This window comes from Seriola aureovittata, chromosome 14 (assembly GCF_021018895.1).
Source record: "Seriola aureovittata isolate HTS-2021-v1 ecotype China chromosome 14, ASM2101889v1, whole genome shotgun sequence".
Classification (NCBI taxonomy): domain Eukaryota; kingdom Metazoa; phylum Chordata; class Actinopteri; order Carangiformes; family Carangidae; genus Seriola; species Seriola aureovittata.
Window position 1 is genome coordinate 23,195,647 of NC_079377.1, and position 206,427 is coordinate 23,402,073.

Sequence of the window (206,427 nt, forward strand, 5' to 3'; positions counted from 1 at the left end):
CCTACACGTACAGTTATAAAAATAAAACATGATTAAAAGCACAAATATAGACTCAAGTGTTCTGCAGTTAAATTTACATTCAGGTAAACAGATACATAGATAAATAAATTAAAATCAATTGTCTGACTTTAAACTTGTATACACTTTTTTGTTTTTGGCATTTCTTAGTGGAGTATGTTACAGTTATTAATATTATTCCTCTTTTTAATTGATTTGATTCAGTGGCCCTGAGAGCTCAACACACTGCAACCTAAGAAATCAATATGGACAAGACCGAAATTCAGAAAACATCTTCATCAATCTGACAACACAATGCAAGCGTCTCCCTTCTTACAGAGTCTGTCCGGCTGATGCAGGTAAGTCCAACGTTCACTTTCCTTTTTCAGTCTGTTTTACTCTCCTCCATCTCCAGAGAAAAATATCCAGCTCTCCGCTACGTTCACCGGCTCGCCGCTAACTTTGTTCCTTCTGCCAGTTGTGACTGGGCAGGTTGCGTTCAGAGGGGTTTTAGAGTTTCTTCTTCAGTGAAGCTGATGAAAACAATGAGCTGAAAGATGCTTAAAAAAAAGAGAAGTGAGATGTTGTAAAGGAAGAGTTCGGGTGGATGTTTGGGCGTCTGTCGTCTCCCAACACAATTCTTTTAACCATGACTACAACTGTAACCAAGCAGAGATGAGGAGTGGGCTGCAGAGGTTGTTGTGAGCTCACTTCTCTCTAACTCCTCACCCCCAGGTTCTTTTCTTTTTCCAAACTCGACTTCAGACCACAACTGATATTTTATCAGACTTAACACAGCTCCCTCTGGAACCACAAAGGGCTTTACACAGCTTTTTCCACATATGCAGTAATACACCCCAACACCTGTAAACAGACTTTGATGTGTAAAATTGTTTGAGTTTCCCACAGTGTTTGTGCCTTCACCAGCCAGTCTACATACATACCCATATAGAGATACATACACAAACATATACATATACTGTGTACTGTGTTTATATATATATATTTACACAAACTGATGTATATAGAAACAGAACAACAAAACAAAACAGCGACCAAGTTGTAGCTAACAGCAGCATCACACATGTATGTCCTTAATTTATGATAATTATTATTATTATTATTATTATTATTATTATTATTATTGGTCACTTAAAGACAAGCTCGCTAAGCAAGAAAATAGCAGTAACAATAGGTCCTGAAAAATTCAATCATTGTTATGTTAAGTTAATCTCTCCAAAGGTCAAAATTCAGCCGCTTGGTCCAGGAACATCCCAAAAGTTGGAGGGGATTCAACTTTCCAAAATAAAAGCATGCATTTCTTAGCGAAGTATATTATAGTTATTAATATTCTAATTTTTTTTCTTTGATCTAGATGATAATCAGGCGTATCGTTTAGCAAATACAAAAGAGGATTCAAATCAAATTCTATTTTCAAGACTGATTAGTGAATTAAATAAATTCATATATAAATAAAAGAGTCTCCAGAGAAAAGAATATATATTAGTATTTTACTTTTAAGCTTGCTCTTGAACTTTCCGGTTCAGGAGATCTGAGGATGAGAGGCAGCATCACCACCCACAGCTTCATAACCAAGAGGTCAGAGAAGTTGCAAACAAATCCCCAGTTTAACTCAATTATCTGAAGCATCTCTGCGAATTAAATTTAGCAGAAGATCTAAGAGGCCTTAAAGTGGAACAGGAGTAGAAGAGGTCAGAGATATGAAACAACGCACTTCAAAAACAAAAAAACAGACCCTTACAATCAGTTCTCTATAGGAGGCCGGTGAAGGGGAGATGCTGCGGCTCCGCTTGATGCCAGTGAGACGCTGGGCACGCCGGCGAGAACGAGCTGACTCACAGAGAATCACAGAAATCAAGATGTAAGAAATAAGAAGTCGTGTGAAATAGTCTCCAAACGCCGAAACAAGAGAAAATTGTTTAGGTGTGTCGGGTATTCCAGACGGTCTCATTTTCAGCTCAGATGCTAAAATGGATCGTTCTTTTAATCCATAAGAAATTACAGTTTACTTAGAGAATCTACAGTGCCCTCTGATCCGCGAGGCTTTTAAGATTGAGCTCTAGCCACATGTCTGTGACGGCCAGAGTGAGTTATTCCACCTTGGTTAATGCATTTATTTTGTTGCCCTCCGGTTAATCCTTTCTCTCTGTATCTAAACTTGTGTTTTTCTTCCTTTAGGGAGGGAAAAACACAAGTTTAAGAGACAAACTTCTCCACAAACCCAGAATTACAGGCTGCAAATATTCAGTATGGTACCAATTATACATTAAAGTCCCAGATACAACTAAATCTTTCATTTAACATCCACTTTATCTCTGTCCACATCAAATATTCCTCTTTCTCTTATTAATCCTACCTTTATTTCTACAGTCCTAGTCACAGTTCAGTCAGTATTTTTCACATCTGGAAATGTTGATTCTGAGCTTTCTGTATTAATCAGAATTATCAGAATTTAATTTCAGCAAACTTGATTTAAACTTTCATTTATAGCAAAGTTTGCTGGTCTTAAATTCAAAAGACTTACAGTGTATCTTAAAGATGCGTTTCTCTGTTTTATAAATTCCTCACTTTGCTCACTTTAACATCAAACTGGACTCCATCTTCAAGAGATCCACAAACACAAAGGGCCTCATGCGCCATAGTTTGGTTATTATTGATTTCCTTGCAAAAAATTCTAGGCAGATGAGGAAAAACAACTAATGAAAAACACTTCAGATGAAGCACCTCATGCTCACTTAAGCTCCATCTTATTGACTACTCAAAATTCTGACTTACTGATGAGAAAAACAAGCAAAATAAATCATGTTGCTAGATGGAAATTTTAACCTTTACTTTGTAAATGACAACAAGTCCTCACACCTGAATGGAAAAAAAGTTTCCTTCCAAACATGATTCACAAGAGTCTTATCTGGTTCACGCTTCTATGGATAAAGTCTGGTTAAGGTTAGGCAACTTCCTCTGCCACCATCCGCTGTGTACAGTACAGGTGTGCTCGCATTGTCAATGTGCACGTGCCGCTTTGAAGATTGCACATCCCGGCTGAACCTCGTTCAGTTAAAGTGCAACTAACGACCCTTTTTTTTGCAAGAGGGGCAACAAGTGATGCTTCGCTGCACGAGCTCCACTGCAGCTCGAATCGCAACTTTCTCCTTTACGTTTATAATCCCCGGAGTCTGTCGGAGTTTTTATTATTACTACTTTATTTAGCACTGATGAGATATACAGGTGGTGTTTTTGGTTTACCAGCAGAAACCACACACACATTATTTTCATCTACTGCATGTATAACTAAAGCCCAGTGCTGAGATTGCTTATTTTCAGGCGTCCCACTTAGTTTTCATTCAGTAAGAAACAAAACAATTCCTTTCCTGTTTCTCACTGAATGATTCTGAATTACTACATTTGCATCGGTGTTGGCTCGTGGAAGGATTTTCCTCGACAGGAAATTGTCAAGACCCCCCCAGAGTCGCTCTCTCTGGTTTAGTGGCCGAATATTGTTGTTGAGCTCTGAGAAAATAAAGTACACAGTAAGAGGCTTATCTGATAAATTTCCCTCTACTTTGGGTCCCATGATCCAATGCTATAAGCTTAAAGCCCTCCCCCCGGCTCCACTAGATTAATTTTACACAAAAACAAATCTAACTTTTTACTCCCTGTTCAATTCTTCTTGTGCTTTATTCATTGTTTTATACCGTATAGTTTTGTTTTTATTTGTTTAAATGTGTACATTTATTTACATTTATTTTCCCCTTGCATCCCATTATGAAATGTTTTATGTATCTGTTGTAATACAATGGCAACATAATGTGGAGTTGCTGGTGGATTGTGATTTGTGTTTGGGGGGGATGGGGAGATAAGATGGAAATCATTAAAATATGTACTATAATAATATTGTGTGTTAAATGAATGCCTGGTTTATTTAATAATATATCACGTATGCACCCACAGGGGGGAAAAAAACAATAGAACTAATGCTAATGTGGGGCAATTCCTCTTCACTATCTGCACATTTTGGTGGAGGAAGACAACGAAGAACTGCTTCATTGCAGTTTCTTGGTGAGCAGTATTCCAATGTTGTGTCTCTTAGGAAGTGCATAGTACATACAGATGGCTGGCAAATGAAAGGAAATACCAACATGTGTGTTAGTAAGGTGTTAGTCCACCTCAAGCCGCCAGAACGGCTTCAGTCTGGATCTCTACTGGAGGGATAATACACCATCCTCTCAAAAGATATTCCCCCCACTCTGTGTTTTGGTGATTTTATCTTCAGCAGCAATTAACATGTGAAATGAACCATATAATATGTTGATGGCAGAAGCTATTTTCACCTTGGGTGTATATGGCAAAGACAAGCACCCAGATGTCTGTAGCCAACAGTGTTATTTGCACCCAAATAACCGTAACCCTTAATTAAGTAGCATGTTCAACTTGGCTAACTAACGTCTAGCTAGCCTTAGCTAAACTAGCGGTGTTAGCTGACCATAGAGCCAGTCTGGGCATTGGACCGTGTTGATATCAAGTACACCAACACCAAGAAAACCATGTTGCAGGAAAGGGTGTATTGTGTGTTTAATGCACCCTACCTTTAGTTTGTACACCACTTTGGCGCCTTCAGCCATTGAGACACGTAGCTGTCGACTTACGTCATGCATTCAACAGTGTTTACGTTTTTGTGGAGCCAGAGGGCGACAGGTGAGGGTGGCCAGGTGTAAATAGCTAAATATCTGCTGTGGGAGTATTTTCACCCAGGTGCAAATAGATATATGTATATTTATAGTATATAAATAGATGAACAGAGATAAAATAGGAAATTGGCTGAAACAGATATCACTTAAATGTAAAATTTCACTTTTAGCGGTTTGATAAATACAAATCTACAAAGGCCCAAGAATGAAATAATGTGATTCACATCAGTTTTATACTCACTAAACTATTCAGCATTCTAGTTCATTTATTCATTTTTATCCTTTACTCCATCAACCATCTGTATTCTGTATTTACTGAGAGGAAAAATAATCAAACATCAAATTTCCACTGGCAGTTTCATCACAAAAACATAATTTGAAAATGGTATAAACAATCTTCCTAGATAGATAGATAGATAGATAGATGGATAGAAATTAGACCTAACTACACTGTAAGATAAACACTTGACCTAATTAAACAAATTCACTTCACAGATGTAAATTCATACACGACACTAACATTTACATATGATTTACATGTGATGATTATACATGATAATGTGCTCTTTTATAAATGCAGATGGCAAACATGCAGCCATGCTCATATGCATATGTGCTCATAATGTCAAGAAATGCTCAAAAGAAACTGCAAGCAGACAGCAGCAGCAAAAACCCCCCCCCCAAAAACCCACTCAATTAATGTTGGTATTAATAATATCTATCACTGTTCATTTAGTCCAGTGTGTGATGAAAGAAAAAAGCAAACCAGGATTATCCATTGCTCACTTCTGCAGTTCATCAAATGTAATGAAATCCAACAGGCCAGATAACACTGTACTGCTTCGTGGGGGGGGGGGGAATTATTCATCATCTTGTATTTAACCTGGCTCCTACTGTCTGTTAATATTCTCATATTCAGGGAATGCACAGACTGAGATGGTGGTTGGACCCTGTGAGACCCTGCAGATGGGACAGCTTGTGCCATACTGTGGGCCGTCACATCCAGACGGTAAAATGTCACAAAAATGTCAGGGGAAACCCAGTTGGCTTCATAGCAGATACTCCTCAGTGATACACCATTGAACAACACCAAAGAAAAGGCCAAACTCCCCTACACTCAAGTGCTATCACAGACTGCATATTGGCTCTGTGGCCATTAGTCAGACACTGGTTCAGTATTTTATTTGCCTGTTTCTCAAGACTTAAGTCTATCACAAGCAGAGTTGTGTATTTATTGGAGAGTAGTGCACATTTATTGGGAAAAAACAAAGCCATGGGCTCCAGATATTTCGATATTAACATTGACAGAGGACTGCTCTTTGCAATCAGTCCATGACTTTAAAGGGGTGTTAAATAATCTATGACCTTTATAGGACCAGCAGGAATTGCAACCAATTTGGCAGGACTTGCCTTCTCCTCCAAGTCCCTGGCACAGAACCAACCTCCACCCTTCTGCCTCCCCTGAGCGACAGCAGCCTGCAACTGACACAAACTACAAAGCTGCATTTTCAAAAAGGGGACAAATGTGCTCTCTGATGAGAGCAGAGATCCAGCACAAATGTCTCTTTTAAAGAGGTGTTATGGTAGAATGCAAAATATGGGAATAATAATAATATTGTTTGACCAGTTCAGTTTATTTACACTATTATATGACAATTTCAAATAAACACGTACGATGCACAGGGGTAGGCAAAACGCCTCTGGGCTTAAATGGGAGTCTGCTCCTAAAAGTCGATAAGACAAGTGTATAAACAACTGAAATAATATGAAAGAAAATGAGGATGCACATGCAACACTTTAAAGAAATTCTATTAACTAAAACAGAAAACAAACATATTGACTGACTTCAGTTTAATTAAAGGCAGCATAATAGAAAAACAATCAGAGGCATGACCATAAGTAAAGAAAACAAACATAATATAGTTTGAAAAAAACTATAGCTGCGTAGAAAATAGTAATTCTAAACTGTATACCGTACACTGCATACTCATCATCAGATTGTTTCAGCAGTTAGTATACTAGTATACTATATAAAATGAGCATGCTTTACCATTTAAACTAACAGGAAATTATAATATATGTGCAACAGATGTCAATCAAACGGCCACTTTGATATGACACTTGCAATTAATGAAATCAAATGTAATCAAAATGTTTTCCTAAGTTGTAAGTTGTTTTTTTCTTCATTTGTTTGCTTGTTTTCTAAGATCTTTCTGGAGCTTTAGTTTCTCCCAGGTGCGAGCTCAAGCTGTCGAGTACAAACAAATCTTGAATGCTGATTCTTTAAAGTGAACCGCCTCTACTGAATCACCAGTCACTGAGCGAACCAGTAGCTTTCAGCAGTGGAGCTTGACCCACTGGTGACTGAAAGCACCGCTGTGATTCACAGTACATTACTTTCTCGTTAAAAAGCTGATTAAAAGACCATGAAAGCCACAGAAACAATCATAATCAGATAAGTCTGTCATAAATAATGGGCTGCTGAGCTATTAACCTTACATGTAGCAGTTACAGGCTGGTTTTAGACAGAATAACTGACAGTGTCAGGTTGAACATACTACTGTCCAGTCTGAATCAGCCCTGACAGCATGGGCAGTGATGTGTTCACTTGATGTTGTATGTACTGAGACACCTTTGTAAGGAGATACAATTATTTAGCATTAAAAAAGGTGCATTCAATAGTCAGCTGTACTTAGTCTGCATGCTGTCTGAAGTTTGAGTTTACTCCATTCACTCTACATACTAAAATCATGTTTAGCATTAGCCTGCGTCTGTTATGGATATAGGAAACGCTGTAAGAGTCTTCACGTGTGCTAGCTGCTCTATGAGACTCTATAGGTAAATGCTAACATCCACACGCTAACGTGCACACTGACATGCTAACAGGCTAATGTTCAGCAGTTGTTTTTTTGTTTTTTTTATATCATGGTCACCATCTTAGTTAAGCATGTTAGCATGCTAATATATGCTAGTTAGCTCTAAAATCAGTACAGTACAGCTGAATATAGAGGGAGTATAATTGTTTTCCAGGTGCGCTATTTGGTTATAAACAAGGGTGGCCAGATGTCCCCATTTTCTGAGCAAAGTCCACGTTTTTGGTGGCCTGTACCTCGCTGGAGCTATCCCCAGAAATGTACCCATTTTTAACTGTGAGGTAAAAACAGATGTCTGGCTTTGTACTTGTTTTGGCCAACAGAGGAGGCTGGCTGTTAGCTATAACTTTAGAAATGAAACTAAAACCATCAAAATATATTTATCCAATCATTGTATTCATATTTATTTTTTTTTTTGTCTCTAGGCAGAGAAAACATACACAAAGCTCCCCTGCCGGAACTTGAAAAAGATTTTATATTGGAAGAAGTGAAGAAGAAGTTGCCCGACTGTCTGTAATGGACTTCACGTGAAAATATTCACAACCTGGAATACTTTATTAACAAAACTTTTAATTCTTTTGATCTGTAGACCCTTACAAACTAAATATAAATAATAAGGAATACACAGACAATCAGACTTCACAACTGCTTCAAAGGTAGGGAGTTATTTTTATCAGTCGTTTCATACATGAAACTGGGACTATCCCCCTTTTTATTTTATAAATTTAAACATTAGATATTTTAAGGATATATTGACTGCTGAACTGTAATTGTCCCTGGTTTTCATTTCAGAAATCTGGTCACCTTATCATAAGCCAATATAACTTCATATTTTGGCCTGATGGCTGCGCTAGATTATGGAAAAGTCAAGGCCTCTAGGCTGCATGGGTATCAAACTCAGCGACAATCCACTCAGCAATCTTTGAGATGTTTCTGTCTAGACCAAAATGGTGGTTCGACAGACAAACGTCCCTATATTAACACAACTATGGTTATAAATCCACCTAGGTGCTCCCACACTTTAATTCAAAAGTTCAGTCTGAAAACCGATGTAGTATGTAACCCAGATCATGTATTTTTTGGTTTTCTGTCTTACTATTCAAAGGCTAAATGGCATACAGCTAAGTGTGCAGAATATCCTCTATATGTATTCGACTGTTATTTCCAACACCTTGGGCAACAAAAAGACATCTGTGCTACAGACTTTATTTAGGTTTAAACAGTGAAGATTAGGACACGACACCTTTGTGTGCTGTGAGTGTGGAGCGTTAGGAGCTCATCCCAGCGGTATTTGTTGATTAGCATGTGAGCCAACTGGATTCTCCCTCATTATCTAACGAGCTAATTACAAACTAATTATTCCAAGGCAGCCAGGTTAGCGCATCAACTTTGCAAAGTTGTGAAATTGATAGAGACAATGCAGCAGTGAGGGGCAATCATTATAATTGATTGTGTAGCTGTTTGTATAGTTGAGAAAGAAAGAGAGTCTGAACCTCAGGAAAACTGGCATGTCTTAAATTAGAAAACAATCTATACTGCAAAGAAAATAAGTGCCCCCAAAATTAACAAATCTAATAAGAAATCAGTTTGTTAACAGCTTTAATTCGAGTTATTCACTCAATAACTGTATTTTTGAGAAAAGATACAGAAGGTTAAAAATAACACACTCAGCACATTTGAGGGAATTTGGCATAAGACAATGTAAAGTCTTTATTGGCAATAAATAAAGCAAATTGCAATGATACAGAAAAATGATTTCACATAAAAAATAAGAAAGAAATCCTTCAATGCTCTTCTCGATTTCAACAACATCAATATCACAATCTCAAACCATCAAAAAGAATTTAAGGCCTAAGGCTCTCCAGTGTTTGGCAGGACACTAAGAGCTGGGTGTTACAGTCCTTTACGACTGTGCTTTTAATCTGAAAATTGGATTTGTAGTCCTTTATGGTTTGTAGTTCTGTAGTTGCTGGTAGAAGCCGGGGTTGGGGCGAATTGAGGGCCTCACCGACTTCACCTGGCTGTATGCGTCATCAAACGATAGCGCCTCCCTCAGCATCAGGTAGCCAATGGCAATGGAGGAAGAGCGTGACACGCCAGCGTTACAGTGGACCAGCACCACACCACCCTATGGAGAGAGAAAATGACTGACCTTGTACTTACAGATAAACGGCCTAAATTAGCTGTTTTTGTTGTGTTACGTATTTGTATCAGTTTATTGCCGAGTGAAACAAGATCCAAAACAAACAGTGTACAGCTCCTATAAAATGACCTGAATTCATTGTATGAATGTTAATATTGGATTTTATTTTGATTTTAAGGTCCATAGTTTCCTGTGTTTCATTATTAGTGTTGATCCATAATAAGATATATTTTTGGTTTTAATAACCAAAAACCATCTCAATGTAGTTTTACATCTCCTCTCTCAGGCTTCTCTCTGGAGCTTTAGTAACAACAGGTCGATGAGCCAATCAGAAGAGAGGAGGCTCTGAGCCTCTCTTCTGATTGGTTGACTGTTTGCTGAGTGATCCAATATAAATATAGCAGATTTCAGGTAAAAACACTCAGAGAAACCAAATCCTGCAAGGCTGAATGGTGGGTCCAGGTGGGCGAGGCTTGGGGCATGTCTGAGGGTGGTGACTTGTTTGTTGTGACATCACAAAGTTACAGATGTCCTGCTGACTCGTTTTAAGGCTCAGTTTCTGAATACAGGCTGTTTGCATTTTCTCTGCGGACTGAGTCTTTGATACTTTCACAGTATTAAAATAGAACCTAGACCTGATCTATAATCAAACTACACATAGACATCTACCTTTAGACTATATGAGACCTTTAACTGCTGGTGTTGGTGCATTTGCAGCCATTCAGGCAACAGTTTCTTGACATATCTGTAGTTCCTTTCACATATTGGAACATAGTGTTGGTGTCAGAAATTCTGGATATCTGCAATTTGGAATTACAAGTCAGAAGCTGATTTCTTCTCCCATTCGGATGTGACATGTCATAAAAGAGAACGGTTCTGTAATCTAGTCATGCTGGGAAAAGAGAAGAAACATGGATTTGTCTGATCTTAAAATTATGTTCCCTAAGCTATGCTGCAACTAAATAATATGGTTAATTTTAATTAACCTGTTATGAGGTATGAGATTAACAGCAAACTAACAGCTTTAGCCGTTTACCACACAAGGGTTTACCAGATTAAAAGTGCAATTACAAAAAAACCCCAATTTTTCTAGTCCCAGTTGTACAATTTTATCTGCTGAGATTTCTGCTGCCACTCCAATAAAACGGAGGTAAAAGGATTTTCATTTGTTGTGTTCAAAAAGTCTCTGCCAGAAGCAATGCCATGGTTACTGTAGATAATCCACAGACCTCACTGTGAACAGTAGTCATAGAGACTACTTTCTACAGAGAGAAATACTTGAAAACGCAAACAAAATTCTACTGAACTCCACAGTAATGTGGTTGTAGCATGAGTTTCAGAGCATTTCTGAACATTAAATTATGCACAAGGGCAGATAACATCAATGTTTTTTAATGAGTGTGGCGTTAGCTTTGTTGACATGACATCAGGTCAAGAATTCAAGGCCTCAAGAGTCATTTCACCGTCTTTTTCCTCTTGAAAATCTGCAATTTCCGACTTTCCAACATCCTTGAAAGCAGCATTAGACAGAGCGTGTAGAGCAAGAATAAATCTGTCTGTGTCTGTGGCTGCGCGCCTGTGTGTTTGTGCATGTCAAAATTTTGTGATATGATTAATATTAATGTGGATGTAATTATTTTACTGCCTAGAGTGCCTGGCTGGAAATTTTTTAAATTCCAGCCACATCTTTAGACAATGCGTGCAGGCCCACGGCTCGGCGCTGAAGCTCGGCATATTGACACATTTGTCTCTTTTATTCAACATGGAGCCTCCCCATCACAGAGTACAGTCTCTTTCTCAGGCTGAAATGGAGCGGAACAGAAACTGTAATTTTACATGATTTTTATACATGATTTTATATGTCAATCAGCGCCCATTGAGGGACAGAAGATTGAAATTGGCTCAACACACATACAGCGCTTTGGATGCTGGAACTGACATGTTCATCACTGCTTCCCTTTTCGAGATATATGAGATATAATTGAATCACATACAGAAAATGATATCAGTCTTTTATAAGTTTCTATCAATCAAAGAGGTTTCTCTGCTGCTTTGCTATATTTGTGCTGGCGTCTGCAGTCAGCACGGTTACATATCAGGTCTTGTTTTCCTTCTTATAGAAAAAAAAACAAAAAAAACAAAAACAAAATATAAAACTTCTACAGACTGAAAATTGCCTGAGCTAGATAATCCATCACAGCAAACATGGAGACTTAATTTGGTTTTGTCAGAGTTTCTTGTTTTGCTGTTATTTCATTGCGCTCGAGTTGAGTGTTTTCATATCAGTGCTCACATCACATTATGTTCTGCTTACGGTCAATCTCCAGACGCACACACACATACACACACACACACACACACACACACACACACACACACACACACACACAGGAAGAAATGCCAGGAAATAATCTCTTTAGAAAGTATTGCATCCAGCACGTGAGGGAAAAACTAAAGTGTAAGCAGAGAACATTTTGACTTTCAACATGAAATGACCCCAGCGTGGTCTTTTAATAGGTATTCTGACCACCCACCTTGCCTTTGTGCTGAGTTACAGATAACTGACTGCTAGATGTGTGTAAATGCATCACAGTCAGGTAGCAGAATAGCTGTGTGTGCACACTGACATGTTAAATTAGCCGGCAGATGTAAAAGGAGGAATTTTCAGGCTGCGGGAGCCTCCTGAGAGAGAGTAGTTCCAGAAATGTTTAAACAGATTTGATGCATTTTTTACCAGGTAAAACCATGAAACTCTATCGTGGGTGTTTGTCTGCGTCTTATATTTATGTGTCTGCGTCTGCCAGTAATGGAAAATGACTAAGAACATTTAGTAGAAGTAGAACTTGAAGATATTTGTACTTCACTTGGATAAATCAGTTGCATGCTGGTTCATACTCCTACTTCACCACATTTCAGATGGAAATATTGTTTATTTTTAACCCCCTGCATTTATCTGATGGCTGTATTTACTAGTTACTTGTCAAATTAGCATTTTGGAAAACCTATAATAATCATAAAATATGATGCAGTGTAATGCAGTTAGGTCTAAGGGCATTTCCTCGATTTCTACATTATTTCTTAAATTCAGCTTTTAAAGGTTTACTTGCATATAACATGATACCCAAGTGTTTTATATCACCATTTGCAGAGCAGTCTCAGCTCTCTCTATAATGAGGCCATGTTTGTCATACAGCACTGTGCAAAGAGATAATTTGGCCCGAACGCTGGAAGATTGAAGCCTAGTTTTTTTTACTTCAAATATTTTTTTATATATTTATCTTTACTGTTGTGGATTATTTGTTTTGGTGCTTGAAATGGGTTTAAGAGAGTCTGTAGGTTCATAAAATGGTGCAACATGTGAGTATGATAGTAGATAAATGGATAATAAATTAGTCGTAGTGTTGTCTGTCACAATACTTTAAATTTTAGAGGCTATGAGTCGCGTATGATCTCGTAAGAATATGTCAAGGAAAGTGGAGAGTCTACAGAATGTTTACTATTTTAATATTTAATATTTCTATGGTGTATGATCGCAAAGATGTCATCAACCTCAGAGGGTTAATTAAAATATTCAGCAATAGTTAGCAAGAAGCTAAAATCACTTTGACAAACTACAACATTAAAAGGCCATTAAAAGCATCAGAATTATGTATATTAATCCAAATATATGCAGACTGCATAAACACATAACACTGACAGTGACCTTTAATTTGAAAGTTTTAGTTACACTTGGCTGATAATAGTGATCATTCTGACTTAAAGGAATCATTTCAAATTTTGGGAACCTCGTTTATTCGCTCTCTTGCAGAGAGTTAGATGACAAGATGAACCACTCTCGTGTCTGTATGGTAAATATGAAGCGACAGCCAGCAGCTGATCGGCTTAGTTTAGCATAGACGCCGCTACAAACAGCTAGCCTGCAGCTCTCTCCAAAGGCCACAAAATCCACCTGCCAGCAACTCTAAAGCTCTATAAATAATGTGTTGTATCCTGTTTGTTTGTCTGTACAAAAACCGATATGTCAAAACAACAATTTGAAGTGTTATGGGGGTTTATGTGCTGAACTATTTCTTGGCCAGGACCAGTTGCAAGCTAATTTAGCGGATAAGCACATTTCCCAAAATGTAGAATCCAAGAATCTACTTGTAAGGAGTATTTCACATTACGTTTCTACTTCAAGTGAATGATTTAAATACTGTCTACACGTCTGTCAGCTGTCAATGAGATGATCAGATGCTAATCGTGTGTGTGTGTGTGTGTGTGTGTGTGTGTGTGTGTACCTGTTCTCGAGCCTGATCAATGAAGGAGCTGCATTCCCCAAGATATGAAGTGATGTCGGTGTCCGGGAGGTCCAGGATCTGGAGCGTCTTATACGCCAGCTGATCTGGGAACAGGTTATTGACTCCATAGGCCACATTTAACACATGAGACACCTGACACATACAAAGACAAAAGGAGAGGAGGGTTGACACGTGAAACTCCTTGAGCAGATGACCCTTGAGAATTGACTTGTTTTAAATGCTGTTTTCGCGTCAGCAGGAGAGACAGAGAGAGAGGGAGCGAGATGTACTCTGTCTGTCAGCCATATCGATGACATGACACAACCTGAATGTGAGAGTGAGGACAAAAAGACGGAGCGAGGGAGAAAAAAGAAGGTTGACAGGCAAGATGGGGGGGAAGAGAGATGAAGAGTGAGCGAGAGGGAGGAAAAGAGGGAGAGGAGGAAAAACGAGAAAGAAGACAGATGGCTCCTATTCATTATGCAGTATCTGTCTACTCTCACTTAAATTTAGTTCTCTCCTCCTCTGCATCTCAGCATCGTACTCGTGTCCTGCCTTTGTTTGTAACATTTAACCAACGACGAATCGATCCTGCTGTATTAACAGGTACAACCGCACTGTTGCACCGGGTGACATGTGCTGCCCTGTCCCCCGGATTCACTCACCAGAGAACCAAATTTGTATTAATCCACCACTGAAAATAGACCCCAACAAATGCACCATTTCCTAATGTTTGAGCAACGTTTACTTAAAACTACAATGGCACCTTTAAAAAACACTATACTGTGTATTTGTGAGCTGTTTTTAAAGATTTATAATTATAAAAATGTAAAATGACAGCAGCTTTTCTCTTTAATAAGAAGACAGGATGGTATACAACATATTTCATCTCTAATTGAACATGTTTTCATGTACACCAGTTTCCTAGTCACGATTACGCTTGTGGAAAATCTCTCTGAAATAAAAAGTGTATATGTCTTGACTTCCGCATTGCAGATGATGCTTTTTTTTTTTTGTTGCTCTTTTCATCCATTACTAAAGATTAGATTGAGAAGTTAAATCCAGCGGAGTGGCAAATGCAGCAGAGTTCAGACAGCCAGAAACCAAAGTGGGTTTATCCTCAACTCGAGGAGGTAAGTCAGCCGACACAGAAATGTGTATATGATGTGTTTAACGTGTGGAAGAGTCAAACTCAAACTAGCACTGATGCAGATGATCAGAAACCTGGATAATAGAAGAATCATGCAAACAGGGAGATGAATAACCAGGTTTTAAACACTGTATCCCATATATGATAAAACCTAAATAAAACCTCACAGCTGGGATACTAATGTGCATGTAAACGTCTTCATTGACTGCACTGACTGTCTTGATTAGGGATTTAATTTCCTCACAAAGTACACCTTTGCTATTGAGGCCATTTCAGTCCGATACCATTAAATCTTTGTAAATATTTCACTAGCAAGAGCTGGTTTTTATAAAGTGTCCTTTGGGCCTGCTGTCAAGTCTCCTGAGCTTTAACAGCTACCTGAAAACGTCTGCTCGGTGCGGTTATTAGACAGTCAAGGTTTCATCCCAGAAACAGGAAGTGAAGATATTTGTAATCTCTCCAATTCATCATCCGGAGACTGCACAGGCAGCAATATGCTCGTGCCCGGGAGCAGCCACTGCAGAGAGGAGTAGTCACATTTCTCTGATGTGGAGAAGCAGCGCTGAGACTTACTGTAATCATTTACTCCCTCTACTGAGCTAAACTGTCACTGCATGAGTCATGAAGCCCCTCTGGCTGCTGGCTGGTTTGTTGCTGACCCGCAGGAAGGCACACCTACGTGGCCGCCTCTAATCTCATGTCACTACACATACGATCGCAGCGAGGCAAGGGCACGCCCGCTCTATTGATCCCTCTGTACTGACCTTATGTCTCTGCAGGGTGTCAATGTCGTGGGCTGCATCCTGAGAAGCTGCAAAGACAGAGACGACGTGATGAGGAGACGGACAGGAGGGCAAGATTTTACTATTTAGGAAAAGCTTCCTTTACATGAGAAACAACATTTTCCACTTAATATACTTCATTCATCTGCACAGTAGTGTCAGTGTTACCACGATGATGGCAGTGCTGCTGGCCTTGTGAAAAAAATGTTGTTAATCAATTAATCATTTATCAAACCAAAATGCCAAATATTCTCTTGTTCCAGCTTCTAAAATGTTTGGATTAACTGTGTTTCTGTATTTTTTTAAATATCATTTCAGACTGTTGGTTGAACAAAACAAATGATTCCGATATAAACAAATACTATAAATATATTATAAATATTCATTTATATGTCATTGTGGTGTGGTGTTGTGTTGTCAGGGTGAAATGTAGAGCTTAGATGTTTCCTCATGTTTTTGGGATGTTTTGTGTAAAGCAACTGTCTAGCTTTGTGTCAAATTGTTTGTGTTTCTGTGATGTTTTTATTCTACTTCATGTGAAAACGGACTGTAGCACTGTGCCCAAGACAAATTTCACTTTGGGGACATTAAAGTTTTCTCTAACTCTAAACCAGGGAACAATCAGTGCCTTATAAAGAGAACAATCTGACACTGTAAATACAGATTTGTTAAGACAGTCAATTCGGGGGCTCCCTGGAAGCTGAGATCAAATCCAGCCCGGGCCCTTTGCTGCATGCGATGTCTTTCCTATCTCTCTCACTGCATCTGTCATAATAAGAGCAAAAAAAAAAAAAAGACAGAAAGTAATGCCCCAAAAAATAAAGCAGTCAGTATAGTGGTGTGAAACTTCAGCAGCCGAAAGCAAAATCCGCAAGATATCAGCACCTATATCACTTAGGAAGGAAACCCTGTCTGCAACACCAAGGAGGGGAGATATCAGTCAGCAGAAACCAACAAGAAAATGGCTTAAAGTTACAGAAAAAAAAGCAGAAAGAGGAATCAAATGATTTGTATAGTAGCACAAGACGAAAGGCTTTTAAAAAAAAAAACTGCTGAAATAAACATCCAATATTATCTACAGCTGCAGAGAAGATGATTTTCATGAAAAGAGGGAGCAAAGGCGTCTTTTATGACAACAGCCTTCATAACAGCAAGAGTTGGAATGACTGTTGCAGCAGGTCAAAGACTAATGGAGGAAATAAAATGAGAGGACTGTGCAGCAAGTCGGCCTGAATGACTGTGCCAGTTGAGAAAAGCAGATAATCATTGAAGGAGACAGTTAAAACAGAACGAGCAACAGTCCCTTTCAATTTGTCAAATAACTCCTCATGAAGAGAGCAGCGGTAGCTTTCAATAGCAGGAGCTGGATAATTATGTGAAAGAGACATATGGGCAGGAAACAGGGTATGATCGCGGGGCTTCCTCCAGATTTCCACAGTGGATACTCCGCAGCAGCTCACCGCCTTCAAACGTAGGAAATACGCACTCTTTGCTTTAGCCAAGCCACTTTCACATAATGCCAAATTCATGGGGTTCAGACGTAAATCTAAATCCAAAGGATAGAGCGTCTTTGGAAATAAGCCAGCTCCGGCACATAGGCCTCATCAGTGTCAAGGGGAAAGATTTAAACTGACACATCTGTGAAATGACGCAAGAATGCCAGGATATTTTAAATACAAGTAAGACACGGGACCAAATTCAGTTAAACAAGAGAAGCCGTATCTTTCTTTTTTTTTTCAATCGCAAATATTCTTTAAATTCTATATTTAGAAATAAAACTATACATCTGTTAACATTTGGCTTTTTAGTGCCTTGATTGAATTTTCCTGTGGGTTCCACCTACTGTAGGTTTTCAGATCAGGTGAAAGAAACTTCTTCTAAAATTGACTGAATTATCTAAAAAGAAAGACTTTATTGTTACATGCACAGAACAAGATCCGCTGTTTATAGAGGCTTTTCCTACCAGGATGAAAAGATTGCTCCCACGATTATATCTGTATGGTAAAATAAGCTGGTTAGCTTAGCTTAGCATGACTTAGCAAGACTGGAAAGTGTCTCCTGGCTGTAGCTTCATATTTGCTCTACAGACATGGGAGTGACAATGTTTAATTATTCCTTGAAAACAAGTTGACATTTCAGAGACATGGTTTTCATTGGACAGTGACAATATGCTTTATTAAGTTATTAAGTTTAGTCATTCATAAATTCCGCTGTGAACAGCTCAGTCTATCAGTCTGGTTTATATTAATCTGTGATGCCGGTGCTGATCATATCAGTGTGCACGTCAAAATAATAATCACAGCTGGAATTTACCAAAGAATGGCAGAATATTATGCTGTATATACAAGAGATATTTAAATCACACTATATTGCTCTCACTCCAGTCTCGTCTCACAGGGCATATACACATGATATAACAACTGTGACAAGAGCATCAGATAAAATGCTGCTTGCCGAGTTGAGCGATTCCCTGAAATGGGCTCGGACTAAAGGACAAAAAACAGGAGGCATTCCCAAACAGTATTGGAGAAGCTTGTCAGGAAAAGGTAGTTTAATGCAAACCTCTCAAAGAGCTGATCCCATAATGTGTCATAGCAAGTCACCATGGACGTGGTGCAAGACACCTAAAGAAAAGGTGGAGCTGTTCCAGTGATTGATTAGCCCGTACAGCGGTTTGATGCTGTTACAGCCGAAGTGAAGCACTGTGTGGAAAATGAGTCACCTCTGTTGAGTCTAGCAGATGTAATATTTCATTGATCTCCGCTGAGAAATTCTCCCCTTGATTCTCTCCAGGAGGGAGGTCAAAGGGCGGCGTTAGCTACAGAAGTGAACGGCACCCCGGAGCTGCGAGGGGATTCAATGTCAGGCCCAAGGACACTTCAGCAGGACGGATACACGCTGACGTGAGGGGTTGTCAGGCGGCGTCCTCCTGCTGCACTGCAGGAACACCACGCTCCCTGAGACGAATTTAAACTATGACACTGATTTATTCGTTATTAGGAATTTATTTATTTATTTATCATTAGGACCACAACCGTGACCCGGTGCCTCTGAGGACTGAGGCGCTATGAAACTAATATTGTCTGGAAACTTAACACCTCACAAGCTCCACTGAGGCTTTCCAACTGAAACTGACACTGTGCGGCCATTAGCATGTCACAACATCTGTCTGTGTAAAATGGGCTTCAAGGGTGAAAGTTAGTTCAAATTAAACACTATTGGAGACTTATTATTATTATTATTATTATTATTATGGTTAGCTGGAAGTCGTGGCAGAATAGGAGCAGCAGTAGTAGAAGTAGTAATGTTGGTCAATATACGATTATTATCATGAGACCAAAGCTCTGTTAAAAGCTAACAAGTGAACCTCGAGTTTTGAGTGTTTTATCACAGATACTTACAAGTACTCGTAATTACGGCGACTTTAAATCAAGATTATAACCATATTTTAGAGGCCTGCCTCGAGGCCTTCTAGCTCCAGCTATGAGTCATATACAATCTCGCAAGAATTTGAAACAGAAAGTGGAGAGTTTGCAGATTTTAACAACATTCAAACAATATTTCTGCGCGCTATCATTGCAAAGATATTAATTGAAACATCTGTCGACCTCAGAGGATTAAATGAGAAACATTACATGGGACCAGGAGTGGGGTTAACTTTGTCAAAGGTGGAAAAAGTGATGCAAAATGGATGCATTGAAACCTCCAGGTCCGTTAAAACTGACTTGTTTTCTCCCTGCAACACCCCCCTTCATGGCAGTATTAGTACAATACACTAGTAGTAGTAGTAGTAGTAGTAGTAGTAGTAGTAGTAGATGTAGTAGTAGAAACAGTTACCCAGCAGCAGAAAGGGTCTAACGACACCAACTTGAAGGTCCAGACTTTTATCTTCTACAAATCCACATCCACTTCCCTCCTCCAGCTCTTCCACCTGCTCCACCGCTCCCTCTCCTCCGTCACTCCTCCTCTCCAGCAGCTTCCTGCCTGTCACCGTGGTAACATGCGTGCACTGCTTCTTCAGACGGTTTCTGGAGAATCCGTGGATCTCCTGAGCCAGCGAATGCATCACAGCAGCTGAAACAACCTGAAGCCCACAGCGGGAAGCATGAGGTTAGACACACAGAAACCAGGAGGCTTCATTTATATCCAGTCATGAAGAGGTAAATAAAATAAAACAACCACCAAAACATACCAAACTAACTTTTGTCTCTTTCAGTGGAACGGTAATTTCTAAGAATTCAACACTGTTTTCTTGACAACACTTTCATGGTACACAGTTTGATGACAACCTAAAAGGTGAACCTAAGTGGGTAAACTTTACCTTTTGGTGCATTTACTCTTAACTAACCAATGTAAAAAAGAGGGAAAATTTGCATTGAAAAGTGGCCATGAAAGTTTTTAACATAGTGGCCACTGGAGGAAGGTTTACCCAGGTACTGTAACTAAGTGCAATTTTGAAGTATTTATACCTTTGTATTACTTTATAGGCTACTACTAGTCCTCAACATTTCAGAGGTAAATATTTTACTTTTTACTGCACTACATCCATCATCAACAAATGGATTATGATGACGATTATAGCTACCCAGCAGTGTGTAAAGTAATTAAATAGTAGCTTCATCTTTACCAGCTGTAATATTAAAGTAATGTACACATTAACGCATCATTAATTACAATCCACTAATATAATGTACATATTTCTGAGTGGTCGATCCTGCTTTTACGTTTTCTTTTTACTTTTGTGGTATTACTACTTTTACTGAGCACGTTTTCCACCGCTGATAATGGCTGATTCTTGTCATTTTAGTTTTCCTGCTTCGTAAACCCACCTGGTCTAAATGATTTGAATTCAAGCAAAATCCGTCGGAGCTTTCAGTCTACACAGCATACAATCGTACGTAACTCCTGCGTGCGTTTTTATTTCAGGATTAAACTGTATGAGAAACAGTGACAACCACCGCAGCGACAATAAAAGCTTCAACATTGACCCAACAGCTGAGTCGGAAGCTGCGTCAACAACATGATGCGTTCGGGGACTCTGAGTAAAATAGTAAATCATCCGCGTTCATTATATTTTCATTTATTTATTTATTAATTCACATACCAAAAAAAGCTGATTCTGATTTACTCTGAATCAGAATCAGATTCTGATTTGACCCCAACTCAGAATCAGATTCTGATTTGAACATTAGAATCAGATTCTGATTCGACTCTAATTCAGCATGAGATTCTGTTTGAGCCTGATCAAGAATCAGATTCTGATTGACCCGGTTTCCAAATCAGATTCTGATTTAACCTAAATCAGAAATAGGTTATGATGTACATTTGGGTTCTTATTTGACTCTAATTAAGAATCAGAATCTGGGATTTTACTATTAACGTGGGACCCCTGAACGCAGCGGGAGCCAGCCTCGTTGTGAAAACCAGGACAACTCCTCATCCCTGTGACCGAAAAAACAGGCAGGGAGACGGTGGGGTGGAGTACAGGAAGCCGCTATCCCTGAGTAGCTGAACATGGGCGAAATCTAATAACTACACCAATCACTGCTTCTTTTTTTCCTTCCCTTCGGAACTAGAGGCTGCGGGAGAGCTGTGATATTTATTTTTTTTCCTGGATTGAATCGGAGATTTAACCGAACAGCGAGAAGATGTCTCGGGGAGTGATCCAGCCCAGCCAGCAGAAACTGGCAGAAAAACTCACCATCCTCAACGACAGAGGCATCGGGATGTTGACCCGTGTTTACAATATCAAAAAGGTTCGCACACACACGCACAGTTTTATCCTCATTAACCACACAGGACTGTTAACAGATCCATCAGATAAATGGATAGTATCTGCACCTGCATCCCAAACGACTGTCAGTATTAACGCTAGTAAGACCGTATGAATGCTTGATTAGCTAGCGCCGACTGTACTCTGACGTCTAGAATAATTATCTCTGACATTTTCTGTATTATCCGCTGTTAATAATATAATTTAAACAGGTAAATACGCGTTTGTAGACACCTAAATTATCCTAAATGTTTTCCCCTGGAAGCAGGATGTGGGCACTGTTAGCCACAAGCTATCGGTTAGCTTGCGGTAAAGTTGCCCATTGGTTTTACAATGTAAACTGATTTTCGGTTGGATTAAAAACACACGTATACGCTTGTTGTGAACCGTATGGCAAATGTGTGTTAAACAGAAACCATAGCCAAAGCTGAAGCTGTCAAATTAAGCTCCTGAAACCTTCAGGCCTGCAGTGGCGTTAGTAGCTGCTAGCTACCGTCTGCTGCCGTTAATGGCGGCGGCTGCTGGCTAAAGCTACCAGTCGGGCGTCGTCTCTGCTCCACGAATACACCAACACACCAAAACACCAAACCACGAATACAACCACAGCCTGATACTTACGACTATTAGCTCTGAACAGTAAATTGTATACAACCTAACTTTGTTTTTTCTTTTTCTTGGTCAAACTTGCAGCTAGCTACACTTAGCCTGCTCCTCAATTATTACAATATAAAGCGAAAGTAGAGGCATTTAATTGTCGGTTAATTTGTCCTTTATTCGATTAATCACTAACTTTAGCCACTGGTCTAATATACAAACAAATATCCATTATAAGTTATCAGCAGTGGTGGAAAGTAACAAAGTACATTTACTCAAGTACTCTACTTAAGTAATATATTGAGGTACTTGTGCTTTACTTGACTATTTCTATTTTGTCTTATTTTATACTTTGACTCCATAATATTTTAGAGGGAAATTCTGTATGTACACAAAAGGCTTTACATAAAAAGCATATGACAAATTAATAAAATTAAAAAGATAAAGCTGTGATTTACAAAGGTAAAACAGTGTCTGGTTGGGGGCCCCTTGTCATGTTTCTGATGTCTGTGAATTATTAGCAGTTCCACCAAAAGACAATTCATCTTTCAGCTTCTTAAATCCTTTTATTTAAATAACAGAGGCCCTATGAGGTTAAATTGTCCAATATTTCACTTAAAATTTAATTTGACAGAAAATAAATATTTATACAAAATTGTGTATGAGAACTTTGTTTTCTCTTCTTTTCTTTCTTATTAATCTTCTCACAATCCCTCACATTTATCTTCTGACCCTTTTTAGGGGCCTGACTCCTAGGATGAAAACACCAGACTAAACTAGCTACTTGTATGTATGTAAAATAGTTAAATGTATGTCCATGTCAACCAACTACAGCGGTAGACATTTGCATCAGTAATAGCTAATAATGTCACATATACCAGTATATCAGTCACAGGGGACATTTTACAGCAGAATGAGTACTTTTACTTTTGATACTTTAAGTACATTTAGCTGATAATACTCTTGTACTCTTACTTTTTTAAATGCTGGAGTTTTACTTGTAATTAAGTTTTTTTTTTTTTTTTTTTTTACATTCTATTGGTATTTTTACTTGAGTAGAAGATCTGAATACTTCTTCCACCACTGGTATTAGAATTCAATATCATGACTAAAAACTGACCAACAATCATAAAACCGGAGAAAAACAGGGGCACGTTTTAATTTGCACACCCTGGATATATCTAGCAGGGGTTTTGTCACTTTATTTGATAAGTGATAAATAGTTTTAGCTGATGAAAAGTGGAACCCATGATGGACTTGGTCAGTTAATTAGGGAATTGATTGATTAACTAATTGCTTCACCACAAATACTTAGAATAACTTAGATACTCATTTCACACATAATAACAATAGACACAGTGATTTTAAAATATAACAAAAATATATTTATTAATGTTACTCTTATATGTGTTGCTCAAATGTTACACTAATGATTTGTGTGTGGGAGGAAAAGAGTACTGGGTCTGTTTGTGTGCGACGAGCCTTTGTGCTTGGGTGTGTATGATGACTTACAAAAAGAGGGAGTGAGTGAAAGAGGTCAGTCATATCCTACCAGAGTTTGAGAGAATACAGAGTAGAAGTTAAACTCTCTGAAAGCCCACAGTGTTTCCTATTTATTGGCATTTGAGTGTAGCAGTTATTTCTAAAGCAGTAGGAGTTATGTTGGTGCTCTGAAGGCACCTCGATTCTGTTATCATCAGATAATTTGATTCTCAATTAAAATTGCGAGATATAAGCAGAAAAACAACATAGTATACATGTTAACTTTTTACCTGCTGTTATCAACATATTTGTTTTTATTCTCAGTAGAAGTTATAAGACAGTATAAACAGTCAGATCATAGAGATTATGCTGCTGATTACTCTTCTTAATACGCCCTTCCTTTCCTCCTTCCTTCCTTCCTTTTTCTTTCTGTCTGTCCCATCATCTTCATATCTATCCTGATCTGCGTCACCATAAGGCTTCTCAACATATCCACCCTGAAATGCTGTTCATATGTGTTTTTTTTTTTGGTTTTTTTTTGGTTTTTTTTAAGCTTTCTTTACCTTGTGATATTAGCAAACTTTCCAGCATCCAATAACAGCTGCATCCCAAAGGCAGAAATGAACGAACCGGGACAGTGATCTGTGATACAGTCAGTGGGTTCATTCTGACGTTGGATTTTAGCACACACACACTATCAATCTGGACACTAGTTTAATCACGTAATTTCTGAAACTCCCCCAAGAAAAATTCCCTGATGAAGTGCTCTCAAAGTTGTCTTTAATTTCTCATGAGTAGCTTTATCATGTTTCTTAATGAAAGCACAGGTGACAGACTTGGTTGTTTCGTTTCTGCCTTTGGGAGAGAGCGATCCATGCTCACTAATGGTAATGGCCATCATCTAAGATCACAACAATGTTCTTCTCCATTTTAAGTATATTCACCCATTACACACCAATGACTAGCTGCAGTGAACCTTAAAATCTGTTCCTGTTTCCGTGACAGTCACCCTTTATTAATCTTGGCTGAGAGGCATTCAAGTTTTTGTTTGCTGTGCTTATCTTTCAGCCAGTGGACCTTCTAACATCATATTTTGTCTTGCACACAGCGCTTACATGTATTTGTTTTCCTTAACTTTGCCTATACTCAGGTAACCACCATAGTCTCCTAAGCTAGTATGCAGTTAGTAAAAAGTACACCTTTTCAAGACTATAGTTAAAAAGCAGGAGAGACTCTGAGTGTAAGGGGTTAACACAGTGAAATGTCTTTAGCAGCTAGGCTGGATGTTCTCTAAATACAAGCAGGTAAGATCAACTTTAGCATTGGCTGTATCCACAGGAGGGATATAACAACCTGAACACCCGTATATTAAGATGCAGTTTAGTGTTATAGCCCCACAACAGGTACCACCCTTATGATGCCTGTGTTTAGTTTTTCTTTAGACTTGATAAAGTGTTCATTTTTAGACTGAAGCTTGTTTTGCTTTATTCAAATGATCGTTTTACATTTTTACAAAAGTAGGTAAGTTAAACAAATGTCTCCCTGACACAATCCCAGTTAAAACAGGGTCTTCTAAACTTTACAAAGGTTCTGTTTAATGAAGGGTTTTGCATGTGAGTGCACTATATTTTATAGGAGTTAATCTACTCAGTGAATATAAACAGGTTTCAAGAGGGAAATCCAGAAATCACACTTGCTTACACACCCATGGAGCTTTTTATTATGAACACCTGTACGCCTGCTCACTCATGCACTTATCCAACCAGCCAATCATGTTGCAGCAGTGCAATGCATATTATCATGCAGATACAGGTCAGGAGCTTCAGGTAATGTGGGAGGTGGGGCGGGGGTGTGTGTGATCTCAGTTACTTTGACCGTGGCATGATTGTTGGTGACAGACTTCTGAAACTGCTGATCTCCTGAAGAAGTTCATCAGATGGAAACACCTTGTTGATGAGAAAGGTCGGAGGAGAATAACCATTCGACCCTTGAGGTTCTACCACAGCTGAAGACCATGTTGGGTTCCACTCCTGTCAGCCAGGAACAGAAATCTCAGACTGGCGCAGGCTCACCAAAAACTTGAAGACCGTTGAAGACTGGAAAAAAATGTAGCCTGGTCTAATCAATCTCGATTTTTGCAGAGGCACGCAGATGGTAGGGTCAGAATTTGGCATCAACAGCATAAATCCATGGACCCAACTTGCCTTGTGTCAACAGTCCAGGCAGATTGTGGTGGTGTGATGGTGCGGGGAACAATTTCTTGGCTTTGGGCGCCTCAATACGAATCACTAACAGTTTGAATGACACAGTCTGAGTATTGTTGCCGACCATGTGCATTCCTTTATGACCACACTTTACCATCTTCTAATGGCTACTTCCAGTGTTGCTAATGCTCCATGAAGATAAAGTCGTCTCAAGCTGGTTTTTATGAACATGACAGTGAGTTCAGTGAACTTGAAGAATCTTGAAGGAATGTGTCCGACATCTTGTGGAATCCATGCCACGAAGAACTGAGGCTGTTTTTACCCAGTATTCATATGGAGTTCCTAATAAAGTGATCAGAGAGCGATAATAAGTATAATTTAGTATACCACTGTTCTTGCCTATGGCTGGAGACTCTCAGCAGGTCTTACAGAAGAGGATATTGCCCTTTTCTCCACTCTGTGGTTTGAGTGAGAGGAGGATTTTTCTTTTTTTACTGGCTGTGTGGTGCCAATATTTTCTACTGCTTTTTTCTGCTTACCTACTAGAGCTGTTTTCTGATTAACCAAATCAGCTTTTTTTTTTCTTTTTGGATTACCCAGAATACACTGGAAAGTGTAGCCTGGTCATTGGTTTACCTACAGTAGCCCAGAAGTCACATATGAATAATTACAGGTTGACATTTGATGAAGGGCACCCCTGATTACCCGGGGCATTTTTACTCCTCGTTTGTAATTTTGAGGGCATTTTATGAGCTGTCAAGGGCAAATTGCCTGACACCCCCATTAATTTCTCATGGTCTTCATGGCATGCTCCTCTGGGGAAAATGTAGCACATTTAGTATTATTATTTATTTGATTTGAAGAGACCTAATTCAGTTTGAGCGACTTGGGTAACAAATGGTCAGTCGTGCCTGTGAGAGCTGTGAGTGTGCAGGTTTTCATTGAGCGTGAAGACTTGACCAGTTGCTTAGTCTCTGCTTTCTGGTTGAATGTGCTGCATCAGTGAAATCACTGGTTGTAATGTTTGGTTTGGATGAAAACCTGCAGACTCACCCTGGCATCACTGCACATCTGTGGTTTAAATGGAAGCAGACCTCTAAATGTGTACCATGTGCCAAAATGTTTGCAAAGAGGTTTCCTTTTTTCATCAGTACTCAATAATGCACCATGACTATGCATAAATGCATACACTTAAATAGAGAGTAGTTTCTATTATGTAATACGTACTATTAGAAAAACTGAATTGAGTCAATCTTTCATCATTGGTTTAAAGAAGAGCCGGTTATTCACTGGAAAAGTCGATGTTAAATATGCTGCAGAAAAGGATCAAATGATGGCAATTTTTCTTCTAAATTTGCCTCTTAATGCGTTCAGGGGAAATTATGTGGGTAAAATATAACGACTGCAGTTTTAACACTTCACCCGTTCTGTGTCACTGTCTGTTTTCCTTAACTACTCTTGTGCCTCTTTTTTTCTTCTACTTCCCAAGAAGACGGTCAACAACCAATCAACATTGTGTATTTAATTGTGTTAATGCTTCATTAGAATGGTCATACAATCATTTAAAGTAAACTGTTAATGACCTGGTAATTTTCTACTCTAAACATCTGTCAAGACTGTATGTCATTATAACATAATAAAAGTTGTGTTGTGCATCAACAGAGGTGACCAGCAACATTATTTCTCTGTAACAATACGGCAAATAAATCCAATATAATGTTACTTACTTGCTTGAACTGCCTCATCATGGGTTGTAATCACCCAGGGATCCTGTAAAGGCACGGACACACTTTTCAAGTCTGTGGACGGCTGCAGACTTTTCTCCAGTCGTGCGGACGTGCAAGCAGCCCCATTCATACTACACCTGACGGTTTGTGTCAGTTTGGCGTTCCATGCAAGCGCATTTCCTGATCCACACTCGTCTCCAGTCGGTGGCCGTAATGCACCACAGAGGAGAACAAGAGGAAGGCAAAAAGAGTAAAATATAATGTGCGATCGTTTAATGAGAATAAGAGTTCAACACCATTTGGCTTTTTTGTATTGTTTCAAAGAAGAATCATATAAATGTGGGTAACGGCGGATCTCCCTGCACAACTTCTCTTTAACACAGGAGTCCATTTTGTCACCCGGTCCATGCACAGTCGGCACACTTCGTAAGCGTGGACTCATCGCTACAAGTGTCCCAACTGCACATTAGCTGGAAAACACACATGGACGTTGACTTTGGAGAGAGACTGTGTGAGGAGGTTTGTTGCTACCCTCGCCTCTGCAATTCATCTTTTAAAAGAACACAAAGACAACCAAATGTGTCGTTATTCTTCTTGCATGGGTGGAGCCATTTTGATTTGATTCGTCGTGCACATACGTGTTATATGTAGACGACGATCTACTGTGCATGTATGGAACGCATCCTCCAAGAGGAATATGAATGAATAAGTTACATGTCCATGGTGTGAACAGCTGTCCACAGCAGGCCCAAACTTTTCACTGTTTATAGTGGAAAGAAAGAATTTTATAATGATATTCAAGGAAACGGTATTGAATGTGGATCGGTCACATCTGTCTTGGTGCATTTTTTACTTGAGAGACGAGACAAAACCAACAGTTTGTTATACATATATTTATATTAGTCTAAACTAATCTATAATAATATTTTCATAACACATTAAAAATAGCTACAGATTTTGAACAAAATACCATAGAATACTTGGCAGTTACAATTAGTTGATTATCAAAATATTTGCTGATTCATTTTCTGTTGATCTATTAACTGACTAATCATTGCAGCACTAGTTGTGGGTGGACAAACTATGTAATGGAGACACTCTTTCTAAACTACCTGAAACCTAGCTTGGCATTGTGCTGTACGGCAGTTTCTTGTTTCTTATAGGCCCAATTACAGTATACACTGATACTGATAGATATAAAAAAACCACCAATATACTGACGAGGCAGATTTATCGGTCTAGCTCTACATAGAATTAGCAGAATCGTTATTAACCACCCAAGACGGAAGCAGTCGACACCATTTTTGCTCTGTTTCACAGAACCACAACATTTTTTTTTCTTGAGCCATACATAGATTTCTGTGTCCAAAAATAAGTGAGTTGTGTTGCTACACATCGGTGTGACTATGAAATGATAAATTGAAACATGTATCCGATTATCAGGAGCAATGAAGCGCCCGGTGCTTCAACGATGAGGGAGCACTGTATTGTCAGTTACTAGGCAACAGCCATGGAGCAGAAATGTGGAGCAAATATCGCAGGCAGTGAAAACAGCAGGGACCAAACTTTGTGTTCATTCTGTTCTGTACAAGACAGTGGAGCCGCTGACAGCCGGAGTGTCAGCCATATTATTTCAGCACATTTCCACAGTCTTAAAATGGATGTGTAATTTTCAATGTGTCCAAGTGCGTAGGTAGGGATACCACACCTTGCATTACTTTCAAGACAGCGTGCGTTAAAACAAGTGTTAATACTGTCACATGTTGGCGCAGCATGTGTTGTTTTTGTATGTGTTGTGTTGAAAAGAAATTCCACAATGGCTATCCCTAACTGAAATCTCAGATATGCAGAAAACACCTGTGTGGAAGCAGCTGTGACATGCATGTGTGTGAGTGTGTGTGTGTGTGTGTGAGTTTGTGAGCGAGTGTGTGTGCACCAGTGATCCAGCAGTTTGTCTGGGTGGGCTCTTTGTTTTGATTTCTTCTCTTCTTCTCTCCGTTCCAATGCTTCCCCCCTCTCCTATGCAGCAAGGACAAGTTTGGAAGGTTTGCAAAGTTTATCACCTTCCACTGATGAAACCCCCTTCCCCTTCACCCTTCCTCAGCTCCCTCCTCTTCCTCCTTCCCTCCCCCTCCCCTCCTCCTGCTCCTGGCTACCTGTACTGATCTGTTGGTCCTCTCCTTTGTGCCTCACTCGTCTTCATGTTTGAATCTGTAATGCTGAGAGCAAAGCTGGGCTCCATTCACTGTCAAGTTATTTCCAACCCACAAGAACCCACAATTCAGTGTAATTCATTTAATTTATGATGCAGTATTCACATGCACTTTGCTTTTCTGTCAAACTAGATAAATAAAAAAAAAAAAAAAAACTAGATTTGACACTCCAGAAATAAGTCAATTAACACATTAAGTCTTCACTTATGAATATGGCATCTAAATATGCCAGTAGTGAATATTTAAATCCACAGGACCTTTAGTACCTTCTCCCAGTACCACAGTACCTTGCGCCATGTTCAATTTGATGATCACAAATATAGAAAATATTAAATTAAGATACTTGTTTTCATGAACCATATAAATGTTATGAATTGATTCGTAAGTAGGTTAAATATAGTTCATCTGGACTATATTTACTACTCTATTAGAAGCCACCAATTAATGGCTGTTTAACCACTGCTGTTATTGTCTTTGATTTGTGAAGAAAGTCTTCCTCATTAATTAACTGATTTGGCAGTGGATGTATAGTTGCATCATCCCAGTAAACGCATAGATATTCAGGGAGAGGACAAGTGCAGTAATGCTGACAAATGCAAAAGGATGAGTGAAGATTAAGTGTTGGACTTCCAGCAGGCAGTCCAGGAAGTCTGCCAGCTCTTAGCAGGTTGTAGTGGCTCTCGAGTGGTTCTCTTTCTAATCACGTGAGCCTGTCCATTCTTTGGATTTTTTTTTTTTTTTTTTTTTTTTCGTTTTGCAGCAGTTAATCCCTCCTTGTGAAAATGAGAGCGCTCACACAGTGAGGAATGACAGACAAAAACAAATTCATCACAGCGAGTTGTTTTTTTTTTTTGTATGGTTTACTGGGACTTTGAATCATTGCTGAAAAGGCACCATGGGGTGTTTAAATATTTCATCCAGTAATTAGCAGCCGTAATTAGTTTTCAGATGTAGGTTTCCCCGGCCCAGTGCTATCTATTCCAGAGTCCCCTGCCATATGTTGGTCAATGTGGGGACCCTTCGAGAAGCTCAGCTGTTAATTGCTACCCAGAGTGGAGAAACGATGGTGGAGGCGAGACTAAGGTCTGTTCTGGTATCCAGGCAACAGCTCCCTTACTCCTCCCTGACCACTACTGAATCTCAGCTTATTCCCATGCCCCGTCCCTTCATTCACTGCGCCCTTCCTTCCTTCCATCCATCCTTCCATCAGCCCCCACCCCACCCAAACCCAGCCAGCCAGCTTATTGCACTAGCCACCACCACCACTAATGGACAGTGCCATGCCATACAAATGAACGAAAATGATTCTGTTCTTCTGAAAGTAAAATAAATAATAATAATTAGTAACCTAGCTGAATGTAAATCAGCTGATGAGACGCTGTAATGGTGTGGCTTTATCTTGAAATATTAAGCCAGGTCTCTAGTATATGCTAGTATGATTAAAAAATCAATTTTGAAGGTTTTGCATGTTTTAGCCCATTAATAACTCATGTATAACTATAACTTTACATTACTACCAATCATGAGTCAAAGCATAGGTGTTTACGTCAAATGTTTGTCAATGTGTTGTTAATTTCCTCTCTCTCACTGTTTCCTGTAATGCAGTTCTCAGTGATGGTATTCCTGTTTGTTGCTTTCAAGTGCGTGTAGGAATGTTTGAAACCCAACATTTAAGAGTCAGCTGCTGTACAGCATCACATCCACAAACCGAAAATCAAACCAGAAGAAAGACAGATGATAAGAATACTGTGAATTTAATAGTCTCTTGCATTATGAAATGCCTTTTTATAATGCAAGAAACCCACCTTAATGTCAGAAGGAAGTCTGTTGAAGAACCTCTGGACGACAACAGAGAAAAACTGTCACCTTTTTTAGTTTTGAGTTTGGGCTAAAACATGGAAAAGCACTTGTACAGGCTCTTCAGCCAGTATACCAATGTTAACTGGACAGTGTTTTTTACTCCGCAGTTCCCCGGCGTGAGTCAAAGGGTAACTACATTTTAGTGGCCAATGTCTAGAGACTAGTCTGTTGTTGTAGGACAAGGCTAGTGGTGTGTTGTCATCAGATGAGCATTAGCAAAACCAAAAAAATCAAGGCTTGTGCTTTTGCAATTGCATGGATTTCACAGTCGCATCTTGATTCCTTGTTTCTCAGTAAATATTCAGTCTGCCTCTCGCACACCTAAACAGTTTTTATTCGGCCGGTGGCTGTCGAGCCGACACCTAACGGCCGTGACGGAGAGAACTGATGGAAATCTGGTCAGGTGTGAGAGAAGCAGCCGCAAGGAAACAAGCTGAGACTCAAGGTCCAGTCTGTGTCATTGATGGATATTGACATCATGTCGGTGTTGTGTGTTTTCTCTGTGTCAAATTCCCCACCCACCCACCCCCCCCTCCCACAAGTGTCCCAGTGTTTTGTGTTTGAGATCCTGCAGTAGTGGGTGTGTTTTCAGACCCAGCTCTACATGAGCTCAGCATGCCTGTTTCTGATGTTTCTGTGAGTGAACTGGCTGCAGCAACAGAATAAACAGACAAACTGAACTGGGTTTTGGCTAAGTAGTTAGCGTCATACATGTTGTTTAGCTGATTTTGCTCGTGGAGTAGAATACCCTTTTTTTCCTGTTAGCATTGTTTTTCTAGTGAATTAAACCTTTTTTACACTTGCAGCATTTCGCATCCATTGTTGAATTATAACGGATGCAAAGTGGGAGCAGGTGCTGATCAGTGTTTCTTTTTAAACTTGCAGTTAAACCAGCAACTTCCTCAATAGTGGCTCTGATTTGATCCTGTCGTAGCTAATCTGTAAATTTAATGATGAAACTTTAAATCCTCTGTTACACTGATCTCTGTGGTTTCCAAGGTTTCCAAGTCTATTGCACCGACCACACCCATTGTCAGCCGTGTGGTGTGTTGCACTTGATACCACAACGCAAAAATGCAAGTGTTTTGCAAAATGATAATCTCAACAAAAGCAGAATTTTCAGCCTGTGTTTCATTACGTTGTGATACCCAGGTAGTCAGTTTACCTCCTGTGCTTGTGTGAACTAGCATGTGTCGCTGTTTGTGGTTTCATTTTGCACTGGCTGACGCTGGAAGTATTTCAGCGCCATGCAAACTGAAATCCAGGTTTATGGTTGTGGTGCTGTTTCAAGCCTGTTGGTCCATTAGCTGTGATTTGTAATCGCGAGAAGAAACGTCACATTTTATAGCCTAGTTTTGTGTCCCAGAGAGCACTTTTGGTAACTTCGTGTTACTTATTTCTGGCTTTTCTAAATGTGTGCTTCCACTTTCTAAACTTAAACCTGAACCACGAGGAACTGAATCCTCAGAACGGTCGAAGGCACTGACCTCTTCTAGGATTGTTCCTCAGTGTTTGCAGCCAACAAACTTTATACATTCACTCTGTTTATGGCACATGCATGGACCACATCTTCCTCACCATTCACTACAACACTACCCATAATGCATGAGCGCTGTTGCTTCCTGCCAGAGTCAGGGCAGTCAGGCGAATACTGCAACTCCTGTAGAGGAACAGACGAGAATATTAATGAGAATAAAAAGGCAGTGAAATAATCAAAACGTTGGTTCTCTGCAGAAAATGAAGCTAATGTAGGTGCAGACGACAGGACACGTTCAGATAAAGAGCTTTCTCTTTGACCACTTATCTCTTTCCTCACTCTGCCATTTCTCGAGTCATTTATCAGTCGACCTCTGTGAGCCCCCTTTATTTAAGTTCTCCCTCTTTCCCGTTTTCTACCCTTGTTCTTCCTCTGTGCATTTATCTCTTTCTTTCTCTCTCTCTCTCTCTCTCTGTGCTCTGTTTCATTCAGTCCCTTCTTCACTCGACCCATCCATCACTCTGCCTGTCGTGCAGTGGCACTAACAAGTGATGGCTCAGAGACACAGTTTGAAACTGAAACCCTCTCATTACCTGGGACTCTCTCAGTGGTTCTCAGCCTGGCTGGGTCGTGGATAACTGATGCCACGACATTTGATGGTTGACATTAGCGCTGCAACTAACAATTATTCTTATTCTAATTCTTATTCTTATTTGACAATTATTTTCTTGATTAATTAAACATCACAACCCCAGGATCCCACGGTATTGTCATCAAATGTAATGTTTTATTTGACGAGCAGAACAAAACTCAGAGACAGTCAGTTTACTGAATATATTCTATAAGACAAAGACAAACAGAAGTATCACAATTGAAAAGCTGGAATAATTAGATGTTTTATATTTCAATTAAGCAATCAATCAACTATCAAAATAGCTATTCCTTTTCTGTCTCTCCACTAATCAATTAACTGACAAATTGTTGCAGCTCTAGTTGACATGTGTTTATTGTGAAAAGTTTTTGGTTGCTTAAAAAATCAATTTAAAACTTGAGGTGACCATCAGGGATATGTAATCCAATCTGTGGATAAAGTGTTATAAGTATTATTTAATAAAGGCATTTTATTCTATTCTATTTTATTTTTATTTGATATTAACATTTGAGGACTGAGGCTCGGCTCTCTCATGTTTCTCCACAGCTCAGCAGCTGAGAACCACTGATCACTTCAGGCCCTTGCTGGGTCTTTTACAACAGTTGAACCTGGTTTATCCAAACATGAAAACCACAGACTTCCAAACTTAAATCAGCAAAGTGGAAACTTTCCCTGTTGATTGTCCATAACCTCTCAAATCTCCTTGTTGACATGTGCATCTAAATGTTAAATTAGACTGCACAGGTCACTCCATCAAGCTTTGTGTGTGTTTGTTTTCATGTCTTGAAAAACGCATCTGGTCTGGAAACTTCACTAAATGTCAGTGGTGTCAGTATTTCATTCACCCCTCGGACCTCTCCCCATATCCTGGGCCAGGATAAACCAGTTTTCACTGTAAAGCACTAAATGTTTCCCTGGCGATGACCACACATCTCTAACATGCCTGACCATGAGGAAAGAAAATGTTAGAATAAAGGAAATAAGATCAGTCAGAAATGCTGAAATAAACAAATAAAGAGCCTAGGTATATGCTTAACCATATTTTTTGTTTTGACTTTCCTCACCTCTTCGTCTCCTCTTCCTTTCCAGGCATGCGGCGACCCCAAGGCTAAGCCCTCCTATCTCGTTGATAAGAACCTGGAGTCAGCGGTTAAATTTATCGTCAGGAAGTTCCCTGCTGTGGAGACGCGCAATAATAACGTAAGTATGCCTGCATGTATGTCTGCAACGTGTTAGTGTTTGTACAGTTTAGAGAGGAAGAGAATGAGTGTCGGCTGTGAGTGATTTTTCTTGGCGATATCTTTAAAAATAGGCTGTAGGTTTCTTTTTCTACACCTAGTACCTGGAAGATTGTTGCATTCGACTTCAGCTACAGTAAAAAGGTCTAAAGTGTTTATCTGAGCATGATGGAAAATGTATAGAAAAAGAATTTGTACAACATACATGGTTGCAAATTACACAATAGATATTGTCAGGATGTCATGTAATGTCAGGATGTTTGTGTGGGATTCAGTTTAGGGCTGCAACTAATGATTTTTTTCATTATAGATGAATCTCTTGATCATTTTCTTGATTGATCATTAACTTTTTAGTCTTTTAAAGCTTCAGAAAACAGGAAAAAAACCTCCATTACTGTATCCTACACCACAAGGCAACGTCATTATGTTGCTTGTTTTGTCCGACCAGCGGTTTAAAACCTAAATAAATCAGTTTATTATAATGTAAGACCAGGAAAAACAAGTCCTCACAGTTAAGAAGCTGGAACCGTTAAATCTTGGGCATTTCTTTTCTTGAGAAAATTACTTAAACAATAAATCAACAATCAAAGTGGTTTTCAGTTAATTTCCTTTTGACTGACGGATCAATTAATCAATTAATCTTTCCAGTTCTAATTCAATTAACAAAATATGTTCTGTAATAGCTGTATAACTTGGCAGTGGAAAATGTAAAAACAACAGCAGCTACTAATCAATCACAATATTTAGTATTATTCAGTTAAGTGATCAATCATGTTAAATGTGACAAAAAGCGCAAAGTGATGCCTTAACATTTAATTAGTCTCACTAACTGAAATACTTAAAATATATAATTTATATAGAGGAGAAGAAACTTTTCTCATCTCTGGAGCTCTTACCTGCAAGTGTTTGACAGAAATGTTAATTAACTGATCCAATCACATCAAAACACTTCACTGCCAGATTATCTTTTTGGAAGAGTTCGATTCATTAATATTTCCTGATCAGTTTCTATTTCTGTGCACAGATAAACATGTGCACCACTGTTTGGTGTCCTTTTGACATCTTTTTATAAATGAATGCTTTTAACAAAACTGTGATTGTAGTTTTGAGTGTGTGTGTGTGTGTGTGTGTGTGTGTGTGTGTGTGTGTGTGTGTGTGTGTGTGTGTGTGTGTGTGTGTGTGTTTGTGTGTGTCCAGGTCTGACGAGTGAACTAAACGGAGTCATTGCTCATCAAATTTTTCTTTCAGCTTTACTTGTTAGCTTAGCTCGAAGCTTCTGTGTTTATGTGAAACTGTCATTTAGCAAACAGCTCTGTTTGTGAGTGTGTCTGTGTGTGTGTGTGTGTGTGTGTGTGTGTGTGTGTGTGTGTGTGTGTGTGTGTGTGTGTGTGTGTGTGTGTCTAGCTAACTGCTTTATTCAGTGTAACTGTGCAGAAATTGTCTCTTACGTTGTTTTCTGCTTTGTTTCTGTGTTTGTTTGTGTTCTGCATGCTAAACTTGGCTTATTCCGGACTTGTGCTTTTTGGTAAGTTTTTGTATCTAAGTTTCTGTAACTTTTTGTATTTTAGTTCACGTACTTAAGTTTTGCAATAATGTATATTTTTTGTACCTGTTTTTTAAGCTGTTTTTGGAGTGTGTTTTGCTTTGCTCTGCCTCCTCCTCTCTCTCCTCTCTGCTGGCAGCTTTTTTACTTTTCTTTCCTTCATCCTCTGAGTGACTGTGTGGCTGGTTAACGACCAGGTTTTTTGCCGGCTGGCTGGTTGGTTAGCTGGCTTGATGACCAACTGGCTGGCTGTTTGAATAACTAGCTGCCTGCCCGCACTAAGGAGTATTTGAAAGAGTGGATACACTAATCTGCTGTGTCTGTCAGTTGACTGTCTTTCTGACCATTGTCTGGACATCTCTGCCTCTGTCAGTGAGCAGTGACAAAAACCACCGTACAGGCGAATTGGCCACTACAAAAAATGGGTTAACCACCAGGTAACAAAGGTTTCAACTCCTTGGTGCAGCAGCAGTGTCACACACTTCTTCTACACTTGTCATTTCTTACACTTTTTCCCACTTTAGCGGGTAGACTAGCTCTGGTTCAGGCTGCAGTTCTGCTTTTGGGCTGGGTTTTGGGATTTACATGCAGTATGCCTCTGTCATGTAAACAGAAACCGCTTTTTTAGAGTTTTCACATTGCTTATTTGACTTATGTACATATTGTAGCCGGGTAAAAGACTGATGTGACAGTCCTTTTAGAGCAAGAAGAAAGCACAGAATCCTCTTCTGAACTTCTCCAGATATCAACAAGCGCAGAAAGAGGTTTTGCCTTTTGGTGCTTTGACTGAATTTCTCATCTCACTTCTTTCTTTGAATTCTAACCTTGAAAAACATATTGAGTACACCGGTGGGTGGAGACCGTTCGGCTTTGCTTTGATAGTCAGATTTTACTTTGGTCAAGCATTTTTATTCTTTTTGCACAATTCTTTGCAGCTGGGACATTAAACTTCAAACACAAGCTGCTTGGAAGTTGGAAAAAAAAAAAGAAAAAAGAAATGAAATAAGCAAATGAAAAAAGAAATCTTAATTAAACATAACTGAAGAATGTCACTGCATTTATGCCACATGGACAATATTCACGAGTGAGTGAGAAGCTATTCACATGACGGAAATGTTTTACCAAAGTAAAGTGACTGCAGATTTGGGTTTTTAAAATTAGATGTGTGCGTCTCCCAGTTTGTATTAATGAAAGTTTTCCTAGCTCCACCGTCAATGAATTATTCAATAACAGTCTGTAATTTGTCAGTTTGGTGTTAATTCAGTCAAAATTCAGTTCAGTTGAACCAGACATGATGAACTCTATTGATCCCTGAAGGGAAACTTAGTAATTGGACATTTTTAGACTAGATGAATTACAGATATCCAGATATGTCTTACTCCAGTTTTTAAGAAATGTAATGTGAGGGGGGGGGAACTTAGTGGGTTGAACGCAGCCTGAGTTTATTTGAGAAGACTGGTGAGGTGAAAAAAATCTTTTGAGTTAGTAAATTTGACACAGCAGTTGTTAATTAGTTGAATATTTATTTAGTCATTGTAACATACATATGAAGCGTTTCTGCTACAGAATCAAACCAGACTGAGGGAGGACAGTCACTGGGCGGAGGAGCTTCATTTTTAGGACAAAAACGTTCCTACAGAAAACAAAAAGAGAAATAAAGTAAATGACAAGAGGCTGTGTTTGTCACACACTTATACTCTGACGTGGGGTTTTACAGCAACAGCTGGCTCAGCTGCAGAAGGAGAAGTCAGAGATCCTGAAGAACCTGGCTCTCTACTATTTCACCTTTGTAGATGTCATGGAATTCAAGGTAAGAAAACACACACACACACGCACACACACACAGACACACACACACACACACACACACACACACTCTCTGACAGTTTACTGTGAAGGAGTTTATGCTGCTGAATCTAATGAGTGTTTTTGATGTGGACTCAACAGGACCATGTGTGTGAGCTGCTGAACACTATCGACGCCTGCCAGGTCTTCTTTGATATTGTAAGTGCAATACCCAAACACACTCAGTGTCCATATTATTAGGTACATCTGTACAATCTAATGCGATCCAATACGAAAGCTCAGCCATAAATCCTGCCTTTATTAAGATAATAATGTTGACGCTGTCTATTTAATTATATGTTAATGACTGAGGTTGCATTGTTTCTAATGATTTAGCTGCAACATTTACAAACAGGAGGAAGGAAAAGAATATTAGAAACATATATTTATAATGCAGATCATTACAACACCAGCACTAAACATTACAATGTAAAATTTGTGGCCGATCTGTTGTACTGGATTTGATGAAGTCGTAGCCAGGAGTGTGTTTCAACCCGTTTGTTGCTCCTCTTTAAGAAAACCTTGTCACCTCATTACAAGTAAAGAGGTTTGCCGAGATTTATACAAAAAATGGTTTTATCTAAAAAGAACAAAATTACAAACTTGGTATTAAATAGTTTTTGTTGTAGCCATAAAAGAAATACTTCATATTCCCTTGTTCCTAATCTTTGCAATGCTTGATGCTGGTTACCTGTAATGTTAACCCACAACAGTGTAAAGGTAAAAAATGGCTTATTTTTTGTTTTTTTTCCTGCCAGACGGTGAACTTTGACCTGACCAGGAACTACCTGGACCTGGTGGTGACTTACACCACTCTGATGATAATACTGTCTCGCATAGAGGAGAGGAAAGCCATCATAGGACTGTACAACTACGCTCACGAGATGACACATGGAGCCAGGTGAATAAAACACACAGGCGCGGAGGTGTTTGCTCAGTGTACACGCAAACAAACAACAAGTGTGGCTTAGTAAATCGCTCTTAATGCCTACGAGAAATTGTTAACTCTGTACCGCGCTGCGTGTGTTGCAGTGACCGGGAGTACCCCAGGTTGGGCCAGATGATTGTGGATTATGAAAACCCTTTGAAGAAGATGATGGAGGAGTTTGTTCCACACGGAAAGGTAGGAGAAGCAGAACTGTGCTGGTGTTAATTAAGCAGTTTTAATATTCAATGTTAAATATGCAGTGTGCAAACAAAACAAAACATTGGATTTTTTGGGGGATTTTTTTCTTCATTGTTTTTACACGTCCAGCTTTCTCTGTTAACACAGACTGTCTCATTAAAATAGCACAGAGTAAACTTCTTAAGTAGCTCTGCATGTTTACAGTCTGATGTCCCATGTGTGCAACAGATATGATCTTGTTAAAATAAATAAATAAAAAATGAAGCACGGTTGCCATGGCAGCCCAAGTGCCACATTTAGCTCAGTCATTTCCTGCTCTTCATCTGGGGCCTGAAATATCAACTGAATTAAAAACAACGTAAGATTAAAAGGTAAAAAACCTTAATTCCACTGAAACAATCCTGCAGCAGTTGTTGCTTTGATAACTTCGCAAATGAAGTTGGATCATGTTGCATGACAGGGACGTATGCTGAGGAGCTTTCACGCAGCGCAAGTGATGCTTTCAAGTGTATTTCTGTTGGACTTCTTTCATCTCTCTCCTCCTGTCTCTCCTCTCCTGCAGTCGCTGTCAGATGCGCTGATCAGTCTTCAGATGGTCTACCCCAGGAGGAATCTGTCCGCTGACCAATGGAGGAACGCCCAGCTGCTCTCTCTCATCTCTGCCCCCTCCACCATGCTCAACCCCGCTCAGTCAGACACTGTTAGTGCGACGACTGCATTGAAATTATTCATGAATTATTTAGTCTAAGAAGGCGTTTTAAATGTTTCATTCATCAGGAAATTGTGTTGATGTTAAATTGTCTTACTCAGATTTTTAATTAATGCACCCGCACCTGCATAATGCTTGTGTTTGATGCGATAGCTCTGCTTCTCTATGCAAAAAGCTCAACTGGAAAAGCTTAAAAGCAGCTGCAGCATCACGTCCCGATGTTCTGATCCTTCCTGTCTTTTCCCCTCACTCTCTTCTTGTGTCTCCGTCTCCAGATGCCGTGTGAATATCTGTCACTGGACACGATGGAGAAGTGGATTGTTTGTGAGTTGCTGCAGAAAACTTTTTGTCCTTCATCTGAATGGATTTCCAGTTGATCAAATGGCTTCTGTCTTCGATTATTCACCCGTCTGTCTGTGGTCCCTCTCTCTCTCTCTCTCTCTCTCTCTCCAGTTGGTTTCATCCTGTGTCACGCAGTGCTGAACAGCGACGCAGCGGCGTTGTCTCTGTGGAAGTTGGCTCTGCAAAGCTCCACCTGCCTCTGCCTGTTCAGGGATGAAGTCTTCCACATCCACAAGGCCGCAGAAGATCTGTTTGTGAACATCAGAGGGTAAGAGCGTCGACGTGTGTGGATACAGACCAACACAAACAAGTGCTCAAATGTTTTTTTTGTTTTTTTTTTTCCAATGATTTGCACCATTTTACAGGTTTTCTTAGTTCCGTATGTTTGTGAGTTGAATATCTTGAATGTTGGTCAGAATTTAAATTTGAAGATTTGGGCTTGTGAGCTTCGTATTTTTCTGCCGCTCTTTGAACGCACCCTTTCTTCTTGTGTTTTTTTTTTTTTTTTTCTTTCCAGGTACAACAAACGCATCAACGACATCAGAGAGTGCAAAGAGCAGGCCCTGTCTCACGCGTACGGACATAATCTAATCCCTTCATCATATCCCAACTGGAATTTTCATCTCATCTATTATCGCTTTAATTCAGCGCCCAGATTTTTAGTTTTCTGAATTTATTTTCCTGCTTTCTTTTTTTAACTGTCTTTTTATCTTTGCTTCTACCTTCATGTGTCTCTCTCTCAGGGAGGCTCACACAGACAGTTCACCTTCTCCCTCCCTTTATCCCTCATTCAGTTTTTTTTTTCCTGTGTTATCCTCCCCTCTTTGTCTCCCCCTCCGTCTCATCTCTGCTTTTATCCTCATTACTTATTCCATCTTCCCCTTTCATCTTCTTTCTCATCCCTCTGCCGTCAATGTTTTGTCCTCTTGTCTCTTGATTGTCCTGAAAGTGTCAAAATACCATTTAATCTTTCAGTTTGTGTGTTTTGATGCTCGGCTCTGACTCCCGCCGTCTGCCTGACTCTCTGCAGAGGCTCCATGCACAGAGAGAGACGCAAGTTCCTCAGATCAGCTCTGAAGGAGTTGGCTACTGTTTTAGCCGATCAGCCTGGACTGCTCGGTCCTAAGGTAATACAAAGTACCGTCTTAAGTAGTAAAATACCACCTTAAATAACGCTAATTAGTGAGTTTATTGACTTAAATATCGCAATACAAAAAACTTAATATGATCAGATCTGAACACACAAGTGTTTTAGTTCAGCTGTAAAGGAGATGCTGTTATGGCTGAAAAGCTTTGATTATTGTGACCTAATAAATCAAATAAAACCACCTTAAAGCACCATCATATGCCACCTTAAGTAGGTTTGGCTCCCAAGGAGTTGGCTGCTGTTTTAACTGACCCACACTTAAGTAATACATCCATTTCCCTTTTATTAAAACATTGTTTCAACAATAGATGCAAACAGCATAAACTGATTAAGACAACTAGCACATGCTGCAGAAGAGTATCCACTTTAATACCACCTTTTAAACATGAAAGATTTCAATTTAAATGCCCCGTATATTTTGACTCCTCTGTCTTCTGTGGTGAATATGACTTATAATGCTGTTTTTAAAACACTGAAATACCACCTTAAATAATGCTACATATATTTCACAGCTTATTAGAACAGTAGAATTTTACCACCTTAAAAAGCCCTGTTCATTTCTTTGGCCCGATGGAGACTTTCATAAATCTATAACAGAATATCACTGCGAAACCAAACTGACTCTGTAAACATTTTGCATATGTGGCTCAGAGACCGCGAGGATGCAGCTGCTGCCAACTGCTCTTGGTAATTTATCTGAGAATTATTTATCTTGTGGGAGGTTGTTCCCGCTCTTTAAATCTCTCTGTCTCTCTCTCATTCCTTCCATGTTTCTCTATTTCTCCCGCTAGGCGTTATTTGTGTTCATGGCCTTGTCCTTTGCCCGGGACGAGATCATCTGGCTGCTTCGACACGCAGACAACATCCAGAAGAAAAGCACAGACGACTTCATAGACAAGTACGTACGCACACATACGCTCCTGAATGAACATAGGCATTGACGGAGCAAGTGCAGGTTCACGCCTGTATGAATGCGGTCACCGCTTCCTCCGCTTGTGTTGTACTCGGCTGCTCGTGTTGCTCCAGTCGTCAGTTTGTTTGTGTGTGTGTTTTACAGACACATAGCAGAGTTGATCTTCTACATGGAGGAGCTCAGAGCTCATGTCAGGAAGTACGGCCCTGTGATGCAGCGATACTACGTCCAGTACCTGTCTGGCTTCGATGCCGTGGTGCTGAATGAACTGGTGCAGGTATGAACGCACATGCACACACACACACGCACACACACACACACACACACACACACACACACACACACACACGACTCCAAACACCACCAAAGATAAAATACAATACAGCCTTATTTTTCACCTTCTGGAGATTTGTAATGGAGACGAAAGTAAAGTAGTTAATAAGGATATTTTAAAAACGATGAACAGACTTTCTGACTGTGCTAGAAATGATGTATTTAAATTAAAAAAGCAGCTGTCTGAAATACAGTGTTGTAATGAAATGTAAATGTGTTTCTGATCATTGCTTCACTGGCTTTATTAACCATCATTGTCACTGTCAATGAAGCTAGGTTGATGGTTAAAGTCTGCCTTGATGCTGTATCAGTAACATTTTTCTCACTGGCTGAAAGCTGAACCTATAAGACTGTAATAATAATCATTTTCCCATTTCTTTAACCTTTTATCTTTTCCCCTGTCTTTGTCTAATAGAACCTGTCTGTGTGTCCAGAGGATGAGTCTATAATCATGTCTTCATTTGTCAACACTATGACCTCTCTCAGTGTGAAACAAGGTAAACCATTACTTTGTACTGTCAAAACCTAGAGGAGGAGAAGCTGCGACAACAGCACTGATAGCACCTGTGATACCGGCTCTGTATTAGTCACCAAAATCTTGTGTGGTCTTCAATCCGGATGTTTTAATGTGTGTGAATTGTCACACTTTTGTGTTCCAGTGGAGGATGGAGAGGTGTTTGACTTCAGAGGAATGAGGCTGGACTGGTTCAGACTGCAGGTGTGTGCACACACACCTAGAGCTTGAACACATTTAAAAACACATTTAGAAACACATTTCTAAACGTCAGAAGTTCTGCCGGTGCAACGTGGTTTCCAGGACGACAGAAACACATTTTTCACAGTATTTTTCACTGCACATCTTTGTGTTTTACTGTTTCATGGGGGAAAATAAAATACACTCCCGTGCAGTAACTCAAAGTAATACAAAACCTCAAGTTAAAAGAACATTGTATTTTGTCACAGAGTTTTACCACCTGTACCTGAACGCTCCATCTGTTCCCCTCTGTAGGCCTACACAAGTGTCTCTAAGGCCAGTCTGGGTATAGCTGATCACAAGGAGCTCGGTAAAATGATGAACACCATCATCTTCCACACAAAGATGGTGGATTCTCTGGTGGAGATGCTGGTGGAGACGTCAGACCTGTCTATTTTCTGGTGAGACTAACACACACACACACACACACACACACACACATTAACACACACACACACACACACACACTAACCCATACATGTAAACAGAAGTAGCAGGATGAACTTAAAACAAATTTTTTACGTTAGGTAAATAATATGAGGTATGTGTGTATCCTTCGTGTGTGTGTGTGCGTGCGTGTGTGCGTGCGTGTGTGTGTGTGTGTGTGTGTGTGTGTGTGTGTGTGTGTGTGTAGCTTCTACAGCCGTGCGTTTGAAAAGATGTTCCAGCAGTGCCTGGAGCTTCCCTCCCAGAGCCGACACTCCATCTGCTTCCCTCTGCTCTGCACACACTTCATGTCCTGCACACACGAGCTCTGCCCCGAGGAGGTAAAGATACACACAGACACATAATTGACGCTTCTGACACACACACACACACACACACACACACAGACACACACACACACTAATAGATTGATTATGGTGGTTACCACACATAAAGACACTGCGCACACAGATGTAGACACATAATGACAATGACATCAATATTTATCCTTTACTTCTGTCCTTGTGTTTTTGTTTTTTTTTTGTTTGCTCCGCAGCGTCACCACATAGGGGATCGAAGCCTGTCGTTGTGTAACATGTTTCTGGATGAGATGGCCAAACAGGCCAGAAACCTGATCACTGACATCTGCACTGAACAATGTACACTCAGCGACCAGGTGGGAACACACACACACACACACACACACACACACACACACACACACACACACACAGAAAAGGCAGATGATGTGAAGGAATAGTTAGATATTTCTAGGGAAATCCACTTATTTGATTTCTTGCTGAGAGTTAGAGGAGAAGCTCAATACCGCTCTCATTTCTATACGGCGCACACAAGGCTGCAGCCGGTTAGCTTAGCTTAGCATAGCTTTGCATAAAGACTGGAAGCAGCTGGCCTGGCTCAGCTCCTCTAAAGCTCACCAATTAACACATTATATCTCATTTGTTTAATCTGTAAAAAAAAAAACAAATAACAAAGTGTGAAATCCACAATTCACTGTTTTACATGGGGTTGTGTGCTGCACCAGTGGAGACTCATCCAAGAGTGATATTGATCAGAAATGAGAGTGGGATCAATATTCTCATCTGACTCTCTGCCAGAAAGAGAGAAAGAGAGCATTTCCCAAAAACATGGAACTATTCCTTTAACAATGAGAAAATGAAGCAGCACAGACTGTGAGAACTTTTGTGTCTTGATCCGGAAGCAGCTGGTTCATAAAGACCGAAAGTTTTCTCAACATATCCTTTTTAAAAATAAAGTCCCACAAACAAATTCTCTGATGTGATGAGATTTGACACAGCAGCAAGCCAGAAACAAACAGACTTTTATATGCCCATTACATGCTGTCACAATAATGCTGCGAGTCCTTTGTTGATGCTTGTCATTGAAAGCTGCTTAGATTCATCTTTATCTGTTTGCTGGTTTCACTTCTTACTTTATATAAAAACAGCCAGGCAGCTAATAATCTCTGTCTCTCTTCTTCCACCCGTCTCTCTCTCTAGCTGCTTCCCAAGCACTGTGCGAAAACCATCAGCCAGGCCGTGAACAAGAAGAGCAAGAAGGCGACGGGGAAGAAAGGCGAGCCGGAGAGGGAGAAACCGGGAGTGGAGAGCATGAGGAAGAACAGACTACTGGTCACCAAGTCAGTAACCAAAGACAGAAGATTTAACCATCTTGATCTGTTCCTGGTTCATTTTCACTCTTTTTTTGTCTCTTTGTCTCTTTGTATTAATTAGTCATTGCTACTGTTTCTGTCATAGTTATTAATAATGGATTAATAACCTTGTTTTTATTGTCGGTTTGAATTCCCATTAACACCATTAAACACGGCTCTTTTGTTCATGCAGTAGTAACGAGAACAGCTGCTGACGCTCGTGTAAACAGCTCAAATTGTTGCTGTATCGTTTGTACATATTGAGTCACGCTGTTGTTGTTTCGCACGTCTCCGGTGTTACCTTCATGTCCCCCGTGTGTTCAGTGGTTTCTGCCACTTGTATATTTCTATACCTCCTCCGTTTCCAGTGTTTTCTTTATGTCCAGATAAAGATCCATTAAAAGTTTCATCATATCCTGCTGAGTCTGTTTTGACCTTTTTGTTTTGTTTTTGTTTTTTTTCTTCTTCCAGTCTGGATAAACTCCACACAGCGTTATCTGAACTCTGCTTCTCCATCAACTACGTTCCCAACTTGGTGGTCTGGGAGCACACTTTCACACCGAGAGAGTACCTCACCTCACACCTGGAGATCCGATTTACCAAGTAAACATGCACGCACTTTTTTATTTTTCAGTTTAGGCGCAGCGTCTACTTTTTTTTTTTTTTTTTATTAATTAGATACTAGACATTTAGCTATCAACGAATAGAAGAAGCATCATCCTTACAGACGGCCATCAGGAGTTTAAAAAGTAGTTTTAGTCAGTTCTTTGCTCTTACCAGTTTGTGCGTTCTGCTGAACTGACCTTGTTAAATCTCTGACTGTCGCCAGGTCCATAGTGGGGATGACTATGTACAACCAGGCTACTCAGGAGATAGCCAAGCCCAGTGAGCTGCTGACCAGCGTACGGGCCTACATGACCGTGCTGCAGTCCATAGAGAACTACGTCACCATCGACATCACCCGGGTCTTCAACAACGTGCTCCTGCAGCAGACGCAGCACCTGGACAGCCACGGCGAACCCACCATCACCAGTCTGTACACAAACTGGTACGTTCTCCTTAAACCTGCGTTTAAACCTGCAGGAATATGCAATAATCCAAAGAAGAGGAATCCTCAAAACCATCATGACTTCAAATGATTGAACCAGAAAAGGAAAACGAGTTGAATGGTTTTTCTTCTCTCAAACAGCTTTTTCTTGGAGCCTGTGTTCACAGATTTCCAGTTGCGAGAAAACTCTTTTTTATTATAACCATTGACAAAACGTCTGATTTTTATTGCTCTGCAGAAGGAAAATGGCTTTTAACATTACAGGGTTTTAGTTTGTCCCTGCAGGAAATTGCTGCAGCACAAACAACTAAATGTCAGACTTTGCTATTTTGGGCACAGAACCTGCAGGATAGTTGTTGTTGGTTTAAAGTTCAGGACTTGTTTTTGGATATTGTTTATTTCTCTCTTTGATTTGGGGGGGAAGGTTCAGGAGAGGAAGTTAAATGTTCCGTTTAAAACAAACAATCAAACAAACATAACCAAAACAATTGAAAGTGGTGCATCAGTGTATTAAGGAGCCTATTGCTGACTTTAGTTTTCTGATGATGGGATTTGCTTTTTACATAAAAGCCTCCTACAGACGGATTAAAATCCTATTTAGCAACACAATCACAGTTATTTCTGAAGTAAATGTGGTTTTAAAATTTACAACAAACAGTGATGCTCCTGCTAAAGGAGGATATATTAAAACATGTAACCCATACTCAGCAAGTATTATGCGTGTTTGTGTGTTTAGGTACTTGGAGACGCTGCTCCGTCAGGTCAGTAACGGACACATCGCCTACTTCCCCGCCATGAAGGCCTTCGTCAACCTGCCCACCGAGAACGAACTGACTTTCAACGCTGAGGAATACTCCGACATCTCTGGTACAAACACACGAGCGGGTTGTTCACAAACTCACTGTTTTGTGTAAACACCAACTGCCGTGTCCACGTTTTATATTTTCCGCTAAAAGCGTGCGGAGGATCGGACGTGTTGTAATTATTTGTGCGCGTTACTTCACAGAGATGCGTTCGCTGTCAGAGCTGTTGGGGCCGTACGGTATGAAGTTCCTCAGCGAGAGTCTGATGTGGCACATCTCATCACAGGTCGCAGAGTTGAAGGTACACACGCACACACACACACGCACACGCACACACACACACACACACACACACGGTTTTATGCCAATTCACACAAAATAAAGTTTTAACCTCACAGGATCTACTTCAATTAAAAGTCTAGCCAGAGACGAGCACTGATTAGCTAATTACCTTCATCTTATGTACATGACGACTTAGTATCAACATCTTTATCAACACACTGTTTTGTCCTAATCAAAGGAACTAACAGATTTGAAAATAAACACTTTCCAGACGTTAGTTTAGACAGTTTATATAGTGGATAATTAAGTAGCTTTTTTTATATTATTATTTTTACATTATATATTATAACTAAAGCAATAGATATAACAGGTTTGTAAACTTGTAACTTGGAGTATGGAACAGTTGCATGATGAAGAATGGCCTTGACGCTCATACACACACATATATATATATTTTTTTTTTAATGAATAGAAATGAAAATTATAATCCTACTGTATGAAAAATTATTTTTTTTTGTGTGTGTTTGTCTCTGTGTAGAAACTGGTGGTGGAGAACATGGAGGTTCTGACCCAGATGAGGACGAGCTTTGACAAACCAGACCACATGGCTGCGCTCTTCAAGAAGCTCACCTGTAATCTCACACTCACACACACACACACACACACACTAACACATATACACACATATATATATACACACACACATACATACATACACACACACACACTTGCTAAGTAGCTTTTCACGCAGCTGCAAAATACTGATAATGTGGCGACTGTAACGTGCTAAATACCCTCTGTATGAAATAGTGTGTGTTTGACAACTGATGTTTAACTATGTTCACATTCCTCTGGCGGCTCCGCTGACAGTGTGCTGTCCTGACTTGTTTTCATGTCTGAGTAAAAGCCTCTCGGTTTGATTGGAGAAGCCGCGTCTTTATTTTCTCCTATTGTTTACAATGTGTTAACACACTTGTTGTAAACTTGTGAAAGTGTTACGAGGCGACTGAAAGACAATTAAAAGTCGATACAAACGCTCAGCAGCACGCGGCTGAAAAGTAAAGCGGCTTTGTTCTTAGCTGTGAATTACTTGATTGAAGATTAATTAGTGTGATATTTCACTGTCATTGATTTACTGATCATTGTGCTGATGTTTGTTTTTGGTGTGTGTTTGTAGCTGTGGACAGTGTTTTGAAGAGGATGACCATCATTGGAGTCATTTTGTCCTTCCGCTCCCTCGCTCAGGAAGCTCTGAGAGATGTAAGACACACACACACACACACACACACACACACACACACACACATACACATACACACACACACACACACACACACACACACACACACACACACACACACATTAATTCAAGTGCAACAAATGGATGGAATTAGAAAGCCAGCCAGAAAATGATCCTGTTCCAACCCCCGTGAATGTCAGATTTTAATATTTCGGACGATGTCTCGCCACGTTACCGATGCCGCATCGCGCTCTCACTGGATCGTCTCCGTCTCCGCTTTCTCCAGGTGTTATCCTGTCATATTCCTTTCCTGGTCAGTTCGGTGGAAGATTTCAAGGACCACATTCCCCGAGAGACGGACATGAAGGTGAAACGCTCCCAGACACGTAAAAAAATAAAAACCTGTTGTTAGTGTTCAGGTGTCGTCTCCTTCTCCTTCTGTTCTCCTTGTGTAAATGTTTTCGTCCGTTTCCAGGTGGCCATGAATGTCTACGAGCTGTCGTCAGCAGCGGGTTTACCCTGCGAGATCGACCCGGCTCTGGTGGTGGCTCTGTCCTCGCAAAAAAGTGGTGAGACTCAAACACACATACACACAAACGAGAACTGAATCCATCTTCCATCATATCATATGATGACCTTCTTAATGCATCTGTGCAGAGAACATCAGTCCAGAGGAGGAGTATAAGATCGCCTGCCTGCTAATGGTGTTTGTGGCCGTTTCCCTGCCGACGCTGGCGAGCAACGTGATGTCCCAGTACAGCCCCGCCATCGAAGGTAGGACGCCACGCTGTCGTGAAGCAATTCTCGCCCAGATTTTTACCACAGAAGTATTAAAAATGTAGTTACCACGGCTACGACTGAGGATTATTTCTCTTGTCTGACCTACCATCCAAAACTCAGTCAATTTATTTAAATAAAAGCCTTTGAATAGCAGCAAATTCTCACATGTAAGAAGTGGAAACCTATTGCTCTAAAAAAAAAAAAAAAAAGACTGAAAGGGTTAATGATTATCACAGTAGTTTATGTTTAATGTTCTGTCCTTCGACTAATCGATTGACTAATCGTTGTGCAGAGCCTGAGAACGGCGCAGGAGAAAATACTACACATTGTAGAGAACATCATTTACTGCATGAACGCCACACGACTGTTCTGCATGTAAATGAGACGGACCTCGTGCCCTCACACTGATTCATTTATGTGCACAAGAGCCATTTCATACCTTCATTATGTATACTTTTTAAATTATGAAAATACTAATGCATTTTTAGAGGTCAGTTTTCTTGTTGTGGCCTGTTTAATCCTATTTGATGCATGTTTGTCAGTGAAAAGATTTCTTCAGTTAAATAAACAGGGTTTTTAGTGTAATGGAGACACAGTGTTGTAGTTAAATGAGGCTTTTGATAAGGTATCAAAGACTTTCGTCTCAAGGATGAATTATCAAGACATTGCCTGCTAACAACCTTGAAATGAAAGGCGCCATTGTTAATAAGGGACATTTGAAAAGCATAATGAGTTGTAATGGGCTCCACCATTGTTAGTATGCAGACCACATATCGGGCAGCAATTGGTTTCCTGACAGCACATCTCAATACAAGGCGGCAGCGCAGTCACGCGAACCATTTTGTGAACTAAGAATTACATGCACATATTTTATACTCTCATGCTCTTTATGCACCTCACATTCACACATAATGGCCGTCATCTGCATGAAATACAACAAAAAAAAAAAAAAATGAAATCCATATTTCCCACCCGCTGCACGGGGAGTCCCACCTCCGTGTGTGTCCCTCAGCTTTGGGAGTCTTGAAGAGACACACACGTCAGAAATTAACCCAGAACTAATTGATTTTCAAATACGCATGATGTCTTCTTATTCTGTCAGTAACTGTGTGTTTGCTGCCCCCTACAGGCCACTGTAACAACATCCACTGCCTGGCCAAAGCCATCAACCAGATCGCTGCTGCTCTCTTCACCATCCACAAGGGAAGCATAGAGGACCGCCTCAAAGAGTTCCTGGCTGTAAGACCAACAGATATTATTTAATTCAGAATTATATTTTAACTTTTTTTTAAATTTATTTATGTGTCATTCCATGATAATCAGAATCGCATTATGGCCAAGTGCAATGTCCAAATCGCAGGAGCTGCAGTTTTTATTTATTTTAAAATAAAGGTAAAATGTGTCACAACATCTGATTATAAATGAAGCGTTGCTACAATCAGCAAATCATATGTGAAGGAACAGGCTTATTTTGAACAGAAAATCACATTTTTATATTTTTTGAAAGTGAAAAGCAAAAATTACTGTATCGCAATATCTGTCAAAATAATCACAATGTGATATTTTTCACATGTAGTTCAGCAACTTTATTATCAGAGCTTTCATTTTGCTGCTGGTCGTAGACACAACATCCCTGCTTTGGTTCTGGACTGTGGCTCCCTCTCTCTATCACTGTAGCAGCTAATAAAAACCACTGAATACAGGTGGATCAGACCAGAGGAATCAATGTAGTGATAAAAAATAAATGCCATCCTAAGCGGGAAGCAGGAACGTAAAGCTAAGAAGTATCAGAGGTCCTGCTGCTGCATTATCCCCTTAAACACATGCTGAGGTTTAATATAACGAGTGAAACACAATATGTTCCACAACTCTCTAACGTGTGTGTGTGTGTGTGTGTGTGTGTGTGTGTGTGTGTGTGTGTGTGTGTGTGTGTGTGTGTGTGTGTGTGTGTGTAGCTGGCCTCATCCAGCCTGCTGAAGATCGGCCAGGAGACGGACAAGATGACGACACGTAACAGAGAATCTGTCTACCTGCTGCTGGACATGGTGAGAGACAAAAGACAGAGGAAACGTTGCTTAGTACTAACACAACTTCATGTGGAGATGTAGGCGGAAGACCATATTAATGTATTTCTATTATCTAACAGTCTGTGTGTGTGTGTGTGTGTGTGTGGGGTCTCTTCTGTGTTTCAGATCGTGCAGGAGTCTCCCTTCCTGACCATGGACCTGCTGGAGTCCTGTTTCCCCTATGTCCTGCTGCGAAACGCCTACCACGCCGTCTATAAACAGAGCATCAGCGCTAATGCATAGAAAACACAGTAAACACACAGCAAAAGGCCCCAATATGCTGTCTACCATCAGCGCATTAGCGCTCATGCGACAACAAACACACACTAACAGCGTACACTAGAGACAAACTAAACACTAAACTATGCCTACAATGCCTCAGCGTACTATCCTGACAACGAAAACACAGTCGGCGTCGACATGCGCACACACAAAGTGTCGACACCCGCAAAAACACCAAACGTGTAGCATTTAAACAAGACCACACTAAATCCAGAACAAAATGCTGCACACTAAACTAATAAACTCCAATAGAAGATGTAAAACACACACAATTCATTCCACAAAAGTCAAAACAGAAAAAGAAGAAACACTGAAATTAGGCAGAAACATAAACGCAGATAAAACACTAGCTGGATGAAGTTGGGGGATCAGTGTCTTTATTTTAATCATTGTACTTTTTTCATGATGTTGCCAGGGACCATAACCATAGCAACACATAATATACCATATGTTTGGTTGGTATAAAAGAACAAAAATATAAATATATAGTATATATATAGTTGACACTAAAATATTCTCTTTTTTTGTTTGTATTTTTTTTTTAGTTTTTTTTTTAGTTTTTTGTTTTTCAATGGAAGATTTGAGATTTTTAGTGGCCGGCTGACGACTTCTATGTGGTGATGGATTTGGATGCTTTTACTTTGGGAATGCAAATGACTCTGATGTGATGTGGGTTTTTTTTTTTTGTTTTGTTTTGTTTTTCTTTTTTGCTTTTACTGACGAGGGCGGGTGAGGATCCTGTGTTTAATGAAAGACATGTTGCTTGTTAATGTAAGTTTACACTTATACACACACACACACACACACACACACACACACACACACACACACACGGACTGACAGACATCATGAGCAGATATGGGACGTCTAACACTAATATTTCAGCATTTCATAGTGAAAACACACAGACAGACACACACTTGTATAACATGGTGATGTTTTCTTTCTTTTTTCTAGCTAGTCGTAAACAAACTTTTTGTGGGTAAAGATATAATATCTGTATTCTACTTTGATGTGAACTGAACTCGTCTGTTTTTAATGTTCATGTTTTGTTATTTTTATGATGACGACAATGATGATGACGAATTTGCCAAATGTGTTGACACTAAAAATTGTGTATCAGGGCTTGGAAGTGGTGGAGTGTTTGGGTATTAATGGGTGAGATGCCATTTTAAATGTGTGGACGGTTTATCGGAACAATCCGCCTGACTCTGCGGCAGCTCAGTGAACAGAAGCGGTTTCTTTTACAGTGGGAACAAACTTTAAAAATGAAAAAAGATAAAAAATACTGCAGTGATACTACAGTGTAGGCATCAACCAATCAGTCAGTTTTATTTAAAGTGCAGCATCACCACGCAGCATGGTCCCAATACACTTTACCATGTGTGGAGCATGCGTCCCATCCTGCTGTCGAGGACCTGCAGATTTTCCCCTCAGCTGTTGTTGGTTAACTCTCCTGTTTAAGTTAAAGTCCAGTAGTTGCTACTCTGTTTCTCCAATGGGGTAAAGTATAGATGAGCGAACCAGTAGAACATATAAATCTATTTGGTCTCTTGCTAAATAATTTATGGAAACTTCTGGCTTCTGGAAAAAGACTGAAATGTTACGGTTTTCTTTTTTTGTTTTGTTTTTATTTTATTGAGGGAAATTTTGCATCTAATTTCTAAACAGCTGTTGAGAGGTCGCCATCTACACTCCGAGGTTAGATAAACATGTTAGTACTTAACTTTGATCAAATTAACCAATTCCCTTGCAGACAAACATCTAAATCCTAATCGATGTCAAACGATTGTGAAAGTCAGCAAAAACCTGGAGCTGCAATAAGATGAAATATATATAAAAATATATATGTTTATATATATTTATATATATATATGTGTGTGCACTCTTGGTGATGTTTTCACTGGATTTGTAAACTGCGGTCGATGGGGCATCCTCCAATGAACTTTCCTTATGAGCAGTTACATTTTTGCGACGGTTGTTCGGGACCTTTTAGGACAGACGGCTTCCAGACAGACGGACGACTTTTACAAAGTGCAGTCTCTTTTGTTTTTGGGGTTTTTTTTTTGTTTGTTTTTTTGTTTTTTTGTTTTTTTTTCTCAATCAAGGCATGGCAAGGGCTACATACTGAGACACATACACGAACCATGCTCCCTTTATGCCAGCCCTCTGCTGATGTATTACTAACACCAGGGCTCTGTCTGAAAGCTCATACTGCATACTACTCAGGACAGTTTAAAGTTCGAATTCAGAAGCAGTTGCAAAGTGAAGTAACATTAACACTATGTAGCAGGAATACACTAAAGTCTAGTAAATTAAGTTTCTACCCCCTCACAGTAGATGGAGTGTGTTTCTACTGTGTATCCGGTCAGTAGAGTGCATTATGAGCATGTGTGGACAGATCCATGGACACATTCTGCCATTTGATGTGGAATGGTTGCTGTTTTCTTTCTAACCTCTTTTTTGTGGCTCTAATTCCACCGTGTAACTTAAATGACATGAATAAAATAAACTTTAGGGCTGTGTCAGACCTGAGCTGTGAGTGTGTGGCGCTGGTTCGTGTGAACGGCCTCAGCTGAGATGAGATGAGATGTAAAACCGGTAAGTGGGAAAATTTTCCCTGAACGAGCCAGTTTTGGTAATTGATGCCGTTTGATCCGATTACGAAAAGACTGAATCAAAACACTGCTTTAAATGGGGAAATACCTTTAGAAAATACAGTCGTCAACTGGAAACAAATAATAGCACTAGTTCCCAACATAATTCTATAATATTGTAAACCCTATGACCATGAAAAAAGTATTAAATTGCATATAATGTGGTATTAGAAAAGTCTTAACGCTGCAGAAACACTCATTAAATACTTGTTTTTCCCTCGTGTGTACAGTCAGCTGAAAGTGTAGATATATGGAAGGAACGGTGCTTTATACAACACACTGAACATTACAACTTCATTATCTAATATCATTTTAAATTTAAACTAAACTTGACCCCTTTTAATGACATTTTAGGCCCACGCTGTCTGAGCTAATTAAAAAAACACTAACATGACTAGTCATAAAATGAGACAGGTGTTTTACATCCAGTGCTGCTGTGTCACACAAAGGCCACCAGGGGGCTCCCCAAGAAAACTAATACCGCAGAGAAGGAGACATGGCATTAAACCTGGACATAAAAGTAGCTTATAGTCCATATTCTAATGTTTATTGCGTACAAAATCAAAGCTGACGTTGTATTGCTGTTAGTAATATTATAAGTCACAAGGATACATACTGCATACACAGATTAACAAAATAAAATGACAAAAAAAGACTCTTCAACTGATCCATCATTTTACAAGGAGAGTACATTGAAGTCTTCTGATTTCAAACCTGTGCTGGTCAACCGTAAACTGATATTTTTGCATAGTTGTGACATTTGTAAAAGCTTGAAAAAAAAAAAACAAGAACTCCTTTATAATCTAATAACGTTGTGACGTTCTGACGTCATAGCAGGAAAAGCACAGGTGTAATTAATAACGTTAATGATGGCTACTCTCCACCTGTACCTTTTTCTGTTTCATGTTAAAATGTCTGCTCTGAAAACATCAGTACAGTGCTAAAAGCTACAGGTATTATTTATTGCGTTACATTTGTGTTTTATTAATTCGGCTACGGGTAATTTACAGGTGTTGTTTCAGGAACCTGCAAATTCCTACGGTAGCCGAGAAAGGCCGTAATCGCAAATATTTTTTAATATCGTTACCTCAAGATAACGGAGCTTTGTTTTCTCGAGACAACGAGATAATTATTCCGTTATGTGCGAGTACGGCCTTTCTCGGCTTCCGTACATTTCTGATCACACAGCTGACATTTTTTTAAAAGACTTAAGGCGGTTAATAACCCAGATATAATCTACCACGTAGCATAGCTAAGATCAGGACTAGTACCAAACCAGCCTGTCATTATTTAGTAATCAGGAAACAACAGGTACTTAAAGAGGTTAAGTAAGTTTAGAGCTGGTCAATCAATCGATTGACAGAAGGATAGTCAATCGTTTTAGTCGTTTTCGAGCAAAAACATTGAAAAAAAAAATGCCAAACATCCTGTTGGCTCCAGTTTCTCAAATGAGACGATTTGCTGCTTTTCTCTGTCATACGTCATTTCAAACTGAATATCTATGCGGTTTGGACTAAAACAAGACATTTAAAGACTTCACCTTGGGTTCTGGGGAAGTTGTGATTTTTCCACCATTTTTTGAAGTTTCATAGACTAAACAGTTAATCAATAAAATGAAAAAATTATTGGCAGCTCAATGGATTGTGAAAGTAATCGACAGTTGTAGCACTACCTTGTTTTATATATTTTAAACTGTCATCAAGATTTCTAGTGTTTTTTATTAGTAAACTGATGCTTTATTGCGGGTCAAAGAAGTGTCTTTATCTACAGCAAATTATTTAGCTTAAAGGAGCTACGTGTAAGTTTCGCTAATGCTACATAACCTATGTTAGCATTTAACAGCTGTTTGCTTGCCAGTCTTGCCAAGAGCTTTAACCATTGTTATGTTTACAAGACATGAGGTTATGATACGTCCTCTGAGCAGTGCTACGACTGGATGTCACAGTGACTCGGTATCGGAAAATGACAAGACAGTCCAACCGGGCTGGTGACCATGCTAAGTTCAGTAGAAGAAAATAAGAAGTTTAAAAAAAAAAAAAAAAGGATTGCTTTCCAACTCTGGAGACAGCTCTTGGTGAGTAAAGGATTGAAGTTTGATGCTGAACTCACAACATTTCTTCTAGACTGGTAAGTGAACAGCTCTTAATGCTAGCATTGGCTATGTAGCAATAGCAAAACTTATGAATAGCTCCTCTAAGTTGTTGCTTTTATCCATTACTTCCTTTTGAATAAATTTGGACTGTGTAAATTTTGAAATGAAAAAAATGTTATTTAGTTTTTTGTTTGCATTAAAACAAGTTACAAGTTCCCCACCAAAAGTTTTTAAATGTCAGCTGTTTGAGGTTAACTGTTGTAATGGCATTTATTGTTATTGTTATTGGTTCTCCATTTGCTGCTTCTGTTAAAGGAAGAATCTCAGTTTGTTGCTTCTGTTAAAGGAAGAATATCAGTTTGCTGCTTCTGTTAAAGGAAGAATCTCAGTTTGTTGCTTCTGTTAAAGGAAGAATATCAGTTTGCTGCTTCTGTTAAAGGAAGAATATCAGTTTGCTGCTTCTGTTAAAGGAATAATCACATTTCCACCCTATTCACGAACTGAAACAGGGAAAATAAAGGTAAGTTCTGATTTTAAAATTAGAGTTAAACAATAACAGTCGATTCTGTGGCAGTTTGTGTGACGTCATATTGTGGTGAATGTGCTAAGTGAGGCGAGTTGGCTCTGTTGGCTGTTTCCAGACCAGTTTGTTAAAGAGTAAAGGAAGCTGGTTTAACACGTTTCTTATGTTAACTGCTCAGAGGTCAACTCTCCCACTCAAATCAATGTCCTGTCATGTAGGTGCTACACTTGAGACGGACGCCTGAGTCCGTCTGTCGGTTTGTCCAGAATAGCAGAGATAAAATGGTTGCCCCCTTGTGTGCTGAGACTTCTCTCCTGGATCAGTCAGCCTGAGGCATGGCTTCCTCCTCGTCCTCCTCAGGTACAGAACTTTCCAGTTTGCCTACACAAACACAAACATGACTTAAATTTAATGAATTAATGAATGAATATTAATTTGTCGCACACCTAAAGGTCCTCAGCCCACAGCAACGCACAAGACGCTACTTAAATTACCTGTAAATAATGTCAAATTAAACATACTCATATGTTGATAGTACTCTGCATTCATTGATCATGTCAGTATAGATAGTAATTTTACATGACAAGAATTTAATCCTATGTGGGATATGTCTGCTGAAACACAACACATTCATGTTTGTGACCAGTTACCACATTTTAAGTAGTATTATTATGCTTTTTTTTAATGTAACCTGATTACTCTGCAGACCCCCACCTCCCCACCCCACCCATAAACCATCACCACAACCACCTGATTTTGAAAATGACAAATAACAAATCCAGGTTTAATCTACTATTTATATAAAAGCCCCATTCAAAACGTTAATTAGCTTTAATAAAGCAAACAAACAAAGTCTTAAAAAAAGCATGATAAATATTATCCTGTGTCACAACATGCGACACAAACACAGTCATTAACTGAAACAGTCCTGGAAACGAAATGAAACTCAGTAACTGTTGGCAGTAAAAGGTGAACAGCAAGTCCCTCGAATAAATCGTCCTTTTTCCAGCTGCACACTGAACGTAGCATCAACAGGAAATATCTGATAAAGCTTTGAAGAAGAACAGGACATACTGAATTTTATCTGCCTGTAACAGAAAGACAGAAATTTAAACTGTAAAATGATTTAATCCAAGGTGCTGATGAACTGAAAAAACATGCACATCATTTGGTCACAGGTTTGAAGATAAACCAGAAGATTGTGCGTTTTGATGAGCCGTTACCGTGGATCCCATTTGTTTCTTTCCCTTCCTCTCGCTGCACATCCCATCTGTGGACATTTATCATCTGATTAAAAACACTAGGACACACGTTACATAAACCAACACACTCATTCACAGACACACACAGGCACTTCAGCTGTTGTAATGCTATTTATTGCTGCATTAAAGGTGCAAACAAACAAAACACCACGTCTGTTCTAAAATCTTTTTATTATTTATTCTTGTATAGTTAATGTTTTTAATCTCTGTTCTGTCCCTGCATCGTTTAAACGTCACATTGTTTTAGGTCTTTGACTAAGACAATTCATTCAAGTCTCAAATGTTGTCATTATAGTGTAAAAATCTTCTGTTGGTTAAAAATGTAAAGATCACCATCAACGTGATCTTTTCTTTCATCCACGTCCTCACCTGTCAGCACCTGTTGTCTTGGTCTTAAATCATATTCAGGATGTGATACGGAGTGTCACCTGGTTAATCATATATCTGTGTGTCCAGGTTTCTGATGGTCTGTGACGCCTCCACATCACAGTTAATTCTGTTCACACGGACTCGTGGATGATTTTGGCAGTCAGAGGTCAAAGGTCAAAGGTCAATGTCACTGTGATGTCACAAAACACGATTTTGTGACACGTGATAAAACGATGAAGGGATGACATTTTATATCGAAGCGGTCGAAAGGTCAACTTCACTGTGACATCATGACGTACTGCAGAAACACTTCTGGCCATTATTCAACTGTAACATAAAACCGCTTGTTCTATGTTTATGTTTATGTATTTTATGGCTGAAAACAAACTATAAAAACTGTCACTATAGGAGGAAGAATAGTCCGACATTCAGCGAATGTTTCAATATAATTCATCTTTATTCACAGCCGTTTTCTACACAAGCAAAACCTGACCAACGTCGCCGACAGCATTTTAAATTTACACAGATTCGGTTTGTGCACGTGTCTGTATGTGTGAATGGAAGAGAGGGCGGGAGAGCTGTAGCCAAATAAACATACAGTGTTTATGTGTAGCACAGGAGTGAAGCAGTGAGTTAATGATGAACAGCAGTGAGAAGGAGGAGGGGAAAGTTGGTTATGGAGAGACGATCGGGGGCAGAGGTGGCTATCGGGAGACGGAGTCGGGACTGGACGCTTCCTTTTTGTGGTCGCATGACAAATCTGAGAAAAGGAGGAGAGAGAGAGAGAGAGAGAGAGAGCGGAGGGTGGTAGATAATAGCAAAATTGAAAGATCATGCAAAGCCACAAGAGGAGGAAGGAGGGAGAGACAGAGGAGTTAGTGCTGTTAGTCGGATTTACAGAACGTAGACTGTTAGTATGGAAATAAACAGTGAATCATTAGTAACAGACAGTGTGTGTGCACCAGGGTTTTGTTTTGTGGATGTAGTCAGGTTTTAATTGCTGTTACATATTCTCGATGAATGCACGGACAGACTAATAAAGTTATTATGGTTGATGTGTAAGCAGAAAGCTGCCTCTGTACACTTAAACCAGACATGGTGCAACATTAGCATCAAGTTGGAGTTGTGTTTGAGTTTAAGTCCAATATTCTCTCTCCTTCTTTAGACGTGTTTTCAGCTCCTGAGGAAAATGTCTGGCTCTTTAGCTGCTTGATGTCGGACTCTCTTCCGCAGCAGGTCTCTAACTGTGTGTGTTTGCTGTTTACTGCTGGGCAGGTAGTGTGTGCTGCATGCAGGGGTTGATAAGAGCAGCTCAGGCGTAGCAAAGAGCTAAAAAAAAAAAAAAAAAAAGATCCTTAAAGCTGCAGAAGTATAAATTTCATTCTGCAATGTTGATATGAAAAACACAGATTAATGCAGTGTTTCAGTTACATATCAGGCCAATGAAATGGCAGTTTGTCTCTTAGGACAATCTCATCATTTGTAAATGGTTATAAAAAAGGTTTTAAAATGTTTTTTTGTTGGGTATTATTGACTATAATTATGTTAAATAAATTAACACTAGTCTGTGTGTGTTGTGGTGTGTGTATGGCAGAACAGAATACTCCAAATCAATCTAAATACGACACAGTATTTTGGGTTTATAGCCAAACAGAGACACAGGCTTCACTGACTGTTTGCTGTGTATTTTTGTCTTGGTTTCATGTAATAACTCTATTTTTATTTCATTTTTATTTCATTTTTTATAGCTACTGCGGTCGCCATTAAAGGAATGGGCCTGGCGGTGAGTACAGTCTTTAGTTGACACAAAATTAGATTTGAGTTGGAGTATACTGCTGCACAAAGTGTGTATGTTTTTCCGTCTAAAAAAAAAAAAAAGTGTTTACCCCCTAAACTGTTGCTCTCTGCCACTCCTCTCTCCTGATTGGCTAACGGCAGACTCGCCTCATTCCCGTTGGCTTCCTCTGGCCCATTGTGATTGGCCCACAGAGTAGCAGCGGCATAGAGCTGCGCTGTGATTGGGCTCAGCTGGCCGTCTGTCTCAGAGAGCCCCGCCCCAAGAAGATGTTGCTCCACCCCCAGCTGAAGCTCTGAGGAGAGAAGAGCACCTCTAGTGGAGAGACGCTTCAACTACAGGCAGAGCGGGAAAAAAAGCCAAAGTAACTAAAAAATAAAACTAATTCATGACTTAATTAAAAATTAAATTAAAATTTGGGGGGAAATGGGGAAAATATCTGTTTGGAAAGTGAAGAAAACAAGAAGACAAAAATATCCAACTAAAGATTAGCAAAGCAGATGAGTATCTTGTAAAAACCTCAAATATCCGACTCCGACACGAGTTTTGGGGGAAGAGGTCAAAGAAATTAGTCTCACTTGTATGTTTGACTTGGCTTGATGTTTAGCAGTGTGTTCAGCTACGAAGTTTACTGAAAACTCTTCTGCTGATAAACTCCTGCATGATAAATATCTCCAGGTGTCCAAGAATAAACTCCAACTAGTTCCTCCTGAGTCGGTGTCACATTCAGTTTGATTTGTAGGTGTCTCTCTGAAAAATCCTGCGTCATGCACCAGAAGAGACTAAATATTCAAGTAAATCCAACCAAACGAACCGCAGTCGGCTTAAAGATAAAAAATTAAACGCATATTAAGTCTAAATAAAAACAAAATTTCAACTTCAACGTGAAAAAACTGATCATGACATACTGTAAAACCACAGTGTGAGAATAAAAACTAATCAGATTAATAAATAAAATCTCGATCCTACAGAAGGTAAATGCCTTATATGCATTTGTTCCATAGGCAGTTACTCACAGGGCTATTATCTAACTGGGCTACACACACACACACACACACACACACACACACACACACACACACACACACACACACACTCAGACGGGATCAATCAATAAAAGAAAAGCTTTTACGGTCTCCACTTCCCGGAACCTGCACTCAGAGCTCTGCACACGCACTAATACGCTTTATGTTTTTCTTCCTTTTTCTGCCCCCCCCCCCCAACAACATCCACCTCTTCCCTACACACTCGCTAAAGCACAGCTGCACACAGCACACATTTCATGTTCCACCTCAAATACACACACACACACACACACACACACACGCAGAAAATACTGAGTCAGCTTCTTTTGTAAACTGTTGTAAAAGCCGGTACAGAAGCCGCACTGCTTCTCTGAGCCCATCGCTGTTTTCTAATGAAAAGCTCAGGAACGGTTTTCTATTAATTATTCAGCACAAGTGATGATTAAAAAATAAAAAATGACATCAACAACAACAACAACAACAAGTCTTTTAGAGATGAAAGCCATCAGACAGGTGCTCTCTGCTCTGCACTGTGGGTGAAACCGGAGAAGGGATTTCTCCAGATAAAGACTATTAGCTGCTCAATACATCACTGCAAGTCATGATAAATGTTCAAGTCAGAAATCCAATATCTTCCTCGTGTCTCATGCTCTCGTCATCTTCATTTATGAAATACTGAGATATTCTAGTCACAGGCAAAACCCAGCGTCTGCTGATCGACAGCTAAATTTGAAATTCTGTCCAACAGTAGAGTCGAGTTGTTAGAGCACCTATACACCTGGTTGTTCACGCAAATATCCTCCCGTCCAATCGGCCAATCGTGCGGCAGCAGCTCAATGCATCAAATCATGAAGATCCAGGTCAGGAGCTTCAGTTAATGGTCACATCAAACATCAGAATGGTGGAATGATTGTTGGTGATTGCTGAGTCAATAACATGTAAGTTAATAAGAAAAACATCCAAATTTGAGAAGCTGGAATTAGTGAATTTCTGTTATTTTTGCTTAAAAATTGGATTTAAACAATTAATAAGTCATCAATAGTATTTCGGGTGTGTAGGGAAATAAGTAAACTGCCATATATACTGGGGATCAGAGGGGATCAGAGGGGCCCCAGCGATGAATGTTTGCCCTGGGGCCCCCAGGAGGTTAATGAGAGGAGTAAGATATATCAGGCTTTGGATACACAAACAAACCAAGACATCTTCTTCTTCTTGTGAAATTCTTGAATTTATAATCTACTGCTGTAATTTGCATGATGATAAAAAACAAACAAACAAACCACTGATTGATTTGGTTGATATGTAGAGACACGGTACAACTTGTTTATTCCAATTTCAACCCCAACCACCAGCAGCCCCCCCCCCCCCCCCCCCCCCCCTCCTCTGCCAGATGTGCTACAGATCTGAGTCCGAAAAACAAGACCGAAGAACTAAAGAGCAAAACCCAAGACTAAGAAAACAGGAGTGGGGGGGTGAAACCAGATATAGCTGCAGATACAAAGACGAAACGTCGAGCAGAAAAAACAAAACAAACAGAGCTTCCATACTGAAAGCAAAACATACAGATACCGTAAAGAGTGAGGAGAGGACGGAGGAGGCGGGTGTGCGCGCAGCTGCATATACAACACACCCGACAGAGATGCTGTAACTTCACAGAGAGACACACATGCACATACACGTGCACATGACTCATCTGTTTATGAAAAAGCTCTTATTCTCATTTCAGGAAAAAAAAACATTTATTTGATTTGTGTCTTATTAAATAACATGTTCCAATAACCTGCTGATTGCATTCGGCCTCTAATCCCCGCGTTAAGAGGTCGTCAGTGTGACAGGCGCGTAATGAGTTTCAGACAGTGAACGGATTCTGCAACTTCTGCAACTGATTCTGCCAAATGTTTTTAGTTTGTATTTTAAATGAATACTGCGGCGTCTTTGTTGATTCTGGGTTTTATCTGCTGCAAAGATTCTCATCTCTTACTCCCTCGTTTCTTCATTTCAGAGGCATTTAAATGGAAACACACGCGCCCGGGGACGTGCGCTGCACCGCGTCAGTCCCAACCCCCCCCCCCCCCCCCCCCCCCCCCCTCGCGGGGGAACAGGGTTTCTTCTGCTTTCTTTGCAGAGAGTATCTCTATATAAACCTTCAGAGCTTCTGCACATTTCTTGAGGAATCGTGGGAGATCAGGGCTGTGTTTACCTTTCATGGTGGGCGGGGCGTAGGTGCTCTGCTTCCTCTGAGAGGAATCTGAAGCCTGCGGAAGAAACAGAAGAAAAATGGCATTATAACCTGACTCACCGCGGACATACATGCAACACAGTAAACTGCACAAGCAGAGAAAGGTTTAAAGATAAACCGGCGTTACTAAGATGCTGATCCATATATTATTAAAACAAGAAAAGAAGATGATTTAAAAAATATATTTGAAGCCAATTAATGCACTTATAAACATAATGTAAAAACAAGGGAAGTTCTGTTGCACACACCGTGCAGCCCTTCTTAATCTTATTACAGTGAAACAGCATTGACCCTCCAGACATTTATCTTCTGTCTGCTGTGAAGCTTTAATCTCCGATGCTCTTCAGAAAGTTGTGAGATACTAAGAATTCAATATTTTGAACTGTCTGGTGGAAAAAGATGATAATGATAGAGATATTTATCCAAGTGAAATGCCAGCAGGTCAGGTATAAATCATCAGGAGTTGGAACAGCTGTTTCTAATCAAATCCATATTTCAGATGGAATATTTTGATGGATTTTTTCTGTATATAACTAGTTGTTGATATATTGTTATTGACATTGATGAAGAGTATTAAATACTGAGGAGTTTTTTCCCTGACAGTGAGTTTCTTGTCCGGTTCACAGGTGACCCATACTGGTGTGTTTCCCACATCTGTGTGTATTTACAACCATTTATACAAACCTGCGACTCTCCGCTGGCGTTGTGTTGTTCTCCAGCATCTGCAGGAGAGACGAGACAGCAGCGGTGAGCTCTTCCTGTTTTTATTGATCTGTCTGTAGCTCATTTTAAAAGTTGATCCATTTCTGACACGTCTGCCATTTATTTAAAAAATCTGCGTGGCAGATGTTTCCAGCGCTCGGGGGGTTAACGGTGTCAGTGGGTCTGTTGCTGAGTCAGTCTGCTGGTTCAAACCACGCCGGTCGGGTCGGATAGTGGGTCTTAATAGTCTTATTTCCTCTGTGGCCTGAAGCCAGGCTGTGATCATGTTAGGAACAACGAGCTCTTAGATGAACTCTGTGTGATCAGAACAGAGCAAGTGCAGTTTGTAAATTGGAAATGAAGTTTGCCCAGTTCCCCAAGTGCAGGAATTCCTGGAACAGCGACCAGCATGGAGCAATAGCCCTGTTAACACCTGCAGGTGATTATAGTCTCTTCAAATCAAGGGGCTGTTTGCCAGGGACTCAGCAGTGACTTGGCAGGAGCTGGAAAATCTTGTTTTCAGAAGCTATTTAGTTTTTTTTCTGGAAATAAACGTGTGTATTAACCTCCCTCGACTTTCTCTTTTGCTACTGTTGCATCAATATTCTGTGTTTTTATCGTCAGAAAATCCCATGAACTTGATCTTCACACTGAAGATGTAAATCTTTTTAAAAGTGAGTCACGAATCTAAAGTTTCATTTTTAAACAACAGAAGATAATCTGCTGGAACAGCTGAGCGCTGCAGCTTTGGCAAATGTTCCTCAAAACGGGAGGAAATAGTGCATTTGACGGGGGATATTTTCAGCTGCAGATTAATACACATTTAGTTCTCTAGAGGATATTTGGGGCATCAGGATGGTGTGTGTGTGTGTGTGTGTGTGTGTGTGTGTGTGTGTGTGTGTGTGTGTGTGTGTGTGTGTGTGTGTGTGTGTGTGTGTGTGTGTGTGTGTGTGTGTGTGATGAAGGAACATGTCGACCAGTGCTACAGTGCGGCTCATTGATGTGTTTTTAATAGTTTCTTTTAGAAACAATGGATCTCTGTGGCAAAGAGCGACGGACGCACACTGGTCTCATTGGTTTCGCTCTTTTCATGGGATTCACTGACAAAAAGGAAAAACATACAGTAGTATATCACCAGATTTATCCTATAAAAATGACAAAACTGAATGAAGTTTGATGCGACTCCAAATTCCCTCCAGCTCAATGTTGATGTTTTTCAATCTCAGCGTGAACTTCAAAACGTCGACTGTGAGCTGGAAGAAGAATTGTCGTCTCTGGGGGAAATGAAAGGAAAATCCGTGGATGTATCAGTGAGAAAGGTTGACAGTCGACATCAGCGAAAGTCCCACATCCCTTAAGTGGGATGGTTACAGAAAATATTGGCATTTATTGAAGAGGAAACGTCACGTTATTTCAGCAAAATACTGGGAAAGCAGAAGACGTAACGCGTGCGCTGTTTGTTGGGATGATCGTCTTTATTTCAAAGCTAAGAGCTCGGCCACTTCTTGTTTTTACAGCTGCCAGCTGGTTTCCATCCAACAGACTGACTGCAGTTTATTGCCTAAAAACGAAGAGATAATATCTCTAAAATTTGGTGCACAGATCGAGCTTGAACTGATCAGATCGTTCTGATCAGGCCGTAATCATTAATTCATGAAGAGAAAACGTCCAAATTTTGGGTGGAGGTTTCTGCAGACACTGAGGTTGTGTTGTGCTCGTGTGTGTTCCTGGTCTTCCTTGTTGTGTTTGATTCCAACAATCTTGTTCTGATTTCATTAAGTAACAAGACAAAATGGCTGCTGCTTGAAATCACCTCAGGCGCCTCACAAAGATCTGCACAACCGTGTTGGAACCAGACCCGCTGAGCTGAGATCACAGAATGGAATCAGGCCGATTATTCAATCAGTCGGTTCATGTGTACAGGGATTTATAAGAGGGCGCGTGCACACACACACACACACACACACACACACACACACACACACACACACACACACACACACACTTCAGGCATCCATCAGTCCAGTCTGAACACAGAGATCACTTTACCAAAAGCTGCAGCACAAATCTAATAAAGGTTCCATTATAGTTGCTGCTTTTCAGTTCTCTCCTCCCCCACCTCCCTCCCTCTCTCCCTCTCTCTCTCTCTCTCTCTCTCTCTCTCTCTCTCTCTCTCCCTGCAGTCTTACCTGGGCCAGGTTGTCTGTAGATCTGCAGAGTGGCAGGAGTCGGCCTTCTGCGGCGGATCTGAGGTAAACACACAAAAATGCTTTCATGGTTTCATTTCCTCTTTGAAATACTGTTGGATCTCACGCTCGGTGAGATTTCCCTTCCGCCTTCTGATCAAACACTTTGGTTTGAAGAGAAAAATACCGATTTTCACTGTCCCAATAATGAGGTTTCAATACCGCAGTGAGTCAATAGGCTTTTAAAACACAAAACAAAAGTTAATTAAACACACCAACTGGCACTAATTGCCCCATTTCTTACACTGTGAAAACACACAATCAAACACACTCTTGCCTATTTTTATAGACCTTTCATTTAGAGCATTTCATTAGCTGCCTGAATGCAATTAAACAGGCCTAACCCTTTAAAAGACTACGTTTATTTTCCAAAATGCATCTTAAAAACCTAATTTTCCACGTACTGCAGCGAATGGCAAAGAAGAACGTGGCAATCCCAACTTTTAAATGAGAAACGCGGCTCCAGCGATTTACAGACACATTCTGCTGCCTGTTCTAATTCCTCTTACATGGATCCATTTCACTGTGATGATAAACAACGTAATCCAATTAAAACCAAAGTTAAAAATCAGTTCTAGTTTATTCTGCCGTGGAGGGAATAACACTGTCACACTGCAGGAATGTAAATGTTCTTCGTCGTCCTGGAGGGAGCGACTCGGTTTACAAGACGTTATCTCGTAAAAACCATTGCAACTGTTCTGTAAATGACGGTTTCCAACACAGGGACTCCCCAGACGCCCGCGGAGGGGCCCTGATCCGTCACTGCTCATTCACCAGCTTCCGGTTCCCAGCTAAACTGTTGATAAAGACGTCAGCTCACAGGGGGCAGTTTTCACCCCCCCCCCCCCCCTTTGCTGTAGAAAACCACAGCACACATTACATGCTATAAAAAGCCTACCTGACTTTCCTGCCTTTACTTATGAAAGGTCACTCAGTTAGTGACAGCCTGTGTGTTTCCCAGAAGTCCTTTTCTACACCCACTAAGAGAACGGGCGTGAACTTGTTGCAATCAGCTGCAGATCGTCCGTGACAGCAGGAAATTATTTGATTTGTGGAGAGTCACATTTACATCATCAGCTACTTGTAGAGTGAATATGGAAAAAGCACATGAATAGAAAGCTTTGTGATTTACTGGGATGTTTTCTAACAGGGTTTCTGAGTAATCTGATAGTAGAGTGAATATTTCAGGAGTGTAGAATAAAGATTCTCCATATTTTCCGCTCACAAACACGCAAATATTAAAACTCTTGTGCCGTGAAAACAAAGCAACCCGCAAAATCACATGCAGCGCCGCTCAAATGTGACATTAAATACACAAACAGCAGTTTTCATAAGATCCGTTCCTCATGCACACATGCTGCTCTGCACCCACACACAGAAAATTCCAGGCAAGACTCACAAGATCACAGAGAGAAGCCACATTCATGAACCCACACCGTCCCGCAACTCTGTGACACGCACACACACACACACACACACACACACACGCTCAGATACACTCACATGTTCGGCGGCCTGGGGGTCCAGCTGTCCCTGCAGCGGAGGCACAGCAAACTGGATCTTCTTCGGACTGCTGGGCTCCATTATTACTGACTGAGAGATAGAAAGAAAGACAGACAGAAAGAGAGAGAGAGAGAGAGTAGTGTGTGTATGTGTGTGTGTGTGTATGTGTGTGTGTGTGTGTGTCAAGGAGGGAGGGAGTAGAGAGGGAGGGAGTGGTCTTCTCTCGGCCGGCGGGGTCCATTATCACTAATTGACAGACTTAGAGAGAGAGGGAGAAAGAATAGCAGCCGAGTCATTGCAGCATTTTCCAAAACAGACTCTGTGATGAAGCATGAGGTCGTGGAATAATATCAGACAAGTCTGCAATACTTTTGCTTACTACTTACTTTTGTAGTATTTATTTGTTTATAAGTTCAATCTGTTTCCTCACGACTACATCTGCTTAAATGTGCAGATTTCAGCAGCTACATTTGCTGTCGCCCAGGATCAATTTCTATTTGAAAAGCATTCCTGGTCTCTGCTGTGCACTGTTATAAATCTACTGAATAAAAAAGACGCATTCATCAAAGACTCAAAGTCTGCAGCTCTGTGAAGCTGCACTTGGCCATTCTTGTAAATTTAAACACAAGTACAATGCATGCTGGGAAGTATATGTTTATAAAGTTTAATGTGAACAAAAGATGAGATCTACTCTGGAAATGTGTGTTCCTGTATTCCTCAACTGAAGAACCTCTGATCTTTATTTATGCCCAAAAATATAAGCGTCTTTACATCGTGGTGTTTTTATCACGTCTTTAGGAAATGCCACGAACGCTCTCAGAAAACTCTGAGCATCAAAGGAAGGGCTCTTATTTTGTAAATGATTTGGATTTGTCGTATTTTATTTATTCTAAATGCTGTATCAAAGCTCCGTCCGCACTGCCAGCAATAACAAGCCTTTAGTTCTGTAAATTTTTTATTGACCCAGTTCGGTCTGAATGTAAAATCCCCCGAGGAGGATAAACCAGAGGAGATGATGTCAGTTTTCATAATGCGAGCTACACCTCGGATCTTATGTATACTTTACGTTATTTCCAAACAGTTTTTTTCAGTTTTACCAGAAGCTCTCAGACTTATGAGCCTCTCTGGAGTCATACGGTAAAAGACTATAACAATCCATGTGCAGCAATTAATAAAGTGTTAGGTTCTTGGCGAAAAACGTGTGAAAGATCTTTGCCTACAGATTTCCACGCTGGTGTATTTTCACCCGTCTTTGCGCCGGTTTAAATGGTCTTCAGATTCATAATTCACCACAGTGTAAAAAAAAAAAATCTTACTGAAGTAAACACGATACTTTCCTTAAGTAAACTTGTACAAAATAGACAGAAATCGAAGCTTGTTATTGCTGGCAGTGTGGACGGAGCTTTGATACAGCATTTAGAATAACTGAATAAATAAAGTACGACAAATCGTTTACAAAATAAGAGACTTTCCTTTGATGCTCAAAGATTTTTTGAGAGCGGTTGCAGTGTGTGTGTTTGTATGATGCTAAAAACACCACAATGTAAAAATACTAACTTATATTCTTGAGCACAGATAAAGATCACAGGTTGTTTGGCTTTAGAAATATAAATGATCTGCATTTAAAGCAACATTTGAGTTGTTTCGTTGTTGAATACAGGAACACACATTTCCAGAGTAGATTTCATCTTTACTTTAGACTTGTTCACACTGTAAAATCTCATCAGCCGCCACATTATCTGAACTCCTCTTTCGTGATTAAATGTAAATCTGTGCGATTAGATTCAGTCAGTCCAGTTTCAGTCAGTTTAAACTTGCTTCCAGAAGTAAAATCACGAGTCCAGTCACGTAACAAAACAATGTTTTTGACTAAATTTCCCACGAATCACTCACTTAACTTATAAAACTGTGTCAGTTCATGAACAAATACTTCCCAGCATGCATTGTACTTGTGTTAAAATTCTCAAGAATGGCCAAGTGCAGCTTCCCATGGTCCTGCATGTAGACGTATGACGTAAGCAAAGCATTTGCTAACGTAAACTAACGCAAATAAAAATATGAAATGTTAAAGTGGCTCCTGTTCATTAGATTATCACTTCTGTACAAGCAACATTTTACTCTTTCACTTGGTGTTTTACAAACAATAAATTACAATAAATGAAGTTTTATTTGTAAAATTTGTCAATTTGTGACTCAAATTTTGTACTTTCCACCTCTTCTGATGGGATGTCTAGAAATACGTGATGGTTTCATACACTGGAGTCATTATTTACACAAACGAACAAATACGAAAATTATTAAAGGAAATAATCAAAGAGAACAGAAGAAGAAAATCTCGCCTCGTACTCTCTGTTCCTCTTTGTGCCTCTCTGTCTGTTATGTCCATTTGCATTTTCTACCCCCAACTCAGAAACCTGCATCCTCTGCCACCAATGACATCAGTGTGTGTGTGTGTGTGTGTGTGTGTGTGTGTGTGTGTGTGTGTGCGCGCGCTGGCAGTTGTAGTGGAAACACTTTGTCTCAGTGGGGACATATGGAGAGACTTTGGCTACTGTAGGTGGAACAAACCACACACACACATCATACAAAGAGCCTCTTGTGTGTGTGTGTGTGTGTGTGCGTGTGTGTGTTTTTTCTTTTCTTCCATGCTTTTGGAAACCGTCCATCTCTGCTGTGTTGAAGGTGAGACACAAACCGCCGCTCTGTCGTCCTGCACTTTCCTGTCGTATCAGCCGCAGGAGTCGACTCCCTCCGTTCAGGACGTGACGCCGGGTTCTGGCTGCTGATGTTAAAGCTGCGTTCGGCAAAATATTTCATATTAAATGTTAAATGATTCCATGTAACGCGACGCGGTCGAGGAAACGCCGAGGAAGACAGGGCGGCCATGTTGCTTCTTTTCCTGTTGGATATGTTTGTGTATGTTCTAGCAGCCCTGCAGTGATGTGTTGACATGATAACTCTCATCTACACTGAAATATCTCATCAGCTGTTGGAAGTAGTGGTTCAGATATTCATGGTCCCCAGAGGAGGAGTCCCGCTGACTTTCCCCAGGGCGCCACCGTGAGGGGGACGTCTCTGGAGTTGAGATGTTGTGTTGACAGCTACTGGATTGTTTTCCGGTTGGTTTCAGGTTGAGAATAGTTTGTTGTTATAAGAGTGTTTGTCACCTTTTTAATTTAAAATATTGATTAGACACGAGTTATAAATGTGTGAGTTTTTATTGTTATTTTCATTTTCATTCCTCCGCGCCGGCGACAGTCAGAGCAGGAGCCATATTGTCAAAGTTCAAAGGTCAAGGTCACGGTGACCTCACTAAACATGATTTTGGAAATTTGAACGCAATATCTGGAGAACTCCTCAAAGGGAATCCCTTCAGATTCGGCACAAACATTCACTTGGACTCAAGGATGAACCGATTACACTTTGGTGGTCAAAGGTCAAAGGTCAAGGTGACATCAGAAAACAATTGACAGAATTTTACTCTTGTTGTTGTTGTTGTTTTGATGCATTCAGTTAAAACCCAAGACAATACATGTGTGCAGTGTTGTGCAAAGGTTCAAGGCAGAGAAAATAAAGTGAGGATGCTTTCAAATATGATGCCATGAGTCGTTTTTATTTATCGATTAACGATACAAAGCGCTGTGCAGGATCTGCTGCGACTCCAGCTCCAGTTCTCCTCAGCACACAACTGCACTCAGTGTTTCGGGTTCTCGGCAGGTTGCTAGTTCCAGGGATCTTGGTCCTCTGTCTCTGCATGTGATCCCACTCACTCCATGATGTGGAGGTCAGGACTCTGTGCTGATGGTTCTTAATGTCTCTGGCTGTTGTTTCGTGCTGCAGAATGAATATGAGACGGATCCGACGCCTCCTCATGTTTAGATTCTCATCCAGCGAGGTGCCGCAAACTTTTCTACGGTAGAGGTTAGGCTGCACTCGTAGTCACATCTCCGTCCTGGATGCTTCACATATTTAATGGCTGTGTTCAACACTTCACTCTCATTATCTGGGAAACTGTCCGCTGCTGTAATCACTCCAGTATGTGTAAGGGAGGTGCGTTTGGTAACAGTACCAACACGGCTGTGGAGTGAGTGTGTGCAGATGTGTCTGCGGCGCATGTGGTGCCCGTAGGTGTGTGTGCAGCGTCGGGCGTTGTAACATGGGCAGTGTGTGCGACCTTTGACCCTGAGCTGAGAAGAGAGGAAACTGTTGTTGTTGTTGTTGTTGTTGTTGGTATTGATATATCATCTGCTGATACTGGTGTTGCTGTGATGTTGGTTGTGACCTCTGTTGCCAAGGCAACCCCATCTGCTGACACTGAGATGGTTGTGGAAGCAGAGGGTTGTTGAAGCTCTGTAGCCCTCCTCCTCCTCCTCCTCCTGCTCCTCTTCCTCCTCCTGCTCCTCCTGCTCCTCCTCCTCCTCCTCCTCCTCCTCCTCCTGCTCCTCTTCCTCCTCCTCCTCCTGCTCCTCTTCCTCCTCCTCCTCCTGCTCCTCCTCCCCCTGTGTTCTCGTCCTCTCTCTCAGACAGGTGTCGGCGGATGGTGACGAAGGTGTTATCGCTGTGATTCTCGGGCAACACCTCCAGGTGAAGGGTGGATACGACCCCGGGAGGGCGGGGCAAGAAGGAGAGAGGGGTGAGGTTAGGAGGAAGGGAGGAAGGCAGGGAGAAAGACTGGACAAGTGGAGCACTTTGAATCATCCGCCTTTTCTTGTTATCATCTTGCTGCCTCTGCGACGTCGTCTCTCCCGTCTCCTCCCGTCCGGCACCGTCCTCTCCTCCACACTCCGGCGAGCTCCTCTCTGTTTCAGGTGTTTCTGCTACGACAGGCCCAGAGCAGCTGCTGCTGGAGGAAGACTCTGATTCTGACTCACAGTCCACCTCCGGACCAGAGTCCTCGGCTGAAGAGCTGGACTCCCCGTCGCCCCCCCGCCGAGGCATGGAGCTGGCCTTCTGGTTGTAGCAGCCGGCACAGCGGGACAGACCGAGGAACTCAGGGCCTGATCTGGACTGGACACAGAGGGAGATAAGTCAGACAGTCAGGCACAAATATATATTAACATAATATAATAATATATATTTTACTATTAAAGAATATAAACATCTACCTTTGGTTGTTTTGGACTGTCCTCGGACACAGACATGCTTCCTCTGAGTTCCTCTGTTCAGATAAAACAAAAGATGATTAAACCCTCCAGCAGGATGTGGCAGCAGGTTCCTGCTTCTCAAACAAAACTGAATATCTCAAGGTGTTAGACACTTGAAATATGAGACATTTAAAGACATCGCTGTCAACATTTTTGACATTTCATAAGATAAAAAATTAATTAATGAATTGAAAAAATCATCAGAAAATGTATCAATGATAATAAACGATAGTTGCAAGGTTAAAAACTGTCAACAAATATATATATATAAAGGATATATATATATATATATATATTTATATTAAAAAAAGTACTTACCCATAGCTCCACTCTCTCCTCTTCAGGTCCAGGATTCAGCGACTGTCAGGTCGAGCCGACAGCTGCTTGACGTACCTGCATCTGTTCATGTGAAGGAGTGTACACACCCAGGTGAGCGTACGTGTCTCTGAGTCATGTCTGTGCAGAGTGTGCACAGTCATCACTGTCAAAGACGCAAAGATAGACACACACACACACACACACACACACCCTCTGTAAACACACTCCAGGATCGTCCTCCAGGCCCCTCGAAGCAACAGCACCACCCTCCCTGGTCCTGACTGTCACCACATTATTTGATTTATTCTACTGTTGTTTTAGTAGTTTTTTATATTTATTGACACACACTATTTAATACACAATACGAAACAAGCATACATTCACTTCAGTTTAAAATATGTTTTTTATTTATACAATGAAAAGTCCGACACAACCACACATCACCTCGTGCAGAGACACTTAAGGCATGAAAATCTCTCTGTCACTGGTTTGGCCAGGTTCAACTGGGCGTCAGTGAAAACATCTACAATAAAGAAAAATAATTCAGTCGTAATTCAGCAGTTTACTTCAGTTATTTGTTCCTCCTGTAAACAAGACGCTGAGCTCAAGGAGAAGGAATATTTGGACATTTTTGATGAGATGAGTTTATTCGCAGAGAAGTTTGATGACCACTCTCGTATCTGTGTGCGTCATGCGAAGCTGCATTAGCTTAGCTTAGCACAAAGACGGGAAACAGGTGAGTCTAAAGGTAACAAGATCCACCTACACGATTATGGATTACGTGCTGGATCAATAGGAGAGAGGCATCAGTCTTCTCTTGCCAAGGAAGTGATGTACTGACCAAAAAGTGTGGCACTATTCCTTTAAAGAGACAGTTTGTCCAAGATGCTGCTGTTGAGTCAAAACCATATTGTATTGTATATATTATATATTTGGGGAGAGAAATTACAGCAAATGTTCATTGTATTTTGATCTGCTCTCAATTTAACTGTTTACCAATTAATTTGTAGCTGTTTTAAGCTTTAGCTACAAAATCCAATTTACGTTTAAGTAAAATAATCTGACTGGAAAACAAATGATCCTGTGAAGATAAAAAAAATAATGATAAAATCACTAGTTATTTAACATCAGCAGCAGAACATGGAGCCAACATGTGTGGCTGAAACTGTCTCTGATCACAGACTGAGCTCTTGTTTTACTGGAAACGACCAGAAGCCTTTGGAGAAACATTTCCTCACAGTATTTAAGAGAAAGTGAAGGGATCAACAGTTTTTCCGCATGTTCATGGCAAATCCTGAACACACACATTTTGGTAGAAGTAATACAAGAAAGAAGTCTTGTATGTGTACATACTGGTACTGTTTTATATAAGGCTGCAAAACATCCTTTAAAAAAATGAGACACAAACTAGTAACAATAACTGTTCATTAAAAAAACAACAACATTAATTTCATTTTCACTGTTTTCGGCCACAGTGCCTTTTTCACTGTCGTCCTTTTTTTCAGAGCACAAACATTCAATAAAAAAAAAAAAAAGGACTGGGTTGAACTCTAAAGTGCAAAACATACTTACTGTGAGGTTACGCAACTGAATTAATTTTATTCTCTCTAATGACTGTTTGAAAGTGAAGTGAAAATACCTGAAAGATTCGGACTTTTAGGAAGTTTCATGTACGACAGCTGCGGTCAGAATCCACAGCATGTGAATGTTAAGGTAAATAGAAATGCACTATATCCTCAAAACATGGTTTTGGTCAAGGCTGACGTGGGAAGGAGTGAACTGGTTTAGGATGGGTTCAGCAGGTGACATCTCTCTCTTACAGGAAACAGACCCAAGATCAGTTTAATCCTCCAGCGTTTCGGTCTCACCTCCACGATTGTTTACGTCACGATTGTTTGTGTTCAGCTTGACGTCTTTTGCGTGTGTTTAAATATGTCACAAGACTTCAGAGGTGATTCATCAAGACAGGAAATCAGATTCACGGGTGTTAGCTTTGCTGGCTGACATCTGTCAGTGGTTTCAATGCCTGGATTTTCTAGCTGCGCATCAAAAATCAAACATGCTAAGTTGTTTGCTTTGGCAGAGACAGGTAGAGCAGCTGACAACAATTAGCAAAAGACGTCACCTGAACCTCCTGTCAGTCACTTTAAGCTCTCATTCAGGTTGGCCCTGCGAGCTCAGTGCACTGTGACTCAAGAGACTTTAAACATTTAAACTGATTAAACACACACACACAAAAAAAAGCAACACATCCAGGTTCACACAAAAACGAAACGGCACGACCAAATTCAGTCAAGAAAAACAAATACTAAAGTGCTGCAGGTGGAACAACGAATCAAAACAAAGTTCCCAGGGAGACACTGAGGCCTGAGGAACTCGTCCAGGCATGGAAGTTGTTCCTAGGGTTGTAGTTCGTACAGTTTCTTACTCCACGCACAGAAAAATCTGACTCAGAAAGTAAGAAAGTAAAAACTGAAACAACCTTCTGACTGATGTTCACGTGTTGCCAAACTGCTGCAGATATTTCTTTGTATTTATTTATTTATTTATCTCTTAAGTTGCAGTGTATTGAGCTTCCCGGGCCACCGTACTTATTTCTTTTTCAGGGTCACGTTTGGATGGAATATCGCCACCAAAAGGCAAATAAATACTGAAGAAATACAAACATTAAAAGGCAGTAACTTGCGCACATTCACACGTTTCTGTGATTTACAGACTCCGTTCACCTGATCTGACTTGTCTTTGCAGTGCAGGTGAAAAACATCCAGTTCAAACCGGAGTCTCGTCCTTCTCCTCACCCCAGTTTCAAAGACCAAAGCTCTGTTCTGGCTGAACTACGAGAAGGTTTGTTGGAAAAACAAAATACAAAAAACAATGGCACATTTAATGTAGATCATTGCATCGGTGCAAACTTTGGCACCCGAGCTCCTCGGCTCTCTGCGTCTGTAAACTGCAACAGAGAGGAACTGGCCCTCAGGAGCCTGCGAAGGTGCCGCTCATCGGTCCTATTCATCCTCAGCTACACTCCCTCCTGGAAGAGGAAATGGAGAAGATGCTCCGGGGGAAGGAAAGAAAAAAAATCTGATGAGTTGTTGAACATGTGGGAAAGGCAGAAAATACTGACGCTGCTGTGACACGGTCGCCGGGTGTCGATGTCCCAACAACTCAAAAGTCTCTGTACATTCTCAGGTCCATTTAAAACAGTGAACAATCATCTAAAACTGTCCAGAAAACAGGAATTCACAGTTATTTTATATATATATTCATACTGTGCCAGGGTGCTGCCTAATACCATCACAGTCATTATTTGATTGCCACTAACAAAGTCGACTAGATTAACTGGGGTTATCTGCTCTAACGGTAAGTTTTCATTCACTCGTCCGCTCACAGATTTCTCCAGGATTTGAGCGTCTGAAGTCTGAAGTCTGACTCTGACGTGAGTCCATGGTGTGAATGTGGCGACTTGTTGATCCGTAGAGAAAGTTAAAGCGTTGTGTACTCCTTGTCTTCTCTGTCTCTCCAGTGTGTGCTGTGCAACTTAAAGAAAGCCTTAAAGAAAAACTAATTATGATTCCAAAGTGCACGTGTTTGGCAGTCAGCTGACTTCAGAGAAAAAGCACAAGAAAGGACGTTCCTGGTAGAAGTCAAGTGTCGGCCGATTTAATAAAAGATGACGTCAATATCTCACTGATATTGATCTTGTCATTGTTCTTGAGCCCTCACAGAGTTCAGAGGTCAGCAGGGTTCGGGTGGACGTCAGGTTTTCAGATGGACAGGTCGGTGTCTGTGTCGGTGGGTGTGGTCTTCGGGCTCGTGCTGCCTCCTCCTCCTCCTCTCTCCTCAGGAATGGAGGACGGGTCACCGTTGAGACTGGGTAGCACACCTGGAACACACATCAGCTTTTACAGGTGAGTTGTGTCTTGAATCTGAACTTTAAAAGTCCTGGATAAAGTTGATAATTAATAAAGCAGATAGATCAATAATTACTCAGTGTAAATAGACTGAGTGGCTACTGTAGAAAAATGATTTCGCAAAAAATCTTTAAAGTTTGTTGTGGAAAGTAAATAATAATAAACTGATTATAATGTTACTCTAAGGATGAAGAACACCTAGCCAAACGAATAATACAACAGTCCTGCAATAAATCATCCTCACATAAAGTTTATATAAGGTTATATAGTTAAATTTCAGGTGTACCTAATAAACTGGCAACTGAGAGTAAGTACAGGTAGCGCTGTATCTATAGTTTCAGAGAAAGGAACTGATATGTGGCCGTAAATACTGAGGAAAGCTCTTGGAAAAGTATTAATGCTAGTTTGGTTCTAATTACAGGTAAAAGGAGACACTGTTCACTTTGTACGTGCAGAAGTTAAAGTACAGGAAGATTCTTTGTTTATAATATCCACTCAGCTGATAGTTAGTATAGTTCCTGAAATATAACAACTTAAAAGCTTTTACAAATATGTGGGTCCTTTATTCTCTCAGAACACTGTCAATTTCTCTTTATTTAGTGCCAAATTAAATAAGCTCCTTCCAGGAACCTTACTAGGAAATTATGAAGAATTTACAGGACCCATAAAATAAAGTGTTGCTGTACGCACGCTATAAAAATGTCTTACGCTCAGTATCATAAACAGAGCTGTCGGAGCATGTCCTGTTCCTGCGCTGGCTCGTCTTTTGACCTGCGCTCACGTACTCCTTCAGCACACCTGACCTGAGGAAAGAAAAGGAAAGAAAAGTGTGATAAAAGCTCAAATAGGAAACTTTCGTAATTAGTGTGTCGGCCGCTTCATTTAAGACATCTGCCAGGAAATAAATTATACTATATAGTTTTTTTCTTTACAGTAATAAATAAAACACAGACGTCAATTTCAAAATATATAATGAAAGCACAGAGAAACGTTTTACAGATTATATCCTAAATAAATTCCCTCACCCTTTAATTTATGAACAACACAAATAATTGTTTGTTTATTTCCACTCTCACAGTTTACTGTGATTGTGACTTTTCTTATCTTGTCTCATAATCTGTCCATGACATCTGCCCTTTGTTCCAAATATCACAGAAACTTTTTATTCCGCAAAGTGACGTAAAGGAGAAGGAAAGAAAAAAGGAGCTTTGGATCCTCCCTGTCCTTTTAATCAGCACATTTTGAGACATTAGGAGGTGGAGAAGTCAAAGAAACCACATAGTTTCTCGTTCACCTGACCTTGGCTTGTTCTCTTTCATCAGCTGCAGAGCAGTTATTACCGTTTGGTTGTAAAGGTCAGTAAAAATGTTAATTCATTTTCTCATGTTGTGTGGACGTTAACCACAACTTACCAGAAAACCCAACATGTAACCACGAAAGGACAAGAAACGAGTTTAATTAAAGTAATATAATATATAATTAATCAGTGTTTGCATACCTGTCTGCTGTAAGGGTGGAAGACCATGTGACATTATTTATGAAATTCCCTGCTGGATCATGTGATACTGAACCTGCTGTATTTATTAACAGAACAGCTGTCGTGTGACACTAAATCAGATTTCTTTGATATTAAAACTCACTATTACAACAAATCTGTCCATTAGTCTTCAAGGCTTCTTTCAATTAGTTTTTTTTTTGGTTGTTCAAGATGCTGCAATGCTGCCCCCTGGAGGCCACAGTGAATAATAACTCAAGGATTCAGTAAACGTGACATCTTTAAAGTCAGAGTGCAGTCTGTTCTTATATAGACAGCATGGGGACAAAGTTTAAATAAAGCAGGTTTAACAGGAATATCTTTTTAATTTGGGGTAATCCTACTTGGTGTTTTTGTTTTTAAATGGTATCATTATCAAACATTTTATTAATTGTTATTGTTCTGTTTTTGATCCAGTTCAGTAACGTAAAAAACACTCTGGGCTACATCTTTGCATGAAAACTGCAATACAAATAAAGTTAATTAATTTTCTTAGTTAACTCAGTAACAAAGTGTGTGTGTGTGTGTGTGTGTGTGTGTGTATGTGTGTGTGTTTGAGTGTGTGTGTGTGTGTGTGTGTGTGTGTGTGTGTGTGCGTGTTTCAACTCACCTGTCAAAGCTGTATGTTCCAGGGTGACTGATCGACCTCTTCATCTGGACAGAAAGACAGAAGCAGAGACATGTTTACAGATTCCTACAGTTCTGCAGCTTCCTGAATGTCTCAGTAGCAGTAAAAATTTTTTATTAATTTCTGCATGGTGAGCCGCCCACAGCTAAACCTTTATTTCTTCTAAATGGCTCTGAAAGCAGACAACAGTGTCATTTACACTTCCATCCAATTTATTAAAATCTAATTTATTTCCTCTAATCATTTTTGCAATACACATCTATTTAATTAGATTTCTTTTTGGCATTTTTGGGATTGTTTTCTTGCAGAGACCTCCAGGGCATCAGGCAGTTGATGGACATGAAAACACCAACAGAGAAATAACAATAAAACACAAACGTAGTTAGAATTGAATGTAGTTTGTGTGATATTCAGGTCTGTAGAAGATGATTTTCATACTGTCTAAAAACCACCACCACCAGGAATAGTGTAAAGAAGAGGGACAACTTGAGCGACTGGTGAGGAGGGTGGTGTCTGGAAAGTAACTACACTGAGAAGACGCCATTAAGTTTCTTTTTTCACTGTCAACAGGACACATTTCCTTGTAGACTTAATGTACTTTTTGGATTTAGCAGGAGAGAGTGTAATTACCCTTTCAGGAGGTCGGAGGTCAGGGGTCAAACTGTGGTTAGCCAGGGTCATACATTCCTCCAAAGTCCTGATAAAAGTTGCACAGGTCGCACTGAGGAGAGAGGCCTGAAGACGGAGAGAATAATTAATATTCCTATAATGACTGTTTTTTTCTTATTGCATCAGGACCCAAATAATATGAATTACATTTCTTTATATGTACAATTTGTTGGAATGTCAACTGACTAATCAATTAATCAACTAACCATTTAAGTTAAACAGTACATGACATATACAGTATATACATAAATGACCCTGCTATAAAACATAGTGAATGTTAATTATGATTTTCTTTAACTAAACGATAAAACGAAAACATTTACAACAATCAAAAGAAAGGAATATTTTGCTGTGTTGTTTACCTCAGAAGTGGGCGTGGTGTCTGTGTCGGCGGTGTGCTGTGATTGGATGGTTTGGACCTGCTGGACGAGGAGGTCGCAGTACAGACGAAGTTCAGACATCTTCGTCTTCAGACAGTCTGGACCTGGGGATGGACAAACGCTGAGAAATATTAATTTGGAATATACTGTATATGGAATATACAAATTATTGAACAATAACATGTTATTTTTCACAGGTTTCTGCAGCTTTTTACAACCATTTCAACACCATATAAAGTGCAATTTAATACCTTTTTTCTTGGTCACATGGGTCAAAGAATGATAGAAAACCAGCAGGGACAATGAGACACACAATGTACAACATGTCACAGCTGGTTAACCTTACCATTTTTGCTGTTATAATTAGCTGGTTGGAATGAAATTATTACTTTCTCAGCGTACAAGTAAGAAATAAAAACAAGCTTCTGCTTAAGAGCATGGCACACACTGTATTTATGAATAAATATTTTACCACAGATAATGTCGTCACAATTTTTTAATCAAAAGCAAAATAACCCACTTTAACTTTACATAATAACACACTATTATGAGAATGAATTCATCTAACTCTAAACTGTTTGTTCAGTTTGTTTAAAAGTAATTTTCCCACAGAAAGAGGAACCAACAGACATGCTGGTAGTTCGTGCAGATTTCTTATATAAACATTGTGTACCTCTGTGATTGTGACTTTCCAGTGTTCCAGCTTTGGACGAGCCTAAAGCCACCAGCCACCTCTGTCTCTCCGCAGCGTTCACAGCTCGGACGTAGAAATGCTGCTCGCCGGGGATGATCAAATCCAGACGCGTGGGATCTGTCGGATGAACTGAAACGTAAGGAAATATTAACGGAGTTTGATGGATGTGTGGAAATCATATAACAGGGATTTCAAACAGCAGTCTAACCTTTAATGTCACACACAGACATCTTGATGGATCCTTTGCTTCCTTTACCGACGTCGTCCTCGCTGTCGTAATAAGAGATGACTCCATTTTCTAAGACGAACCAGCGTGGCTGCCAACCTGAGGACAGACAACAAAGTGTTAATAACTGTGTGTTTTTAATCAAAAGAATGATTAAAACAAGGGCGTAGGTTTGGTCTCAACATTGGTAGGGATGCAACAAGCCCTCAAAAACAATGCCCATATGCAAATGTAATATATGTCATAGTACAGTATGGCATAAAAAGTCACAAAAACGACAGAGTTAAGTAAGGTGAAAAAATGTTGTATAGTAAGGCATAAAAAGTCATAGTATATAAAGGCGTAGAAAGTCATAAAATTGTCATATTATAGTAAGGCATCAAAACATGATAGTATAGTAAGTCATGAAAAGTCATAAAAAAGACAGTATAGGAAGGTATGAAAACATCATAGTGTGGTAAAGTACAAAAAGTTGAAGTACAGTAAGGCATAAAAACAACATAGTATAGTAAGGCATAAAAAGTCATAGTATAGTAAGGCATATAAAGTTTTTAAAAAATCATAGTATAGTAAGGCATAAAAAGTCACAAAAACGTCATAGTATAATAAGGCATAAAAAGTCACGAAAAAGTCATAGTATAGTAAGGCATAAAAAGTCATAGTATAGTAAGGCATAAAAAGTAAAAAAAAAATCATAGTATAGTAAGGCATAAAAAGTCACAAAAACGTCATAGTATAATAAGGCATAAAAAGTCACGAAAAAGTCATAGTATAGTAAGGCATAAAAAGTCATAGTATAGTAAGGCATAAAAAATCATGGTATAGTAAGGCATAAAAAATCATAGTATAGTAAGGCATAAAAAGTCACAAAACTTCATAGTATAATAAGGCATAAAAAGTCATAGTATAGTAAGGCATAAAAAGTAAAAAAAAAATCATAGTATAGTAAGGCATAAAAAATGAAAAAAAAATCATAGTATAGTAAGGCATAAAAAGTCATAGTATAGTAAGGCATAAAAAGTCATAGTATAGTAAGGCATAAAAAGTCATAGTATAGTAAGGCATAAAAAGTAAAAAAAAAATCATAGTATAGTAAGGCATAAAAAGTGAAAAAAAAAACATAGTATAGTAAGGCATAAAAAGTCATAGTATAGTAAGGCATAAAAAGTCATAGTATAGTAAGGCATAAAAAGTAGAAAAAAAATCATAGTATAGTAAGGCATAAAAAGTCATAGTATAGTAAGGCATAAAAAGTAAAAAAAAAAATCATAGTATAGTAAGGCATAAAAAGTCACGAAAATGTCATAGTATACTAAGGCATAAAAAGCCATTAAATCGTCATGTATAGTGAGGCAAAAAACATCATAGTAAAGTAAGACATAAAAAGTCACAAAAACGTCATAGTATAATAACGCATAAAAAGTCATGAAAAAGTCATAGTATAATAAGGCATAAAAAGTCATAGTATAGTAAGGCATAAAAAGTGAAAAAAAAACCATAGTATAGTAAGGCATAAAAAGTCATAGTATAGTAAGGCATAAAAAGTCATAGTATAGTAAGGCATAAAAAGTCATAAAAAGTCATAGTATAGTAAGGCATAAAAAGTCACAAAAACGTCATAGTATAGTAAGGCATAAAAAGTCATAGTATAGTAAGGCATAAAAAGTCATAGTATAGTAAGGCATAAAAAGTCACAAAAACGTCATAGTATAGTAAGGCATAAAAAATCATAGTATAGTAAGGCATAAAAAGTCACAAAAACGTCATAGTATAGTAAGGCATTAAAAGTCACAAAAACGTCATAGTATAGTAAGGCATAAAAATTAAAAAAAAAATCATAGTATAGTATGGCATAAAAAGTCATAGTAAAGTAAGGCATAAAAAGTCACAAAAACGTCATAGTATAGTAAGGCATAAAAAGTCATAAAAAGTCATAAAAAAGTCAAAGTATAGTAAGGATAAAAAGTCACAAAAACGTCATAGTATAGTAAGGCATTAAAAGTCACAAAAACGTCATAGTATAGTAAGGCATAAAAAGTCATAGTATAGTAAGGCATAAAAAGTCAGTATAGTAAGGCATAAAAAGTCATAGTATAGTAAGGCATAAAAAGTCATAGTATAGTAAGGCATAAAAAGTCACAAAAACGTCATAGTATAGTAAGGCATAAAAAGTCATAGTATAGTAAGGCATAAAAAGTCATTGTATAGTAAGGCATAAAAAGTCACAAAAAAATCATAGTATAGTAAGGCATAAAAAGTCATAGTATAGTAAGGCATAAAAAGTCACAAAAACGTCATAGTATAGTAAGGCATAAAAAGTCACAAAAATGTCATAGTATAGTAAGCATAAAAAGTCATAAAAAGTCATAGTATAGTAAGGCATAAAAAGTCATAGTATAGTAAGTCATAAAAAGTCATAGTATAGTAAGGCATAAAAAGTGAAAAAAAAAACATAGTATAGTAAGGCATAAAAAGTCATAAAAACGTCATAGTATAGTAAAGCATAAAAAGTCATAGTATAGTAAGGCATAAAAAGTCATAAAAAGTCATAGTATAGTAAGGCATAAAAAGTCACAAAAACGTCATAGTATAGTAAGCATAAAAAGTCACAAAAACGTCATAGTAAGTAAGGCATAAAAAGTCATAGTATAGTAAGGATAAAAAGTCACAAAAACGTCATAGTATAGTAAGGCATAAAAAGTCACAAAAAGTCATAGTATAGTAAGGCATAAAAAGTCATAGTATAGTAAGGCATAAAAAGTCACAAAAACGTCATAGTATAGTAAGGCATAAAAAGTCACAAAAACGTCATAGTATAGTAAGGCATAAAAAGTCAAAGTATAGTAAGGGATAAAAAGTCACAAAAACGTCATAGTATAGTAAGGCATAAAAAGTCATAGTATAGTAAGGCATAAAAAGTCAAAAAAACAACATAGTATAGTAAGGCATAAAAAGTCACAAAAAGTCATAGTATAGTAAGGCATAAAAAGTCATAGTAAAGTAAGGCATAAAAAGTCACAAAAACGTCATAGTATAGTAAGGCATTAAAAGTCACAAAAACGTCATAGTATAGTAAGGGATAAAAAGTCACAAAAAGTCATAGTATATAAGGCATAAAAAGCCATAAAATCGTCATGTATAGTGAGGCATAAAAAGTCATAGTATAGTAAGGCATAAAAAGTCATAGTATAGTAAGGCATAAAAAGTCACAAAAACGTCATAGTATAGTAAGGCATAAAAAGTCACAAAAACGTCATAGTATAGTAAGGCATAAAAAGTCATAGTATAGTAAGGCATAAAAAGTCATAAGTCACAAAATGTCATAGTATAGTAAGGCATAAAAAGTCACAAAAACGTCATAGTATAGTAAGGGATAAAAAGTCACAAAAACGTCATAGTATAGTAAGGCATAAAAAGTCATAGTATAGTAAGGGATAAAAAGTCACAAAAACGTCATAGTATAGTAAGGCATAAAAAGTCATACTATAGTAAGCCATAAAAAGTCATTGTATAGTAAGGCATAAAAAGTCACAAAAAAATCGTAGTATAGTAAGGCATAAAAAGTCATAGTATAGTAAGGCATAAAAAGTCACAAAAACGTCATAGTATAGTAAGGCATAAAAAGTCACAAAAACGTCATAGTATAGTAAGGGATAAAAAGTCACAAAAACGTCATAGTATAGTAAGGCATAAAAAGTCATAGTATATTAAGGCATTAAAAGTCACAAAAACGTCATAGTATAGTAAGGCATAAAAAGTCATAGTATAGTAAGGCATAAAAAGTCATAAAAAAGTCAGAGTATAGTGAGGCATAAAAAGTCACAAAAAAGTCATAGTATAATAAGGCATAAAAAGTCATAGTATAGTAAGGCATAAAAAGTGAAAAAAAAATCATAGTATAGTAAGGCATAAAAAGTCATAGTATAGTAAGGCATAAAAAGTCATAGTATAGTAAGGCATAAAAAGTCATAAAAAAGTCATAGTATAGTAAGGCATAAAAAGTCACAAAAACGTCATAGTATAGTAAGGCATAAAAAGTCATAGTATAATAAGCCATAAAAAGTCATTGTATAGTAAGGCATAAAAAGTCACAAAAAAATCGTAGTATAGTAAGGCATAAAAAGTCATAGTATAGTAAGGCATAAAAAGTCACAAAAACGTCATAGTATAGTAAGGCATTAAAAGTCACAAAAACGTCATAGTATAGTAAGGCATAAAAAGTCATAAAAAAGTCAGAGTATAGTAAGGCATAAAAAGTCACAAAAACGTCATAGTATAGTAAGGCATAAAAAGTCACAAAAACGTCATAGTATAGTAAGGGATAAAAAGTCACAAAAACGTCATAGTATAGTAAGGCATTAAAAGTCACAAAAACGTCATAGTATAGTAAGGCATAAAAAGTCATAGTATAGTAAGGCATAAAAAGTCATAAAAAAGTCAGAGTATAGTGAGGCATAAAAAGTCATAGTATAGTACGCCATAAAAAGTCATAGTATAGTAAGGCATAAAAAGTCACAAAAACTTCATAGTATAGTAAGGCATAAAAAGTCATAGTATAGTAAGGGATAAAAAGTCACAAAAACGTCATAGTATAGTAAGGCATAAAAAAATCATAGTATAGTAAGGCATAAAAAGTCATTGTATAGTAAGGCATAAAAAGTCACAAAAACGTCATAGTATAGTAAGGCATAAAAAGTCATAGTATAGTAAGGCATAAAAAGTCATAGTATAGTAAGGCATAAAAAGTCACAAAAACTTCATAGTATAGTAAGGCATAAAAAGTCATAGTATAGTAAGGGATAAAAAGTCACAAAAACGTCATAGTATAGTAAGGCATAAAAAGTCATAGTATAGTAAGCATAAAAAGTCATTGTATAGTAAGGCATAAAAAGTCACAAAATCGTCATAGTATAGTAGGCATAAAAAGTCATAGTATAGTAAGGCATAAAAAGTCACAAAAACGTCATAGTATAGTAAGGCATAAAAAGTCACAAAAACGTCATAGTATAGTAAGGCATAAAAAGTCATAGTATAGTAAGGGATAAAAAGTCACAAAAACGTCATAGTATAGTAAGGCATTAAAAGTCACAAAAACGTCATAGTATAGTAAGGCATAAAAAGTCATAGTATAGTAAGGCATAAAAAGTCATAAAAAAGTCAGAGTATAGTAAGGCATAAAAAGTCACAAAAACGTCATTGTATAGTAAGGCATAAAAAGTCATAGTATAGTAAGGCATAAAAAAGGTATAAAAAAGATAGTATAGTAAGGCAGGAAAAGTCACAAAAGAGTCATAGTATAGTATGGCATGAAAAAGTCAATTATAGTTGTCATGGCCCTACCAAATCTCTAGGTGGTTTTCTTTCTCCCTTGTGTTTCTGTGATTTTCCCCTGTTGTGTCTCGGTGTATGACATTTTGCCAAATTGTTCTCTACTGTGTTAAATGCACTCAAGCCAGCCTCCAGCAAGTCTTTGCCTGTCAAACAATCTCACCAGAAGATCCTCCCGCCTCCATTCCAACCACACCACCAGAGGAACTCTGCTACTGTTTTCATTAAAACCAATGTTATCCCCTCACTGTGTGCGTGTCTGCTTCGGGTTACGAAAATGAAAGAATTGTTACAATAGTGAGTAAAAAAGTCACATTAAAATGAAGTCATTTTATATATTTGACATAAAAAGTCAAAAATGGACACAGTATAGTAAGGCATAAAAAGTAAAAAGAAATCATAGTATAGTAAGGCATAAAAAGTCATAGTATAGTAAGGATAAAAAGTCACAAAAAACGTGATAGTATAGTAAGGCATTAAAAGTCATAGTATAGTAAGGCATAAAAAGTAATAAAAAAGTCATAGTATAGTAAGGCATAAAAAGTCAAAAAAACGTCATAGTATAGTAAGGCATAAAAAGTCATAGTATAGTAAGCCATAAAAAGTCATTGTATAGTAAGGCATAAAAAGTCACAAAAAAATCATAGTATAGTAAGGCATAAAAAGTCATAGTATAGTAAGGCATAAAAAGTCACAAAAACGTCATAGTATAGTAAGGCATAAAAAGTCATAGTATAGTAAGGCATAAAAAGTCACAAAAACGTCATAGTATAGTAAGGCATAAAAAGTCATAGTATAGTAAGGCATAAAAAGTCACAAAAACGTCATAGTATAGTAAGGCATAAAAAAATCATAGTATAGTAAGGCATAAAAAGTCATTGTATAGTAAGGCATTAAAAGTCACAAAATCGTCATAGTATAGTAAGGCATAAAAAGTCATAGTATAGTAAGGCATAAAAAGTCACAAAAACGTCATAGTATAGTAAGGCATAAAAAGTCACAAAAACGTCATAGTATAGTAAGGCATAAAAAGTCATAGTATAGTAAGGGATAAAAAGTCACAAAAACGTCATAGTATAGTAAGGCATTAAAAGTCACAAAAACGTCATAGTATAGTAAGGCATAAAAAGTCATAGTATAGTAAGGCATAAAAAGTCATAAAAAAGTCAGAGTATAGTAAGGCATAAAAAGTCACAAAAACGTCATTGTATAGTAAGGCATAAAAAGTCATAGTATAGTAAGGCATAAAAAAGGTATAAAAAAGATAGTATAGTAAGGCAGGAAAAGTCACAAAAGAGTCATAGTATAGTATGGCATGAAAAGTCAATTATAGTTGTCATGGCCCTACCAAATCTCTAGGTGGTTTTCTTTCTCCCTTGTGTTTCTGTGATTTTCCCCTGTTGTGTCTCGGTGTATGACATTTTGCCAAATTGTTCTCTACTGTGTTAAATGCACTCAAGCCAGCCTCCAGCAAGTCTTTGCCTGTCAAACAATCTCACCAGAAGATCCTCCCGCCTCCATTCCAACCACACCACCAGAGGAACTCTGCTACTGTTTTCATTAAAACCAATGTTATCCCCTCACTGTGTGCGTGTCTGCTTCGGGTTACGAAAATGAAAGAATTGTTACAATAGTGAGTAAAAAAGTCACATTAAAATGAAGTCATTTTATATATTTGACATAAAAAGTCAAAAATGGACACAGTATAGTAAGGCATAAAAAGTAAAAAGAAATCATAGTATAGTAAGGCATAAAAAGTCATAGTATAGTAAGGGATAAAAAGTCACAAAAACGTGATAGTATAGTAAGGCATTAAAAGTCATAGTATAGTAAGGCATAAAAAGTAATAAAAAAGTCATAGTATAGTAAGGCATAAAAAGTCAAAAAAACGTCATAGTATAGTAAGGCATAAAAAGTCATAGTATAGTAAGCCATAAAAAGTCATTGTATAGTAAGGCATAAAAAGTCACAAAAAAATCATAGTATAGTAAGGCATAAAAAGTCATAGTATAGTAAGGCATAAAAAGTCACAAAAACGTCATAGTATAGTAAGGCATAAAAAGTCATAGTATAGTAAGGCATAAAAAGTCACAAAAACGTCATAGTATAGTAAGGCATAAAAAGTCATAGTATAGTAAGGCATAAAAAGTCACAAAAACGTCATAGTATAGTAAGGCATAAAAAGTCATAGTATAGTAAGGGATAAAAAGTCACAAAAACGTCATAGTATAGTAAGGCATAAAAAGTCATAGTATAGTAAGCCATAAAAAGTCATTGTATAGTAAGGCATAAAAAGTCACAAAAGAATCATAGTATAGTAAGGCATAAAAAGTCATAGTATAGTAAGGCATAAAAAGTCATAAAAAAGTCATAGTATAGTAAGGCATAAAAAGTAAAAAGAAATCATAGTATAGTAAGGCATAAAAAGTCATATTGTAGTAAGGCATAAAAAATCAAAAAAACGTCATAGTATAGTAAGGCATAAAAAGTAAAAAGAAATCATAGTATAGTAAGGCATAAAAAGTCATATTGTAGTAAGGCATAAAAAATCAAAAAAACGTCATAGTATAGTAAGGCATAAAAAGTCACAAAAACGTCATAGTATAGTAAGGCATTAAAAGTCACAAAAACGTCATAGTATAGTAAGGCATGAAAAGTCATAGTATAGTAAGGCATAAAAAGTCATAAAAAAGTCAGAGTATAGTGAGGCATAAAAAGTCATAAAATCGTCATAGTATAGTAAGGCATAAAAAGTCACAAAAACGTCATAGTATAGTAAGGCATAAAAAGTCATAGTGTAGTAAGGGATAGAAAGTCACAAAAACGTCATAGTATATTAAGGCATAAAAAGTCACAAAAACGTCATAGTATAGTAAGGCATAAAAAGTCATAGAATAGTAAGGGATAAAAAGTCACAAAAACGTCATAGTATAGTAAGGCATAAAAAGTCATAAAAAAGTCATAGTATAGAAAGGCATAAAAAGTCAAAAAAACGCCATAGTATAGTAAGGCATAAAAAGTCATAGTATAGAAAGGCATAAAAAGTCAAAAAAACGCCATAGTATAGTAAGGCATAAAAAGTCATAGTATAGTAAGGCATGAAAAGTCATAGTATAGTAAGGCATAAAAAGTCATTGTATAGTAAGGCATAAAAAGTCACAAAAAAATCATAGTATAGTAAGGCATAAAAAGTCATAGTATAGTAAGGCATAAAAAGTCACAAAAACGTCATAGTATAGTAAGGCATAAAAAGTCATAGTATAGTAAGGCATAAAAAGTCATAAAAAAGTCATAGTATAGAAAGGCATAAAAAGTCAAAAAAACGCCATAGTATAGTAAGGCATAAAAAGTCATAGTATAGAAAGGCATAAAAAGTCAAAAAAACGCCATAGTATAGTAAGGCATAAAAAGTCATAGTATAGTAAGGCATGAAAAGTCATAGTATAGTAAGGCATAAAAAGTCATTGTATAGTAAGGCATAAAAAGTCACAAAAAAATCATAGTATAGTAAGGCATAAAAAGTCATAGTATAGTGAGGCATAAAAAGTCACAAAAACGTCATAGTATAGTAAGGCATAAAAAGTCATAGTATAGTAAGGCATAAAAAGTTACAAAAACGTCATAGTATAGTAAGGCATAAAAAGTCATAGTATAGTAAGGGATAAAAAGTCACAAAAACGTCATAGTATAGTAAGGCATAAAAAGTCATAGTATAGTAAGCCATAAAAAGTCATTGTATAGTAAGGCACAAAAAGTCACAAAAGAATCATAGTATAGTAAGGCATAAAAAGTCATAGTATAGTAAGGGATAAAAAGTCACAAAAACGTCATAGTATAGTAAGGCATAAAAAGTCATAGTATAGTAAGCCATAAAAAGTCATTGTATAGTAAGGCACAAAAAGTCACAAAAGAATCATAGTATAGTAAGGCATAAAAAGTCATAGTATAGTAAGGCATAAAAAGTCATAAAAAAGTCATAGTATAGTAAGGCATAAAAAGTAAAAAGAAATCATAGTATAGTAAGGCATAAAAAGTCATATTGTAGTAAGGCATAAAAGATCAAAAAAACGTCAAAATATAGTAAGGCATAAAAAGTCATAGTATAGTAAGGCATTAAAAGTCATAAAAAAGTCATAGTATAGTAAGGCATAAAAAGTCATAGTATAGTAAGGCATAAAAAGTCACAAAAACGTCATAGTATAGTAAGGCATAAAAAGTCACAAAAACGTCATAGTATAGTATGGCATAAAAAGTGATAGTATAGTAAGGCATAAAAAGTCATAAAAAAGTCATAGTATAGTAAGACATAAAAAGTCACAAAAACGTCATAGTATAGTAAGGCATAAAAAGTCATAGTATAGTAAGGCATAAAAAGTCATAAAAAAGTCAGAGTATAGTAAGGCATAAAAAGTCACAAAAACGTCATAGTATAGTAAGGCATAAAAAGTCACAAAAACGTCATAGTATAGTACGGCATAAAAAGTCACAAAAACGTCATAGTATAGTAAGGCATAAAAAGTCATAGTATAGTAAGGGATAAAAAGTTACAAAAACGTCATAGTATAGTAAGGCATAAAAAGTCATAGTATAGTAAGGCATAAAAAGTCACAAAAACATCATAGTATAGTAAGGCATAAAAAGTCATAGTATAGTAAGGGATAAAAAGTCACAAAAACGTCATAGAATAGTAAGGCATAAAAAGTCATAGTAGAGTAAGCCATAAAAAGTCATTGTATAGTAAGGCATAAAAAGTCACAAAAGAATCATAGTATAGTAAGGCATAAAAAGTCATAGTATAGTAAGGCATAAAAAGTAAAAAGAAATCATAGTATAGTAAGGCATAAGAAGTCATATTGTAGTAAGGTATAAAAAGTCACAAAAACGTCATAGTATAGTAAGGCATAAAAAGTCATAGTATAGTAAGCCATAAAAAGTCATTGTATAGTAAGGCATAAAAAGTCACAAAAGAATCATAGTATAGTAAGGCATAAAAAGTCATAGTATAGTAAGGCATAAAAAGTCATAAAAAAGTCATTGTATAGTAAGGCATAAAAAGTCACAAAAGAATCATAGTATAGTAAGGCATAAAAAGTCATAGTATAGTAAGGCATAAAAAGTCATAAAAAAGTCAGAGTATAGTAAGGCATAAAAAGTAAAAAGAAATCATAGTATAGTAAGGCATAAAAAGTCATATTGTAGTAAGGCATAAAATATCAAAAAAACGTCATAGTATAGTAAGGCATAAAAAGTCACAAAAACGTCATAGTATAGTAAGGCATAAAAAGTCATAGTATAGTAAGGCATAAAAAGTCATAGTATAGTAAGGCATAAAAAGTCATAAAAAAGTCAGAGAATAGTAAGGCATAAAAGTCACAAAAACGTCATAGTATAGTAAGGCATAAAAAGTCACAAAAACGTCATAGTATAGTAAGGCATAAAAAGTCATAGTATAGAAAGGGATAAAAAATCACAAAAACGTCATAGTATAGTAAGGGATAAAAAGTCACAAAAACGTCATAGTATAGTAAGGCATAAAAAGTCATATTGTAGTAAGGCATAAAAAGTCACAAAAACGTCATAGTATAGTAAGGCATAAAAAGTCATAGTATAGTAAGGCATTAAAAGTCATAAAAAAGTCATAGTATAGTAAGGCATAAAAAGTCACAAAAACGTCATAGTATAGTAAGGCATAAAAAGTCACAAAAACGTCATAGTATAGTAAGGCATAAAAAGTCATAAAAAAGTCATAGTATAGTAAGGCATAAAAAGTAAAAAGAAATCATAGTATAGTAAGGCATAAAAAGTCATATTGTAGTAAGGCATAAAAAGTCACAAAAACGTCATAGTATAGTAAGGCATAAAAAGTCATAGTATAGTAAGGCATAAAAAGTCACAAAAACGTCATAGTACAGTAAGGCATAAAAAGTCACAAAAACGTCATAGTATAGTAAGGCATAAAAAGTCACAAAAACGTCATAGTATAGTAAGGCATAAAAAGTCACAAAAACGTCATAGTATAGTAAGGCATAAAAAGTCATAGTATAGTAAGGGATAAAAAGTCACAAAAACGTCATAGTATAGTAAGGCATAAAAAGTCATAGTATAGTAAGCCATAAAAAGTCATTGTATAGTAAGGCATAAAAAGTCACAAAAGAATCATAGTATAGTAAGGCATAAAAAGTCATAGTATAGTAAGGCATAAAAAGTCATAAAAAAGTCATAGTATAGTAAGGCATAAAAAGTCATAGTATAGTAAGCCATAAAAAGTCATAGTATAGTAAGGCATAAAAAGTCATAAAAAAGTCAGAGTATAGTAAGGCATAAAAGTCACAAAAACGTCATAGTATAGTTAGGCATAAAAAGTCACAAAAACGTCATAGTATAGTAAGGCATTAAAAGTCATAAAAAAGTCAGAGTATAGTAAGGCATAAAAAGTCACAAAAACGTCATAGTATAGTAAGGCATAAAAAGTCACAAAAACGTCATAGTATAGTAAGGCATAAAAAGTCATAGTATAGTAAGTCATAAAAAGTCACAAAAACGTCATAGTATAGTAAGGCATAAAAAGTCATAGTATAGTAAGTCATAAAAAGTCATTGTATAGTAAGGCATAAAAAGTGATAGTATAGTATGGCATAAAAAGTGATAGTATAGTAAGGCATAAAAAGTCATAAAAAAGTCATAGTATAGTAAGGCATAAAAAGTCACAAAAACGTCATAGTATAGTAAGGCATAAAAAGTCATAGTATAGTAAGACATAAAAACGTCATAGTATAGTAAGGGATAGAAAGTCACAAAAACGTCATTGTATATTAAGGCATAAAAAGTCACAAAAACGTCATAGTATAGTAAGGCATAAAAAGTCACAAAAACGTCATAGTATAGTAAGGCATAAAAAGTCATAGTATAGTACGTCATAAAATGTCATTGTATAGTAAGGCATAAAAAGTCACAAAAACGTCATAGTATAGTAAGGCATAAAAAGTCATAGTATAGAAAGGGATAAAAAGTCACAAAAACGTCATAGTATAGTAAGCCATAAAAAGTCATTGTATAATAAGGCATAAAAAGTCACAAAAAAATCATAGTATAGTAAGGCATAAAAAGTCATAGTATAGTAAGGCATAAAAAGTCATAAAAAAGTCATGTATAGTAAGGCATAAAAAGTCACAAAAACATCATAGTATAGTAAGGCATAAAAAGTCACAAAAACATCATAGTATAGTAAGGCATAAAAAGTCACAAAAAAATCATAGTATAGTAAGGCATAAAAAGTCATATTGTAGTAAGGCATAAAAAGTCATATTGTAGTAAGGCATAAAAAATCAAAAAAACGTCATAGTATAGTAAGGCATAAAAAGTCATAGTATAGTAAGGCATTAAAAGTCACAAAAACGTCATAGTATAGTAAGGCATAAAAAGTCATAGTATAGTAAGGCATAAAAAGTCATAAAAAGGTCATAGTATAGTAAGGCATAAAAAATCATAGTATAGTAAGGCATAAAAAGTTACAAAAACGTCATAGTATAGTAAGGCATAAAAAGTCATAGTATAGCAAGGCATAAAAAGTCATAAAAAAGTCAGAGTATAGTAAGGCATAAAAAGTCATAAAAAGTCATAGTATAGTAAGGCATAAAAAGTCATAAAAAGTCATAGTATAGTAAGGCATAAAAAGTCACAAAAACGTCATAGTATAGTAAGGCATAAAAAGTCATAGTATAGTAAGTCATAAAAAGTCATAGTATAGTAAGTCATAAAAAGTCATTGTATAGTAAGGCATAAAAAGTCACAAAAGCGCCTATATTAAGGCATAAAAAGTCACAAAAACGTCATAGTATAGTAAGCCATACAAAGTCACAAAAACGTCATAGTATAGTAAGCCATAAAAAGTCATTGTATAATAAGGCATAAAAAGTAACAAAAAAGTCATAGTATAGTAAGGCATAAAAAGTCATAAAAAAGTCAGAGTATAGTAAGGCATAAAAAGTCACAAAAACGTCATAGTATAGTAAGGCATAAAAAGTCATTGTATAGTAAGGCATAAAAAGTCACAAAAAAATCATAGTATAGTAAGGCATAAAAAGTCACAGTATAGTAAGGCATAAAAAGTCATAAAAAAGTCATAGTATAGTAAGGCATAAAAAGTTTAAAAAAATCATAGTATAGTAAGGCATAAAAAGTCATATTATAGTAAAGCATAAAAAGTCAAAAAAACGTCATAGTATAGTAAGGCATAAAAAGTCACAAAAAAATCATAGTATAGTAAGGCATAAAAAGTCACAAAAACGTCATAGTATAGTAAGGCATGAAAAGTCACAAAAACGTCATAGTATAGTAAGGCATAAAAAGTCATAGTATAGTAAGGTATAAAAAGTCATAAAAAAGTCAGAGTATAGTAAGGCATAAAAAGTCACAAAAACGTCATAGTATAGTAAGGCATAAAAAGTCACAAAAACGTCATAGTATAGTAAGGCATAAAAAGTCATAGTATAATAAGGCATAAAAAGTCACAAAAACGTCATAGTATAGTAAGGCATAAAAAAATCATAAAAAAGTCATAGTACAGTAAGGCATAAAAAGTCACAAAAACGTCATAGTATAGTAAGGCATAAAAAGTCAGAGTATAGTAAGGCATAAAAAGTCACAAAAACGTCATAGTATAGTAAGGCATAAAAAGTCATAGTATAGTAAGGCATAAAAAGTCACAAAAACGTCATAGTATAGCAAGGCATAAAAAGTCATAGTATAGTAAGCCATAAAAAGTCATTGTATAGTAAGGCATAAAAAGTCACAAAAACATCATAGTATAGTAAGGCATAAAAAGTCACAAAAACGTCATAGTATATAAAAAGGCATAAAAAGTCACAAAAACATCATAGTATAGTAAGGCATAAAAAGTCATGAAAATGTCATAGTGTAGTAAGGCATAAAAAGTCATGAAAATGTCATAGTATAGTAAATCATAAAACCGTCATAGTATAGTAAGGTATGAAAATGTCACAGTATAATAAGGCATAAAAAGTCACAAAATCGTCATAGTATAGTAAGTCATAAAAAAGTCATAGAATAGTAAGGCATAAAAAGTCATAGTATAGTAAGTCATAAAATCGTCATAGTATACTAGGACATAAGAACGTCATAGTATAGTAAGTCATAAAATCGTCATAGTATACTAGGACATAAGAACGTCATAGTATAGTAAGGCATAAAAAGTCACAAAAAAATCATAGTATAGTAAGGCATAAAAAGTCACAAAATCGTCATAGTATAGTAAGGTATGAAAATGTCATAGTATATAGTAAGGCATAAAAAGTCATAAAAAAGTCATGTATAGTAAGGCATAAAAAGTCACAAAAACATCATAGTATAGTAAGGCATAAAAAGTCACAAAAACATCATAGTATAGTAAGGCATAAAAAGTCATAGTATAGTAAGGCATAAAAAGTCATAGAATAGTAAGGCATAAAAAGTCATAAAAAAGTCATTGTATAGTAAGGCATAAAAAATCATAGTATAGTAAGCCATAAAAAGTCATGTATAGTAAGGCATAAAAAGTCACAAAAACATCATAGTATAGTAAGGCATAAAAAGTCACAAAAACATCATAGTATAGTAAGGCATAAAAAGTCATAGTATAGTAAGGCATAAAAAGTCATAGAATAGTAAGGCATAAAAAGTAAAAAAAAATCTTAGTATAGTAAGGCATAAAAAGTCACAAAAACGTCATAGTACAGTAAGGCATAAAAAATCATAGTATAGTAAGCCATAAAAAGTCATTGTATAGTAAGGCATAAAAAGTCACAAAAACGTCATAGTATAGTAAGGCATAAAAAGTCATAGTATAGCAAGGCATAAAAAGTCATAAAAAAGTCAGAGTATAGTAAGGCATAAAAAGTCACAAAAACATCATAGTATAGTAAGGCATAAAAAGTCACAAAAACGTCATAGTATATAAAAAGGCATAAAAAGTCACAAAAACATCATAGTATAGTAAGGCATAAAAAGTCATGAAAATGTCATAGTATAGTAAATCATAAAACCGTCATAGTATAGTAAGGTATGAAAATGTCACAGTATAAAAAGTCTTATTATAGTAAGGCAAGAAGAGTCACAATAAAGTCATAGTATAGAAACGCATAAAAGGTCATAGTATAGTAAGTCATAAAATCGTCATAGTATACTAGGACATAAGAACGTCATAGTATAGTAAGTCATAAAATCGTCATAGTATACTAGGACATAAGAACGTCATAGTATAGTAAGGCATAAAAAGTCACAAAAAAATCATAGTATAGTAAGGTATGAAAATGTCATAGTATATAGTAAGGCATAAAAAGTCACAAAAACGTCATAGTATAATAAGGCATAAAAAGTCATGAAAATGTCATAGTATAGTAAGGCATAATAAGTCATAGTATAGTAAGGCATAAAAAGTAAAAAAAAAAATCATACTATAGTAAGGCATAAAAAGTCACAAAAACGTCATAGTATAGTAAGGCATAAAAAGTCATAGTATAGTAAGTCATAAAATCGTCATAGTATGGTAAGGTATGAAAATGTCATAGTAAAGTAAGTCATAAAAAGGCACAAAAAGTCATAGTATAGTAAGGCATAAAAAGTCACAAAAACGTCATAGAATAGTAAGTCATAAAAAGTCATAGTATAGTAAGGCATAAAAAGTAAAAAAAAAGTCATAGTATAGTAAGGCATAAAAAGTCATAGTATAGTAAGGCATAAAATCGTCATAGTATAATAAGGTATGAAAAGTCACAAAAAATCATAGTTTAGTAAGGCATAAAAAGTCATGAAAACGTCATAGTATAATAAGGCATAATAAGTCATAAAAAAGTCATACAATAGTAAGCCATAAAAACGTCATAGTATAGTAAGTCATAGAAAGTCATTAAAAAGTCACAGTATAATAAGGTATGAAAAGTCATAAAAAAATCATAGTATAGTAAGTCATAAAAAGTCATAAAAAAATCATAGTATAGTAAGTCATAAAAATTCTTAAAGACGACACAGTATAGTAAGGCATGAAAAGTCATAAAAAAGTCATACTATAGTAAGACATAAAAACGTCATAGTAAAGTAAGTCAAAAAAAGTCACAAAAAAATCCTAATATAGTAAGGCATAAAATTTCATAAAAACGACATACTAGTATGGCATAAAAACGTCATAAAAATGTCATAGTCTAGTAAGCCATAAAAAAGTCACAGTATAGTAAGGCATAAAAACACGTAGTATAATAAGTCAAAAAAAGTCATAAAAACATCATAGTATAGTAAGGCATAAAAAGTCATGAAAACTTCATAATATAGAAAGTTATAAAAAGTCGTAAAATCATCATATTATAGTAAGGCATGAAAATTCAAAATAAAGTCATAGTATAGTAACGCATAAAAAGTCATAATATAGTAACGTATACAAAGGCATAAAAACGTCATAGTGTAGTAAGGCATAAAAACATCATAAAAACGTCATACTATAGTAAGACATAAAAATGTCATAGTATAGTAAGTCATAAAAAGTTATAAAAAAGACACAGTATAGTAAGGCATAAAAAGTCATAAAAACAACTTAATAGTAAGGCATAAAAAGTCATCAGGTGCAATAAAAGTTGGGTAATGGTCACTTCATATAAAGCAGATTGGTCACACAATCATCTCTGACTGAGCTTTGCTATAGTGGGAGCCATTACAGTCATAAGTAGAGTAAATTCTGTTCTATGCCACTATTATTTTTAGACATGCTATACTGCCATTATAAGATCAAATGCCATTTTAGTTTCTATTGGTGTTAATTTCTATCAGTAGTTCATGAGGCTCTGTGGGTCAGTTCTCAATTCTGGTAGTGGAAAGTAAATTTACTCAAATACTGTCCTTATGTACAATATCAAGATACTGTCAGATTGATTCAAGTTAATTTAAAACAGCTTGAGAAGCTCTTAGATTTGTCCACATGTGAGAAAATAAGGGTTTTTGGGTAAACAATTATAGACAATTTGTCTTAAAGTTTTTGCACTCTGAGTAAATTTTGCAAATAATATTTCTAATTAAACACTTTTACTTGTAATGGAGTATTTTTAGATTGTTGTGGTACGTTTACCACTAAGTAAAAGGGTTGAGTACATATTCCACCACTGTTCAATACCATTTAATTATCAATAGCTGCAGGCTAAATAACTTTTATTTTGGAATAATCGTAAGTGCTGATGTCGAGCTGCTAAGACTGAGAGGAAGTATAATTACTGACTAAATAAGATGACATTAATAACATGAATAAATGAAATCTCTATTAAATCACGTTGGTGGCACAGTTATGTGTCACATCACCTCCTTTTACTATTAACATTAGCTTGTTAACTCTGATTATAACGGTTAATTTGACTGTTTCACATGCTATGCTAGCTAAATGACATCAATCATCGTTCAGTCACCGTGTCGATGGCTAGACGGAAAGACAATAAGCTCAAACAGGTGTCAGACGGACAGACACATAAACAGACGACTCACCTGTCATGTAATTCGTCCATTTGTACAGAATCCCTTCCATTGTTTCACTTTACATCGGCTAATTTAGCCTCCTAGCTAACTAGCTTTCCACTGTAGCTCGGCTGGCTAACTGTAGCAGCGAGCCAGCTACCGTTCAGAAAATAACCTTCATTCCGAGCTGCTACTTCTCTAAAAATATTTGTACTGTTTGTGGTTTGTGTCGGAGGGTGACTGTCATGGCGAAGGTTTGTGTTTGTGTTGAGCTGTTCAGCTAAACTTGTAGACGGTCAGCTGATGGATAAAAAAAATGTCAACAAAACAGCAGCTTCCCGTACGGAAGACTGCTGGGGTCATTTCAAAATAAAAACACTTTATAAAGTTATAACTTTATTAAATGTTGTGACATTATTATATGATGGGTTATAACAGCTTATAAATGATTTATAGTGTTAACAAGCTAATTAATGAACTAGTTATAAACTATTCATAGATTCTTTATAAGGGGAGTCTTATTGTAAAGTGGTACCATTCTGTTGTCACACAAGAATTTTGAATGATAACACACACCTATGGCATCAAGACCCCACAGTGGGTCACGTGTATTGGTTCAGTCTCACTGTTCTCAGTCTCATTCTCATGTCACCTCAGGCAGTAATTAGTAGTTCATGGATAACAAAACACAGCTCAAAGGTGAGTGTTTTACCATTATCAGGTAACCACAGACTGGATGTGTAAATATGCAACTGTGGGAGCTGGTTGCACTAGTTGTTCAAGCTTAGCCTAGTCAACATAACTGTTTACTAAATAGGGGTTTTATGCATCAGGAAATTGAAATGGGCTGCACCACATGAACTGGTTCTTTTGTTTTCTTTTGTAATAAATATTTACACCCAGTAACTGCCAGGTGTAACTGTTGTGTTACGAACTGAACTTAGTTAGAGTGAATAGTAAAAGACATGATATGGGACATACAGTAACTTACCTGAAACTTGATTAATCACGTTTGAACCTTGAACATTTTAAATTGCATTTCACAAAAATAACATACTACTGCTTATAGATAGGCCTGTACTAATGACAGAAGATTAAATTGAAAAAACTAGATGATTTTTTTTCTCCCGAGGAATGAGCAAACACACAAATAGTGGGGGGATGATTAAATAATCAGGTCCAGGCAATTTTCATAATTCTTAATCTCTCTTTATTGCATTAGAACATACATTTCTCATATATATCTATATATATATTTTATAAATGTGAATTTGTACACTACAATCTTTTATTGTAACATGTTAGAAAATACTCGTAACGCTCCAAAAACATAGCACTAAAAACAGTTACCAAACAATGATTATTACATTTCCTCGTTTTTGTTTTATGTTTTGTTTTGGCCACCAAGAACAGAAAAACAAGATGGCGTAGATGAAACTGTCGACCTGGAGGAGAGGAGAGGACCACAGTCGGAGAGAGACGGTTGGGTCGTCGCGGTTTGTAGTAGCAGACATTTTGTAATCAAACTGGGGCGGGGCTCTATCACAACAGGTACACATAGGAGGGGAAATATGAGGGAGGGGGGAGCATGGACAGCTGTGAGCATCAAGCAAAGCCTCATGGGAAAGCTGGGTCACTTGTAACCAGTGTGAGCAGTCCTGCTTGGTTATTGTTTGACCATTCAATCTCCAGTTAATCTTAAAAACTGTGACATTAAATAAAACTTGAGTGATTAACTTCGTTGCCCCTCGGCTGTTTTCAGTTTACTTTGTGGTTTGTGAAGTTTTAGAGCTGTTATTTCACCAAACAACACTAACCTTATAGTGTAATTTAGCAATGTGCTATATGTATAACTACATTTGACAGACAGACAGAGAGCTCCGGTGAGATGCCCATCTTCTCTGATATACTGTAAACTGTAGTGTCACTTATGCTGTCAATTGTGATGGTCAAACAAATGCGTCAAGGACGACTGAAACAAACATAAAACACTTTGACATTTTGGACTGCTCTTTTTTTGTAGCAATAAAGAGACAGTGCAATATGTCAGCCATGTTCATTAGTTCATTAGTAACCAGTAGCCAATTACACCAGCTATTCAGACTTAGCCTAGTTTCCTAAGTGGAGAATTACGCAGTACTAAATTAAAATGGGTTGCAGTATTTGTTGGAAAATATTTATTATTATATACTATTAGCTAACGGACAAACTAGCTAAGCTAACGTGGCATACGGTCGACATGTCTGACCTGTCACATCATAATGCTGTTTATTTTTTATGTCAACTGGTAAAACTTTAACTTATATTTCACAAAAAACACAATTTATCTTATATTACAAAACATTGTTCCAATTAGGCTAAATGAACAAAAAACGTTAAATTGGTATTTCCATTGAAAACATTGCTTCAAATTTTACGTTTTTAAAATTAGATTTTTTATAATTATTTATAATATAATCATGTAAATTGAAAGTTGTAGTACTGTTGTAGTAGCTAGTCGTAGCTAGTAGTTACTAAGAACTTCGGAAGGACTTTCCGCACAACCTTGCAAAGAGCTGATGCAGTGTAGTTAATTAAGCCAACAGCAGCAGTTAGGATGGAGGAAGTTAGTGAAAGCAGGATGAGGTGAGCAGCGTAGATAACAGCAGTTGTTTTTTTGTTTTTTTTGTGTAGTTTGTGCAGGGAAGTTTAGTTGCATCACAGAAGACACCGCAAGCAAGTGGAGATAAGAGGCAGGTTATTGTGACCAGCATTGGAACAGATCTAGCAGAGAGATAGGGCGAAGAGGGGGTACAGTATATAATCTAACACACAAACACACACAGCGTGGCTAAGGGTTTAAAAACTAGCGATACGGACACAACAACTGGCACTGCAGGGAGGCAAGTGGGGCGGTGGACAGATGTGTTTGGATGCGGATGGGTGGAGGGGGAGGAAGAGAAAGAGGAGACGTGAGGCATCAAGGAAAGTCTGCCTTTCAACAAGTCCAGAACTAAAATAGTCCTCTATTTTTTTTAGCAGATAGGGGAAAAGGGAGTGGTGCAACACCACGTAACATCACAGAATGATTGTCCTCTTGAACGTACCTCACCTCCCCTCCTCATGAACACTATGCCTGTCTTTTTTTTTTGTTTTGTTTGATTTTGTTTTTCCTTCAACCCTCCTCCTCCCTCATCCTCCATCTGTTAGTTTTACTTCTCAGGGATTTCCTCTTTCATTTCACATGCACACACATACACACAAAACCCTGTGACCATAAAGGACATTTATATATACACATGTACATACACTCGCTCACACACGACACGCACGGACACAACAGGTTGACACATTTTGACCCAACAATACGGCTGACTGGTTTGTTAGCAGGAAGCAGAGGATTGGATAGTGCACCATAGTACCAAGCGCACAGACACGGCAGTCTGTTATTGATATGACAATCAGTGCTACAGTGGCACAATATAACTGTACTAGTACAAAAATCAATATTAACTATTACAATTTTATGAATGAGACTGCATTTTTTTCTCACCATAAGTCCAAGAGGTGTTTCCAGTTGACCTTTATACAGTTAAAATGCAGAAAACAAACAAAAACAATTAGAGAAAATTTACAGAAAACTTTGATTAATTCTAATTAAGTCATTTATCAAGCAAAATTGCCTGCTTCTCAAAAGTGCTGCTTTTTACTGTTTTATATAATTGAATATCTTTGGGTTTTGAATTGTTAGTTGGAAAAAGAAAAAAATTGAAGGAAATTATTTTTTGTCATTTTTCTGTCAATTTATTAACCAAACAATTAATTGGTTAATTGAAAGAATAATCAAATCATTTTATATCAATAATGAAAAAAATTCTTACTTGCAGCCCTAAAAACACATTTTATATATTCAAACAGAAACTCTAAACATATGCGATCTCATTTCCTCATTTCAGCCACACTGCAGAACAGAAATGTGCAGTCACAAAGACCTACATTTAAGACATCTCATGTTTCCTTCCTACCCCCTCCTCCTCCCTCTCCACCTCTCCCTCAGTGAGCAGTATTGTGGTGTTATGATGTTAGGTTCCTAAGGCAGTATCACAGTACAGTCCATAGAGAAACAACAGCAGTACAGAATTACACTGGCCTGCCCAGAACCTTACATCCAGCTCAGGTGGGACACTGATGGCATCTGGATTTTTCTTTTTCTTTTGTTTTCTTTCTTTCTTTCTTTCTTTTTTTAAAGCCTCCAGTTATTTGGTTTCCAAAACTGTATGTTGTTGCCAAGCAAAGTTAGCTGAAACTGTTTCCTGCTGTTAAAAGATTACTGAACATTCAAATCAGGAAGCAACGAGGGGGGAAAAGGATTGGGAGGTAACTTAAAAATGTTAAAAAATTCTCATTAAAATCTCATTTCCTGTGGTGCCCTGGTAGCTCAGCGGGCTAAGGCACATGCCAAGTTCTCGCAACATCATTGGTCTGAAACCGGCTCATTACCACTGTCGCATGTCATGTTCTCTTCACCTCTGTCCTGTCACACTCCACTGTGAAACTCAGAATATGATGGCCATAAAGAATTATTCATTCAACCATAAGATTCCTCTGTCCGGCATCATTTCTTAGCATAATTGAAGTGTTTTTTATTGACTGTGCAGTATCAAAACAGCTGGTAACGATGGGGAAGACAACATGACTGCTTGAAGGCAGGAAGTTAGCTAGTTTAGTGGCTAGTTAGCTATGAGGAAACCAGATTTTCTGAAATCAAAACTTTCGTTGCAGTATTAAAAACATCTGCTGATCTAACTGGAGAGGTTAGTTCACAAACAGCATGTGCTTTGACAGTATAATAATAGTAGTATTCAAGCTGCAAACAGTCATTTCAAATAGGCATCAGTTTACGCTGACAGTACTGTAGATCCTTAATCTTATATTTAATTTAAAAATGTAACTCTTGGTATTGAAACTCGACCAGCTGGCATCATTTCTGTTACTGTGACCACAGAGGAGTGTGAAGTGAACCGAAAATACATTTTCTACAACGAACGTTTGCAGAGCTGCTACTGGACGTGGGGGAAGTCTCCTGCTCTGACGCGGAGAGTCTCCTTTTACGACTTCTTGAGGCCTCCAGTAAATTCAGTGGCACAACTCTCAGATATAGGGTTCTGGGCCAGAGCTGGGCCGGGAACCGCCCGGCATGATGCGGGTTGGTTCTGGCACGAGGTAGCCGATTTCTGATTGGTCTAACGTACGTGAAATCGGCCAGGGACAGCTCACACAGCTTAGGTTGCCCATGTTTCTTTATGTTGAGATGAAGGAGGTTCAACCATATACTATGACTATTAGACAGTTACCTATTACTAACAAGTTACAACGACTGGAGCCACTGGAGCCTCCCACGGTGCCAGAACCATCCCAGATGTCTCTGGTTTGGGTGATATTGTAGTGCGTGTGGTCTATAGTACAGTAGCATCAACACAATGGTCCAAGAGACAGATCAGATAGAAGATATCATACAGATGGTCCAATACAGTTATAGTACAACATCTATACATCAACTATACATTGTGCGTTTTTTTTTTTCCTTTGTTATTATTGTCAAGGGGTCTCGGGGGGGTTAGACTTGGTCACCATTACATCACTGCTGTAAGACGGGGAGGGGGTCAAAACAGTGGTGGGTAGAGCCATAGATAAACAGTGTTTGATTATTACAGTTTTACAGTACCACCGATGCAATCTTGTTACCTGGCAACTGGTGTGGAGGACCATCGCCAGAGTGCAACACTGTCAAAAATAAAGAGAGTATGTGAGTTGAGTGGCAGTAATAGAGCAATAAAGTAGGCAAGTTCATATCTAATAATTTAGAGGTAGAGTTTTTGGAGTTTTAAGAAACAGTAACATTCAGTAGCTGGAGTTTTACTTTCTATCACTTTTGGATAAAAACATGTTGCAGAGTTTTTTGTTTCCAAATGCAACTACAAATCATTCCCACTGCATTAGAACCTCATGACAAATTTTCTTTGCAAACAAAGCCAGAACACAACCATGTGTTGTTGTTGTTAAGTAAACGAGGAAGTTACCCAGGTTAAGTATTAGTACAGCAAGTGCTTGTACATATTTTTAAATGTGAATTCACATTGGGTAAAAATACTCCTGACAGCATCTCCTCCTCTCAGTTAGTTTCTTTATTCTTGCTCCCTGTTCACAGTTTCTGTATTCACTCCCATCTTTCCACTCCCCACTAAAGAGTTTAATAACACCCTGGAGTAATAACTACAGTCCTAGTAGTACTTCAGGGTCTACTCCACCTTTCCTGTAATAAATATGGCATCGCCTTTGCCCACATCTGAATTTAACATCTCCAAAACAATCGGTAATGACTGGACTTTTCAGTGGATTTTTTTTTTTATAACTGTCCAATCATCCCTACAACACTCTTTTTTTGTTTTGTTTTTTTTAAAGCCTACAGCTTTCCATAAAGCAGCCGTGCATTCCACTCACATACCCTGTCAGAGAAGAGGCAGCAAGAGGCCGCCACAGTCCAACCAGACCAAACCTTCTGTCTATCCATGGCTCTGGTTCCAAAACAGGGTGAGGGTCAAGGGGCGTAGGAGTTACAGGAGTTAAAGGGGTAGAGGGTTTTAGGGTAAAAGGACTAAAGGGGTTACAATACTAAGGGGTTTGAGGAGTCTGGATGATGAGGTGTTGAAGTTTGGAAATGACAATCAAGGTTTACAGTGATGAGAGATTTACCGAGATACAGGATTTGAGAGATTTACGGGTGAAGAGGACATGGTTAGTATGAGTCTTATGGGTCGGTAATGTTAGGATATGACTGTGGCCTCCGTAACTATAGCAGGGTCCTCTATGTCAGCTTTACTTTGAACCATCCTCAGCTCCAGCTGGGGCGGACTGGGCCTCCGACCAGGACCTGCTAACTCTGAGGGAGAGAGGGGGAGGGGGGTGGGCAGATAGAAATGCAGAGATGAATAAAGATGAACATTAATTTTATGCATTTTTTAAAATGTAAAATTAGACACACTATGCCAAGTGATGCAAAGCTCCCTAAACTAGGCTCAGCCAGCTGTTGTCTTGCCAGCTGCAGCGCCAACCAAAACTACACAACCTATAGCTAATGACAGGAACAGCAGCAGCAGCTGAGGTCTGCAGATGTAAACCACTGTGTGGGATGTTATTTATGAAATGGAAACATACCTGTCCTCATGAGACAGATAAGTGATGGACATCAGAACAGGCTTTCTGTGTAGAGTGCCCATTATGTCACTGCATTATACTGACAAACAGCTCACATGCAGCTAATCTACTGTGTCTTTACATGTCATTCTGAGCATTTAACCACTATTTGTTTGTTAAACATAAACTCAAGCCAGCCAAAGCTTTGAGCAAGGGACTGAAAACAAGACCTACTTTTCTTACCGTGAGCATAAGATATGGTCCTCTGGATAACATGGTGCATCACTGAAAAAGTCTTCTCACAGGCCGTCTGAGAGAGAGAGAGTGAGGAGAGTAAATTGCTATTGCCATATATGTGATTTATGTGTGTCCTTGTCCTTTGGCCACTTGGGTGTTTGTACCTTTAGGTCATTAGGGTGGTGGTGTGTCCACGCTAGCAGCATAGCAGCAAACAAATCTCCGGTTCCTACGAAGACAGCGTCCACTTTGGGAACTTCTATTCGAACTCTCTGTGTTGTCCTGCTGCCGTCTGGACGAACTGAACAGCACAACAGAGACACAACAAGTTAAACGGTTTATTAATGTCAAACTCTGAACTCCTAAAGCAAACACACACACACACAGCATTCAGTTTCAAACATCACCTACCATGTCGCTGGCTGCCCAGCGACACCAGGAAGCGGTCTCCCAGTCTGGAGGGCAGATCAGAGGAGGTGATGACCACCGTGTCTGGGCCCATAGCATGGAGAAGGTCCATTACCTACAGACAGTCAGTGAGTGAGATACTGAGGCATGTATGTAGTCAGCAGGAAGTGTATAAAGCAAAAATAAATAAATAAAGCCATGTAAGGTGCCAAACAACAGCGTATTCTGTAAACAGAGAATCTATGCAGGAAAGGAAAGAAGAATGAGATAATACTAATCTTTTACCTCTACAGCGTCTTTCTCTGTGCTGATGTTTTTCCCTGTCAATAATCTAAAACACAAGCAAACAAGCAGTTAGTCAATAGCACTGAAAAGGAAACAGTGAGAATGAAGTTATTAAACAGACAGAACAAGAAAAATCCACAATGTAAAGTCAGCCTTTGAAATCCAGAAGAAAAAAAATAACCCTTTACTCTGACTCTGAAGACTGAAACACCACTAGAGGGAGCAACTTGACTTGAAGCTGGAGCTGAGCTGAGACAGAAATCTCTTAGACTGTGGTTTCATGTTACCGGTTTTAATACATGCAGCCATTTAGTTAATGCAGGCAAAAAAAAATATGGAAAAAACACCTTTTTATCTGCCTGTTTCTACACGGGGGAAACAACAGATACTGTTATCTCCAGAATTTATACCACAAAACTCCACTGCACCGGTACAATAGGTCCATCTTGGTCAAGCATTGCTGAAATCCTCGGAACTTTATTTAAAATGTTAGTTAAGATCCCAACGTTTCCATGGATACCAAATATATGAGGCTAAGTTCTGTAGAAATGTGTATTTATGCATCTGCTGCATTCCCATTGGATGTAACTGTGCAGCCATAGAACACAAAGCATCTCAGCTTTGATCATTTCTTTTTAATACAGGAGTCATACAGCTTCACTTTGTTTATAAAGTAAGGAGTAAAACTGTATCTCTAAAAACAACTAAACAAGGTTAAAGTGAGCAGAGCTGAAGCGTTTTTTCTGTTAATTCCACAAAATGGAGGTGTTAGATAACAACATGAGTGGCATTACGTAAAGAAGGTTTGCGCTAATACTCTGCTACAGTTACAAACTCAATGAGGTGTCGGTAATTTAAAGAAATGTCACGTTAGATTTAAAAGAATTTTAAAGTATGTACATTTGCGAGCATGAAAAAGTAAAACACTTGTACTCACTCAGCCTCAAACTGGTTAGGAGTGATAATGTCAGCAACAGGAACCACCTTGTTCTTATAGACCGGGTAAAGATTCTGGGGAACATACTGTGGACCGAGACACACAACATCATGAGAGCTCACAAACAGAGCTCTGAGGAAGAACGACACGCTCAGTTAATTCACAGCTTTTCTTTGATCTTTGTTTTCATAGTTTTAAATTATGAGCACCAACTGACAGAAAATGATCTTAATCCCTGAAAAATGAACGTCTGCACAATGTAATATATACACAACACGCACACACACGCACACACACACACACACACACACATTCACACGGTCACTGTGTATATGTGCTTCATTTGGATCGCAATAACCATCTGTCACTGAGAAATGAGCCTTGTAACACACCCCCACAACACTAACACACACACACACACACACACACACACACACACACACATATATATATATACAGATAGAAACACACACAGGGATAAACACTAAAGCCCTCCCACACACTTTAAAGGCACAAAGAAAACTTGCTAAAAAATCTCTCTAATAACAACAGAGACACACAAGAACAGAATAAAACTGCCAGTGGCCTCACCATAGATCCGTGATCACCCAGGACGGGGTCACATACTGCAATGACAAAAACACAATCAAGAGTCAGACACTCAGCACAGACCCGCACAGCTCCAGAAATCATCACATTACATAAACACTGCAGTGATAGGAGGCATGAAACTGGATTTGGGGATGTAAACACACTGAAGGCAGCATGCGAAGAGACAGACAGAAAAACCTCCATCACCACATTCACTTTAAAAACAAGGCGACTGCGAGTGGCTCTTTAGGTTCAAACTGATTGTTGGCCAGAGCACCGACTTATTATCACCTTATAGAGTTAATATGGTGAACATGGTGCCAAAGTAGTTATTTACAATTGAGCAGATGCTGAACAACACCACCATTCACTTGAATAAAATAATAAATAAAATTTCTATACTGTTCTACAGTAACTTACTTACTTTTTCTAAGTTCAGTATAAAATTAATGGAATTATTGTTTAAATCAGAAAATGACTGACTAAAAATCAAGTAAACAAGGCCAAAGAAGAAGCATATGGTGCCATCTTTTAGTACTTGAAAGGTGTGATAGTTGTTATGGACACAGTTCAGGACAGTATTAAGGTTTGATCTTCAGCCCAGAGTGCAACACAGTCACAGACAGAGCGCCTTTTACTTTTTTTGATAAGAAAACTCCTGCTCTCTTCCTCTGTTAATACTATCCTATCACTGTCTCCGTAATGAATTTAAAGGAATATGAGACACAAATGGGACCAACAAGGAGGTAAATAACAACCTTTTATCACAGGACAGCTGCAATGTCTGTAACGTCACAGATACTGAACAGTGTGAGAACATCTGGCAACGTCTTCCAGACACTCAGCACTATATCGTATTACTGCACTTTTTGTACACAACAAAAAAGTGCTTAACAAACACATTATGCATGTCACCCTCTGGTTGCTTATTATTTTGAACAGTGGCAGTAGGTCTTCACTATATCCACTAACACAGTGTCTGCAGGCCAAGCTGCAACAGCCTTGATTTGAGTGAAACTGATTTGGTGAAACATGAGATGAAAATCCTCCTGGCTAGAAGGAGAGAGAGGTCCTGCGAGTTTGTCCACAGCGAGAACTTCTCCGGAGATCAACATCAAGATACATGAAGCTGGTTCAACTAATGACTTTATTTACTGGGTAATCGCTTAAGTTAGGTTTCAAATATAGTCAACTCTTAATTCAGTCCTGTTCAGATTGAATTTTGTGTCACTGGCTGACATAATCTTATGTTTCATCAGTTTACTCATATTAAAGCACCACTAATGACTATTCTACATATTAATAATGTATCATGACTATGCTCCATGTCAGTGGGGGGAATTATCACCCGACTTGGCAACAACAAAATTTTTCAGAAACATTACTGGTAACAGCAAGTAAGGCAAATCTGAATAAGGCTTGAATGTGTTAAAACTCACTATAAGCCACAGCTTTTAGACTTTGCAGGGTCCTCACTGTTGGTGCAACCACATTACATTTCCACTGATGCAACAAAAACTACACATTACCCAAACTGCATTAATTAACCTTTAGGAAAAAAAAAGTCCTGAAGCTGGCTGCAGGCCACAGTAATAATAAACAATGCATTGAAGACCTGTGAGCTACAGCTCTCCTCCAATCAAAAGCTAAAAAATAATTCACGCTCCACTTATGATTTTTATTTTTCTCATACTGTTCTGTTGTTTTATGGGCTGAACACTTACCATACACCAGGTTGGGGTTGGCTCTCTTTAACTCCTGAACAATGTCCACCACCATCTCCAAGAAGGATGTGTCTCTGGTATACCCTGAATACAACACAACACACACACACGAACGTTATATTCATTATGTGCATTATTAGCCAGGCTCATTTAAAAAATACTGAAGCTGCAGTAACTTTTGAAAATGTCCTGTTTACTGATTAGGCAGCGGTCACACATTTCAGTGAACTGCAACGTAAAGCAAAGTTTAGTTACAAAAATGATCATTTCTTATTTCAATATTAGATCCTCAAGATTTTCACTGTGATCTAGGTTCAAGTTTGGTGTGACAAAAACGTGTAAAAGAAATGATGAGACTGAAGGGAAATAGCTGCAGACACATGATCAAGTCTTTCAGTTACAGATGTTGTAATTTAGGCAGTGTGATGAGTGATGAGTAAAGGTTGGATATCCACCTGTTAAAACATAGTCATAGTGGTGCACGTTGTTCAGTTTGATTCCCTCATAAAGAACATGGAGCTCGTCTGCTGTCAACACCTGGCCTTTCCAATGGGAATAACCTGGTGGGAGGAGAGGAGAGCTGTTATTGCGTTTGACTCACATACTTCGCAATCCATTTTCTATTCTACTGCCACATGAACAAAAATAGACACACACACACATACTGTGTATGTGCGCACTAACAGCCCCTATAGATGTTAACACACACATGACAACTCTTGTACTCCTGTATCGCTTCAAGTACTTTTCCACTAACCTGATTAAACTTTCAGTTTTATACCTAATATCAAAATTCAACAACTATTTACACCGAGCATGTTTGGAACTATTGTGCATATTAAATATATGATGTGATTATAAAATATGATGTACTATTAACTACACAATAATAATACAGTATTATTAAGATTCAAGAGCCTTTTTTTGTCATATGCACAATAAAACAGGCGAATGAGTCATATCCGTCATATCCAGCTGTTTCCACATGTTTCTCACTGGTATGAATATAATCACAGCAAAAAGCTCCAATGTGAACTCCAAACACTCAATTTTTCTTGGTCAGTTGCAGAAACTGGAATCGATGTTGTTTGGACTCCTCTCTGCCAGCGTGACTCAAAGCATCACGTGACTTCTGCCTGAAACTGAGTAGAGTGAACTTCCGTGAACTATGCACAAAAAAAAAAAAAGAAAAGAAAACATCTTGCACTATGGCTCAGACCAAAGAAAACTGTTCTTTCAAAATAAGAGGCCGCTATTATTCAAGATAACTTCATCCAGAATAAACAAATCAATCCCCAAACCGTGTTTAATCAAATTAACTGGATGAGAATTAACAAGATCATTTTAGCCTGTTAACAGCATGATAACCTGGATATGCTGAGCCACATTTCAAGACCAGGGCCAAGAACTCAAAAAGATGCAAGAAATACACATAAACACACAAACACACAAACAAACACACACACACACACACACACACACACACACACACACACACACACACACACACACACACACACACACACACACACACACACACACACACACACACACACACACACACACACCGAGCAGCAGGTCTTAGTGCAGCCTGCAGCCACAGTATCTGGTCAGACAGGGACGAAGGGGGGGTGAGGACACAGGCCCCCTCTACTAACTATTACACCCATATTGTGTGCGGAGGGGTGTATTGTGTGTGTGTGTGTAGTGTGTATTAGTGTTTGCTACCGCATGTACTGATATAGATGTATATATATGTGACGTGAATGCCAATGTAAGCATGCGTTAGTGCACGTCTGTCTGCGTATGACATGTTTGCTGCAGGCCGATGATGTCGCAGCTCCAGGTGAGTCACAGCCAGGTCACGTGGTGGTGGGGGGGTTCTGGTTGCTAAGCAACAAGCCGGGAGAAAGCCAAAGGGGCTAAGAAAAAGAGATGAGCAGTCAGAGAGCTGCGTGAGTGTGTGTGTGTGTGTGAGAGAGAGAATGAAGGCAGGCCTACAGATAAGAGCTGCTTCTGTCGTCATCATTCGCTGCTGTCGCAATTCACAGCGCCTGCTGCTGTTTACTGCTGCGTCCCGTCGCTCTCTCTCCTCTCCCTCCCTCTTTCTCTCCATCATCCACTGTCTATCTCTCCGATTCATTTTTGTCCTGTCTCCGTCTCTCTATTCACCTTCTCTGTCCCTCTCGCCAGCCACCCCTCTCCCTCTCAGATTCAAACGTCTTCTTCAATATGCCACACCAAATTAACCACTCTCCTCGAAGGAATTGCAAATGTTAATTTCCAATACACAAGATCTGATTAAACCAGCACTACAGTCTCTGGCATTTTTATGTTAATGTCACTCAAACAAACACAATTTGCACTACAGATGAGAGGATTTTTTTTGCCATTGTCCTCAGCTGATCCCACAGGCTACTCAGCACATGGGGCACTAATAATGATTCCTACATGTTCTCTGGTCTAGTCCTTGGGTCCTAAAGATTTAAAGCGAACTTAGATTTTGCTGGAAGCTGACAGGAATCCCGTCTAGGCTCTGATGCGACAGGCAGAAGCACAGCAAGAAAAACACAACCTCTTAATTCATTTAAATGGGACTGTGGGTGTACTGATGCAGAGGGCTCTGGCAAAATGTTGTACCTGGCTGAACGTTCGCTTCAAAGCAATCGCAACAACATCTGGGCGAGGTGCTGCAGTGATTTTACAGTTTACTTGGAGATTATATAAAATGCAAAGTGTTTTGGCCTCGGATAAGTCTTCAAACTCCTGGATCTGTCACTCACAGTAGCCTTCCTGGATAGTACGTCATCATCTCTCCAGTAGCAAAAGTAACACGCGCCTACCAAAGCATCTCTTTGCAATTTTTAACAAGAATTGTTTTTGGTCTGAAGCCTCAACACAATATCACCAAAATGGCTCTTATGTCCGTGAACTGTATTTTGAGAACCAGTGACGAGGGCTCTCCAGCCAGTGAGTGTCCTACAAAACAAACAAAAAGCTTCTCCTTATCCTACCATCTTTAACTGATGACAGAAGTACTAACAAGAACACCAAGCCTAAGTAAACTAACACTGGGACATGAATCACCTGCAAATAAAGACGATCCTGTACGGAGAAAGAATTCAACCTTTGGCAAACGTTATGAAATAAATAAAAAATAGAGAGGGGTAAGCACAGTTAAAAAGTGGCAACACCTCACACAGGGAACACAAACACCTCATTAATAGGCTAGAAAATAAAAAAGCCTGATGCCAGAGAAGCTACACACAAGGGCTTTTTCTTTTTTAAATTAAAAGGGCCAGTCCAACACTTACAGCAACAGCTTTACCTTGTTTGCAGAAGTTTTGAGATACTCATCAATGAAAACTTCTGCTGCCTCCTACAACTGGTTTTACTATTTTCTGTTGGATAGAAAATAAAATTGGGACTCGCAACACTGTAGAATTCTGGTTTTCTTAATGACATTTAGAAAGACTCTGTTTTTCTTTTCACATCAAGAATTTTTGGATCCTCTGCATCAGTCACTAAGACTTGGAGGTGCTTTTTGAAGAAGTGTAGTGTAGCATCCAAAACTCCGCTCTTGTCCCGCACACTGTCCATCAGTCAAACTAATTTTATTAAGACAATGTTTTTGTCCTCTTTGTTATTATCTTTTAAATGTAATAAAGCAAATTTTAGTTTAGCAGTTTTGAGTCCTTGTGAAACATAAAGTCTCTACAATTTTTTTGCACTCTGAAAGAACACCTGAAAGGTGTGTGTGTTTTGAGTGAACTCAAACAAGTACTTGGATTATCCTGAATAACCAGCTTCCTGTAAATGAAGACAAGTCACTGTTGAGTTTTGTACTAATCAATCATGTCTGTTAGAGAAACCTGGTCAGTGAAACCTTGTATCCAGACTACAACATTCCCAAATGGCTGAAATGTAAATTACAACATTTCATTCATCTCTGCATCTGATGCCTCTCACTCACACAATGACACTTATCCTACACTTATACAACACCGTTATACTTGCCCTCTGTCTGCAACAATAGAAAATATTACTTTCACTATCTTTAAGCTCAACGTCATCCATCTTAATAACAACGAAATGCCAAGACCATCATCTAACCTGGCTGCTTTCAAGCAGCCTGCACATCAGCGTAGAACCTCCATTATCACTCAGATATTAAACAGCTTGCTGACCTTTTCCAGCTTGAAGCTGAATGCAACTGAGTCAGGGGTAATTATATAGAGTAGGTTATGATTACCTGTATTCTCAAACTAGACCAAATGAAAAACTAGACAAGAGGGGGTCAACATCACCCAGTCTGCACCGCGTAAAGAAACAATGGGGAAAAGAACAAAATCAAAGAAATGTCTATATACCCCAGTTTACTAGTTTCCAAAACAGAACAGCCATTGGCATTATTAACTAAATACTGTGTGTATAAGAGGGTGTTATTGTCAATATTCTTATTTATGGTAGCAAGAAACTAGCTTTTACTAATCAGCCAAAAACTATTTAACTGGATATGATTTCTAAGTGGCTTATCAAATAATCCACCAAAAAAGAATCCAAACTTTGTCTTAACGTGCTGATGCTGGGAGGATTTCTGAGTCCGGACACTGCTTGTATCCACGGTGAAGACAACAAGCAACAGCTGAGCAGATGTGTTTGTTTTCACAGGGCTCAGCTGATTCACGCTTCAAGTTCAGTGTGCGTGAATAACACGAGCTGAGACCACCCATCAGTGCAAGACAGGGGAGGACAGAGCACAATCACTCATTCATGGGACTGGCAATTAGATCAAAATATTACGAGTAAATGTGACACGCAGCGATGATGCAGACGCCCCGCTGGGCCAATCAGTGACAAGTTGCATCATAAATCCTAGTTTGTGTGTTTTTTCAAAATCAGGTAATTGCAATTGCCTGATAACTGTCATACGTTGTAAATAAATTTTATTATTCTCATTATTTAATTTGCAGCACTCACTCAGACTCTGAACTTTAAGAAATGCATTACAGAACCTTCATCTGGTCAATACATATAATTCTTCAAGCAACACCTGAACTGCATAAATCATGCAATATAAAATATGACACATCATCATAGAATAGTTTTTGTTGCATGTTATTGTGATAATTAACAATAAACACAAGGAGGCTTGTTCTGTAAGCTTGTGTAGTGGACTCATGTCATGTGGCAGACGATTGTGTTACAGAAATATTTTGTTAATTATGACAGAAAACAGGACAACAGAAGAAAATGAGCATTTGTTCTGCTCATTTCTGGATATATATCTAAATAAAAATGTTGACCACAACTATCTGAGTGAGGTTTCTTTGTTCATGAACATAGTTCTTATAGATTATAGATCAATAATCACTGAGATACTATAATGTATTTTTCAACATTTTGGCCAAAATGTTACAAACACGTTACTTTACTTTAGGGACGAGTGCAAAACAATAAATAGGTGAAAGCATCTGAGATGTCCAAAGACTGAGAGAGAGAGAGAGAGAGAGAGAGAGAGAGAGAGAGAGAGAGAGAGAGAAGAAAGCCCATATAAAATGTGAATGGACTTTGCGCCCCACAGCTACTTCTGTGTTTGAGAGCTGCTCCGGTGTCAGAGAACGAGGTTACTGACCTCCCCAAAACTTGACTCACTCAGCTGTTGACTCGTCAGCCTCAACGCGGCCACCGCTGCCTCGACAACAACCGTCTCTCTAATGCTCGCTAACACCTCATCACGACACCAGAGGCACTGACTGACTCATACACACCCACATGCACTAAATAAAACATGCACACACACACACACACACACACACAGACACACACACACAGACACACACACACACACACACACACACACAGACACACACTCCCAAAGAAATGTGTTATTTCATCAGCCTTACCTGTATGGTTGGAGAACTGGACAGAGTTAATGGAGTCCACCTCAAACCCTAAAACCTGGAGACAGAGAGACAGTTCAGTTGTCAGGAGAGATTAGGATTAACAGCCGTACTAATCAACTGTATTTTAATTGTAGTCGTATAAATACATTACACTCCTTCACACACAGTATGCAAAGTGTATAACAACTGCAGTACAGTCCTTAAGTATTAGCACTATGCTTCAGCACATTCAACATAAAATAAACTAATGGATATGACATTAATGTGCCATGTCTCATCTTTAATTTCAGTGGGTTTACATCAATACTCAGAGAACTGTGTGGGAGATGTAGTCCTTTTAACACTGTACCCAAATTACAAAGCTTCAAAAGTGAGTGGACACTCGGCTACTAAATGTTTCTTTCTAGGGTTTCTTTCTGTGTAATATTGTGATTCAGTTTTGTGCATATTTGTGGTTATTTTATGTCAATTTTGTGTGTGTATGTTTGTGATTGTTTGATTGTTCTGTAGTTGTTTTGTGTCTCTTTGCTGTCATTTTGTCTCTATCTTTGGTAGTTTTAAATCTCTTTTTGGTTGTTTCTGTCTCTTCATGGTAGTTTTGCATCGCTTTACAGTCATTTTGCATCTCTTCTTAGTTGCATTGTATCTCATTCTGCTTGTTTTGTCTTTTAACTGAGCTCTATGACAAGAAATAATAAGTTAGTTCAACTAAAGCTCTGACCCAAAGGCCCCTGGGTCTGTGCCTAATAGGCCTCTATGGTAATCCATCCATGTCAATAGCCATCATTAAAATATCATCACATTACATGAATATGAATAAACACATTTGGTGAAATACTGTGTGTATGTGACATTTTTTCTATATCATCACAGTCATGTTTGCAACATGTAAAGATGTATCTGGGACTCTAACTGTTAAAGGGGGGGAAAAAAACAGTTGAACTCAAGCTGTGATCTGAGTGGAGATAAAAAAAAACATCATCTCAGTTTAACTTCAGCTGAAATCTGCACGGAGCTGGAACAGTTACAAAAACAACAACTCCCAGTGTCCTCCCCCCTTCTCCGTCTTTCTTACAGATATCTGAAAAAAAATAACTACCAGAGAAAGACACATGACTCATCCACATGTGCAGTCAATTGTCATCTGAAGGACTTTATTTAATTGGGCAAAAGCAGGAAGGAGGCAGAGTGAATGAGTTCTTTGTTCTTTTCAATTGACTGTAACTTCCAGATATAAGAATGTGCTATTCAGAGGGGACAGGAAGTGATATTAACTGCGACCTTGGAATAATTTGTCTATGCTGCTGCTACATTCTCAAATGCTGCATATGTTTTCTGAAAGGTGACATGCTGTATTTGTGTCATATTGTATAGAACTGTGAATGATGATATTGTACTTACTACTTCTAATCTTAAAATCCTCCTCTGTTAGGAGGTCAAAGGTCGTACTCAGAGACATTTCAGCAAAGGAAATGATTATCATTGCTGTTTAATTGTTTTGTGTTGTACTATACACTGATATAAATGGTGTGGACAAAAGATTAGAGGTAATTCATTTGAAGAATGCTTATTTTTAGTGTCTGCTGTCAGCCTATTAAGCATTTTATAAAAGATTTTTCTAGTTGCTGTTCCAGAGGCGTGAATAAAATGCGGTCGACAGTTTTAGAAACAGGAGACTTTGACATAGGAACAACCTGTCTCATACAGCGTGTTCCTTTGGCTGTGCAGAAAGCAAATTGACTGTTGATGTAAAACAGTATTTACGGCCTTCTGATGTAGATGGGGCTAAGAATATGCTATTTAGGTCACATCCTTTATCGCTCTATTCATGAGCCTCAAGTCACTGACACAGATAGACTGCTTTACATTACTGCTGACTGGAAAGCTTCCACTCAAACCTCTTCAGAAATGGAGGAGAGGAAATTAACATTTTTGTAAATATTTAACCTTTTTGAAGAAACACGTAAAACACTTCTTACTTGATTGAAATGTCTTTTTTGATCCTGCATCAGTCTATAAATAAGACACTGAATGTGTATTTTCACTGCAACCAACCACTCTGTACTCGAGTATATTTCTAATATATTTAGTCTATAAAACGACAAATATCACAAACTACAGCACATGATGTTTTCAAATGACTTGAACAAAAATAAGACTAAGAGTCAAACGTCATGCTAGCGGCTCTCTGAGGTTGTACTGCTAAATGCTAATGTCAGCATGCTAACATATTCACACTGATAATATGTAGATACTGACGTTCAGCCGGTGGCTATTTGGTCAAAAATAATAATAAGAAGAAGAAGAAATCAAAGTGCTGGATGAACCGAATTTTTGACTAGACGATGGGGGTATTAGAATGAAGTCAGGGGATCACCAAAACTATTACAATTCATCATCTGGGATTCATGAATGCTAACATCAAATTTCATGGCAATTCATTTATCAAAGGTTAAGATATAGACCTGCTGAAGGCGTTAGAGTCAGGGGATAACCAAAATCATTATGATTGAAACTCGGGGCAAAATCCTGATTCTATAACCAGTAGATACAGTAGATGCAGAGAGACGTGTGCCTCTGGCTCCAAAGGGCCATACTTGTGATTGTCTTCTATGTAGAGTAGCACAGGTTTGTTGCTAGGTGCTTGAATGAAAACTGTTGTGGACTGCTGTAAACGCACCCTGATGATGTACTGAGTTCTTCTTTTGAGCAGTGTGATCTTGATCAAAATGTCCTTCCTTTTGAAAGAGTGATTGTTGGGCTTCAGTTGTTTGCTCTTGGAAGGAAACCAAACTAAAACCGATGCCATGCATTCAAAAAAAAAGGAAAAAGAAATGCTAAAAATCCCTGTTTTACATTGTGACAGAAGGCAGCACTCACACTACAGTTTGGTTTCTGTGTGAAAGCTGCATGTATCCAGTCTGGCTCTAAGGCAGCCTGTCTCCATCGTCAGTGACGTCATTAGGAGGAATCCTGCAGCAGCCAATCTGAGCCCTGCTTCTTCAAACTGTCGTCTGCTGCCTCCTGACGGCCCTGAGATTCTCCATCGTGACAGGACAGAGAGAGGGATACCCCGCACTCTTGCTGACGACATCATCACCATCATCACCATCATCATCTTATCCCTCACCTTCAACGCCAACTGAATCATGGTTATTGCTCTGAAAATGAGAGCAGCTCCTGTACTGACCTGTGGGCTTTCCATTTATAAGTCTATATTTAACACACTGTCAGCTTTTTTTTTTCTTTTTTGCTCATGTCCACAAGCATCAGTCCGGACTCATTCATAAACAGACTGCAACACTCACCGTCCAAATACACTTACTACACTGTAAAAATACACTTAATCAAGCTGGCGTCTGTTCAGACTCCTGTCATTTACATCATTATCCTTCTCAGCATCTCATTTCTCAGCAGAGGAACTGCGCCTAAAGATATCACAGCATCTGTAAGACTCATTATAGTTCATTTAAATGTTAAAATGCTATATTTAGCTGCATGCCTGACTATTTAAGACTTTGTTTAGGTAATATAACATGCAGGTACCCTGTAATAAGACTTGCCAAGGCTTTTTTTTTTTTTTTTTTTTACCAATACTGTCTCCATAATAAAACAGACTAAGTGACAACTTACACACAGTGACGCACATGACAATTTACTGTTTTGTTTTTAAAAACATCTTCAAAATTGGGAAGAAAGATCGCAATTCAGATTGTGGCCCGTGTCAGTGTATCAAAAAGATTGTGAAATTATTTTTTTGAAAGATCACCCACCCTTAAACTTGCTGATTGTGAAAGTGGTATCACTTTTTAGTCTTTTTCATTTACAGCTATTAAACTTGAGCCTGCTTGTTGCAATAAACTCTGTGTATCCAAGAACCCTTCAATCAGTCTATACGATGTTATATCAGACAGACTTCTCTTGCAGATTGTAGATGGAAAATGAGAACCGTGCAAGTTTTCCTTTTGTATCAAGCAGCAAAAAAGTTGTAGCATGACATGCTTGAGTTCATTTGCCTTACCTGACATTGCATGTCCTGCGACGAGACTCTTGCACATACTCACATTGTGATAACAATGCTGGAAGGACATAATGTATTGCCCTAATGTGCAATAATAATAATAATAAATGCTGCCATAATCTATTAAAAATTATAATTTATTTTAAAAACACAATCATTGTAACACCGATATGTATCTTAACTGTAGCTGGTATGTTTCTTGTGCTGCTCTAACACCTGTGGTCCCCCCCCTAAAGATCAATAAAGTGTTACTTCCATCAATAATGTTGATGCTGAATTAAACTGCCACATCGTTTAAGCTGTAAGCAGCTCGAGCCCAGGTTTAGTATAATGCACTGGTTAGTATCAGTGTCTAGAATAAGCTTCAGTAAGCTGCACTGGTAAACATTATTTTAACATTAGACTGGTACAAACAGGCCTTAATCAGGCGTAGTAGCTCAACATTAGGGGCAGCACTGAACCCTGATGACATGCATCAAAGCCCAGCAGCCATTAGGATAACTGCAAAATACATCCTGGAGCGCTGCGGGCTAAAAATAGACTCGGCACTTCTTACAACAAGTGACTGTCTTGCAGGATGATGGGACATACAGTATACCGCAGGCCTACAATAGCAATACTCACTGCCATGCCACTGCTCGTGTAAAAATATTAAACTATAACAATCATCAGCATCATCATTCGGCAATTATAGCACCAAAGCAATCACTGGTATCATCCTACTGTCAACATTAAGGATCATAAAAGGAAATGACTATCATTTTCATGGCCGGGAGGAGCCAATAACCCCTGTGTCCTTTCAAATAATATCATATCAATGGCTTGTTTTGCATTTGCTCTTTTTGGCTCCTTGTTCTGGTAGTTATGCCTTTATGCAAAGCACTCTGTAAACTATATCTTTAGGTAAGGGCTTTATTACAACTGCTGATGTAGATAATGACTTAATACCAAAGTGATTTGTTCCTATTATTAAACTCAAGAACAAGACACATGTTGAGCCACTCAAAAGCGGCACACAACAGTTCTTTATCTGCAAGTGCTTTACAATCCAGGTTAATTGACTGATGCCTGCTACCCTCCCCTTTCTTCAGATGTTTAGGGTGGGAGTTAAAGTTACAGAAAAACTGAAATTCATCATCCATTTTCTTTACTGAGTTCAACAATTAACCATGAGATTAACCATTAACATAGTGTAAAGAATCACTGCTTCCTATGGTCACTTTCCAGCTTACTGATGTACTGTATAAATTAGATAGTTCTGAAGTGTCCTTATTTTTATTAGACACTAGCCAACAACTAACATTATAATAAGATATGATACAGTAATAATGATAAAAACACCCTGCCCAGTAGAGCTGGACAGTCTGACCTAAAATCTATAATCAAGATAAAACAGATTTACACCAATAAGCATAACAGGGCATGTATTTCCTTTATCGTGTTGGTTGGTTGGCCTTTTGCGAAGATATCAGTGGTTATTGTAACCACAATTAATCTACAAAACAAAAGAGACTGGATTCACTTTAACTGAACTATTTTGATAACTGAGAAAGTAGTCTGCACGTTTGTGTTGTCATCATCATTGTAACACAGAACACACAACAAAATGTACATGTGATAAATTATTCTAACGAATTCTGACAACATAATCAACATTCAGAAACCAGTGCAGCTGCTATGTCTGTAGTAAAGGAAGAAAACATCGATGATAACCTTTTCCCCAGATCCGTGCAGGTGTATCAGAAAACTCAAAGCAGGAAACAGCTGTATTGATTATTTGCCAATCTAGTAGTACTGACTTGCAGGTTATCAACTGCAGGGGGATGGATTTGTCCATCTAGATATCCCCATACACATCCAAACCATTACAGCTGTCTGCTGCTGTGAGCAAATGATAGAAACTTGAGGGACCTACAATGTGGTGACTGGTTAATAGGCTGAGTTACAGGTACAGATTTTCTTCTGACCCCTGAGATTATCATTAGCTTGCTTTTGCAAACCGTGCTGGCCAATGTATACCGTCACTGAGAGGCCAAGTGAGGACTTGCACTGACCTATGAGTGAAAACCTATCCCTATGTATCAGTAAATGTCATTTCCACCACTCATCTAAGTAGGGGTCATTTGATTAACACCAGGAGCTCCATCATCAGACACAACAAACTAGTGATTAATAACGTCCAAGTTCGCATTTATCATCAGTTTATGTAGCACATGTATGTTTTGACGTGATGGACAATAAAGCTTAACAAAATAAAACACTATGCTCCATTATCGGACACCCTCAATGACAGGTGACGTGCTGCAATTTATCCCTCAGATGATGAGTTCCGCCTTCATGAAGAGTCTCAATGTAAAACGTCATCAAATACATAAGAAAACGTCGGCTGCTGTCATAATTATCATCTATGTTTCACATCCTTCAGTGAAACGGTTTGTTTGGGGGGGCGACATATTTTTGCACGACACCTGTCTTTGCGTTTATTGCTTGAGATCTGGGTTACTATACGGTTATTTTTGGCTTTTCACAGCACGTCTTCAAATAACCATCATTTATGGCCTTTTACACTAAAATGGCAGGAAAAATACAACTAACCACGGCCACAAATCAACTCATCCAGCGACGGTTTAGGCGGATGACCGATTACCGTTAGCAAATATTGCGCGAACTTTGTATGATTTAATTAACACGTATCATTATAAAACTCTGCACTTACATCTGTCGGTTTAGTGTTGATTGAAAGTCGCGGTCAAATTTGGTGGGTAAAGGGCAACCAAGCGTGTCAGACCGGGTCGTGTCCGAGAACGGGTGTCTCACCGCCCGGTGTCCGATAATGGGTGCATGCGAGTTGTTTTTACCTGTAATGGGAAAGAGGCGCTCTTGTTGCCCACATATCCCCGGACTACATGGCTCTGTATGGACAGCACACGGCATTCCATGGCGGCTCCCGGTCAGCCGAGGAGAGGTGCAGATAATCCGTAATTTCAACGATAGTCACGTCTGCACATAACAGTACGGGGGAAAAAAAACAAAAACAAAAATGTAAACACAACGACAACGCCGCGCCGGTTAGTGAGAAGCAACGTTAGTTAGCTTGTTGGCTAACCAGCCGTTGGTCACACGCAGGATGGCGGAGTGTGGAGCGCGTGTGGTGGTTGTAACGGGTGTTGTGCGGTGTGATGGGGAAGAGCGAGCGAGAGAGAGAGAGAGAGAGCGCGTGCGTCCCCCCCCCTCCCTCCGTTCCTCCCTCTCTCTCTCTCTCTCTCACTCACACACACACACAGACAGACACAACACCGGCAATCGGTTTAATGACGGTCGTTAGAGCAGTTGTTAGTGTTATCGTTAACGTGTAGCTCTGTCACGATCTAATCAGACAACCGAGGGGTCGTGTGCACCACCACCACCAGAAACAACAACAACACTGAAGGACAAAACATACACACTCACAGACATATGCGCACGGACGCGCGCCAGTATTCTGTACAGGCAATCTGAGTGACCGCCTAAACCGGATGACGTCACCACAGGGCCGGCTAGGGCATCCTGATCAGATCCTGATTAACACAGCTCGATTTGAATGAATGTGAATGACAATTCTTCAATTTTGTTCTATTCTATTCCACCCTATTTACATAGCCAGATTGTTTAAAACATCTATTACATTTTTTTTTTTTAATTCAGATGTGTCTTTTCCCTGCCAAAATAAAAGACAACTGTAAAAGAGTATCTTTTTTTTGCTGAATTAAAGTCTTGGTGCTGTGTTCATTTTTGTGTGTGTCTGTGCATCTATGGTTGTGACTCACACCATCTTTATCACAGAGTCGTGACTGAGGGGGAATTTGACTTGGCAAAGACTGCCTCTATCACCACACAACACATCTGGTAGCAATGGAGAAGGACACGAGTGCACGCACAGACAAATATAGCCTACAAATTCAGGTAAGAGAGAAAAATCACAGGAAGATGGGGAGGGAGGGTGTGAGGCATAGAAACAGAGGTAGACAGAAATAAATGGATCCAAATTAGAAAGATGTTGAACTGACAGCTCCACCTGCTGTTCATTGAGGCCTTGGCTGCTCTATGTGATGCTTTAATTGCAGGTCACGCACACAAACACACACATCCTCATCATCAGAAAACACCAGACTTACTCGTTGGAAAATGCTGCTTTAATAAAATAAAATAAAATAGTTTTTATCATTATTGCACAGTACAAACAAACAACCAGGAATATATTGTTTTCCCTTTCTTTTACCTGCCGATCACCCAAACAAACTTTGGATGATTCCTCTTGTGTGAGGACAGAGGAGAGATAATGAGGCTGACAAAGAGCATAAAGAGCAGGAGGCAGGATTCGTGGGTCATGTAGAGTCCTGGTCCATTTCGGGCTCTAGAAAGAAAACAACAGAAGTAAGATACTGTACATTAGAAAATGTATTTATTTTATTTTTGTTTGACTCTGTACATGTTTTAATGGGTCTGTGCTACACAGCTGAAACATCATGTTCCAGAGGTAAAAATACAATTCATAATCTCCATAGAGAATTGGGTTATCACCCATAATGTATCACCCTAACAAGGAACAGCCTTATGTCAGTGTGGTGCAACGACTGCATATAAATCAATATAAATCAAACATATATATCAATCAATACTGGATTTCTGACCAATATTTAAGAGTTTGCAAAATCAGATGACAATATATCTTCTAAATATATAGATAATAGATTTCACATGACATAAACAAACACTTTTGGTTATGCGCTCCTAAATTTGGTTATTAAAAAACTTTTAAAAATCTATAATATGTACATTTTACAGTTGAAAAATGAACTTATCAGTGCTCTCTGGTGGTCAAACTATGCAATGTTGACACCATTTACAATTTCCTAAAACATATCATTGGTATTTGTGCACTGCAGTTTCTTGTTACCTATTGGTCCGACATATATGCCAATAATAATCAATGTGTGATAAGCTAATTATCCATTGGGCACTACTTGTAACTGATGATGAGCAGGGACATTTCCTGTTTTCCCCCGTGTACATCCAAGGACCTGCTGCTGACACACCTGTACATGAAATGTTGTGCACTGAATCACAGGGACTGAACCTCTCCCTCCCCTCCACGTCTGTCTCACCGGTGAAGGTGAACTGAGGGAAGATGCTCAGGTCTCCTCCTCCATAAAGTCTCTGGAGCTTGGCAGTCTCCTCTGACAGGTATCTCTCGTAATCTGGCCCCGCCCCCACTGGTCCTCCACTCAACCTTGGAGGAGAGGACATGGGAGGAGATAGAAGAACGAGGGGGGGGGGTTAAAACAGATTTGTCATTTAGTTGATGTGTTTACGTCCGGTATTCAATCTTAAACTTGGAAACTTGGAACATCCACATGTTAAACAACAGAATAGGAACTGAGAGACATTTCTCCTTGAGCATGCTCAATTTAAAAGCCTTTTTATACTAACCACATTCAGAGGCTTGTATCATTCAAAACCAACTGTGGAATGAATAAATCACAAGGTTAAATCCCCTGGCTTTTGGTAGCTCAGGGTGAGTCCAGCAGTTTGGGGTTTCCTATTGAATAGAATAGGAAACTACCTGCGCATGTTGTTGTATTCCCTGATCTTTTCCAGGAAGAGTCTCTGAACCGGATCCAAATCTTAAGAAACACACATGAAAAACATCAGTGTTAAAAACATCGACTCTGGACAGCTGTCCCCCGACATCCCGTCACCGGCATCTGAATTGAGGATGCTTCATCTGAAAAGATTTCTGTAACTTTAAGAAGCGAACAGTCACTTTCATGCCCGTTAATGCCGCCTGTTCAAGGTAGAAATTTTGCGTCTTTATTCCGCCTCACAGTTCTGTGTAAAAGGTACGAAGACGGTACGGAGGGGCGTCATTGTTCTGCCTTTAAACCGGCAGCGGAGGTAGTCACAGAACCGGATCAACGTCTGTGTTAGAGCAGGATAGCAGGATCTCTGTTTAAAACTAGCTTCTGGAAGTGTGTGCCCTTATCCATATTTGAATAATCATCACAATGAAACAACAGAAACATTCATTTTAGGCATTTATTATACATTTATATACCATTTTACTCACATGTTGCGGTATTTTTATGAACCTAAGATTTTGGTAAACCAATTTTAAGCACCAAAATAATTCATCCATGTCAGTAAGGGTTTGTTTTCACAAGAGGTTTGTGTACGAATGCACGTGTCTGCAAGTGTACTTACCTGTGTGTGTCCCTGTACCTCCTTCATTCCCCAAGGCTTCAGTCTGCGGTCCCTCCTCCACCATCTCCTGTTCCAGCAGCACCTCCTTCAGAGCAGGAGAAGCTGGAAAGCCGCTGGCGTCTGTAGCCGCTGTATCAACGTCGGCTGACCCCGTGGCAACTGCTGCTGTGGTGACAACCCCAGAAACAGAAACGGGACAAGAGCTGATTCCACTTCTAAAGCACAAAATTCACTTTCTTGCAGAGAGCGTTGAGGTGATAAGCCTAATTCAAAGACTGGCAAGCCTGGCTCTCCACCTACGAACACCCCCAGAGCTCTAAGACACGTTGCATCTTGTTCGTTTAATCGGTTCACAATAAGAAATGTAAAAACCAGATTTTCCGGGCGATTACATGCTTGGAAGATTTCTTGGGAAATATCAGTTTAGCAATCCACCCAGGGAGTCACCACAGCCAAAACACAAACTGCAGTTTTTACATTTCTATTTGTGTCAAATGAATCAGATACAACATGTTTATTTGACAGAGCCACGCTAGGTTTCTCCCCTGCTTCTTGTCTCTATGCTAAGCTAAGCTAATTGCTCGAACTTAATACTTAACACACAGACAAAAGAAAGGAACTGATCTTCTCATTTAACTATTGCCAACAAATTAAATACATGTTTTTTCCTAAAATGTCAAAGTATTATGTTTTTTAGACCTGTATTTCTTTGCATTTTCACAAATTAGCAGCATTTAAAGGTACAGCCGAATTAGCTTTCAGCTGTTCCTGTTTACAATGAACCCATGGATGTACGGACAACTATCAATGGACTTCTTTGATACTGAAGAAAACTTTAAAATGTGATGATTGCCAGGAGTTATTAGGAATGTCTTTTTTTTCTTTGATTTCTAAGTGGATCTATTGACATTTATTTGCAATTGACATCTGAGAAAAAGATATCAAAGGAAAGTGCAGTCAAACTTAGTCTAAGAACATGTATATCATGTGTATTTTAAGTAGAGTGCAATATTTGATGCAAATTGCAGCAGTCAGGCACTAAGTAAGAGTTTTATTTACTACCACCTCCTCTTTTCTGTTGCTTCTCCTAATGTCTCTTCACCAATAACAGGAGTTAAACTCACCATCCAAAATATTAATAGGACTCTGAGGCTCTGTTACGCCTGCTACGTGCCCAGGAACGGTAAAGAGCAGCTCCTCCATCAGTGCATCTGTCTGCAGATCTTCAGACAGACCATCAGCTTCGGCCAGAGATAGAGACTCGACGTTCACATCCTCAATCATGTTATCGGACGCTGTTAATTCCTCTACCTCTTTCTTCCTCTCTCCAGCAAGAATTTCAGCTTCACTCTCGAGGTAAACCGCGGTTTCACTCAGAGACTCGTCCTCCAGAGTTGCCAAAGAGGCCTCGACTTCAGCCAACGTCACAGACTCAAGAGACACGGCCTCAGAGACACTTCCTTCCTGCTCTCCGGACTCTGTTTCTGTTCCCAGACCGTTCATTTCATTCTGCGGTCCCGGTGTCAGAGTGTCAGGTGACTGTGTCAGTCCTTGCTCAGAGCCAAACGTTGCCTCTAACATAACAGATGTCTCAGCTTCTATCGCATCGGTTGCCTCAGAGATGGATTCTAGAGTTAAAACCTCAGCCTCTGTTGTGTCCTCAAAAACAACATCCTCTATTGCCGTCTCAATTTCCATCTTCTCCTCTTTTGCTAATAAATTAGCTTCTTTCTCAAGTGCGTTACTTGTTTCTTGCAGAACTTCGGTTTCAAGATCACCAACTTTGGCTTTCACTTCTGCTAAAGTTATTGATTCCAGCGTCATGGCTTCTTCTTCACCTGCCTTCTCCTCCATCTGCAAAGAAGAGTCTCCACTTACTCCCACAGGCTGATCAGAGGCTGAGCTTGTTTTTACCGTGGCAGGAGGTTTGGAAAGCGCTGCAGGGACATGACAGAGGAGCTCCTTCATCAGTGAGTCGGTTTCTCTTTCTAACTCTTGAAGATCTTCAGACAGAGAGTCCCATTTTGACAGAACTTTAGTTAAAGTTTCACTCTCATCTTCGGTCGAATTCTCAGCCTCAGCTGCAGCTTTGTGCTCGGCTCCGACGCCTGTTCGGACCGACAACAGCTCCTCGAGTCTTCGCCCTGCTTTTTCATCAAGAATAAATTTAGTTTGGACGAGCTCATCGGTTTTTAAAGACTCCACCAAAGCCTCAACTGAATGTAGTGTTACAGACTCTAACGTCAATTGTTCAGATTCTCCCGCCACCTTTTCCACAGCGACATTTCCTGAGGATGGTTCTACTATTGATTCTGTTGTAGATTCTACTTCAGTTTTCAAAGGAAAGACTTCGGATTCGTGTGAATTTTGGATTAAGGTAGCGTGTGGCAGGTGGTCAGCACCTTCAGTTTCTATTGTGGGCTCTACTGTACCTTCAACAACAGCAGCTTGACTCTGTGGAGACGAGGTGATGGCATCTACTGTTGGTTCTACTGTACTTTCTAATTCTACAGTTGCAGTGTTTGAGTCTAAGGTCTTTGTTTGTTCTGCATGAACTGCTGTATCTGCTTTGGTTTCTATTGTAGTTTCTACTGCGCCTTCAGCAACAGAAGCTCTAGTTTCAAGTGTTTCCACAGGAGGGGCGCTGACCTCTACTGAGGGGTCTATTGTAGTTTCTAATAACGGCTCTACTGTTGTAGTGTGGGACATTTTAACCATTCCCAAGTCAATGCTTTTAGCTTGCGCGTCTTTAGTTGAAGCGTCGACTGCTGCATCTACTGTAGATGCTACCGGTCCTTCAGCAGAAGCTCCAGTTTCTAGTGCTCCTGCAGGAGGAAGACCGGCCTCTACTGGTGATTTAACTGTAGTTTCTATTAAAGCTTCTTCTTTGGCACCAAATAAGATGTCAACCACTCTTTCTTCAGATTCTATTGTAGGCTCTACTGTACCTTCAGCGACAGCAGCTATACTATCTAATGTTACCAGAGGAGTGATGCCGGCGTCTGCTGATGGTTCTATTGTGGTTTCTATTGAGGCTTCTACTGAATCTGTGCTTGTGATTTGAACTTCCTGAGTTGCTGTATCTACTGTGATGTCTATAATTGGCTCTACTGGCCCTTCATCAACAGAAGCTTTCGTTTCTAGTGCTTCTACTGGAGGAAGGCTGGCCTCTACTGATGGTTCTGTTGTAGTTTCTATCAAGGGTTCTCCTGTAGCAGCTGGAACAAATGATTTCTCTACGTTCTTCTCTACCATGTGAGCTGATGAAGGCAGGACAGGAGCAGCTGTGAGTTCATCTGCCTCTGCGGCAGTTTCTACTTTGGTTTCTCTTGTTTCGGCTGGAGGTTGGCATTTTACTGTAGCTGCCTCTGATCCTGATGCTGCAGGCATTGTGCTGTTTGGAGGAACAGTCACACCGGAAACACCATCAGATGTAATGTCCTGAATAATACCAAGAGGAAACTGTTTAGGTGTTTCAGAGGAAAACAAAGTCTTTGGGTTTGCGGAAGCTGCTGATTTTGGTTGAGGGGGACACGGCGCTGTGTTAGAGGTAGATGTCGTTTTCTTGGAAACAGTAGAAACAGCAGGAGAGACAGAATCTGCCGGTTCTGTCTTTGACAAACGAGGAACATTTGAGGTGAAGACCTTCACCGAGGAGGTGGTGGGAGGATTGGAAGTGGCTTTGGCAGGTTTAGCTGCAGGAGGAAGATAAAGGACATGAAAAAGAGAAATAAGCACAACGAATCAGGTAGACATAACTGTCCTTCTGGCAACTCAAGAGCATGCTCTAAAAATCTATGTTGAAAGCTGAAATGATTAGTTGATTAAACACAATTCATTTCAGTTATTTTTCAAGCAGGAATAGTTTAAAAAATGGCAAATATTTTACAGATATCAGCCTCTCTCAGGAGACAATTTGCTGTCTGGTCATAAACAAAATATTTGAGTAGAATGATAAATCAGTATATAAAAAGTTTGTAATTACAGATGGTTTTCCATAAGCTGCTGTCAATGTTGTGAAATGAATATACATGGCTTAGACCTTTCCCATGATTTCTGTAATATATTCCACTCTATGATATCACAGGGTGTCCACAGAAACCTGAAATCATCATTGGTAAATTTAGCTCACAAATCCCCACAATTAAATCTTCTTAATCTGCAGGGGGAAAAAAGTCACTTGTTCTGTAATCAGGTAAGAAACATCAAGAGGTTGCTGTCTATGGCCAAGACTTTATTGTGACACCCTGCTCTTCGTAACGTCCTTAACGTACTGACCTTCACCAGCAGCAGGGGGCGCTGTGCCGGGTCTCCTCTGGGAGAAAAGTTGCTCCAAGAGTTTAGCAACATCGACAGCAGGCTGGGGTTTGGCTTTCTCTGCCAGCAAAAGACAATACATGTTGAGAATTAAAATAGTTTATGGTAGAGGCCACTGTACACGACACTGACCACAAACAGACATACAGAAGCAAAGAGATGTTTCAGGTTTTAATTTGCTTACACACACTTTGATTACAGGCAAATAAAATACACAAAACAAACAAACACGCTGCGTCTGACCTATCATGTCTTTTCTCACCACTAGTTACTTATTCTTCCATTTATGTAGAAGGAACAATAGTTACACTTTACTTAAAGTCCCCATAATTAGCATTTACACGCAGTATTTAAATAATAAATAAGCTGCAGGCAGTTGTAAGTGTATTTGTTCTGCTGTGTTTCTGTCTTACTGATGTGTGTTCTTCGTGGTAGTTTTCTGTCTGATGGCTTGGAGCTGAACAGAACAGCCTGAGGTCTCCATACGACTCTGCACAACTCCCTGTGAATACACTGGATTCACTCACACACACACACACACACACACACACACACACACACACACACAAACACACACACACACACACACTCAATACTTATTCAAGACTACTACCTAAAAAGAAAGAAAAGTACATTTACATTTTACAGCTGAAGACACAAATAATAACGCAATAACAGGGTGAAGTTACAACTTTAAATGAACTGAAAATATTCACCATATGAAATATTTTATCTGTGTCTGTATGTATGACTTAACTACCAAACTTTAAATAGTTCAAAGTTTCACCATGACCAGCCACAACAGTAAAATGCTACTTATGCATAAATGAATGCATCACTATTAACAATCATATATAATATATCAGTCACAGGGGACATTTTACTGCAGAGAACGTACTTTTACTTTGAGTACATTTAGCTGATAATACTTCTGTACTTTTACTCTAAAAGAAATGCATTAGTATTTTGAAACTGTGGTACTGGTATTTTTACCTAAGTAAATGAATTCTTCCACCACTATTCATGGAAACAAATTAAAGTCCTACTTTTAACCACAGACTAGAAAAAACAGAAAACATACTCACCCTGAAACATAATCCCGGTCCTCTTCTGAACAAAGCAGCAGCCATGATTCCCGTCAGTAAAAACAAATAAAAAAGATATATACAAAAATATAGTTTCTATTCTAATTGATCTCTTTACTGAAGTGTAACGTTGAGGAATATCCAGTCGCTGTGTGAAAGTACTAAATGTCCTGAGCGTGTCTCTCCTCCACCATGTGAGTCTCACTCTGATTTTGTCGCTTCACCGAGGAATAAACATTTTTTTTTTTAGCAAATTCCAATTGTTGTTTGTTTGTTTGTTTGTTTGTTTGTTCACTAGCTAGCTAACATATCTGCCCTGCGTGTTTTCGTAGCGTTACAGTTACATAAAGCGCTCTGCTTAAAGCCTTCAATCAGCGGTATCATAACAACACAAGGAAACACGTGTTTCCGGTCAGGATTATCAAAAGAAAAGCTTAAATTGCAAACTTGGAAAACATAAATTTTGAGAGAGTGTAACTGCTCATGTCATTGCTTGATTAATTCACAGGTCTAATTGACCCAGCCACTAATAGCATTACTTTATTTCAAATTATATAAGGCAAGTTTATTTCAAGAAAGCAATTCAAAATGGAACATAAAAGGTATTGAAAATAAACACAAGACAGTATAAAATACACATTTAGATACAATTAAAATGGGTGAAATAAAATAAAAGATAAAAATAAGTTAAAATTGAATAAGGTAGATAAAAAAGCAGAATAAAAATTACATTGCATTTACAATGCAGCAAGAGACGTGAATAAATTGTTTTGTTTTGTTCAGCTTAATAAGTTTAACTTAATAAAATGCAGCTGCTAACAGAAACTCTTACACCTTTATGTAAAAGAACTCAGTGCTGGAGCATAATGTAGTGAATTAGATAGTTATTTATTCCCACTGAACTGATCATTTGAGAACATGACTTGTTTTCTTTGTGCACAATTCATTAGTTTCTGCATAAAAATTCAGTACAATGATATAATCAGCCTTCTTGCAATTCATGAGATGATTTCAAAAAATAAATAAATAAAGTAAAATAAATAAACATACCAGAGTTCTGGGCAATACTCTTTTATTTTGAAGGCAAAGTAGGTTGATTTCCGGCTTTTTTGTGGATATATTTTTTCTGTTTTGACTCAGCTCATTTCAGTGCATGTGTGAGCAAAGAGCTGGAGAGAATGCAAAACATTTTCCTTCACATCTAATTCGACCTGTGGATACAAGTGTTTATCAAATAATATATAATTACGGTCCGCTAACAACAACAATGTGAATTTGCTACACTGAGAAAAAGGTCCTTTCTGCATTTCCAACCTTTTCATTGTATAGGTAACTTTATTTTGAAATTTGGCTCCTTAAAGTCTTACAGAAACAATTTACATACAGTCTATCTGTGATATTGGAAATATTGCTTTGTAATATCTAGGGAGAGTAATAAATAGGGGGAAAAAAGATATTGTTTATTTTTTTACATTTGATTTTAACTTTAACTTGAGAAAAATTTGTTGAATAAAGCAAAATAAAATAAAATAAAAAGTGTTACAAAGTCTGAATGCTTTATCATGTGACTCGGTGGTTAACAACTTTTTTGGTTGATTTCCTCAAAGAAGAAAGTTGGACAAAATAAAAATAATTTTGTGATAAAAACGTGTATTTTGTTTTTCTTTCTATTGAGTAAAACTGAATAATTTGCAGCAGAAACCAACAAAGCAGACAACTTAAGTCTTGGTCCAACTGGAGTTTATTCTGAACATTGAAAGACAACAACGTACATCATCTTCTACAGTGATAATTAACAGCAGGCTGTCTCTATCGCCCCCATAGCGCTCATATATTAACTCTCAGATAGCAGTAGTATTATACACAACCTGGAAGATTGACAGTAAGAACGGGTTCAAACTGGATTAGTTTCAGTACAGTGGGGGGGGGGGGGGGGGGGGGGTACTGGAGAACAGTACAGAGGGGGATGTAAGACAAATTCATCATCATTCATCATCATCATCATAGTCATCATCATCATCATCATCGGCTTCAGTCTGGGGAAACACACATTCATACACACCTTCCTCCACAGTCAAGATGCTGCAACTGGCTGAGCCTCGCTGACTCCTGATTGGACAGTGGCTGGTCACTAAGGTAACTATTGGTTGTCTCGGTGGCAATTCTGTAGATCACTGTAACCGTGGCAATAAATGAAAAACGACTGACTAAATTTACTAACTGGCCAAGCTAACTAACATATATACAACTCCGCTGAGCAAACACACTGGAATTTTATCTGTACAACTGGCAAACGCAGCGGCCATTTTGAACACTCAGGTTGGGAAAATCTGCGCGGAAAATTAATGCTGCCTTCAAAGTAACTCCTGAGTTTGTGTTTTTTCGACGAAAGAAATCGAGTTAACGATATGCATATAAAATCAAACTGTTAAAATTTGTGACAAAAACTGAAAAACAGAAAGCGATGCCTTATCTCTGCTGTCCATTTAGAAAAGAGCGAAAAGGCTGTTTTTTGGCACCATTGCGAACAAGCTAACACAACCCCCATGTGAAGGCACCGGAAGTACGCAGCTGTACAAACATTTTATTATTTAAAGAATTGAATATTCCTCTTTCTAAACAAATAAGAAACGATCTAATCTCAAAAACTTGAGGAATTACTTAACATTTTGATAACGTAAATATGGAGGTATTGACAGGTGCCAGATTATTGCAGGCTATTGCTAACTAGCTAGCGAATTTCCATGCTAGCTACGACTGCTGAGGTCCTTCCTACTGTTTCCAAAACATAATTTTCCAAGTCTTATTTAAAACGTGTTAATCTATGGCTCTGTAATTAGAAGACAACAACAACTACTTATGACTATTACTACAATAACTACTGAAGCCTGATCTAAAACTGCAAATACTGCAGACAACCACAAAGCTGAAGGTAGCTTCCAGTTCGAAGCTTTTGATTCTGCAGTCAAGGGAAACTAAATGACAATAATGAACGACTGATTATGTTTTTGTTTTTTTTATCATTCAACTGATTGTTGAGAAAGGTGTTAGACAAGCTAAAGCCTTAGATTTGTGAAACTTTTATTCTATTTATGACAGAAAAAATGGGAGATTTTGCTTGTTTTTTCTCCATCATGGAAAGTTTTCAGGTTATGCAGGTTTTCCAGAACACGTGATATTGCGTATTCTCGTGATATTTTATATTTTTTTCTTTTTCTCAGCGGCTCTCATTAAACGACCAAAACCAACAAGTATTGTCTGTGTATCCGCAACCTGATATATCTCATTCCTCTGAGCCACAGAGCTCCATCGTTTCCCATAAAACTGTTAAAAACACATCAGTGAGCCTCAGTGTTGTGCTGGGTGACATGTTCCTTCATCACCACAAACACACACACATTGAAGTTTATTTTGTATCAGTCACACATACAGTGTCCTGCTGCTCCAAATACTCACTAGAGCACCAAATGTGGATTAATCCGCTGCTGAAAATAGTCCCTGACAAATGCAGTTTCCTCCTATATGAGTTACGTTTGTTCAAAATTACAGTGCTCAGATGTTTTAGGAAATAACTGAGCCTTTTAAAAAAATAAAACTATATATTTGTGAGACATTTTTTTATATTTATGTCTTTAGTAGGAACCAACGGGCTTCAGGTTGACAGCTAACAGGCAGGGCTAATACACTGATGGTTTTGGTCTGTCATGGGATTTGCTGACAAAAAGAACAACACTCATTATTATTAGTCTTCTATGTTACATTTCCTACTTTGACTGTTCAAAATGGCAGCTGTGTGTCATATGTCAGTCGAGTCGTATCCTGCTCTGCTCCGATATCAGCGACAGTGTCTGTTTTAAAAGTGCTGGGAGTGCCGACACACAGTAAAATTATTTCTACGCTGAGTTTTTCTCATGGTTAGAGTGTGGGAATTGTCTAAAATGCTCTTCCTATAAAATATGTGTCTGTAGTACCTAGCATTTTCAAGGGGGCCCCCAATCAATCCAGCTCTGGGCCCCCCACCCTCCCTGATTCTTTCCTGTTTTTTCCCTCCCTGCATAGTGACGGCCACCGTGACAGCTCCACACACAGCAGCAACATAACAACAGAGGTTGGATGTGTGACAAACATCACCTAAAAGTAGAAACCCCCATGTGCATTCAACATCAGGAAATAAGAAAAAATTAAGACATTCTTCCTTACAGTACCTCAATTTAAAATAGCTGTCACACCTGTTCCCTGTTTCAGCCATGTTATCATCAGCATTATTATAACTGACACATGTAAAAAGGACATTTTAGCATGTCTCTGATTTATGTACACCGGACACTTGTCATATATTGGGAAGTAAAGTCTTTCTATAGTTTCAGCTTATTAGCATCGTTAGCATTTCTCATTTAACCTGTACATATTTAGCACTTCCTACGACAATGTGGCAAGTGTTCAGTGAAGGTCAAAACAGACCAAAATTCAAAACGTCAAGGTCCCTTTACACGCAGTGCCTCAAAGCTGAAAGCCTGAAGAGTTGATCTTAAGACTGTGAGAGAGTTGTAAGACTCGACGTAAAAAAAATTAAAGAAAATGTACACTGAACCGTACCATTAATTAGCCTGTACACCTTGATACTCGTACCATTCATTCAAACCAGCAGACCGTCTCACACACACACACACACAGACACACACACACACACACACACAGACACACACACACACACACAGAGGGTTTGGGGGTGTTGGGACAAAGAAGGAGGGCTGGGATTGTCACTGGAGTGTCTGTGAGACTGTCTGATGAAGCAAAGGGAGAGAAAACAGTAAAGACCCAGCTGATCTCCAACAGGACTGGACTAAATACTGCACTGGACCGGACTGAAGGAGGCGAGAAGTGACGTGGACTGGACTGGACTGGACTGGACTGGACTGGAGTGGACTGGAATAGAAACATGCCGTGGATTTTTTATTCACGCTGGGGATCGTTAAGCTGTTAGAACAAAAGACGTCTTCATCTTTAAAAATCTACCATCACACTTTGGATCTGTTCAACTGGGACAATTTAAGACCAGTATAACAACATTTAAGACTGGAATTTAATTTAATTCTAATTTAAGAGATTCAGAACCTGCAGACACGTTGCTTTAGGTTCAATATTAAAATCTTAAATCCTGAGACACTGAAATAATAATCCAAACTTTTTACTTTGTGCCGTATTTGGAAGGATTTAAACTGTTGTCTAATTATTATAACTGTCTATAATTATAATTGTTGCTCCTTGTCGATGCTGGATTCACCTGTTTACTGTTTGATCTCAGAAACCAAGAAGCTCAAATTATCTGTGTGTCAGTTAATTGGTGTTAATTTGATGAACTGTAATTTAACAGGCAAATGACAATGACTGATACTTTCTCTCTCGCCCTCCCAACAGCGTCTAAGCACTAAGAAACTGAAACAGACCAAACTACGAGAATCCAGACCAGTCCAGTCTGATGCAGCGCAGCTGTCAGGTTCTCCTAGTTTTCAGTCCGGTCCAGTTCGGTCCTGTTCTGGTTTTTATGGTTCTTCAAACAGCTGGAGGTCCAGCCTGACAACAATCTCTCCTGTGGGAACCTCATGGAGCAGCAACCGCTTCGTGATTGGTCCTTTGGAGCCCTGGTCCTTCTTTATTTCAGCCAACCGGATCTCTGTCCTGCCCAGGAAATCTGGGGAGGGAGTCAAAGAGACAATGTGTGGGATGCAAATGTCTCTTCTTGTAGAGCAGGTAATCTGACGTGAGCGTTGGATTATTACTGACCGTCAGGTGAGAACTGGTCTCGTTCGAACACAGTGACACAGAGGACGTCCTGTTCCAGGTCCTTTATAAAAAACTGACAGTTGGAGTTCCACTTAGGATTCAACGTGTCCTACAGAGAGAGAGAGAGAGAGCGGAGAGAAAACAAGCAACTGAAAGGATCTGATACACACACTGGAGTCATTCACACATTATAATAGACATATGTGAGTTTCTGCACGTGTACAATGAGTAAACACAACAGTATCCTGTGGATCTTTGTCCTCACTAAATCATAAAACATCACTTCCAGCCAGCTGATTCACTGGTGTTCGTTTCGAAGTTATAACAGCAGACTCGCAGACGATGCAGAACCAGAATAAAGAATAAAAACAATGTTTCATCAGTGTTTATATTATAGTTTTAAACGTGCAGTTAACAAGAAATGCTGACAAATGGCCGAATGTTGGCGGGAATTAAAGGGGGAAGTCCATTGAGTTCTTACACCATTTTCCTCTCATTAGTGTCTAAAGGAGGATGGAAGAGGAACAGGAATGAATCTATACAAAATTCTCTTAATATCTAATCAATAACATAACACTGTAAAATACAAACCAGGCCATGGTCATACCTGTAATGTTTTTGTGATATGGCACTGGGAACCCATGGTCACCTCACAGTATGGGTTACTTTTTCCTGGAAATACAAGACAAACAGGTATTCATCTATTTATCTCTATCTTTATTTGTGTTTTGTGTTTTCTTTTAGTGTAAAGGCTTTTAGAGACACATGCTAACAAACAGCTAATGAGCAATTTGCACATATTGAACTGTGTGTACGTACCATGAGAGCGACAGGGTTTCAGCTCGATTCCCTCCACGATGTTGACCATCAGTCGACCGATACCTGTGGCCCTCTGAGAGCGAACTGAGAGACAACGTGGAAATTAGACGTTGTTACTGAAAATCATACAGTTTGATCAGGGGTGGAAAAAAAATCACTTTTTTATTGATTTAGAAGGATTTTTCTATTTGCTTCAGCGTGGAGCGAAGAAAAGGAGAGATACCTAGATACGCCTTCTCTCTCTTCTTCTTCTCTGTCTCAATGAAGAGTTCTGAAGCCGCCTTAATTTTCTGAACCCACGCCGTCCTGCATAAATACACACACACACACACACACACACACAAAAATCATGGTTTGATATCTAAAAATAAGCACAGACATTTTAAGCCAACTTCTGTTTGTTATTTCAAGATCTCAGCAGTGAAGTCGGAGAGTAAAAAGTGATTGTAACCAACAGGAAAGACGGTCAAGACTATAAACATGAGACATGGGATTGTGAAATATGCAAAAATGTATCTGATGTGTGTATTACCTTTCGTTGATGCTCTCGGCTCTGAGTGTGTAAACTCTGTCTATGTGAGAGATGTGGAAGAGAGGCTCATCTCCTGACGGGTCCGTTGGCAGCTTCACTAACACTTCATTTAGGAAGATTGGCTGAAAGAGACGAGAAGAAGAAAACACACAGGTCACACAAGCCAAAATGGACACAGAGTTGGAAAGCTAAACCAAGTCTGGGTGTAACTTCAGACAAGGTAACCACAACAGCTTTCTTACCTCTCGTTTTTTAACTCGACAAAATGCTGAGAAGTTCATTCATGCTTTTATTTCTGCTGCTAGACTTTTACCAAAAACAAGGAGGAGAGAGCAGATCGCTCCTGTTCTGGCCGCACAACATCGGCTCCCTGGATCTTTCACAATCGATTTTTAAAGTCCTTTACTTACTTGTATACAAAGCTCTTAACGGATTGGCTGTTACATCACTGATTGTCTGTCATTATCTGTCCCTCCACGAGCCCTTAGATCGTCTACAGCAGGGTTTCTAAATGTCCCAAATGTCCCCAAAAATAAAACTGGGGACGCCCTTCACCCACTGTGCACCTAAACAGTGGAACACGCAGAGGACGTTTTTAAACGACGACTGAAAACATACCTGTTCAATTTAGCTTTTAATTAGCTCTTTGAGTTTTAGTTTTTTATTTATTTTATGTTTTTGTCTTAAATGTTTTCCCTGTTTTTTTTTTATGATTTCCTTGTTTTAACTTCCTTTCTCTTTTATATTTGTCAAAACACTTTGAGCTGCATCCTGTGTATGAAAAGTGCTGTATAAATAAAGTTTATTATTATTATTATTATAATTATTATTACTAAGCAATAAATGACTGGTCACTATTTTGTTCATACAGCAGTAAAGACAGAGTGTGTGTGTGTCGTCTCACCGTCTTGTACATGCGGTACTGCAGGTGTGTTTTCGAGGAGAAGACTTTGTCCGAGCCGGACGAGCCCAGAGGTTTGGTCACCTGCGAGAGGGACGGAGAGAAAGACGGATTTAGGAATAACTTCCAGCGACACACAGAGTCACTGCGAGGAGGCGGAGTAACGTCACACTCACCTGCGTCAGCAGCAGGAAGTCATTGAACAGGAAGCCGTAGAGCTCTTTGCTGCTCTTGGCTTTAAATAGTTTCCCGCTGTGGAGGAACTTCCTGGGACCCAGACAGTTGGTGACAGAGTTAAACACCAGTTGCTGAAGGACAGAGAGGGAAAGAAAATGTTTTTCTTCTATTGATGAATTCATAATTTAGTGTATAAAATGTCAAACATGACAATAATATAATAAAAGATTGAAATCACAAGTTACGAGAATCTAAAGTGACGTCTTCAAATGGACTTCTGTCTGTTTCGTTTGGAGCATGTATACTCACACAAACTATCCTGGATAGATTAGGGTTAAATATGAGGACAAATCAATAAAAATGAACGGTATATATTATAAATCATCATTAGCTGGAGGAGCCTCCCGGTTAACTGGAAGTCGGTCAGATGAGATCGGAGCAGATTTCTGATGAAATACTGCAGATACTTATTTATTATCATTTAACTCTCTGTCTGGATAACCACAGGTTTCTGCTGTTCAGTGTTTGGCAACATGATGCACGTGTGTGTTGCAGTCACCTCAGACAGGCCTTCACACTGAACATGAGCCTGAATCCACTCCAGACGATCCGAGTTTTCCTTCTCCCTCACGCCCTCGTTCACCTGAAAACACGCAAACGCACGGAAACCAGAAGACACACACGGTGAATTCCTGTCGCCAGAAGTTAAAAACAAACGCTCAACAACAAGGAAACAAAGCTCTGTGTGTGTGTGTGTGTGTGTGTGTGTGTGTGTGTGTGTGTGTTCACCTGTGAACACAGCTCCTCTGCTTTCTCCAGAGCAGCTTTCAGGTGGCTGTGGTCTGGATGTGACTCTGGAGTATTTTCTAAGGTCTGGAATTAAGAACAACAGAAAAACAAGAAAGAAACAGGAAGTGAACTGGTAGTTAGAAAGTTTAAATACAGCTCACAGCAGCTGCTACGATATAAAGAGACTAAATTCCTTGGGGTTGTGATTGATCATAAACTAACAACATATTGATTATAGCAAATTCTATATAAAGCTAGGAAGCGCAGAAGTGTTTAAAACAAGTATAAATTCAATAGTATCACTTCAAAAACGAGCCAGACATATTATTATATGATCACACAAATTTATTGTTTCTAAATTCTCAAGCTATGAAAATTTATTGATTTAGTTTATTATGAAAGTTTTTTTTTCAATACAGGAGAGTGAATATGATCTGAGAGGTGTTTGTATGTTTATGGTACAAAAAGATAAAAAAGGGATTAAAAGGAATGTGTCTCTATAGTTGGTGTCAAATTATAGAACAATGCCAAAATAAAATTTTAAAATGTGTAATGATGCTTGATCTATAAAGTTATTTTTGAAGGTTACAAATATGAATGATTTTTCTTTCCTTAATTTATGGAACAATAGAAATATGAATTAAAAAAAAAAGTGTAATATCCTTTTGTCTTTGTTTTGTTTATATTTACTGTGTGTGTGTGTGTGTGTGTGTGTGTGTGTAACATACATTCTTGATGATGAGCGGGTAGCGTGTGACTCTCTGCATGGGTTTGAGCAGGAAACTGGACAGAGGCATTCCCTTACACCTGGGGTCCATGGCCAACCTCTGACAGAGAGACAGTGGGGGGGGGGGGGGGGGAGAGAGAGAGAGAGAGAGAGAGAGAGAGAGAGAGAGAGAGAGAGAGAGAGAGCATTACAACAGTTGCTAAATCAATATTTGAATGACTACTTTAAAATTAAGTTTTTCTGCAAAGACTATCAGCTGAAATCATTAACATCTGACAGTGTTAAACGGCTGCAGTGATGCTTAATGCAGAATGTTTAATTATTAGATCTGTTTGCATTATAATATCAAATTATAATACAGTACAAAGTTCCTGGGGGATTTACTGTGAAAATTGCCTTTTAATCAAAAGTTAACATCCTTACGTACATCGCTTATTTATTTCTTCTGAATGACTCAAATTAAAATGCAGAAATGCTCGACTTTAATGAGGCACCTTGAGGAAATCTTTGATCTCAGGATTGTCGTCGGTTTTCTGCTGAATCAGCGTGGCTCCGTTGAGCTGACACGAACAGAACCTGAGCAACGGGACGGATCAAAGGAGCGGGAGATGTTAGTGACGGTTCGGTTCCCGGCTGATCAAAGTGGAGATGAAGCATTAGATCAGAGCAGAGACAGAACCTGATGTAGGGCTGCATGTGAGGCAGCTGGTTGGTCAGGATGTCACCAATCATCTTCACCGGCATCCGATCTCCTGACATCTTCTTCCTCACGCGCAGAGCCCTGTCGGGGGGGAAACGGGGGGCATGATGGGAAGTTTGGTCTCCTGTGTCATTAGAGCTAAAAGATAAAAGCTGTATATATATATATATATTTAACTGTATGACACAAATGAGCCATGAGAAAAAAAAAAACTATATGTTGATATAAACCCAGAGATTTTTGGCGCTTCCAGCTGTGCCAGATGTGCGTCAGTGCCAAACCTCACTGACTTTTATGTAAATTTGAGAGAAGACACGCTGTTCTGTTTGAGGTCGGGCAGTGAAGACAGAAAACAGGAGCTGTTAGAAGCCTCATTAAAAGCAGCTGAACTTTACAATGCAAAGCTGCGATGTTATCTTTAAAAAATTCAAATGAAGGCGAGTCAGATGCAAATATCTGCACGAGATGTAAAAAACCGCGATCCCGCGGCGCGTGCGAACGAGTGTGTGGCGCTTTACTTGAGCAGTTTGATGTTGCACATGATGAGCTCCTTCCAGTTGACGAAGATCATGGCCACCTCCTTCTCCGTCAGCAGCTCGCACTCCAGCAGAGGTTTGTGGAAAATCTAAACACACACACACACACACACACACACACGGAGAAAAATGCATTTTTTAACATTAGGTATTTTACTTAAAAGTTAGTTTGTTACTTCAAATCTCACTACGGGAAATCAGTCAGTACTGTCCGGGGATGTTACAGCTTCTTTCATGTGAGACGTGTGTTTTTAATCTTCACTTTAACCATTTAAATGCCTCAAATTTAAAGTATTTATTGTTTTTTTCTGCTCAGGTTAATTCTCAGTAAAGTGGCAAAACGAGAACACAAGAACCTAAAAGGAAGAATTTGCAATATTGAGAGTAAAGTAAAGTTGGTAAATGTTTCGAGTGTTATACAGTGTTTGAGCCCAGGTGTGTCTGCGTCCTCTACCTCTGTGACGAGCTGCAGGTCGTTGACGTAGTTCTCCTCGGTGACGATCAGCTCGTGGATGTATCCCTGCCTCTTCCTCTCCATGGGACTCAGCATGTCCAGCAGATGGAGGTCAGCACACCCTGAAACACACACACAGCTGTCAATCAAACATCCTCGAGCACGGAGGGAGTGAAAAAAATCCTATTATCACCTGTGTCAATACATTACCAGCAACATACATACCTGAGATAAACAAAGAGGGAAACAGTGGTGCGCTCTGCAGGAGTGACTGACCCAAGAGTTTGTAGGTTTTTTAATTTAATGTGGGTCTGTGTTGTGATCAGTGTGTTACTGTGATTGTGTGTATTGGCATTTGTGTGAGTGTGTAGAGATTAAAGAGTGACGTACATTTGTGAAGCTTCCTATTAACGGCTTCCGTTGGATTCAGATTTGACTTTAAACTTTTAAATACATTTTTACTAGACTAAGAAGTTATTTAGCAAATGCATGACTTTATTGACACTGGATAAGCAGCAGAAAATGGGTGGGTGGATTAACTAATAAGAAATATAATAAGATTAATAATAATGATAATGATTCTTAATTAATATATTCATTTTTCATACAGTTTTAGCTTTGGTTGTGCTGATTTTAAAGCTGCATCAATCTGTTTTTGGCCACTAGGGGGCAGAAGAGCTGCACAACAAACTGAGAAACAGAAAATTATGTTATTATTGCATCATAAAATGAACTATTTATTCAGCCTTTCTCTTAATCTCTTAGATTGAGTCATTTGATGAAGTGTTCATATAAAATTACTGCAGCTTTTAGCTTTATAACTCACTAATGATAAGCTTAATGAAGTTAAAAATACTGGCGTATTTTTTAAATATGTCTTTAGAAACAGGACCAGAAGTGTAAAAGTGAATGTTTTATCTATAATTGCCAATTTAACAGGAAGCTTCCTAAGGTTTAAAGCAGTTATGTGTGTGTGTGTGTGTGTGTGTGTGTGTGTGTGAGAGAGAGAGAGAGTGAGAGAGTAACGAGGCCAGTCGACTGCAGTCTGTCTCAGAGCGTTTAATCATCAGGACCAGTCAGATTCACCGCTTCATCAAAATCTCCACCAATAAAACCTCAGGACATTTTTACTATCAACGCTACGCTAACATTCTGTACATTTCATTCACTCCGTCACTCATTCATCCATTCATGTATCCTTTTTATTCCTTTGTGTATCCATCTGACCATTCATGTCCATAAAATTGCTCATTCATGCTTTACTTTCACTCGCTCACTCACTCACTCACTCACTCACTCACTCACTCACTGTTCATTCATGCTCGCATTGACACCAAGTGCAGTCTGGTTACATTTGGCTTGGCTGTTAATCCATTCGTCCATTCATCAGAGTTGCTATTTATATTCCACATGAAGCATCAACCGTTACCATTCATCAGATTAAGCATAGACCATACATAGCTTTTATTTTTTTTCTAAACAAACCAGACTAGACCAGAGCCATGCCTCAGAGCATAGATGAGCAAAAAGTGTGTGTTTTTGTTAAAAATAAAAATGTTAAAATTTTTCTAAATGCAAAGTATGTGCTGCTTCCACCTGAACCGTTCTGAGTCCCCAGATGATTTAAGATTAATGCTAACAGGGACAAAAATGGCTGCAGATGGGAGCGTTAGCATGTAGTAACATGGAGGAGGTACATTACCAGCACGGCTCTGGTTTAGCTGGGTCTTTGTTCTAATCTAAAATACTCACTCTGACTGTGAGGAGTCTCGACCATCTGTTACCAAACTGACAAAGACTTAATCTCTGATGGTGAAAACCAGGATATGAATTTAAAAAAAAAACAAAACAAAACAAAAAAATGCTCCCAAAACTAACGACCCAGTCTGGGCCTCCAGCCTCAGTTTGTCAACCAACAGATGGTCTTTGACTCATCAGCCAATCAGAGCGCTTCACCTCCAATACTGACATACTGAGGAGCCAATGGGACCCAAGCAAGTTAATAATAATAATAATAATAGTAATCATAATAATCATAATATCTCTATTGCTCGTAGTATAAAAAGTTGCGTAGTTCCATAATCGTTTCATCCGTTGTTTGTGTTTCTGAGGGTAAACATTAAAATCACAATACTGTCATCTGGATAAACAGAAAATAAAACAATACAAATCTGATATGGCAACCACTATAACACTAGTCTGTTGCTATGGGAACAAAGAGAAGTGTGGCTCTGTTGCTGTAGGAGAGTGGCAAAGATACACCAGGGGGGTGTATGTTGCCATGGTAACCGGTGATATACAGTATATATTCTGTTTGAAAGTGAGGCTGTGCTGTTTGTGTCTGTATGTGAGAGTCCGTCTGTCTCTGTCCCTCAACACAGACTTTAAGTCGGTTAAACGATATGAGTGTAATATGATATTTGATGTTTTAAGGACTTGGTACAGCTCTGTGAAGCTTTTTCGGGAACACACTGTTAAAAATGTTCAATATGAGGCGCAGGAAAATTGAGGCTGCAAAATCGGATTTGTAAAAACAGCTAGAGTCAGTCTCTTCCCGCCTTTATGTCTAGTCGTCCAGTCCTGCGCCTCAGTAACTACTTCTTCCTGAAGATTTCGTAGGGGTGGAATGATTTTGATATGTTTTGATACAGTAGTTTTGCAGTGCAGGGGGAACTTGAAAATCAGCTGTTCTGTGCATGAAGTATGGTGACAATGACTTAAGTCACATTCAAATGTGCATCACAGTGTGGAAAATTCAAGGAGGTAAAATTACTTAAAAGTGTCACTGGTTTGTAAAATTAAGCCACAAATAGAAACAGCTGAGCGATTTAAATGAGATGAGAGGATCTATATAAATATGAAGCTTAAGCCTGGAGTTCATTAGCTTAGCTTAGCTTAGCTTAGCATGAAACTGGAAGCAAGAGGGAAACAAAAAATACATAAACCAACACCTGTAAAGCTCAATAACAAACATGGTGGATTTTCTGTGTACAAACGGAAAAGTAAAAAAGTCAAGTTGTGGTGTTACGGGGTTATTTGCCGGATTTAAAAGGCATATTTTTGAATAATTTTGAATCACCTCTTGGTTCTAGCTTCATATTTAACATACAGACGTGAGATCGGTGTCAATCTTCTCGTCTAACTCTCGGCAAGAAAGACAATAAATGGATTTCCCCAAAAACTCTTTGTTTAACTGGAATGATCAAATCGTTCCACCCCTACGTATTTAGTACCAAATCTGTCTGTGTCATGTCAGTGTCTAGCCTTCAACAGTGTGACAGCGTCTCATCATCATAGCAACAGACAAAACAATAAACATGTAAACAAACAAAAAAGGAAAAAACAACAACAGAACATAAAACGGTTCATTTAAAGTTAATACATATTCAGAATGTTAAACTACTACGGATAAAAACATTATCACTGTGTCTGAGGGTGTGTGTGTGTGTGTGTGTGTGTGTGTGTGTGTGTGTGTGTGTGTGTGGTGTGTGTGTGTGAAATCTGTTTAAGGTCACGTGCAGACTCCAAACTCTGTACCATGTTGTATTTTGTGTGTGCGTGACATTTGGTTAGCTCGTATGCTCAGCAGTTACAGCATGGCTTTCCATTTTAGCCCTGAGCTACGGGCTGAGTCCCATATCAGCTGCTCGCTCCCTTCTACGCCTCCTTACCTCCTTTCCTAGCACAGAAAGAGAGGTGGGGAGGAACTAACAGACTAACTGGGAAAACCATAGAGGGTAGCAGCAGTGTGGGTTGAAACTTAGCCTTTAACTGCTGTGGGACGCGTCTCAATACTGCCACATTTTCTCTCCTCTCCTTTCCTTCATCTCCTTATAATGAGGGGGGGTGGGGGGGGTGGGGGTGTAAGAAGGGAAGAGGAGGAAAGGAAGCGCGAAGGAGGAGGGAGGAGTCTTTGGCATTGAGGAGAGAAGAGAGGTGAGGAGAGGTGAAGAGAGGAGAGTAAAAGACTTGAACATTGAGACTTGTCCTCCAGCAGATAGTGGGTCTTTCTGTGAAGCTGTGGGGGGGAGGGGTTAGTGAGGGTTGGGGTGGGCCGGGCTGGGGGTGGAGCCAGCGCTTGTGACTGACAGGTGAATGAAGCTGCTGAACCAATGGGAGCAAGGTTAAAAAATAGAAATTAAAAAAAATAAATAAAAAAGGAGGAGGGAGGGGGGATGAGCTGAGCTACTGATTCTAATGACACATTCTCCCATGAAGCCACAAAATGACCCACTATCCACTTTACCGCACTAAGATAGGGCTGTGTGTGTGTGTGTGTGTGTGTGTGTGTGTGTGGATATATGTGTGTGTGTGTGTGTGTGTGTGTGTGTGTGTGTGTGCGTGTATACAGTCGCTGTGATCCAGTCAAAAACATGTTCATCAGTCCAATCTGGGAGGAAGGAGCTCAATAGTCTCGTCTCCTCTTTTGCTCTCCTTTTATCTCCTCCCCTCCTTTCCCTTCTTATCTAAACACCTTCCGACTGAAAGAGAAGGGGAGCGAGAAAAAGTGGGGAGGAGAAGGAGAAGAGAGGGAGAGGAGGAGAAGAGGAAAGCTGGAGAGGAGTCCTGACTATTGATCTCCCTCCTGTTGAACAGTGCTGTTTGGAGCCAGAGCCTTAGATAAACAGAGTTTGGCCAAGTCCAGTCAGAGCCATGCATAGACAGAGTTCTAACGTTACAGTCTGTCTGTCTGTCTGTCTGTCTGTCTGTCTCTGTCTCTCTCTCTCTCTCTCTCTGGCTTCTATTGGTGGAGAGTCGCCATTTCCGGGTCATGTGACCTCTTGGTGCTGTCCCATTGGTTGAGTGGCCTAGTGGGCGTGGCCTAGTGGGTCTCTTTGAGGGCTTTGAGGAGAGGGGGGTTCTGGGTAATGATATGATCCTAGAGAGAGGACGACAACAACAACATCAACAAAAACAACTAAACAAAACAACAACAACAACAACAACAACAACCAATCGGGTGCTAGGTGGGTGGAGCGTGCAGCAAGACAGAGAGTGTGGAGGTGTGGTCTAACCTAGCATAGAAATAGAGGGTCTAGAGCAGGCAGTGACAGAGCTGGTGTCTGTAGAGATCGTTCGTAGCAGTGAAGTGACGTAAGAACGCGGCTGTTAATTGAAACCAGTTAGCTGCGGCCGCCATTCCGTTCTTGTAATATTTAAAAATGAACCGCCAACAAAGAAAGAAAAAATAAATAAAAAAGACCAGATTCAGCAGTTCTATTTGTTCAACAGTGTTGTTTCAAAAGTGGCTACAGGGAACAGACTCAAGAAAAGACTCAAGACATGTTCTTAAATAAAAACGGTAAGACTGTTGTTGCTCCAGGAGACATTTACTGTGAAGACTACAGCTTGTTGCCATGATACAACAACAGGTAAACCCACGTTTAAAGTGGCCTGCCTGTAAATTGTGCAGAACTATTAGATTTAAACAATTTTTGAGCGACAGTCAGAGCCGGACTCCTTCTGAGTGAAGTACCACTTCATTTATTCATATTATGACCAAAACAACTTAATTAATCTAACAGATCTAAGTTGGTGATTGAGTCAAGCAAAAAATGTATTTGCTGCTTTTCTTTGTTTTATATCATAATAAGTTAAAAGCCTTTGGATTTCAGTCGGTCAAACATGAATCTGAAGGCTGCTTTTAAATTTTTTTTTTGACATTTTATAGACTAAATGATTGATTAAAAAAACAATCAAATCAAATAACAGATTAATCAAAATGAAAATTTGTTTTAGCTGCAGCCCAAATGTATTCATCTGACACATGATTCAAATTACTACAGTTTTATTACAGTACTTAAAATGTTTTGTAGCCAAGTCGAAACTAATGTCGGAATATTTTTCCTCATATCATGCAGAAAATATTTAACTTGATTTTCAACTCGATGACCTGTGTCCTGCTGGAACTTCATTAACATATTGTGCAGGAACACACTGTAGCTCCGTGGTGCCAAAAAATACCCACAATTCTGTTCACAGTTATATCAGTTACTGCCGGTGTCTCAGTGCTCTGCTCTAGAAACTCTAAGTCTATGGTGGATCATGCTGAGGGAACACATGCAGGAAGAGGGGGAAACACCTTTACACTACTGCGTGCATACACACACACACACACACACACACACACACACACACACACACACACACACACACACACACACACACACACACACACACACACACACACACACACACACACACACACACACACACGCATGCACATACACACCATACAAACACACACAAACACCACCCAGAGATGGTGCATGACTGGGAGGTTTATCAAAGAGGCCCAAAGGAGTGTCAAGGTGAAAGGTCAGAGGTCAAACCAACTCAGGGGTCAAAGACTGAGAGAGGGACAGCATCTCCACACCTGGCTCTGGGGTGTGTGTGTGTGTGTGTGTGTGTGTGTGTGTGTGTGTGTGTGTGTGTGTGTGTGTGTGTGTGTGTGTGCATGTGTGTGTGTGTGTGTGTGTGTATGTGAGGGAGAGAGTGTGTTTCAGTGTGTGAGTGTTACATTTGTTAATTTTAGTAGATTGTGTGTGTTCTGTGATTCACGTTAGATTGTGTGTGTGTGTGTGTGTGTGTGTGTGTGTTTGTGTGCACTCACACTGCGTGCTCGGGTCAGTGTCCGTGGTGAGTTTGACGTAGTTGCTGGGAAACAGACCCTCCCTCCCGTTGAGCTCGCCTTTCCACCAATCACAGTCGTCCTTGTTGAGCACTGTGATCACCTGACCCTTCTGGAAGGCCAACTCGTCATCGTTCTGGGCCACGTAGTCGTACATGCCGATCACCTGACACAGAGCTTCAACACCACAGACAGACGTGATGGAAAAGATGTTAATATTTCCAGCTTTAAAGTCACATGCGACAGTGACGTGCTCTTTTATTACCGACTAACAAAAACAGACACATTTACACACCTAAAAATATATAAAGCTTTTACTAATGTTGATCAGATCTCATTCAAATGTCAAAATTGATAATGTAATGAAGTAAAAGCAACATTATGTCAACTTTCATTTTCATGGCATCAAATAAACCAATTTTAGTCTCTTAAAGTTTTATCAAAGTTCAAACTTTCTAAAAGAAAGAGGAAAGACAGGAAAACTAAAACATGTCTGCTTTTCTGAAAAGTGAATAACAAGTGTACACGATGTTTTAGTTTAATAATAATTAAACCGTAACTTCAAAAACTTCACCTTGAAAATCAACAAAATATGTACTTTGTTCTTTTTGTGCACAGCTGTATTTGTAGTCCACCACGCGTGTGCTTACCTGTGCTCGCAGGGGCCAGTTTAGGAGGCGTGGGCTCGGTGGGCGTCGTCTTGCTGGTGCTGGGACTGAGCAGCTTCACGTAGTTTGCTGGAAACCAACCTATCTGGCGTTTTTTGCCCCGAGCCTGAACCAGCCAGAACACAGAACGCCATTAGTCATGAAACACAATGAGCGTCTGCATGGCTTTGTGTCATGTATGTAGATAAATATATAGAAGTAAATACAAGCTGCTGGTTCTGCCTTAAAACTCAATGTGCTATGTTTACTGTTATTAAGCTGGAGTCATCGGACCTGACAATTTCATGACGTCACTGGCCTTGTGGAGTTTAGGGAGATTTTCTTTCACTTTCCTCTCATTTCTTTCTATTAACAGTCAAAGTAATCTTTGCATATATTAGAGTTTGTGCTTGCGTACCTGGAGCTCCCCCTCCCACCAGCCGCCTGGGTTCTTTTTCCTGATGAGGATGAGCTGTCCGGGAGCTAACGTCAGCTGCTCTGCTCCTGTTGCACTGTAGGGGGCGATCACCTGAGCAATCTCTGAGGGAGGAGAGTACAGGAAGAGGAAGATGGGGATGGTGTGGTTAGTTCTGATCCTGCAGCACCTGAAACCTGGGCTGCGGTTCAAAAGTCAAAATAATCTTTTGTGAACAGACTGGACTGATCTGAGAGAGAAGAGATCTATATTTGTGGATTTCAGGTTCAGTCGATCAGACAAGGATTTCCATCAGTTCTGGATCGTGTCACAAACATAAAACAGCTGCTCTGTTGTTTCTACATTTACGTGGGTGTGCCGAGGTGACACTATTCGTGTGTTGCTTTAAATGTTGCAGGTTCAGCGTTTCCTTTGATAAAGGAGATAAGATAGGAAGCACTGAAGCTCCTTTCCTTATCATTTAGAGAATTGGACCAGCTCTTATCATGGCTGCTGCTCAGATACTTCAGGGTCATTTCACTCAGTTTGAACCTTCCTAAACAAAAAAAAGACTTTTCCTCCGCAGCCCTGCTCTGTGGGAAAATAAGAGAAAGCTCACCTGGTTTCTTTCCCAGGCTGCCTGTCTTCCCTGCTGATCCCAGTGACTAAAAATAGAAACAGAGTTTAGAGTAACAATCACCTCAAACATTTCTCTCACCCCATGTGAAAACGTGAAACACACACTTGCCACCCTAATTTGTTCTGAATAATCTCTTACGTCTGAAGACGAGTCTCGAGGTTTGACATAATTGGACGGGAAGACTCCGGTCTTGCCCGCGACCATGCCCGTCCACCAATCCCCTTCTTTCCTGGTAACCATGACGATATCACCTTGCTGAAAACTCAGGTCCCCTTGTTCACTGCTCTCATATGTGTACATGGCCACGTACTCTGTACAGATGCACACAGACAAGTGAACAGAGTCAGTATTAACTACCCACCTATCTTTCAAAATAAAATATACATGTACATGTTTGCATGTGCTACCTTCTCCAGAGTCAGAGGGTTTTGTCGGGGAAGGGGAGGGTCGTTTTCCATTGGGGGGGCTTTCTGAGACTCCAGACTCACTAGAGGAGAAAGAAAACAAAGAAATGTAAATAAGCTGAGCTTTGTTTTTTTTTGCCAGGTTTAGAATATAAAATTAGGTTTTTAATTTCTAAAAATCAAGTTTGGTACGAAGACCCCCAATATGCCATAAAAACAATAAATCTGCCACAGAATCATCCTTCAGGCAACTTCTTTAAATTTTGTCACTCCACAATCAACTGACTAAGCCATTTACCAAGATTTTAATTCTTCAAGTTGCTTCTCTTCACACAGCTCTGTCAGTTGGTTTCGGCTCAGTCCAAACTCAGTCGGTGGATATGTAGCTACACTCCCACTAATGAGGGATTAAATGATGTGAGACGTGGTAAAAAATGAGACCTCGAAAGCTGAGAAAGTAGAGAAAGAAATCTAGCGCAGGTTTATTCAGACGTCCTGGTTGCTCTGTAGTGTGAGAAGGGAAACAATGTGAAATGAAAGTGCACAGATCTTGACTTGATGCTACGTTTGAACCTACCTAGTGTTTTTGCTGCGTGCTGCGACGGCACCAGCGGCAGGGGCCGTCATGGTGGCGGAGATGAGCTTGACGTAACTTTTGGGGAACCAGCCTCTCTGCCCAGTCTGCAGTTCACCTAACCACCACATGTCCTGCTGCTCCAACACTGTGATTATCTATATTAACAAAAACAATTATAGCATTGGTTCTATTCAGTTGAACAAATTATATAATAATATCCAGACAGGATATTTGGTTAGCACAAAATGATTACAATAAAAACAAATATGTATCATAATTTAATACAAAAAAAAAAACAAACAAAAAGAGGGGAGATGGGAAAATGCTTTACTACCTCATTTTTATTGAAGTTGAGGTGGTTGTCCTTCTTCGCTCTCCAGGGATACAAAGCCTGAGCCTGAAGACCTTCGACCTTCTCCCCCTGACAAGCAGAATTACAGCCACAAATACCACTCAGTTCACAAGTCCACGTAGCAACAGAGGAGCAAGCGAATCACCAGCACCAAGAACAAGCTGGGTCGGCTGGGAAGAGGATCTTTGGGAGACATTCGTACAATTAAGGTCCAGGACTGAAGAAGCCAAAGAGACTTGTTACCTGCCCCAGCACGGGTGACGGAGAGGAGCCTGTTGTCATGGTAGCAGGTGTGAAGGCGGAGCGTTGCCGAAGCTGCGCCGATGGAACACTGAGCGATGGATTCTGACTGGTCGAAGAGGTCGGCCATGCGTCCCACCCCTCGCTGTCTGATTGGCTAGCTGTATTTGAGGGCCAACTGCAAATATATGCCCACATGATGCACATGTATTATGAATCCTGCAGGTTGAAGTGTATTTAATGTGTCTGGGAGATTTACATCTATCCATCTATCTATCATGTAGCTGTAAGCAGACATAAGTGTTTATTAATGTATTTGTTAACTGATAACATCGCCATCGGCAGGACTCACGTGGTGCTGAAGTCGGCCCAGTTACTGTTGGCGGAGGATGCGGAGGAGGAGGTGTGTCCGGGTGCTGGAGGAGGCGTGCTTATCGGCTGCTGGGCGGAGGTGGGAGTCGCTGAGGCTGTGGCGCGCAAGCTGATTGGTGCTTCGTTGTCAGGTATCCGTTCTGCGTAATTGGCTGGAAACCAACCGGTCCTCCCCCTGAGCTCTCCTCCCAGCCAGCCGGGTTCACCTGTTTGTGACTCGTCCACCTGTCAGAGCAGAGGATAAAACTGAAGCATACAAGCCGACACAGAGACACTGGTTCACCGAGATGTGTGTGTTCAGATTCATGGTAGAACAGAGCAGTGGTGTAAACAACAATGTCCATGAGCAGCAGCTGTTTAGAGTTGAATTTCAGGAAGTAGAATTACCAAATCAGTGGATAATCAAGTGGGAGAAATAACATTAACTTGATAACTCAATATGTTTAACTGTTAATGTTGTGCTATGGCTCCAGGGCTGTAAAATGAACAGAGACCCTTTCAAGTTATAAATAACTTGATGATAGAAACCCACGGCTGCCCTCTTCACCACTAATTAATATATTTTCTTTTAGTCCATCATGTAGCTGTCCATGACACTTTCTGTTGCTATATTTACTCTTTTGTGTTGGACTACTGATGGATTCTTTTTGAAGCAAAATCTGGACGAGCCTCATCTCACTCCAATTGATGTCGAAATAGAGGTTACAACACAACACATTGTTTGGCAGGTTTTGAATGTAATCCTGCCAAGTGAGGGGAGTGACTGGGCTGTGGGTGACAGTTTTATTCATGAGGATGTTAATCTATGGAAACATTAAAGGTAATAAAATATATTTTTTTGTTTGTTTGTTTTTTCCGCAGAGGTCAGACTGTGAAGGTTTGTATTTCTTTGGTTCACAGTTAAACATCAATCATTACATTTTCACATTAACCGTGAAAACAAAAACAACCTTTACAGACATTGACAGATCTGATTACAATGACTTGGTTAAATAAGAAATAAAAAAATAAAAAAATAAAATAAAAAAGCCAGACACATTCATCCACTGGCAAAATGAATGAACATGGAGACGACATGAGGTGACAGCAAAAAGTTCAAATGAGTGCTGGCTTATGATTGGTGGAGGCACAACACTGGGGCAAGGGGGGGCAAGAACTTACCCATTCCCCCTTCACCTTCAGTTCGCACAGCAGAGGAGAGAGGAAACAGTTAATACACACACCGTGCTGTCATTCACACTCACTCTCTCACACTCACACACTCACTCACACACACACACACACACACACACACACACACACACACACACACACACACACACACAGAGGACACATATAAATACAAAAGAGGCAATAAAATATGTGCTTACACACATATTACTGTAAATCTGTCACAGTGGCAGCTACACACTCGCACGACCTTCAGTCTGCACCGTCATCATCCTGTGTTCACATGTTTTTGTAGCAAAGTTGATGGCAGAAGGTATGAATACTACCATTTGGGAGTATATACTACCTACCATGATTACATCTCCGGGAGCGATACTGATCTCATCATGGCTGCGAGCATCAAACGGATAGAGAGCCCTGTAGTAGACCACCTTCACCGGCTGCTGCTGCTGGTCGAAGCTGCTGGCTGCTGCCTTCTGGTCGAACAGACTGGGTACTGGAGCCTTTTCCACTGGAAATAAACAGGGAAACACAGATATTATTATTCTGCCTAAACTGTGGGAAAAGCATCAGAATTTCTGGAAATAAGTCAAGATGCCACACTGGGTACATCAATGTTGTTCCATGAATAAAAGTCACTGATGGCATCAAACACAGGTGACCACCACACACCAGTCCCTGTTTTTTGCTGTCTGTTTTTCATGCATGCATAAACTGCAACAGACATAACACACCTGATGAAGCCCAGGGATCTGCCTGCTGGCTGAACAGCTTGTTTAATTTATCTTGCATGTCCTTCTTGCCTCTTCCCTCATCCTCCTTCTCTTCTACTGATCCTGCTCGCTTCCGGCCCTCTTCTTCTTCCTCCATCCCTCTCTTCTTCCTCTCCTCCTCTTCCTGAGTCACTCTGTTTAGCCAGGCATCAGGCGCCGACACTGAGACCGGGCTAGGAGCTTTAGGGGCAGAGCTTACTGCTTCGTCCCTCCAGGCCACACTCTCTTCTGATGACAACCTGCTGCATGACAGGGAAAGATGAACCTCCTTAAAGTCAACGCAAAAGTTTTTCATGGCATGTACTGAAAACAATACTTTCCATTCTAATGTAATTGCTTGGATAAAATCCAAGACCTCTGAAATTCTCAAGTGTATTTGGATCTCACCTGCTCTCCTGCAGCTCGGCAGACTTTCTCTCACTCGGGGTGTGTATGTGAGAGTGTGTGTGTGTCAGTGTGTGTGTGTCTGCCTCCATGTCCTTCTGTTTCTGTCTCTGCTGCCGGCTGTGGATCTCCCGCAACTCCTGCAAAGCATCATGGGATACAGGAAGGAACAGCGGTGAGGAGGAAGTGGGATCAGTGGGGCTGGTTGCTACGGGTTACCATCGACAACAAACAAGAACAACAACAGCAGCAGCAGCAGCAGCAGCAAGTACGTATTAGTCAGGTGATCAAGGCAAGCTCCGCCCCTTCACTGAGGTGATGACACGTCCCGGCCGGTAACCATGGCAAATACTTGAATGTCATCCTGTTTTTAGTGATGATGTCGAAACTGACCAGAGCAAGAGACCAATGGTAAACAGGTTATTTCTGTCTTCTGTATACATGACATCGAACGCACATCTGTGCTTCCTCATCTGCCTCTCTTCCTGATATTTCTTCCTTTTTTGGTCATTAAAAGGATTTTTTTGGGGAGTTTTATCGAACATAAAAGGTGTTTGCTGTACAAATTGTAAAGTCCTTGCAGGCGAAACTCTGCTTTAGCTTACAGCAAACTGCAAAAAGCAAAAACAAAACAAAAATATAAAGTGTCGGATTGGTAGATTTGTCACGATAATGTGTTGAGGTGACACATCTTAGGAGAAATGTTTTTGATCTCCACATACAGTAATGTGCAAAGGTTTAGACTCTCATCCATCAGGGAGGCGTCTGATCGTTCCCAAATTCATTCTGCAGCATGACAACGACCCTGAACATTCAGCCAGAGTCATAAGGAACTCAGATGCTGCTGCATTTTTTAGTTGTGAGATAAACAAACTTCTCGGGAGAAGAATAGAGGGCAGCCAATGAGTGACGAGGGATCCATTAAAACCGTCTGTATCCCCACCTACTTTCCTCCCTCTCTATCTCTGACGTGTGCAGTGCAGCTCGTTTCTCTGTCTGAGCAGGGCTGACACTGTGGATTGCTCCCAACTCTTGAGCTGCTCAAGCTAGTGTGGACACCAGAAAAAGAGACGTCCAGGCTTCTGCTGACAGGACTTTCAAAGCCCGTGAGAACGCATCAAGGTTTTTACCTTTTTTCTGGTGTCGTCTACAAAGAAAAGATCTCCCAGCAACTAATTAGCAAACTGTCATGTACCAATCACGTCTGGTGGGCAGCGGATATAATTGTTAATTTATCCATATTGAAGCTTGGGGATTGTTAAAAACTAAATCATATATAAATCTTCAAGTGGGAGGGGACGTCACTGGGAGGGGGCTTCATCACCACTGGAGGTTGGCGCGGACGCGGCCCAAAACACAGTGCCCCGGACACGGTGGTGGGGCGGAGCTTGCACAAGGCACAGTATGTTTGAGGGAGGGGTTAGAAGTAAACAAAAAAACAAAAACAAAACAAAAAAGGTGGGTGGGTGGGTGGTGGGAGGGTATGTGGTAGGGAAGGGGGGGGGCAGTTCTGTGTAGTCATGACAACCAGCTGTGCCATTAGAACACACTCTGTTACTATAACAACGCAAGGCAGCTGTCGTGTTTCAGCCAAACAACCAACGTGAGGAAACCTTCAGAAACAAGCAAACCAATCAGAGATGAGAGACTGACGGAGAAGTAAAACTACAACTCTGGAGAGACAGAACTCCAAGTCACCCGAGAACAGGAAGTGGAGGACTTAAAAGACAACACAGCATGCCTAGCATACACTCCTGTACACACAGACTAGACACAAACACACACACACACACACACACACACACACACACACACATACACACACACACACATTCAAATAAAGTTTATCAGCATATTAGCCTGGTGCTAGCTTCTGCTTGTGTGGCTGAAACATCCTCTGGTAGCGTACGGGTAGTAGCATTACAGTACGGTGTAGTAATCTAGTAAGATAACCTAGTTAATCACCTAATCTAGTACACCTGCTAACCTAGCATGATTGCTAGTTTAGCATGAACAATGACAGCCCTGTTAGCCAGCTGGCTAAGTTGTGAGCTAACACCAGCCAGACGATGAAAAGAGGAAGAAGATAAAAGAGGACAGAGGAGGAATAAGAAGAGTTCAAAAGAAATGAAGAAAGTGATTTGAAAAAAAGAGTCTTTGATGGAAGAGCGGTAAATAAAGAAATAGAGAGAAGTGCAGGGGGTGGGTGGGGTAGGCTGGGTTGTTGTGTGGACCTTTATAACGTAGTCTAGCCGAGCCAGACACACCCTGACGGCTGACACACACTCCTGTAGCTGTCCCTGCTCCTGGCACTGAAACACACATATACATATATACATACGCACACAGAGTGTCAGCCATTCTGTAGACAGAGACGCACTCACAGACAGTTAAGGTCAGTTATGTTTTGCTGGGTAAGTTTAAATGTTTTTTTGTTTTTTTTATTGAGCATTCAACTGTATTTTCATGCAGATTTAACATATATAAAAATAAATCCAAGAGATTACCTCTTAGGTAATTAGAATTTAGAAATTTGATATTTGCTTTTCCAATTTATTTCTAGCTGTTTTTCATTTTAGCTGGGTGAATATTTTAAATCCCTGACGCAAGTGTGATGATTTTCTTCAGTGGAGATTAAAGTGCCTTGACTCATAGAAGGAGAGGCTCTTATGACTCACTGTGTTGAGTAATGTGCTGGCATTACAGCCCAGTTGTCAGTTTACAACAACTGATTTGTTTTAATAACCTGTCTACACTGGAAGTATTTACTACATAGTTTTGGAGTCAGTAATGAGGCTGATACACTGTTCACATTTGCTCTGTTTCTGGCAGCCGACTCCAGGTACATGAACTTATCTTCTAATAAACCCTGTGTATAAATATCTCTTCTTTAGTCGTTCATGTTATTCTTTACCTTCATTTGCAGTTCTACGTTTTGCACTGTTTTTAATGAGTTACAAATGTTGAGCTTTGATATAAATGCATGTATTTGCTTTGGATTAGTGTATATTTAGTACTGTGTGCTTTACTGACACTGACCTGTGAGATTAGAAAAAAAAAAACAGCACACCAGAATCAGTAGTGTCTGAGTGTCAGTAGTCACACCACTCACAGCTTGACTATTATAGTCAAGCTTCAACTGGCTGCAGTATATCCGGCTGCCTGGCAGTGGCAGCACAGTGTAGAACACATGTTAAGCAGGAATGTCTGCACAAACCAGTCATTTTAAAAAATCTGGTTTGAAGGTGTTAAAGATCACAAAGGTGACTGAAGTACTTGAAGCTTGCAGGTTAGTGGTCTGAAAAGAGGGTGTACAGCGTTTCTCTTGTAACGCTTTCTGTAATTTTCAGCCAGATCAGACCGTGCAGGTCCAATTCAAATGCAAAAACTTCTCTATGCTCCAGGTCTGCGATCAGAGTCAGAATGGTCATGATATAATTTGACAGTATTTAATGTTACAAATTGCATCCCAGCTGCAGTACCACCCCAGTCCAGCAGTGGCAGTGTGCTCTACCTGTCTCCCTCTCTGTTCCTCCTGAAGCTGGCGTCGCAGGGCTTCTATCCTGGCACAGTGGTTGGCATAGAACTCACACAGAGACTGGCATGGGCAAAGGAGCAAAACGCCAGTGTAGGAGATAAATAAAAGGAGTAGAAAATATAGAAGGAGGGGTTTATTATGAGGATTAAACAAAGAATATAATAGGGATATAAATGAAGGCAAGAGGTGAAGAAATACAGGTCGGAAAAGCCGGAATGAAACAGAGAGGAGGAGAGTGAGTGGAAGCAGAATTGGCAGGAGGAGCGTTGAAGAGTCCCAGTGGGCACAGAGGACAGAGGAGGCACAGCAGTATGACAAGAGATTTTGGGGAGAGGAAGTGGTGTAGAAAGGAAGGCGGAGGGTAGTATAGTCAAACATAGTTCACATCTCAGTGGTCTATGCACTGAGACATGGCTGCACCTTACTCTGGAGAACACTGGTATCCAACACTGCTGGCTTTGTTTGTTCACAAAGGCTTTGCAACACTTTCCCAAATCACTGTGTTATGTTCTATACACTGAATAAAACTGAGAACCATCTCCATTAGATTAGCCATTTACAAAAAAAATCAATTTATTGTTGCTAGTACTGTCTCTGCTTTTCTTCTCATCCTCCTCGCTGGCACAGACCACATGACTAATTCCCCTTTCTTTGACCTGACTCTGTGTTCTGGAAGAAAATAAAAATAAACAGGGACAAAAGGTGTTCTACGAAACATAAACAGGCTGCTGTGCTTAAATACTAATGAATAAAATAAGAAACAATCCCTCCATCTTCCTCTCTCAACAGTAAATTGTTGATGAAAGCTACATAAAGCAGCTGACTGAAACCGCTAAGTGTTCTAGCACACAGCTAGCTCTCTCCAAAAACATCAATATTAATACACACAATAACACATCGCCATAAAGACAAACACAGATAAACTACATAAATATAAATATCAAACCTTTAACACATCAGAAAACTTGAACACTGTGACTATACTAAACTAGTTTGAAGATGAGGTTATGAGAGATAGGACAGGACATGATTTAAAGCTACATTCACAACACCAACCCAATGTTTTGAACATGGACAATGCTTCATTTAGAGAAAACAATTACTGGGTTAGCAAGCTAGGTAATCAGTTAATTGACTGTTTAGTAAAATAGATTTATTTGAATTAATGAAGAACAACACAAGCAATATATCAAAGTATAGCTAAATGTTTTTAATGGTTTAATTAAAGTGTTACTAAATTTATTAGGATATCCCACTACTACAGTTTCATGTTATATTTTGGATGAGGTGTTAACTTTAGTGTCAGGAGTTGTATTTGAGTTATTGTTCAAAATGTTGAGGCTTTTCCCACAAATATAACACATCAGACACCTTCAACAGAAGTCAGGGGAGTGAAAGAGTAGAGTGTGATTTTAATACAGGAGATCATCTATGAAAAACTGGAAGAAACAAGCTGTAAAATACCATGAATGCACTTGCCTTGTGATTTCCTGACACAAATAAACAAATACTAAAATATGTCAAGAGTAGGAAACTTTTACAAGCTCATTGCTATCCTTCAATATAACCTTGTTTTAGATTTATACCTGATATTTACTGCTACTCTTCATAGCTTGATTAAATACTTAAAGCTGTGTCATGACAGTATGTATCTCTAGTAGCTAGAATAACTCAACAGTCCACTGCATCTATTCTGTAAAGTTATTTCATTAACTATTTAGTTTAATAAAGGAAATTATATAGTTATATGACCATGTATTGAGCTGGTGTAGCCATGGCTTTTCTCTCCTGTCCTGTATTAACGCTTTGGGTTTTACCTTTAGCTGGGTGTTGAACGCATCTATTTCCAGCAGTTTGGCCCTCGTCTCCCTCTCCACAGCATCCAGCTGCTCTCTGAGCTGCTGTCTGCTGGTCTCCTTCTGCTCCACAGCCTTCTGCAGGGACGACAGACTGTCACCTAAACACACACACACACACACACACACACACACACACACACACACACACACACACAACACACACACACACACACAACACACACACACACACACACACACACACACACACACACACACACACACACACACACACACACACACACACACACACACACACACACACACACACACACACACAGTGATATCAGGTCAGGTTAATTAGTGACAGACATACTCATACTCAGTTTATGTAAAAAAAAAAAGAAAGAAAAATTAAATCAAGAACAGTCTCCGACATCATGGCAAGAATAGGCTCAGTATGTAAGGTGCAGTACATGTGAGTGTGTGTTAGGTGTATGTGGTACTCACGGTGCAGGCTGTTCTGTTGAACCTGTTTCAACTGGTCGTTGAGACTCTGTTTATCAGGAATTAGCCTCCCGAGCCACTGCTGAGAGTCCTGAACAGTAATGTCCAAAAAAAAAAAAAACACCCAAAATCATTAAATCACATATTCATAAATCATTTTTGACCAATTCAATTTTTGCTACATACAAGTTGAGAGTTGTTCTACATGACCTAGAAATCAACATGACACCAGTCTGTCTGTTTGTGTTTATTTGCTGACGGTTTACATGTGTTTTGTGTACCTGCAGCTGCTGTTGCAGCAGGGTGATTTCAGCGATGCGCGTTTCCCTGGTCTGATTCGTCTGCTCCACCTCTTTCCGCTGAGCTGACAGACGAAACCGAACATCCTTCAGTTTGCCCTCCAGCTGGGTCTTCTTATCGTTCTAGAGAATGGGAAATGAGTATACTATCAAGTTTCTGCAGAGGCATGTACAGAGTGTTGGGTGATAGAAAGTATTCGTTTTCAGCTGTTCTGTTCTTACTGTTAGCACTATCTATTTATCCAACTATATCTAATTGCTTTTGGTTTATATTTGAAGAAACTTTCAAGCCCATCATTGCCACAAAAATCAACGTGTCCTCTGTCAGTGTGAGGAGTAACTCTTTGTAACAGAGTGACTTGGTTGTGTTGGTAACGGGAGCAAGTGGACTTACAGTCACCTTGGTTAGCTCATAGAAGCTTACAAAAACTAGCAGTGCTGACATCCTGAGCGGGTGTCTCTCTTTGCAGCATTTCCTCAGCTTACAACAATCTGCTATGACTCTAAATATTTCACCGTTCAGTTTGGCATGTTGTCAGCTTTCACAATGCGACTCCCTTTGATTGACAAGCATGTTTGATTATGCCATGGCTTGGTGTGTGCCTGTGTTTGATTACCAGGGCCTCCAGTTCAAACTCCAGGGTCTTCTTCCTGGCTTTGAGCAGGACTATACTCTCCTGCTCTCGGTTTCTTTGAGTTAGAAGCTCCTGTCGACGTTGACGCTCCCACTCCAGCTGACGCTGGCGCTCTAACTCACGCTTAGCAGCCTGGACAGATGAAACACACACAAAGGAAAGAGTTTTGTTTATTTTCACAATATTACACTTCAAAGAACTGCAAGGTTGGATATTACATGACATCACATTATATACTTATATTACACACTTCATTATACACGAACAAGCCATCTGCTGCAGGAGTGTGAATGAGGCTCTTACTGTAAGAGCTGAGATGTAAAGAGGGCGGTGGTGAGCAGTGAAAGGCCTCTAAGTTGTCTGCAACAGATGTAATTACACGTCTGCAGCAGCTGAACGTCAACTCAACCATAACTCTTCAATTAAAATGCAGATACTTGGTAATCATTTCCCCTTCTCCTTGCTGCCTCTCTTCTTACCTCTCTTCTCTCTATCTCTTTGCGTCGCTCTTCTTCTCTCAGCCTCTCCAGCTCTCTCTGTTTCTCCAGCTGTTTTTCTAATTCCTGTTGTCGTCTCCTCTCCTGCTCCAGACGTTCCCGCTCCTGAAACACAAACAGAAAAGTGAGCTGGCAGAACAAACAGCTCTATTATGTAGTTACCGGTCATAATTCATTTTCAGTTCCTGCTCGCTTCAACACCTGTAATAAACTCAAATTAACTTTTTGAAAGAGATGGGACATTGTCGCTGGTACAGTGACAACACTGTGGCTACTATCGCAGCAGAGATTTTATGGCCTTACATACAAGCAATAAACCAGGATCAATTCAAATTCTGACTCCAGTGTGGAAAAGATGAATCAGTAGTTGACCTTTCTCTCCTGTTCCTCTCTCTCCAGTGCAGCCAGTCTCTCCTGTTCTTTCCTCTGCTGCTCCTGCAGAGCCTGACGTCTCTTCTCCAACTCCAAGTTTCCTCGCTCAAAGTTCTCCCTCTTCTTATCCTCGAATGTCACTGCGTACAGACAAAAGGAGATAATATAAAGAATATACAGTGGCTATGACGTAGGTCTTCGTTAAGAAGGCTGAGACAAGATCTAGTCCCAGTTTGGACAGTAACATAATGGTGTCCAAATGCAATGATGGAGAGGACCAAACCTGGTAGCTTCTTTTCTTGGCTGCTTTCAGTCTCCTCCTCCATTTCCTCCTGGACGCTCTTCTGGTCTGACTGAACACTGTCGCTCCGCACACGCCTTTAACACACGGACAAACACAGAAATAACAATGCAGACCATCAACACCCATTTGTTTGATATGCTCACCCCACACATCCGGGGGACACATTGTATTAACTTCCATTTATGTTCACAGTTTAAAATAAACAGGGCAATATAAATATTGATTTATAAAAACATTTTGCATTCATCATGTTTATAACGTTTCTTTGTAGAACATAAAAATGTAAAAACTGTTTTAATGTAGTTCACCCCTAGTTTAACCCGACACTGTACAAAACACCAACTGCTGCAAGTATTTATGGCAACTATTGCGTAACTATGCACATATCTAACATTCTGCTGTCAGTTCAGTCGTTTAATTTGACATTTGGTTACAGTGTTTACCTGAATGTGGGTGGGAGGTAATCTGGTGGTAACACAGGGGGTAGCGGTAACCCTGACATTGCCATATCTATGAGGTGCATGGCCAAGATAAACTCCTCAGCTGTTAGCTTCCCATCCTGGTCGATATCTGATAGACTCCTGGAGGAGAAAAAGATGAAACAAGTTCCCATTGAAGCACTAACGTCTTTGAAATGTGTCTCCTGTTCTGATAAAGATTAAATGATTGAATTTCAGGTGATTATTTAATGCACTGACCATATTGTGGCCAGCTGGCCTTGAGGAAGACTAGACTGCATCAGGATTGTGCGAGCCTGGGGACCTGGAACACGTGCACACACACACACACACATTGAAATGCTGTAGCAAACCCGAAAGACATATTATCATACATTATGTTTGTGTGTGTGTGTGTGTGTGTGTGTACCTGTGAGGTGTCCACTCATCATCTTGTCATGAGAGTTAAAAAGCTGTCTGTACTTCAGCCTTGAGGACTGAGGAACGGCCCAATCAGAGGGGGGCTGACTACTGGGACAGGTAACACGAGAATAGAAAAACAGAGTGCAGTGAAGTCACTTAGAGCAAAAAAGAGAAGCAATGAAAAGGCACACCCATAAATTACCACAGAGCAAGGCAAAAGCTGAAGTAATATCTACTCTAGGTTGCACAATCAGCTCCGAAGCTCCTCGAGTGGTTTAAGTTTACAGCCTAAATTTATATTAACTTGGAACTTGGCCAAATTACAGAATTCAGTAAGTTAACAGCTTGTCAAGATACTGGGGAAAAGATGTGACAATTTTCTACCATAAATTTTCTCATTTTAGTAGATTGTTAATAAGCAAAATAGCGCTAACATTTCAGATCATTTGACCTACCTAGCAGCATCGAAGGACGACACTTTCTGCAACTTCGCACTTGGTCGATTAAACGACGAAGACTTGTTGACAGATGGAGCTGAGAGAGACATGAAAGAGGACATTTCAGTCTGAGGCTGTGGTCAAATGCTTAATGTCAAGCAGCGTATACGTTTTGTAAAGCATTTCATTTCATAATTCTTTTACAGTGTGACAATAAAACTCGGCTCGCAGCATGATTTGTTATCTCATCACAAAGTATGTATCTTAACTAAAACACAGTGACTTTTTACTTAGATTAGTTCAGAGTGTATACGGACACTGACCATCACCTGACCGTCTACAATGTAAATATGAAAGTCTACATTATGCGTAAATACAGAAGCTTAAAACCGAGACCTTTGCCCACACTGACAATTGCTACACAAACATTTCAACACTCCCTTCCCCACTGCTGTTATCTTACCTGGGTGGGAGAAGCCTGAGATGGGCTGCATCATGCCTGTGGGGGGAGCTCCGTTGGCGATGGGCTGGGGGAGGGGAGGCGGGGCAGACGAGACCAGAGGGGGAGACACCCCGACGGGGAGAGGGGGCAGGGGGAGCGGGGGCACGCCTGGCAGGGGAGCTGGGATGGGAGTCGGGAGGGGAGCCATGGGGGGCATGCCTGAAGATAAACAGACGCACAGTATGTGATTATCAGATAAACACATTATCAGTCAAAGGCTGCACAAAGCTTTAGAGAAAACTGCAATCGATATTTCTTTGCTGCTGAATTTAACATTATATATTTATACTAAATGGGGTGTGAGAGCCACAGAGTGTTATTACTGCATACTGTTTGCATTATAACTTTATCGATCAGCACTTGTGCAATAGGCGAGAGGTCGAGCTGAGAGAGTGAGAGCAAATATTTTCTATATGACCTCTGGAGAAGACAGACTTATCCTTATCAAATACATCTGCAGTGTTTTTGCAGGACAGCTTTACCACCGCCTTTTTTCAAGGGCAACAAGACAAAAAAAAAAAACTGTTGTCACATAAGCCGCAACAGATTACATCTATGTTATGACATCAAACTGTGAGCCATGTTTCCTCCAGTTATCAACTGTAAGCAGCAGCACACCACCACAGCAAAAACAATTACCACCACTGCAGAAGAAAAATGACATTTAAATGATCATTTCAATAACGTAGTCTTACAATCATCTAAAAGTGCATGTAGGGCAAATGTTTTGGAGGCAATCTTTTTAAACAAAACAATGTGGGTTGCCAGCTGCTGTAGATATAAACATTTCAGATTCGTGTCTTACCAAAGCCGGTCTGTGGGGGTAAAGGCAGTGGAGGTTGTTTCATACTAGGAGGAAGTGAAGGTGGCAGAGGGTGACCCTGGAGTTTCAGTTTGATGAGTTTCATGGCAATAGAGAACTCGTGGATATCCATACGGCCATCACTGTTCATGTCAGCCAGAGCCCTGCCGGCACACAGAGAACACATTATTTCACCAGTGTACAAGAACAAAATGATGCACTGCTGGACAGAAACCACTAAATAATGAACTGGATGAACTGGCTACTTAATATTTATTAGCCTGTGAGCTAGTCGCAGCTTCCTGGCTATGTGACTCACCAGATTTGGGCCAGGATAGGAGGGGGCAGTCCTGATTGAAGGAAGAAGTTCCTGGCCTGGTCACCTGACAGACAAACAGAAACAGGACATGAGATCACAGCACTGATCTAATAAGAGAGGCCACTGCAGACCGTGGCTGAATCCAAATGTCTGGACTTCATTGCGCTGGCAGACTTCCTGCGAATGCGCCTCCGCAAGTGCCGAGGGCCGTCCAGATCCACAATTCATCAAGTCCACAAGGGGCCTTAATCGGACCTGCTGTGGACTTCCAGAGAGCCCACTTAGAACCCAATTATACTCCCTTACAGACGTGCAGATTCGCAGCTGCGGACACCGTGGACAGTTGTTATTATACTTCTTTCTCATCCGCTTGGGAGTCCATTCAGAGGAGCGCATGCCCAGTTGGTGCCACACAAACACAATAAATGGGAGGGTACAAGAAACATCCGCAAAATGTCTCGGGCGCACTGTCTGATGACAAAATTTACATCACACGGACGCTTGCATACTGGCGGATTCAGAAAGTATAGCACTCGCTTTACTGTATTTGTGGTGTGTAGATGAGAAGGAGGGAGGGACAGAGAGAGAGACAAAGAGAGAGAGAGAGACTGTTACCTGTGATGTAACCCCCAGCAGTCGGAGAGAGGCTGTGAAACTGCTGATCATGTTTGGCTCTCTCATCCACCGAGATCAGAAACACATCTGGACCTATCACACCCACAAAAATAACACACACACACACACACACACACACACGATGACAGATTAGATACCAAACCCGAAGGCCAAGACAAAGCCCTGCACAGACAGAGGCTGAAGGGGGAGGCATGTGAGGAATGTGTCAGTCATGAATTTCAGTTCCTGTTAGAGGTTTCCTATGAAGTAACACTTAAGAACGAGTGTCAACCCAGAAATAAAGAGAGAAAACGAGGATGAATGGATGAGGGACTGAGAATCAGAGATTGTTGTCTTTCCTTAGAAAGCTCAGTACATGACAAGTCAGTGGATGAGTCACTAATGTAATTTGATAGATTCATCACTTGCTGACACTGATTATTTTGGTGCGTCATCAATAACTGTGCATGGGTGTCACCCAGTGTCTAACCATCATCTTAACAGTAACAATGTAAAGAACTTTACAATTCTCCGTTTCTGGTTTGACAGTAAAGGGACCCCATGAGCTCAGATTTACCGGTCTGTCACTGGCTTTACTCAATTACTAGTCTTGTTGCCTTTCTGCTCTGCTAATAGCTCAGTTTCCACTTTGTTGCATTTTTCCTCACATAAATTATATGCCAGATCAGAGTTAGTTAGGAACCTAGCTACTCCGAGCAGAGGTTCCCTTTAGTTCCAACTGACAGCTCCATCCCGTCCCATTTACTGACAATATACATACTTAGTGAAACATGCTGACTCATTACTGCTGACAGAAACAGCATTTCCCTTTGCTCCCTTTGTTAACAGCTGTAGGAAAGCATGCTTATTCAGTTGTCTTCACACATACACCCTGGAGCACACACTGTAATCCTGTCATTGTAATTCATATTTTGTGGATACAGTAACTGTCAAAATGGCAAATTTTTATTGATACCTGTCCAATATTTTATATTGATGATATCAATATTTTTGATGCAAGACTAGATGTTATGTGGAATTTCAGTTATGCTTTAATTTTCCTTCTTCAGCCTCAGTTGTTTCTCTTAGATTATAAACAGTGTTTCGGGTGGCTGGTCCTCATTCAGCCCAGAGACAAGTACGCAATATGTTCTATGTTACAGTTACAAATCTCAAAGCATTTGGAGTCAGTTTGTCTTTGTCTCCATCTGTTTGTCCTTATCTTGATGGCAGATCTGTCAGTCTGGCTCCAGGCTCTCTTTCATACCAATTTTGGCAAATTTTCCTCTGATAGTTGCCAGATCTACTCGTGTCTTCATGTATGACATTTTTTTTTTTTACTTATTTGTAAACTGTTTCTGGGAGATTACTGATTCGTTAAGACTTTTGATGTTGCCTTGATTTGTCTTGTTGTCGTGTGTCTCCGCCCTTTAATCTCTCCTGAAGTGATATTATGTACTTGTGAGATTTTTAAAATCTGAATGTTGAAATGACTGAGGAAAATCAGAGTGGATTTATGAGAAGCTGCGGGTTGTCTTCTAATGAACTTGTGGAATATTATGGTAAATTCATGGAGTAATGTGCTGCCATTTTGGTTATAAGACTCTTCACTGACAACCCTGAGAGGGAAATACAAACATCAACTTTCATTATACCTCTGGTTCAAGTCACACACACACACACACACACACACACACACTGACCTGTAAATGTGGTGGGGAACTGTGCCATGGTTCACTCAGTCGTCTGCAGCTACACAACACCTGAAACACATTTAGAAAAACAGAAGATGAGTCCATCTGATCAGTATCATCCCACCTCGCTGAGCAGTTCACCGCTCAATAATGCAGTAATGTAACCACTTCACCTTAATAGCATTTCACTGGTGAACCACAAAAATGCTTTCACAGTGCAGGGGCTATCTTTTGTCAGCAAGGTCGGAAATCCAACTGGATGCTTAACGGCACGTTAAAGGGGCCGAATAATGTCTGGTCACCTGCCAAAGGTGCTGATACAGTAGACAAACTCAGCCAGAGGAAACGATTTTCCAGCACAAGTCTGGAGTTCATTTTCCACTCTGCTGTCCTTCACTGCTGAAGTTGGGAATTTCTATTTGGTCTCCAGCCCATCGAGCCTTATAGGATTACGGTTTTTGTACCTTGAAAGTTTGTTTTGATGTAGGGGTATATGCACAAACAAAAACACAAAGCAAATAAGTACTTCTCAATGAGGCATATGCAGTCACATGTTTTTAAATCCTACAATTTGGATTAGTCTTTTTTTTAAAAAGGGGGAAAAACATGACGAAATCTGCATCAATCTGCTGTTGTCCCCCAGTGTTCAGACTAGTGCCCGGTCCACAGGAGACTGGACTGTGTGTCAGCCATGCTTGTGCATGTCAACAGGGCAGCAAACCTTTATTTATGCAGGGCAGGCTGCCTGAGCATACTCGCTTGTTTTCAGAACCACTCTGCTTCACGCTCACTCATTTACACACATTCTCACTTGGGAGCTGACCACAGTCAACACCAGTTTTCTAGTGTTGGTCTGTAAAAAGCTCCACTGGAGTCTTTTTAGAGTCAGCATTTCTTACAGGCAATACAAACTGGAAAGTTACAAACTAAAAGGCACCAAAAAAAAACAGGGAAATGGTGTTTTTAAGATGATGGATTTTTCTGAGAACATGCTGTTTTTTGGAAAAAAAAACATGTCTATAGACAGAACACCCACTCAACCAAGAAAGTTACATAAAAATTACTGCACTAATCAAAAAACTCAACCGAATTTACTGTTGTGATGGACAAGTCAACGACAGTGATTTGCAAAAACTTTACAGAATCTTTTTTAATTGTTTCCAGAAATTCTTTCAGAAGCAGAAAATATCATACTCAAGGTTAATATAAAAACATGGAATAAAGCAGTGCCCTGCGCACTCACAATAACACATCCATAAATGTGTGTGTGACATACCTCTGTCCTAGTAGAGGCATGTTAATCAGATCCAGACCTGCTCCCCTCCCCTGTATCTGTGTGACCAGCAGACAACCCACAATAATGATTTGACACACATTGCAACAGACAAGGACTTAATGAGGGTGTGTCAGTGTATATGTGGGTTGCTGACTTTTTTCCAAGTGTGAAGTAAATAAACATTTACTTTCCTTACAGTGGGATGAAGAGCAACCAGTTAAAAGGGCCAGTTCAACCAAATCACGAAAATGCTTTCCCCGTTTATCCCTCGTGATATCTAACCAAGTAGCAACGGTTTTATTTGATGAAGTACAAAGACATCCACATCTCAGACTTTTGCCACATCCACAATATAATGCAGGTGGATGGAATTTAGTCTGCAGTGCTCACGCCACCAAAAAAAAAATCTATTGCAACATCTTTCCAGAAACAGTTACTCACAAATCGCTGTGGACATTTTCACTAAGACTATTTCTTCAGTTGAAAATTGTCATTGGCCTATTGTGCAGCACAGTGTGTGTGTGTGTGTCCCATTATCATCAGAGTGGGAGGACAAAGTAACCAGCTTAACTAGGTCAGAGGAACAAAGCCCACCCTACGCAAACACACACAGGCACACACTTTCGCAGCTGCCACTTACAGAATACTGAAGCAGTTCAACAAATACAGTACATTTTCTGAAACTTAACTAGTAATGGGAGAGATCGAACTGCTTGTCAACTCTGTTAAAGCTTGTTAGCTTAGTCACAATATGATCTGAACTGACTTAGAAATAACCTGAAATTATAAGAACTTACAGAAGATATGTATAACAGCTGGTATTGAAAAACAATCACTTTTACTAAAATCTAGTGAGCTATCAGGTTGCCAAAAGCTGCCAAAATGTTGATTCACAACTGAAAAGCTTTGAATTAAAATGACTTTTATCTATAAGCATCACAACAAATACCTGAGGGCAAAGCAAACTGACAGCAAGAATCACCAAACCCTATGGTACCCCCAAAGGTTTTAGCATTAAAAGATATTCACCAGGTCGCTCCGTATGTTTTCCAATGACATCTTTTGCATTTATCATAGTCTCACCTTGACTTAGCCGAGTTGTATGTCTCAGAACTACTGATGAAAAGAACATAATGCGCCTATTTCCTTTGTCATCAGTGTGTAGTTGAGGATTTTATTCTCTGTTCTTTCTGTGTACATGTATTGTATTTGTGGGATTAGTCTGTATAATTAGAGCATTGGGATGTAACTGGAGTGTTGGTCTGTTATCAAGGCTTGTGGCAGATGCCTGTTTAAGCCCCTCGCATAAACACACACACATATAGACAGACACACAAACACACACACACACACACACACACACACACAGTCTAGGCAGCTTCAGAACATGATACAGATTAGGGTTCAGATTCTCTGCTCTCTTTGTCCCTCCCCTTCATTTTCCTGATGACACCTCCAACATTCCTCTTTCCTGTCTTCCATGAATGAATTTGGGAAAACTACACACCAGCTGACATTACAATGCTAGATACTCCAACATACAAACTCTAATATTCTTATAATATCTGATATCCTTGGCCTGGGTTGCATTCCAGAAAAAAAAAAGGTGTTGTAGTGTTGGAGTTTATGTTTTTGGTGCTTCCAAATTCTCCCAAGCAGTCTTAGTTAGATTTCCATCTGTGCAACAGTGAATTATTGGCTCCTCCAGCTATTTTTGCTTTCAGTCCACTGTGTCTTTAAACACAAAAAAAAAAAAACACTTTAAAAAACACCAAACATCAAAACGTGCCCAGAGATGAAAGATACGCCACAAAATGACTTTTCATTTAGCTCAATGTGCTGACTAAAACCCTAAATCCTCATGCATCTGATCCTCCATTGTTCTAGTTCGAAACAGAGCAGAAATCATGGGTCAATTAATCAATCTAGATGATTGTCAAAGAATTAATCATTGATTGATTTAGCAAGTAAAACGTGAAGATTTGCTCGGTTTCCTTCATTCGATATCACAGCCGATTAAACTATTCAAGTTTTGAAGTTACTGAAAATACCACTTGTGAGTTCGTTTTTTTTTTATGTTTTTCTGGCTGTTTTTTAAGCAAAATTCTCAAATATTTGATGTTTCAAGCTTCTGAAATATGAGGATTTAATGCTTTTGACACACATGATGGTAAACGGAACACCTTTGGTTTTTGGACTGTTCGTCAAACTAAGATAAGACGTCTGACGCCTTGGTCTATGGGAAATGATTTACAATCATATTATAGACAAAATGATTCACTGATAAAAAAAAGATAATTAAAATAATCATAAGTTGAAACCTAGACTTTATCTTGTATGGATGGTTAAACCATGATGGTGTTGGTACTAATAACTGCAGCCTCTTCACATCAGCCTTCTCACAGCCTACATACCCCCCCCAACACACACACACTCTCCATAGTCTCCCTCTTTCTCACTCACACACTAAAGACACACCCACTTTCAACACACCCTCTGACACTGACCCTAAGCTCTGCGTCTCTCTTTCTCCAACACACACTACAACATTATTATCACACTGCTGTCAAGTGGTGAGGCCTGAGAGATGGCAGGACCCCCACCCGCCCAGCACACGCACACAGACACACAGGATTACCACTGCAGTCTCTCCATGAGCTCCTCCTGCATCACTCCATCCTTCCCTCAGGCTCCCTCCTCCCATCCCTCCTCACCAACATGCTCAGCAGCCTCCACAGCTAGCTAGTGTTAGCACTATCACACTGTACAATGCCATGGATGGTAACGAGCACAACTGAAGTGCAGCGCTGTGAAATGCTCGGGTCATGAAGTCATCTTTAGCTCATACTACAAGGAAAACGCCAATACAACATAAATTTACTATGTGACTTTCTTATTTAACCCTGAACATGCCTACTGTAGAAAAATGTCTATTCATGACTTAAGGGTAAAAAAAAATATCAAGCAAAGAACCAAAAGCAGCCCGACCACTTCATTATCCATGTTGTAGGGAAGGAAACGTACTTTAACAGTCAGCACAAACAAATTATGTAAGAATCCTTCACTGCCTTTACATTTCTTCTGTTGTGAATAAACACATCTACTGAGAGTTGGCCCAATCACACCAAATAACACCAAATCTTCTTCAAATGGTATGACTGACTATATGAAAGGGTTGTTAAGTTTCCTTATTATGATTTTGACACAAAATATAAGTGTGTAATTTGGATCAAGCCCCTTGATCAATGTGGCAACCACACACACCACTTTTGTTGCTGGTGGATAAGATTATGAATTGTGGCCTTTGACGCTGTTAGACTTCAATGAAAGAAGCAAGTCACTGTGTTGAATGCAGTCCTGGGATATGTTAGAACAAACTGTATTATGTTGTCCTGATTCATAGGTCATTTGAAGCAGGAACATAAAGTCACCTTCCTGAACGCAGCTGAACTCGCTCAACCCTGACTGAACCTTGTTTACTGCTGATAGAGTAACTTTTGAACTGTTGAACTGTTAAAAAAAATGTGTGTGATTATACTGGCAGTCTAATCTTTTTCCGAAAATCAGGATCTTGGGAACATAAAACATCAGTGATAAGAGAACTTTTAACAACAATTAATTCAATTCCTGTTAGTATGAAATCATGTACCTACGCTGCCAAATATGTGCCTCTAACTAACTATATGAATAAAACTGGATGCATAAGATGTGTCACTAAGCTGGAAAAGTTTTAGTGGGGGAATCACTTCAGCCATGAAGCAACATTCAGATGGAGGTTATCCACATTGACAGCTCACCATATGCTGTAAGAAACTCTGTCTAGGGACAAAAGCTGATGAGGCTGCTAAGCAAGACCAAGTACAAATCAACACAGACAATAAGAGGCAAACCCTTAAACTGAAGAAAACTGAACCAGCTGTTTGGCATTTTTGCTAGAAAAATTACTCACACAGAATAAATCTTCACATTTTAGAGGCTCCAACCACAGAATAATTGTTACTTTTGTCAGTTTAAACAACTGTAACGATGAATCCATTGTCAAAACTGTTGCAGTTTAATTCACTATTTATCAACTAAACAATAAATCAATTGTTTCAATTCTGATCCACATAAACCCATCACAGAATGAAAGTCAGCAACACTGCATTTAACCTGTGTCATGCAAAATTGCAAAACCTTTTTGTGGAGGTGTATTTTTTTTTACTTATTTTAAAGCAATTGTTGGGGTTATGTGGAATTTTGAGAGCATTTGTCACTTATATATTAACTTTTACAAACTAAAAATAAAATCAACCGATTAATCGAAAAATAATCAGCAGATAAATAAATAATGAAAATAATTATTAGTTACAGTCCTATACAGAATATTTTTTAATTATCTTCACCTCAAACAACAGCAATAAAATGCTGCTTCATCATTAAGGCATGAGTTACAGTAATCTAATGATGTGATATATCATAGTTATAACAGGGCACATTTTCCTTTTTTATTACATATTTTAGTAACATTCTAAAGCAGGACTTTTGGACTGGTGTTATCTACAGGAGGTGCTCATGAAAAACAGGAAATGCATGCAAATGTGCCTTTGCACTTTAAAACCAACGTCTTGGAGTTTTTAAAGCATTCAAAACAGTATACTAATAATATATATATATATATATATTAATAATCATGCTGGATATGGCTAAACTGAGTGTTAACAACATGGTAGTCAAACAAAACTTAGCACTGTATGAACTTTAACTCACTTGGCATGGTGTTTTCATCTGCAATTCCCCCACCTTTAAGAGGACCTGTAGGTAAGCATACACGTTACCATGGGAACCTCACTGGTCCTCACTGACGGTAACTTTTGTCAGCCAAAACCGCTGAAAGTTCATCTGACCTCAAGCAAGATAAGTGTGCTAACTTCTCTTAAAGAAATCCACCCTCACTTCCTGCATCATTTCTTCGGAATCGCCTTTGATGAAGTGCTTCGCTCAACAACCACAGCCATTCTTTCTGATTTCAAACAGATACCACGGTACCCTGAAGGTGTTTTGACGGGACAGGTAACTGGGTGGGCAGCTGTGACTATCATTGGGTTAGCAAACGCCAGGCTTTCTGAGAAGACCTCCACCCTGGAAGTCGCTACCTGCTCTAGCGCTGTCAGCGACCTTGTTGATTCATCATTTTATTCTCAACCGACCCCCGGCTACTAGCGGCGCTAAGGTTAACCACAGTTAACACCAGTCCGTGTTAACGATAGGTCACAGATGCAGTGATTTAATATTAGCGTACTGGCTAGCTGTTAGTAGTAGCTGGATTGCACCGTCTTCCAATTCCTTGTCGCTCTGGTCTTGTTCCACAGACCAATATTAGACAGCTCTCAAACATGTTAACAGGACAGTTAGAAGCTGACATTAGTCAGCTGCACCCGGTAAAAACGACCAACTAGCCGCGCTAGCGCATATATCAACGCAAGCTAGCAAGCAGGCTAACCAGTGAGAAGCTAACGTCTTTTTCATATTACTCATACTAAACTCTGTCCTTACCTCATAGTTCAGCCTCCATGGTGAAATACTGAATAAAGTAGCTCGCTGTGTGTTTATGTGGCCATATAATGTGGTATATTCTCCTAAAGTGAGCCGTTTTATCACCAAAACCCTTTCCGGTGATTCTCCTGTGGTTCCGAAATCCCGACCGACTGAGGGACAGCTGGAAAATGGGGTAACGCCACTGACATATCGCGAGATGTCATGGTATCTATAAGAAGTTAATGTGCAATCCCGCGAGATCTTATGAGCTGTTGGCTTGCCTGGATCACAGGGACGCTGTGAGGTAAAAGGATTAGTAGCGCTCCTGCTGGATGCTGTTTACTAGAGGGGGAAATCAGTTTGTTGATAAAATATATCAAAAACCAAAAATATGCAAGCAACAAAGATGTAAGGTGAATACAATAAAGCTATAAGGTGTTTTTATCGTGGAGTTTTCAACCATCATGTAAAAGGAGCACAGTAGATATGGCATATCTGTATGAGAGTGACATATTATTGATTCCACATGAATAATTGATTGAAGTTTTCATAAAGATATATTTTGGTATATTTACATTGAATATTTTATAGGTGAATGGTACTTTTAAGATGTGGTAATCCATAACATCCAGTAGTAGGCGGTGTTGTGATAATATATTAATACCAGCAGCCAAACATGGAAAGATAGAAGAAGAAGAAGAACAGGTCAGCTGATTTCAAGCTAGTTAGTGTAGCAGGCAAAATAGCAGGAGAAAATAAATGAATAGAGTTATTGCTAATCAAATTTTATTATCTTGAGATCCTCTATCTGTCTATCTGTCTTGTCTGTCTGTATGAATTAACGGTGTGACAGCATGAAAGGTTTATACTGTCGAGCTGCTGGGAGTGATGCTGAGCCCAAGTTCGTTATTCAGGAAACGGTGAGTTTGTGTTTTTATTTCCAGGCTGATTGAACGATACCTGATCAGGAAAAGTCAATAAAGTGAAACCATGGCTGCACCTGCAGTCATGAGTCATCTGCTGCCCAATAGTAGCTAGCAGAGCTAAATCTTAATTTAGCACATTGTTAATATTGGTTAGATTTATGCTATTTTTTATAGACTTGAAATTGAAAACCAATCAGTCTCTAATTACTTATTCATTTTTCCAAATGAATTGCCAACCATGATGTGTTGTAGGTTTATTAGACAGAGAATTGATAGCACTGTTGTGATGAATTGTAAGGCATCCATAATGTATGACTTACAATCTGTTTTTGTGTCTCCGCCTCTTTATTAAAACCTCTACTTGTGTTATTAAATAGACTGTTTTTGCCTTTTGTCTGTGCAGCTGATGTTAACCCAGACTGACAGACAGCTTGTGTCTTTCTGTTTCTCTCCAGAGCCTCCCAGAGGTGTTAGGCAGCCATCAGGTCCGAGTTCAGGTGAAGGCATGTGGACTCAGCCCGCTGGACCTCAAGGTACTTAAATCACACACAGTTTATGTGGATATAACTCTCTTGACTTTCCTACCAGTAAAGGTCACTGAATTGAATTGAAATCATTTGGTTAAATACACCAGCTCTTGCCTGACTGTAGCGATCCCTGCTGACTCCTCTCTGCTCGTCTGTCCCGTGCTCCAGTTGCTCAGTGACGTCGGGATCCAGAGAGATTTAATTCCTGTTGGCAGAGAGGTGGCCGGGGTCGTCCAGCAAGGTCACACACACACACACACACACACACACACACACACACACACACACACACACACACACATTTACATTTTTGTTACATGATAGTTGAATTTTGAAAAGGAATACATTTAATTCATAGTGTCTTTACAGCCTGTGTCAGCAGTAGTTTCACTGCTGTGTTTGTCTGTTTTTTCCTGCAGTGGGCCCTAAGGTCTCCTTCTTCCATCCTGAGGACGAGGTTGTAGGTAAAAAAACATTTATATATCTGAGGATTAACACAAGTTTAACCATTGTGGTTATTAATCATTAATATTGTAACACACTTGTTATTGCCATATTACTGGTGTCCATATTGTCCGATACCCAGTATACATTACACCCACAGGTGAACTTGAGTGTACAGTACATCCTCACATCTTCTCTTCCCAGGTATTCTTCCCCTGGACTCTCCCTGCTCTGGACTCTGTGATGTCATTGACATAGATGAACACTATTTAGGTACACACACACACACACACACACACACACACACACACACACACACACACACACACACATTTACATTTTTGTTACATGATAGTTGAATTTTGAAAAGGAATACATTTAATTCATAGTGTCTTTACAGCCTGTGTCAGCAGTAGTTTCACTGCTGTGTTTGTCTGTTTTTTCCTGCAGTGGGCCCTAAGGTCTCCTTCTTCCATCCTGAGGACGAGGTTGTAGGTAAAAAAACATTTATATATCTGAGGATTAACACAAGTTTAACCATTGTGGTTATTAATCATTAATATTGTAACACACTTGTTATTGCCATATTACTGGTGTCCATATTGTCCGATACCCAGTATACATTACACCCACAGGTGAACTTGAGTGTACAGTACATCCTCACATCTTCTCTTCCCAGGTATTCTTCCCCTGGACTCTCCCTGCTCTGGACTCTGTGATGTCATTGACATAGATGAACACTATTTAGGTAACACACACACACACACACACAAATGCAGGTTGTGTAATGTGCTTCTGTAGTAATTCTTTCCGACTTCATCTTGATGCCTCAACATTCAGTCCAGCTCACTCGCTTCTAAAAGGTCAAGGTTCTCAGCTTCTCCACTCTGCCCTAAAAAAAAATTTCTGATGCAGTGGTTTTTTTAGAGGTGGATGTTCTTTTTCCACTTTGCATCTGCACCTCATATACTTTAAAAAGAAGAAGCAGTGCTGGGAGTTTGAAAGCAGCAGAAAAGTGTAAAAAGTGCACACATCGCCCCCTTTTTCACAAGTACAGAAAGAAAATTATTTCTCTGTTTTTTTTTATGTTTAAAGAATCATTTGGAAAAGCGAACGCCATCATAAAACATTTAAAACATTTTTATTTCTCACATATCAACCAGCTCCCTCAAAGCTAGAAACTGTGTCATGAAAACATAATGAAATCCTATGAAACCGATTCAGTAAATGTATGAGTGTGTGTGTGTTTTCTGTTTTCCAGTTCAGAAGCCAGAGAAGCTCAGCTCAGTGTGTGTTGCGGCAGCACTGCGCGATGGCCTCTGCGCTTACACTGCTCTACACACACATGCTCGCATGGCAGCCGGACAGACAGTCCTGGTCCTGGATGGAGCCAGCGTACGTAAAAAAAACCACAAAAACAGAAGAATCAAACATCTTGGTAACGTCTGAAATGTAAAATGCATCAGTAGACCTTTGCTGCGTCTTCTCCTTCCCGTTTAAACTTTTAAATAAATGCCAAAAAAAACAAAAGATTTTCATACATTTCCTAACAAGCCCTTCTCCTCTCCCGCCCCAGTGTTTCGGCCTGATGTGCATCCAGCTGGCCTCTTACCACGGAGTGAAGGTTCTGACGACGTCACATTCGCCACAGAAACACACATTCCTGGAGCAGCTCCGGCCCAGCGTAGGTCCGTGCGGGCCAGTGCTGTGATGTCTGTTGGAAACTTGTACAGGCTTTTAAAGCTTTGAACCCAAACTCTGCCAAATGTCTGTGAACGGTTAAAGCTGCGATTTCTACAAAATCACAGCAGTTATTTAAGGAACGGAGAACTACTCTTGTCTGATCATTTCATCCTCTTTTACCCCGCTTTCATCTTTAATTCCTTTTCCTTTCTCTCTCTTCACCTTCATATTTTCCTCAGGCGTTCAGGATCCTTTAGTAGGTGAGATCTTTTATTTCTGTCTTTCTGACTGACTTGCTTCCTTGTTGGGTTTCTAATTCTAATAATAAATCGTTGATGTTTTACTTGTAATTGTCAGTAAGATGTGTCTCTCATCTGCCTGAAGCCAGGATTATTGTAGTCTACAGCAAATCATAACAGTTCATTTTAGTTGTACTATTTGTCTTTTTATTTATTTAATATTTTGCAGTTTATTTGTTGTTTATATCATATGTAATTTAATCAATTTGACCAAAAGAAGTAGTTGAAAAAGGGAGACTGAGTGGAAAAAAAAACAGTTTATGGCTAAAATCTGCTGCCACCATGTGGAGAACATGAAAAACTGCAACAGTTCAACTTGAATGAGCTTTGGTTGAGATGTTTGGTGTAGTTTTATAGTCGGTTTTTCTGTTTTAAATGTGAAGGAAAGTGACTCATGATTTCATGTGGCTGTGTCTGTGTGTATGAAGCCAGGGTAATTCAAGTCTATAACGGCTCATCAGACCTGCTGCCACTGGTCTTGGAGGAGACAGGAGGACTGGGAGTGGATATAGTCATAGACTCTGGAGGTAAAAACACATTCACCGTTAACACTGATGCACATGTGTGTGATTGTAAAAATGGACACTAAGTGTGTGTGTGTGTGTGTGTATGTGTGTGTAGTTCGTCTGCAGGAAGACAAGGAACCAGAGGAGACAAAACTACTTCCACACAAACATGACATCATCAGTGTGCTGGGAGTCGGGGGGCACTGGGTCACATCCCAACAGGAACTGCAGGTGAGTCAGATATAACAGCTGTAATTTACACCGATTACTTCAGAGTGATTAATCAATTCAATATTGATTATTAAAAAACATATTGCATTTTAAATTTATTCACAATTTAACAATATTTGAATGAACAAATGAGCATTTCTGTCAGTTTATCAGGCTAAAATCGAGATTACCCCCAAAAAGCCACACAGGTACTATGACAGATCAGTTATGTGCCAACAACAAGATACAGAAACAGAAAAAAAGGGCTAATCAAACCATTTTGAACAGCAATTTGCAAATTCAGTCGAATTCAAGAATCATGCTGTCAGACAAAACTGATTTTAGCCTTTTTAGAAAGCATCTTCATTCTCAGTCAGCACATAGTTCTTGTGGCTTTAAAGTGTTCCAATTGTCTGGAGTGAATATTAAAAGTGAAGGTAAACCTGCTTCGTCTTTAACAGCATTTTTTTATCACCTCTGTTTTGTTTTTTTTTTTACAGTTGGATCCTCCAGATTGCAGATTATTGCATTTAAAATCAGCATCTGTGTCGTTCCTCAACCCTGAAGTCTGGACAGCTTCATCAGCTCAGCAAGGGAGATACCTCCGTATCCTTTTCCCACAAGTGTGAAATCTAAAACGCATGCAACATGATCGGGCACATACAGTACACGGTCTCCTTTAAGGTCTTTGTGAGTCCTTAACAGCCTTTTACAGATATTCTGAAGGACATTGTGGAGAAGATGTCAGCTGGAGTACTCAGGTAACTTATAAAACACGTCAATCATTCTGTGGGGTTGAAAGGTCCGTCACGTTAAAGCCCTGGTGTGTAAGATTTCCTGCAGATTTATGGGTAGATTCATAATACTGAATACCAATTCAGTTTCCCCAGTGACATTTAACAGGATGAGCAGTTCATAAAGTGGATGGATATGTAAATTAAATTAGATCGAAGCTGGATCTTCATACAATTTTAATATATAAAGTTATCTGAATCTTATTATCCAGACAGGGGAATGTCACATGACATGATTTCTGGTCATTTCAGAAGTCGCCTGGTGCAGCTTTAAATATATTGGAGGTAGGAAACTGAACAGAGCTCACAGTTGAGTTTACAGTATAAAGACCGCTGTAAAGGTGTCACTGCAGACATTTTTTCTTGACACCGTCATGTGACCTTCAGCCAAAACTGCCAGAGCAATAAAAGGATTGACAGCCCAAGATGCACTCGCTACAATCCGACCTAATCAAATCCAATCTGTCTGTCTGGTTCCAATCTGCCTCTCCAGGCCTCAGCCCGAGGAGGCGGTCCCTCTCTATGAAGCGACGGTTGCCATGGAGACCGTGCAGCGTCACCAAAAGAAAAAAGCCGTTGTTCAACTCTGACCAAAAATAATCACATTCTGCTGCGACGTGAGACAAACACGGGCCACGGTTCAACAGGATCAGGGCTTTGTGCAGTTAAACTGTTTAATGCAGCCAGTGAACATTTACAAACAGTTGTTGTTTTCACTCGTTAAATTGTTAATCACAACATGCGTCATGTGGGAGACGAGGAGATAGACCTGTTGCATTTCCATTAATTGTGCTAATACTGAGAAACAGACACATTAACACCTATAATCAGCGTCTCTGAACCTTTTTTTGACTTTAAACCACAGGAAGAAACCGATCTAACCACGGAGCCAGTGGGTTTCCTTCAAATACACACTCAGCCTCTGGATATGTGTGACTTCACGTGAGACTACAACCCCACACCAAAGCCTCTGTGGTCACTTTATATATCTTAAAGAATCCATGCACCTCAGTTTGACTCAATAAATACAGATTTTATTTTTTTTTTAAAAGACAACAGTTCTGGTGATTTAATGAAAGAGTTGATTTCGATGTAAATAAAAAGTTTTGTGTGAAGAACTTTGTAATTACTTGAAAAGAAATCCTCTTGAATGGAAGTGATAAGAGAATCTTTGTTTTTTTTAATTACTGTGCCATTTAATCAGAAAATAAATAAAACAACATGAGAGCTGGAAATGCCTCTTTCTGACAGATCTGCCGCCGTGTTTTCTTCTTACACGAGTCCAGAAGGCTGCAGGAGTCATTTCAGTGCTCTGTATCAAGTGATGGTGGTGACGAGACCTTCATCGTCTTACTTAGTGTCATGATAACAGGGCAGATGCTCTTTCAACATACCTGGAATCAAACCTGGTTCCAGGACGTCGGGCAGGTCTGCTGCCGTGGTCAGACCTAAAGGTCGACAAGCAGAACAAGAACATGGAGGCTGTCCAGCGTTACCAGTTCGGCCAATAACCTCGCTTCTTGTTGCGACTGGCGGAGGCCAGAGCCCCAATCGGATGTCAGCTCAGAGTATCGACATCAGGTTGGCATGACAACGGTTCGTCTGGTTGTTTCATCATGCCTTGCAGCACCTCAAGACAGCACCCCAGGATGCACCTCTCCTCCTGTCGCAGTGACCTGACCACGTCTAGCTGCTCCCTGACTGACTGGTCACACCGCTGCAGGAGATCCGTGATCTACACACACGCACGCACGCACGCACACACGCACGCACGCACGCGCACACACCCACACACACACACACACACACACACACACACACACATACACACACACACACACGATGTAGAAAAACAGGTTGTGCTGCATCACTGGAAAATAGTTAAGAGTGTGTGTGTGCACACACCTTGTCCAGAGCTGTGTGTGTGTCTTGCAGCAGCCGCTGACAGAGAGTCTGTGCTGTGTGGACGCTCCACTCCTCCCTCTCCTCACACACCGCCTGGCCAAGCAACACTGCCTTCCACTGGTGACTGTGGAAATATACACACACATGCTGACAGCAGAACGAGCAACTGGACCTTATCTTTTATGTTGTGCAATTCTGTGTGTGTGTGTGCGTGTGCGTGTGTGTGTGTGAAGACTTACTACAGCGTTTGTGGCATGGACAACAGTCTGAGAGCCGTCATCAGCCTCCAGCTGGGGCCGTCGCTGGACACGGTGAGGTTTCTAACGGCGAGGAAGAGCGTCACATTTCAGATTTATTTTTAAATTATATTTAAACTCTGCAGGTTATTCAGGCAACGGATGAAAAAGGACAGTGACTTAGTTTACAGCCTTTGAGCAAAGACATTTAACATGAGAGAAAACATGTTTCCAAAAATGGAAACCTGTTCGACATGACCCGACACGACCCGAACCAAAAGAACAATGACATGGGAAAAGGACTCACTGAAGGAGGCTGTTCTCCTTGAGGAACTTGATCTTCTGGTTCAAATTCACGTCGCCTCTTAAAACATCACAAAGAAGATCTGAGGGTTCGGGGTCAAACGTACAGGTACAAAGTTAAACATGTAAAAATGACTGTGTCACCTGAATCTTTTGTGTGTTGTATTCAACTGGTATCAGCAATATCTTATATAGTGTGAAAAAAAACACCAGAATATCAACAACCTATGTCTACATAGACGACACTGTGGGGGTTGCCGGGGGCGACAAAGCCGTACTCCAACAACAGGCGCTGGTTATCGTGGGAACCGTAGTTTATGAAGGCCTGCTGGAAGCGCGCTGTCCCAGAAACGCTCCTGATTTCATAACATCTCGTCACGTCGTTGAAACTCGCTTTTACCTGAGAAAAACGTATTTCATTATATTTATGAAAAGTCGAGCAAGAGGAACGTCACAGATTCTGTATATGAAGAGAAACACACCCTCAATAATTTAGACAGATACACGACATCTTACGTACAGGTGAGTGTAATGTTTACCTGCACGTCGGGCTGGTGGTTGAGCAGGTCCAGGAAAGGAGCTAAAGCATAAACATCCTGTCCGGACAGGCAGTTGTTGGATGGGCGGGACATGAAGACAGAGCGTGTGTTGACACTACACCATGCCCACCTGGAGGAAGATGAGTGGGGGGGGTAACAGTTTAATAACCTGACAGGTGAACAGTCCAACAGATTTTAGTCTTGAAACATTATCATCTCAGAAACTGTTCATTCAGAGATTTATCGTTACTAAACGTTAACGACAGATACTAAAATAAATAAAGCACAGCTCCCTTGCTTTAGACTTGCATGTGTGTGTGTGTGTGTGTGTGTGTGTGTGTGTGTGAGTGTGTGTGTGTGTATGCACTTGTGAATACCTCAAGGCTTCATACGTCAACACCTCCTCCACGGGCTGATTCAGGATTGGCTGCAGGGATCTGGATCAAAAATAAAGCTTGGTATGTTTACCTATAAAACCATAACACCATATTAAATAAAATGCAAAATACAGTTTCAAAGAGGTTAGAAGAGTCGTCTAAATACCAAAGACACAAAATAATCAGACACTGTTTTGATTTAATTTGGATTCTTGTCTCAACACACTCGCACACACAACCTGTACGACCTGCTTCAGTGACCTGTGCGCCGGACTCACCTGAAAAAGTCCTGATTGGAGGAATGGATTTCTCGTACCGCCTCCCTCTGCTCCAAGGCCCGCCTCCGCACACAGGCAGGCAGAGCGGTCACGACGTCGTCGGTGAAATAGGCGGGGCAGGTGTAAGTGGTGGGCAGCACGTTGATGTAGGGGAGCCAATCAGAAGCCTCCCCTTGGTGCCGCTCACACACCAGGAAGACGCAGAGCGCCAACAGGGGAGAGAGGCGGCGTTTCCAGCTGCGGAGGGAAAAATAGTGACAATTTGGTTCATTCTCGTTCTGGCTCCTCCACCCTCAGCCTATCCACTCCACCTCCACCTCCACCTCCACCTCCACCTCCACCTCCACCTCCACCTCCACCTCCACCTCCACCTGTGCTTCCGTGTGTAGAGCTGCAGGAAGTACAAGCCAACTATAAAACAGCAAGTCTGAACAGGTGCTGACTGACAATGAAATCACACAGGACAAAGAATGAAGGATCTGATTGTACAGTTATTACTGGGTCACTGAAAAGATCATATTTGCATCTCAGTATTTTATATTGTTTTTACTCAGGTCTGTTTCTGTGTTTACCTCTTGATGTACTGTCCCAGGTAGCTGTCCAGAACAGTTGAGGTTGTGAGGAGACAGGACTCTGGTAGAGAAATGAGCAGCTGGCCAGGCTGACAGAAGAACAGAGTCAGACGAAGAGATTTAAACACTCTTCCATCTCACGACACATTTCTACTCTGCTGATGCACAACATTTCATCCACAGATCAATATCTGTACGAAGCGTCAAACGTCAAAACTCATCAACCCAAAAGTCAAAAGTCATTTAGATCTCAAGCAGTTAAGCTTGAATGATATTTACTTTATAAATAACTTGGTAAATCATCTCTTTAAACATATAAACAGTGTCCAAGAGTGTAATTATTGCTGATTTAACACATGACTCTTTCTTTAAAATCAAAAGTAAAAACAGCAAAAAACAAAATGAAGATACACATTTATGAATGTTTAACTAACAACAGACTAAGTGATAAATTAAGCTTGAAAATTGAGATTCTTCAAAGAAGATTTAGCCTAAAGTTCATTTCTATAAAAGCACATGTAGGTGCAGAATATGTCCCGATAAAATATCAAAACAAAAAAAGCATAAACATTGTTGTTGGTTGCTTGGTTCTTTATGACATTCATTACAGTTTATGTAAGTAACCTGCGTTATCTACAGAATGTAGCAACCTATTTAATCAATACACATCAGTCTGTATTAGCTGCCTTACCTTTATAGCTCTGAGAGTCTGCAGTCCTCTGCCTGTGTCTGCATGGAGAAGGGGAGGACACACACACACACACACACACACACACACACACACACACACACACACACACACACACACACACACACACACACACACACACACACACACACACAACCACAACAGGGTTTTTGCAGTTATTAATCAAGTTCGATTGAAAACATTTTAATTCATCTTTAACAAAGCACGGAATAAATTCAATATCATTTTCAGCTGCATATAACAATAATTCCCAGCAATATAATTAATCAATTAGTATAACCTGCAGCCATACATGGATTACTGTGCAGGACTGCAGGGCACAGTGTATGAAGTGACTGTTAATACTTTAAGTTAAAAGACTACAAAGATAAAATGATCCTAAAGAGATGCAAAAAAGCTACAAGGAGACGCAAAATGACTACGAATGAGGCGGCAGCGTCTCTTTCAGTCTGGGGGACCTATGTAGGAAGGGGGTGGGGGGGTTTAACTTGCCTATGTCCAGGGGCCCATTGTCTCATACTCCTTCCAGGCCTGGACACACATAAGCACCATTTAAGACTTTAATACCTTCTAATGCCTTTTTTTTTTTTTTTTAATGTAAGTGGATTCAATGTTTTTTAAAGACGTGTGAACACCCGCAGACATCACGTTTACATTCTTACATCTAGATATCACACTTACCTACACACACATCCTGTCACAACATGTACATTCTGTGTAGTTTATGTTACTAAAGGTGTCAAATGCCTCATCAAACAGCTAGCAGCTAACATCTAACGAGTAAACAAACCTACTGAGGTTTTATGTATAGGACATAAACGTATATTGGACCAAGTAGGACACCAGAGCCGTACCGGTGAAGAGGGCTGGCTGCAGCAGTGTCGAGGTGAATCCTCGCTGGTGAAGAAACTTCATCAGCTTCACATACTGCAGCTGGTGACACAGAGAGACTGAAGAAACAGACACAGACAGACTGGTGATGAAAGAGACCAGCGGGGAAGGGAGTGAAACACAAGTAACATTACAGCAGTAAACTTGTTTATACCTGACTGGACAGCGCTTTCACTTTTCTGCCTCCTCTTCCTCGCAGCTCGTCCAGCCCGACGGCCGCAGCCCCTCATGACCCACCCTGAGCCCGTGGACCCCCCCTGTGGTGGACAAACACAGATACACACAATAAACACACCTTAATAAAGTCGACCAAACCAACCACACACTGTTCACAACTCCTCTACAACTTTCTGAAGTTATAAAGCTCAATTTAATATCCCCACTGATCTTCAGATCACTATCAGCAAACTGTAATAAATGATCCAAACTGTTGCACATGCCTCAATTACTGTTTGCTTTTTCTATTTCTAGGTTTATGAAGTAAAACATACTTAAACTATAATTTAAAGTATGAAAAGAACACAGTTTCTTATGGTTAAAAGACGCCAAACGGCTGCAGTGTGCTATCCACAAGCCTGACAAAGGACATACAGCACCTGGCCTGAACTGAATGTCCTCTACAGGACAGGAAGCATCTCTAGAGTAGATTTATGAAACACTGGGTCACATGACATGGAAGCTGTTGCAAAAATATTTGTATTAAAAGTGATCAATAAATAAAGCTCAATTGCGGTCGAAGGGGTGAGCACTCTGCAGGATATGTAGCCACACCTAATGATAACATTTCCCATAAAATATTCCTTATGCATAGACAAAACACTAATATACCATGAACCATGTATTGATTAACTTGACTCAGTATGATCAGCCGCGGGGGCAGGTGAGGTCCTGGGCTGGGGACAGCGATCACCAGACACCGGTCGGTTGTGAATGTCTAAAGTAACTTCAAACTAATTCCAGTGCGAATCACCCCAAACCTTCACTGGTGCAGTAACCAAACCCTGACTCCCCTGCATACATCACACCCATCATGCACCGCGCCGAGAGCCAAAGTCTATCAATCAGCCTAGATACTGTGGATGCAATACAATGAAAATCCAAGTACAATACCTATAAAATGTTCATGTTAAATCTTCATCCTGCACGGCGGCATCATGAGTGCTTCTCAAACCCACGTGGTCAGTGTGTTTTGTTTCCGGGTATGCGCAGTGACAATGCGCAAAACTCCCTCCGGCCATCCTCTCTCTTTCTTTCCTGTCGTTGTCTCACTGTGCTTCACTCCTCTCTGCAGCTCCAGCACCGCAGCTTCACCCAGCACCACGACACCAGATCACAGTAAGAAGCCTCCGCCTCACTTCAGAGTTAGTTAGCTAGTTAGTAAGCTACTACAAATATAATATATAAAATATAAATGTATATCGCTGGAAAGCGCTGGAAAACGCTGGAAAACGCTCGGATCAGCCAGTCAGCGTTATGCAACTGAAATCAGGCGAAAGTTCCTCTCTTAAAGCTGACAATGCGTCATGAAACAGGCGACTCTTGATATTTCCTTTTGTCTTCAAATGCAACATATAATAACGTTTACTTTCACACCCATATTTGCAGTAATAATCCTGTATAAATCCTTGCACAACCGGCTCTCATGGAAGTTTGCATCAGGACCTAGGGTCATATAATAGTTGCCCCAGTGTTGATAGTATGACTGTGCACTTTTTTTATTTTTTAAAGTAATTTATTCATAATTAATTGTCATTTTCAGGTTGAAATCATGGATATTTTGTTGGTTCTTTAAAAAAAAAAAACTTTTAAATCTGTTTTGACATAAAATGTATAAACTGAGACATTTAGCTTCCACTTTTAATATCTAAATTATAGCCACAGTTGCTTTATTCCAGTTTTCTCAGATTATTACACAGTTATATTTTGATTTCTCACTGTTTTTCTCCCTGCAACTGTCACCGTGACTCAGCAAATCTGATAACTGTGTGTGTGTGTGTGTGTGTGTGTGTGTGTGTGTGTGTGTGTATTTATCTACTGCCGTGAAAGTGCATTTTTCTCCTGTGTTTAATATGTGAGTTAATACACTGACGTCTCTCTATTTGGACAGATATGGCCACCAAGGTTGCCGTGATAACGGGCAGTAACAAGGGCATCGGACTGGCCATCGTCCGGGCGCTCTGCAAGCAGTTCCAAGGAGACATTTACCTCACTGCCAGAGACGTGTAGGTATCTCACCTGGAAACACCTGGGCCAGGCTGATGTATAGGTCACATGCATAATATCTTACCTCTGTTCTTCATTTTGACTTGACTTTTTCGTTGTCGCTGCAGCGGCCGTGGTCAGGAGGCCGTGCAGTCTCTGGCCTCAGAGGGACTGAAGCCCATGTTTCACCAGCTGGACATCAACGACCCGAACAGCATCACCACCGCCGCTGCTTACTTCAAGGACAAGTACGGAGGAGTGGACGTCCTCGTCAACAATGCTGGGATCGCATTCAAAAGTAGGTGTGATATATGGATATAATGTACGTTATAATACACTGGAGTCATACGCGCAAAAATGCTACATACAGATACGAAATTAGCACCAGCAGCATCAACCTTTAGTCTTATACCAGTAATAGCATTCAAAACATACAGCATCACAATGTCAGCCATAATTACAATTAGTATTAGTAGGAGTATTAGTGGTTGGGTTGTACAATTATGGCTAAAATGACCATCACCTGCATCTATATTTAAATCTATATAAACTGTATATATATTGTCATTATGTTTTTTAACACCTAATCTGAAATTTACATTTATTTCAATCAATTTCCTTTATTCATACGGAATCTGTTCTTCTATTGAACTAAAACTAAAAACATGCTCAGTAGTAACAATATGAAAATGCCACCAAACCATTAAACTAAATATCAGGAATTTAGCTCTACTTCATAACACTGATTATTTGCCTGAATAACGAAACAGCTTTGAAGGGAAAGAGTAATCACAGGGTAAAAAACCAATGAATGCGTTTGTTCAAACTCTGAAAAAGCAGCACTTGACTTGATGAAATTCAGTCGGCACTCTAAATGCAAAGCAATCAATCAGCGCTGCATCCAAGCACCGCAGTTAATTATATATCTTGTATTTGAGTTTTAGAATATGTTTGAACCAGGGGGCTTTAATTTGTGCCCAGGAAGTGACAATTACATCATGTCAATGCTCTCTCTCTCTCTCGCTCTCCCCAGCGGCAGACGACGCTCCTTTTGCCGTCCAGGCGGAGGTGACGCTCAAGACGAACTTCTTCGCCACCAGAGACATGTTGACTCACTTCCTGCCGCTCATCAAAGCGGGAGGTAAAGACACAGACCCGGACCAAGCCTGACTTTCTTCGCCTGAGAATATGAAGTGTAAACAGAAATACAGATGTGGCAGATGTTTGTAATAACGTTTGTGTTTTTTTCAAGGTCGCGTGGTGAACGTCTCCAGCTTCGTCGGCTCCAGTACTTTAAACAAGTGCAGCCCGGCCCTGCAGCAGCGTTTCCGCAGCGAGGACATCTCCGAGGACGAGCTGGTGGGACTGATGCAGCAATTCGTCGACAAGACCAAGAAGGGCGAGCACAAGGAGGGCGGCTGGCCTCAGACGGCGTACGGAGTGTCCAAGACTGGACTGACGGTACGATCGATCAGTCTGTCTGCAGAGTTCTGATCAGTTGTCTCACCTGTTGAGGCTTTAAAATAGATTCATATCGACCTCTAGAGTCACTGGTCTGAACCACGGCGCCAAAGATTTGAGAGACTGATTGAAAGGAGACATTGATTACACATACATGTGTCTGTGTGTGTGTGTGTGTGTGTGTGTGTTTCAGACCCTGTCTATGATCCAGGCTCGACGTCTGTCCAAGGAGCGACCGAACGACGGGGTAAACACTGAAATACAACAACTTTAAATCAAACAACAAACAGAAACCAACCAGTAAAAAGTCGTATAAATAATGTTAATGGGAGTTTATATGCTTTTGTGGCTCTGTGTCACTGCTGACATAAATGTTCATCATGTGGATTGTTATTATTATTTTTTTTTTTTTTACAGATCTTGCTGAATGCCTGCTGCCCAGGATGGGTGCGCACCGACATGGCTGGTCCCAAAGCAACCAAGTCACCAGACGAGGGCGCTGTCACCCCGGTTTACCTGGCCCTGCTGCCGCCCGGAGCCACAGAGCCTCACGGAAAGTTTGTCTCTGAAAAACAGGTTCAGCCGTGGTGAAAGGGTTAAAGCTGTGTGTGTGTGTGTTTGTGTGTGTGTCTCTGTGTGTCTGTGAGTAAATGAAATTGTGCCAGTGTTTGTACCAAAACAGTAATTTGCCAAAAACTCAGAATAGATTAAATCTTTCCAAAAAGAATCATGTCCACCATTAAAAAAAATATACAACAAGCATAACATGATGGAATCTGTGTGTGTGTGTGTGTGTGTGTGTGTGTGTGTGTGTGTGTGTGTGTGTGTGTGTGTGTGTGTGTGTGTGTGTGTGTGTGACTGATGGGTTAAATACACAGTAACCATGCAGTGCTGGCTAATCACTGGTGTTGGTGACACTCAATTTTTGCTTTTGTTTCACTTTGCCTTCAGTTTTATAAACATTTAAATGTTTTTTACAAGGAAAGAAGAAACTTTGTCTTAAATGGATGAAAATTAAATGTTCTGAAGTCAAAGAATATAAAATGCTTTTCTTGCAAAAATGCTTTTCAGTGCTTTTTCATTGAGATATTTCATTTCCAATAAAGAAACTTTCCAACAAATGAACTTTAAAATCCAGAATACTACTTTTTTAGACAAATAATATATAAAACATATAACATATGTTCTGCACCCTTCATGTATTAGCTCTGTTGATATAACAGGTTGTTCCTGTGCACACATGCACACATCATCAAACAAACACTCGTGGTGTCCTTTTAGATTTTATATTACTGACATTGTTATATTGAAAGAGAAAAACAAAATGATCAGGGGTGTTCAGTTTCCACAGGTACAATATAAAGGTCAAGTCACGTGTAGGTTTCATTTAACCATATAACTCCACCTAGTAATTCTACTTTATAGACACATTTATGGAGAGACATAATCACACACACACACACACACACACAATAAATAACCTCCTTGGAATAGTAATAAAGCCAACAAATGACACCAGCATGACATTATTTATGAGCCACATGTGGGTGTGGGATGTTTAGCTGTAGAGCTGGAGAAGCACAGAAAACCCCAGATTCATCCGATTTTTAAAAATATTTTTTAGCTTTAGAAGATCCAACAAGTGTCTAATCTAAAAGACGGTAAACTCCTGTAGCCCAAAGACGTGGCGCTGGTGTCCTCAGCTGCAGCTGTGGTCCTGCTTTTATTATTGTTATGTCTTTGCAGGCTCAAATTGTTAGAGGAGGGAAAACAAAAGGACACTTTTACCAATATCATTTATTTCACTGTAGCCAAATGTAATTTTGACTTTGCCCTGAAGTGTTTTGTATCTTTATTCATCTCCAAAATGTGTTAGATACATAAGCCTGGGTTTTTATATCTTTCTCCACCGCCCCGAATGAAATCCAAACGCCCAGAGGCCTTGTTAATGCCAAGTGCAAAGAAGGTCAGGGAAGGAAATCTCTTTCATATTGTTTTTGAGTGATAAGAGCATGATTTGTACAAAAATGTTCCCAGATTTTTCTGCTTTATCTCTCGTGCTTCCCTCTTTGTCCGTTTTAATTCTCCGAGTCAATAACAGAGTATAGACTGTGTAGAGCTTATATATTCTGTGTGTGTGTGACGGTGGGAGTTGTAGTCCTGTCAGACGGGAGTAAAGCCCCGATTACCTTGTAGATAAAACAAATCCACACGGCGAGAGAGAGACGGAGAGAGAGAGAGAGAGATGATAATCCTCTAATCCCTGCTGCCTGCCAAGGGAAACCCCATCACACGCTTGCTTTGATAATCACAGTGACCATGGTTATCATTGGCTGTAATTGCCGCATGAGCATTATAATTACTTTATTGATCCTGCCGTGGGGAATTCCCCCGGAGCTGAAACCCAACAAGTGATGCAATACACACAGTGATCGATACCAACGCTGTCCACATGTAGCACATAATAAGATCTGAGGGGAACCGCTTTTACTGATGACTGGTTCTAATTGATCTGAACTTAAGCAGCCACTAGGTATTTAGCATAATTGACATTTTGTGTGATGTTAAATAGGTTTAAATTTCTCCATTTTACGACAAAATGGAAATGGACAAATGCTCATGGGATTTATAAGTTATTGGGTGTTTTTGATTTTTACAGTCTTTTCAAAGAATAACTAATAATCTTGACCATGATCACATTTCGCTATCGTTTAGTATTTAACCTTATTTTATTCTTTCTATTCTTTCCATTCCCTCATGATAATTTCATTCACTCTATTTGAGTTGTACCCCCTTTGCTCCAGCAGGGTTTTTCTGTTCACCCCCCCCCCCCCCACACACACACACACACACACACACACTTCCTGCAGGAAGCTCAGCATGAAGGACGGGTCTGCAGAAAAACTCACCTTAATGAATATAGAGAAAATAAAAATCTAAAAGTTCTAAGTGCATTTACTGTGCTGCAGTTCTGACTGTGAGTGTGAAACACGTTCAGGCCAGTAAAAATGAAGTCAACTTCAAAGTGGCACCACGCGGACTAAATTAATCCAGCAATCATGCTCAGAGTCAGCCTTCATCTTCTGATGGACGTGCTAATGAAGCTGATGTTCTCCATCTGAACTCCATCATATGTACGCTAATTATTCTCCGTGTTAGGACTTGATTCATGAGCAGGTTAGAAACTCTGTCATATCGGCTGGAAGCAACACCCACTGGCTGATATTTGAAATCTAAATCTAATTAAAACACATCGTATAAAACCTGGGTTTACTATCGAACTTCTCAAACAAGCTGATGTGAGCTGACGACTGTTTCTGATCACCTGATGTGGCTGAAAATACCAATCCTCCCGTGTTGCTTTAACAGTTTTTGACTCAGTTGGGTAACACTGTCTGATAAATCACCCTTTAATTAATGGCTTTGCTTTATTGAGCATTTACAAGCCAATAAAAAAAAGAATAACTCTTGGGTTTCCAGGTCGTGGAAAATCCTCCTCCAGCATCACATTTGCCATGTTGTTATAACAATAATATAATATAATAATAAACTTTGATTCCTTTTTCTTTTTCTGGGTGTGGCAACAATATGCTTCTGTACAAAATGAATGGATTAATGTAAAATAATCTTTTATTGATGATTTATCAATTTTTATTAGTCTTTACTTTCTGTTAAGTTATAACTGTTAGTAAGTCATTAATAAAAAGACCATGAGTTTCTCGACTTTAAAACCCGAGTATACGGAGACTTATCAGAGAGTGGTACTCCACAAAGACATGAACTCGTCATGACTCCGGTTCAGTGGCTGCAGAATAATCACAATAGTTGCTGTGACTTTTCTAATAATCCTTTCGCAGCCTGCTGTTGTCCTCTTTTGATCAGTTCTCCAGGCTGCATCTGAGGACGCAGCCACAGCCACTAATCCCAAAAATCACAAGAATCTTGTCACAAACATTAAGACTTAAGCTTCTTAACACTTTCCCAACTTTTCTTTGCATTCATCCTTTTGTTCCTCGCAGCCTGGGTTATTTGGCCCAGGGTAAATCCACCTAAACTCTAATTATATTGTTATATTTAGAGAAGAGATTGAGGGAGTTTGCTAACCTTCTTTACCTTTTAAGAAATTACTCAGACTGAGATTTGCGCTTTGTCTCAGTGTGTGGTGTCAGACTGATGAAAATTATGTAAGTGTTAGACCATAAAGACAAGAAAACAAAAAGTAATTGCTGAATTTTAAAATTTTAATTGATGTCTTATGATTTCTTCTGACAGGACGTCGCGACTGTTTGTCAAACATCTATCCTGACCTTTAACCTCTCCTGTGTCTTTATAACGTTGGATATACAGCTGGTGTCTGCATCAGCTGGTGCAACTGAGGACGCTATAATCCAACAGAGATGGAGAAAAGTCAAACTTTCTCACCTTCTCACCTGTAGCAGACGTAATTAGTGAGATTTAAAGGTGCTGGGAGTTGGATTTTGTTACCTTTTGGCAGCCAAAAGCTTAGCCGTCTTTGTAGTAAAGCTCAGCTAACTTGCTGCTGGCTCAAGGACGGGAGATTGACATCAACCTTCTCATAAAACCGACAAGCATATCTCCCAAAATGTTGAATTATTCCTGAAACGGGTTGATACCTCAGAGAGCGTAGGTCCAGTAGATGGTCAGAGTGCTCAAGATTCACTGTCTTCCATATCTTCCTGTCTTTCAGATGGTTAATTTTGCTGCTCAGGAACGGCCCTTTCTCTTTGCTCTGCTCGCTCGCCTTTTGTTCAGAGTGACACTTAATTGCCACAGAGCCTCTACAACCCATTTTAAATTGGCACAGCTTTACATTCTAGTCGTATTCTGCAGTTTCTGGTGGTTATACACCCCATCAAACAGCAAATCTGGTCTCACATTTGTTGCTTCAACCTCTGGTGGTTAAGTGAGTCCCCGGCCTGGGCCAATGTGAATACTCCACATCTGAGCTGTATTCAGCGGGCCGGAGGAAACCGGCAGTTTCTCCCCTCCACGGACAGCGGAGAAAAGAAAAACTATGTATGGAAGAGATTTTTTATTTTTTTATCCAACTGGACACCAAACGATCTGAATACAAAAGTAAACTCCAAATGTTCAACGTGCTGTAAGTGTATCAGAATGACGATACTGTCGTGGCTTCCTATCCAAGACTTTTGAACTGTTTGAACCTAAGATTAGGATCACTGTATTTAACCTCAACTACATTTTTTATTTTTTGACCATTTACACATACTTTGGAAAATATTTTGTCTGTGCTTGTAAGTGAAATACTTTGTTACTCTGTCCTCAATGTTCGACGGAAGACGTGAAAATTTGAGCCGATTTGCAATTTTTTCCATTGTGTGGGACATCTTTAATAGCCTGCATCACTTTAGGCATGTGGATGAATGGTTTCATACTGTAGCTTTGTGTTGTTGCAGTTCATCCTCTTCACCACTGGGTGTCAGTAATGCACCACATCACATTACAGCTCTTTGCAGATGCTGCTCAGGAAAGATTCCTGCTCACAGAATTTTAAAACCTCTCCCTTCTGCTTTTGGTGTCTCAGCATGATCGTCCTGTCTGTCTCTCTGTTAGCTGAAGTCAAATGTTGATTAAATAAAATAAATACACATTATGCAGACAGTGATTGTAAGAAACATCCACTGGTGTGTGTGTGTTCTTGAATGGCCTTTTTGGGGATGTGACACCCGCACCAGGATAAAAATGTAAAAGTTGGAGTCATTTTAGGTCAGTGGCCATTTAAAGGTGTAAAGGGACGTTGGTTCATGTTTGAATTTAGCTCATGTTAGGTTGAGGCTAAGGGTTAGTGATTGAATGTCAGATTAAATGTCATTTTTATATGTCAGGAGAAAAATCCAAGTCCATGCAATGCATGACAACAAAAAAGGAAATATCTTGCTTTTGTGCCTTTTTGTGCCTCCTCCTCTCTAACTAATGTGCACATTCAGTCAGTTTTTATTTTATTTATTTTTTTCTGTTCTCTTGCAGGGACATAAACAAAGCATCAAAGTCACTGCCTGCTATACGGCGGGAATGTTGAACCGAAATGATCTGTCAGCTCTACAGGAAGGCTGCGTGTCCACTCCAGAGACCTGTCCTTACAGGACCGGCCTCTTATTCTCCTGCTTTGGAATGGAAAGGACACTGTGCTGGCATCAGACAGAACTGAGCGTCTTTTGAGAACTGAAATGTAGAGAAATCAGCAGGGGATGCACTTCATTGTAAAACAGACAGCAGGGAGGAGCATGTTCAATGACATGTTCAAAGAACAGAGGGAGTCGCAGTAAAAATACCTCCACACAGTGGACAACGGAGGGAACTGCCACAGAGTTTATTGTATTCCTGCTCAGTCAAGTGCATAAAAACATTATATTAGAGGATGATTTGTGTCAGAGATAATGTTGCTTCATTGACAACACATTGTATTATTTTCAGTTTTGTATATTCTTTTAATCATTGGCATATATGTTTGTATTTGATGCAGCAAAAAAATACTGAATACTGTTCTAATGATCATCAGCATCGTCGTCGTCGTCTCTATCAATAGAAAGCAAATACTTCCGCACACTTAATTCAGACTATTGACACTGTTTTGTTTTCACTGTTGATCTTAAAGGTGGAGGTGTCTCACTGTTTGTATGGAAGAACACAGCGTGTGGGAAAGCGTTGTATTTTTGGTGAAGATGATAACTCCCTGCACCCACGGAGTTTATAAAGGTGACAGTTTCCCTCCGGCCGTGTGGCGTCTTTGTAGCAGTTACTCTTTGGTCACGAATGTGTGATGCTGTCCCAGATGACATTCATCTTTCACACAACACAAAACCTCTCGTGTTCGCTTTTGACAAATATTCTTCATGAGAGTTTATCTCAAGGGTAAAAACACAGAGGGGTGGAATAATTTATTTTAATGTTGCTATAATGAATATTTTTTTATATCAACAATACATCAAATTATTATGTTAATGTGAAACAGGTTAATCTTTATAATAAACCTACAGAGGATTATTACTCTCTCACAGCTTTATGGAGCATTTCAGCATCTTGTAACTCATTTGGTTGATAGTTGGGTGTTTTCCAATCTGCGACTACAATTCTTTTTAAAATGATCCGTCACTGTAAAAAACAAACAAACCAACTATAAAAACCCACTTTACACTATTTTTGTCAGGCCTGGACTAGAATGAGGACTCAGATGCAGAGTGTCAATAAGGCAGTCTTTATTTCAATACTCCTACCTCGAGAGGGAGTGACAAATAAAACCAACTATGAAAAATTATGCTATTCGGGAAAGAATCTAATAAACAAAACCCACTCCAACTGGAGGGACAAAACTGCTGAAACAAAAAAGGAATAAACCAACAGAAAATCACTCCACAAGGAGGCTACAAAAACTGCTATGAACTTGACAAACAAAACTCTATACTATGAGAATACAAACAAAAAATCACTCACAAGGAGGTAAAGACGAAGTATAAGGCAAAGACAAGGCAAGGCATGGACTGTGATAGTAAGCTGGGGTGCACGACTGGAACGAGACACTCTGGCACAAGACAAAGGGAGACGCAGACTATAAGACACATGAGGGCAATGGGAAACAGGTGGACACAATCAGGAATCAGGGAAGACACTCAGACAGGTGACACATGAGGAAGGGCAAGTGACCTGAAACGAGAGGAGAGTTACTTTTCAAAATAAAACAGGAAATGACAAGACATGGAGACAGGACAAAACCCCAACTTAACCTCACCGTGTGACAATTTTCCCAGCATCATATGGCAAACAGACTGAGTTTGCAACCTGCTGGTGAATAAAATTGGAGATTCGGCAGCTAAAATGACCAGATATTTTTCTCAGGAGTGGGTGGAGACCCTAAACTGTAAATAAAGATGGACGTAGCCTCCGTGACGTCACCCACAGGTTTCTGAAGAGTGGTCTTGAAGCTCAGAGTGAGCTGCTCCGCCGTCGCCATCTTGGCAGCGTGTGACTCTGCCTAACTTCCGGGTGCTCCTCTTGGGGCCTGTGAAGCCTCTTATTCAGGGCAGACGCTTTCATCTGGTGACAAGTCTATTTCTGAGCCTTGGGAACATTTTGAAGCTTGTTTCCTGCTGAGAACTTGAGTGAGTTTTGATTATTTTAGATGAAGTGATTACTCACTAAACACAAAACAAGATTGAAGAAAGGAAATTGATTTGGAATCCACTGTTAAAACACTTGACGTGACGTATTTAATTGATATTAAACAGTATTTAGCGTTTGTCCCGCATGAGACGTGTAAATCTAAAATGATATATGTGTTATTGTTTGAACTGAATTGGGAGTTATTTGTAAAAATAATTGGTATATAAGGTGAAAAGAGGTGATAAGACTCCTGGAGGAGAAGACTAACAGAGATCAAGGACGATTGTGACAAAAGAATAATTGTGTCAAATTAAATGAGAAAGGATTATCAGTGAAAGAGTAAAGACTTCTTTCTTTTTCAGTTTGTTCTTCTGCCACATGGAGGCTCAGTGTTTTCAAAAGAAGAAAGGCCTTAAAAGAGAACGGGAGGAAAAAAGTAAAGAGGAGGAGGATGTGGAGATGATGGCGTGATGGTATTGAATATTACAAAAGATTGTTGGCAGTGAGGGAGTAATTGGAGTAATTGCTCCCTCTGACATACCGTGTATTTAACATAAATAAACTGTGCACCGGGTATGTGTCTAATTATCTATCAGGAGATGGTGTGTGTGTTTGAATATGTGTGGGTTTAGTATTGTCACGCTATAATGACATGGATTTGCAGATGTATTTGTGTTGGTCTGAGTGAAACGATGATAACTGCACATCTGAAAGACCTTCAAAAAAATACCTGCACTTTTGGTGGAAAAGTACGTTTGTGAGATTTAGAAAAGTAATATTTGAAAAATAATGTCACAGTTCATTCAAGTGAGTCTAGCTGGAATTAATCAGAAAATTATAATTTATTTTTGAAAATAATAAGAAACAAAAAGAAATATTTGTTTGACCTTATTTGTTCTTTATTTGTCATTTCACCTTTATTTGATGGAACAAATTACAAAGAGAGCAATAGGGATGATATGGAACAAAGGTGTGATTATATGGTTTGCACCTTAGACCACTAGACGCCAGGTTTGTCCCGTATTATATTATCTTTAAATTGTTTTTCTGGGATTACTTCTTTTACTTAAAGCTGTAATATGTAGAATTTAGATTTCTGTCTTTGGCGCCTCCTACTGGTAGAGTTGGACAATGGCACCGCCCCCCTCCTCTTGGGTTAACCTGGGGACACTGAGCTGAATGAAATCCAGTAAATATTAAAAAACAAACTAACGTAATGAATATTGAAAGACTTGTTTTTTTTCCCCAAGAAACCGTGACTGCCACATGCATAATGAATATCTAAATCAAGACAATCCTTTCAGGGGTTTCTTTTCTTCTCTCACTTCTACTGTACATTATCCATTTAGACATCTCATTTCTCTGGAACTTGTGCTCCTCTAATGCCTGAGGCAAAAATTCTGGGAACCTTTGGGAATCTGAAGAATAAAACATTCATGGTAATTTGAGATAAAGAAAGGGTAATTACAGACTAAACAATCTCCATTACAACATATTGTGAGTGTGCATCCTTGATGTTTGCCGCTGTAGAGGCACAGTTACATTTCACTTTCAGGTGGAAATTTTGCACCAGTGTGTAATTACTTGTTTTGAAGAAAGTCTGTTTAGAGATACAGAAGTTTTGCTGCTGTGGTCGTTGAGTCAATAACTACGGAAGCAAATTCTCTGGTGATAAGTTTTGATTCTTGAGCGAGTGATTATTTGGTGCTGATTAGACAGTTGTTTGTTCCCTGAAATAGCTGTTGTGCCTCTGGGGAAGCTAAATTAACTCTGATGAGGTGAAGTTATAAACACTGGCAGCAAGTTGGGTTTTTTTTTTTTTTTTTACTCTTGAGCGAACACTAATGATTTTGCTGCATAGAGATAAAACTGTGTTGGATATCACTGTGGTGGAGCTCCGACGGTCATGCCTGATACTGAGTTTCCAGCCGTGGAGCGCGTGTCTCTCAACATCACAACATGCAGCTGACATCTCATACTGTCAAGAAGCATCCTTGAAGCCACAATGTCCTAATGGAAAAACACCCGTCTGAGTTGCACGATATTATGTTTTAAAACATGATATTATGGTGCAAGATCTGAAAGTTTTTGTCCTCCCACTGGGATCTCTCCAGCGCTGACCCCCCCCCCCCCCCCCCCCCCCCCCCCTCTGGTTGCGCAACAAAACAAAAACTTTTAACAGCGAGTGAAATATACAAAGACAAAGACGCGAGGAGAGGACGTTTCAGATACAGAAAGGAATAAGGAGGAAGTACAGGGCGACCCATGTAGAAAACAACTGAAGGCATGAGCCAGATGCAGTTGCCCTTCATGAAAAGTGCCCCCCTGTTTCTTCAGTCTCATGTAGGGCAGTCCTGCTGGGACTCAGTTTCAAACTGCTGAACGAGGGTTGGACGCAGGCGGAAGATGAGACAAAAAGTGAGAGGTGCACACAAAAACACCACCAAACTATTAGTGCTAACTTACGGATACACACTCTAATCAGACAGCTGTCTCTAGTCATTTAGCCTTTTTTTAGATGCACAACCTACTTTAAAACAAACAAAAATAAAAAGAACTAATATAAAACAATGATTAAAGTGGATAAATGAAGATGTAAGTTAATAACATTTATGAATTATCCATAGAAACATTTGTATAGCTACATATATTTAAAAATATATACAGTATATATGATGAATTTTTATATGGTATAACATGTTGCGGCCATATCTGTTAATATATATATAAATATTCTATATATTTATATAGTATGTTTTTCTTTTTAGTTTGTCAGTAATTTTGAATATGTCTAACTGTTCTGGGAAAGTGTTCTCAGACCTTTAGACCTTACTGTATACAACATATTATGTTGACAGGCTTTGGTGTGGATATACCTGCCTACACTATAAGCATACACACATAAACATACATATTTGCACGGGCTGGACATGTCAATATATGAAATTGTTCCAATTTCTTTCTACATACATGTTTTTATGTTACATACAGTATATTCCATGTATGGAAATTCAGTATATGCACATGTATTATGTTAAAGGAATAGTTCAACATTTCAGGAAATATAATATATATATATATATATATATATATAATTTTTAAGTGATGTTATTTCCTAGGTACCTGATGTGCGGTCTGCAGCACTTCACAGGCTGAATGAAGCCGTTTTCTATAGTAGATTAGTCGGGCAGTGTCTCGTTTTCTGGACGATGATGGGGAGAAAATTACCTGTTTCACACACTTCCACTATTTATTAATGCCAGTGTTTCCACTCTGAAGAGCCAGATGATAGAAGAGGAAGATGAGTGAGAGAGTGTAAGTCATACAGATAGTTGAGGTGTGCAGAGACTCACATTAACTCTGACACACAGACACTGTCTCAGCTAGAAACTAGAAAGGTTCAGGCTCAAATAAAGAATAAAATAAAATAAAAATTCTGCACTGTTTTTGCGCTTAAAGTTTTCTGGAAACTTTCTTGCAGGTTGTCATATTTGAAACAAAGAACAAAAATATAATAAGTAGGAGATGGAATATGTGGAATATGGTACAATATACATGGTTTAAATGGCATTTATGTGTGTTTCAAATGCAGCGTTTCATCATTTACACACTATATATTATTACATCTATTTTTTTCTTAGGAATTAGGTCACTCATACTGAAGTCTCCACATCATTGTCAGATCAAGAATCATCTGGAGGTGGGGGTGGGGGGGCGGGGGGGCTGTCGACTCTCATTACAGAGTAAGTAGGTCAATGACAATCAAGGAGCGTTAGAACGAGATGCTACTGACTGCTGATGACCTCTTCCAAGTATTATACATTATGTACAAATGTGAACATACAGTACCTATTTCCATACAGTACAGTATGTTATAGCATTATATGGTATTTCCATTTTGATTTGGTCCTTTAATCAAATGTCAATACAGCCACTGATCTGGGATCTATTAGACGGTAACGAGCAAGCATACCAAAACAAAGCAGCACGTCCTCAATTATGCATAACTTTAAGCATTAATCAAATGTAAACAGGTGACTTATATAAAACTTCACTACCATCAGCCACAGAAACCAAAACTGTTTTTGTACCAGGCTGTAAACATGTTTATTTCTGCTGTAAACCTTAACATTGTAACATCGGAGTCTATGGAGATTGACTCACTTTTGGAGCCAGCCTCTAGTGGCCGTTTGAGGAACTGCAATTCTTTGGCACTAATTCATTTTTCGGCACAGGAGGGTGCTGCTTGAAGCATCACACTGTATTGTGTATGGGGCTGCAGAGTGGATGGGCAGGTATGTGTGTGCTGATTAACTGGGAAAATGATGGCTCAAGGATGCAGTGATAAAGTTGGCGGAGGGAGTGTGATGCTCTGGAGCATATTTTACTGGGAAACCCTGGTCCTGCTCTTCAGTTTGACACTGTTGCAGACCAGGCCCACTCTTTCATGGCAATGGTTTTCTCCAATCACAGTCTACTCTTTCAGCATTAGCGCGCCCTGCCACACTCCACACATTGTTCGGGAATGGTTTGTGTTGCCCTGGCCTCCAAATGCCCCAGATCTCAGTCTAATCAAGCATCTGTCAGATGTGCTGGAACAACATGTCTGATCTGCAGCAGCTCCACCTCACAGCTTACAGGACTTTAAGGATCTGCCACTAATGTCTTGGTGCCACATATACCACAGGGCACCTTCATAATGTTTCGGCTCCTCAATGTCGACTCTGTAGTCGTGTTTAAGAATCTGTATTACCATTTCCAAACTGTGGGATCCCCCTGAAGGGGCGTCGAGGCATTGTAGTTGGGGGCACACATGACTGGGGGGGAAAATGCAGAGACAAAAGTGTTACTTGTCTGATCTATTTGAGAACAATAACGGCAAAGAAAAGCAATCAAGATTCATGTTTGTAAAATTTATTCAGACAGGAGAACCATGACGAACCAAGACTGGATGATAAAGAATAAAAAAGAACTGGTGGATGCTCTTTGATCAAACATGTCAGTCAGATCCAATATGTGAGCAAGCCTTTCTTCCTCCCACGTTTACTTTCAATATAGCAGGAGAACAATGTGTCTTTTGTGTGTAAAACCTCTGAGACCAGGCAACAGATAACTTCATTTGCACAACAGAAATCAACATTTGTGAAAAAAATATAAACATTCATGCAATTTATGTTCTTGTTCATTTATTCCCAGCATTAACAGCTGATGAAAAATATATGCATTGGGATGGGAATGTGGGAGTGAGAGCTGGTGGCTGAAGCAAGAAATTTTGCTGTGAATGACAGACAGTCCTGGTAACCTCTGCTACAGACTGGTCTGCCTTCTGACTCATATGTTGCTCTCTCTAGTGACGTCCACATTACTGCAGTGGCAAATGACTATCGGTTTTGACAGACAGAGAACGCTCAGGTGGTCGATGGGTGGTTAATTGGATGCAAATTCTTCCTCTAATGGATGAAAATAAACATGAATGTGGAGTACTCACAACGTTACCACTTTTGACCAACCTAGGAAGGACGTGATAACATCTGATGTGTCGGAGGGAAACACGAGAGGTATCGTCATTAAATTGGCTAATTTCCCGCATAGAAAATGCCTCAAAAAACTGGTAGGTTTATATCTACAGCCTAGATCCAGTGAGTCAGACTACTTATCAACACATTTCCAATCCATAATTTCTTTATTTCTTTCTAAACATCTGAAAAACATACAAACTCGTAGCCAGGAAACATAATGTATACACAGAGAGTTTTGTTTCAGGAGCTTGGGGACTTCATGATATCCATATCCACAGATATCCTTAAAGGTCCATAAACAGGCCTGTGGATATTCTATTTTAATCATGTTCATTATTTTAATAAAGTTGCAAGTTGTACGTTTTGCTATTGCTACATAGCTAACGTTAGCATAAACAACTGTTTGCTTACCAGTCTTGAATAAACTTAACGAGTTTAGCCTCAAACTTCATTCCTTTACTCGTCAGATGTGGATGGCAAACACCAATGTTGACTCTTGCTTTGCTTCTACTGAAGTTAGCATGCTAACCAGCTAGCCCCGGTCTGGGTAGCTAATCCGTCTTGTCACTTTTGGATAGCGTACAATCTTCCCCCGAAGATGAAGCGCTGATCAGAGGACGTGTTATAACCTCTTGTCTTGTAAACACAACAATGGCAGTGCATGCATACTTGTTAAATATCAGTCCAAAAAATTTAGATGTTTTCTGTTTCACAAGGACTTGCAAAACTGTAGACTGCTCCCTTTAAAAATGATCTTCTTTATTACTCTTAAGACATTTAATAAGAATGTGTTTCC

At 39.5% G+C, this 206,427-nt stretch overlaps 11 protein-coding genes and 2 long non-coding RNA genes across 31 annotated transcripts; 5 read left to right on the plus strand and 8 right to left on the minus strand.

Annotated features, from left to right (window-relative positions):
• Nucleotides 1–9,257: 9,257 nt before the first annotated feature.
• Nucleotides 9,258–22,436, minus strand: LOC130181619 (dual specificity protein phosphatase 19-like). 2 transcript variants are annotated; one of them, XM_056395957.1, is made up of 5 exons: nucleotides 22,323–22,436; nucleotides 19,769–20,015; nucleotides 15,914–15,960; nucleotides 14,000–14,152; nucleotides 9,258–9,704 (listed from the first exon to the last, which is right to left on the minus strand). In XM_056395957.1, exons 2-5 carry the CDS (start codon nucleotides 19,995–19,997, stop codon nucleotides 9,522–9,524), a joined length of 612 nt encoding a protein of 203 aa, XP_056251932.1. In that variant the 5' UTR covers nucleotides 19,998–20,015; nucleotides 22,323–22,436; the 3' UTR covers nucleotides 9,258–9,521. The 2 variants fall into 2 exon arrangements, with proteins under 2 accessions (XP_056251932.1, XP_056251931.1); XM_056395956.1 differs by lacking the exon at nucleotides 22,323–22,436 and adding an exon at nucleotides 20,761–20,931.
• On the plus strand, nucleotides 14,163–17,743 carry LOC130181621 (uncharacterized). Its single transcript, XR_008829608.1, has 3 exons — nucleotides 14,163–14,605; nucleotides 15,041–15,132; nucleotides 15,929–17,743. It is a non-coding gene; the product is annotated as an uncharacterized LOC130181621 (long non-coding RNA).
• Nucleotides 21,358–54,997, plus strand: nckap1 (NCK-associated protein 1). 4 transcript variants are annotated; one of them, XM_056395951.1, is made up of 32 exons: nucleotides 21,358–21,687; nucleotides 29,739–29,756; nucleotides 35,003–35,113; nucleotides 38,412–38,504; nucleotides 38,642–38,698; nucleotides 39,298–39,440; nucleotides 39,572–39,662; nucleotides 40,228–40,365; nucleotides 40,650–40,698; nucleotides 40,828–40,984; nucleotides 41,234–41,290; nucleotides 41,747–41,843; nucleotides 42,655–42,761; nucleotides 42,921–43,053; nucleotides 43,525–43,606; nucleotides 43,769–43,827; nucleotides 44,119–44,264; nucleotides 44,498–44,630; nucleotides 44,846–44,965; nucleotides 45,810–45,949; nucleotides 46,433–46,564; nucleotides 46,791–47,009; nucleotides 47,746–47,876; nucleotides 48,016–48,113; nucleotides 48,633–48,726; nucleotides 49,272–49,354; nucleotides 49,621–49,701; nucleotides 49,810–49,903; nucleotides 49,992–50,108; nucleotides 51,244–51,353; nucleotides 52,070–52,159; nucleotides 52,307–54,997. In XM_056395951.1, exons 1-32 carry the CDS (start codon nucleotides 21,580–21,582, stop codon nucleotides 52,421–52,423), a joined length of 3,405 nt encoding a protein of 1,134 aa, XP_056251926.1. In that variant the 5' UTR covers nucleotides 21,358–21,579; the 3' UTR covers nucleotides 52,424–54,997. The 4 variants fall into 4 exon arrangements, with proteins under 4 accessions (XP_056251926.1, XP_056251927.1, XP_056251929.1 ...); XM_056395952.1 differs by having other exon boundaries at nucleotides 38,418–38,504; XM_056395954.1 differs by lacking the exon at nucleotides 29,739–29,756.
• A 647-nt stretch (nucleotides 54,998–55,644) lies between these two features.
• ppp1r1c (protein phosphatase 1, regulatory (inhibitor) subunit 1C) lies at nucleotides 55,645–69,195 on the minus strand. 4 transcript variants are annotated; one of them, XM_056395960.1, is made up of 6 exons: nucleotides 68,876–69,180; nucleotides 67,316–67,373; nucleotides 65,109–65,146; nucleotides 64,386–64,440; nucleotides 61,252–61,455; nucleotides 58,123–60,125 (listed from the first exon to the last, which is right to left on the minus strand). In XM_056395960.1, the coding sequence occupies exons 1-6, from the start codon at nucleotides 68,954–68,956 to the stop codon at nucleotides 60,070–60,072; spliced, it is 492 nt and encodes a 163-aa protein (XP_056251935.1). In that variant the 5' UTR covers nucleotides 68,957–69,180; the 3' UTR covers nucleotides 58,123–60,069. The 4 variants fall into 4 exon arrangements, with proteins under 4 accessions (XP_056251937.1, XP_056251935.1, XP_056251936.1 ...); XM_056395961.1 differs by lacking the exon at nucleotides 58,123–60,125 and adding an exon at nucleotides 60,132–60,694 and having other exon boundaries at nucleotides 68,876–69,181; XM_056395962.1 differs by lacking the exons at nucleotides 58,123–60,125; nucleotides 61,252–61,455 and adding an exon at nucleotides 55,645–58,115 and having other exon boundaries at nucleotides 68,876–69,057.
• A 2,541-nt stretch (nucleotides 69,196–71,736) lies between these two features.
• On the minus strand, nucleotides 71,737–74,469 carry LOC130181295 (YEATS domain-containing protein 2-like). Its single transcript, XM_056395358.1, has 3 exons — nucleotides 74,338–74,469; nucleotides 73,981–74,033; nucleotides 71,737–73,882 (listed from the first exon to the last, which is right to left on the minus strand). The coding sequence occupies exons 1-3, from the start codon at nucleotides 74,339–74,341 to the stop codon at nucleotides 72,875–72,877; spliced, it is 1,065 nt and encodes a 354-aa protein (XP_056251333.1). The 5' UTR covers nucleotides 74,342–74,469; the 3' UTR covers nucleotides 71,737–72,874.
• LOC130181297 (uncharacterized) lies at nucleotides 74,353–83,839 on the plus strand. Of its 2 annotated transcripts, none has more exons than XR_008829560.1 (4): nucleotides 74,353–74,448; nucleotides 78,063–78,245; nucleotides 82,155–82,289; nucleotides 82,380–83,839. It is a non-coding gene; the product is annotated as an uncharacterized LOC130181297 (long non-coding RNA). The 2 variants fall into 2 exon arrangements; XR_008829559.1 differs by having other exon boundaries at nucleotides 74,362–74,448; nucleotides 78,054–78,245.
• Nucleotides 74,722–100,528, minus strand: plekha3 (pleckstrin homology domain containing, family A (phosphoinositide binding specific) member 3). 2 transcript variants are annotated; one of them, XM_056395360.1, is made up of 8 exons: nucleotides 100,224–100,528; nucleotides 82,362–82,478; nucleotides 82,133–82,282; nucleotides 81,442–81,563; nucleotides 81,041–81,145; nucleotides 80,393–80,436; nucleotides 78,957–79,051; nucleotides 74,722–78,220 (listed from the first exon to the last, which is right to left on the minus strand). In XM_056395360.1, exons 1-8 carry the CDS (start codon nucleotides 100,261–100,263, stop codon nucleotides 78,102–78,104), a joined length of 792 nt encoding a protein of 263 aa, XP_056251335.1. In that variant the 5' UTR covers nucleotides 100,264–100,528; the 3' UTR covers nucleotides 74,722–78,101. The 2 variants fall into 2 exon arrangements, with proteins under 2 accessions (XP_056251335.1, XP_056251336.1); XM_056395361.1 differs by having other exon boundaries at nucleotides 78,082–78,220; nucleotides 78,939–79,051.
• An 852-nt stretch (nucleotides 100,529–101,380) lies between these two features.
• Nucleotides 101,381–124,687, minus strand: LOC130181386 (pyridoxal kinase-like). The gene is made up of 11 exons (XM_056395568.1): nucleotides 124,334–124,687; nucleotides 117,455–117,509; nucleotides 112,004–112,108; nucleotides 111,549–111,632; nucleotides 109,825–109,859; nucleotides 109,234–109,319; nucleotides 108,297–108,342; nucleotides 108,015–108,126; nucleotides 107,768–107,904; nucleotides 107,610–107,676; nucleotides 101,381–107,112 (listed from the first exon to the last, which is right to left on the minus strand). The coding sequence occupies exons 1-11, from the start codon at nucleotides 124,412–124,414 to the stop codon at nucleotides 106,997–106,999; spliced, it is 924 nt and encodes a 307-aa protein (XP_056251543.1). The 5' UTR covers nucleotides 124,415–124,687; the 3' UTR covers nucleotides 101,381–106,996.
• A 942-nt stretch (nucleotides 124,688–125,629) lies between these two features.
• On the minus strand, nucleotides 125,630–133,550 carry si:dkey-22n8.3 (uncharacterized). Of its 3 annotated transcripts, none has more exons than XM_056394578.1 (8): nucleotides 133,118–133,550; nucleotides 132,446–132,545; nucleotides 131,994–132,092; nucleotides 128,840–131,410; nucleotides 127,716–127,877; nucleotides 127,078–127,138; nucleotides 126,551–126,744; nucleotides 125,630–125,868 (listed from the first exon to the last, which is right to left on the minus strand). In XM_056394578.1, the coding sequence occupies exons 1-8, from the start codon at nucleotides 133,160–133,162 to the stop codon at nucleotides 125,840–125,842; spliced, it is 3,261 nt and encodes a 1,086-aa protein (XP_056250553.1). In that variant the 5' UTR covers nucleotides 133,163–133,550; the 3' UTR covers nucleotides 125,630–125,839. The 3 variants fall into 3 exon arrangements, with proteins under 3 accessions (XP_056250553.1, XP_056250552.1, XP_056250554.1); XM_056394577.1 differs by having other exon boundaries at nucleotides 127,716–127,880; nucleotides 133,118–133,548; XM_056394579.1 differs by having other exon boundaries at nucleotides 126,620–126,744; nucleotides 127,716–127,880; nucleotides 133,118–133,545.
• A 1,290-nt stretch (nucleotides 133,551–134,840) lies between these two features.
• itsn1 (intersectin 1 (SH3 domain protein)) lies at nucleotides 134,841–177,532 on the minus strand. 8 transcript variants are annotated; one of them, XM_056395674.1, is made up of 47 exons: nucleotides 177,130–177,531; nucleotides 170,328–170,387; nucleotides 168,625–168,717; nucleotides 168,010–168,073; nucleotides 167,694–167,854; nucleotides 166,850–167,047; nucleotides 166,405–166,483; nucleotides 165,957–166,057; nucleotides 165,788–165,851; nucleotides 165,533–165,670; nucleotides 165,069–165,163; nucleotides 164,786–164,925; nucleotides 164,396–164,518; nucleotides 163,899–164,048; nucleotides 163,264–163,404; nucleotides 162,986–163,073; nucleotides 162,497–162,636; nucleotides 157,145–157,281; nucleotides 156,719–156,996; nucleotides 156,335–156,495; nucleotides 155,976–155,990; nucleotides 154,795–155,039; nucleotides 154,446–154,620; nucleotides 154,185–154,271; nucleotides 153,851–154,005; nucleotides 153,572–153,670; nucleotides 153,277–153,356; nucleotides 153,008–153,180; nucleotides 152,849–152,894; nucleotides 152,233–152,354; nucleotides 151,818–151,941; nucleotides 151,150–151,344; nucleotides 144,537–144,658; nucleotides 144,065–144,171; nucleotides 143,526–143,627; nucleotides 143,341–143,422; nucleotides 142,848–142,946; nucleotides 142,120–142,203; nucleotides 141,890–141,973; nucleotides 141,330–141,461; nucleotides 141,157–141,237; nucleotides 140,253–140,374; nucleotides 139,944–140,026; nucleotides 139,721–139,804; nucleotides 139,509–139,573; nucleotides 138,902–139,010; nucleotides 134,841–138,809 (listed from the first exon to the last, which is right to left on the minus strand). In XM_056395674.1, exons 2-47 carry the CDS (start codon nucleotides 170,353–170,355, stop codon nucleotides 138,661–138,663), a joined length of 5,400 nt encoding a protein of 1,799 aa, XP_056251649.1. In that variant the 5' UTR covers nucleotides 170,356–170,387; nucleotides 177,130–177,531; the 3' UTR covers nucleotides 134,841–138,660. The 8 variants fall into 8 exon arrangements, with proteins under 8 accessions (XP_056251649.1, XP_056251650.1, XP_056251648.1 ...); XM_056395675.1 differs by having other exon boundaries at nucleotides 156,719–156,999; nucleotides 165,957–166,054; nucleotides 177,130–177,321; XM_056395673.1 differs by having other exon boundaries at nucleotides 156,719–156,999; nucleotides 177,130–177,321.
• A 228-nt stretch (nucleotides 177,533–177,760) lies between these two features.
• Nucleotides 177,761–183,750, plus strand: cryzl1 (crystallin, zeta (quinone reductase)-like 1). The gene is made up of 13 exons (XM_056395684.1): nucleotides 177,761–178,031; nucleotides 178,493–178,570; nucleotides 178,733–178,805; nucleotides 178,984–179,028; nucleotides 179,213–179,281; nucleotides 180,270–180,403; nucleotides 180,585–180,696; nucleotides 180,931–180,951; nucleotides 181,419–181,517; nucleotides 181,612–181,727; nucleotides 182,207–182,312; nucleotides 182,422–182,467; nucleotides 182,994–183,750. The coding sequence occupies exons 1-13, from the start codon at nucleotides 177,966–177,968 to the stop codon at nucleotides 183,088–183,090; spliced, it is 1,062 nt and encodes a 353-aa protein (XP_056251659.1). The 5' UTR covers nucleotides 177,761–177,965; the 3' UTR covers nucleotides 183,091–183,750.
• setd4 (SET domain containing 4) lies at nucleotides 183,156–189,546 on the minus strand. Its single transcript, XM_056395682.1, has 13 exons — nucleotides 189,421–189,546; nucleotides 188,465–188,567; nucleotides 188,274–188,369; nucleotides 187,402–187,439; nucleotides 186,711–186,799; nucleotides 186,139–186,375; nucleotides 185,861–185,920; nucleotides 185,484–185,613; nucleotides 185,170–185,344; nucleotides 184,949–185,027; nucleotides 184,645–184,725; nucleotides 184,406–184,529; nucleotides 183,156–184,235 (listed from the first exon to the last, which is right to left on the minus strand). Exons 2-13 carry the CDS (start codon nucleotides 188,538–188,540, stop codon nucleotides 184,059–184,061), a joined length of 1,362 nt encoding a protein of 453 aa, XP_056251657.1. The 5' UTR covers nucleotides 188,541–188,567; nucleotides 189,421–189,546; the 3' UTR covers nucleotides 183,156–184,058.
• cbr1 (carbonyl reductase 1) lies at nucleotides 189,510–193,098 on the plus strand. Its single transcript, XM_056395683.1, has 7 exons — nucleotides 189,510–189,645; nucleotides 190,418–190,532; nucleotides 190,641–190,810; nucleotides 191,546–191,653; nucleotides 191,765–191,973; nucleotides 192,167–192,220; nucleotides 192,391–193,098. The coding sequence occupies exons 1-7, from the start codon at nucleotides 189,525–189,527 to the stop codon at nucleotides 192,562–192,564; spliced, it is 951 nt and encodes a 316-aa protein (XP_056251658.1). The 5' UTR covers nucleotides 189,510–189,524; the 3' UTR covers nucleotides 192,565–193,098.
• The last annotated feature ends 13,329 nt before the right edge of the window (nucleotides 193,099–206,427 follow it).

Excerpts from the sequence above, each read along its gene's own strand:
- LOC130181619 (XM_056395957.1), bottom strand. The coding sequence starts at position 19,997 with ATGCATTCGCTGGCTCAGGAGATCCACGGATTCTCCAGAAACCGTCTG. Across the intron at positions 15,961-19,768 it reads TAGACCCTTTCTGCTGCTGG|CTTCTCAGGATGCAGCCCAC; the intron begins GTAACTGTTTCT and ends CTGTCTTTGCAG. Across the intron at positions 14,153-15,913 it reads ACACCCTGCAGAGACATAAG|GTGTCTCATGTGTTAAATGT; the intron begins GTCAGTACAGAG and ends TGTATGTGTCAG.
- nckap1 (XM_056395951.1), top strand. The coding sequence starts at position 21,580 with ATGTCTCGGGGAGTGATCCAGCCCAGCCAGCAGAAACTGGCAGAAAAA. Across the intron at positions 40,366-40,649 it reads ACCCCGCTCAGTCAGACACT|ATGCCGTGTGAATATCTGTC; the intron begins GTTAGTGCGACG and ends CTCCGTCTCCAG. Across the intron at positions 52,160-52,306 it reads TCTACCTGCTGCTGGACATG|ATCGTGCAGGAGTCTCCCTT; the intron begins GTGAGAGACAAA and ends TCTGTGTTTCAG.
- ppp1r1c (XM_056395959.1), bottom strand. The coding sequence starts at position 68,956 with ATGGAGCCCAGCAGTCCGAAGAAGATCCAGTTTGCTGTGCCTCCGCTG. Across the intron at positions 67,374-68,875 it reads ACCCCCAGGCCGCCGAACAT|ATCCGCCGCAGAAGGCCGAC; the intron begins GTGAGTGTATCT and ends TGTTTACCTCAG. Across the intron at positions 61,456-64,385 it reads CGCCCCGCCCACCATGAAAG|AGCTTCAGCTGGGGGTGGAG; the intron begins GTAAACACAGCC and ends TTCTCTCCTCAG.
- LOC130181295 (XM_056395358.1), bottom strand. Across the intron at positions 73,883-73,980 it reads ACAGTCCAAAACAACCAAAG|TCCAGATCAGGCCCTGAGTT; the intron begins GTAGATGTTTAT and ends CTCTGTGTCCAG.
- plekha3 (XM_056395360.1), bottom strand. The coding sequence starts at position 100,263 with ATGGAAGGGATTCTGTACAAATGGACGAATTACATGACAG. Across the intron at positions 81,146-81,441 it reads ACACCACGCCCACTTCTGAG|GCCTCTCTCCTCAGTGCGAC; the intron begins GTAAACAACACA and ends CTCCGTCTTCAG. Across the intron at positions 80,437-81,040 it reads ACCTCCGACCTCCTGAAAGG|ATGAAGAGGTCGATCAGTCA; the intron begins GTAATTACACTC and ends CTTTCTGTCCAG.
- LOC130181386 (XM_056395568.1), bottom strand. The coding sequence starts at position 124,414 with ATGGAATGCCGTGTGCTGTCCATACAGAGCCATGTAGTCCGGGGATAT. Across the intron at positions 108,343-109,233 it reads CCTAACCAGTTTGAGGCTGA|ATTATTGACAGGGAAAAACA; the intron begins GTGAGTACAAGT and ends CTTGTGTTTTAG. Across the intron at positions 107,677-107,767 it reads ACCACCCTAATGACCTAAAG|ACGGCCTGTGAGAAGACTTT; the intron begins GTACAAACACCC and ends TCTCTCTCTCAG.
- si:dkey-22n8.3 (XM_056394577.1), bottom strand. The coding sequence starts at position 133,162 with ATGGCTGCTGCTTTGTTCAGAAGAGGACCGGGATTATGTTTCAGG. Across the intron at positions 127,881-128,839 it reads TCCTATTAATATTTTGGATG|CAGCAGTTGCCACGGGGTCA; the intron begins GTGAGTTTAACT and ends TTGTCACCACAG. Across the intron at positions 126,745-127,077 it reads GAATACAACAACATGCGCAG|GTTGAGTGGAGGACCAGTGG; the intron begins GTAGTTTCCTAT and ends CTCTCCTCCAAG.
- itsn1 (XM_056395673.1), bottom strand. The coding sequence starts at position 170,355 with ATGGCACAGTTCCCCACCACATTTACAG. Across the intron at positions 152,895-153,007 it reads CTCGAGACTCGTCTTCAGAC|TCACTGGGATCAGCAGGGAA; the intron begins GTAAGAGATTAT and ends TTCTATTTTTAG. Across the intron at positions 138,810-138,901 it reads AGACCAGTTCTCACCTGACG|ATTTCCTGGGCAGGACAGAG; the intron begins GTCAGTAATAAT and ends CTCCCTCCCCAG.
- cryzl1 (XM_056395684.1), top strand. The coding sequence starts at position 177,966 with ATGAAAGGTTTATACTGTCGAGCTGCTGGGAGTGATGCTGAGCCCAAG. Across the intron at positions 179,029-179,212 it reads TCCTGAGGACGAGGTTGTAG|GTATTCTTCCCCTGGACTCT; the intron begins GTAAAAAAACAT and ends TTCTCTTCCCAG. Across the intron at positions 180,404-180,584 it reads TGGTCCTGGATGGAGCCAGC|TGTTTCGGCCTGATGTGCAT; the intron begins GTACGTAAAAAA and ends CTCCCGCCCCAG.
- setd4 (XM_056395682.1), bottom strand. The coding sequence starts at position 188,540 with ATGAGGGGCTGCGGCCGTCGGGCTGGACGAGCTGCGAGGAAGAGGAGG. Across the intron at positions 188,370-188,464 it reads TGAAAGCGCTGTCCAGTCAG|TCTCTCTGTGTCACCAGCTG; the intron begins GTATAAACAAGT and ends CTGTTTCTTCAG. Across the intron at positions 185,614-185,860 it reads TTGACGTATGAAGCCTTGAG|GTGGGCATGGTGTAGTGTCA; the intron begins GTATTCACAAGT and ends ATCTTCCTCCAG.
- cbr1 (XM_056395683.1), top strand. The coding sequence starts at position 189,525 with ATGCGCAAAACTCCCTCCGGCCATCCTCTCTCTTTCTTTCCTGTCGTT. Across the intron at positions 189,646-190,417 it reads CACCACGACACCAGATCACA|ATATGGCCACCAAGGTTGCC; the intron begins GTAAGAAGCCTC and ends CTATTTGGACAG. Across the intron at positions 190,811-191,545 it reads TGCTGGGATCGCATTCAAAA|CGGCAGACGACGCTCCTTTT; the intron begins GTAGGTGTGATA and ends CGCTCTCCCCAG.